The following is a 281,984-nucleotide window of genomic DNA, read 5'->3' as shown; positions in this document are numbered from 1 at the left end:
TAGCGTGGAAAATTCTATTATACGTAAATGAGGGACGCGTAAAAACACTAATCAGTGGACCATGTTTGAAAAAAGGTTGCCGGACTAAACACATTTACTGTACAAGACAAACAATAAACGTCAACACATTAAAGTAGCATGTTAGCAAAGTTAGCAACTTAGGTAGCAAGCAAAATTATCACGACTTAATGCAAACAAAGACCGACAAGAAAGCTTAAACTTAAATCAAAACTCACGAAGTTGCGGTGGGCTGGACGTTTGCGAGAATGCTTAAAGAATAGTAATTTTCTGAGAAAGCAAAAACTTATTGTTTTTCGTCGCCTACAATTTGTACTCGTGTGACACTGCTAAGCTAAAAACAAATCACCGCAGGGCGCTCTCTTATTTCCGTTGGGAATTGTAGTTTTCTTCGTCGCTAGCGTTCCTACAATTGAAGGTCTCAGAACTATCATACCCATAATTCCGCACTTCCGCTCGATCCTGAGAGATCGAGCAGAAATGCTCAAAGCTGTTAAAGAAATTGTAAACCCTGTACATTATATTGTATTTTTGAGACCTTCGTATCTTTAATTTGGCCAAAAAAGATAAACTGTTGTACAGTGCGGCCATTGTTTGTGTTGAATTTATCGGATATCTATTATTTTATTTTCCCTCCTCCCTCCTCCGCCATGATGTTTTCTAAGTGAAGAGCGGAGATAGCAGCTAACCAGCTAGTTTAGCTCTCAAGGCTGCGGGCTGTTGTGGAAGGGAGGTGCAACGGATGGATGCGTTGCCCCGCTCCGCTCTACATATTTGTCTTAGTTTAAACAAAATGCGTCCTGTCTGACAAAATTAGCATATCGATACACTCCGCGCCGTGGCGGAGAGCTGCTAATCCGCAGCGCGGCGTTAATAAATGACCCAGGAGCAACGGTTTTTCGTTATAGTCTGAAGATTAACGCTAGCTGAGGCTGTTTAAGTGGCTGTACAGCAGTGTACGGCTAGCTCCTCCGTGCTGTCTACCATCGCATTCTTGTGTCTCCTGCCTCAGGAATGTTTTCCAAAAAGCCTCATGGAGACGTTAAAAAATCAACACAGAAAGTGTTGGACCCAAAGAAGGACGTGTTGACGAGGCTCAAACATCTCAGAATAGTCATAGGTAAGTTAAAAACCATGGTTAAGCAGCTAATAGGAATAGCTTCTGTGTGCAAATGTGTTCATACACTTCATGTCACACCAAACCCATTTCGAAAATCTCGAAATTCAAAGTTGTTCTGCTTGTAAACAGAGACGCAGCCCTTTGATACAAAGTTAAAGGCAATTTCAAATTTTATAGTGTCGGCTCAGTAATTCGGCATCCATTATGTTTGCATTATATCATTTAAAGTAATTTTATCTAACCTTGTTATTCTTTAAAGTCACTGCATTTAACTGAGAATGACAGAAGGACACACAGCATCGCATATGCAGGCTAAAAGTAAAGCAGATGAGGGCTTTTGTTTATCAGCAGAAGACTTGGATGAGGCGTGATTTATATTACGCTCAAGTAAATCTGTAATTCCACTACATCAGATCAGATGTCAGATTTTCTGAATGGGGTTTGATGTAGAGTGTTTTGATACGGGGAGACCAGGATGCGATGTGTACATAGCTCATCCTATGAAACACAGACACATTGATGCTCCACTGTGTCAGTCAGGCTGTTGTGATTTTTTCCAGGGGCGTGACTGTGTGTTGGGAAAAAAAAAAAAAAAAAACCTGATGTGGGAGAAAGGCTTGGTGTTTCGTTTAACATACGTTATGGTGTGTTACAAGACGACACCTGTTTTCAGGTTTTGAATGTGTGGGAGAGAAGAGAACGTGACAGTGAAAGTAATGGCAGCATGAGTCTGCGTTCGTGTGTATCTTTCACCGACACACAGATACCTATAAGTGCACACACAGGCCGGAGAGGGAGGGAGGGAGAGGGAAATGGCCTCTACTATTTCCTTTCTGTGTCCAGTACAGTAGCTCAACTTCCTGTTTCTATTGTAAGAGCTACTGGGCTCTGTGCTTGTGTATGTGTGCAGGAGACAGAGAGAAAGGGGTGTGCCTCCTCTCTGTGCTCTATGGGGAACAGAAGAGCGTGATAACAATCGCAAAGACGGACACACACAAACACAGTCGCAGTGACATTTTCGGAGAGTTCTGCATTTAAAACGGCTGAACAAAGTGGTGGAAAGTGCAAAACTCTGCAGCAGGCTTCATAAAATACCCCAGATCAGTGAATACTTGTTGTGTGTTGTTGATGGTGTTCTAGCTGTTGTTTACCTTAAAGTGGACTCGTTTCCTTTAGCATTTCCCAGGAAAATGACAGCTTTTGTCATTGTTGAAAACAGAAAGGGAGCACCAAGAGATTTGGGTAATTTTTAATAGGATATTCTGTTCCTGATTTTATATAATGATTAAACAAGGAGCTGTTAATATATTCGTTATTAAAGAAGTTCTCCACAACACTTTTGTTGACACAGACCAAAGTCTAAAGAAGAAAAGTTGGTCATACTTTGTCTTTGACTCTTGTTAAAATACTTCACACTGTAAATATTGCTATATGTATATATATAGAGGTATGCTTATTTAGCTGCCTCACATCTACACACAGACCTGTGTACAGTTCTGTCCACACCATCTATATATATCCCCTTTTTGTTCTTGTTTATTATGTGTATAATGTATTCAAGAACACTAAGAGCAACGTGTAAGTTAACCAAAGTCAAATTCCTTCTATATGCGGCCACAGTTGCATAACCTTGACTGTGTTTTCATAGAGCTAAAGTAATCAAGCCATCGTCTAAATAAGATTTGCGTTAGAATGAGTCCGTTGCATGTGAGAAAATCCAATTTTAATTTAACAGGGTCAGGAAGGCCCTTTGTTTCCTGAAGTCCGACTCTGTAAAGAAAGTGAGTGTTGTCAGTCAGGTGGTGATGCTTGCTGCTTTAAAAGTGTCACCCCCAAGAGGAAAAGATAAAGAATCTCTTGGCCAGTCCACAGAGACCTTACAAGGACAACCACTATGGCACAGAACACAGATGTCCTCGGGGCGTCTGTGTGGCAGAGTTCAGCTTTTAGTCTTCATATAAACAAACCAAAAGACTATCACCAGAGGCTCCTCTGACTGTGAATGAACCTGTGTGTCAGTGTGGAGCTTATTCTTACATGCTTGTGTGCTTGTGTACTTGGACTGCGGGTATGGTTGTATGGTGTGTTCTTAACACAAACATGTTTGTTTATGTCATTGTCGTTCTTTTGATGACGGCCGATAAGGCTGAGGTCCAAAACACATGAAGGTAAACTTCCCTTCACTTCTTGAGAAGAATTTCTAAAGTAAATTGTGGCTGAGACCCAGAGTGGGTTGTGTGTCTTTTCTACAGCAGGCTGACCTGCCATTAGTGTATTTAGAGAACTCGGATGTGGCTGTTAGGTTACATGACTGAAATATGCTTCCTGTGTTGAAAAGTCAGCATATGTGGTATTGGTAGAAGCATTTAGACATGTAATACTGAAATGACTAGATTATAAATGAAAGGTCAAGAACCTAAGAGTGGTTTAAATCACACTACTTGTCTTTCTTTTCACTTGTATTTTTATTGTAATGTGTGTGTCTCACTGGTTACTTTTATTAAAGCGGAGGAAACCGTGCGGGTTAAGTTGAAGAAGTTGGTGGGTTTGTTCAGATACGTTTTATGTGATGATGTGAGGGATGTAAGTGGACTCACACCCAGAGGCCACTTTGAACAATTTGTCTTAACCTTTTTGTTCTGAAGGTTTAGCCGGTTTATTCCCTGCTTTATTTTTTACCTTCTCGTTTTCCAGAAAATGCAGAGTCGTCAGAGCTGAAACAATTCTTCGACCTGAACTATTCCCATATCTACTATGTCTTCTTTGAGAACTTTGTCACCATTGAGGTCAGCCTCAAGCAAAAAGGTAAGTTCACAGAACACAAAACGGTGCCCTAACAGACGAGGCTGCCATAGATGTAAATAAACAATAAGGCGCTGTAGTTAAAGCTTGATTGATGTGCTGTCTTCAAGCTAATGTGCATTTTTCAGGTCACAAGTCTCAGAGGGAGGAGCTGGACTCAATCCTCTTCATCTTTGAGGTACCACAATCTTGCATGTCTCTACTTTGCTAGCGAAAATGATCAGATTAGAAATATTGTGGAGTTGCATTTTAAAAACTGAGAATATGTGACATGTGTCGCACGCCGCCGCTGCAAACAGACGAACTAAACAGGAAGTCATTTCTAAATGCTATGTTACATTATTTAACCACAGTTGGTCTCAAAACAGTTGATTCAGGGTGTTGAGGAACATTTATCGGATTTTTTGATATAATCAGAAATGAACACTAACACTGTTGTTGGTCCTGCTCAGTGCGTTAAATCCAGCTGACACTGACCGTTGTCTAAGACCACTGGCATTTAGCAACACCTACAACTGAGTGGTGGTGCTTGGGGTAACCAGGATAAGATAACATTGGTGTGTGTGTGTGTGCGTAAACCTGTATAGCTATTTTTGTGAGAACCAGTGAGCTTGAGATGTGAGGACATTTTGACCCGTACACGTGCGAGAGTACAGTTTGTACGGGATATAGTTTACATTCAGCGGTGTTGAGACTCTGTAAGTGGTGCATATTTTTGAGCGGAGTCAGTGGAGGTTGAAGGTCCTGGGAGATAATCATTTCCTTTCCTAATCTCTCTTTTTTTTTTTTCCTCCAGAAAATCCTCCAGCTCCTGCCAGAGAGAATCCAGAGCAGATGGCAGTTCCACAGCATCGGTAAAACCCCCTTCTTTTTAAACACCTTGCAGTTGATTCTGTGGTCAGGTTTAACCAGTTATGAACAGTGTCTACAATTACATGGGTGTTAAATTCTCTTTAAAACAGCTTCACTCTCTTTGTTATATATACAGAAGTATGTAAAACAAGCTGTGCATTTTAGTCTGAAATAAATAATCTAACCTGCCTTCGTCTTTCAGGGTTGATCCTCAAGAAGCTGTTGCACACTGGCAACTCTCTAAAGGTACTGCTCTGATTCCTTCACCTGTCAGATGTAGCTTCTTGATCCAGATTCTCCCTGCCTCCTTTGAGGATGTATATGGGAATAATTCCCATTTCCGAAGCCTAACACTCTCTCATTGGGACGATGTTCTCGTTTATCTGCGTTGTAGATCCGCCGTGAGGGTGTGCGCTTGTTCTTGCTGTGGATGCAGGCGTTGCAGAGTAATGCGGAGCGTGAGCAGCTCTGCATGTTCGCCTGTTTGATTCCTGGTTTCCCAGCTCCACTCTGCAACGGGACCCCGCGCACCCTGGACACTCTGATCAACCCACCGCTGAGTTTGACCGAGAGTTAGTGCAATAAGCACACACTCGTACACACATGCACATAGGCTCAGCTAGTTCAGCTAATATGCACCTTTGAGATGATACCGAATTTTTGATGTAGCAATTTGCAGAGTTGGATTTCATTTTAACCTCCATACCTTTCCTCCCTGCAGCTCAGGTGACCCCAGAAGAAATCACTCCACTGGTTCCTCCCCAGTCAGGTGACAAAAACCAGGAAGACCTCACCGCCTACTTCCTAGAAGCTCTATTGAAATACATGGTAAACCAGGTATTATCATCACTCGTTACTAACACAATTAACACAATGTAATTACACTGCAGTGCCTTACTAATGTCACTAATGCTAAACCAGACATTTGGATCAGCAGCTGCTGATGCTGTTGTGTACAGATCTGATTGTACATTAAGTATTGATCTAATTCTTTACTGGAATCATTAACCTTCTAAAATACCAGATGAATCCCCTGTTGGCGCGCACTAACGCTGCTTGAATTCCCTCTGCTTGCTGCCATCGCACACTTGCATGCAGTCACACACGCATTGATAACATTCTCCCCTGAAACAATGGCGCTCTTCTCTGCTTGACCCTGTTTTCTGTGTGTAATTGCCTTCTTTATAACACAGGCTTGTTTGTCTGTGTGTGCCTGTGTGCGTGTGTGTATCGACCAGGCCAAATCTCTCGAGTGGCGGTGTAAAGAGAACCATGAGCGTGGCTTCAGCTTCCTCTTTGGTCACTTCAGGAAGTTTTACCTTCCTCACATCTTTCCCAACTTCGCTATGGAGACCAGCCTCTACAGCCCCATGCTGGGTCAGTACTGTTAAGACACTAAGAGACCAGATCCATTACGTCCAAAATACACATTGGAACACACTGCATGAATAGTCAGTGTGTTTATTGTAATCCTGTGGCACCTAATAAAGTTTTCGCTGTCTCTCTTAGATGTGCCTCCGATGCGTCCTAAGCCGTATTACAGCGCAGTGCGTAGAGAGCAGGATGGGGGTGAACCACTGTACTGCACTAAGGAGAGTTTCCTACAGGCACGAGTCATCTTCATCCGCTGGTTAGTTTCCTTCTGGCTGGAACCACGACCTAACACACAGACACACATCCCAGGAACAGAGGGAGAGAACGTCCCTAAGAACATACAGGTGAGTCACGCGTTTGCGTAAATATGACTTTGCTGTTAATTTATTACTGTACAAATAGTTAAACAAACTCATTTATTTTTTTAAACTTCTTTTATTCTCTGTGAACTCACTCTGGTAGCAAATAACATAAAGTCTTATTGACAGACCATTCCAGTACATTGGTAAAACTTTGAGGAGAATAATAAGTAAACTTATAATAATGCTGTGTTATAAACATCTATAAATTCATACAAACGATTATTATTTTGGTTAAGTAATCTATCAGTTCTGTTTCTGGTGAATCTGTTGATTAAAGGAGTGTTGTCATACTAGCCATTAGCTCTAGGAGGCTTTACTTAGTTCTTGGCAGAAAATAACAGACTAATATGGACCAGTGACTTCTAGGCGCTGACCACCAACTAAGAACCAGACAAAACTCACTGTAATAGTCCAAATATTCATTTGTTGAGGCTGGATAGGTGGTAGATCTTCTTGTGTTTGTGCTGTAAGTGGGGATGAATTCAGACATTTCGATACATCAGTGTAGCTGTATTTAACTTGAATATTCCCTCTGATTTCTGGTTGTTTCCTTACCATCCAGTTTAATCTAACTTTCTCTTTTCTCCAGCGAGCAGCAGCTGGACTGGCTCGCTCCGCAGGGAGCTCAGACGACAGCGGCGGAGGAGGGATGCGCTCTGACAGCCACCTGGAGGGGAGCATGGGCTCTTCCGGGTCAGCGGGAGGTAGCATGGGCCTGTCTGGAGGTCCAGGGAATATTGGTGAGGCCGAACAGAGCCACTCCAACACATCTACTCTGACAGAGAGAGAGCCCAGCTCGTCCTCACTCTGCTCCATGGATGAAGAGCAGCTGACTGACATGGAGGTGGTGAGGAGGGTGCTGACCAGCTCCAGAACCAACGTCAACTTCATCACGGAGATCTTCAGACAGGTTACGGAGAAATGCTTCTCAATCAGGGAGTGGGAGATAACAAGGACCTTTTCCCTGGCCCTATTCTGAAACTCAACCTATTTTCGTTATAGGCATTTCTTCTTCCCATGTGTGAGGCAGCCGCAATGCGTAAAGTGGTCCGCGTTTACCAGGAGTGGATCTCCATGGAGGACAAGCCAGTGTTTATGAAGGAGCCAGAAGAGGGCCCCTATCCTATTGCCACAGCCACCAGCCTGGATACAGGCTCCCAGCTGGGTGACAAAGAGGATGAGGTGAGAAGGTTCTTGAAAACATGTATTGAAATATTTAAGATCTTTATGTTCAAAAATCTGATTCCTAAACACCCAACTCTCAAACCCTAGCTGATATGACCCTGTAACTCCTAATTAAACTATGAGAGCTGTTTTTAGGGGCTATGTGATGAGTAAACTGAACTGTGCGCATGCTTTTTTTCTTCTTCAGGGAATGAACAAAGTGATTGACAGTGAACTGCTGGAGTACAGTGTTCACGCTGGAGTTCAGACGACCTTACAGGTATAGTTCTCACACTGACTTTAAACCTTTCAATAAACAACTGATAAACGAGTTCACGTAATTCTGATTAGGTCCATCAGCACCAAGTTTAAGGTCTGTTTGCTGTGGTGACATTCCTGTGCCACAGAGTAAGCTACAGTATCATGGAGTATTCATAGTAGAAAAGGGAGAGTTATGAATGTAACTTCTATGAATTCACTTCAAAAACTGTTTTTTTCACAAGTGAACACGTTGTTGCTGGATGTTGCTGTACTTTCTTTACCGTGTGTAAGTGGCTGTTTTCTTTCTCCAGGTTTTTATCACCCACTCTGCCAACGTTTTCCTTCTGGAACCAGCCAACGACATCAAGATCCTTTTAGAGGAGCATGTCGACATGTGCAAGCGAGTCCTGAACATCTACCGCAGCCTCGTCATGCATGAAACCATGGACCAGAAATCATGGTAAAAAAAAGAAAAGAAAGAAACACAACAGTAACTCTAAGACTTGCCACATCAATACATCTAATTCCATTATTGATATAAAGCTCAAAGGCTCCATTACACGAGCTGGCTTCTGATTGAATTAAGAAGTACTGTTAGCTTTAACGTTGGTGCCTTCATTTGTTTGTAGGGAGCAGATCTTACTGGTTCTCCTGAGGGTGACGGAGTCTGTGATGAAAAGACCTCCATCCATCATGCCTCAGGGCAAGAAGAACAACACGCTGTCAGGCAGATTAGCTGGGCCTATCTTTCAGGTACACTTTCACCACATTACACTGGCTTGTTTTTCTTAATAAGGCCTTAAGATAGAAAAGGGAGAACGTCTGGTACAAAAAAATGAATGAATGAACAAGAGTTGATGGAACAGTACGAACTTTTTTAACAGTACGTTGGCCTTTGGGAGACATTTCAGTACACTTCCATTGAGTACACTGTGTGCAAATACTGTTGTTTCACATCGGACCCTTCAAGTTGCGCACTCACCAGAATAGATGATGGCATGTGATGTGCTGAAATAGCCACAGCTGTTCCATTTTGTGAAATCATTTCAGACTGCCAAATCAAGACAGGAAACATACTGATGGTTTCTATCCAGCAGGCACGTAGTGGTGCTTGGACATGTATGCCTTAGCATTTTTACGCTGCAGTTTTTGCACTAATCTAATCTGAACAGCTGCAGCTTCATCGTCCATTATTTACACATTTGAAAACTGATTGGTTGTCATTACCACTACTCTGTGTAGTCAAGATGGCGACTCGTCTAGATGAGATGTGACCTTTTTTCATCCAGTTTTTGACTATTAAGAGAACACCTCTTAGCATTCAGTGTTGCCATACTTGCCAGTGGTATGAATGCATTTCTGCACTCTAAAAAGTAAGTTCACCAGTGATATACAACAGTTTCCGACGTGGCACTTCATTTCACCCCTTCTTTCTGTGCAGACACTGATCGTGGCCTGGATCAAAGGGAACTTAAACGTCTACATCAGCAGAGAACTGTGGGACGACCTCCTCTCCGTCCTCTCCTCTCTGACCTGCTGGGAGGAGCTGGTCACGGAGTGGTCACTCACCATGGAGACCCTCACAAAGGTACCGGATGCTACCGTATCCTCATTACAGTGAAGTAATGACTGCGTACAGTTTGAGCGAAGCAAACTGTTGAGCTGCTATCATAACAAAGTGTTACGGCTGTGTTTATGTCTCCGTGTCTTAGGTGTTGGCGAGGAACCTGTACAGTGTCGACCTGAATGAGCTGCCTCTGGACAAACTCAGTGAACAAAAACAGAAGAAACATAAAGGAAAAGGTTAACAAATCATCGTAGACAGACCTTGAAAGTACACAAAGCCTCCTAACGGAAGTTCTGAAAACCCCGAACAGCCAGAACATTACTAAAACTGTAACTCTTAGACAATTGCTTCATACATTTCTTTTATTTCTCGCAGAGATAGTTTTAGTGTCATCCTTAAAAATATGGACCGGAGTGAAACATTACATATAGCCAGAGTAAAGTGAACCATGGCATATTCACAAACATGTAGCCCCGGTATCTCCGAATGTGCTCATAGGTGACACCTCTTTCTCTTAACTTCCCTCCATTCATACTCCAGGTATCGGCTCTGAAGGCCAGCGGCAGATTGTGGACCGTTCCTTTTCTAAAGGCTGGAGCAGAGACCAACCAGGTCAGGCGGCAGCCATGAGGCAGCGCAGCGCCACCACCGCTGGATCACCAGGCATCGAGAAAGCCAGAAGTATAGTGCGTCAGAAGACTGTAGGTCAGTATCCACTGGTCTTGGATGTCTGCCATCCACCTCTACGAATGAGCTGCTGACTGTCCAAACAATCTGGCTCTCTTTTTTTTGTTGTGCGTATGAGTGCGCAACACGGGAAAGAGCCTCAGTAATCTTTAGGTAGCTCCTCTTTCTTTTCAAGCAATTTCCATTTGACTTGACGTCTCCTCTGCTTCTATCTTCTTGCCTGTCTGTCTGACAGGAGGTTGTGATGTATACCTCCTAAATAATAGAATCGTGCTTAGACACAGTCTTCAGCTGTGACCATCTGTGGGAAATAAATAGTCACAATGCCAGTGTACTGACATCAGAGTGCTAGCGAATTACTGCAGAGGCCATTGTGGATTTTAACCGACTAAAGAAAGGAATAGTTTTGTTGGGGTACGACGTAAACCACAATCTATATAGTTCCATCAAAATATACATTCAATATCCCCAAATAAAAAGACAGTTAAACTGAGTTTTAATGTGTGAACTCAGCTGTCATGAAACAAGTTCTAATCAGCTGTTTGTTTAGACGAGCAGCCTCATTCATTATGTTTCATACTGCCTTGCATACCGTAAATATGTTTAGAAAATCATTAGTGGTGAAATGGTCACATGGATATTTGTCTTTTTTTGTGACTGTGAGTTATTGGTGCATCAGGTCAGAATTAAAGCTCTTCAGATTGACAAGCTACTTCCAGCCTCTCACTGTCTCACTGTCTTTCCTCCTGAGCTAACCCTGTCTCACTCGTCCCTCACCTTCCCTGTTTCCTTCTGTTCTTAAACCCTCCCCTTTTCTCTCTCCTTCCACCTTTTCACTGATTTCTGCTCCTTCTCCCCGAATGATTTTTCTATTCTTCATCGGTTTTGTTTCTTTTAACCATTCACACACTATTTTCTCTTAAATCATTTCTTCCCATCATCTAATTTGACTTTGTATCATCTTTACTCCACTTTACCTTCTGTTTTCTTCTATTGTTTTTACTTTTCTTGCACCCACCTCTTTACCTCAATTCTCTCTTCACCACCACCCCTTTGTTCTGTCTTCCTCGCTTTCCTTTTCTGTCCCACTCGATTCCCCCGTTCTTCTTTTCTTATTCTTCCAACTTCCTCAGCTCTGCGTAGCTGTTCTACGGGGGACTCTCTGCTGTCCTCAGCCTTTATTCGCAGTGCTAAGAGTGCTCCTGCTCTGGCTCCGCCTCTTCCTGTCCTCCTCCACCACCACCACCACCCTTTACTACCCCCCCTTGCCGACCAGCTGGCAGGTACACACTCTCTGCACTACCTGTCTGCCTGCCTGCTGCCTGTCTGCCTGGAAACTAGTTGTCCACACGTCAAACAAACTGAAACTGTGCCCGTCGTCTTGTCTCATTCAGTTTTTCTGACCATCTATTTGTCATGCAACCGTTTGCATGTACTCCATCAGTAGTCATGTTATTAATTCACTGCTGACAGCAGTGCTGGTCTGCTGCAGCTATAGTTTTAATAAAAGTTTACTGCATCTTTTCATTAATCGAACTCTTATTATTATTAAATATAATAAATACAATATTAATTTCTCACTTCGTATGTTATCCCAAGTTGAACTTCAGATGTTTTGTTTGGTTTGTCTGGAATTCCCCATTTAAAAAAAGGAACATTTTAGGAACCTGGATCCGTTATTTTTTAATTTAATAGAGGTTAGTTATATTTTCTGTCACAAGAAGTGGATTATCAAAGCGTTTTTTTTTTTCTCTATTTCGAAGTTCTGCATTTTTTAGGGGGTACCTTCCCCAACACGAGAGGAGGCTTGACTGACATGTTTTCCAGGTTTTGTAGAGACTTTATGAACAGTTGTTGTGTGTTGTACCTATGTAGGGTTAGGTGAGTTTAGGGCTGGACAGTTATGGAAAAAATAATAATCATGATTATGTTGATTGATATTGAAATCCTGATTATTACTTTCAAAAAAAGTATTTATTGAACCACCAAAACTCAACTTTAAATCTAATCTTTAAATCTTTGTCATAAACCACTTTATGGCAGAAATTTAAATGGTTAAATAAATTTGTCGTGTTGCTTTTGGGTGCAGACACAGTGACGCAACAAACTTTGCAAACAATCTCCTTCTGCTCCACGTCCGACAATTGGAATCCAAAATGTCTCCAAATGACGAAGTCGTCCTGCCATTCTTTTAACTAAAGGCCCAGCCTGACTTTCTGCCATGTTGTCAATCGCTTGTTCCACAATTGATCCACATACTTCACATGCTAGCTGCAGCTGCACACGACAGAGGTGCGTTCACAGTGCTTTTACAGCGCAGGAACTTGCATACACGCTGCGCGGCAGACGAATAGTTTTTCTTCGATTACAGTATTTTTACGATTGTGAGAAGCCAAAATCAAAACCGCGGTGAAAATTTGATTAATCGTTTAGCCCTACGTGAGTTACAGTTCTAAGTTGGTCAGTTGTCTCCTCCTTCCAGACCTAATGTGTTAAAGGACTTTGCAGAAGTTGCTTTGCATCTGTAAATACAGAATGACGTGTTTAATTTAAAAGAGATCCTTTTCTATAGAAGCCTAGAACAATATACGTTTCATAAGTGGTCACAACGTGGACACGATTTGGAATAAAGCTTGTTCAACCTGGTGCATTTGTGTCTAAAACTGTCATTAATTTCTTAAGAATTAAAAACTGAGTCAAATCTTTGCTCAAGGAGTAAGTAACTGTGACACTGGTCCTGCAACTGCTACACTTATTTAGAAATATTAAATACTGTCCTGTACAGTCTTTCACAGTGAATACCGATAAGAGGATATCTTTTTCAATTTATCCTGCAAATATTCCACTGGACTTTTTAACATATTTTTTTTTTATAGGTAGTTGGCGACAACTTATGTGTTGTTCCCTGCATGAAACTTGACATTCCTGTTTCCCTTTTTTTCCGCCTGTTTACATGCATCCTTTACTTATCTTCGTGGCTTGCAAACATGCATGTCCCTCTACCATTCCATTACCCCTGCATGCCTGTGTTCCTTTTTTACAACCGTCGTTTTGTGTCTGTGGTGTTCCTGTTCCACTTTCCACTGGTATTTTGTGTGCTGTTTGGTTTATTCTTAGGTTGACATTCAGTTGGACTCTTACATTTTTTTCGTAGGCTGTGATGATGACTTAATTTTTGTATTGTTTGTTGCTTTTGGTGTGCATTTTGTTGTCATTTACTGTAGATGATTACTTTGCTTTTTATTCATAATTTAACGGTTAAATGAAAGCTGCCAAACGGACATCTTCAAAAATGCAAACCAATGATTAGAGTTTGCAATATGGGGTAAATATGAAAGCTCTTGGCCCTCATCTGATTGGTTCACCTACGGCTCAGAGAGGGTCAGAGGTGAATGCTGATTTTGACCTCAAATAAAACGGGAAATCATGTCTCAGAGAGAAGTTTTTTCGACAAACTACAAGCAACACAAAAAGCAACGACACAAAAATTTCCAGCATCCACACCCAGATTTCAATATATGGCCACGTTAAGTTTTATATGAATATTTCTTTGTCTTTTTAAGGTAAGCCACTGAGTGCAATTTAACAATGAGTCAGACATTAGCTTCTGCAGACACACTGCTTTGTGTTTCAAGGCGTGTCGTGGGTGTGTTTCGTGCGTCTGTTCCACTGACGTCAGTCCTCTCCCTTTTATCATCAGACCTGGAGGACCCGCCCATCACGCTGACGTCTCGCACATCTCGGTTGCGCCACTCCTCCCAGAGCGACGAGACCCCTCCCACCTCGTGTTCGGAGGTCTTCCAGGCGGGCGACCTGGACGCCCCGGCACCGTCCGCTCTCGCAAGGAGCAGCAGCGCCTCCGACATCATGGAGCCTTTCATCGCCGAGCGGGTCAAAGGTGAAGATCCCCAGAGGGATCCCACTGCAATCCCAAATCCCACCCAACACCCCTCCACAACTTCTTCCTTATTCGCAACAAACATCCACGCTCAGCCACTCTCACAATCCCTCACCTCCCCTTCCCCCAACCCTCTTACCTTCTCCAATGGTGTCGTTCCCTCGTCCTCCGAGGGGCAAGACGACGGTGCGGTTTATGACCAGTTCTGGCACCAGGTCGGCTCTCAAAGCCATGGTTCTAGTTCTGATTGGGTGAGCGACTGGGACTCTGCCTTCAACTTTTCTTGCGAGAAGGAAATCGATGCAGAAGAGGGTGAAACTGGGGCTGGAGTAGAGGAGGATGATCTGTTCTCCTCCATTAGGGACTACCTCACCAACAAAGGAGGTGAGAGGAAGGAGGAGGCTGGAGAGAGAGATAGTCCTGGTCATGTGTTAGAAAACAGTGTTGCTTTACCTGCAGCGGTGCAAACAGGGATAGCTAGAACACAGGTGGAATATACAGGACAAGAAGTGAAGCAGGTGGTAAGAGGAGATAGACAGGTAAGTAAATCAGTCAGACACAGCAGTGTAGACTCCATAGAGGAGAATGAGGCAGAGCAGCGCAGTATTTACGAGTGCCTGGAGTTGCAGTGCCAGTGGCCTTCAGCCAATTCTAGAGGGAGTGGTAGCTTAGAAAGAAACGCTGTGGAAAAAAAGGCAGTAGGAGGAAATACTGGAAGGGCAACTGGATGGGCAGGAAAATGTGACATGTGGAGTGAAATAGGAGAAGAGAAAGAACGCAAAGAAGCAGCAGGAAATGACAGATCCAGTGTGATTAGAGAAGCTGCCGTTGAATCTAGCACTGAAGCAACCCCCCAAGTTTCAGACCCCGCTAAGTCTAAGATGTCCCGTAGCATTGCTAAGAGACACCACTCTGGAGGTGTTCACGTCAGCTTCCGTCCCTCTACTGAGTCCGTGCAGTTTCACAACCCTCTCGAGAATAAAGAGGCGCACTGGAAAGCCAGGTTGCGCCGACTCAGTCACTTCCACACGCACAGCCACTCGGCCGGGGAGAGGCTAGGGCCTGGAGCTGGGGCGGGGTCAGGGGGAAAGCTGGGAGCAGGGGGTGCAGGTAAGTTTGGTTCTGTGTCTGGGATTAGCCATAGAACAGGGGTCCATGAGAAGTTTTCTTCTGGGACTGTTGCGGACAGCACCGGGTCGGGGGGCACAGCAGGCGCCGGAGGCCTGGAGAACTGGGCTGGGACTGGAGGGGACAAAGACAAGCAGCATCCCGGATCCTGTGTGGGATCCAGCCTAGGCTCTGAGGTTCACTCAGAGACGTTATCAGGTAGTTCAGGCTCCTCCGGCGTGCCCTCAGGAGTACGCGGACGCTTGGGACGCTCTGCCTTGCGTTCTCGGGGTTCTCGCTCACGCTCACAGGAACCAGGTAGCACTGCCGCACGGCACCACCAGGGGGCTCTCCTTGGTGGCGTCTATAAGACTGTGGTTCACGCTCTGTCCTCCAAGCCCCGGCCCAGAGGCCAGGGGTCATCCCAGGGCTCGTCGCCACAGCGACAGGGCCGAGCTGCCATGGGTGACGCATCTCTAAGGGATCTCTACTCTCATGTCCTGGGCTACTTTGGAAGAAAGACGACCACGCCAGGTGAGGATCGCAACGAACGAAGCGCTCACAAAGGACACACCAAATAAAACAACTGTGGAAAGAGAGATATTCACCAATACACAAACACCATCAACTTTCTTTTCCTTTTTGGCTGTTTTTAACTGGTTTGTTATGATGGAATGATATTTTTTTTTTTGGCTGAAACTCATCATCTTGCTGCTGGACTGAAATTCAAACACCCTCTTGATGTGTTTACTCTTGAACGTAGCCCCTCCTCCAGCCTGCCTCCTGTCAAGGACCCAAACCTCCTCCCATACCTTCCCACTTGTTTCTCTACCTCAGAAGCTCCCTCCCTCCTCCTTCTCCTCCTCCTCCTGTCTTCTTTCTTCTACTGGTTTGGGGGTTTCAGCTTTCTCACCTCCTTCTCCTATTCTCCACCTCCTCCCTTCTCCTCGATGTTGCATGCGGCCTCCTCGTGCCTCCTTCGCCTCCTCCCTGGACGCCAGCACCTCCTCAGCTACACAGAACCAATGAGGAGTCTAAAGAAAAGCACAACTGTCTGTAGAAAAAGATAAAAAGCACCGGCAAAAGAAAAACTGATGTTGTTATACATAATACTTCAAAAAGCTTCCTGACATTTTATGCTATTTTCCAACATTAGAGCTTTGTGAAGGAAAGTCTGTGGTGTGAATTACTTTGAGCCACTAATGCATACATTCATGGAGAGTGGAAACACCCTGCTGTAGTTCATTGTCACACCACTAGATCGCAGCATAGGTCTTTTAAATACGGCCATCTTGATAATGGAACACACATAGAATTTGAATGGATAAAAAAATGATGTGGTTTTAAAAGTCAATAATCTGGAATGGTTATTTGCCTTGTACACTGCCATGTGATCAGCTGATCGATAGAGCTGCACATTTAACTCAGCAGTACAAATATCCTTTTTCTATTCATTCTAATTCTCCAACAGTCCATAGACCTGGGGTACATGCTTTTGTGTTGAGGTTCCAATGTTTGATAAGAGCACTGCGATTCATTGCCTGAATCGGTCTTGATGTGAAATAACTGTTGCGCAGTCATTTTTTTTTTTAATTAATTTTTTGCCTTTTTAAAAAAAAATGATTCAGGTGTATTGCTTGGCAATGTGTGCCCGATGTTTGTACCTATATGTTTGGTTTGTCTACGTATGTGCCAGATATATGGGATTTGCCATATATGATAATCCAGTAGAGGACTGACTTATTTTTGACAATGGCTGAAAGCTGAGATGGTATTAATGCAACAATGTTGGCTGCAAATCCACCTTTACATTGTTTGCAATTACTTTAAACCTCGTCAGTTAATCATCTGGTACCACTTGAAGACTAAAACCAGGCATTCTGCTCTGTGACTGGTTGTTCGTCTGGCTTTGTGTTGAACGGTTTTAACCGCTGATGGCTATGCATAATCCTTGGTGTATGAACACAGGTGGAGCTCCATCAACCTGACCACACAACCTTACTCTGTGGTCACGTGTAACCTGCATGTCTGCCCGGTCGAATGAGCTCACAGCTCCATGGGGATTGAGCCCAAAAAAGTCAACGCCTTTGTGTTTTGAAATTGGCACAGCTTCTTTAGTGTACTGTATCACTTGTATTGTATTCGCTCCCCCATTGCAGCTGGCTCTTTTACTGGAACGTATAAGGAGCGTGCAACCGGATGGCACAGGTCCTTAGTAGCTAGTGGATCGGTGAGAATGTTTGCAGATCCATGCGGTTTTGCATTGCAGACAGTCACAGACAACACATATCTTTGTAAGAGTACCAGCTTATAAATGTTTTCTATTTTCTATCCATTACATAGAACCATGTTGCTTAGCAGTATAAACTGGTATTTGTTGCATTGCTGGTCGTCTTTAAATCTGAAATTTATCTCACTGGGCTGATTTGAACCTCACACGTCCTTTCTAGATAGCCCTGGTTGTTTTGAAATTCTAATGAGCCAAATGCGTATAGAACATGAAAATACTCAGTTTGCACAGCACCAGCGATGACTTGTCAAGTCTGAAAGGCCATGTTCGAGGGAAAAGCTTGTCTTATAGAACCAAAACATCTACTCTGACGAAGTCCTGCTGGGAAATGCATTGTATATGTAGAAACTTCATTGTCTGCTCACTTGACCTTTTCAAGTCTCCATGTCATTGTAGACAAAGTCTGATCCTTGTTGCTCTTGGTTATGTCCTGGCAAATAACCATTACAGCAGAATAACGTAGCACTAGACACGAGTAGATGCATGATGTTTAGCATCTAGAGAAGAGACCATATCTGAGTAATGCATGTGGATGTGAGTATAAAATAGTTCATGCTAAGGAAGTAGACAAACTTGATTTGTCTGTAAATTTTACTCCCTCCATGCAGCAGCAAGATGCAGATACTTCTTGAGCAAATTATAGAGACAGAGAAGCATTTTATGACAGCGGAGGCAGGACAGACGATGTCCTGATCAGCATTTGAGCAAAGCTTTTTAGTTCTGTTGTGTGTGTATGTGCCTCTGTGTTTTAAATTCAGCTAGGTGGCAGCAAAGTAAACAGTTTCATCCTGCGTTCAGTAACCAAGGTTTATCGACTTAAATCTTAGTATTGAGCGAGGGGAAGAAACCGAACTCCTTCAACCCTGTCAGCCACAGGTTCAGGAATTAAAGATTAGCTGGTTAGCACTGATAGCAGTAGCTTTGCTCCCGTCTGACTTTGGGTTGATAGAAGTTCTCTGCTTTTAGAGTTTATAAACTCGCACTGGCCGCTCTCGTTGCATCCGAGCTAACAGAAATATAACCCGTAGTAACATAACTGCACTAATTTAGGCATCTGGTATGCTGCTTGTTTGGACCTAACAAGGTGATACTCTCTGTCGCTCCTTGTGCATGGTGTGAATTAATCCTGCATTGCTTTTCTGGTGGATTTCGATGTGCCTGCTGTTGTGGCTTTCTTTTTTTTTTTTTTAATTTATTTATTTTTCATTAGTCTTTTAAGAAACCCAATGCCTACAGTACACACACATCAGGACTGCTCTTACAATCCAGAGAAATGTTTCGTATGTGGGTATTGTGACATTTTAGTGTGACATGTAATCACTCATGAATCAGCAGCTGCACTTCAAATAATGGAGGCCTTTTAATTCAGGGGCGTCAGGCATGTTCCTGGAAATGAGAGGATCAGTTTATGATCAAAAACAAAATGTCACCATATCCCCAGTACAGTGTGCAAAGGATTAGTCATTAACGTAGGCCTGATTACATAATTAACTCAGTTTTCTGTCTTTTGAGCTGCGAGTGTGGGTAAGCATAAGATAGAATACTCCTTTATTTGTCCTACTTTGAGGGATTTCAGTCTCCTCCATATATTCGTCTACACCTCTACTGCCTCAGTGTTTATTTTCATCATTTCTGTGTGTATGCTCTTGTTCGTGTCTTTACTGTTATGATCTATCTGCTTGCTGGCGTCTTACTGTGTGTTTGTGTGTGTAGTTAACAAAGAGGAGGTGGTCCCGAAGGCGCGTCCAGTCTCCAGCGACGTAGGAAGCACCAACCCCAACTTCTCCGACCTCATGGACGAGTTTATCCAGGAGAGACTGAGGGCCAAAGGAACAGCGGTCAGTACAACTCGCGCGCATTTATGAATGAAGCGTCACAAACTACAGATGCTACAAACGTTCCGTTTGACGCTCAGGGTCGCCGTGGCAGCAGCCCAGGTAGCCTGGAGGTTCCCAGGGACCTGCCGGAGCTCCTGGAGGCTGGTCAGAGTCCTGGATCACGACCCTCGGATGATCTTCGTCCTATTGATGATCCGGGAGTTCCCTCCGAGTGGACGTCACCCGCCAGCGCCAGCGGCTCTGATGTCATCAGCTCCGACAGCCAATCGGACTCCTTTAATGCCTTTCAGTACTCTGCTGGCAAATTTGAAAGTAAGGAACAGTACACAGTATTTTTTATATATACTCCAAATGTGACCCTGCTGCACTCATTATTATCATTATTATTATTAGTAGTAGTAGTAGTAGTAGTAGTTTAATCTGTTTCTTCATCATGGTTTTCTTTTTTTTTAAGTTTGTAACTGTTATATATATATGGAAAACCAGGTTGTAAATAAGCACTGTGTCTGACTCTACATGGCCCTAATGAATGCTTTCTTCGTTAGATTTTTCTTTTAGTACAGAAACATGTGGAGGAGGAGGAGTTGGATCTGTAACTGGTGGAGGAGGAGGAGGAGGAGGTGGAGGTGGAGGAGGAGGAGGTCGGGGTAGTTCACTGGACCAGGATAGTCTAGGGGGAAGCATGGCCTGTGAAGAACACGAAGTAGCCAGTTTGACAACACTTCACCTGGACTCAGAGACCAGCAGCCTTAGCCACACTGTCACCGTTACTGGTATGTGCATTATTTCAAGAACCTTCTAAGTAGATTTATGTTGATATGAATTTATAGCATGTAGGTAGTGAAATATTTGCTCCTGTAAAAGGTGTGTTTGTCCGGCCTTCTTGTCTAGGATCTGAGAGTGCATCTCCCATGCATTCCCTCGGAGGATCCCGCTCCCAGACTCCCTCCCCTGCCACGCTGACCGCAGAACACACGGATCACACACACTCCCATTCACACACACACTTACAGCTGGACCAGAAACTCCACAACTCTGTCCTGCAGACCCCTGATGACCTGGGTATGCTCTAATTTCAACCTTCAAATAGCGTTTTCTCTGTTTATACAGAGTGCAGTATAGTCTTTAGGTCCAAACGTGTCTTAGCTTTTAATGGGAGACAGGAGTCATTGAGTATTTCTTTGATTCATTGTAGAAACAAGTGAGTTCCCCAATGAGGACTGCAGCGTGATGGCAGGTGGTTCTCTGACTGGATGGCACGCCGACGTCGCCACGGTAATGTGGCGGAGGATGCTGGGTATCCTGGGAGATGTGAACAGCATCAAGGACCCTGAGATCCACGCTCAGGTCTTTGATTACCTGTGTGAGCTGTGGCAAAACCTGGCCAAGGTGAGTACCGATACACGCAACTGAAACACAGCTATGGATCTCACTCGACTGTGAGTGTAAAAATGGATTTTTCTTTTTTCAGATCAGAGATAATCTGGGTATTTCTCTGGACAACCAGTCATCTCCCCCACCTCCTGTTCTGATCCCACCCCTGAGGATCCTCACCCCCTGGCTCTTCAAGGTAGGTGTGATTGAGAAATCACTGTAGGATTAATGCATGTGAGTGTGTGTGTTTCAGTGATGGTTGGAATTTTTTATTTGTTGTACAGACAAATGTGTTAACACACGTTTACATGTGTTTTTATTTTTTTTCTTAAGGCCACCATGTTGACGGAGCGTTACAAGCAGGGGAAGCTTCACGCCTACAAACTTATCTGCAGGATTATGAAGAGACGGCAAGACGTGTCCCCAAACACAGACTTTCTCACACACTTCTACAACATCATGCACCAGGGACTGCTGCACCAAGACCAGGTAGAGTTTGCATCCGTGTGAAAGTCTTATTTTATTTACTTAAATTACTTTATTAATCAATCCTATAACAACACAAAAAATCTGTAATGTATTTGAGTCAGCAATTTAGACAAAACCTATGATACATGGAAATTTAGAGTGTTTTAATATCTATTTTGTTTTGAAGACATTTTGTCACTCTTCCAAGTGGCTTCTTGGGTTCTGATACCCACTGATTCCCACTTGAAACTCACTTTACTAATGTCTGTTAAAAAAGGTTCAAAGTTCCTTTAATGTCACATTTGGGGAAAATAGTTCTGCACTAGAACACAAGGATATGAGACTGTACAATAAAATGATGCAAAATTCACCTGAAATTAGAGGATCCACTTCAGACGAATGTGTCAGTCTGGTTTAACAGGTGCCTGGTACCTGGATGACTGAGAAACTTCCCAGGCAAAGTTTGTTTGGTTGGGTCTGAATTGGTTGATGAGTTTATAACTTGGACTCATTGATTATCTGCGTCTGGGGCAGGAGCAAAAAATAAATAAAAATAATTACAGGAGAAATGTACTCTGGTATTGACTAGTGCATGTATCTCAGAGAAATAATGCTATTCAATTTAACATGGAGCAATGGCAAACTTGGTCTTTTCCCATAATTGTGGCAATTATCTGACCAGTATACCAGGCAAAACTAAACAAACAGGGTGTCAAATGCGCTGTGTGGAGTTGTCTTGAAAATACAAACTGCTCTAAACTTAACAGACTGAGCAGAACCAGGCTTGAAACCTGCACCTGGTAGTGGAGCATGGATCATGTTCCCACCACAAACAAACCACACGAGGTTTATTTAGGACAGACCAAGACTACTGACCAAGACCCGGTTATAAAATGCATCCTGTGTGTTCCCACATCAGCTGGTCACCTTAAAGCAGGTGTGGACACAACCAGGTCTCCTTTGAGATTGAGTCACTCAGACCACATTCAGACAAAGTATTTTTCTTGAACCGCACCAAACAGGATGGTGGTGAGACTGCTTTGTGTAATGTTCCAGTTTATATTGTGAGTTCGGTGTGGGTATCTGAGCCCCCACATTGTAGTTATTATGGTGCACACCCAGATTACTCTGGTCACACCTGCCCAAATGAACCGAACCAAGAGGTCAAACACATACGTCATGGACTCAGACAGGCTGGAGGCTTAAAAGCCATCTTGAGCCACAGATGTAAAATGTTATTTATTTAAATGCTTTGTCACTTCTACAGGACATCGTGAACACCATCATCAAACACTGCAGTCCCAGGTTCTTCAGTATCGGTCTACCTGGAGCCACCATGCTGATCCTGGACTTCATCATCGCAGCTTCTAGAGTCACCAACTGCTCGTCACTAAACGTAAGGCAAACAAACAGCCCTTACGCAGTGTTATCTACTATTATAAATCTCAGTAACAGTGTGACTAATTGTACAACACAACCCTGAGCTGATTTTCACTTTTTATTCCGTCCCCGTCTTCGTCCAAAGGCTCCAAGAGTTGAGGCCCAGATCCTTCTTGGATCTCTGGTGTGTTTTCCCAACTTGTACGGGGAGCTTCCAGCTCTCCACCCCACCACAGCAGATGTGGTACTCACCAAGTTCCCTGACGTCAAGGTAGATGAAAGCAAAAAAAAAAAAAAAAAAAAAAGTTTTTGTTTGTGGAGCTGAGAGAGGTCGTAGTAAACCACAGTGGAATTTAGAGGCACTCGCATGCAATACGATGAAATGGACGTCTGCTGATGTTAGATGTAAATATGTCTCCAGAAGACTAAAAATACAAACATACTGATATAAAGTACTGTTAAACAAACTTTGATCTCATGGTGTGTAAGCCGGGTCAGTCTAAACCTTGAATCGCATGTCTGCTGTCCATAGGGCATCTCAGACCAAACTAATAGGTTAATGTCTCATCAGTCATTCCTGTTACAGCTCCAGCCTACAGGAGTAATGCTGTTATTGTTGTTGTTGCTGTGTAAACAGCTAATGCCATGCGTGGCAGCACCTCACACCCGCTCACTGGTTTCTTACGAGGCAGGAACTTGTTTTGAATCACTAAGTGCTCATTAACTCTGACCGGAGGGACAAGACTAGTGAGTGTGTGAATGTGTCTCGGGCCGTCTGAAGTTCTACTGTGTTCATATTTAGTTCACCACACATGGGTGTAATATATTGGCCATAATGTAATTCCTTGAATCTGTTTTCTTATGACCTGACACAGTGTTTAAGCTCTTAGTCAGATACTACACAGGTGACTTTTTTCATGTGGGGCATGACAGACAGAACGGGTTGCACAGTCTCTTCACATTGACACAACATATTTCATCACATTAGGGGAAAGTGAAGTCTGTTTGCTTTGTCTTTTAGGAGCACATTATCAAAACCATCCTGACCTCTGCCAGGGACGAACCCTCCGCTCCTGCTAGGTAGGCTGCGTGTGTGTCTGTGTGTGTAAACGCCTTGAAAATGTGATGCAACTCACTCGTCTTTGTGAAACTCTGTTCTCTCAGAGGAGTTTGTTCAACTCTGCGGTCATTTATGACATTGTTTGAGGCTGTGTATGTGGAAATGTTGGATAGCCTTATTATTTTTAGTCATGGTTAATATATACACATATATACACACACACACACATATATATATATATACATATACATTTTTTTATTACATATTTTACATATTTTACTTGACTTCATGTTTTAATCCAAACGTGCCGAGTTCTTTCTCTGATTCTACTAAACTACATGAATGTGCATTCGCTTGTTTCTATTTGTGCATAACTGCTGGCTCACACTGACCTTGTTTTGTCAGGTGTGTGGCTCTGTGCAGTCTGGGTATCTGGCTGTGTGAGGAACTGGCTCACGGGACTCAACATCCACAGATTAAAGATGCTCTCAATGTCATCTGTGTCACCCTGAAGGTCAGTCACACCTCAGCTCTGTTTGAAAAGCTAATGTTCTGTCTACATTTGTAAAGTCCACCTACCCAGCTCCCAACAACAACAACACACATTTTCCCCTCATATCACTGGTTAACGTTATCATTAGTGTGGAGTGCTGGTTCTCAAACTTTGCCCGTGCACTGATGATCCAGTGAAGTAAGACCAAAGCAATGACTCTGAATCAAAGAGGCTTCTGACTGGCTGCTGCTACACTGGTCTGCACAACACAGAACATGCTTCTGAACATCTGTTCCTCTCATGTTTGATTCAGTAATTAAAAAAAATAAATAAAAAGTTCTATACTTCAGCTGCAATAATCTGTACATATAGAAACACATCTAATACATTTTTAGTCATATATTGCATAGATTTCTGTTCTTCTAAATAGTGCCACTGCACAAGTGTAACCTGAGAAATAATGTACTAAAGCACAAAGTCATCTGATTAACACCATTTTTTAGTCGCGGTTAAGTTAAGCATGAAGAAATACTGACTAAATAGTGAATGATTAGGTTGTAGTCGTGTAAAACACGGTGTTCTACAAGCAGCCGTGGTCTGACGAAGAACATATTTGGATATGATTGCGGGTGAAATTGCCTCAGATGGTATTGTCTGCTTTCAGACTGGGAGGCCTGTGGATCAAAATAAAACTGTCCAACATTCACCGTCTCATCTTTAGCCAAGTGGCTCGAGATGAACACACACACGCATACCTTTTCCACCTTGGAATCCCTAGCTCGTGTATCGGCAGCCAATGGCCCGCTAAGACACTATGGCAACACACACACGCACACACACACTTACATTCACTTACTCCTGGGAGCGAACCCTGGACTGTCAATATGTTTGGTCCTCCTTCAGATAGGACACTAATCCAGCGGGAATGCTGCAAGCTGTGTCTGCCTCACACACACATCATGTCCACTTTTGAATCTCTTGCCTTCGTAACAGCAGCCAGGAGTGTCAGCCACAGGCTCTGTGACATACACACACAATTATACACACAGTTGTGCACATATATTGTCATATTTCCATGCAGAGCCACTTCCTCCTGTTGTCCTGCTTCCCTTTCATCTGTAAGCATTTTCTGTTTGTAGGTGCTGATCCTTATTAGAACCTATTATCATTGTGATGTTAATATTATTTACACCTACCCAAGTGTTGAGAATAATCTGAATAATATGAATAATCATGAAGCCTGTTCGTTGCACAAAGTCAAAGACAAGATCTGAGGTGTCCTTTTTTACATTAAAGCAAATTCACCTCTATGAAGTCATGCCAATGACTGATGTAAAAGAAATGTAGAATATATTTTCATATTTACACTATTATTTGTTCTAATATATAGAGAAAACATGCTTTATCATAAACGTGGTTGTAATACAAATGCCATAGAATCTTTATACCCACTCTTCGACCAATTAATGTTGAGCTTAAGCTATTTAACACTAGACATGAGACCGTTCAAGATCTTGAGGTTAATGAATAATTTGACTCAAAAGTCACATACAGTTGCATTTATGTTCATTTCCTTCGTTTGCTGTTAGCACTTCAAGTTCGGTATGTTGCGTTTATGTTAAGTTGATGTGCAATTAGTTCAACAAGTGTTTAATAACTAGAGTTTTAGCAATTCTTCTAACCATTGTGGCAGATGGGTAAAGAGGAGGTGTGTGTACAGTTGGTGGTTTATATTGTGTTGGTTATCTCTGATTGTGACCTACAGAAACCGTCAATGAGCATTAATATGTGTGTTTCGTCTCCTAGTATCCTAATAAGAATGTAGCGCTGGTGGCGTCAGACATCCTTCACCTCCTGATCAGTCACGTGGATCATCTCCAAAAATTCCCCCCTGACACTCCAAAGAAGATTGTAGAGGTGAGACATTCAGTACTTTATAAGTCTGTACTTCTAATGTAATTTTTATATATTTTATATATTATAATATTTTTTTAAATTATTATTTTACATGTCTTCATCTACAGCCTCAAAGCTGGATCAGTGATGATTACTCAAATTATTTTCGCGGCATTAACCATTTTGCTAGCGACACACTAGCTCCTTTTTTTTTATTACGTTGCTAACTTAATGCTGATGATTGTTCTTACTGTCATTCATCTGCTTTCCTCTTGTGTTTAAACAGTTTTAACACGGTAAACAATGTCTGCTTTCTTTTAGATTTTAATCGCCACCATCACATACTTGCTGCCTGCTACCGAGTCCTCTCTTCATGAACTGGATAAGAGGGTAACACCTTTACAGCCATCTCTTGTTTTACTGGCTCTATTTTTTCTGTTCTGTTCATAGAGTGTAATGTTGTGCCTGCCTGTGTGTGTGTGTGTGTGTGTGTGTTGCAGCTGGTAGTTTCTCTCTTGCTGTGTCTGTTGGACTGGGTGATGGCTCTGCCTCCTAAGACTCTTCTTCAACCTGTCCAAACACGAAGCCCTCCAGAGAAGGACCAGCCCACCAAGACCCTGCTCAGCTGTATTTATAAGGTCTGCGTGGGTGTTTGTGTAATTATAACATGGCCACAGCCAAGACACACAATCCAAATACAGCCTCTTCTGGAAAAAAAAATATATTATTAACACTATCCTCTTCATCACTGCTTTTATTAGTATTATTACAGCGAGACTGAGGTCCTTCAATTTAACACAATTTCTTTCACATTTCAAAAATGTGTCCAGGTATTACATGGCTGTGTGTACGGAGCGCAGTCCTTCAGCAGTTCCAAGTATTACCCGCTGCAGCTGTCGGACCTGCTGAGTCCAGACTACGACCCGTTCCTGCCTTTGGAGAACCTCAGAGAACCAGAACCACTGCACAGCCCGGACTCGGAGCGCTCCAGCAAACTGCAGCCCGTCACCGAAGGTAACACCCGTAATCAGAAATACAGCGCCCAGCGCATCTCTCCGTTGAGTCGGTCTGCACACAAGCCCTCAAAATGTCTGTACAAAATGACCCAGAGCCGTCTGACAAACCGCTGCCAGTCTCTAAAGGCTGGAGCAGGTTGGTATGTGTATGTATGCACACCTGTCTGCATCCGTGTGAGAGTGTGGATTGTCCCCTGCTGTGGTCCACCAGGACTCCGTGACTAGTCTAATGAATGGAGCACCCTGATAGTCCATGCTTTCCTTCCCCTCTTTTCTCCTCTCCCCTCTTCTTCTCCTCACTTCTCCTCCGACATAATTTGCCGCTAACATTCCTTTCGCTTCTATTATTTTCCGCCGAATTCGTGTAATTTTATTATTCCGTCTCCCCCTCCGTTATTATGTCCTCCCTCTCGTCGAGGCCCCCTGAGGTTTAGGAAGTCATTGAGAATGTCTGATCAATACATATCTGTACTCTACCCACAGCCTGTCGATAAGAACTCGTTGGGAGGCGTGAGCGTGTCGCACTGTGTGTGTAATGACGTTGATTAGCAGAGATCTCCTGGCAGCACAGTGTGTGATGGCATCGGCTTCTTCCCAGCGAGGGGCAAACTATGTACAAGCTGAAATCTTTTCCTAGTTTTCCAGTAATTCCTTAAGTTTGGCTGCAACTTGAAACATAACAAACTAAAAAAAAAAACATTGTGGAAGTGCTAGTATAATACCTTGTTAAATTATCGTACCAGTAAAAACCTTCTAGGAGGTAACACTCACTGGTGCACGTGTGAGCGAATGAGTTCATGAATCGAGAAATAATTTCAGGTGGTAAAATATTACGCTTGCTTATCTGCTTCCTTGAATAATATACCTTTCACAATTTTTCATCTTCTTTTGTTTCCTTTTTGTCTCCGCAGTCCGTAGCCGTATTCAGCAGGGCTTGGTGTCCATCGCAGCCAGAACAGTAATTACCCACCTGGTCAACCACCTAGGACATTATCCCATGTCCGGAGGGCCCGCAACTCTGTCCAGTCAGGTAGTGTACTACTCTGTGTGGTCAGCAGAACAGTGTACATACATAGTGATGATGAGCTGTTCAAAGTGTGTGTTGCTAGTGTGACGCTATGTCCCACGCTTGGCAGGTGTGTGAAAACCAAGACAACCCGTTCTGTGAGAGTGCCGATCTTGGACCAGAACTTTTCCACTCACCAAACCTGCAGTTCCTGGTTCTGAACGGCTCCACGCTGCTCTCAGTGCTTCAGGTAACCTCTTCATAAATGTTGGCGCTTGGTTTTGATAAAGTCGTCACAGCCACGTTCCTGATCATTACAGACAGAACTCTTGCTGAATCGCCACTAGTTTGCCATTATCTTCACTTTAAGACTGCTGGATTCCATGCTAATATTTATGTGGCTTAGCAGTAGTTTACTTTATAATTCCTGCATAGCATGTGTGCTAACATTCCTGCAGCAAATCAGTGTTTATTTAAGTCAGTGATGCAGCTCTTATAAATACTAGATTCCCTAAACAGTTTGTTTTACATTAGATTCTCCTTATTGTGCTCTGACTCTATGGGATGGCATAACTTTTCAGATTTAATACAGAGTGCGGCAGTTCTTTTAGTGTCACATTTACAAAGTAAGAAAGTGGGTATGCTTATAAATACAAATATATGTATATATGTAAAAAGCCAGATATAATGATGATTATTTACACAAATGTTGACTGGGATAAAGTGATCGAGTAATGGCGTTTTCAAAGGTCAGTTTTCAAGATATATACAAATCTGGACATGTGACTGTAAGCATGTATGAGTTACTCATGTTACCAGGGTGAAACAGAACTGATCTGAAGCTTTTAACTGGAACTTCTTTCTTGAAAGTACTCAAGAAGAAGTCAAAATGTGTGAACCTTACTGGTATCTGAAAAAAACAAAAGCTGCATTTTAGGACGGTTTCAGTTCAGTTTGATCAGGTGTGATCAGAAGGTGCTGCGGCTCAGTATCAGGGTGATTTCTTCAGTATGTGGAGAAGTTAGTGTTTACCACTTGTCCCTTGTCTACTCTATTTTCCAGATCCGGTCAGAGTCCGGTGTACCGGGAGGTGGAATGACTGCCGGTTTGTCATCTGCTCCTGCTTGTGTTCGTGTCATCATCCGAGATGTGGCTGGAAAACACTCCTGGGACTCCGCCGTCCTCTACGGGCCTCCTCCATGTTCCCCGAACAGCCCGGCGCACACACTTCCGACACACACGCAGTCACCTCACAGTGCGAATCTTCATTTACGCACCCCACCAGGAGGTCCGCCAAAAAAGATGGGAGTGAAAAGAGACGATAGCGAGGAAGATGGGCAAGATGAGAAGGGGGAGGAGGAGGGAGGAAGAGCACTGGAGGGAGAGGGGCAAGAGCTGCAGGGAGAGGGAGAGGATGGAGAAACGGAGGGCCAAGCCAGCGAGGAGGAGAGGGAAGATCAGAGAGGAGGTGGAGATGAGGGAGAGGGGAAAGAGGAGGAGCAGGAGGAGGAGAATGATCATAGAATGGATGGGGAGGAGGACGGGGGGACTTCCGCCTTGGAACAGCTTCTGGCTCCGCCATTGGCTAAACGTGTTTGTCGGGAGGCGGTGCCGGCGTGGGATTCACTGAGAGACGGGGATGATTCTCTGGATGAAATGCTGCAGTACCTGGGATACTCCAGTCCTGAGTGTCTACAGAGAGCAGGTACGCCGTGTATTTCATGATCATTACATCTGTAGCATATACAGTAAATATACGAAAACTCTGAACGTCTGATTGTTTGGAGCTAACTTTGCCTCCTGATTGTTCCCTCCAGGCATGCCGCTCAACATCCCAGCCCCTCCTCCGGCATGCGTGTCAGAGAAGCAGGAGAACGATGTCATCAATGCCATCCTGAAACAGAGCGCTGCCGAGCGAGAGTTTGTCCTCCATGTGCGTGGTGCCCATATTCCCATGAGTAGAAACCATGCGGCTGTTCCCCGATAGAGTGTTCACTGGCCTAAAGGATCCTCACTAGTGCAATAACCGGTGTATACTAAGGCTAGAACCACGTAGCAAGATGTGTCACAGTATCATAATACTGTCAGACTCATTTTATTAACAAAATGAGCACAGTGATGACTCCAAAGGCCTTTATCCGGAAGATATTTATTCGCCTAAAAGCAAGGAAATTACAAGCAATTAACAATAAAATTAATAATGGATTACAGAGACTAGCGACATTAGTGGGTCATCACTTTTATATATATATATATATATATATATATATATATATATATGTATGTATATATATATATATATGTGTATATATATATATGTGTATATATATATGTATGTATATATATATATGTGTATATATATATGATGTATATATATATTGTATGTATATATATATGTGTATATATATATATGTGTGTATATATATATATATGTGTATGTATAAAATATATGTGTTGTATATATATATATGTGTGTGTATATATATGGTGTATATATATATGTGTTATATATATATGTGTATATTATATATATGTGTGTGTATATATATGCGTATATATATGTGTGTGTATATATATGTGTATATATATGTGTGTGTATATATATGTGTATATATATGTATGTGTGTATATATATGTATGTGTATATATATGTATGTATATATATATGTGTATATATATATATGTATGTATATATATGTGTGTGTATGTATATATATATATATATATATATGTATGTATATATATATATGTGTATATATATATATATGTAGTATATATATATATTATATATATATATATATATATATATATATATGTGTGTACGGTCACGAAACACGGTTTCACCCAGAGCGATGGTCAGTCTAAGTTTCCTGTACTCAGTAGGCCAATCATGAGGCCGCATTTTACACACCGACTCTGTCAGGTTCCCCACAATTGGTCGAGAGCCTCTTCAGTCGCAACATGTAATATTAGCAGAAGAGAAGTTAACAGTGCAGCTCACTCCCATCAGCCAACTACTGAGGCCGAAATGATGGTGTCCCTGCTACATTTAGCTACGTTTAAAGTTAAATCCTGGAACTTTAAAGTTAAATGAATATTTGAACCTGTGTATTACTCTAAATAGCTTAATATTGAATGCAAAATGATAATCATAATGTATATTTATAAATAGCACTAAGCCGAGTTTAATATAGAACACATATAGTAGGTAGGGGGTCCCTACCTAATCTTTCACCAGTTTGTGGGTCCTTGCCCTGAATAACGTTAAAGACCCCTGACTTAGAGTACTTAGTCGTAGTAGTAGTATTTATGTTGCATATTTTCATTGTGCAGTTTCTGCGCGTTAACTGAAACGAGCGTCTGTTTCAGAGAGGCGAGGAGTTGAACATGAGAGCAGTGCGGCAGCCTGAACCAGAGACCCAGACGCCACAGTCAGCTTTCTACTACTGCAGACTACTGATCAACATACTGGGACTGAACTCCTGGGAGAAGAGGTGAGACCAAGCACGCTGAGAGAGTTCAGATTAGATACGATCTTTCTGGAAAAAAAGATTACACTAAATATAGTCATACTTTAAACAAAAGTCATTCATTTTTTTCTTCATCCTTATCCTGGATAGATAGATTTTATTTTATTTTATTTATTTATTTTTTTTAATGTTTTGACTCCATTAAGATAACGTTGTATATTTTATCATGTAATGGTTTTTGCTCACATTATGTTCTAAAGTTAAAAAGGTATTTTTACCGCAGCTGTAAGACACAGTTTTTATGTGTTTCTGTGGCATATGTGGGACATTTTCAAAAAAAAAAAAAAAATTGTCCACATACTTGTTTTAATGCAAATGAGGGGGGGAAAAAAATCAAATTCATCCAAGTATTCTGTCCTCATTAGACCACGTTTTGCCATTCATGGGGCCCAGCATTTCATCTTCTCAATGACTCTGTGCTAAAATACACAATGTCAGGGTATCACTTTAAATGTGTCTGGCCGGCTAATGGACACTCATCGCTCTTTATACTTTATCCAGGGAATTACACTTTCTGCATTCAACCCGCACAATAGACTTTTTAACACACTGTGTGTGTGTGTGTGTGTGTGTGTGTGTGTGTGTGTGTGTGTGTGTGTGTGTGTGTGTGTGTGTGTGTGTGTGTGTGTGTGTGTGTGATAATGAGTATAGTGCTCTATTGATCAAACTCAACCCATTTGGAGTTAGAATAAAAGGCAGTAGGTGAAGAAAAGAATGATAGAGGGTGAAGTGGCAAATCAGAAAACATGATGAATAATAAGGCACGCGTACGTAGGTTTAGACTAAAAAACCAAAGAGACACGCAGTCAGAGAAGGTTAGTGAATATGCAAGGGGATAAAAGAAACGAGAAGAATCGAGAAACGTGGATGCTGGAGAAAGAAAAGAGGATAGAGAGTGTGAAAGAAAAGATTGTCTAATCATCTGTTATTGTGTCCTTATGTCTCTCCAGGTATTCATATGGGGCATTACAGACACTAAGATACTGACAGTCAGCCACGTGTGTGCGTGTGTGTGTGTCCCCTTTTATGCTTTTCCCTATAATCCAGGGTGTAAATGGAGTCTTTGAGAGCAGAGAATGAGGCCATTACCAAGTATCAGTTTAATAAAGAGCAAATTGCTGTCTCTCTCCCTCTCTTTATCTCCTGCTCTTTCTCCCCCCCCCCCCCCCCCCCCCCCCTCCTCTCTCTAAGAGTGAAAAGAATGACGTGTCATTATCAGTCCACTCCAACCTCCACTGCTCGAGTCTTGGTTTTATATCAGCGGTGCCGAGGTTGGGGACTAGTCTCCGGGACATTTTGAGCAACCCCTGGACGAGTTGTTCTGCGTGAAAGGCTTTTGTTTTCATTCAAAACAACAAGGCCCTTATCCTTTTCTGTTCGGACTCTGAAAGTGGTGATGACACAAGCTGCGGTCAATACGAGATCCTGATGTATTCTGTCATTTATGTTTCGGCAATAATAACACCTAGCTGTCTTGGTGAGGCCAGAGTTGAGGTCGCAGTCTGTTCCATACTCATGTGTTTCCTTCTAAAAGTGTTTTAAAACGAGAACGGTCTCAGTGTGGACCAAGATTATTTCTAAAACAGTGTAGAAAAACAAAATAAAACATATTAAAAAATGCACGACTCTCCCTGTAGGCTTGATAATGTTGCCAGGGACAAGACTGGTCGCTAATCGCGGGGATAATATCTTATTAATTGGCTCATTCTTAAATGCACAAGCATCTTAAAATATGAGACAAAGGCTTCGGTCACCAGTCCAGCAGGACATTTTTGAGTGACACTTGATTAATGACAAGCATCATCTCAATCTCTTTTAATGTGGCCTCTTTTTCACCACCACTTGTGCATCTGTGTCTCACAGGAGCAACTTTCATCTGCTGAGAAAGAATGAGAAGTTACTGAGAGAGCTGAAGAATCTGGACTCACGCCAATGGTGAGAAAATGGTGAAAGTCAAGCACCTCTTACCGGCATTCCTCCCTAATCTTTTCATTCAGCTTTTAGTCTGTTCATAGTTTGAGCAGGCTTAGTGGTGCTGCATTAGTGATTTGTTTCTCTGTGGGTCATCACTATTGTTGTTCATTCTCTTCCAGCCGAGAGACCCATAAAATTGCAGTATTTTACGTGGCTGAAGGCCAAGAAGACAAACACTCCATACTAACTAACACAGCAGGCAGCCAGGCGTATGAAGACTTTGTCTCTGGACTGGGCTGGGAGGTAAGAACACATCTATTCAGACACTCTACATTGTTTGTCTCCTTCAGGATTTAATAGTCTACATTTGCCTTGAATGGTTGTTAGAAATGGCCTATGTGGAAAAAGTCATTTATCATTTATAGATTAACTAATCAAATACTGCAACACTGGAGCCATTTCATAGTAGATCATCAGTAGATAATCTGATAATGGTCCAGACTGTACTACAGTACAGTGGATGAGGATTATGTTGTGGAAGTTTTCCTCACTCTCAAGCAGCTAAAACAAAAACCCATTGAACATCAACATCTCGATTCTTAATTAGTTTTTATTCTAGCCTTTAATCCTGTAAAATATTAGTTCCAAGTTCATATTTTAGTGGAGCTTGTTCATAACGGCGTGTGTCTGCAACCGTTAGGTGGACCTCACCACTCACTGTGGCTTCATGGGAGGCCTTCAGAGAAATCGCAGTACGGGACAGACCACACCTTACTACGCCACTTCCACGACTGAGGTCATCTACCACGTCTCCACCCGCATGCCCCACGACCAGGACCACAACCTCACCAAGAAGGTAACGCACTTCACACCATCTGACTGTCTGACTGGTGACGTTTTATCCAGAGGTGTTCACTGTGTTTTTTAAATGTGCCAGGCTCTCCACTGCGTTGCTTGGTGAGAGAAGGTGATTTCCTCTCTCCCTCCTTTTCCCACATGTGGCACTGCAGTTGAGCATGAGCGCACACAACAGTCATTACATTACTCATAGTCATTTCTTTCCACCTGTAGAAAACAGCTGGATGAAACTAATAGAGAGTTCATATTTTCGTCAATATCTCCACGTAGTTTTCCACAATTTGAAGTGGAACTGGTGCTTTGCTAGCGATGTCAGCTGGTAGCTTCCTTTTCTTCTGCTGTGGTTTAATGGCAGCCAAGGGCAGAATTAGTGCCACTGACTGTTTATTTTAAGGCTCTCAAAGTCTAGTGCGATGACTAGGGATATCACGATTACTCGATTTCACAATTAATCGCGATATTATGCGCTGCAATTAATTGATCGCAATGTTTCCTGAATACTGCAGAAAATATGATGCGGAAACCATAGTTAAGAGCAACTCAAATGGAACGAAAACAGAGCTACGCAACACCCACCCAGTGTTTCCTCTACATTCATTTAGGAGCGGCAGGTCGCCATTCTTAAATCCTAGTCGCCGCTCCTTCAAATCTTTTTGTTGACGCAAATAAACCACTGCCGCATGTCTCTCGTGACTACTAAGGTAAACAACAGATAACCATCTTGCTCAGTATAGATACTGAGCAAGATCTACCGGTTCTTAATCTACCGGTTACCACCGGTCACTTTGTAAACTTCCTCAAGTATCTTGATCCGCTGGACGGCACTCAGTTTATCAATACGATTATAATAAGAACGAGGTTATTATGACCCAGAAGTTTAACACCACATGTCATTTTCTGTTTTTATTTCCTCTTTTGAGCGCTGACATTCTCGCTACACACTGGTCTCATTACAATATCACATGATGGTGGTGACCGACACTACACGTTAAATTATCCAACGTTCCATCGAGTGGTTTTCTTTTTGCTCAGGTGTATGTGTGTACAAATACAAATGTTGGATCACATAATTAGCCATATAATTATATTTTGGCATCAAAAGATAGAAAAAAAGGAAACTTTAAGACCTTTAAGGAGTGTTCATGTGATTTTACATATGAACAGTTTGTGAAGTCAATCAACGCATAATAATCGTGATTATCGTAACATCGTGATAAATTCTCTGACAATTATCGTACTAAGGAAAACTGTAATCGTGACATCCCTAGCGATGACTGTATGCACCTGTCAGGCATAACATTATGACCACTGAGAGGAGAAATTAATAACATTGACCATCTTGTGACAGTTGAGTGTTCTGCTGGGAAACTTTTAGATCTGGCGTTCATTCATGTGGATGTTACTTAAACGTGTAGCACCGACCTAGACCAGACCAGCCACCCCCACCCCATAGCAGTGAGACTCCTTGATGGCAGCAGCCACCCCCAGCAGGATGCAGACACTCACACAGAAACACTCCAGGAACAACTTAAAAAACATTCTGTTAGCGCACACCTCAGGACCCCCTCGGGAAGGACTCTGATGAGTCCCAACTGTTTTGGAGGCGCAAGGGAGACCTGCACAATATTAAGCAGGTAGTCATAATGTTATGACAGGTCGGTGTATAGCTGTATAGGAAATGGAGCCTTTCAGTATTATTGCTTTATAGAACTTTATAGAAGCATATATAGAACTGCTTCAAATGTTTGACAAACACCATTAAGTTGTTAATCACAATATGTTTTTACGATGATTCGTTTCATGGTCGTGACAGTCTTATCTACGCCGCACCAGTGTTTCCAATAATTGTTAGAAGCAATCATGTCCGTGTTTGTGGGTTGTGTGCGGTGTGGGTTCGTATCAGTGTCTAGGCAGCCAGGTTTATTGTATGTGTGTGTTTGTGTGTGTGCGTGTGTGTGTGCGCACCTGTCAACCCTCAGGCACTGGTCGCTCTGCACATGGCCATAATGTCCCTTTAATCAGATCATACTTCCTGCTTCTCGGCCTATCACATCGCTTCAGGCTCCTGATTGGATTATCAGCGCCTGGTCCGACACCATCCATCTCCCTGATCAGCTGATGGCCCCATCTAACACGCATAGTCACATACGCACACACGCACGCGGCCCGACCATAAACCTGCTTAACTTGACACAAACACACATTCGCAAAGGGCTTTATTCACATGGTCTGCCTGCACAAATAATTGCGCCACTATAAATTCGTGTTAATGCTGGACAAAGGCACACTTACATATGCATATGTTAGCTAGTACACACACGGGCTTACACACGCATACAGACACAGTTCGGCAAACATGTCCACAAAGAGGTTATACTGACAAACGTGTCCGCACTGGCACACATTCATCATCAATCCTCCGGCCACACACACACACACACACATTCAGTATAGTCCTTTGCAGGGCGTTTGTCCAGCTCTCGCTCTTTGCTGTGTGTTGTGTTTCCTCTCATACCACACCTGCTCGAAACATGATTAAAGGATTAAGACCGCTATACACCAAGTGAGTGCAGCGTCAGGGATGACATCACTCTCATCTTTAGCATGGAAACATTTTTAAAATGGAGATAGCGTTCAGTAATGGTGATACATCAGACAATAAGACTCCGCTCTGCCTCGGGCTGTGTCACCTAATTGTTCTGACAACTAAAAATACTGCTTGAAGCCCATAACTCTCCCGTTCCAAATGCAGTAATGGAAGAGTTGTATCTTGCCGACACTTTGAATTGCTCAGGCGGAGGGAAGTGCCTCTTAAGGATTTATTTTAAGTAAAACCTATAAAATACATCAACTTAAGTCAATGCAGTGAGGTAAATTCAAGTGCTGTCATCATGGCTAGTGGCTAGTTTCTTTCAGACATGATGCGTCAGGTAATTTCCTGTTCTCAAATATGAATGCATTCAGCCTCGGGCAGGTTTTTAAATCTAAGAAGATACATCTTATTCATTGTTTTTTACATTCTTTTGAAAAGTACCACTATTTGCAATGCCACATCTCTTAGAAAATTCTAATAAGCATAAAAGTGCACATCCTTTTATAACTGCGTAAGCCTCAGGGCCTTGTGAAATGGTACGTACATGTCTTCATCGCAAGATATTGCGTAACTAGTCAGTTACAGTTGTTCTTAATTGGATCGATTAGTAGTATGTAGCTCTCTTTAGTGAAGGCGGTGATCATCAGCTGGAGAAAGTATTGCACAACAGTGATATTATCATGAGCATCCCCCCAAAAGCGATGAGAAAACTGAAGAACATGAAGAACATGACATACAGCTCCGAAACCCTTGTGACTCATCAGAGAATGAAGCTGGACTTTCTGAGGGCAGTGGCGTCATTAGACCCGTTTTATATATTATATATTCTTAAGCCCCCCTAAATAGTTTGGTGTTGTTTTATTAAAAAAAAAAAATCAATATAAAGTGGACAGCCTATCAGTTTAAGAGTAGAGAAAAAACAGACTGATAATAAATAGTGATAAATAACTACTATTAACTAATAAATAATTTCTCAGTCTTCGTTAGCTAAATTTTGTGCTTGCGCGCTACGTTCGCTCACATCATGTGCATCGCATTTGGGCTAAGCCCCCCCCGTCCTTAAAACCTAGTGACGCCTCTGTCTGAGGGTGTCCAGAGTGTTGTTAGTGGGGGTCTTTGGGTCCTATGGGTTGAGGGGAGGGGCCTCTGTGGATCATCCCACAGATATTTGGTCAGTTTGGGATCTAGTCAATTTAGAGGCCAGGTCAACACCTTGTGCTATTTTTTTGAGTTGTTCCCAAAGCGTGTGTGTCTGTGCCAGGCTACATCCTGCTGGGGGGGTGACTGCTGCCTTCAAGGAGGGTCATTGCTATGGGTTAGAGGTGTCTGGTCTGGTCTTGGTGGGTGCTACATTTCTAAGTAACATCCACATGAATACCAGCTACAAAAGTCTTCCAGCAGAACACTAAATTGTCACGAGATGGTTATTTATTTCACCTGTCAGTGGTTTTAATGTTGCGGCTGTTCTCTTACCTTTCTGGACAATGGGTCAGAGTAGAGAGATGACACCTGTCCAGTTCTCCCAAAGTCCAGATGAGACCAAGGTTGAAACGTTTAACCTAAAATTGTGAAAAGTATTTGTTAGTATTTGCAACACTTTGTGGCACTTTTCCTCAGTTGGAACTGGGGCATTGAAGGGGGAGAGAATCAGGAATGGCTCCAAGTACCACTCAGTTTTGTTTTGCTATAGAGCTGAAAATCAAGAGAGCATTGACCTTTCTACATGACAGTGATCCAAATCAACAAACGAAAGACTTCAGCAATTAAAGATTGGTGTTTTGGAATGGCCCAGCTGGAGCCCTGGATCCTGAATCCTCCGTGCACGCTGTGCAGAAAAAGAGGCTGAGATGTTTTTGCAAAGAAGTGTGGTAAAATATTCAGTGAGTGTAATAAAATCAAGCATGAGTTCAAGGGTGTAAACGCAATTAAGTAATTCTACTGAAATGTGTCACATCGGGTTTTCAGTGCCGATGCCAAACGTTGTCAGTTTTAAAATAGAGGTACAAACGTACCGATAGGATTTATCTCTTTCTACATTCGTAGTGTGTGTTCATTTGATACCGGTGTTGTGATTTTTTTTTTGTGAAACTCTGTGTCTTGATGAACTGTTTCATAAAACGGGGGCAGGCTTACGGGTTAACCATCATGTTAGTGCGAGACAAAACAAAGGGCACGTCTTTGAAAATCTTGACAAACTGACTGTCGTTAAACAAAAGGAAATGTCTTGAATGTGTTTGCCTCAGGGCCAAGGCCAAGACTGGCGTCCATCTGAAGGTGTGTAACAAAGCAGACAGCTAAAGAGACGTCTGTGTGTGGGGGTGGAGGTGGAGGTGGGGTGGGGTGTAGGGGGCTGTATTTTGGCAGACATCAAGGTTAATGACTAAGCTGTCACCAGCGCTGACTGTAGCCTGCTGAGTGAACGTGAACCACACACACACACACACACATCAGCACTCAGCGTCACACATGATCCCATCTGTCATCCAGCCCGTACTCCATCTTTCCAGGGCTTCACTCCGTCTTGTCCTCCGCTCTCCATCTTCGCACACTCACTCCATCACGCCCAGGGCCACCTACGCCACACACACACCCCCCGAGTTAAAAGCCTTGGGCTTATGATGGATACCGCTCATTTTTGTGAGACCCTCTTCGCACATGTGTGTGTGCTTTGTTGGTGTTGACTTTCGGCGAGTTTGTTTATTCTGCTGCGAATTGTTTGTTCAGATTCGATTCCACCATTAAGTTCCCTTCCTGTTTGTCCACACACCTCTCCAGCTGAGACACCTGGGCAATGACGAAGTCCACATCGTTTGGTCAGAACATTCCAGAGACTACCGGCGGGGGATCATACCCACCGAGTTTGGAGACGTGTTGATCATCATCTACCCCATGAAGAACCACATGTACTCCATCCATATACTCAAAAAACCAGAGGTAAAAGCCGCTTTTCTCTCGTGTTTTCCTGGAACAGCAGGACGTTTAAACTCGATATTAAAACCTTGGATATTAATTAATCCTCAGCTGGACTAATGCGTAATAAGCATCCATGTAACCTTTTGTGCAACTGTTTGTGGATAATTTTTGTTTGAGTGGAAATCTCCAGGATTGCCACGTTTACAGTCATCCCTGAACATTCAAGTGCTGATGTTCGGTTGATTATTGAGTTTTCCATCCACTTTAGTCCCATATGAAATATCTCAATAATAAGCGAATGTGTTTTCCTTGAACCTGACCACCGATATTCATGGGGCCCTGAAGATAAATCCTAATTTTTTTGGTGGTCTCTTAGCTTTTGGCACCACCATAAGAAAAGTTTCACTTACATAGGATCCAGAAAATTGACACTGCTACTGTTTTGATTTGATTTTAAAGGGTTAAAATTACAATTCTGCAGCCGGAGCGCCACTTTAGTTTTCGATGCATCTCAAGCAAAGAAAGTGTATTTATTTATCAGCTTTGGCTCATTGTCATTATTTTATCATTCGTTGTCATTTGATTTTCTTACGTCCAACGTAGACATTGTATTGATGACAGAGTCTTTACATCGCGTGGCCTTGCCTCGGAGAGCAGAGGAGCTGGGTGCGTCCGAGTGTTTTGATACATCATTTTATGATTCCTACCAGACCACACAGATATGCCTCCAGATTGACTAACAATCCTAGAGAGAGTCTTGCCCCAAGTCTTGCTGATCTGGTTAATGTATCAGTCTAAAACACACAGACATTAATACCACAGCACTGATGGCATAACTCTATTTCAAACAAGACCTAACACAATAAAATTCTGCTTTTTTCTATATGACATAGATACCACAGCACTAATAACATAATCATATTCTCCCTCATTCATTCTGCAAGGAAAAATATTGAATTATCATGAATCCAAAAACCAGTTAGATAAGATACTCTCTGTGTTGTTGTCCTGAAAGCACATGTATTCAGCCGTGGAGCGAATGGCTCAGAGACCTGGTCTACAAATAAACTCAATAAAAGACCCGGCATTATTCTCTTTGGTGGATTCCACAAGCAAAGTATTGAATTAGATCAGAAAGCCATAGCCTGAATCAAATATTGTATCATTAAAAAAAAATCTGTTGTGTCAATCACTACTTGTCAGACTTCACTAAAACACAGTTGTTCCCACAGAGTATTCTGTTTCGTGACATGTGATGTCTTCTTTGAAATACTTCTTAAGTGAATGAAGAAATAATTAGTGATTTCTTTACTCAGACTCGTCCCTCTTCTGTCCTCTGCAGGTGCCGTTCTTTGGTCCCCTGTTCGACGGCGCCATAGTGGACATGAAGATCCTACCCACCATGGTTAGAGCCACGGCTATAAATGCCAGCCGAGCTCTCAAATCCCTCATACCTCTGTACCAGAACTTGTATCCTTTGAAACTTTTAGTAAACTATGAAAAGTCTGCATCAGAAGCCGAAGGTAGGTCGCTTAAATCCCTTTTCTTTCAAACCTTTTTTCTTTTTTGTTGTTTTTATGGTTTTTGTAGCAAAAGCAACTCACAATTCACAGCACAAAAAGAGCAGTTTAAGATCAGACACGTTACAGTTCATTGGTTATCTAAAGGCTTGATTTAAATATGTAAGTAATAAAGTTTAGACATGCAGCTGCACTGAGTTCACAATCAGAATACCGTGGACATTATTGTAGCTAAAGTAAACAGTACCGTGCACATTTTTATTTAAAATTTAAATCATGCAGTACCTTCAGGGTGCTGTCTGATAGGAACACACTCTGCAGCTTAGAAACATCCCCAGATAAACAAATTTATTTGTACTACCCTAACTAATAACTGGTTATGTGCGAACAGTTTTCTCTGTCCATTACCTGCTAAACTTTCTTGATTCCAAATCGAATCCAAATTAAAAGCTACAAAAAGCCTCGAACTTAACAGAACTGAATTTAACTTCAACTCTGTGATGTATTTTCACTGATATGAAGATTCCTGACCTGGCTCCACGTTTCTTCAGTCATGTACCTTCAAGCAGAAGGAATAAGAATCTGTGCTTATCTTCTCACACTTATATGATGCTGTTGAAGATCATATAGTTACAAAAAAGAAACACAGTAAGACTTTGCCTTTTGTTTAAATTCCTTCTAGTTTTGAGTTTCTCCTGTTCCTCGTTTAATTTATTCACCCTGATCTCTAATATTCTGTCATTTTTGACTCCATTGCCTTTATACCAATGCTAATATGTTGTTATAATGATCTTGTTGTAGCATTTGCCTACACGTATAAGAATATACCTTTACTGTCAGGCCAGTTTAAATCCTTACACCTATGTGTGAGTGAATGTTGGTCATCGCTCAGCTCAAGGATTAAGAATGGCAAATCAATGTCCAGTGGTGTTTGGCTTTCAGACTATAAGTGCCCGTGTGATAGAGCTGTATTTAGTCACCTCAGAAGTGCTATTTATCAAGTGTGCATGCTTACCGTGCACAGCCGGGCAGAGAATGTTGTGTGCGCGGGGGGGGAGAAATAGAAGCAGACAGACAGGTGTGTACACAGTCTGTCTGCTTGATCCGATGCGATGGTGGTTTGTTTGGAAGAAGCCCAGCGGTCGATACTTATCGATGACTCCCCTCTCTAACGCTGTTTCTAAATGAGGGGCTTTGCTCCCTGGGCTCGGACACACGCTCGCACGCATCCAGACACGCGTCCTCGTTCGTGCACGCTGGGAGTTACAGTTAGAAAACACGAGGACCACAGAGTAATGCAACCCATATAACAACGTGTGGATTCATGCAGTTGTTGAAAAGCCGTACATGCAGACTTCCATTATGGTGAGGTGACAGTGCTGCTCCCTGACTGGACTGATCATTGGAATTTGTTCTTCTAAGTGCTGCTTCAGCAAGATGATGTGGATGAAATTTCCTGACACCTGTGATGATGGAAGTATGAGCTCCTTGTGTGTTCTGTTCAGTAGCAGCTTCTCCCTAAGCTAAAAGGGCACAAGTTAAGTTAAAGGTTCCTTGTGGAGTCATTTCTACCAAACTCCAAAAAAAAAAACTATGCTACCTGCCTGATATATCCCCCTCCAACAAAACTAGGAGCTTATAAATAAACAGATATCCATAGTCTAATTAACTACAACTCAAGAGGGTGGCTTCAATGGAAAGGTGTAAAAAGAAGAGTCTCCTCAATACAATCGACTCAGCGTTTGGTTTCTTTTCTTACGCAAAAAAACATGTTTTTCAAACATTGTTTCTCTTCTACCTCATCTTAGTTCTTCTTTTTGTCTCCTTCCCCTGCTCTCGCCTTATCCCTCTTTCCCTCTTCCCTCTTCCCACCTTCATGTCCCAGCCTTTCTCTTCCCCTCCGTCTTCCCTTCTCTGCGTTCTGTTTTTACCTCAACTATCCTCGTTCTCCTCTCCGTCCCTCTAGCTCCTGTTTTGAGAGAGGTGGTGGAGGTGATTCTAACTGAGAAGATGGGGAGACGCAGGCGAGGGTTTGGGGGGGTGAAAAAGCGATTTTTCCTTTGCCACGTCCACTTACAAGACAGAGGCGAAGACATTGTTGGGCTCAGTGTGAGGCTGTAGCTCGTAGCCAACACCCCCGACCCCACTGTGCGTGCGTGTGTGTGTGTGTGTGCGCGTCGTGAACACGTTTATTTCTTGGTGTGCATTTTGTGCGACTCCAGCAATCTCCAGCGTGCGTGCAGACATGTCGACGTCTTCGCGGCCGTGTTGTTTGTGCCCGCGCTGCTGTGGGAGGCCGTGTCCAGAAAGGTGTGTTTGCGTCGGCGACCATGCGCGAGTGGTGACACACATGCGTCGTGCGCGCTTACCCAGGGTGTTTGTGTGCCCGTGAGTGTCCTGGTGTGTATTGATTGGTGGTAGCAGCAGGTCGATGTCCCTGACAGGCTGAATTACAGTAATCAGTCATTATTGACTCCCCATCTCTCTGCTACACACACCGCTCTCCTCCGCTCTTCCGTCTCTCCCCCTCTCCCTCCCGCTTCTTCTCTCTACTTCTGTCACTCTTTTCTTCCCCCCCTCTCTTTTCTGTCCTCCCCGCTCCTCCGACCGTCCGTGTCTCTGCCTTCACATCGCTGTACATCTCGTAGTGCTCTGATATGTTTCTGCTCCAGCCTCCTGCCTCCCGTCGTTAAGGCCTGTCCCTGTAGTGTCTCTGTTGTCTCTATAATTCCCTTATCTCAGCGCATCTTTGTTTCTTCTTCTGTCATGCTGTCATACATTCTGTTTTTCATCTGTTTTTTTTTTTTTTCCAGATTTATTTACTTTTCTTGATTCATTCAGATTTTTTGGGGACTTTTCTACCGCAACTCACGACTGTCAATGAACCTTTAGGGCAACACAACATTATAGAATACAGACTATTTTATGCTCTTAATGCTCAAAGAAACTTACTTTTGTTTTATATTTAAAATTCCTGCTGTTTAGTCTGTGGCATCACTTATGAGTTTATTTTTGTTTTCTTGTGTCTTGGCTACAAGAGGCTGTTGTTCGGTAGAGATATGTGATGGTGAAGCCTTATACAAACATTCCTGGAGATTAGGACTCAACGTGAAGCTTCGATGTCTCCTTGAGTGCTGCTAAATCTGTGTGACTGGGTCTGATTCTGTAACACGAAAAGACCCCACTGACACTGGAGCAAACGGGGGAGCGGGACGATGGAGAGAGGGTTGGCAGGGTAAAGTGTGCCAGGGTTAACTGGCATACTTCTTTCTTTTTCAGTCTCTCTCGCCCCCCCTCCTTCTCTCCGTCACTCTTCATCCCTCTTTCTTTCTCTCCGTCTCTTGGCCCTCGGGGCAGTCCATCTGCCTTTTCTCTCTCTCTGATCTTTCATTCACCATGACTAGAGCCATCCAAAAGCGCACAACACACTCCCTCACAGTGCCAGGCTGCTGGGGCAGCTGTGTGTAAGCACAGCTCTATCTCACATATCAGCCCGCCGCAGCAAGAAAGGCAATCCAAGACTCCCCAACATACACACACATGCACACACACACACTCTTCATATGACCCTCACTTCATTCACATGTATCAGGATGAAAATGGAGCACTGACAAGTTACATGCTGAGTTTTGGAAACTTTCTTTGCTCGTCTCTTGACTTTTGCAACAAATTTTTGGACTTGTAAAGTAAAAGTCAATCATTTTGAAGTGGCTACAAAGCTGATGTGCTGGTGTCACCGCTTTTTTAGCAGCAGCAAAAGGTGTTGTATGTTGTCATGTGACAAAAAGTGCTTTAGAGGTTGTTTTTAGAGCGAAGCAAACATTTACTAAATAATTTTAGTTAACGTCTGGAAAAAATAAGACATGATATTCTCGTCCAGTTCTTCTAAAGAGTTAAACAAGCTGAGATTTAAAGAGCTCAGATCAACAGTGAATGAAACTTTAATCCTGCAGTGATCCAGCCTTCTCCTCATCGAGTGAAACTACTTGTAGTTGTTGTAGTTTTAGTAGAGTTTTGTAACCGTGAGCAGAGTCTGGACAGTTCGACCACGTGGGCCAAGGCTCACCCCGCTGTACCTGCTCCATGTCTCTCCCGTCTGATAACTGTCTGCGTTTACACGCATGTATACATGTGTATTGCTGTTTGTCTGTGCGTGGGTGTACATGTCAGCTGCTGTGTTTGTGTATGTGTCAGAGAGAGCAAACCGTGGCCGTCCTCCATCTGCTCTTGGGTGATTGTGGTTCTGGGGAACAATGTTGGAGAGGTACTAAGCTGCTACACACACACACACACTCGCTCTGCCAGCAAGTGTTTGTGTGTGGATGAATTTTCAAATGTATATCATCCATCCATTTCCACGTCCTGTTGTTTATGCTGCGTTTGTGTATACATTTGACTGTCAGGATCAGAGCGCGTGTGCGCGCGGGACGTCCCCCCCTTAGTCGTCGATTGGCAGAGATAGCGGCACCGAGGCTGGGGTCAGCATATGGCTCGGTGTGATAGCGGCGCTGCTTTCCCCTCTCTTTCGCACTCCGTTCCCAGTGAAATGATGGCAGCTCTGGGCATGTAGCACTATTATCCCCCATATCCACACACACACACACACACGAGGGCGGCCAAACGCCTAGCGGCCTGCCTGGCTCCTCTTTGCCAGCTCCCACAATAGAGCCTATTGTCCCAGCGAGGCTACAATCTGCTGTGTGTGACAAGGAGTGTGTGTGTCCCTCTCCGTGGTAGCTAGGTGAGGGCAAAACCTTACAAATTGAAGACAATTTCTTATTGCTGATGCTGAAATGGGGTCATGTTATCCTTAACCTCCCCGAGGCTCCGCTGCACCCGACACACGTGGAACTTAGAAGTGTGCTGCACCGAATCTCACATCTCAGCCTCAGTTGCTGGGTGGGACTGTGCAGATTTGCAAAACATTTTTATTTTTTTTAAGAAGAAATTAGGAACAAGCATAAATTCAAAGAAGCAAACTGCATCTTTGTGTATCAAATAAAGCTGCAGCATCGTGTAAAGCAATGATGAATGTGGATGTGTTTTACTAATCCGCCCCTCGCGGAAAATGCACCTTTTTGTGAGCAGCTAGGACGACAAATCGACAGCAAATCAGCTCCACAGCGCGAGTGACACTTAATGCTCAAAGACACAATTGGGATTAAGTTAAGGGTCTGAGCGTTAAGGGCTAAGGGTAGGGAGACGAATATGAGTGTGCGCGCGCGCGCGCGTGTGAATGCACACAGAGGGGGAGGTGATTGCCTTTAATTGTTTCCCGTCGGGTAGATGGAGGAAATGAAAAGAAAGGGGCGAGGAGGAGGGGTCACGGCTAATCTCTTCCACTTCTCCTTGGGGAAGTGCGTGTTGGTGTGTGACGCTTCCAGGATGTCGGCCGAGCTTCACAAGCGCGTATTAGCGCTGTGATCTTTGACACTTGAAAGTGTGCAGACGTTACGGTTGGTCTGCTCGGATGTGTGAATTATAGATCAGTCTATCTCTGGGACTTTTCAAGTAATTCAACCTGATGGTTGCGCAGACATCATTTGCTGCAGAGTTTGCTTAACGTTCATTTCCTCTGCTGGCATTGTTAGGGATTTAAGTGAATTAAAGCCCAGGTTTTTTTTTAGAGTAAAGCAGTTGTGTGAGATCTGAAATAAGAGTCAGTGCTACTGCAGCAAATGTACCTTAAAGCATCAGAAGACTTGTGTTGCTTAACATTTTTATGTTTTTTTTTTTCCAAATAGAAATTAGTTAACTAGTTAACACCCAGCAGAGTGACTCATACTCCACAGCAGAAGTGTGAACTGCCAAAGGGAAAGGGAGACATTGCTGCTTAGAGGTGTGTATTTCGTTAGATATTACTCATCTTCAGTCATGTCTTTTCACTCTAATTTCTCAAAATATATGATTCATGTCACGGCTGAACAAGTGCCTGTGTGTGTGTGTGTGTGTTTGTGTGCACACATACACACTCGGCGCCGGGAGCTGTGCAGACACATGAGTTGTAGCCATCAGTGGCTTGATCACACCTTGTTGCAGCAGACCCCCCTCTGACTGGTAAACAAGCTAATCTGCAGTGCGCGCGTGTGCGCCCGCGTGGTTGTGTGCGTGTCAGTGCGTGAATGCGCTTTGCGGCTGGGGGGGTGTGAATGTAAGTATTTTTTTATGTGATAAGGCGTTTAAGATTCAGAGTGGCATCTCAGAGTTGACCGAGACGAAGTGCAGCACAGCGAACTGTTTGGTGAGCTCTAATGGCCGTCTCGAGCCTTAAAGACACAGAAAGAGGACAGTAAGAGAGGACTCATGAAAACTAACAAGGGATTAATCATTATCGATGATGCCGGTGAATTTTATGCAGAACGGCTACGTGCACAAGAACAGAACCAGTTCTCCGTTGGTCCAAACGCATTTTTGAGCATATGTAACACTTAATTACTTCTTACTTCACTTAATCTGCTATTACTCAAATGATAAATGTGTCTGTAAAACATCAGAAAACAGCTATTCTTTCATGTTTGTTTTTATTATTTCAGTAGTAAAGAACCTTACATCATTAATTAATAACAAGCTGCTGCTCTTCTTCGTCTCAGCCGTTTGTTTTAAACCGTCGTCAATTTTTAAATAACGTTTTCAACATTTCATTAAGTGCGATATATGTGGAGCGACTTCCAGAACTGAGAGTGACTGCTTTGTGGTTTTATACTCATGTGCTGAAGACATTGTTGACCTTTAACCTTTGGATATAAAATGCCATCGCTTTATCGATTTATTCTTTTAGACAGCGTCTGAAACTTGATCGGTCTACAACCGATGGATGAATTCTTGCGTTGGGGTCAAAAACGTGTGGTCACACAAACCACTGGCTGGTCCGGAGGTATCTGGTTCGCGAGAACGCCCGCGGCCGGTGCGACACAAGAAAGAGCTCGGGAATGACTTTTTTTGCCACCTCGTATATTCGTGTTATGTCAATATTATCCACTGCCTGTGGAAAAGAAGAGGATCCATCTCCTTTATATGAGAATTATAATTACGGACTTGGTGACAGTCAGCATCTCTCATGCTGTGTGTGTGTGTGTTTGTGCGCTGACTGTTAAATAAAGCTTGTAATTGCGCTGGCAGCTTCAGGGCTCCCCAGTGGTGACGTGGGAGAGGGTTAGGGTCTGTGTGTGTGTGTGTGTGTGTGCGCGCGCTACGTGCTCACACACATGTCAAAGGGTGAAATAGTCGGGTGACAAAGGGCCAATTAATGTATCACGTCTGTTTTCCCTCCTCTGTCCCTGCGTCTGCATCGGGTTAAACAGCAGATGAATAGGGGCGCGTGTGTGTGTCTTTCATGCACATCGTCCGCTAACAATAAGTAGTGCATTAGACCAACCTATCTCTGTCCTCATCTTTGGTGTACGTGAACACACACACACACTTGTAATGAAATCACAAAGCCTCCATATCATTGCTATCACAGAAAGATATAAACCCATTAGCTTGTTCCTTTGGGCCGAGACACACACACATACATGCACAGGTTTATCATTACACGCTGTAAAGCTTTTCCAATTGTATTATCCCTCTGATGTCCTTCTTTCTGTTGTCTGTTCCAATGCCTGGGGTGGAGAGGACAGATAGGGTGTGTGTGTGTGTGTGTGGGTTTAGGTTTGGGAGATTCTCGGTGAGATACAATGCATGCTTGTGTGTGTGAGGTGTCTTTTTGACAAGAACGTGGACAAGTTGTGCCGTTTTTTATCATAATTTTGTACCTTTCAAGAACAGAATTCACAAAAAGTTGCTGCTCAAAATGGAAACAAGGAGTCATTTTTCATACTGTCAGAGACGTCCAGACTGTTGAATTAGGATTTGATTTGTTCACTTATCTATTCGGTTTCAACACCAGTAGGTAACAGAATTCAAGGATGCTCTGTATGTCAGAACTATAAATTATTTATTCCTGCCATAGATCACCAGTGCTAATAAAACAAGAACATCAGCACATTTGAACTTTAAATTCTTAATCTATAGATTTTCCAGACGCAAAAATGTCAAAAAATTTGTGTTTGCATCTCTCTTGGATTGTTGTCTGACTCTTTGTGGTTGCTTTGCATCTTTATGCAGTAGTTTTGCATCTCTGTGGTCACTTCTTTTTGCATGTCAGTGTAGTATTTGTAATGGAACTTTGTGACTTTCAAACAAGACGTATTAACAGCCATGCTTGTCTTGACCACTATACACTAATCAGTGTGTCAGTGAGTGTGACTGTGGACATGGGTCTTCTGATGGTGTCCCGTGGGAACAGAATGTTGTTAGTGGGAACCTTTTGGTCTTATGGGTTGAGAGGAGGGGCCTCTGTGGATAATCCAACAGATACTTGATTAGTTTGGGATCTAGTGAATTTAGAGGCAAGGTCAACACCTTGTGCTGTTCTACATGTTTTTTGAGTGTGTGTGTCTGTGTCAGGCTGCATCTTGCTGCCATCAAGGAGTGTCATTGCTATGAGGTGGTGGTGCCTGGTCTGGTCAAGGTGGACGGTACAAGCTTAAGTAACATTCACATGAATGTGTTTATGACTTTATACATATTTGTTGGCCTTGTTTGTTTTGGGAGAGGAAAGAGTAAGTCTTCATTGTAATTTGCTGAAGAGTGCAGGAATCCTTTGTTGGGTTAATGTACAGTGGTGTGAAAATGTGTTCTCCCTCATCCTGATTTCTTACTTTTTGCATGTTTGTCACACCTAAATGCAGCTTTTTAATTAAGGTTTTTATTATTAAAGGAAAAAAATCCGAACCTACATGGCCCTGTGTGGAAAAAAGTGTTTCCCCTCCTGTAAAAACACAAATTTACTATGGTTTATTACACCTGAGTTCAGTTTGTGTAGCCATGCCCAGGCCTGATGACTGCCACACCTGTTATCAATTAAGAAATCACTCCGTAGGACCTGCCTGACAAAGTGACGCAGACCAAAAGATCATCAAAAGCTAGACACCGTGCTGAGATCCAAAGACATTCAAGAACAAATGAGGAAGAAAGTCATAGTCAAATCTGTCAGTGTGGTAAAGACCAGAATAACCCCAAGAGAGCAGCAATGACTCATCCAAGAGGTCACAAAATAACCCACAACAACATACTAAGAGCTGCAGACCTCACCTATCTCAGTTAAGGTCAGTGTTCATGACTCCACCACAAGAAAGAGACTGGGCTAAAATGACCTGCGTGGAAGAGTTCAAGACCAAAACCACCGCTGAGCCAAAAGAACATAAAGGATCATCTCAGTTTGCCCAGAAAACATCTTGATGATCCCCAAGACTTCTAGGTATTGACGAGACAAAAGATGAATTTTTTGGAAGGTGTGTGTCCCATTACATCTGGTGTAAAAGTAACACCGTATTTCAGAAAAAGAACATCATAGCAACAGTAAAATCTAGTGGAGGTAACGTGATGGTCTGGAGCTGTTTTGCTGCTTCAGGACTTGGAAGACCTGCTGTGATAAATGAAACCATGAATTCTGCTGTCTACCAAAAAATCCTGAAGGAGAAGGTCCGGCCATCTGTTCATGACCTCAAGCTGAAGTGACAGCAGGACAATGATCCAAAAGACACTAGCAAGTCCACCTCTGAGTGGATGAAGACAAACTAAATGTAGACTTTGGCTTCAGATTCATTCATATGATGCGTTCTGTGCCAGTGGTCTTATTCAGTAGCTTGCATCACTTTCATTTCTTGACTTTTAGCATCTCTTCAGTAGACTCAGTGCGTTCACAGGTACACGCTACATACATACTACATTTCCATACTGTACTCACAAACACACAGCCTGCATTGCCATACACACACACATCGCAGCGGTGGGCCCAGCTCCTAATGCGCTAACAAGCTCCCTTTCTCCTCCCCTTGCCTCCTCTCCTCCTCCAGCCTCCCTCAGTCTCAAGTGATCACAGGAGTCGAACACTGCCACAATGAACTGCGCTGCGGGGGAGAGGGGGAGAGAAAAGGGCTGAAAGAGAGAGAGAGAGCTAAGGAAAGCATGAACACTTCACTCTCTCTACTTTTTTTTTTTCCAGCCACGCACAAGAAAATGAGTTTCTGACTCGACACAAAAGAGCCTCTTTATCTGCCCCCTCTCTTCTCCTCTCTGCCTTTCCCTGCTTTCTTGTTTCTCCTCACCAGCCTCTTCCCCTCTTTCTCTCCTTACAATTTTCCCCTCTTTCTTTCTCCTTCTCTCTCTGAAAGAGAGATATTTTTCCGCTAATGACTTAATAAGAGGAGCCATCTGAAATTCAATTACCGCAGATTTCATAGTGGCGGCTGTAATTTGGATGGAGGGAAGGATCGAGGCAGAGAAGTGTGAGCCCGACGCAAGTCCGTTTTCTTTGACCTCTCGATGGTTTCGGCTTTTTTAATACCAATAATAATAACTTTATTTGTGAAGCATGTTTCGTGCAGAGAAGCCGCATAAAATGCTTCGCAGAACGGGATTGAAATTAAGGAGCAGTTCTACAGACTACACTGACACAGATAACAGACCTTCATACAGTACAATCCAGTATTATGAAGGACGGCTAAATTACAGCAGCTGTTTCGAACTCGACATTTAGTTTTCTGGCCTATATATAAATAAGACGTACGACTGTAACCTTGTGGCCTTACTCAAACGCGAATGTAAAAATGATGTTAAAATCCTCTTATGCAAAGACAGTCATGCACTGGTGGTTTTCATGCATGTTCAGTCGTTTTCATTCAAGCTTCTGCTGCATTAATAGAAAATAAACAAAAATAAAAAAAAACTTGGAAGAATTATGTGTATTGGCAATGACCTCGAAGAAAAACACAAAGTAAGAATGAACAGTAAGCAGTAAGAGGACCAAATTCAAATTTCCTTTTGCAAACCACTTACATTATTTCCCAGATTTACGGGACCCAGAATAAATATAAAAACAGGTATTAAAAGCTGCATCGTCTCAAAGGCTTGAAAACCCGCCTGCAGTCCTCACTTCTACACTTGCTGCTTTTTCACTTCCACTGCGTTGCCTTATTTGACCTCTTCTTAAGACCGTCTCAGTTTACTAGTAGATGGTTGTACGCTGTGCTTTGCCATTTAATATTGTTGTTGGATTAGAGTTGAAATGGCGCTGCTTCATGTTGTATGATCAAAATGTTGGTAACATGTTGTTAAGACCTAAACATCTGCCCGTGGATAAAAAAGAAAAACAACTTTCTGTTATTTGAATTACCGTAACTCACCAATGGACATAATTGGACAAAAAGTGTCGAATCTGGGAATTTGTACTTGCTGGGGGGAAAAAAAGCTGCCATTACGGTAATGACAACGCACAGCAGCTGTAGGCTGCAGGTTGAGGAGCGATGCAAGACTGGGGAGACCCAGGAAGAGAGTTTGTTGGTTAGCTATACCTTTGAGATGTCACGAAGGTCTTCCAGGCAAATGCACAACTTCCATGTGTTCAACCACACTTTGAATTTTGCCAAACCATTGTGATTTACGGTAGTTGGAAAAACCAGCAATCCATTTGGTTCTAAAGGGTTAAACCTGTGAGTGCCCTATCGTGCATGGACAATACTCCAGGGCCTCCTTCTATCTACCAGATTTCTCTAGTTGGGCCGCGAGGATTAGCCTCAGGTCTTAGCCTGGGCCCTCCAGAGTCTAGGCTCGCCACTGGTGTTGACGTAGCTTTAGCATGTTGGTCTCCCTCCTAATGTTGCCTCGTCCCAGTGGGGAGCTGGTGTTTGTGACACCGTGACACGAGGCCACAGGCACAAACCCAGACTGAGAGGAACAAAGGAGGGGAGAGGGTATAAAGGAGGCAGACAGAGAACGGGTGAAGAAAAGTAAAGTGCTGCTCATGTCACTTATCTCAGCGGTGGTAGCATGTCTCTGTATGTATTTCTCCTTCTTCTCTCTTTCTCCGCTTCTCTTCTTTGTGGACTTTCTTTCTTTCCTGCAGGTGTCCTTTAAACCTCCTCACCTTCTCCGAAATGATGAAATGGCGGCCTTTCGTACGGCTGTCTACCTTTCCTCCCCGCTGCTTCTTGCAGCCACACATTATTATAACGTGGTATGAAGATGATTAGGTGTTGTTTGCTGGAATATATAATACCTCTTCCTAATTGCATTTCATCCACACATCTCCCTCCTCATCACGCAAACACACACACACACACTTGCTCGCCAAAGGGGGAAGTGCGATGCAGGGGGAGCTGGAAGCAGGAAAAGACAAGCGGTGAGATCACATAGCGGCTCGGTGGCACTGGCTTGTTGCTCTGTGTGGGCCTGCTGCTCTCCTCTCAGCTCTCTGCAGGTGACAGCCACGCACACACTCATCGCCGCATTGTGTTGCTACTTAAATATCCTCCTTCCCGTCTCACCCACTGTCCTCCCCTCTCACCTCCTCTGCAATCCGCCGCAGGATTCTCACCCTTCTTCCTCTTCGCTTTCACTTTTTTCCCCCCATCATCTTTTTACAAGTTCTCTTCCTCCCTCGGCGTCTCGCTTTCTTTGCACCTCTAACCTCCTTACCTCCCTCCCACTTTTGTTCCCCTCTCCCCGGCTGGATCCCTCTCGTTTCCCTCGCTTTGTTAGCGTGACAGTTTGAAACGTGCTTTAGAAATACCAAGTGCTAAGTCCTTGAAGTTCCTGCGAAATCAAATACGTCAAAGAAATGTCAGGCAAACTGCATTATGTGTCCACAGTTTCTGTTTCCTCCTCTTCCAGCCCTTTTCCACCCATCTCCACCCTCCTTCTTTCTGCCAGCGCACTTTAAAGGAGCCATATTGTTGTTATTATCATTGTCTCTAACTGAATCAGTTACCATTAGACCTGAATCTCTCTCCTTCTGAGGCCCATAGACCAGCTCTCTAACCCAATAGAAAACCCATGGGTGCTATTACAGATGGCCGCCCCATTCACAACACACACACACACACACAAACACACACACGCGCACGCGCACGCAGACAAAGGTACAAACTCACAGATTTCATTCTGGAGATTCATTGGCCTAATCCCATCACACTCTGAGACGGTAACACATGCACTTACATACACATAACCTGTTCACGGCCAACCTTATTGAATACAGGCACACACATAAACGCTCATTGACAATCCCTTGTTATTGGAGCCCACCGAGCAAACGGCAGCGCTGTCGGGAGATGATGGGGCTGAATTGTGTGTCCAGGAGACTGCAGCCGCTGCGCATGGCTGTCATTACGGCTGGATGTATGAGAAGGACTAAGGAAGAGAGGGTAAATGTCATTCTATCAATGAGGTTATCTCTAATAGATGGAAAGCCGAAGTCCTGGTTTCCATTTACTCTGTTCTCCGCTGAATCCCCGTGCCTCGCTCTTTGAATTCACCGCTATAATAGCAAGTGATAAAAGGGGCTCGGCTTTATGGGTTTTTATTTAACGGCCGCCGTATTCTCGTCAGAGTCATATGGAAGTCCAGGTACACGGAGGTAATTAGCTTGTGCCGCATACGGTGTTTTCATCTGGAAAATCCTGTTTATTCAACAGCAACGTAGTACGTACATGTTCTACAAAGTTTTGTCATTTATTTATTTTCTGTTCAGCTCAAGGTCCCTGTTGTATGTTCATTTATTTGATTCTTCTATTTCCTTTATCCCTTGAAAGGGCATCCCAGCTCTTTTTTTCACTGCACTGAAAGATGGCTCACATCATGAAACCACAGTATTTGAGAGCACTTTTCTGATCGTAAACACAACATTTTTTTTTTTTGTTTGTTTTACCAGGGTTTGATATTTCGTGTGACAGATTGTGTGGGGTTTTTTTTTCATGGGCTCTCGTCTGGATTTGGCAAGATTCAAAGTCTGGCAATACTCAGGATTGTTTGCTTGTGATTCCAGGGCTTTGTTAATCAGTTCTGATCAAACATACCGACCCATTCTTGATTGAACAGATGAGTAGTTTTTGACCTAATTCCTGACACTTTTATACCTCAGCAGATCCTACATTTCCCAGCATGCAAAAAGACTTGTATTAGACTACTCTATCTGGGATACACCCTCATTTTTCTAACTCCTCTACTCTATTTATTAACTTTTAAAAATAAATCAAACCCCAGTCCTATGTGACATAAATGACCTCACTACTCCAACTTGAGTGGAGTAGTAGACATTGTACAACTGCTACACATGCTGAGTAAAACTAACCATGACGAGTAATCTAACCTTCAGAGAATATAACAAACGTTTTCAGCAGTGGTAGTTTTCTTGGAAAACTTAAGAAAGGCAAACCACTTCCATCAGTATCCGTTGGGCCTTAACCTTCGTCATCAGCTACGAGGAGCGAGCCAGATACCTGGAGACCATTGTGCAGCACCACCAGGAGCCGACTACGTTCGAGGACTACGCAGCTCGCGTCTACAGTCCAGCTCCCTGCACTCACCTGCCCTCCGATACAGGTAAGACATGAAACCTTTGCACCAGCAGCTCCATCTGTCAGTCACTGCCTCAGTGGCAGGGTTTTAAAAACAAATTTGACATTTAAACTTTCATAGTAGGAATTCATATGAATATTTTTACTGGTTTTCTACTCGCGTGATGAAACGCTGAAGAGAAAATACACACCTGCAACATGTTAACATGTTGTCTAGATTTGATTAGATCAACTACAGAGCTGGCCCACACACACACACACACACACACACACACTCTCCCGGCTCGCTGTCCAACTCAGAGTCTCACAGCGTCTGATGACTTCTGTTTAGCATCCAAAGCTGCGCTCGGCCTTCTTCTCTCTCCAGAGCGTCTCTGAGGAATCAGCTGACATCTGATGAGCCGTAGAGATGCCAGCCGTGCACATGGGAGTCATACATGCACGACTCTCATATGTATCCCGTTAATTCTGTTACATCGATACTGATCATTTTTGCCTGTGATGTGCCCGGTTAAGTGTAATTCAGAATAGCGTAGCATCCTTTGACTCACGTTTAATCCAATTACGCAACCTGGCAGTTGCTTACAATAATTGAATTGCGCAGGTAAGACACACACTTTCTATCAGCGTAAAGGAACAGAGTTGTGTGATGTAGGCCTGTGTCAGTCACGTGTCATTACATCTGTGTGTTTGTCTAAATATGACTGTAATTGGTCTTGGTTGTTCTTCCTGGCCAGCTGCTCCATCTTACCAGCTATTGTGTCAACAGTGTTAATAATTGTACAGTCCTAATCAACCTGCCTTGAGGATGAATAACATCTGGCACAACCTGAGACACTTGTCCGAAATGTTTACTGAGGCCGTGTTTCTCTGTGTTGTCAGTAACGTGTCCAGCCCACATGCCATTTCAGAAGACAGGATCAAAAAGCTACTCAGATTTTATACCTTCTTTACCTGAACCTGATCCAAGTCCTGATGCGACTGTCGTGTGTAAATGACAGTGTTCAGACAGTGTTTCTGATCAGTTTTGGACGATATAATGATCCTGTGTTCTGAAATGAACCCTCATCAAATTACTACTGACCCCTCCCCACCCCACCCCCTCCCCTCTCTCTCTCTCTCTCTCTCTCTCTCTCTCTCTCTCTCTCTCTCTCTCTCTCTCTCTCTCTGTCTTTCTGTCTTTCTCTCTCTGTCCCCCCCCACCGTCCCCGTCCTCTTCCTGTATTTACTCACAGATTCTCCCCATTAACAGTGTAATGATCAAACATTCTTCTCTCTTTCTGTTTTTGTTTAATTCCCCCCATTTTTTTTTCATATTGCTTTTCTGTCTTATTTTTGTTTCCTTTGCTTTTTGTTATTGTTATTATTTTTGTTTGTATTTTTTTTTTCCTTCTCCCATCTTTTTCTTTACTTTTTGTTCCCCCTCCCCTCCTATAGATCGTATTGTCTCACTTGCCTATAGCTAAAAGGTAAGCCTGGTCACATGATTGACACGCCCCGTTCTGATTGGCTCCTCCCACTGACCTCTCAGCCTAACCTCTGCTCTCCTCCGGTTCCTCCACCGCGTGGTGTTTATCTCACTGTTTCTTCCTTTGTGTTTTCTACGGTTCGAGCAGGTCTGCATGTGTCAGCGCTCTCTCACTTATGAAAGGACGTGTCACTTTCAGCTCATACTTGAGTGTTTGCTGTGACTGTGTCTGTAATAAAGGCCAGAGTCAGAGTGGTATCATTTTATAGCTGTAGAGATTCTTTCTTCTTCAATATGCAACATTTGACCTCATATAAACATTATTTTTATTCATCCTCCTCTCACTCGATTGTAGAGCGAATGATCCATTTACATTTCTTAATTTAGGTTGACGTTACGTGACATCATCTGTTTTTACCTCTGTTTTGGTTTCTACCATCTTCTTAACTACATTCGCTGTAGCTGGAGGTCCAACAGCAGTGTCATAAAACCAAAAGCTTGAGACCTCTACTGAGCCTCAGTTAAGTACACTCAGTGGTGTTTCTTGCAGCTCTTTATTTTTAATATTGGAATAAGTGGCCTACACTCTGTGACATGATGAAAGTGAGACCTCCTTTACTAACAACGTGGGATTTCTGCTCTCTTGTCTGTTCACACTGTGTAATTTTCCTGGTCGTTCTGTTAACCTGGTGGAACCTTACGTGCCTAACCTCCGTATGATCCGCCTGTCCTGGTTTTGACATGATGTACAGTAGCACTGAAGCACACAAACACGCTCTGACACTCTGTCTTAAACGTGGGTAAGCATACTAAGCGTAGGTCTGCACAAATACACACACCGTCTGAATGAACAGCCTTGGACTAATGTTTTCTTTCTTTTCCGTTAGAGCTATATGCTTACATATGAACACTGTAGTATCTTGTGGATAATAAATGAAGCCTCAATGTTTTCTATCTCAGTTTGTCCCTGCACATGTTGTGGTGTGTTTTGTGAGTCTGTTGAGTCTTTCCTTTCTGTCTGTTGGATGTATTGAGCCTGTTTTCTGTATTCATTTGATTCATTTCTGTTTCTGTCCTTCACTCCACTAATCATCTTTTCCTTTTTTTTCCACTCCTTATTTTTTACCTTCTTTACCTCACTTCACTCTCATTTCCTTTTCTCTCCTCGTCTGTCCTTTAAATTCCTCTCATTTCCCTCCGGTCCTCCTCTCTTCCTCTTCACTTGTTCATTTCCTTTCCCTTAATGTTATGTTCCCTTCCCTAATTTTCCTGTCCTGTCCTTTACTCTCCTTTTCGTTCCTTTCCTTTTCTTTCCCCTCACATTCATTTCCCTCCTCTCCTCTCCTCTCCTCTCCTCTCCTCTCCTCATCAGAGGACCATAGTGTTATGTGTCTGATGGTCCCTAAACCACTAGACAGCTTTAACCTGCTCAGGGTGAAGGGGAAAGGCCTGAAGCAGAAGGTCCTTCATGCTAGCTGTGAATGGTGCGTCATAGACGGGAGGTTTAGCTTTAGGCCGGGGTGCTGAGTGCAGTGTGCTCTGCTGATTGTGTCTGCCTTTAGTCAAAAATGATTTCCTTTGAGTTTGTTATAGTTAGAAACGCAACCTAGAACCTGTTTAACAAAACACACATTTTGACAAGCACTGTGACATTCATTGTAATCTACGTGGATCAGCCATAATATTATGACCGGCTGGTTGTTATGTCATAGTGGATAACAGCGAGGGTCTCATTAACATGGGAACCTACGGCTACGCCTGCTTGTCACTACCATGGGGCCTGGTCTGTAAAAATGTTGTTTGCTTATCAAAGCAACATAAATGCCTGGACCCAGGTTTCCCAGAAGAACATCCTAATTAGATTGCCCACGTTATTCACTGTTAACGTGCCTTATTAGTGTAGTTCAGTCATTTAACTTAATGTGTACCTTAATGTTTTGGACATATTGTAGTTTAGTTTTAGTTTAGCTTAACAGTTACTGTTGATGGAGTGGTGTGGTTAAAACAACACATAGAATTATATAAAGTGTTATATGTACAGTAATTAGTCAAAGCTTCAGCTGCATCAGTCTGACATGAAAAGTAAATTGATGACTTTGTTAATTCTTTAAAGGGTAGTTTAGTCTTAACTCCACAGGGCCACACATAGAGCCCATAGTTCTGGGGACTAGGAATAGAAGAATAGAATTTGAGCGCATAGAGCTGTGTAGAGGTCCTTTGTGTTTCTGTCTGTGTGTGTCCTTCTCTGTGTGTGTGACTGCAATAATGTGGCTGAGTAGACAATCATGAGATGAGTTGTAATGACCTTGCCGGACCTTCATCCTTTTCTGCTTGTTTCCCTCCTCCTCTCCCCCTCCCGCCCGCCCCCCCTCACCTCTCCGGACTCCTCTCTTCGCGTCGTCCCCCGGGGACAATCTCTTCTTCCCCGTCAGGCTCCTGCCTCGAGATTCTTCGGGGAGAAAGTCCGGCTCTTGGGGAGGCCGGGAGCGACTCGGCATCCCCCATGTCTCCTCGGACTAGCAAGAGCCGCATGTCGATGAAGCTGCGGCGCTCCTCTGGATCGGCCAACAAGACCTGAGCTTTCCAGACGAGGCAGCTCGGCCCGAGAGCAGCACTTCAGATCACATTAGGAAACAAAAGCTTCGCTGTAGAGACGAACCTTGAATCAACGCGTCCCCGTTCCTTCCTTCAGCCTTTTACATTTCTGATTGGACACTGGCTATAATGCTCTAAACCCTCTCGTACTCTCAAAAATACGTGTAATAGTGCTCTGTGGACTCTGTAGTGACTTTAGATTGAAAATGCTGTCTGTGTACTTCTGCCGCTTTGCTTAAAAACCCAGACAGCAGTGCAGTGTTAGTCCATAACAATCTGTGCCATGTTAGAAAGTGCACAAATATCAGTTTAACCACGACTGCAAAAAGCTTAACTGTGCCACAATATTAGAGAGCTTTCAGAGAGAACAAGCAAAGCAGAGTCTCTTCGGTCTCTGCGTGTTGTTGGGGTGTCGGACGTCGCTCTGGGGAATCTGTATATTTGTACTATAGTCAGCGGGTTTCCGTGTACAGACAGGAGCAGGGGTTTTGATATCAGAGGCAGCACGACTGATGCCTGTAAAGCGTTGCATGGAGAAAGCTAAAGAAAAGTCTATTTTTGTTCTCGGTGCAGCAAACTAATAATGATAATGTTTCTATTCAGTCTCCATTTAATGTAAATACAAATGTATTCATTTGCTAACAGCTAAAAATAAATAAATAAACAACGCACCTAACGTTCTAAAGCCAAAAACTTTCAGTGAATCCAGATGAAAATCCTCAGCCTCACCTGTAAGGAGCAGCATTAGTATGAGGAAGGGCTGATCATGTGTCTGTTACAAATAATCAACCCGTCGAGAGGAAGCACTTGTTACATAAAGTTTGTTTTGACTTTGGCTTGCTGTAAACTGTGGACGAGCACTGATGTTCATTGCAGTTGTTTTTTTGAGTTTTTTTTTTTCTCGTTCTTTATTTTTTAAAATTGACTGTAAATTGTGTTTTGACCCGAACAAGAACGTTGCTGTATTTTTTTGATCACTCTTTTGTCATCTGAAACAACGAACCACAGCTTTTCTTTCTTTGTTCCTATACGTATATATATATGTGTATTCTGTATATCTCTATATGTATGAGCATAAATATATATATATATAGTAGATATATGAATATCTAAAAGAATGTGTACAGTGTGAGGAAGCTTGTTGTGTGTGTGTGTGTGTGTGTATATATATGTATGTATGTACACACATACATGATGTGAGAATAGCTGCCAAAGCCAAACTGTGGTCAAACCTCAGACCATGTATTTGCTTAAAGACAAAATACAAAAAAAAAAAACACTACAAGATGTTATTCTCCAATGGTTCTCGTTCATATCATGTTTGCACACTTTTTTCTCTAGGAACTTAAACCTGATCTTATTTTACTCATCTTTCTCTGTGGCACCTCAGCCAGACTCTGGAAGATCGGAGGAAGCCTTGTAAATCTGTAGAGACTTCGTAAGAGCGTCACTCTGCATCTTTAACGTATATGAGGCAGACGGGGGCCTGGTGTTTAAACCGTTAACAGTGCATGCACTTAACAATCCAGCTTCAATTCTGCGTCTACGTGAGGTTCATAATAATTAATGGTCCAGTGAGGGAAGCATTATACGTTCCTTTCATTGCCAGTGTTTTTATGTTTTGAGTGAAAAATCAAAAGAGAGGGAAGAGAAATAGAACAAGTCAGTTTATTATCATCTTTTTTTAAAAAAAAAAACAAACAAACAAAATATTAATAAGTCATGTATTTAGACTTCCAGCTCCACTTGCGAATGGAGGGGACCGGCGTGATAACGCTATCGCAGATGGCTCTCTCGTGTTTGACGCCCTCATTTCACTCGATCACCTTCGAACTGGTGTTTTAGTTTGTACGGTCGGGAGGGGCACCATCGGAGCCCTGAATAACTACCGGATTTACAAGTCAAGGCTGTGGTTTTTCACAGCTCGTCTGGGTTGAATATTCTTCTTTTACACGGCGTTATATCCTGTTACTGTAGCACAACTGATCTCTGATAGGAGAAGCATCCACGTTGCACTTAAGGTCTGGATTTGAAAATGCAGACCTCTGTGTTAAAGGGTTTGGCTTAATACTTCACTGCTTGAAGTCTGTGTACACACAACCATGTTTGCTGTATTTGTTTTTGTTTTTTTGTTTCAGCCATAGATTTTTTTTGTAGAGAGGAAAGGGATTGTACAACATTTTTTATTATTATTGTTATTATTATTGTTTTTGCCCGCCTCTGTGGGGGTTGAAATAGTTTATTTTGAAGAATGCCATTGTAAATTAAGGTCAAATTCATGTTCTGTTACATTTTGTGTGTTTGCATTGTCCCTTTTCCATGACTTGCATTAGTTGTTATTCTTGCTGAGGTTGCAGCATACTGACTGGTTAAGACATGCGGTCCGTGCTGCACATAGACCCTAAACACTTCGACAACCTGAGCCTGTTCCTTCAGCTCTGTCCCAGTACACGAACCGCACAACGACGCCATGTCTATACTCCTCTGTGCTCTTTAGATTCTGCTCTGAATCTCCTCGAAAATCGCATCTTGGTTATGAACTTGGTTTTGTTTAATCAGTTCTCCATTAGCAGCAACCAAAATTTTACTCAAGTCACCCAAAGCCTTCCAGCATCATTTAAAAAAAATCACGTCAGCTCCACTGAAGCGGTTGGTGTAGAGGACTGTGACTCAGTTTCTATATGTTTCATCCTTTTTGTCTCAAATCTGACCTCTTTGTCGTCTGAAGAGGAGAAAAAAAAAAAAGTCAAGCTCTCTTGACACTTGAGCTGCGGCAGCTTCAAAGTCCTCTCTCTAAATGGTTGTGTGTCAGTGGATGCTTTGACAGCGAGGGCCGGGACAGATGCGGGTTCAGCTGTGGTCCACGTGTTGGTTTGGGACAAAGGTGATATATGTAACTACTGATTATACACACTGCATGACACCAGTTCAGTACTAACTGCATGTTTCGACCATGTAACGGCTGTACCACAACACACACACACTCCACAGACTGTTACTGTCAAGCCTGGAGGATGTAAACGTGTGTAACGTCTGTTCCAGGTGCACACGGCGTGGATGTGCAGTGATGGAATTTGACAATAAACGATTCGAACCAATGACTGATTCAGATACGTGTGTTTTTAAATGTTTTAAGAAACCGACGGTGTGAGCCTGCACATGATCGTACCGTATTAACATTTATTGACAATAACTTAGCATAAATTCTACATTCAACTTCAGCCATATCAAAATAGTACTGTACAGGCTTCATAGAACCACAGTTACATTTTAGCATCATAAAGGCATTTACCAAATATCTCAACAGTAGAAGCAATGAACACAAAAAGACATTTTGTTTACCATCAGTAGCCCACTTACATTAAATGTTCCGTTTCTGTAAGAAAATATTTTATAGTTGAGAAGTTAACTGGCACGTTTAATAAAAAAAGCCATGTTATGATCTAATTGTTTGTCTCTACTTTTATTTACTCTTCTCTCTACATGAAATTGAAGCACAGTCAGGACATTGATCCTGTCTCCAGTTGTCAGGTTAAGGAGGGTCACGTTCTAATTATAGATGGTGAAGTATGACCTGGCTCTGCTTCAGATGTCGCACCAACCTGTAACCTAACACATAAGATGACTTCTGAGCCTCTGAGCTAATCTGGTTACTTTGAAATATTAACATTTGCCACAATCAGAGAAAAATGTGCGTCAGTGTGCTTCATATAAAGCTTCTGTTTGGGCATTTTGTGAGTTCATTTTCACTAATTATCAGTATTGAGCGTTTGTGTTGGTGTAAATCCAAAAGAAGGCTTGTTTTGATTTGCTTTCATATTTCCGTCATAACATTCTTCTCTTGAGTGTATTTTTTTTTAATTGTTAGTTATAATGGAACATCTTAGATCTGCCTAGTAAATGAAAATGCCCTCCTCCCCATTCCAAAAAAAAAAAAAAAAAAGGTTTACAGTCAGTTGAATTACAATCCTGCTGGAGCATCAGAGAAGTCTACCTGTGTGTTCAGATGCTCTCAGTGCCGCTCTAGTGTCAGTTTATCACCTGGATGTTTATTGAGCTTCAAAGTAAAGGCACAGCTGTAGTCCTCGTCCTGTTAACACGCAGTGATCAACTCAGTCCGACTTCACAACAAAACCACACGTGAATATTATAACGTCAGTGTAAAGTAAAAGCCGCCATTAATCGTTCCCTTTAAAGAGAATCAATGACGGTTCATGTTTCCAAATAAAATCTTGGCTTATTTATTATTGTTATTATTATTATTATCCTCATCATTATTATCATTAATATTAGCAATATTAGCTATTATATGTGCATCGCGCGTGCGTTTCATGGCCTCACGGTCATGTGCAGCAGCATCACTTGCCGGTTCTCGGTGGGATGAGACTTGTTGATGTGTCTCGTGAGCCCCGGGGAGCTGAAGAATGTGGAGGGACAGTGTTTGCACGTGAACATCTGTTGTTGCTGCTGCTGCTGCTCGCTATCCCCGCCGCTCTCCTCCCTGTGCGCGAGGAAAACGTCCGGTCTGCGTCCTCCACCTCCTCCTCCTCCTGCTCCCAGCGTCTCCGCCAGGAGCTCGTCCCTCATCGCGTGCCACAGACGATGCTTGTCCCGAATTTCAACCGACGGGAAGCGCGCGCCGCACAGGTGACACAGAAACACATGGCTCTGTCCGCCGCTGCTCTCGCGAGCCTGGCTGTACGGCGACTGGGGCGGAGACGCTCGCGCTGTCGTCTCGTGCGCGGCCAGGTGTTTCTTCAGGTAAGCCTGCCGACGGAACTTCTTCCCGCAGTACCGGCACTCGTACACCTCCTCCTCCGGTAAGGACTGGACAAACGGTAGAGGTGGGTGAGGGAGGGACGGCGGCCGCTCGTCGGGGTTAGCGTTCATTAGAAGGAGGCTGGAGGGGGGACTGTCTGCGGCTCTCACCTGTTGCTGCTGCAGGTCCAGGCAGCTTTCAACCGGGCTCCGGTAACGAGGCGAGGAGTCGTATCGAGGAGGCGCGAGGCTGTCGTTGTCCGTGCTGTCCCGAGAGCGAGCGTGAAGCAGCAGTAGCGGTGGCTCGCGCCTCACGCGGGAACTGTCCAGCGTCCCATGGTGCTGATTAGTGTTCACGCGCAGCAACTCGTTCTCTTTGCCCTCCGTCCCTGCTGGCTGCCTCTCTTGCTGAACGGGCCCTCGCGCCTCCTTCAGTGGCAGGCTCTTGTTGATGGGGGTCTCTCCTCCTTGGCTGTTTACCGGGCGAGGCTTGTGCCAGCGGCGGTGAGAGGCCAGGTTAGCGGGACAGCTGAAGACTTTGTCGCACTCTGGACACCGGTACTCCACGCGCACTATGCGGGAGCACTTGTGCTGCGCGAGAGAAAATGGGTCGGGGTACTCCTCTTTACACAGCTGGCAAATGAACTCCCCCAGCGGCTGATTCCCGGCGAGGGCAGACGACTTCTCGCGCTGCCTCCTCAGCTCTGGGCTCTCCTTCTTGATCCGCAGACCCAGAACCGGGGATGTCGTGACCTCATCCTCGAAGTTAAGTTTACGGTTGACTTTGGGTTTCTTCGGGGGGTGGGCCGCAGATTGTTTGCTGTGCCTGCCGACGTTCATGCGGTGATCTGGTTCAAGGTAAGGGCGTTTTCTCGCCGGATGATGCTGCTCCTGGTTCATCAGTGTTAGTGGCGGGAACAGGTGCACGTGAGTCATATTTGGATCATATTTTTCGCCTTGGCCGTAGGGCGGCGCGTGGTGGTGGTGGCGGTGGCCGCTGCTTGCGAGGAGCCTCTCGATAGAAGCGGACACTGAGGTCGGCGTGGAACTCACCAGGAACGGCAGGTCAGGTAGCGCCGGTATCGGAGATGATGAGGGGCAGCTGCCAGGGAACAAGTGTTGTTCTCCTTCCTCGCGCTGCTCCAACAGCCTGGCGCCTATCGGTTTAATGGGGCTGCAGGAATCGGTTAAAGTCAAGTCGTGTGGAGGCGGAGGTGGAAAGAAGCAGGAGAAACCATCACCAGGACTCGAGGCGTCCACCTGTCTCACCTGCTCTTCGGGCTCCGGTAGCTGCGCGCGCCGGTCCGCCTCCGCCTCCAGCGCGGACTCCACGTGCGGGCTCCACGCCTCCTCGCGGGACCCCGGGAACTCTCCATCTGGCTGTTGGAACGGGAGGACGCACGGCTCGTGGCTGCCCGGGTTAGCCGCTCTTGGGCTGTCGCCGCTGCTCCTGACGCCGTCATGTGTTTCGGGGTTGTTGTTGCTGCTGCTGCTGCTGTTATTTCGTGAGCGGTACAATGCCGAACCCCGCCGGGTTCTCTTCACCAAGAATCCTCGAGGCATTGTGGCAGACTTCGGCGCGTGGCACCACCGGGCGGAAAGAAGTACAACTCTCGTCTCAGTCCCGCTCTGAAGTAGAAGCTCTGAAGAGGTGGAGGGAGATGGAGAGAGAGGCGCGCGCAGGTGTGAGGAGCGCACGAGAGAGAGAGCGTAGCTGTCCATGGTGCGCGTGTTTGTTTTAGTCCACCAGCGTTACTTTCTCCATGATAATGACGTTATTTCAGGCTAAATAGTAACGAAATTAGTTATTATTTATTATAACTGAAATTAAATAACACATTTATTGAACTTATTATACAAACAAAGTGATACAGATAGCCCAGTCATCTCAATATCATGTTGGCCGGTTTAACAATAATAAATTAACTATACTATACTATACTATACTATACTATACTATACTATACTATACTATACTATACTATACTATACTATAGTCTTTAACTGATTGATAGTCTTTATTTCCAACGTGTAAATAATGAGACAAATAAAAATATATAAATAGATAAAGAGGAAGAGAAACGGTGAAACACCAAAAACAGAACAAGTAAACTAATAAGTAGACAAATAAATAAATCAAAAGCAAAAACATTTTCGACATACCCGAAAGGTATGAACTATACTATACTATACTATACTATACTATACTATACTATACTATACTATACTATACTATACTATACACAGCGACTTTTGAATGGTCGTGTCATGAAAGTAAAAAGGTTCACTTTTTTATTACTGTCTGTAAAATAAAATGAAAGTGGTCCATGGGTGTAATGCAGCCATGGATTCTTTGAGGTATACAAGAACCAACTAATGTGTTATATATCATTTTGTAAATGGTAAGAAAACGACAAAACAAACATCGCCGGCCGAACTCAAACCGGGTCATTGCCATTATTAGTGCACTCCTAAAACATAAATAGTAGGCTACTACAATTATTTTTGTAGTTGAGACGTTTTTGTATAGTTCCTATTAATTATTTATTTTCTTATTTTTGATTCGATTTTATTATTATTATTATTATTATTATTATTATTATTATTATTATTATTATTATTATTATTATTATTATTAGTTATTCCAATTTGCGAGATTTGAAATCTGTTGCTTCTGTGCGATTTCAGTTTGTGTTTTTTTCAGGCCTTCTTCGTAGAGGCTGGTGTGAATATACGTCAAAGTGACTGCGCACACATGGACATCAAGAGGAAACCCCGACCAGGTTTGTACGTGTAATTTGGAACAACACCCGTGGGGGCTCGGATCCAGATCGTATTTGTCTTTAAGACTGCTAATGACCGTTTCTGTCCCGCTGGAGTGTCTGATAATCGGTCTTACTGGTGAGAATACCTCGGGCATAGATTTCCCTCCGTGTGTGTGTGTGTGTGTGTGTTATCTCCCCAGCAGAACAGAAGGGCAAGGCAGAGAAAGAGTGGACAAGAAGAGAGAGAGAGATTGTGATCTGGTGTGTGTGTTTGGGGGACTATTCACAACAGCCCTCCCCTTAGAAGCTGCTCTTGCTGATAAGAGATCGGAGGGAGATTCATCCATCCATCCATCCACCCACCCACCCGCCCGTCCGTCCTCTCCCCCCGGGCTGAGGCCCCTCTGTGCGGGCCAGGAGCTCATGCAACTCGGCCAGTACTGCTCCAGCCAGCCGGCTTCGCTTCCTGGAAATCAATCAAGGCGGATAAGCGTGAGAACGAGCTCGAGGGTCTGACTGCTGGCTTGATGAGGGGTCGCCTGGGGAATAGACATGAGAATAGAGATGGGATGGGTGGAGGAGGGTCCATCTCTAAAATCTAATTAAGCTCCCAGATTCTTTAGCTTGGTTGTTTTTCACTGTAATTGTCATCTAATGTCTCCCACTGAGAGGAACCTTGGCCCAGGTTCAGACTTTATGACCCCAACGATTGAAACAGTTCAGGAGGGGCCTCCGTTTGTCTGTCGCCACTCAGTTCAGACACGTTTTATCGTTTGGGAGACAGTTTCCACCAGAGGACAGCGAAAATGCTCCGAGGAACCAACGTAAAAATATGAAAATATTTTATTTTGAACTGTCAGGACGTGACTATTGCAATTACGACTTGTTTTAATATATTTATGAACTTTTGTCCCTAAGCAGACGCTGGCTTTTTTTTTTTTTTTTTTTTTTTAAATCATCATGATATAACAAATTTGACCTATTGCATCTATAATCAGAACATAAAAAAATAATATCAGCAACCACCCCTTTAGAATGATAATGCAGGTTTTGCACCAGCCGAGTAATGCTTTAAATACACTTTATTATTATGAATAATTACATTTAGTTCATATTGTTGGTTTTCTGCTTGGTTGAAATCAGTCTTTGAGCATAGTTAACCCTCTTTTTATATCGTCACTGCACATTATTTGTGCAGTTCATTCGCCTGCCCTTCCCGCAGTGCCCTATGGAGCTTTTATGGGCATGTGTTTTTAGTTGCAAGAAGACTGAATACGAGAATCTTTCATTTACCCGCCAGTTGATGCATATCGTATGGTAACGTCTGGAAATCACATCAAGAAGCAAAAGAATGGGCTGATGCGCTTGAACCCTGCAATACGGATGAAATAAAAAAAAATATCTGATGTAGGGAAGGACAGGATGGAGCCGGCAGCTTTCAGTAGTTTAAAAACAGGGTAAATGCTCTCAGTCAATCTGTAAAAATATAGATCCACAGTCAGTCTGAGGAGGCTGCTGGCTGGAGGACATGAAGAGTGTGTATGTTGTGTGTGCGTGTGTGTGTGTGTCTGTGTGTGTGTGCCTTTAGTTTGCATCGCATCAGTGGGTAGTGAAGTGGATAATCCTCCCGACTGCTGAAAATGACTCTATTGATCTGTGCTTCTCAGTCTCAAGCCTTTAAGTACTGCAGCATTATACAGCTGATCCGGCTGTCTGTCTGTCTGTCTGTCTGTACCTTATTAGCAGCCCTGTAGTTTACATGTCAGGATTTCACTTTATGTCTAAATGTGAGGAACAGGTTTAACCTCCTGTCGTGAACACTATATTGTAATGTAGCCACTGGAAGGCCTTCATAATGACGGTGATAGATTGTCTTCAATGATACCTAAAAACTCCACAACGCATTTAAATCTCACAAACAGACTCAGTTGGCTGCGAGGCGTCTGGGCTCTGCTGGTTGCTGTTGTGAGATAAAATAAAATAAGATAGAATAAATAATCATACCATTAAACAATGCTACACTGGTTTAAACTGTGATACAAAACAAATCATCTGCGCTGGGTTAAAGGCACTTATTATCTCTCAGAATGACAGACCGTGAGACAGATGCCGCATCCCTTTGACCGAAACTGGTTTTAGTGAATTGTTTCCGTTACATCTCAAATTCACACTCCTTACACAGACACAGTCATTTAAATCTTATTTTAAAAAATAAATAAATAAATAAATAAATAAATAAAATTTAAAAAAAAGACAAGTATGAAATGATTCTTTAAATATACATTGTACAGTAGCCAAAGTCTTATTTGTGCCTAATAAAGCCAGTTTACAAAGAGTCTCTCTCGACTGCATTGAACTTATTACAACAGGCTCCAAAACAAGCAGTGCATGACACCAGTGAATATCTTATCTTGTGCTTGTTGGCCAAATTATTTAAATTCCGTTCTACCAATTAAATAATTATAAAGAAACACAATCATGCATGAGTCCGTTCTGATTAAATAATGTTCTGCTCTTAAGAGACAGTAATCATCAATGTGTAAGAAGATTCTCAGTTATGGGTCTTGGTACATCCGTAAAAATAATAAAACTTCCCGAGGACCACTCATCCAAGCAGCTTCTTCCGCTCTAAACTACTAGTCTGTAGTTTAGGTTTTATTAGGACCGTATATGGACGATGTCCAACTGAAACTCACATGACTAGGGTCTGTTGACGACTTGATCCTCACTTACAATCAGAGGAGTTTGTTTTTGATCCTGTTCCTTAAGAAAACAACAAAACAGAAAACAACAACAACAACGACAGCAACAAAAACATGTGGAATCGCCTTTGTTTTAGCTGTGGTCTTGGCATCATTTTGATACCCGTCACCTCTCAGTAAAGTGGTCATCTGTCGCCATCTAGTGGTTCAAGTCATCATGGCCGAGTTTTACGGTAGGAGCTTTTTGGTGGGAACGGCTTAGAAGGACAAATGGTACAACAAGAAGGCCGTTTCTTGACCTTGTAAGTATTAGCCGATTGAGAAAATGCTTAGCGTGTGCTAAGAGTGGCTGCTTTGGAGAATCTAAAACACAAAACAGTGATTTGTTTAACTCTCGTTTTGCTGCACAAGTCCCCATATGTTCCTTCATAGTTTTGATGTATCCAGTGTAAATCTACAATGCAGAAAATAATAATTAAAAAAAATAAAATAAAAAATCATTAGCTCTGTAAATATACAGTATATTTATGGATATGGATATAACGTCCTAATATGTTGCCGATAAGATTTCTCTAGCAAGACAATTCAAGGTATGTAAGGGCGGAATGTACAAGAAAATCCTGTTTGTCAGCCTTCTATTTCCCCCTGCTGATAGAGATCTCCCCTGCAACGACGGGAAGGTGTCTCCACCGACTGATTCCTCCCGGTGACCCACCTGTAGCTGCTCTTTTTGTCACTCTTTCTGACGGTGCATCTAGCTGTGCTCAACAGATCGGGTGAGATCAGCTTACACCCTACTGACCCAGTGGGACGCTGGATTAGACGTGATTTCTATGGTCGCTTGTTATCTGCAATCCTGGATGACAGGGAACTGGTTCGTGATGCTCTGCAAGGTCATCAGCAAGTTTCCCAATTTAAAATGTGGTGAAATACAAGGAATGGAAAAAAAAAAAAAAAGAAAAAGGGGAAGTCTGGGCTGCTGACTAGAAACTCCACAGGTCATTAAAGCAGAGTCAGCAACACTGAGGAACATAAACAAATGAGTTAATAACACTGACTACACACAGAAAACAAGCGAGCAAGCGGGAAATGTATTGTGCGTGTACATATTCAATGCTTGACGCTCTCATTTAGTAAATGCAGTAAGTGTGCGTTTTTATATAGCTTTTATATACATGGGGTCACAAAGCTGCAGACCATATAGAAGAAAACCTGTCATTGTTTCAGATAAACCTGAGAATAATCGAATAAGAAAGATTAAGCACAATCTGTTGTCATCATTCAAGCTGGTGTAAATTCACCAGTCATCAAATATGTCAACAGCAGCGTCTCCAGTTTCCAGCAGGACATTGCTCACTAAGCATTTTATGTACGGACACATAGAATGTGTCAGAGGTTAAATATTTATTCAGAGCAAATCATGAATAGAGTGAAGGTCTCTAAGGGGGCAGTGTTTGTGTAGCTCTAAAACATTGTCCAAATCGCAATCAGGAAGACCGAAAGGAACCACGGAAGGCTAATACATCAGTACAGCTTACAGGACTAAGACACAGCAGCCTTACATGCAAAACAAAACTGCCTGATGAATAACATTTAGAAATTTTTGGCTGCAACAGATGAATGGACTGTATGTAAGGATATAAGCAGGGGGCAAAATGCTGATTACAGTCAATTTTCACCTCTGGAGATGTGTTGCTGTTCTGGAGTTGTACACTTCCAGCAAATCAACTCCACTCTGACCGCAGAGAACTGCACTCCATCTCTCAGAGGCATGCTCCTAGGAAGAATTGCGAGTACAAAAACACACCTCAAAATTTTGGAGAACTATTTGAAAACCATACCAATAAAACCAGGTAGTGTGGACTGTCATGGACTTTCCTCCACTGTCACCTGACCTCAACATGACTGGACATTTATGAACCACTTAAAGACTGAGCAAGCAGTGTGTTAAAAATAAGAGGCCTCATAAAATGCTAAATGTAGCTTCATATGCTGTATATTAGTGTTGTAGCAGGTTGAGATAATACTCATTTTAATATTTTTACACTTTTAGGCATTTGAATCTATAATGTTGCATGTCATCTTATGTCTTGTGCATAAAATCTAACTTTTCCGTGTTCAGTTTTATGGGAGTGAACTGAAACAACAACAACAGTGCGTTTACGGCTTGTTACTGTAAAATCTTCCAGTAAAAACAGAGGAAAGCCGGCCAAATAAGAACGCGTCCGTGTGCAGTCCGGTACATGGAGCAGGAAATGAAGAAAAAAGGGAAGCAGGTGAAGGAGCAGGTGAACACAATGAAACCATGCGTGTTTTTCTTTCTTCCTTTCTTCACAGCACTTTTCACGACATGATCTCAGCCTTAACAAGTCCACAATGTGATTTGATGAGTCACTATTCACTTTGACCATTTTACCATATCACTGCACGGTTGTTTCAGTGATTCATGATGAGTCACTCTGTGTTGTACATGTCCTCTCATGTCTGCAGCCCCAGGGATTCCCACAGATACTGTACAGGCAGGGGTGCAGACAGTCACACATTTCAGGTGACAGCGGTGATTATTCTAAAGGGCAGAGCGCGCATACTTCACATAGTTGACCTTTCCACACCTTCAGAACCAGCTATGAACCACAGTTTCTTTTTGAGATGCAATCACAAAGCGACAATAAAACTAATAAATCTCCTGGCAGCTTTCGTAGAACCAGCAATGCACAGAATTTAGAGGAGCGTAGACTAATCGTGTATAAAGACAACAACAACCAGGCAAAACTGCATGCCAGGAACTGCTGGATTTGTTCCTGTTATTTCAGCACTTCCACTACTGATCCACGTTTTCTCTTGTGTGATCGGTGGGCTTTTTATTATCTTTACTGTAACGCGGGGAAACACCAAGGTGTAAGATTAGGAGGCCAAGCAAAACATGTGCCATTCGTTCAGCTGTCCTTTCCCGTACTTTATTCCAGCACCACTCCACTCCAGAGTATACGAGTACATGCCACACGCGATACCAATCACTCATGTGTCCAGTTTACAAATGTGCTTTACTGCCAATTAAATGTACCACGGCTTGTTAAACAGCAGGGATATGCAGTAAAGTAACACCTTCCACGGTCACAATGTCAGAAATCCCATCAAAACGGAGCAGATAATTGATAGCGCCATCTCACATTTCTTTCCCCAAGTTTTCCACAATCTCTCAATATGGGCAAGCGCTCATGGCTGGGTTACGTTTAAAAAAAGCCTAAAAAAAAACACACTGAAAGTACCGACTGCATGTAGAAATCCATCTCTATTTACTTCCTTTCAGGTCCCTAGGGGATGCTGCTAACATATCTCAAGCCTTTTCGGCATGTTGGAATTTCGAGTCTGTACTGTTTTAAGTGTCAGCTGTTTCAGGATTTCTTGTCAGATGATGCGACCATGCCCCCTGACTTCCAGGCAGCAGAGCCGCACTGGTTTCATTTGACAGATTTCCAGTCAAAATGAATTGGTTACAGTCAGTCCAATCACGTCTGCAGCATTGACACTTTATCAGTTTGACTCCTCTGTATGGTCTTATATGAAACCTGGAAGAACAAAATACCCTTTAGGACATCTCGAGGTTAGCACTCAGTGAGCGGTTCACCAACACCTGACGGACAAGGGACAGTCTACTGAGGACAACAACATACACTCTTTAGCCAAAGACAGATGGAAGTTTCATCCTTGTTCACACCTTGCAGTTTCTGGACATGTATTATTATTATTTATTATTATTATTATTATTATTATTATTATTATTATTATTATTATCAACTATGACCTGGATGTCTGAGAATCTTCAAAGACACATAAGGTGGCAGTAGTGTCTGTTTCGCACATTGCACAAAGGGTTTGAGGGTCTGAGGGTTTTTGCACCTCCGAATTATCTAGAGAAACAGGAACCAAAGAAAGAAGCAAACATTTTGTGCTTGCATACTTATACGAGAATGGAAAGATTGTAGAGAATACAACAGACCATATGAGCCGCGGTCACACCCACAGTTACACAGCTAAAACACATTGTTGATCGCAATCAGCCCTGAAGGTTGTGCGTGAGCTGTATAGAAGCAGATGAATGGAGGAAAGAAGCGTGCGCGACACGGCAACAAAAACAAAGGGAGTTTTATACAGTGCTGCTTGAAAGTATTCGCGGCCTTCATAAGTTTCTACTTTGCTGCGAAAAAATTTTAAAAAATTACTCAAAACATCAATGTAGATTTTCACACTAGTCCTCAAACAAATGAAACTTGATATTTTTTTTTTACTTGTACACATATTTGTGTGCATATTAATCATTTGTACATATCTGTGAGTTGCTAAAGTACGTGAACCCTTGTTTTCAATATGTGACCCCCATGTGCAGGACAGCAGCAACTTAATGTTTCCGCTAACTGCTGATCAGCCATCTACAGAAACTAGGGGGAAATTTCATCCACATGAGGCTGAGCAAACTGCAGAGGGGCAGAAAGGCTCTTTTTGGAGAGCAGTGGCTTTGTCGTTGCCACTCTACCGTGAACACTGTGGTTGTTTTCTTTTTTTCTTCCTGATGGCGGATTCATGAACATTAACATTAGTCAATGTACGTGCAGCTTTTAGTTGCTTCGCTGTAACCAAAAGTTCACAAGTATTTATATATTAATATTCTTGAATAAATACATGCACAAGTAAAAAAATAATAAGTTTGATTTGGTTCTCTTTGTCTACTTTCAGGACTAGTGTGGAAATTCGACGATGTTTTGGGTAATTTTTTGCAGCAGCGTAGAAACTTGTGAGGGACGCGAATACTTTTAACCAGCACCATATAAAAACTGTAAAAGTCGCTGCAGCGGAGAGGCGACTGTCGTGCACACTTTTTCCTTCCATTCATCGGCTTCATTACAGCTCAAACACAACACACAACTTTGAGGCTGATTGTGATCAACAATATGCGCTGCTGTGTAACTGTGGGTGTAGCTGTGGCTGGTATGGTTTGTTGTCCTCTCTACAATCTTTCCATTCTCGCTTCAGTAACTGATACACACAAGCAGGATGCAACAATACGTTAAAAGCTGTTGTGCAGTAAACAACGTTGAATGCCTGAATGTACACACACTTTGCATACGCGTGTGTGTATTTTCCTAATATGTTGCTCAGCAGCCGCTAACGTGACAGTAAATATGCTGAAGAAGAGGCCTCAGCTTCCCAGTCTAACTGGTCACGCAGACCGAACAATGGGAGGTAAAACAAGCCTGGAGTTTCCCCCAGGCCTCCAGAACATCATGTTCGAGTTGACGTTTGTTTTTAAAGGGATAGGTCACAGCCTTGTGAAGTATCGCGGCACTTTGCCAGAACTTGGAGTCCTTCCATGTTATCAGCCAAAGAATGGAGGAAGCGATTTCGTACAGTTGCTGTGGCAGAAACGGTGGGAGTTAAACACAATCTGCAGAACTATCATTCAGCTTGTTTACAAATAGCTGGGAGGATGTCAAGTACAGATAGTAAATGAATGCGACCTTTGACCTGAATGCATGCAAGGAACTGAAGTCACAAAATCAATCATTTTATATGTGCATTAGTGGCGGGGCTGCACACAAACCTAATGCACATATTGTTTATGGCAGCAGTCTCTTGGGAGCTGTAGTTGCATTAAAAATGTCTGTTACGTCAAAGCCAGTGTTGCATATCTTCAAAAAAAAAAAAAAACTTGATATCGTGTGTCAAGGTGAATGACAGGGGAAACTCCACTGCCGTGCTTGTCTCTTTATTGCCTCGGTGTGATAAACAAACCGAAATCATATAGCAATAACACTTGACTTTTGGAGGAAACTCCTGTGCCTCTGAAGCACCGAGGGTGTGCTGAGCAACATTTCCTTAAGTGATTCAGCAGGGACATGCTAACGAGCATGTGCACTTTCAGGACTTTCCATTCATGCACAGTGTGTCAAAAAAGAAACTCAGTGATGGAACTGTAAAGTGCCCAGCTTTACCAGGGGAGGTTATTAATGATACAGTCTTAAAGTTAATCAGACTTTCTGGAATTTTAGTGTTACCCCCTTCTTGGAGAACGTACGGTTCATATCTAAAAGGCTGATTTTCCTGTTAAAAGATTTCACGCAAGTGTGCACAGTGTACATTAGCGAGTTTAAAGTGACAGCTGATTGTAAATGTGACCCTGGAAAATGTTTAAATACAATAGACCTCTGTATACTTCGGTTGCATTCAATGCAGCCTGCAAATGTATTTTTCTCACTTGGTAACCAGCCGGGCAGCGCATTTATATGCGTCTCTACAGAAATCCCCTGGTGGAGACAGCAATCTGTAGCTGTGATAGACTATTCTCAGTGACAGTTTTCTGGAAATCCCCCACCTAGCTGCTAGCTCCGCCCCTCCCCAGCCACACAGAGGGCATTTACAGACCGCCGCTCCGCTCCGTCTGGATACAAGCGAACGCACCACGTCGCGAGTCACACGGACTATCATGGACCTCCACCGGACCAGTATATTGAACCAAATGGATTACAGTCGGGAGTCTAAAGAAGGGAAGGCGGCTCAGTCCACGGACGAGCGCCTGGACAGCGGTTTGGACTCGCTAAAAGAGGAGGAGTACCAGGCTGTAGCGGCCGAGATCCTCCAGCTCCAGCTGGAATGTGAGCCGCCGCAGCACAAACAGGCTGCCGCTGCGTGCGGAGAGCCGCTCGACTGGCAGACACACATCACAGAGGAGGGAGACACGTAAGTTTCACCAGGGATTAGCTTCTTTATTAGTTTTGCGAGGTGCCGCTGGGTTTATGGTGTCGCCGGAGTAGGCCCAGCTCGGCTCTTTGAGGTAATTTGACGCCTTTCCTGTTGGGAATGTCTTCCTCCAAGCCTGTCATTACGGCGCACAGGCCCAGGCCTTAATCCCAGCCTCGGTTTAATTTTTAAGCGTCGGGATGTTGTCTAGTGTCGTGATGCGGCGCTAAGAATACGCAGAACGTGTGACCGGTTTGATAACGGGTCTATCTGCGGTCAGGGGCGGCCGCATCGGACGTAAACAAAAGGCTATTGTCAGGAGGGAATCTACTATGGCCGCGGGTCAGGTTGGGAAAGTCCCGGGCGCGCCGCCAAGGAATCCGAGCGCCGCGCGTTCACGTGAAGAGAGGGGGGGAAAAAAACGACTAGAAAAAAGTACCTTAAAACCAGTGGAGGGTGAGGGCGAGGAAGTCTGAGGCTGAGGGAGGCAGGGTATTGCTGCAGCAAGACCGAGGGGGAACAACGCTAAATGGGTCCCTAAATTTAATTTAGCGTATTTCCTCCGCCGAGAGCAACGTAGTGTTGTAGTCGCTTTCATAACTCACGTGTTAATGAAACGGATCCTAGTTGAATAAGAGCAATGTGAGGGCAGGAAGTGCCTCATATAAAGTAATGAAGCGTGAAACAATCTTACAATGATTTGAAGTCGAGCCAGGGCAGCGTTACGGGATACTTGCTTTATTTATTTATTTGTTAATTTAATTGATGCGCCATTTTAATATTTAGGGCATTAGAAAGTGAAAAGTGGATACATTATTTAATCAAATGTACTCGTTCCATGGATCAGTTTTAAGACAAAGTAAAGCTTTTGTGAAACGGCATTTGATGCAGAGGGTTGAGACTCATTCAGGGTAGTGGAAAATATTCCTGTCTGCTTGTATGTGTACTGTAACACGTCTCCTTGTGTCTCCACAGGCTGCTCCACCTGGCCATCATCCACGAGGCCAAGGACTACATCAAGACCATGATCGACCTGTCCAAGAACACAGACTTCCTCAACACACAAAACGACCTGAGACAGGTGCGCACTAGATGCTCGCTTTCCCCTTTTTCCATCCTCTCTGTTCTTTTCCTGTTGCTGTAGCGTTAATTAAAGTACACATCGTCAAATGAATGAAAACAGCTGCTGACCGAGAGACCCGTCTCGCCTGTCTGTCCCCCCCCAGACTCCCCTCCACTTAGCTGTAATAACAAACCAGCCAGAGGTGTGTCACGGTCTCCTGGTGTCTGGCTGCGACCCCACGCTGGTGGACAACAGCGGGGACACCCCCCTTCACATCGCCTGCCTCCACGGCAACCTGCACTGCTTCAGCGTCATCACACAGTACAGCCGGCCAGAGCATCTACACACGGCAATGGCTGCCTGCAACTACAACGGTAAGAAGGCAGCAGCGGGTCTTCCCCGTCCATTCATTCCTGTTCTGTCTGTCTGTCTGAAGTGTTGTAATGCGAACTGTGCTGAGGGTCATTTTCCATCCTGTGATTGCTCACCCTCGTTGAGTGGAAAGAGACAGAACGTGCCGTTTGTCCCGAACTAGTGGTGTGCACAAAGACTAATTTCTGCTGCCCACTAACCCCAAACACTATGGTTAGGAGGAAGGAAACGGGGGGAACACTGTGTCCTTTCTGAAAATCCCATTCAGACTAGAACCCATGTATTACACAGCACATAATGTCAGGTGAGCAAACGCTCTAAATAGAAAGGTAGACGGTTCTAATTTTAGACTTGTACACAAGCAATATAAATATGACAAAGGAAAACGTTAAAATTGGAAAAAAACTAAACCAACCCTGGCACAGTTAAGTGGAAATGACCTTTTACGAATATCTTGTATTACTAGCCTGGTTAATCTGTGGATACTGGACAACAGTATCCAAACCAGCTGTTCTGGTATCAGCTCTTGAAAGTCTTGTTTTTTTGTGCAGGTCAGAACTGTCTCCACTTGGCTTCGATTCATGGTTTCCTCTCACTGGTGGAGAAAATGGTGGACCTGGGAGCTGACATTAATGCAAAGGTAAACAACACACTACTGCGTTCATACACAAAACATCTATAGGTTTTACAACTATTGTCGTGTGTTAGCGGTAGAAACCATCCTAAAAACCCTCTTCTCTGTGTCTGTGGCGTAGGAGCAGCATAACGGCCGTGGCGCTCTGCATCTGGCTGTAGACCAACAGAACCTCTCTCTGGTCAAACTGCTGCTGCATAAAGGAGCGGACCCCAACCTCCTCACGTCCGGAGGCCACACCCCCTACCACCTCACGTACGGCTACGACAACTGCGACATCAGGAAAGAGCTGCACGCGCTGACAGACCCCAGCCTGAGGGAGCTGCCCGACAGCGAATCGGAAGACAGCGAGGAAGAGGAGGACCAGGAGTCTGATGAGGAGGTGTGTGTTTGAAACTGCACCGTACTACGTGAACGTAGAGTGAAATGTCATGCTCGGTGTGTAACCAGCTTCCTGTCCCATGTGTGTGTGCGCAGGTCGCTTATGATGACATTCAGTGGAATGGACATTAGCAGGAAATGAGAGAGCGAGGAAGTTACAGAGGGCAGCTGAGGATGGCGGTGAAGGACAAATGGCTCGGTTTATCGCTCGCGCGGTGGCCTGCCAGGAAGGCGACGGAGAGGGCGGCTGCACGGCTGCCGCGGAAACGAGATGCGCAGGCAGCTGCGAAGAAGAACTGAATGGAGACCGACGGCCACAGGAGAGCAAACACGCAGTCGCGCGCCCGCACGTCATCAAGAGAAGAGCGGAAGAGGACCGCTTGTGGACACTGCAAATCATCGTCAACATCATAAAAGAAAAGAAAAAAACATCCACCCATCCATGCAGATGTACCTGTAACGGCTCTGATGTATGATATTGTAAATGCTGTGTATACAAAGATGTATTTTTTATGGAAGCTGTGAATGTGTACAGTTGAGCAGGGTGTATATGTCAGACAGCGAACAGTTCCAGCACGCTCCAGTTAAATTAAAACACTCATATTTAACAGTCGACTCCTCTGGTGTGAATGTGTTTGTACAGCTGGGGGGACTTGGACGGGCAAACGTCAGGTCACCCTGGACCGAGAATATCCTCTCACATGTACAGTAGATGTCATAATCTTTGGAACTAGCATGTAATAGACGGCACCCGACAATATTTCTGGGCTGTAATTATACAGGAAATCACCCACGACCATGTGGTGTTGTGCTGTCGTCAGTGTGTCTGCGCGTATGAATGATATGACAGCTGAGTTGCACTTCTGGCCGCGCCTGCCTTTTATTTTCATATATTATGCAGGAAAGAGCTGATAACTCGACAACTTGTTTCCACTGAATGAGGAACTAGCCACCAATTGAGCCTTGAGTGCCACAGTTCCTCCTGTGAGATGTGTGTGTGTGTGCGTGCGTGCCTGCGCGTGAGAGATAAGAAGCTCTGGGAAATTTTGTGTGCGTGGAGTGGGGCTGATTGCTCAGTTGTCTAAATCAGGAAGTTTTACGGAGGGTGGGGCAAAGGGAGAACGGACAGGAAATTCCCAGGAACGGAGCGCTTCAGCTGTTTGAAACATTCCTGCTCCCAAAGAAGGGAATCTGATGAACAACAGGATGCTGGAGTCGAGTAGGAAGAAGACGTGGAGGAAGGGGGCTTCCAAAGAAAATAATTAACAAGGTTTGTTCTTGGAGCTCAAAACTACAATTACACCGATGTTAGATTTTGAGCGCGGCTTCGTAAACACAGTCGAACACAAACACGTCACGACTCTTCATAGTGAACACACTCTATATTATACACTGATCAGGCATAACATTATGACTGGAGGATTAAGTGTCATTGACCACCTTGTGACATTGCCTGATCAATGTACAGTGGTTGTTCTTGAGCCATTAACATGCAGTGTACGACAAGTACAGCTTTCCATGCATGATCAACTACACTTAACTAGTTGTTTACTTTGTACTGTAGCAACAGGGTGGTTTCAACCTAGTGATGTAAATAAAAATGACAGTTTATATTGACAACATTGGACATCATTATTATTATTATTATTATAAGACATTATCTTAGTAAGGTGTAATATATATAATCCTAATATAATTTTTCCTACAAACAGGGAAATGTATGCAGCACTGAGGTTGTAGTTGGAGGTACAATACTCCAAAAAAAGTATTATTTTGAAATAGACGAATAGTGTCAAATTATTTTTCTTAAAATCAATCAATCATCAGTTATTTTCTGCACATCAAACCATACCTTCTATCCATAATCTCTCAGCCTTTTCTTCAGACGTTAATAACAGGGGATGAATACGAACCTAGCAAAACTTGTTCCGACCCCAAAAGCCAGAAAATGTTAAATGTGCACAGAGAAAGTAGACACGGAAACAGTTGTTAAATAAAAGACTGTTTAATAGAAGTGCAGTAATGTACAGCAACGCATGGGAGACAATGAAATACCTAGAGACCTCCTATTGACGTTGACCTGAGCAGACTTAAACACGATGAGGACAGTTCCTACAGCTGTTCCCTGGGTTATCACGGAGCATAAACATCCTCCTGACACTTAAGACGGTGGAGAGAGAAGAGTTTAAAGCAGATGATTCGAAGAGATCCGCGCGGCGGCAGCCCTGAGTAGAGATGTTTAGGAGGCACTGCGGGAACACAGCGACTCCAGAGAGCTTCACTCGTCCACGTTTAAGAGGTGTTGTGCTGTAGTTGTAGCGTCACCGCGGCTCCATCCTCCCGTCTGCTCACGTCATCACCTGAAGTCATTTAGGCCGAGCTGCAGCCAGAGGCGACGCTGTGGCTGGTGGTCGTCTGACACATCAGTCACCCAGGAGTGGATCAGCCTCATGTGTCATATGGTGGACTTGAATATCCACTTTGTTTCCAGGATCTGTGACATTTAACAGCTGGCTGCAGTCAGGATGTCTCAGTGTGAAGAGAAGGAAAATACAGGAGGGCCGTGTACGTGGTTTCTAATGCGTCCTGTCAGGTCATCCTGTGTGTGACCAGTTATAAAGAAAGGGGGCGGATGGATAACATATTTTTACTTCTCATCTGTGAATAAGACGACGCCAGTTCCTCCTTGATCTTCCTTCTAGTTGAGACTCCTGTGCGAGGGATATTTCTGCTTTTACCGTTAATCGTCCTCTTCATGAAACAGCTGCCAACTCTCCTCATTCTTTCTCGGACAGAGCCACCAGGTGAACATCTATCTCGGCCTCAGACAGAATCCTGGAACACAAACACACAATTTAACGGTTGGATTTTTTTTTGTTTTTGTTTGGCCAAATCGTGAAGGCCTCAGAGCGCGCACGCACACACACACACACACACACACACACACAGTCTGACTTGGACATGCTGAGAGCACACTGGACCAAATAGCTCCCACTTTGATCTCATCCCTGGTTTTGGTTTTCGGGAATTTCCATTACAACACTGCCCTCTTTTTTTTCACAAATTTTAAAAAACAATCTTCATGAATTCCAACACATTGCCAGTGTTTTAGAGCTTTAAACTTCCTTCAATAAGTCCTTCAATAAATGCCCCGCTTTCTTTACGATGCCCAGCAGCGGCAGCAGCGGCAGCAGCAGCAGCAGCAGCTGGGTCGTGAAAAGAGCCTTTCACCTGCAGCCAAGATCGTTTTTATTACTCAAAAGAAATGCTCACTTGAAGCTGGGCTCTTGTGTAGTGATGACTCCCACCTCCAGCTCCGAGGGCTTGAAGTCAATGGACAGAACACTAGACAGACATGAGATGGCCGTCTGTGTGGAGACACAAGCGAGAAAACAGAATGAATGAAGAGAAACAAACTCTAGAATGGGGCTGCATGATTATCGCCAAACTTATTGATCAGTATAGTAATCACAATTATTAATTACGATTAAACATCATCTTAGGGAAAACATCTGTATTTTTGTTGCACTACTTTAAACATCAGTTTTTGAACCATTTTCAGTGGTAAATGAAACTTAAATGCTTGTTAATGAAAAATAAAATCGACACAAATAGTTGTGTAACATGGACATGGACATGGGTTAGTAACATGCAACATGCACTCGCTTGTTATTCGCTAATATCACCAACAATCAGATTCATTTAATTCGATTAAACGATTAAAATTTTGATTAATTGTGAAGCCCAAGCATAGAACTGACTAATACTGGTGAATGCTGCCTTTGCTTCAAGTCTGAGGAGTAACGGCTGTGTTTCAGCATCTGTTGCCATTTTTAGCTGCTTCTCTTCTGCTCTGCTTCTCCTGAATTGTAAGTAAGGATTTGACATCTCCTTTATTTATCATGAATATGTGAAACTTACGAATTAAAAAAAAAAAAAAAAAGTTGCATTCGACTTTTGAAGCTAATTCAGCACTGACCACTCACGTGCTTCTGCAACAATCTGATTATCATTTCAGTTGGCCAGAAAAATGTCAAGACATTTACTGATGTTCTCAGTCACAGCTGTAAAATACCCACACATTTCCTGATATCCAAATTAAATCACCACACACATCCTGACTCAACCATCTATTAATTATTTAACATAGTTTCTGCCAATTTTGAAGACTGATAACTATTGGAAATCCTGCAATGTACTAAGCCTTGTCTGACTAATGTCTGCTGATAATTAGGGCTGCCATGGATTTGACAGTTGTTTGTGTATAGTATCTGTACTGTTTATAACAAATCTGTGTCGGCCTGGCTCCTACCTCGATAATCTGCTCATAGGTCCAATCCAGCTTCTTCTTGACCTTCTTCTCCAGGAAACTGGTGGCCTCCGTCTGTTTGACTCCAGCTGCTGTGGCCTTATAGCCACAGTAGTAGCCAGCCGGATCACACTTATACAGCTGTGGGCCCAACTCTTCATCCAGCCCAACCACTAACATGCCTGGAGGAAGGACAAAAAGAGGAGTGGAGTTATTACGGAACAACGCCACCAACTGTTTAAACGTGTTTTTAAAGTGATTTTTGCGCAGTTTGCTTCAAATTTGGACATGCTCTCAAGAAAACTAAACTAAACGACTTTTAACAACCTCAGGCCAAAACACGGGTTCTCGACCAACATCAGTTTTCAGTGATGTCATATGTAAATCTGAGCTGCTGATAAGAGATGTTTTGTGCTGATATTCAAAATCAAGGTGTGGTGAAAACTCTCTGGAAAGCCATTTATAAAATAATCAAACACCAAACCTTTTCATACTAAAAATGCAAAACAGGATCCACACACAGACACTGACACCCACACACGCACCCACACACACACACTCAAACACACACACGGGTATTACTCACAGCAGCCTAGAGGCCTCATCTCAGCGTTCTGCGTATAGACTTGGGAGATGTCAGCCATGCGTTTGCACAGCATGTCCACGGGGATCTCGTAGCCGTACTTATATTTCCAGTTAGATGCTTCATAGCGAGCTCTCTGGACCTGAGACTTGCTGTCGGCTGGAGGGAAGGAACAGGCAGAAACAACGTTCACATGAATGAATTGAAAACTGTAAAAGATAATATAATAGAAAACAATCAGCAACTAACCAAATTACTGCTAATAACATTTACATTAACCTTAACCCGGTCTCTGGCTGGACACCAAAACTACAAAAGAAACTGTTTTACCTTAGTGACATATTTTGCCAACTAACCGCTTAATTAAATCAAATCTGATTAATGGCTGCACTTCCAAGACTTCAGTCTGACACTGCTTACCAGTCATGCCAGTCATAACACAGCCTATGCCCTCAGTGATTTTGAACAGATGTGTGACTGTCATGGCATCCAACAGCTTGTCCTGAGAAAGAGAAAAGGAAAGAGGATGCTAACAGAGAAATGCACAGTCCACCAGAGGTGCAATACTCGTAACGCGAGCTGGGGAACCTGATCGCTGTGAAGACGCCAAAAACGCAAACTTCTTCATGTTTACAGTGTGCCAGATACTTACTGGGACTTTCTTCTGTGTGACAACAACAACACAGTCCTTCCCTCTGATGGCCACGGAGGTCAGTCCTCCCTGGTTGATGGCTTTGAAGGCATACTCTAAAGACAGAGGAAACCGGCGTTCACAAGATCCAACTGGAGACTTCTAACATCATAATGAGCGTGGCAGCGTTTACATCAGGAAGCCAGGTAGCTGATACTTTTACATGCATCTGTATATGGATCTCATCATGTGTATTACGCGCTCAGTGTCTTAAACACAAAGCAAATTATTAATAAACCAGTTAACAATAGTGATGTGTGTTCACTTTCATCAATGTACAGCCACAGTTGCTCTGTGACTTTTCCCCTTATAGTGCTTTCTTTAGTTCAGGTTCATAACACAGTGGTAATAGTTCCTCTGTTTCTCATAAAGCGGGAATAAAATCTGTGATTACTTTAAGGCAACTTGGTATAATGATATTTCATACATTAGATACTTTTACAAATGAAATTCATTTAACTTTGTGGAAGACCCCAGAGCTACATTTAACCAGGCAAAATAGCTAACACAGCTATAATACAAATAACACATTGTTATCATTATTTGCTTGTTTAAAACTACTTAAATTAATGAATAATTACCTATATTAAATAAAATAAATATTCGATTTAAATATGCATTTGTCTCAGACTGAGCTGTGTATGAGTAAGCTTGTAGCCGCTGACTGATGTTAGCCTGTTAGCATAGATGACAGAGCAGGTTCCATGTTTCTCGTTTCTTTCGCTACTCACCGACTTGGTAGAGTCTTCCCTCCGGGGAGAAGATGGTGATATGCCGGTCAAAGCCTGCGCTTGACCCGCGAGACATAACGACTGGAAATAACTGAGTTAAACTGCTGCAGTCTGTAGTTCAAACTAAATAGAGGTGCAACAAAGCCAAAACACGAGAAAACATCTGCACCGGAAGTGATTCTTACCACCGAAGCTTTCTACTTCCGGGTCAAGCTGTAAGCGTTGTAGTTTTTGTATATTCTCGGCCATACGTCACTGTTTATGAAAATCCTTATTAAAATCGCACCAAATCGCAGTTTTTATGGTTAAAATTTTGGACGAAAAAGTAAAGACAGTGATATCTGAAAAAGTGGTAAATGTTTTATTTACAGTTCAACGATTACATCCAACACATTTTATCCTCAGGACCGTCGCTGAACTCCGAAAAGTGTATTTTCAGTGTTTTTTGGTGAGACACAGCCATCTCTGCGGCACCTCATGTGTGCTCCTGTCCTCTGTGTCGTCGTAGGGAATGTGCCACGAGTCTCCTGAAGTCTGGACAATAGTATCGTAGCTGGGGATGCTCTGTTAACACACACATTTATTTGATATGATAAATCTTTCTTTGCATCTAACCACATCTAAGGACTTCCTTCCTATACACCTTTTCCTCACCTGAAACCTGACCCTCCTGCCCGCTGCGACGTGTCCGTCCACCACCATCTGATGGCCCCTCTGCCATTTGAAGAAGAGCCGCCGTGTGGCTCTGTCTGGCAGGCAGGCCTTGTGGTCCCTCATCAGGTCTCTGCTCACAAAGCGACAGTGGTTCCCAGAATGCAAAGTGGCATAGAGGAGGAAGGGGTCATCCTCTGAACTGATGGACAAACAGACAGGCACGTGTGAGGTGAAGGGCTTTAAATAAATAAAAAGTGCAGCAGTATAAAGGGCATGGAGTTCTTCATATTCCCTATTTTTGTTGACTATGTTAGTGCAGCACTTTCCTACAAATACCTTTTAGTTTCAATACATCTTGAGTTACAATTATTTTATGGTTTAGTCTTTTTTGCTGACATGTACTCTCTAGATTGTGTCTTTCATGATCAGACGCTCACATGTTATCAGTGAAGAAGCAATGGGCTTTCTGCTGGATGAGGTTCATGTTGTGTCTGTCCCAGGATCTGGAGGGCTGCAGCATGTGTTTCCTCCCCAGCACCAGAACAGTCAGGCCCTGACGCTCCAGCTCTGACACCACAGCCAACAACTGTAACACACACCTGTTACTCAATACTTTCCTTTATGCTCCCACACACACACAAAAAAAAACATGAATCGTTAATGACTCAAATGTCTACCGAGTGCTCCAGACTCATTCATAAACAAAACCACATCTGAGGATCAAAGTAGAAGCCCATGTTTGAGATAAGAGTTTACACACTTTGCATCCTCTAACGCCAGCCGTTAGAGCGGATGTCTGAATGCAGACTGTAAAACAGGCCATTGAGTATTGAAAAGATAAACAGTAAAGATTGCATAAACAAAGTTGTGGTGCACAGTATGTAAATGACATGCATTCGTATTTGTGCTCACCACATGCCACGCTTTTTTTGGGATGTCTTTTTACATATGGGATGGGAAGAAAAACCGTTTGATGTTTCTGAATAGGCTTCAGGCGTCTAGCTGCTGGATTTCACACCAATTTAGTACATGAAGTGAGACACACAGCAAAAATGATGTTAAATTGCCGTGTAATGCGAAAATACTAAGCTTTGTGGCACATTTGTTAATTTCCTGACTGTTCATCTGGCAACATATTAATAAAAAAAATGGATTTGGTTTATGACCAAATTCTAACAAAGATAGAGCAAAGATATACATTTGGACAGTGACACAATTTTCATGATTTGGACCACCTTATTAGATTTGAAATTAACAACTAAGAGATGAAGCTGAAGTGCAGACTTTAAGGTTTAATTCAAAACACTAGTGATCCAGTGCCACTGGAAGCCCTGCACGTCCATGCCATCACACTGCCTCCACCATGTTTTACAGAAGATGTGGTGTGCTTTGGATCATTAGCTGTTCCAAACCCTCTGCATACTTCTTTGTTCCCATCATTCTGGTCTTAGTTTCATCTGTCCAAAGAATGCTGTTCCAAAACTGGGCTGGCTTCTTCAGAAGTTATTTTTTGGACAAAGTCTAATCTGGCCTTGCTATTGTTGAGACTGATTGATGGTTTGCACCTTGTGGTGTATTTACTTTCACAAACTATTCTGTTTATTGTAGACTTAGATATGGGCACACTGACTTTCTCGAGAGTGTTCTTCACTTCATTGGATGTTGTGGAGGGTTTTTCTTCAGAGCGAAAAGCGTACTACAGTCATCTACCACTGCTGTCTTCCATGAAAGTCAAGCCCTTTTTGAGTTCCCGAGGTCACCAGTGTGTTTTTCTTTTCACCGAATCCAAACTGTTGATTTGACCACTCCCAACATTTCCATCATCTCTCTGATGGATTTCTTCTTTTTGTTCTTTTTGGTCTATTTCACTTCCATTGAGATCCTTAAACTGCATGTTGTGGATTCACAACAACAGCTCCAAATACAAATGCCACACCTGGAATCAACCCCAGACCTTTAACCCGCCTAAATGACAAAGGATTATTGAGGGAATTGCCCATGCAGCCCATGAAATCGCTTTTGAGTCAACTGTCCAATTACATTTGGCCCCTTGAAAAGTAGGTGACTACAAATTAAAGAGCTGCAATTCCTAAACCCATCCTCCAATTTGGATGTGAACACCCTCAAATTACAGCTGAGAGTCTGCACTTTCAGCCACCATGGAGTATACAACTGTATTTTGAACATGCCTTGGTAGACAGCTAAAATAACAAAACTTGTGTCACTGTCCAAATACAGCAGTGTGAAAACGCGTTGGCCCCCTTCCTATTTTTTGCATGTTTGTTACACTTAAATGTTTCAGATCAGGATAACACAGGTAAACACAAAATGCAGTTTTTATTATTACGGGAAAACAAATTGCCCCCTTAACCTAATAACTGCAATCAAGTGTTTGTGATAATTTGCAGTAAGTCTTTTACAGCTCTGTGGCCCACTTTTTAAGGTCAGGCCACAGCGTCTCAAAAGAATTCAGGTCATGACTTTAACTAGGCCACTCCGAAGTCTTCATTTAGTTTTTCTTCTTCCACTCAGAGGTGGACTTCCTGGTGTGTTTTGGATCATTGTCCTGCTGAATAACCCAAGTTCTCTTCAGCTTGAGGTCACCAACAGATGGTCGGACATTCGCCTTCAGGGTTTTTTGGTAGACAGCAGAATTCGTGGTACCATGAACATATACTGTAAATGTATTCATTTATCAATTTAATTATCACAGCAAGTCTTCCAGATTTTAGTGTTGTGGTGATGTTCTTTTTCTGAAATGTGGTGTTACTTTTACACCAGATGTAATGGGACACGCACCTTCTAAAATAAATCAACTTTTGTGTCATCAGTCCACAGAGTATTTTCCCAGAAGTCTTGGGGATCATCAAGATGTTTTCTGGGCAAACTGAAACAAGCATTTATGTTCTTTTTGCTCAGCAGTGGTTTTCGTCCTCTCCTGGGTTGTTTTCACCATTTGTGGATAATGACTCTCACTGTGGTTCGCTGGAGTCCCAAAGCTTTAGAAATGGCTTTATAACCTCTACCAGGCTGATAGATCTCACTGACTTACTTTCTCATTTGTTCCTGAATTTCTTTGGACCTCGGCGTGACATCTAGCTTTTGAGGATCTTTTGGTCTACTTCACTTTATCAGGCAGGTTCTATTGAAGTGATTTCTTGATTGAGAACAGGTCCACACCAGTCATCAGCAGAGGTGGGTAGTAACGCCTTCTCCTGAGTGACTAATAGCCACATAATGCCCTGCCTACTTTGTTTGATGTGCTAAAAAACAGCACATCAAATTTGAGAAAGCATGTGTGTAGGTAACTTTAAGACAACAACATTAAGTTAGTGAAGCTAACTCACGATGTGAAGTAGCATGCCAACTATGTGGTGAAAGCTCTGCAACACAATTCTGTTGGTGTGGGTTTTTCTCTGTAACACTGCCATAAATGCGATTTTACTCAATATTCAAAATGAAGTGATTATTAGCTGTGTGTGTGTGCTTGGCATGACTGTAGCCTTTGGCTTCAATCATTTTCTACTTAGCCTGCCAAATATTTATCAGAAGAATTCATGAATATGCGCTAAAAAAGTCCAAATCATTTAAAAAAGAATTATCATAAATCAGAACTACGGCCCGAAAACGTCACAAATATGAGCAGAAAAGTCATTTTTAATCAGATAAAATTCACAACGAGATAACATTATGATTAGGAGAAACCACATCCGTTACGTCAGATGTTAACATCCTGAGATAAAATCAACATTTAATCGCAAAATATATCTATGTTTTCATCAGTTCATTTTTGTAAACTCATAAAAATGTGCTTCCATATGTTTCCTTTTGATCCAAACACAGGGCCATGTGGGTTTGGATTTTTTTCCCCCCTTAATAATAAAAACCTTAATTTAAAAACTTCATTTTGTGCTTATTTGTGTCATCTTTGTTATTTTATTTGTTTGTTAAATGATCTGGAAAGTAAACCCACGTGGAGCACACATGCATAAATTAAAGAAGGGAAAGATCAGATCAAATGTTTGTCCTTACCTACCCCTACTCTTATTGGCCATTTTTTTTCTGATCGTTAACTGTATACTAGTGGTATTAGTATTAAGTCCAGACTCACAGAACCGTCACCACGGTGGTAGTCTTTAGACTTGTGAATTGTAAATTCTACATGTATTTTCATATTTCAGGCAAACCCCTGATTTCATTCATGCATTTGAATAAAACACTACGGCTCCGGCTCTGATGTAAATTTCTATTCCCTTTGCATTCATTTTCATAATTTATTTAGCTTTCCCACAAACTCGATGACGAGATAGGGAAATAGGTTTGTCTGCCTGTACTTTCCTCCGTCTTGCAGCCGCATAATAGATGAGAAAGATGTGACATATTGTTTGCAGAGAGACAGATCATAAGCTGTCACAGACACACACACACACACACACACACACACACACACACACACACACACACACACACACACACACACACACACACACACACACACACACACATCCTGACAGACAACTGTGGGCAGGCAGACAAGTAGGCTAGGTGTTGTTAAAATCAGGTACGGGCCAGTTTTTAAGGCGTCTCCTACACACACATCTATCACTCACACAAAAACACACACTGCAGGGTTAGTCATTGTGCAACCGACAGAAAAGCCCCTGGGTCGGACAGCCGCGCATGTAGGAAAAAACCACTAAGATCTAAACTGTAGAACTGTGTGCAGAATGAGCACATGCACTCAAGGCTGCTCCTGTAAAATAAGTCAGCTCAACTCTCTTATATGTTATAAATAAATCGTGCATGCATGTGCGACTGTGCATGTTCTCTCACCGTCTCCGACCGCTTGGCCCTGTCTTTGGTGATGTTCGCTACATTCAGCCCATCTACAACCACATCAAAAGCCGGCTTCCTCTTGACGAACGTCTTGAACCGCTTCAGCTCCTGAGCGCAGATAAATAGACAGAGAGAAATGAGTGATGTGATATTAACAGAGATATCTGCTATAATATAAAGGTCAGTGGGGGAGTAGTTATAAACAAAAAGACAAAGATGGGAAAATTACATGTGGTTAATGTTACTTATTGTACAAAAAGCATTTATAATGGCATTATTGGTTTGTGTAGCTTAACCAGACAATGTAAAATATGGGACATTAACAGAAGCCTCGTAATATAACGCTATGCTGAGAACGACAAAGGATACAAATGCAAAGTTATATATTAAATACACTGAGCCAGAAGGTTTTCATTATGCTGTCGTCACAATGCAACAAGACGTGAATCTGTGAGTTTGGTTCTCGGATCTTTCTCAGGCCTTTTTGCCCATAGTGTCAATGCTTACATGCTGAGATTCAGCAGGTAATATGATCTGGCATAACATTATGACCATCAACAGGACGAGTAAATAATACTGACCATCTTGAGACAGTTCAGTGTTCTGCTGGGAAACTTTTAGACGTGGCATTATTGTGTATGTTACTAAGACATGTACCAGAAACCTAGACCAGACCAGACACCCCCACCCCACAGCAATGACACGCGATGACGTGATACAGCAAAAACGGTTTAGGAACAACTCAAACAACGGCACAGGAAGAAGAACGGCACAAGGTGTTGACCTGGCCTCCAAATTCACTAGAACCCAAACTGATCAAGTTTCTGTGAGATGACCACAGAGGCCCCTCCCCTCAACCCATAGGACCCAAAGACCCCCACTAACAACATTCTGTTATCAGACACCACAGGACACCATCAGAAGACCCATGTCCATTCTCTGATGAATCACAACTGTTTTGGAGGCACAAGGGAGACCAATGATGGGATATTGGGTGGTCATAATGTTATGTTTGATCAGTATATGTACAGTCTGAATTACCATGCAAAAGTAAGTGGTCAGCAGGCTGACTGGAGGATGAAGGGAATTGTCATTAGTTTTCAGTATCTGTCAAATTCTAATGTTCATGGTGGGGCCCATGATTGTCTGCACAGAACAACTGATGTAGAGGTGTTTCAGTAAAAATATGTCAACATAATCAAGGGTCAACATAATCAAGGTCTGCAGTTTATCCTCATAGGAACCATCAACGTCTAGCTGTCTTAGCTCTAATATAGACAGAGTATCATAAAGTTGTAAAATAAAAGATAATAAAGCTATTTTAGTCTTGGCCTCACGAACAAGTTGATGCTTAATGGTTAAAAGTTGATGGTTAAAAGTTAAAAGTGAAATGCAGCTACAGAGCATGGGTAAGAGCTGTTTTAACTGGGCAGAGACAGGAGGAAGTAAATAAAAGCCTTAAATAAATATGGTTTGAACTCTCTAAGTCTTAAAGTGAATAACAACTGTCCGTTTACACACGCTGACATTTCTGCAGCTATGAGCCATCTGGCAGTCCTCACATTTGCTCACCTGCATTTCCCATTAATGACTACACAGACAAGACTCAGAAACGTAGACGTCTAAGTACATTTGGACTCGCTCATTTCTAATAAATGACCGTCTTTGAAATGCATCGACCTGCTGAGCGCAATAGCAGGTGGCAAACTGAGTCTAAGTGAGTAAGTGCAGAGAAAGCCCGCAGAGCTCTCTAACAACAACATCAGGAGTTTGTTCCTTCTTGGAGTCGAGAAGCGTGTCTGAACTCCACCTGTGAGATGGTTGGCTGGTTGTCTCACTGGCTGATCACAGGCCTGCCAGTAACACTCACTCACACACACATATATATACCTAGCCTTTCCTTCTCAGTATGAAGATGGCAGCGTGCCAGCTGGCAGCACAACTAACACTTTAGTGTTGAGTGAAGTCTAATAGCTTGTAGATCGTGCTCAGTTAAACTGGGTATGTTTTCTATACCTTGAGAGACTAAACATGGTGTCAATTACTCTGATATTGTTACATTAATTCAGATTGTAACGTGGTAGCTGCTTTTATGCACTACGTTAATGAAAGCTCTAATTTCTTAGAGTGGTTTCTGCATGTTTCCAGGGTGGTTTTGCTGGTTTCAATTTAGTTTTTATTGTTAGTTTTACTTTTAGTCTTTCTATCTTTTTTTCTTTTTTTTTTATAGATAAATGTTAGTATTAGTTTTAGACTTCATTGTTATAATACGGGAGGTATCTGTCAGGAGCAAGAAGTTCGGATTAGGTACAACAACAAAAAAGAAGACTTTGTGAGAGCAGCTGACTCAGATATCCCAGTCTCAATAAACAGTGTCCATAAAAAGAACTCATCCCCTTCGATTTAGAAATCTGTTTTCACTTTGACGGTGAAAAGCTTAGTTTAAAAAAAAAAAAAAAAAAAAAAAAAAACGTTTGTATATTCTCGTCAAAAAAAATAGTTATATTGAGCTTGACTCTATTTATAAAAGCAATAAAAAGGCAAACATCCAAGGGAGTGAATACCTTTTAAAGGCACTGTATGCACCAGCTGCATCTCATGGTTTCCTAGTTTAAACAAGACTAAAACCAAAGACATTTCCTGTATATTTTTATTTTAAGTTTAAGTACAAACTATCATTTTAGTTGACTTTTTTCTAAAGTTCCATTTTCCTTTTTTATTTCAGTAGATTGAAATGATTTTGACATATAATAGTTTTCATTAGCTATAATAACTGGGACACATTATAAGTGCACAGTTCATATATCCCATCAACTTTCTTAAAAGGGGCCCAAGTACAGTACATGACTAAAAAAAAAAAAAAATCATGGGGAAAGACATCTGTACGTATTCAGGGCCTTAAGCTTAACTTACCGTTACTGCAGCACGTAAGAATGCAGCAAACAGCCAAGTTACAATTTGTTGAATCTTTTTGTGCCATCTGATACTTAAATATCGATACCGCAAGCCTTCTTTTGCACTGCAGGGAATTAGTCAGGCTTCATCTGCATGACATGGGGAAAAATGTTCTACTTGAATTTCTCATAATTTCAGACCGCATTTTATGATTCTGACCCACCTGGGAGCACAGTTCTAGTCACTGCCTTAAACACTGTGCTACTGCTTAGCACCATAACAGGAAAGTTGTGCCTAAGCTTAGAATAGGCCTCCGGCACGGGAACATTGTTAGTGCTTTCACTTTTAGATAGCAGCAATATGGAAATAGGCTGCTGTGAATTCCCCTGGACTTGAAACTTGACTGCATGCGCAGTATCGTGAGTGCACAATCAAAATGTGAAAATGTAATAAAGGCTGTAATATTCCTCCTCTGATGGAACTGTGATCTAGATAAACGCCTGCCAGAGCCTGCTGCTCGCGATCTTATCTGTTTAGATTGTTTTAGTGCACCACACAATAATTAATTCTACAACAATGTGCAGTTACACAAGCAAAGTGGGAAAACCTGACGGGTGTTTTGAGTGGGCGGCTAGAAGAAATGGATTAATAAGATGGACATGTTGAACGTGAGGGATTAGTCGTCACCGTGAAGATTTCAAAATGTAAAACAGAAAGGAGATTTAGGGAGAAAAAAAGAAGAGAACGAGAGCAGGAGAAGAAGGAAGAGAATGATGCGGAGAAAGTCCAGTATAATTATCCAGGGACTTTCCAGAGCTGACATGTGAAACCAGCTCATTGTGCTGCTGTGGATTATATGACTGCTTAAAACACACGCGCGCACACACATGCACACAGCCTACAGTACTACTTAAGCCCACAGAGAACAACAGTATTCTGTAAACATATCCAGCAACATTACCACTGACGTGCATGTACCCAGTTAAAGTGTAAATCTACGATAAAATACAACCAAGCACATAGATTATAATTAAATCTATCACCTTCAGCTATGACACTATTTAAAAGAACTTCCTGTTGGGTTTTAGTTATCTCAGCTCAAACACTCATCTTTAGTTCCACCTTATAGTAAGTCTACATTTTGAATTTGGTTATACGTTTTACATTTAGGATAGCAGCCATTCATGCATTAAGTAAATTGTTTATGTTAACAATACACATTTAAATAAAATTATATGACAAGTGATGTTTGGAATAAATGAGGTCATTTAACTGGTTATTAATGCCCTGTATGTAACTCCTCATGGTTGTTTTGTTAAACAAAACTAAAATAAGACATTTCCTATAAAGCTTTATCCTATATTTAGTTACATCATCCGTTCAGTTTAGTTTCCATAGGTTTCATGCGCAGATTTGTTTTATATTTAGCAATCCTCTACACAACTGCCACAACTGTCTGTTGTCAGGTGCACAGCAGCCCCCTCTAAAGGAGGCTTTAGGCTCTTCAGGCTGCAGCTCAACTTGACTGTGAAAAAAAAACACCTTTCTTAATCTATTCCCTTCACTACATACACTCACCGGCCACTTTATTTGGTACACCTAGTACCTAGTAGCATTTTACCTTCAGAACTGCCTTAATTCTTCGTGACATACAGTCAACAAGGTGTTGGAAACATTCCTCAGAGATTTTGGTCCAGATTTGTCGATTGCACATTTATGATGAGAATATCCCGTTCCACCACATCCCAAAGGTGCTCTATTGGATTGAGATCTGGTGACTGTGGAGGCCACTGGAGTACAGTGAACTCATTGTCATGTTCCAGAAACCAGCTTGAGATGATATGAGCTTTGTGACATGGTGCATTATCCTGCTGGAAGTAGCCTTCAGAAGATGGTCCACTGTGGTCATAAAGGGATGGACATGGTCATCAACAATAGTCAGGTAGGCTGTGGCATTTAAACCATGCTCAATTTGTACTAATGGACCCAAAGTGTGCCAAGAATATATCCCCCACACCATCACACCACCACCACCAGCCTGAACTGTTGATACAAGGCAGGATGGATCCATGCTTTCATGTTGTTTACGCCAAATGCTGACCCTGCCATCCGAATGTCACAACTGAAATCGAGACTCGTCAAACCATTTTGGTGAGTCTGTGTGAGCTGTAGTCTCAGTTTCCTGTTCTTAGCTGACAGGAGTGGCACCCGGTGTGGTCTTCTGCTGCTGTCGCCCATCTTCTTCAAGGATGGACGTGTTGTGTGTTCAGAGATGGTATTCTACATTCCTTGGTTGTAACCAGTGGTAATATGAGTTACTGTTGCCTTTCTATCATCTCCAACCAGTCTGCCCATTCTCCTCTAACCTCTCACACCAACAAGGTATTTTCGTCCACACAACTGCCTCTCACTGGATATTTTCTCTTTTTCGGACCATTCTCTGTAAACCCTAGAGGCGGTTGTGAGTTAAAATCCCAGTAGATCAGCAGTTTCTGAAAAACTCAGACCAGCGCATCTGACACCAACATTCATACCACGTTCAAAGTCACTTAAATCCTATTTCTTCCTCATTCTGATGCTCAGTTTGAACTTCAGCAAGTTGTCTTGATCACCTCTACATGACTAAATGCCTTGAATTGCAGCCATGTGATTGGCTGATTAGCTATTCGTGTTAACAAGCAATTAACCGGGTGCACCTAATTAAGTGGCCAGTGAGTGTACATGATCATGATGAGACATGATTGTCAACTTGATTAGTTTTCTCCTGATTATTATTTTCTGAGATGAGACATTTGCAGGGTAGTGAACTGAAAAGCAGATGAAGCCACAGTATGAAAATAATTTTTCTGATTGAAAATTTTAAAGTCTGTTCTGATTTTTGGGATCTGATGTTTATATAGTCACTGTGTTACTGGCATCAGAAGAAGCTCCTACTGACAAACAGACAAATTTGCATGCTGGTAGGCTACTTGGGTGTACACAAAACTCCGAAAGCTCATCAAAAAGGAAACTTTACGCAACTGGACGATTGAAGATGGCAATTTTTCTTGAAACGGCATCAGAAAGGAGTTGACTAAAACCCTGAATAAGAGGTAATTTCCCGTTTATTATGTAAATTACATCGTATAGACTAAATAATGGCTGATAGATTGGGCTATTTTGCATACAGGTTTCTATTTTTGTGGTCACTGAGAACATAGTCAAAATACTGAGCGTTTGAGATCAGTCAGCCTTGGTGCGTGCCTCGGCACCTATCAATACTTAAAAATACACATGCTTTCCCGGTAGCTGTGACAACTCTAGTAATCGCTACGTACAAACAGAAAGACACACTGCTCCACTTCCCCTTCACCTTGATACCCTGTCTCTGCCCCCTTCCCTGAATCTGTTACCTCATGGATGTCTGAAGCAATCTGTTTGCCCCTAAAATGAACTGCCTTAAATAGGGAATGAATGAATTCTACTTACACCACATGTTTGCCTGCTTTATGTCTGCTTTGCAGGGGTTAGTTGCGCTCCAAATTCACATGGCGCTCCGCATGATGGAAATCCCCCTAATTTAACGAACTCAAGAAACAGACTCCCCCCGACAACCAAAAAACATACAAAATGCTGTGTTCATAAATTAAATATGACATATAATCAGCCTCATAGTCGTGAGTTTCTTTTTGGAACTGTTTCAGGTGAATAACTTTGTTTTTATTGTAATTGTGTTATAAAAAAAACACACAGCCTGTACATGCCAATCCAGTGATGTTTGTTGGCTCTCCACATGGAGCGCTTGTATTCATGGAAGTAATGATTGGAAAAATATCATTAATTTTGTGTTTAAGTTTCCTCGCCATTGTGCGATGTCCTCTTACTAATCTGTTTGTAGTATGCAGCTCTCCATCAAACAGGTTGCATGAGTCCTAAATATTTGCAACACTTTAAATCGTCAGCCTAACGACTCTCCGTGATATATGGGCCGGTCACACGCCACATTTGTTTCCCATGACAGAGAGGAGCTCTGATCTCTCCCATCTCAAAGCGTGCATTTTATGTTTCGTTTTCCCTTCCTAATTCACAGAAAACGTGCGTGCAGATGGCTGCACAAGGCTGCAAACGCATTTCCCCTTAAACAAATATATTTTGGGAAATATGCTGATTTACTCTGTTGCCGAGAAGCGAGGAGGACCACACTCATATCTGTCTGTTCAGTATGAAGCTACTGGAATGATGGCTGGACGACGGGGGGAGAACAAAAAGCCTGGCTTTGACTAAAAGTAATGAAAGTCACCTGCTAGCACCTCCAAAGCTCAAAAGTATGTAATTACTTTAGTCAATACAAAGATTTTATTAAGCTACATTAGCTTACCCAAGCCCAAAGTTTATTTTGTCTAAGTTACATTACACCCGATGCTTTTTATGCTTGGGTTTGTACAAATGCAGCAAACAGCATATAACACAATGGGATTTATAGGTACTGGTGGAAGCATTATTTTAAAAACTTTATTAGGTTTGAACCAAGATAAGATAGCTAGCGCCAGCAGCTAACCAACTATTTGATGACAATAAAGACAGTGGTATAAACCTCACCGAAATGTCAAACTAGTCATTTAATCTCTGTAAGCAAGTAATTTAATTACTTATTGTAATTGTTATCTACAACTTTGCTAAAGGTAATTGTCCCTGTATGCTAGCAAGTTTAAAGAACAGGAAAGTGTACTCTGACATTAGTGAACGGCTGCTGTACCAGTTAATAGCCTTATCCCTTATTAACAGACTATTAAGGCCTGAAAAATATAAAACGTGGCTCAAACAACTGGGCCATATCATCCTGCGAGGCTTGGACTGATTATGATATAAATATCCTAGTTGTCCCAGCCAAGAGGAATGAATCAATGAAGTGTTTGAAGCAGAAGGACAGATGGCTGCCTCTCTGTGGCTCACGCTAAACTTTCTCAGAAACTTAAAGTCTGCCCAAAAGAGATTTGTACAGAAGCTGTTTATGTCTCATTCATCTGGACAGTGAAAGCAGCCATTTGAACCGTTCCACAGCCCCTCCCCGCCGCTTCTCATGAACCAACAGCGCCATCTAGCAGTAGTTAGCAAGAGTGTGAGCAATCACTAGTGTGATGCTGATGCTGATGATAAGTCTGGTTCAGAATTTGGACAACTTACATCAAAAAGCTATTTTCAATTTCAGGATAACTTATTTCCAGAAAAAGATAATAATACTATTTTAATCTGAAAATGGCTTTAACTTAAAAGTTACAAAACTGTTTTTAAACTAAGCACAATTACTCAAAGTTTATTTGAATGCAGCTTTTCATAGACTTTATGAACAGTTAAATAAATTAATATAAGTTAATACAATAAATGTATATTGTAAATAATCTGTTCTTAGCAATTTATAATTTCATAAAGAAAATTATTATTGTATATTGCGTAAGTCTAGAGATGTTTCTCTGCTTTAAAAATGCTTTTTATCATGTATCATTACAGACTCCTGATTTGTCTGTGTGTGTTTATGTGTGTGTACCTCTGGATTGGTCTTTCTGAAAACATCTTTTCCCTGGATGATGTCAGCCATCACTCTGTCCTTCAGCTGCTGGTACTCCTCAGTGGTGAGCTGGATGGACTCCAAATTTGAACCACAGCACTGACACACTCCCCTAAACCCACACACACACACACACACACACACACACATATATATATATATTTATATACACACCTCAACATAGGGCATCACAAAGAAGGTACTACTTTAAAAAAAAATGCAGAATTTTACAGAAACAGATCAATATCACAGAATTTGCATTGAAACAGGAAGTAGTTTCATTACTTTGGAGTAGCGATGGTCCATCTTCCAGTCCACGCCTGTCCTGCGAGACTGCAGACGGGATGTAGGAGGCAGATAACAGAAATATCAGAGTGAGGAGAGATCATACTAAGTTCAAGAAAAATCTCTTCCGGTATGAATGTCTCTTTGATATATTGGTTATATTATGATTCTTAAAGGAAGCCAGCCAGTGTAGTTGATTTGCTAATTCATGAAGGTAAAATGTGCATCCAGCCTCACATTAGTATATTTATCAGTCTGTTGTACCTTTCAAACCAGGTCTTGATGCTGCTGGCGAGGCTGTACTCGGGGTAGATCTGGTTGTTTCTCATGTGCAGCAGAATGTTCAGCAACCTCTCCTGATGTTCAGCCTGAGACACGGCCTCCGTGCCCTCTCCTTCCTCCTCCTTAATCTCACTCGGTCCCTTAAACAGAACACCCCATGTGTCTTGGTTTGGAGTCAGGCCCTTTTCAATTAGTTCATCATAAAGAGCCCAGGCGGTGACCATGTCCCTGTGTAGCACTGCTGCTGCGATGATATCGCCGTAGTTGCGTGGTGATAGAGTAAACACCTATTGGGATGAAAGTAAAATTAGACCCTATGTACCTATGTACTTCAGCTCTGTTATAAAATGAATCAGCCTTTTGATCAGGCAAACAGCTCCTCACCTGTTTAAGCTCCCGCAGGATGACTAGGGCCTCCCTCCACCTGTCCGTCCGAGTGAAGGACTTGATGAAAAGACTGGCAGCTCCGGAGTCCAGAGAGGGAAAACTCCTCAGCATGATTTCATAGATATCAAATGCCTCAGCATCGTGGCCGCCACTCACACACAGCATCAGATACCTTAGTAATAGCTCATAAGACAGTGTGCCTGTCTCCATGGCTACAAAAGTCAGCAGCGACCTGTGACACAAACGCACACGTTTTTAATTGCAAAAAAAATACTTTTTTGCTTGATTGTATTTTTTTCTTTTTACTGAACCAACAAGGACAAAACAGGCACAACATGCACATATGTAATGTAATGATGTTTGTTATTTTACTATAAGTAAAGTTGGAACTTCGGAACTTAACAAAACTTAGAGACATCTTCCTCTTACTTCGCAATATCCAGGTCTGCCCCAGAGGAGAACATCGTGTGCATCATCTGGATCTCAAAACGTTGGTGATTTCCCAGAGACTCCTTCAGCTTTTTCCACTCAGCAGCAGGGAGCGGTCTGTCAGGAACCTGCAACTTTACTAAGAAACGTCCATGTTTTAATACAGGAAACTCAAACAAATATTGAATCACACTTCAATGTAGACTTAACTAAATAACTGACAAAATGTGGAGTCATGCATTTCTGTGATCAACTAAATTGCATTTATGTTCTGAAAGACAGACTTTGCACTAGAACTGACAATGATGAAAATATGAAGTTTTTCTGAGTGGTGACTATCAAATTAGGGAATTTATGTTCATCTCACCTGTACTCTCACTTCTAGCTGCCCTCTGATCAGACTCATCCTTATGCTGCGCCTCATCCACAGAAGACAGAGACGCTTTCATCTTCAACATATGTGCCATCCTTTTTGCTGTCCCAGCAGCAAAAACAGATTTGGGGAAGGAAGGCCTCCGCTGAACAGAGGTACCCCTGCCTATTTCTTCCAGTTCATCATACCATAGTACCTGTTTCTCCCGTCTGATGCTGCCGTTTTTCATCCCACCTTGTCCATCAGCCTGTCCAGTCTTCCCTCTGTCAGTCTTTCTTCCGCTTAACTTTGGGTTATTGTCTCTCGTACACAGAAAGCGTGGAGAAGGAGAAGGCTGTGATGGATTCCACAGAAAAGTCCTTGAGAAAGCTGGACGTCCTTGGTGGAAGAAAGGCTGTAAGGACTTTAGACATATTCTGACTTTTAATATCGAGGTAGAGCCCATGTTAGGATGATCAGGCTGTGCAACTGGAAAAACCTAATGTAACCTTTTTTTTATTAATAAGCTTCTCGTTTACAAATCAAACCCTTACGTAGATTTAACGGATTTAGCAAACTGCAAAACTTTTAATTCGCAAAAAAACTAATCGCAAAATTGACACTTGCTGCAAGTTACATGGATCAGAGACTTGGGATTGAGAATAGCTAGCTAACCTTGGTATTTTAGTAATTTAAAGACAAGTCGCTGGTTCGACAGAGTATTATAATTATACAGTTATAAATGCGAATCACAACACCCCAACAATATTCTGTGTGAGTTACTAATTCTGGTCCTGTCCGGCTAAAAAACACTTTCACAACTACAAGAAGGCATGTCTACAGTCGCACAACTCGACGTCATCAACGTAAGACGACTTGGTTTTTGAGCTGTCGCAAGTTTTTCAAAATAAAGGCGTAGAATTGCTTCCTGACTTCATAATATATATTGCCCATAAGTCTCTGCGAGGGTAAATTATAACGAACTTTATTTGTCAATTAAACCAAAGTATTCACATCTGAGGAGTGTGCCTTTCTTCATATTTATACACGTTACTTATTTTGTTTTGGAATTGAGAAACATCTCACACCGGAAGCGGATTTTGTTGTTCGACTTGACGTTGTTTGGGTATTTTGGCTTAACAAGTCGTCTTCTTGAATAACATGATATAGTACTACTAACAGACAACTAGACTATCTTCGGAGCAGATATGGCCAAAGAAGAACAGCCTCTCTGGTCAGATATTCTGAAAAGAAGAATAGCAAACTCTAAACAAGGTAAGAAGCTATATCATGTCCATGTCGACTAACGTAAGCTAGCTAACTTCAGTGTACGTTAACAACATAAACTTAGTCGTTTAACCCAGTCATTGATCCAGATATTCAGTACTTTGGTGATTTTTGTGATTGTGCTAAGTTATTTCTGTTCCATCTTCCCCCTGTTGCTACAAAGGCGAGAAAAGCGAAGAGGAAACGAAGGAAGAAGAAAATGAGTTGTTCACCAAATATTACACAGAGTGGAAGGAAGGAAACGACAAAGACAAGTCCTACAAGACCATCCCACGATTCTACTACAGGGTATCATTTCAACACATGCCATTCTTTGACTTTAGCTGGGGATTGAAACAGCAAGCGACTAAACACTGCCAAGTACTATATCTCCCTCACAACAGTTGTGAAATAGTAAATGTGCCTTAGGTTGGAAGAAGGGCATTAGAATAAGTCAAAACATTTAGATATGTAATTAGGACATATTCTTGTGTGGCAGAATGCCCCTAATGCAACCCCCATGCCACGTCAACCGTGTTATTTAACAGCAGCTATCAGAGATTTAATTTAAATATACCAAGACTGGCTGGTCCGACTCTTTTATTTTGAAAACAGACAACTTGATCCTAAGGTAGACATGCAATACAGAAGCGATAATGATGATGGGCATTACAAAGATGATTATGATGCTGATCAGATAAAAATCTGAGAATGATGAGGCTGTGTAGTATTAAATGTAACTATGATGATGATGATGATGATGATGTTCTGCAGTTACCAGCAGAGGATGAAGTGTTACTTCAGAAACTGAGGGAAGAATCCAGAGCTGTCTTCCTCCAGAGGAAGAGCAGGGAGCTTTTAGATAATGAGGAGCTTCAGGTAAAAACACCTGAAAAAGCATAATAACTTACTCCTGCATGAAAAGCTACACTGCACAGTTCTTGTGAGGGGCATCTTCTCTGTTGTGTTTTTAATCGTTCCGCTTGTCTCTCTCTAGAATTTGTGGTTTCTGCTCGATAACCACCAGGTTCCTCCACTGAGCGGAGAGGAGGCCATGATCAACTATGAAGCCTTCCTGCAGGTGGGGGAGAAGGCTGGGTCCAAGTGCAAGTAAGTAACAACCTGTGAAGGCTTACTGATTTACTTTGAAAGGGCAGTTTGAGTTAACGATATATGCTTGATCAAAGGTGTATCATGGGAAATCCCATCTCGATAGCCTTGCTTTTCTGTATCCACTGAGTATCGAAGTGTCTTGATTGCACCTATTACTGCATATTCAAATCAGGTAAAATCATAAAATCCGAACTGCGCTGAAGGTGTGCTCAGCCGGTTGTGGAGTTTGTCTGGAGTCTGGTCACATGTTTGCAGACTGTCAGTAAAAATTAACTTTAGAACCAGGAAGTTGATCCATATTAAACACATGGATAATCATAATGGCTGTCGGTTTAGAATTTAAAACCACTCAAGGAAGGAGAAGGAACATTTTTCAGCAACATTTTTGTGTGTATAGAAGTGACAAGTAATAAATATTTGAATAACAATGTCTTAAATGGTAGTCTACATTTTGTCTATCTGTGTTTCAAACAGAATAGCTAAATATAATATAAAGAAAACATTTGTCCATTCTTCTCTTTTTTTCTTTACTTCAGGAAATTCTTTACAGCCAGAGTTTATGCCAAGCTGCTGAACAATGACCCATATGGCAGGATCTCCATAATGCAGTTCTTTAACTATGTCATGAGGAAAGGTATGGACCCTCATTCTTTCTTCTGCTTTGTCTCTTTTGACATTTCCTAGTGTGATTAACATCTACAATTGGTACTACATATATTGAGTAGTCAAAACAAATGCTAATCAATTTCAGACTTCCTAATGAATTTCTTACTTAACTGTCTTCATATTAGATTTTGTGAGTATGTCACAGCCCTCGATCTGAATGTTTGCGTAGTGTCCAATGTGTGGTCACTGAATGTTGCTGGTTCTGCTCTAGTGTGGCTGCATCAGACCCGAATAGGCCTGAGTCTGTATGACGTGGCAGGACAGGGTTGCCTCAGAGAGTCGGTAAGAATCACCCGTAATGTAACTCAAGCTGCTGTTTGGTTATAGCGGTACGGCAGTGTAACAGTGACACTCATCCTGTTTAGGACCTGGAGAACTACATCCTGGAGCTGATTCCCACTCTGCCTCAGCTGGACGGACTGGAGAAGTCCTTTTACTCCTTCTACGTGTGCACTGCAGTTCGCAAGTTCTTCTTCTTCCTCGACCCCCTCCGAACAGGTGAGAATGAATACACATACAACGCCGTGTACCCCAGTCATTAAACCTTATTACATAACATGCATGACTAAGACCAGTGGGAGCTTTGGGTAACAGCATGACACAGTGGAAAAATAGCCATGTACCGAGATAACGAGGCCATGTTTTAAAAATGATGAGGAAATTGATAAGAAAGCAAATAATTCACATTAAAAAACAATATTAATCACATTAGTTTGCCAGTCTACAGATATGTCAACCAATGTCAACATTTGTTAATGGATGAATGATGAAACAAGTTCAAAGTTGTCAGGCTTTAATTTTTTTGATGGTAAAAATCTTGAATATTTTTCCAGGAAAGATTAAAATCCTAGATATCCTGGCCTGCAGCTTTCTGGATGACTTGTTAGAGGTAAGGTTTCGGTGCCACTTGGAAGCTTGAAACCATTGTTTTTTTTTTGTACTTCTACATCAGTCTTTTGACTAGGAATTAGTTGTGTTTCTGAAGTATTGTGCATTATGTTCAAGTTTTTTAGAACACTCTCAGTAGATAAAACTGAAAGTCAATGACTGTGTAATGGGACTTCTTCTCATCTCATACTGTTATTTCCTCTTTCCAGTTGAGAGACGAGGAGTTGTCCAAAGAGAGTCAGGAGTCCAACTGGTTCTCAGCGCCGTCCGCTCTTCGAGTCTATGGTGAGTAAATGTCTGTGTGTCAGAACTACGTTTTCCAATATCTTACTTTTGTGAGATGATCCTCTGGAATAGTACAGTACAGTAGGTGTTAAGGTTAGGTACCTCTCAGCAACCTCACAAAGCAATTAATTTTCACAGTGACATGTGGACATTATCCTGGTGCAGGTAAACTAAAATAAACTACACTTTTTTTTTTTTTCATTTAATCCTGTTAGGTAAAATTAAGCGAGGAAATTGGCACAAACACATGGACATTAAACAAATTGCAAAAGATTGTCTGCCAGTTTCTGGCAGCTGTTTTGTACGGGACGAGTTGCCATGCCAACTGCTGGAGCATTCAGGATGATTCCTGCTGGAAATCCAGACACATCTGCCACTGTTCAGAGTAGCATCAGCCTCTAGGAGCAGGTTTACTAAAATAAAATGACTCCCACTCAGTGACATGATGGGCAGAGAGCTGAAAGCTGCAGACATTTAACTGTACATTAAGCCTAATTCTCAGTATTAGTGTAACAATTATGTAATTTTCTTCAGCACCACATCCAGAAGACCTTAAGAAATGTTAAAATGTGGAAATTTACGAGGGTTTGAAAATCAGCCATTAGTGGGAAAAGGGGCGCAGGTTGTTGTGTTGGTTTCAGTGCTTGTTCTCCAGGAAATAGTGTTTGGCTTTTATTCATACCAGTGTGATGTATTCAATATGTACTGAGGAAAATTTAGCACATGTAGTTCAGTTTTAAATTCAGAAGTTAGCTTGTTGAAAACCTAGAAGATAAACATTTAAATGAGCGGTGCTGTTCTCTTATCGGTTTGTCAGCTGTATGTGTATTTGCAGAGTTGATTCTGGTTCAGTAGAAATGAAACAGCATCCCAGAGGTTCACTCCAGACACTGCGATGTGTAATCGTGTTCTCCATGGATCTTGATTTTTACGTGCACCTCTCCAGGCCAGTACCTCAACCTGGATAAGGACCACAACGGCATGTTGAGCAAAGAGGAGCTTTCACGTTACGGCACAGCCACTCTCACCTCCGTCTTCCTGGACAGAGTTTTCCAGGAGTGTCTCACCTACGATGGAGAAATGGTACAACCAGCAACAGCTATTACTGCTGTTCTTTGAGTGTTTGTGACTCTAGAGGATCAACACCATCCTGCCTCATTTGTTGGTTTTGGTGGAATTAGATGGCCTTGTTATTGTTCACCTGTTTGCATGTTAATGTTCAACTTGAGGAAAAGTAAAATCCCGGCTTTTCATACAGCAGAGTTTCCTCTTTAGATAGCTGACTTACATCTGAAAATTATTAACTTGCAGAACTCGGTCTCAATTTCCTGAACATAACAGTTTCTTCTTCTTCTTCTCTTCCAGGATTATAAGACCTATCTAGACTTCGTATTAGCCCTGGAGAACCGGAAGGAGCCAGCAGCGTTGCAGTATATTTTTAAACTTTTAGACATGGAGAATAAAGGATACCTCAATGTCTTCTCACTCAACTACTTCTTCAGGGTATCAGCTGCACACCACTCACACAAACACTGTTATGGGGGCAAAATCAAGGCTTTGATTCAAACAATTCAAATCTGTTTTCATTGCTACAGCAAAATCCTTACATCCAGAATGTTTACTGTAATTATTTAATCGACTCATTCTCACCCTAAGCTGATCTTTCTAAAAGGCCATGTTTGTGTTAAAAGTACAATGATGTTTTTTTTTTTTTTTTTCCTTCAGGCTATTCAGGAGCAGATGAAGATACACGGTCAGGAGCCTGTCTCATTCCAGGATGTTAAGGTGTGTCACACACACACTTTTGTTCCACTTCACCCATGGGTACCCTCCGCTGACCAGCTCCTTAATCATCACAAATAGCTTCCTTTTACTTTTAATTTAACTCTAAAACCACGTCTTCACCCTAAAAGAATAACTCCCCATCACAATATAAAATTGAGGACAACATCACAGACTTGTTAAACTACTTCTCATCCACCACGTTGAATGAATGGCAGTTCAGTGCGGTTGCTGAAAATGTCCAGAAGCTGAAAGTTGCCTTGTATTTGTTCCTCCTCAGGACGAGATCTTTGACATGGTGAAGCCTAAAGACCCCTACAAGATTACGCTGCAGGATTTGGTGAACAGCTGCCAGGGCGACACGGTCGCTAGCATCCTGATCGACCTCAACGGATTCTGGACCTACGAGAACAGAGAAGTGCTGGTTGCCAATGACAACGACGGCAGCAACACAGCTGACCTCGAGGACACTTGATGATTTAGTGATTTGATATAAGAGAAAAATCATTCATTATGCTCTGTGTAAATATTGTCTTATCTTTACTTTCCTGTAAAGAAAACCTAATGTAATAATATGTAATATTGTATAATTTTGCCTATAACTCCTTCTCAATAACACCTCTCCATAGAACCTGTGTCCTGAGCTTATTTCACCATAGTATCATCAATATACACTACGGTCAAAAGTTTTGGAACACCCTAATTTTTCCCTTTTTTTTTTTTTAACTGAACATTATTCAGTTTGTTGTGTCATTGCACCGTGAAATGAAAGCATAGAACAAATAAGCAATTTGAGTTGAAAAAGAAATCATGGAATCAATTTATAGACCAAAATGTATTCTAAACAGATATAACAGCTGAACACACTCGTGGCATCTTTCTACAATAGAAATCAAATATTCTTCAGAAAGTTCTTCTCAAGTCTGTTGCAGAAGTTCCCATAAATGTGTGGCACTTGTAGGTTGCTTGGCTTTCACTCTTCTGTCCAGTTCATCCCAAACCAGCTCGATGGGGTTTAAGTCTGGAGACTGTGCTGGCCACTCCATGTTTTCAAGATTACCATCCTGTTCTTTTTTCCTGAGGTAGTTTTGTTATAGCTTGGACTTGTGTTTTGTCATTTTCTTGCTGTAGGATGAACCTCTGACCAACTAGGCGCATACCAGAGGGTATTGCATGGCGCTGCAGAATGCTGTGGAAGCCGTTTTGGTTCAGGGTGCCGCTCACTCTGTACAAGTCACTGACCATGGATCCAGTAAAACAGCCCCAGACCATCACACTTCCTCCTCCATGTTTGACAGTTGATGTCACACGCTGTGGAACCATCCTCTCGCCTACTCGACGGCGTACAAAGATCCTGCATGATGAACCGAAGATTTGAAATGTGATTCATCAGTCCATAATACCTTCTTCCAGTCTTCAGTTGTCCAGTGGTGGTGTTTCGTGGCCCAGGAGAGCCTCTTTGTCTCATTCTGACATCTGCAGAAGTCTTCTCTTCACAGTTGAAACTGAGACTTGCTCACTACGACTACTATTTAGCTGTGCTTGAAGCTGTGGTCATGCGAGACGCCATCACGCAAGCTGTTAACTCCCAGTAACTTGGCCTCTGATTTAGTTGTGGCTTTGGGTCGGTCAGACCGCTTCCTGTCAGAGTTTCCCCCCAGTCTCTGAGCCTTTTGATGGTGAAGAAAACTGTACTAACTGACACCTTGACTTTCTTTGCAATTTCCCTGTAGGAAAGACCTACATTTCTAAGTGTTATGATGGTCTGTCTCTCTTCCATTGTTAATTGCCTTTTTCTCACCATTTTTGTAGCAACACACTACTTTCTGCAGCACAATACTGTTCACTTGATGCTCATGAGGGTCTGGTACCACAGTGTGTTCCAACACTGCTTTCATGCAGACAGAGGAGGTTGTAAGTGATCAAGAACAGTTAAACCAGGTTACACCTGTAGGAATTAGTAGCACCAGCTTTCAAGGCTCATTGCTGCAGAACAGCTTATGAAAAACTGATGAGGTATTATAATAAAAACAACTAAGACAAAAGTCACTCATTTTAATACTTTATTAAAACACAGAAAATATCAAGATTAATTAAAAGTAAGTAAAAATAACCAAATAGTTAATGATGTGTTCCTTATAAATTTAAAGCCTTACATCGTCCACTGACTACTGCATGAAAAGACAGTTACCAAGTGGTCTAATGTTAACGTCCTAATTAAAATGCGTCTGACTAAACTCTGGAACCAGCATACAGCCAAATAACATCAGTGGATAAAAATAATTCATAAGAAGCTTAGGACGGCTCAAGCAAGGACACTTGAGGAATGAGCACTATACGGACCGTATGCTCTTCCTGCAGATCATTAGTCATCAAAAGGTCTGAAACGCTATTTAATCCATGAATCCAATCATTACAGAAACATATTTTTACACTGTGACCAGCATATAGAGAAGGTAGATTATAATATCTTGGATGTTAGTATCAGAGACTGTTTTAGCAACACACTGCTGCTGCTGCTCGTCTGGATAGAGTCAGACCGGCAACAAATCTTGATTACGTCTTTCTAAAAACAGAACCAGGGTGCTGGGGCATCTTTAGAACAGGAAGCAGGAAAGGAAACATCAATAAATCACAGGAAGTCTATCAAAACACTAGGCGAGTTTGCTTAGCACTATGACGTCCATAAGAATCAAGTAAAATCAGGATGACAGACGACCTCCAGTCACGTTTGAAAGATGGGCTACAAGAAACCTTCACTACAGCTCCGAAGTTATATCTTCTAAACTGGAGGTAAATGTGGTGTTTGCAGGAGCACTTTGTGTTGTCAACTATTCATCCTAGGCAGTAAAGCTCTTATGCCAGCCCTTGGTTCAGCCCTGCAACAGTCATCCAAAGCAAATACTGGACATCTGCGTGTGTCGGGCCATTAATTCCTAGTAAATGAAAATCAGTGTGTCCAGCTCAGACAGCACCCAGTGGTGAAGGACTCGTCGTACGTATTTGGACACCATGTTAAAAACCATCGACTGATGAAACCCAAGTAATCCGTCCATTCCTTTTCCTTTGAAATATTGGGAGAATACACTTAACTATTTACTGTTGAGTTATACACAGTACATACATCCAATGAGGGAATTCAGGTTCATCATTCAGTCTTCAACAACTTCACGTTTCTAACATGTTTCTGGCACTATGGCAATGACTGACTCAACTGGAGACTTTAACATGTTCTTTGTGCAAACTATGAAGCAAAGCTCACTAAATATCTTTGTTTGCATATCAGCATGTGTAGTAAGATGGACCAACAACTGTACATATAGTGCTCCTTAAAAGTATTTGCAACCTTCACAACTTCTGCATAAAAAAATGACTCATTACAAGTTATTTACAATTACAAATTAGAGACTCGTGTTTGGAGACAAACTTTCCTGCATCACAACCTCATTCTGTTTGTTAAACATGGACCTGTTTTGCTGCCGGGATGGATTGTCATCATTGATGGACCAATGAATTCTGACTATACAAGAAAATTCGAAAAGAAAATGTCAGAAATCTGTCCGTGAGCTGAATCTTATGAAAAGATGGTTAAAGCAGCACGACCAAGACAATAGGTAAAGATGAAGTAAACCCACCAAAGTCTCTGGATTTGCGTGTTTCTGTAGAGAGGAACAGGCTTAAATTCCTCAGAGACACTCGACAACTGATCAGCAGCTACTGAAAATGTTTAGTCGCCGTTATTGCTGCACAGGGAGGTCAAACCAGATACAGGAAACAAAGGCTCACTTACTTTTGCAACTCACAGTTATGTGACATTGGCTCTTTTTCCTGAATCAACAAATGTACAGGAGGGATCTCTTTGTCTACTTTCAGGAGTCATTTTATGCAGAAATGTAGAAAAACCTGAAGAGGCACAAATACTTTCAAGTGCCACTGTATATGATGTGAGTACATGTTCGGATAGAGATTTTACCAGCTCACTGTGTGGTGCCCATTTAGCTTGGCATGCATTTCCATATGTTGTAATTATTGTCCTTATTTAAAATTGAGTTAAACCCTGGACCACACTGGTCAACAAATAGTTCAAATAAATTCATCTTGCATATGATTACACACTGTAAACAAATATACATTCATAGGTAAGGCTTGTGTAGCCACTTCATCAGCCCTTTTCATTTTCCCTGTAGTGTGCGCCAAGATAGAAAAATAACATTATTAGTTTGTACATTAAGGTTTTTGCGACGTGATAGAAATGTGTGACTGCTAACGTTTTCAGGATGGGAGAGGGGAAGGGACTCTGTTGGTGTCTGGACTCCTGAGAGGAGGCTCAGGCCCCAGCTCAAAGCTCATGTTTACAAACGAGGCCGCGGACGCCTCCGGCTGCTCCACAGTAGCAGGACGAAGGGCCGTGGGATCCTGCTCGCCTCTACCCTGCTCCGCAAACCGGCGCTCCGCCTCCTCAGACAGCCGGTTCTCCTCCTCTTCCTCTTCCTCCTGTAAGGAGACACCAGCGTGTGTGACATTTAATGCTGCGCAGCTGGGACTGAATGTTTGTTTTCATGCCTCCGCGAAAACAAGCTTTTAAGGTGTGACTTCCTTCATATTTACATGAGACTGACATGGATGTGTGCACGGAGACGAGTCATACCTCTTTCTTGATACGGTAGAACTCATCGATGGCGTACTGGTATTTAGGAGTGGTGATGCCAAACAGAGAGGCCAGTCTCTCTCCCATGTAGTCACACGCTGCAGGAAACACACACACGTTCAACCCACACGGCTTCTACCACTTGAGCCAGCTTCTCAGTCGTAGTAATCACAGAAATCCAAGACATGTGTCGAGCAAACTGTAAAACACACACTAATGCATTCTTGTAAGGTGTAGCCTCCTTTACCTGAGATAGTGGAGGTGGCCATTCTCCACATGTGAAACCAGAAGTAAGGACCCCAGGTCATTTGGGACTGGAACACATTTGAAGAGAGATAACAGCAGCAAATTAAACGACTTTGAACATCAGCAGTAAAGCATCGACAACTCAGTTTAAATTAAATTTTATTTCAATAACAATCCAAACTGCTTCAAGGCGCTTTACAGAGCGCAGAGCCTGAAACCCTCAGAGCAAATACTGAGGCACCGATGAGCATCACTCAGTCCATAAGCTGTTTGAGGTCGGCCAGGTATAGATGGAAGGGTCAGAGAGAAACAATGCAATTCAAACTGATAGCCCGACAAGGTTTTCATCACTACTTAGGCTCAGTCTTGTTCTCTCTAAACTCTGGGGAAATCTACCTGTCAGCTCCTAAATGCTAGACGACATTCACCACCGTGTCACTGACATTTTTAGATATTTCAAAAAAAAAAAAGCTTCATCTGGGGACGATGCTGATGAGAGCAGTAAAGCTGATACAAAACAAAACAAAAAAACAACTGTAATGTATGAACTGAAAAATCCTGGAAAGGTCCACAGAGGCTACAGAGTGAGGTGATAATTCCCTGTGGAGTTTTAACTAAGGTCCTCCCCGTCACAACCAAGTAGCCATGAGGCCCCACACTGATTTAATAATATTTAAAGGTGCTTTAAACATGGGCTCGTATTTTAAAGTACCTTTCCCAAATAGAGAGTTGGAGATGGCCGTGTCTCCTGATACAGGTTTGTGAAGCCAAGGCATGAACATATGAGGCTTCTTCAATATTCATAAAGCAATAAAGTGAATGTTAAACCTTTTTGGAGGTAGTCTCACCGTGTCTATAGTACTGACGTCTGTCTTCACGGGCTCCTCCTCCTCCTCCTCATCAGTGCTGTACTCCTCCATGGTCTCTCCACTGGCAAAGTAGATGGTCCTGCGGGGGACCTTCATCTTCCCTTGGCTCCCCGAAGAGTCCCCCATCTCCACACTTTCAAAGCCTGCCTCGGTCGCTATACTCTGATAATACAAAACAGACCATATGTATAAAGTATCTCATTGGGATTACTAACAGTATTAGCACTGTAACAGAATACTTGTTTGGTTTAGTATAGTCTGAAAGTATAACTGGTTTGACATGTTCTGTCACACACGTAACTGATGCCTTTTAAAGTCTTTTAACTTACGTTACGTGTAGTGTATGAATTATTTAACACAAAAGTGATTAATTAAAGTAAATGATGCCTTACTTATAATAAAACACAGTTACCATAGCTGCACCACTGGTCGGTTAATTAACGTTAGCTTTGTTTATAGACTATTAGCTTCTTCGCTAAGGAAGTATTTGGCTAACAAGTTTTGTTTTACTTTTACGTAACTTCGTAGAAAACGGCTAAAGTGGTATCCGTATCAACTAACCTTATCAGTTTCCATAGTTTGTCCCAGTGAAACGCTGACATTAGTTAAGTACAACGGCAAATCTGCCATTTCAGTCACTCATTCCTCTTCCTCCTCCTCTCTACAGATGACGATCCGCGCTTTGCTCATGGCAGCACCACTTCCTGTCGGTTCTTTTCATAATAAAGGTTGGATGTGCGCCAACAGTTCAGTCTTGTATTTTGCGGTAAACTGCAAGGTATATAAGTTCACTTTGGAGGAATACCAAATTGAAGATAACGTGTTCCCTCTTACAGATTTATTGGTCACTAAGACATATAATAATTATAGTTTTACATAAAAAATCTCATATGTAAACATTTATATTTATGGCCAATGGTAGATGAACCTTTATTTCGTAGGCAGTAACCGGAAGCGCAGTGCCTCCTACAAGTTATCCTGACTATTACTGTACTAGCGGGAGGGAGGGGGCCTCTGTGGTGTTTGGGTCCAGTCGACTTCACTCACGAAAATGACAGCGAGGAAGTCTGGCTCACGGCTGGAGACAGAGATAGAGCGGTGCCGCTCGGAGAGCCAATGGGACAAGATACCAGAGTTAGTACGACAGCTCTCGGCCAAACTCATATCAAACGGTAAGAAATGTGCGGCTTTTCTCGTTTTGTATTTCCATTCAGTCCAAGGCCTCTTCCCCGGCCTCAGTCCTCGGTACTTCCTGACAGCGGCAGCCGATGCTGGGAGTTTTCAGTTAGAGCTAGTTAGCTGGCAAAGGTCAAGTAAGACATTAAATGTTTCACAGTAAAATGTCTATACTCGGGCGGTTTGGTGTGATACGTGGAGCCTTAAGGTATGGACAAATCATTGTATTACAATTAGTTGTTGTGGTCCGGCAGCTCCAGCTCTGCCCCCTGAAGCGGAACTCCATTCAGAAACCTGCCAATAGATTAACGCTGTCTTGCTTGACTTGTGTGACAAGCTAATGACGTTGTATAAGTTATTAACGTGTGCTCCAACAAACGCACAATAGTACAATATAGTGGCCCTCATCCACCACAGTTATTGGTTTTGACTGCATATGATAGCTGCTTATACAACTAACTAGCTAGCCTAACAGTTGAGGTTTTTAATGGAGTGAAAAAGCCTCTGTTGGATCTTTAGCGGAGACGATTTTTCCACAAGGATGCACATCTTGGTTATATGCCTTAATAAATACTCTAGGTTGTTCACACATTTGCCAAAACCGCATAATATTTAAACTGGGTGTTTTTTAAATGATGTTTTGCATGAGCTAATTGCTACAATTTTACTATGTAGCTTAGATTGGCTGTTGCTACATGTTAGCTCATCATCAATCAAATTCACTGATGATGGACAGTAACACGAGGTAAATATTCTGTTACGACAGTGTAACTTTTTTATTCAAAATATACAAACAGTCATTTAAACCACGCATTGTTAAGGTTACGTTTAATAATCAATTCAAGTTTTTAATGTAAACCAAACCTATTAGTTATACATATGCTGTCATCACCATCGTGTTGCTTACGCACTGACACGGATTTTTCACTTTAATTTTATGTTTAATAAGGAGATTGATTCCATTGATTTCACTGAACTCCATGTAAAACCCACCGTATCCCATCATGCTGTGAGATTCAAGTTTAAAGTATTCCCATTACAATAATACTTGCATATAACTTCTGTTGAGTGCCTGAAGGCAGTGGATTTTTCCAGACTGATAAATGTTATGATCTTGTCACACTGGAGATATACACCAATCAGCCACACCATTAAAACCGCCTGCCTAATATTGTGTAGGTCTCCCTTGTGCCTCTAAAACAGTTGTGACTCATTAGGACCACCACCTTCTGAGCGTGTCCTGCAGTGTCTTGAACAGAATGTTGTTAGTGGGGCCTTTGGGTCCTACGAGTTGGTCTGGTCTACATGTCTAAGTAACATCCACACGAATTCCAGGTCTAAAAGTTTCCCACCACAACATTACATTATCACAAGAAGGTCAATTTTATTTACTTCTGTGAGTGGTTTTAATGTTGTGGCTGATCCGTGTACAGTGCTGCAGATCCTGTGTACGGTGGTTTCTCCTGCAGCCATTACTAATAGTGGAAGCAGGCTGCTTGTGTCACTTAATGTATTTCATTAACATAAAAAAAACTTCTTAAGTGATTGATATCTCCTGCTGCCAGTGGCATCTTCATGTCAGGATTTCTGTACGGCAGCATAATTTAGTTATCACAACAACCAGAGCCAAACTCCACTTACTGAGAAATTAATCAGTAAAGGCTAAACATTAAGAGCTCAGTCTGCTGAGTAAAATTACATGGCCAGCTGCCACAGCCAAGGAAAGTTATTGAAGAGAGGGCTCCTTAAAGATAATCTCTGGTCTGTCCTGACATCATTGTCTAAAAACTACTGTTCGGTTATTGTAAACTCTAAGCCAGTGTGGGCGACCGCATTGAGCATAAAACCAAAGCAACCAAAAAGCTTTTTGATTGAAGACGGGCGGAATATGGTTGACTGGCCGAGCCAGTGACCTGATCTCATTCTGATAGCTGCATTCCACCTGCTGTAGATCAGACTAAAACAAAATGACTCCACAACAAGAAGAAAAATACTTCAACGGGTTTACAGAAACACTCAAACTGTGTGTTTTCAGAAAGCAGAGACTCAAGGAAAAATGTAACAAATGAAAGACAAACGTGAACATGTTGGATTTCAGAGGAATTATAAAAGTTTGACATTAGTTCTGACTTTGTTTGTCCATCTTTATCTTTATCTTTATCTTTATCTTTATCTTTTTTGGACAAACCTCCATATGAAACACATGCGATTATTCCTGCCAGGATTGTGAAAGGCATAAATGTCACAGTGGATTTCAGTGGAATGTCATTTGGCCCAGTAACAGGATTACAGATCTTTTCAGGCTTTTAAAAATCTGAACACACACAATTTAGAAACGTGTACATAATTCTGACTGGTATGTGTGCAGGCAAAGCAGCCTCTCTGTTCATGCATAGGAATGCTGAAATCCCAGTCACATCTAAGGCAGAACTTAAAGTGAACTCATTGCATTTCCTTTACTTTTAGACTGACGTTAGTTGTAGATTCACCTTTGACCTGTATACAGCGATGTTTTCTATTGGATTTAGTGTTTCATTTGTAGCCCCTGTTTTATTTTCCTCAGGTTTGTTAAAATTGAGACACAAAGGACTAAAAGGCACAGTTTCATGAATGCTCTTAACATTTTGTGTGTTATATCTGTGTGTAGATGACTTAGGTGAGCTGCTGTTGGGAGAATGCAAGCTCCAGACGTATTTGAAGGAGAATCCCATCAAACAGGGGGCCAGTCCCAGGGGCCCACGGCCCAAACTGGTGGAGGTCAGGAAGCACCTCACTGCTGCTCTGGACAGAGGAAACCTCAAGGTAACCAGACATGATCGACAAACTGACCCAAAGACTGTGTTGTTCATGCACACGTTTAAGAAATCTGATTTAGTGTTTTTAATGTTTCACCTTTCTCTTTCAGGCTGATTACCTCCAGGAAGCCAGCCTGTTGATGGCCAAAGTCTGCTATGTGGAGGGAGAATACAGAGATGCTTTAGGTAACCTACACACCTCTCTGCTCTGTTTTTTCACACATGCTCGTATGTGTTTCCTCATATTAATAAGGATAATAGCTTTGTTTGTGTAGCACCTTTAAAAATGGAATTTGCTTTGACAGACGGCTCAGCGTAAATTAAAGCTGAGTTAAAAGAAGAACAGGAAGATGCAAGGACATAGTAGAGAGAGGACATGAGAATGAAAGAATCGTAATAGATATGGATGAAATAGAGCAGTTGTTGAATGTAATTAAAAGATATCAAACAACAGAGCACAGTAAGCAGAAAAAAAGACACTGTTGCATAAAAGAAAGTCTACAAAAAACGGTTTTAAGAATTGATTTAAAACAAGTGTTTAATCCAAAGCTAAACGGCTCTGATCCTGAAAACAACCTTTAGGTTTAAACCTGGACTTTGGAACAGCTGGAAAAGACCCATTTGTGTCTTATGGTGTTTGAAATTAGACCCAAACCTTTTTAAAAGTGATTGGTACATTCTTGAAAGTTTGTATATTTTGATTTTACATACAAAGTAAGTGCTGAGTCAGTGATTTTGTTTGTCGATACGTTGACAGGTCACTACAGCAGGGTGAACCTGGATGACATGCAGCTGTCGGGAGCTCCTGTGTATAGGCTGTCCATGATAGCGGAGGCTTATGCTACTAAAGGTACACACAGACACACAAACACAGTTTTATGTTTTTGTGTCCTTCTTAAACATTACCTTCTGTCCACATGGTGGCAGTGCAGTGTCACTGCTGGTAATAGCTGTGGCAAAACGGGCAAAACGGGTAAAACTAATACACTAACACAGGCATCGCCGTTCGTCCTTGAATAATGAGTTTTTCGTTCACAATTTCTCTTTTTTGCTTTGCCGTTCGATTGCCCGTAACGGAGTGTAGTTGTTTGGATGACTGAGCACAAGTAACTGTGTGACTGAATCTTTCAGTCACGACTGATTAAACGTGATTGTGCTGAGTAAACTAATATATTACATGTCGAGGCAGAAAGCAGCTCGGCCTGACAATTATTCATCGACAGAAGAACACGAGTGTCAAAAAGTACAAAATGAATATTAGACACCGATAACTGACTCATGGCCATTTTCACATTACATTAACTCTCCTGTCACCCTGATGATTCCCTCTCTCCCCCCTCAGGCTTGTGTCTGGAGAAGGTCCCAGCTGCCTCTCCTTCCCTGTCCAATAAGAACACTGGCTCTCCATTGTCCAATAGGAGCACGACGGACCGGGAGCAAGAAATCATCACCTGCTATGAAAAGTCTGGAGACATTGCTTTGCTCTACCTGCAGGAGGCGGAAAAGGTGTGTGTGTGTGTTTGAAGATGTGAATCGTGCATGCTTTTCGGTAACTATGCAACGAAGCGTTTCGTCCCAGCAGCCACACATGGGCTCAGCAGATATCTTGTTAGCGCCTGGACTCTCAAGCGCTCTGCCATCCTTGTGGGTGTGTGATGAATATTCTGCTGACGGTGTGCAAGTTTGACTAATGCGCCACCGTGCACGGTAGCCAACTGGCAACCGAGCCTCTTCCTCTTTATTTGGAGAGCGTCTGAGAGGACACACAGGCTGAGTTGGCAAAGTAAACGGCAACAGAACGCAGAAGGAGGCAAATCAAATAGTCCCAGCAGGGATGTATTTATAATCATGTGAGAAACAGTCTCCCAATTCAACGAAAACAAGTGAGATGCTATAGGTGTGATTTAAGGTATAAAGGAAAAGGGTTAACGTTGGTAAGTGTGCACACGTTATGTAAAGACAGACATCATAAGTTACAGGAATATGTTATAATGTCATAGTGAGGTCTGGGGGTGCTGCTCTGTTTATTACTTTGTGGGTAAAATATGTTGCTAAAAGCATTATGGCATGCAGTCCAAATCCATCACGTAAAATGAAATAAAGTAAATAATAAGGCAGTGCCCTTTCTTATGTTAAGAAAGATCATTGCTGTATGTTATTAAAATATGCTAAATGTCAGAGTCATTTTCTGTTGGTTCACTAAGCGATTATTCATTGAATTACTCAGCCCCCTGAATAACTGTCCCAAAAGACAGACAGGCAGACACATAGGCAGACAGGCAGATACTTTTTTTTTTTTTGCCAAGGGATAAATAAATGTAACGTCCCCTGTAGCCTCTGTGTTATATTCCTCATAATTACACTGTTGGTTGATAATCCTGATAAAAGAACACATATGTGGGTTAATAAGACCCTGGGCGAACGATACACACATCTTGTGCAATAAGCCTTGATCTGTAAAGGACAGAAATATCGTCGTCTGACATAATCCTCTGAATATGTGCTCTGCGCATTTTTAGAAACGACTGTCAATGCGGTTATTGTAAGCGTGTGCAGTTGGTGATTGATTCAGTCGTGGGCGTTGATTTTTTTTCCCTCTTCCTTCTTCATTTACACACTTGGTCCAGCCGTGTATGGAGTCCTTCTTCTTACAAGTTCACCCTTGTCAAATTAGTGACCACTGAGATCCTCTCCTCCTTCTTGAATTTAGCAGCCTTTGCTCATGATGTTGTCCGTTTTCTCAGACAGCTGGTGCTGACTTTTCCTTTACCTGAAACAAAAGTACGACAAACTGCACATGCACGTAAAGAGAGCTGTTACAATACATCCGTGGGTCACAAACGTATCAATCACCCCTTCTAACTGACACAGAGCAGCTCATTGTTTATAGTTAGATTTTGTCCAACCATTCTATGACCTGGCTTAACTATTTCTCCTCCTCTTATTTATCCCTGTATGTGTTTGTAGGCGATATCAGCAGGGATTCAGAACCGCAGCCCAAAGCCTGGCCCAACAGCCCAGGACCAGGAACTGGGCTACTTCCTGGAGACGGGCCTGCAGAGAGCCCACGTCATCCACTTTAAGAACGGGTAAGAGAGAGAAAAACAGATAAAACAATTCACCTCAGAGTCCAGGAAGCAGCTTAATAATCACTGACCGACTCTCTGGAAAGTTTTCTAACACCATGGTTGCCCTCGTTGAACTTTTTTCAAGTTTGGAAAGGGCGTCAGTTTCCCAAAACTCAAATCACGAGCAACGCTTTGTGGGCACTTTCCACCCACTTTGCAGTTGTCGTGTTTCAGAGCTGCTGACATGTGGATAAAAGCAGAAAAGTGTGAATACAGTTTAGTAACACAATGAAGCTCAAAGCAGTTCCCACAGTGTGTGGAATGAGTGTTTTGGTGGTACAGGAGCTGTCTTCCAGCCTGGAACAATAATAGCTTCATAATGTGTTCCATGGAATTTGTCTTTGTTGTGTCTTGATGATTTGCTATGCAATAAATCAGTCTCAGGAACAGGAAAGAGAGCAACCCAAAATATGTTGACGCCATAGATGGGTCCCTTTCTTTCTTTTTCACTTCTCTGGAAATGGTCTGAACTTTTATGGCACCTTTCTACGTCTTTCTACGTTACTCATCCATTCAATCATGCACGTACCACTGGTGGAAGCTGCCATGTGCAATTAGTTACTCATCTGCCACTGAGAGCACCTTCAGGTTCATTGTCTTGCCCAAGGACACTTCGCCAATCCTAATCCGCTCTACCACCTGGGCCACAGCTGGCATATTCATATTCATATTAATTTCTGGCGTCATGTGTAAACACATCAACACAGTGAGCAATGGAATCAAGACTTGCTCTCGGTTGAAGCTTCCCTCATTCAGAAGTGCCTAGTGCAACATAAAATATCTGCAGGGTAGGGGTGGGCGATATGACGGTATTACATCGTGAACGATTACATCGTGAAGACGATCTGTCAAACTGCAGAGATCGTGAGATCGTCTACGGCACATTCTGTAAATTGCAGTTCTGTGCTGATGCACCGACGCACCAGACGTATTACGTCGTCAACCTGACCGACCAATCATAGCGAATTACGGGCAGTGACGCGCTTTCTTACCCGCCTCCTTCTTTATATGTGTAGCGGTAGCCGCATGGAGAACAATGGCTGAAAGCCAAACGGAGTTGGTCACTAAAAGAAATTCCACTTCCATCATGTGGAATTGTTTTGGATTTTCCTCAACTAATGAAGTGCGGGCAAATGTTCTGTGCACAGAACAGGTGGCAACATGACGAACCTGTTCAATCATTTAAAGAAGCATCCCAAATGCAGGTAAAACGGCGACTATTTAAAATAAAATCTGTTAAGAAAGGTTCTTTGGACTAAATTGTCTTTTTTTAATTTTTCAATCAAATTTCAAAGATCGAAATCGTGATTTTATTTTTAAAAAATCGTGATATGATATTTTTGCCGTATCGCCCACCCCTACTGCAGGGTCATCTTGAACCAGCAAACTCCTACATATGCGCCCATGCACTGATTTATACAAAGATAGAAACTGGGAAATGTTTGAACATGCTATGGTGTTATGTAGACACATACATTTGCACACTACAGGGTCTGACGAGTGTTTCTCTTTATTTTTTCTGTCTCCATTGCCATAGCAACCTGACACAAGGTGTGGGCAGGTTTCGGGAGATTCTTCGGGCTGTTGAGACCAGAACCACCCAGAACCTACGCATGGTGAGTAGTAGAAGGTTGTTGGTCTGTTCTGATTAGACATTAAACATTTACTCCTCATTTGTCTTGAAATTAATAATAGTTAGACTTCAACAACAAGCGAACATTTATGCAGAGCTAAGCTAATTGTGGCTAATAGGTGTATTTTTCAAAACGACAAACTATCCCTTTACGTATACCGCTGCTTCCTTAATTAATACTCAGCTATTTCCACAGTCCTTTCATCTCTAGGCACACCCATTAGAAACTATAATAAGGGCAATTTATTTCAAAATACACCACTAGACTGTAGTAGATTTAATTTGTACGTGCTGACCAAATGGTTCAGAGGAAATATAACTGTACGTAGTTAAAAGTAAAGTAATCCCAAAGAAACTAGGGAATGTCTTTGCTAAATGTGTGTATCTGTGTGTGTATGCGTATAGACCATAGCCAGGCAGCTTGCAGAGATCTTGCTCAGAGGTATGTGCGAGCAGAGTTACTGGTCTCCTCTGGAAGACCCGCCCACAGTGTCGCCGCTGGACGATCCTACACGGCAGGGACACACTCACAGCAAAAACTACAGCCTAAACCGACGGTCACGGGTGTACTCTGGAGAGAAGTAAGCAACTCCGTGTGCTCGTCGGTGCTAAACTGGAAATATTATGGGAAAATAGCCAACGTGGCTCTCAAGTGAAATCTGTTGCCAGTGTACTTTTCCACCAGCAAGTCTTCTTATCACATTTCTGCTCATTTTCCTCTTTCCGTCCCTCTCGCTCTCGTCCAACTCCATCTTCCCCCTGCTGTGTTTCTCTCCTCTCAGTCTGTTTTGCCCTCAGGAGAACACAGAAGAAGCTTTGCTGCTGCTGCTCATCAGTGAGTCCATGGTAAGACGCATGCGCTGTACATTCGTAGATGTTACACTGGACTTTTAAACCTTGATCAAGTGAAGTCGTTTGAGCGTCTGCATATAATGTCTGTGTGGTTTTTTCAGGCTAACCGTGACGCTGTTCTGAGCAGAATTCCTGAACACAACAACGATCGTATCATCAGCCTGCAGTCTGCGTCTGTGGTGTACGACCTGCTCACTATAGCTCTAGGCAGGAGGGGGCAGTATGAGATGTTGTCAGAGGTGAATAATCTCACAGTGGTCTGCATAATCAGAGTCAAAATGATAGTGACAAGTCTTCTATGTTTCCCATAGTGCAACCTACTTGAGTGACTGGAGTTAAAACCGTTGAATAATGATAATAATGATAATACTGTGTTGTGTGTCTGATGTGTCCAGTGTTTGGAGAGAGCCATGAAGTTTGCCTTCGAGGAGTTCCACTTGTGGTACCAGCTCGCCTTGTCGCTAATGGCAGCTGGCAAATCAGCTCGTGCTGTTAAGGTCCTTAAGGAGTGCATTCGTCTGAAGCCTGACGACCCCACCATCCCACTGCTGGCTGTCAAACTGTGTATTGGACCCCTGCACTGGGTGAGAACCAGACATCAGTCATCGACTGGCTGCAGCAAACGCAGACAAACACTTGTGCTGAGGTTGTCTTTCCGTATCTTTGTCTGACCGTTGTTTCCTTTTCTTATGCCTCATTTCCTGTTCTTCTGGTCCAGTTGGATGAAGGCGAGTGCTTCGCAAAGCTGGTGATCGACATGGGAGAGAAGGCGGCTGAATTCAGAACGAAAGGCTTCTTGGCCATTGGCCTCGTTTACAGCCTGAAAGCCACCGATGGTACATGACAATCTAGCTGTTTTCCACTTAAAAAAACATTAGAATTAAAATCTGTGGTAGTTTTCACATTTCGTAGGAAGTGTAGCAGACTGTGTAATGAGATTTGTTTACATAAGACAAACCCTGCATCCATTTGTGGTCCTGGCCTGGATGTTTACTGCTGTGGAAACATCATGTGCCAGATACTCTGCTCTGTTAATATTAATGCGTCTCCCAGATGACTGCTGCGATTCACAAACAGTGTCATTGTATTATGTTTCTAATTGTGTTTCCATGTGCCTCTTTAGCATCGCTGCGAAGCACCCAGGAGGAGTACCAGAGAAAAGCTCTGGGAGCATTCCAAAGGTTCGGCTGAGTCCTGCTGTTTTCTCATGTTTCCCTCTGAATTGTTGTGTCTCAATGCAAAGTGCTTTTTACCTCTAACAAAATTAACATCAGTTTAAAGTCAGTCACTACCACAGCTGTCAGGGTATTATTTGTCCAGTTTCTGTCTTTAGACAACCATCATCCATCAATATCTTCTGAGTTCACAGTTCTTATTTATCTTGATGATATAAAGCTGCAGTTTGTCCCTTCACGACATTTAATTATAATATTTCAGCTAATCAATGTGACACTGTAGTAAGAAAAAATCCAGATACGTGAATATACTTAAGTTTGAATTCGGTTTAATTTCTGTGTCTTTACAAACCCTTTACTGTTTTGCTGCTGCTGCTGCATCGACCTAATTTCCCCACAGGGATCTTTAAAGTTTAAACCTTATTTCATTTTTTGTTCAGCATCTCTAAACACAAAACGGCTTTCCTCGTCTTCTCACCTGCAGAGCTCAGAGTCTGTCTCCCACCGACCACCTAGCAGCCTTCTACCTGGCCCTGCAGCTTGCTGTGTCCAGACAGGTAACAACAATATATAGGAAAAGAAGAAGATACAATTTCTGTGTGCATGTTAAACCACGCAAGTCTGAAGTTTGAGTTGGAACATAGAAGAGCTGAACTTCTTTCATTTAACTTGGTGCTTTCCATCCCAACTTTAATGAAAACTTGTACCATATATACTGTATATATATGTGTGTGTGTTCTTGTGCGTAGATCCCAGAGGCGCTCGGCTATGTTCGGCAGGCACTGCAGCTTCAAGGAGATGACGTCCACTCCCTTCATCTACTGGCCCTGCTTCTCTCTGCTCAGAAACACTACCACGACGCTCTCAACATTATAGAGATGGCTCTGTCCGAGTACCCCGAGAACTTCAAGTAATCGCTGCACTCTAGCACAACACTTCTTTGAAGGCACACAGCGTGTTGGCAGACTGGGAATTGACCACGTGTTGTGTTTTGTGTAGTCTGCTGTACACCAAGGTGAAGCTGGAGTCCATGTGTAGAGGACCAGAGGAGGCTCTGCTCACCTGTAAACACATGCTGCAGATCTGGAAGAGTTTCTACAACCTCACCAACCCCAGGTACACACACATACTAACTTTGTAACACAATTTATATTAAAATGAATGTGTCTGGGGGCCAAACAGTCGGGTGATGAGAATGAAGTTTTGCACATCTTTATTGATATCGTAACAAACACAAGATAATGTTTATGAAGGCAGGATTTACTCACAGAAACACACTTTTAGCATTAGAGAAAATGTTCCAACGTTCAGTGTAATTGTGTTAGAGGTAACTTTTGTCTCAGATCCTGCACACGTCGTGGCTATTTGTGTGATTTAAACCACATTTTCATTACGAGCCCCATTTAATGTGTTTACCGTCTATGTCCGCGACCCCGTATTAGTTTGATTATTTTTAAAGGTTGTAAATATTTGCTGAAAAATAAATGTACTTTTACATACAATAATAAGGTCAGGTTTATTCTCATGAAGAGCTGGCACACTCAGTTTTCTGGGTAATGAAAGCTTTGTTCAGGCTGCAGGCAAATCTGATTTGTTTCTCTAATCTGATCTTTGAGACTGGCTGCACTGTGATTTGCAAGTGATCAGACTGATTTGTGTGTCTGTACATAACGGACCTATCTGCCTGGGTCAGCCACCGCGTGGTTATAGCGGTGAGGCGGTTTTGAACGCTCTTGTTTTCTGATGGATTCCTTTCAGCTTCGTCTGTACGGAAGCTTTGCCCAGCAGGGCCAACAGACAGTTTACTGCGTTTGTCCGCAGGCTGTTGTTCTCCACGGTGTCCTCCGTTGCCCTTTCCCTCTCTAGCAGGAGCGTGGATTTTGATCGGTGCTTTTGTTTTGTGGATTTGATGTGGTTACGTGGTCACGTTGCGAGTTACACGAAAGCTGTTTGGTTTCAGCAGCTACAGCATGTAAACTGAGACACATCACCAGAGAACTGGTTGGACTAACAAAATGTGGTAACATTAGCATAAAAATCCCATTTCGGATAATTTTTTCTCCCAGACTTTCTTTAACTGGGCATAAGTGGTGAAAATTGGGTTGGCCTGTAAAGCTGAATGTTGTTTCTTTCTTGCTTGTCTAATGTTCTTCCACGTGTGTGTTCGTGTCAGTGATTCGGGACGTGGCAGCAGTCTGTTGGATAGAGCCATAGCAGACAGACGACAGCTCAACGCCATGACTCTGCCTGACTTCAGTGACCCTGACACTGGTACACACACACACACACACACACACACACACACACACACAAAGTTTAGGATACTCGTTCATTTTAGAAAAGATTTTTAGGTTTGTAAAGCTTTTGGTGAGGACCAATGGCCTGTGTTTCTTTCCTTTCTTCATTCCTCGATTCATTTCACTCACTTCTGTTTTATTTCCTTTGCTTTAGTCTCAGGTTCTTCCTCTGCTTCCTACTGCGGTTCTGAACCGATCTCCCCCGTTTCCATTATATCCTCCTTCTCCTCCTCGTTCCCCTCTCCTTCCTCCACCGTCTCCTCTCCTGTCTTCATCCTCCAACCTCCTCCCCTTCCTCCACCCAAGACCAGGACGCACTCCTTTTGCAACCACGTCACTCTCCGCCAGCTGTCCTCCAATTGTAACCTGCCTCCACGTTCACTCTGCCTGTGGCATGGTGTGGAGAGTCACCTAGAGATCATAGCGTTTTTGGGAGATTTGCTGATTGGTCGATTTACGTGTTTCTGTGGTGTTTTTTTAAATTAGTTCTTCAACAATATCAGAATATCCAGATATGTGATTATATAGACGTATAGAGTCTAGACGTGCATAGAGACATGGTACTAAATCGGAAATAGGCGTCTATCTGGTGTGTGGAGTATTTTTAGCAGTTCACTGTCTCCTTTAGGTGATGGTAGCTTTTCTGCATTTAAGTCCACCATTCTCCTTCAGAAGTCCATGTACTAAATCAATACAAAACTGGAAGTTACCATAATTAGTACAGTACATAATTAACACAAAACAAGTCCATCGCTGTCTTTAAATACAGTGTTGGCACAAACACATTTTACTTCTCATCACTAAACTAATAAGTTGACCAACCAGCTAATAGCCCAGAAACCCTCTGTGCCTCCTTGCACTTTTAACCTTGAACTGGAGTGACTCGTTTAAGCCTCACAAACATGGACGAGGAGTTTAAAACTAAACCGACTAACCCGTTTGGAGCCTTGGAGCTCCCTTGTAGTTGCACAGACTGCTCAGACCTGCTGTGAGTTTCAGCATGTTTGCAGATACTTTGGGTGTGGATTTGAGAGCAGCTGAGCCTCGGTGGACTTGCTGCAGTTGCTTTGCATTTCTGCTACTCACACACCGCTCACTCCATGCAGGATTTAGAGATCAGTCTGGGTTTTATTTTTTGTAATTTTCTGCAATTTTCACAGATTACAGCTCCACTCTCTCTTTTTTTTTTAATTGTGTGACTTCCCTGGTTGTTTGTATTGTGTTATTATTTTGCATCTCTCTCTGTGAGTGTTTTCATTTCAGCCCAACGCTCATTTGTCTCAATTTCTATGTTACCATCTCTTCTGCTAATGATGTTCGTGCTGGAAAATAATAATGGCTCTTATTTAGTTCACCATCACCTCCTAAGAATATATTGTTTTGCAGATAGTCAGAGCAGTAACATTATTTAAAAGCGCGTCTCTAAATTCATCGCTACGATCACAGCTACTGAAGCTTTGACTTTTCTTTTGTATTCGCGCTCTACGTACACCAGCGAGGACGTTTTGTGTTTACTTTCGTAACTTGAGAATCTCTCTGAGACATGTGGGCTCATCTCTGACTTAAATCTCGCTCTCCTGAAGTGCAAAATAAATATAATGTTCCTCTGCGCTCTACCTCATTCTGAAATGAAGAAAAGTGAACCTCTTTTGTGCTTTCGGTTAATTCGACTTCATGACTTCTGCTGGTAATAAATATTCTAGTAGGTAAAATCAGAAAGAAGAATTCTGTGCTGTACAGTCCACCGTGTCGGGATCGGTGCTCTTTTTCTGTCCTAATGATTTGGTTATTTCTTCTGTCTCTTCCGATCATTAACAGTCGTCTTTCTGTTTTTCTTTCCCATCCTTCCGTTTTCTCAAGGCGGCCTTCATGACGCTAACACTCTTGGTTTTTCCTCCATGTTTTCTGTTTGTAAGTAGCCATCTAACCTCCATCTGACCTTCATTTTTCCATCCATTTTCTGTCCGTCCTCTGATCCCTGCTGACCTTCCTTTTTTTCCGAGTGAGGTTCAGATATATGCGCGATATCCGTTCAGACAAAATATGTGCATGTATCTTCTGCTTCAACGTCCACAGCCAGAGGGTATTTTTATCGTGCTGCTGGCGTATGATTTAAAGGAATACAGCGACTTAGCGGGAGATCGGAGTATTGTGCCTACACCTTATTCTCATGCTGTCACATTGAAGTGCTGAGGAAACGACTTCAGCTTTAGCGGGACATTGTTCCTGTTGTTTCATAGCACAATACAAGAAGAAGGTGTCGTTTTTGTGCGCACTGTGGACCAAAGGGTAGACTGAGTTGTCATGTCAGCCATGTTTATTCTTCTCAGTAAAGCAAAAGAGAGAAGAGTGACACCACAAAGGACGCCTGCAGTAACTTCACCAAACCACCATAATAGATATAAATCTAATAACCCACTGTGGAAAATCTGAAAAGGAGAATGAATGAAACAAAAGGCAAGAAATTTTGCACAAGATAATCTTACGATGAGAGGCCCTATGATACTACCCTATAATAACAGAGGAGCAGTGTCAGCTGTAGTTGGTTTACTGCTATTTATACACATAAAGTAACTGTACAGTTAGTTCTATGCACCGATCAGCCACAACATTAAATCTAGGTGAAGTCAGTAATATTGATCATCCCATTACAGCAGTGTTCTCCTGGGAAACATTCATGTGACGTAGCACCCGTCTAAACGTTAGCGCTGACCACACACATCCACTGCAGGACTATGTGATGAATATGAACTTAAAGTGCAGCTTTAATTTAAAGGTATTTACTGCCTGAAATCTGCAACGTGTGGACATCACAAAGGAAAACGTTTCCTCCTTTGTGATTCCACTGCAGCTATAAGTTTATATCATCATAAAACTGTAGCTAGTTTACTAAAATAATAAGAAAAAGCATGAAACATATGTGCATGAACCTAAGTGTTACTCTTAGTCTTTTGTAGTGTTGTCTTTTGACTGTTTGCTTCGGTCCCTGTAAGTCAACGTATTCCTTTAATTCAGTGAACAGCTTTAGCGCATGTTCCTGTGTGAATTGTGAACATTTGAGGCACAAATCACTCCAGGAGCTCCCTTGGCAAATTTATGAATGTTATGTTAAAGAAAAAAAACAAGGATTTAATGAATTTAAAGATAAATGTTCTCCCTCTGGTTCTTTGTTTCCGTGCAGTACGTGGATTACAATGCGTATTACAGGCACAAAATGGCACGAGTAAAAGCAAATCCATTCGGTTACCCTTCAGTTCCTCCTTTACCAACCAACTGCTTTTATTCTTTCACTGTCAAGGATTTATTGCCTGTGTAAAGTTTAGGCATTACAGTGCGTGATTAGAGAATTGCACTCGGGAAAGTAGAGGAGGTGAGTTTCATCAATGTGAGGTTAATCTAGGAAACAATATGAGAGGCTCTGCCTTGACATGACGTCTTTGAATGTGCTGTACTAGGCTGGGCTGCTGCATGGCAGCTTCTAACAAATGCTTTCTCAAATTAAACAGCCCTTCCAAACGGGATTCTCCACTTCAAATGCATCCTCTCGCCGTTTCTCCAAATCCACTTATCAGCAACGCGCTCTTCCCCTCTTGCTCTCTATCACTAAGCTTCCATTTTCAAACCTGCTTTTATCGTTATCTCAGTCATCTTTTTCACATGGGTGGTTTCCCTCTCTGAAGACACAAACACAGTTTATGTCAGTGTAGCGGAGAGGAAGTGGCACGGATCGGGGGAAGCCGGATTAATAAGAGAAGGGGACGGGAAACCTTCCTTTCACAAGAGTAAAGCTTTTATTCCATTTAGCGGCCATTTTAACCACGTTTATGGATATAAAAAGCATATTTTTATGTAATTCAATCCCCCCGAGCTGTAATTGACAAGATAATTCAATGAAACGAAGTAAGTTCAAGGATAAAATGAAGTCACGGCGTTTAAACTGACATTTCAATAAACATCGACCACCTATAAAATGAGAGAAAACAGAAAATGTGGTTTATTATGTTCTAAACAGAATATAGGAATTGTACACATACAACAGATTAATGGGGGATTAAATCATTGTTGCTCAGTCAGTATAAAAACAGTCGCAGATTGTGATCGCATATGAATGTGTTTATATTTCGAACACGTCGACTGTCTCTGTCTTAATTCATGAGGAACCGAAGAGCGCCATAGAGCTGGAATACACTGGTGTCTTCATCTGAGTCACTTCGCTTTAACTAAAACAGTATGTATGACCGCATGTGATAAGTAAGTCATAAATACTTATCACGTTGTGTTTTGCTTTCACAGATGTGGATTACATCTGCATTGGCCATTTTGCATCCCTGTAATAACAATTTAAATGGGGAGACAAAATATCACAGCAGCACTTGTTTTAGCAACTAATGAGCCGAGTGGTGCAGTTTATGCATGTTGGTGCAGGAGTCATGTAAAACTGCGCTATAACGCTGCGTGTGGAATGGTGTGGACTCATTAAAGGCTTCAACCAATGCACCAATGTGTGACTTTTCACTGCGACCAAACACAAACCGAAGAGTTCACTGATAGTGTCCCACTCTCTGTCTGAAGTTGGGCTGATCAGTGAGCTCGGCTGTTGCGTTCGGTTGAATTAAAGCCCTGCATTGTGGCGCGAGGCTGCCTAACGCTGCTGGAGTAGTGAGACGGTGAATCACAGACGTGCAGCGTGTCACAGTGACATTCTTTCTTCTCCAGGTTCGGTGCACGCTACGTCCATAGCAGCCAGCCGGGTGGAGCAGGCTCTGTCCGAGGTAGCCTCCTCCCTGCAGAGCAGCGCCCCCAAACATGGACCCCTGCACCCTTGGATGACCCTGGCCCAGATCTGGTTACATGCAGGTGAGCTTGCACGCATTTTTATATGTAACTGTATTAGCACTTTTTAAAATAGCATTTGCAGAGAGAGAGAGAGAGGTGAGGTGAGGTGACGATAGCGCTTCCTGACTTGTACTGTCTAGGCGTGTGTTAGCTGGAGGTCAGCAAACGATATCGTCGGTGGGGTTCATTTACAGTACAAACCTCGGGGGTCAGACCTCCACCTCATGTAAATCTGAGGGATATTTGTGTTTCAAAATATACATAAATACTTGAAGAAGTCAAAAACAGGATGTTGTCATCTCTTTAAACCAGAGGTGTGAAACATACCCCCCCCATAGGCTAAAAACAGACGGTGGCATTTAACCGCTGTTCTAGGTTTCACACATTTTTTGTAAGAGTTGTGGACACGACATGACACTGACACCAAGAACTGCTACTATTCAGAAGGGAAACCTTTGGAGCTGTCGTTATTCATAGGTTAATGTGCTATTGTGTTACTGGTGAATGTGGCTGAATGAATGTGGCCCCTGAACCAAAGTGAGTTTGACACCCCTGCTTTAGACCCTCTGAGTGCTTCAAATACCGGATAGTTAGACATGTTCAGGAATAAGAAACGCTTTCAATAAAAAATGAAGAGGACAAACTGACACGTCAACACTAACGAGCAAACACTTGAGCTGTAGAGGTCACACAGACGGTTTCCTGTACAGAAAAAAAAAAATAACACCTTTTTTTTCACTCAGGATGAGGTCTACTTTTGTCAGGTTATTCCTGGTGTATTTAATCAGAGGACATCATTTCACACTTACGTTATTGGCTCTGAATTGCCGTTAAGTGCAGAAATGTGATCTCACATGTGATTGTATGTTGAAGCTTCGGCCTTTTCTTCTCGTTCTGCCACACGTGCTCCTCCTCCCAGCACGGACCTCATCAAACAAACAGACGTGAGGTCATGGTGAGTGTGCTGGCATTAGCTCGCAGCGCACTTTGATTGGATATGTATTAGATATTAGATTTCCCTCTTGGTGCTCTGGAGCTCTGATCCTCGTCTCGGCATCGGCAGCCGACCAAATCATAAACAGGCCGAGGAGGAGTACACGTAAACAGATGCAAACAGTGCACGAACACACGCACACACACACACTCGGACAGAGGTAGTTTGTGCTTCTTGTTTATCTCTCCAGCTGCTTCCTGTCAGAGGTGGTCATTTCCAGCTTGGCGACTCAGCTAATGTAATCAAGCATCAGAGGACAGACAGACGTACGGACAGTTCAAACTCATTTCCTGTCTGCCTCATGCGCTGCCCGTACCGTTCTGTCTTCATCACAGCGACACAATGAAAGCATTAGATGACCTTCACGTACAAAATTCTTTCCTCGTTGGTGCCATTTGAGGGTGAAAAATGAAAGTGTGCGTTCCTTTAGTCGTTTTTGCTTTGTGTTTGTTACCTCAGCGTTGGGATTCGTCTAGACGGCAGCTACATATCTAATGGTCATGATTCAGTTTAAGAACTTTACCAATGTTACCTGCATCAGGACGGCCTTCAAAGGAAATGTGGCCTCGCTGTCTCCGTGAAAGGGCCGGCCGAGTGCTGTTTGTGACCGCTTATTTTTGTGACTCCTGTAAAAACCACTGACTGTATGTAAAGAACTCACAGTGGCACCGCCCTTAGTTACCAAAAGAGCTTTTCACTGCTGCTGTCTTAGAAGTGTCTGACACCACCTGACTTCTAGAGAGGTGGAGCAGGACTGCAGATGAGACAGAACAACTTCTTATTTCTGTGCAAACTTAGATCACTTAAGAACAATAGCACTTAGTGAATGTGACTTTTATGATAGAGCTCCAAAATGCTCATGAATAGCGTTTAATTAACTTTGGATATGTCCTAAATAGCCTTTTTTCTTTACTAGAGCGTTACACAATCAAAGAGGTGCGACCAAACCGTTTTTATACCAGACTATAAAAACGTTTATTTCTGCAGTAAAGTTGTAACATGGAGGTATATGGGAACTGACTCACTTTTGGAGCCTCCGGTGGCCATTTGAAGAACTGCAGTTGTTGAGCATTTCACGTTGACTTCTTTTTTCTGCCCTGGAGGTTTCTGGTGAATGAGACACATACAGGGAGGAAGACATATGATAACTAGAGAGGACATTTCAGTGGACACAGACCATTTATAAATAATAAAAGACGCCAGCATAGGCATATAAGTGACATCATGAGAGACATCTTATATAGTCAGCTTCAAATAAGAGTCAAGTGCACTTTAATTTTATCAGCTAGGAGCAGCCTGTTGCATTGACCATTGCCTCATTGTCTAGTTATCATCTGAGTCAATAAACATGCTGATTTTTATCAAATCAAAACGGCTCACGCAGTTTTAGGCTGTTTACTCACAGTTAACAGTCTCTCCCTCCTGTCCCGCCTGCAAACAGCTGAGGTGTACATCGGCATGTCCAAGCCCGCCGAGGCCACCGCCTGCACACAGGAAGCCTCCAACCTCTTCCCCACGTCCCATAACGTTCTGTACATGAGGGGTCAGATAGCCGAGCTGAGGGGCAACATAGACGAAGCCAAGCGCTGGTACGAGGAGGCCCTGTCCATCAACCCGACCCATGTGAAGACCATGCAGAGACTGGTAATACACTCATTCACATGCTCTGCCCTGGTGTTTGGGCCCTTTAGAACAGCATGTACAGCCTGGGGGGTTGTGTGTTGTTGTGTGTAATCAGCCAGAGTCCTCTGGGACGTCCCTTTTAGACCTTCGCTGAAGATGGGGAATAATGTCTTCCTCTTTTCTTTTTTTTCCCCCCTAATGGCTCAGTCTCACAGCCACCGTCAACCAGTTAGCATTAAAGTGAAACACTGAAACCTCAGACCAGACCCAGAAGGCTGTGGATGCATTTTAAACTGTACTGATGAAATCATAAATCACTCATATAACCTTATTTACAATAAATACGTTTCTCCTTTTGTTAAAAATGCTCCTTCATTTTAGTTTCTTGCAATTTATTAAAGTCGTAGCTGGTATTGTCACTTAGTCTCTGCGGCCTCATTTGTAACCTCGGGTTTAGAAGAAATTGAGAATATGAGTTACACTTAAAATGAAAACGAGTAACAGAGAATGCAGATAATTGATGGATGCATCATTTTAAAGAGGAAGATGAAGTGTCCTTGCCATTAGAAGTCCTCTAACAGCAGCCTGTTCCTGCCCCTCCTCCTCCACAGGGTCTGATTCTCCACCAGCTGCAGCGCTACAGTCTGTCTGAGAAGGTCCTGAGAGATGCTGTTCAGGTCAACAGGTGGGTGTAGGGAGACGTTCTCTACTTCTTTGTGCCACTTTTCTCTTTCCAGTTCTCCTCTATCTCAACCTCACTCCTTTTTGTCCTCTTCTGCTCACCCTCCTCCTCTCCTCTCCTCTCCTCCCCTCAGCACGGCTCATGACGTGTGGAACAGTCTGGGCGAGGTGCTGCAGGCTCAGGGAAACTCCGCCGCCGCCACCGAGTGCTTCCTCACGGCCTTGGAGCTGGAGGCCAGCAGCCCCATCCTGCCCTTCACCATCATCCCCAGAGCACTATGAGACACACGCAGCCTCTCAGTACTGTAGCACAGTGGCACAAATGATGGACCTGCATCCACACACCGCATGCCTGCATGCCAACCGCACACACCTGCACAAAGTCGTACTGCCATACCTGCAGACACACACACACACACACACACACTTTGTATATACGTACAAATAAGCAGATGCTTCCCTTTGCCCACCCTCCTTTCCCACAATGCCTTGCCGTGGCTGTGGCACACGGGCGTGTTCTTGGGCGTGCGCGTGTGAGGGTGCGAGTCCGTGTGCCGATACGTTTCGTGTCAGTCTGCACTTCCTGAGTGCCTGTGTGTGTCCGTGCATGTGCACCCACGTCCGTGTATGTGTGCCAACATGTTTCCACTCAGCCGTGTGTGGTTTCCAGTATGCTGCGTGCGCTCGTTGTCTAGTCCTGTTCAAAGGTGTAAATAGGATTCAGTTCGATTCACTACTCTGGTGTCACATTTGAGAGATTTTGTTTACGTTACTTTGTCCAAAAGTACCGACACACACACACACACATCTAGAAAATCTTACAGAAATGGAAAATTGTTATGGGAAAAAAATATGTTTATTGATGTTTTCTTTGAATGCCAAATATGTTATTTACTCAGATGCATCACGCGCATTCACTTGTTGCTGTTCATATGTAGAGGATCACCGTTACTGTATAGCTGGCTGCGGACAGCCAGGTCTTTGAGAATCCGCTGAGGCGTCGGCAGACGTGACCAGCAGGTCACCGAGGAATCAATCAGTCAGTCAGTCTCAATGCCAAAACACCAGGTGCATTCACACACAGAAAATCTCATCCGTGGGAGGTCGCGTCGAAGCCGCGGGTGTCTTTAAACTGAAGCACATTTATTTTCATATGCCAACCTTATATGCCCCCTCTTTTTTTTAAATTTTGTTTAACCATATTACCCTGATGTTTGGTCTTTTTCTTAATATGTGCAGTATTTTAACCAGTGGCAGCGGTTGAAATGAAAGGAACAGACCCTTGAGTCTGAAGTCAGTGCCACCTGTGAAATGTTTGAGTCCACTTTTAATCACAAACACGTCTGTTACATTTACTCAAAGATCAGATTTTCTGTCTCTGTAAACGCACCCCGGGTGATTGTGTTGTCTTTGCGTGCTGTCACAACCAGATGAATATAGTTTTATTTTTCATTTGATTATAAATACAAAGAATTATCGTTGTATATTTGATTGTTCCAAGTGTACTATTATTATTATTATTTTAGAGAGTAAATTATAATTCTATTTTCTGGAGAGTCACTGAGATGCTGTCGGGGGAATGAAAGGATGAGCTGACGTGAGTCGGGGAGTCCTTTGTGCTGTACATGAATGACTGAAATTAGAATGATAATAATGACCAAGATAATAAAAGTGTCTAAAAATGAGGAGGGACTCTGGGTTATTTGTTGCATTCGATCCACTGAAAGCATCCCCCCGGTTTCTCCTCTCATGCGCTGAGAAAAATATTTGCTTTCAGGCTTAGTGTTTCTGTGTGTGTGGTATTCCCCCCGGGCTGTGACCTCCGGGCCAGCGGTGTGTGTTACTTTCTCGGGTGTGTGTCTGTCAGTGCGCGGGGTGGATCCTTCTTTGTGTGTGTGTTTTGTATCAGAGGATTACAGCGCTGACAGGTTTTGTCCCGGAGTGTCGGGAAGCCACCGAGGACCCCGCTGGACTCTCAGGTGTCACTAACAGTTAATCTCTCAGAAAGGTCACCGCTCGGGCCCAGAAACAAACGCGGGGCCTTCGCTGCTCTAAGGATACGACCCCACACTTTCAAGTGTTGATGCATTTCAGAGGACGCCGTCGTCCATTTCTTATGGCTGCTGAACCTGTGTAAGGTTTTATTTTGGTCCCTTGGAAGAACATCTCGGAGAGGGTTTATCACTAAAGTGTTTCATAACAGATACCGAAAACAGGTGTTCATACACCAATCAGCCATAACATAATGACCACCTGCCTCATATTGTTGCCTTTTGGTGTCACTGACCGTTAGAGACATGGACTCCACTAGACGTGTGAAGGTGTGCTGTTGTATCCTGCCCCCACGTATTAACCTCTGTGCCACATGCACCCTTGTCAGAGTCTTGTAACACATGGGCTTTGAGGACAAAATGTCACGTAGCCCACTCACTGACTGACTTGAGGGGATGGCATGATGTCAGCGTTACTCACTTGACCCATCGGTGTGATTTGAAAAAGGAAAACTGTGTTTATTGGACAGTCACTGTAATAATCAAGTCAATATAACCATTCTTTGCAGTGATTGCATATATGATAACATAATACTAACACACTTTTTAATTTCCTAACTAGCCTCCTACTGTAACACCCGTCGGGACGACTTCAAATTCACAATGTTTGTGCGCCTTGAAAACGCCAGATGAAAAACTGGATGGAGGACGTCTAGTCTTTATGATGTCAGGGCCAGCACGCGTTCCCTCCATTCTTCAGGCTCGCAGGTGAAAAGCTGAAATATTTATGTGAGTGCAAATCTGGAGCCAGGCTGTGTGTGTGTGTGTGATAAGTCTCAGGATGGAGAGGGAGAATCTTGTGCACGTTGGAGTGGCAGTTCACTAATAGCAAGCAGAGAGCAGCAAGATGTATTAATACATTCAGACAGTTACATAACTCCAGCTAAAAAGTGTGATACATGGATACATCTAACACCTCCTACACTCCATCTTTCCCCTCTTCCTTCTCATCAATCACAATCAGCACCCCGACGCTATATATCCTACAGAGTATTGCTTTTAAGTACTTGTAAACGGATATTGCTTGTTGAAGCTCACAGCTTCTAATTACAGATGAAATAAGAAAACATTTCATGAGATGCAGCGAATCCTCCACCAGTCTTCGTTTTCATCCCTCATTCAAGTCCCAGGATTCTATTATTGTCTTTCTACCTCTCCGTTACCCCCCACCTCCCCACTGTCTTCCTTTTCTCTCTCCTTCAACTCCCACTGTTTTCGGCTCCCTCCCCTGCATCCATCCCGTGCCTGGCTCCGTTGCCTAGCAACACCTCCTCATCTGCAGACAGACGTTGTCGACAATGTGGAGAAGTCCTTGCGACGCCCCTCCACAAACGCACAATAATTGTATAATTGCATCAGTAAAGAGACGCCGGTGCGCACGTGTCGGCTTGACTTCTATTTTCATCATCCTCTCAGCCTTTGGCGAGCGCCTTCGTTTCTGGTTTTGTCACAGCTGCTTTCTAGATAATTATATGAACAAGGGAAGAAGATTGGTTTAAAGAGATAGTGTTAAATCTCCCATACGATACAATCACTGAGCTGCTACTACAAGTTCTCATCTGTGTGAAAGACTGAAAAGTTTCAACCTTTACAGTCTTTTTATGTTCTTACATATTTGGCCACTAGTACCTAAGGTTAATCCTGTGATGATGTGTCTCTCACGTCAGCTTGTTTTCAAATAAACACACATGGCGAACTCTTAGTTCATGGTATTTTATTGGAAAAACAAAATGTAAAGACTAGCATGTACAACTTGGAATGCAGATCAACTGAACTGAACAGAACAGTTGGACTGGGCCGGGCCTCGCCGCACCCACACGCACACACGCAAACTCACACACAAACACAAGATAGAAATGCTGCAAAGCACCGACCCTGCCCCCACTAAACTGAAACTACCCCGTGGAACCATACACAACAGCCTTTGAGGCAATGGACTGTACCTGAGCGTGCTCCAGTGAAGACTCAGATTTGACTCTTTCAAGTTCACGGCTGATTATTAAATCTCAAACTCTGCAAACCGACACTCATACTGGTACAGAGTATTGGTCTGCTGGGTACCGACACTGCCCCAAAGACTGACTTGTATATAATCCCCTTTGAAGCCCACCCGACCCCTCCAATAGTGTAGGACACAACAACTGCCCAAGGGGCTGAAATCTGCCCCACCCAGGCTTCACCCTCAAAAAAGGTAAACACACAAAGGATAAAGTGAGCATCCTGACATGCCGGAAACACAGAATCTAAAATGAGCTCTTGTTTATTCCATTTTAGTATTTTCTTAAAAATAGCTGTCGTTAAGGACTTCATTTAGGCAAGCAAACTGCGTCATTTCCGGCGGGTTCACTCCCTCCCATCCCTCTGTCAACCACCCCTCCCCCCTCCTCTCCGAGGGTCCCAGGCCGACCCGAGGCCCATCCTCAGCCTTCTGCCACTGGGCTCACCACAGATACCCATCTAAAGCTGCATGCATGAAGAACAGAAAAAAGAAAACAGGAAGTCATAGAAGAAAGGCGGTAGGCTGGCCCAAATAATCATCATGGAGTCAGGCAGATGGAACCAGGAAGCAGAAGAGCAGCGGCCAAACCGGCCGGCTGCCTCCGAGGCTGCTTGCTAACAAGTCGAGATCCAATTGGGCAGCTCAGCGTGGGGGAAGGGGCGGGAGGGGGGATACAAGCCAGTACATGCAGATTCATTTAGGTTTTTTCTTTTTGTCTTTTACCTTTTTTGAGCTTGTTTATATGGACAGATTTTCAGTTTTCCAACATTCAGTTTAAGTTGTCTATACAGAACAGTATGATTAAATGTAGATTTTTGCAATAAGAGGTAAGTGAAACATTTGACTGATTCTTTGTAATGGGAGCCCAGTTCATTTGGCGGTCATCATCTGAACAAATTCTGTGAGGGGAGAAAAAAAAATATCATCAGGAACAGTGTGAAACAACACAATTCATAATTGCTCAGACAACAGCCATTAGAGAACACCTGTACCACACACACACACATATATAGAGCTTAGATTAGCAGTGGTTCATCATCTCAACTTATCTGACCCATTCCATTAATTGTAATACTAATGACTCAGAAAATGATTGAGGTAGGTGTGTGTGTGTGTGTGTGAGTCATTAGTCTCTAGACAGAGACTAATCTAATCTAATGTACCTTCATAGTTGACCTGCCCGTCTCCATCAATGTCAGCTTCTCTGATCATCTCGTCCACTTCCTCATCTGTCAGCTTCTCTCCCAGGTTAGTCATCACATGACGCAGCTCTGCTGCACTAATGTACCCGTTGCCATCCTGACCAAACACACAACATGTGACCAGTTACACACAAACACAGTGCTACAGTCATCACATAAATTCAGTCTCTTATCAAATAGAGATATGACGTGGCTATTAGTCTGCTGCGAATCTTTGGGAGAACTGAATTCATTTCACCAATGACATTGTTGCATCAGTTACACCAACGATCACAACATTACAACAAAAGAGTGTAGAGATAAGTAGCGTCTAGCCGTGTGATCTCCATCAGAGCTCCTCTACAGCACGAGAATCTTCAGTGCTTCTCAATTAATAACAACCGATTATTATACACTAAAGAAAACTATGTTCTATTTCTACTGACAGATCACTGCAAATCCTACACACTTGTCTTTTATAAGCAATTATTTCGTCATCTTTCCTTCGCAGAATGCAGAGGGCTGTACCCCTATCTTACCTTATCAAAGACTCTGAATGCCTCCCTGATCTCCTCCTCACTGTCAGTGTCCTTCATCTTCCTTGCCATCATCGTCAGGAACTCGGGGAAATCAATGGTCCCGTTGCCTGGTGGAAACAACGTCACACTTGTTGATAAATACGGTAACTTATTGTTAAAAAGATCTTAAAAAAAAAAAAGTCAAGTTTAACAAGAGGGGACAGCGTACCATCAGCATCCACCTCATTGATCATATCCTGGAGTTCGGCCTCAGTTGGGTTTTGACCCAATGACCTCATGACGGTGCCCAGTTCCTTGGTGGTGATGGTCCCATCTCCGTCTTTATCGAACAGGGAGAAGGCCTCCTTGAATTCTGGGGGTGGGGGGTTGAAGGAGAGAAAACATTAACAGAAGTAGATTCCAGTGGACATTCAGAAAATGTTTACTGCTCAAGATTGTAAAACTGTGTTCTTCTTGTGTTGTCTTACCAGCAATCTGCTCTTCTGTTAGTTGGTCAGCCTGAAAACAAGCGGAGGAAAAAATGAATACATGTTTCTAATTTGAAACAAGCTTAGTGTTCAGGTAAAGGCTGAGATGAAAATAGTAATGGATTTTAATCTGTGTCCTAAACTGGGTCATTTGCTTCATAAATATTAAAAACCCTACTGCCTTGCCAACATCCAATCAGCAACAGCCATCACACTGCAATCCCAAGTCAGATGGTAGCCAACCATCATAAAATAAATGGATGCAGGCTTTGAGGACACTCCATTAAATTAATGTATCGCCTGTAATGGCTGTAACTAACAAAAATCAAGAGGCACAATCACAACCACAAGTCATTTCAAAAGTGATATTAAAAGTTCACCCATTGTATCTATGTCCAACCTTTATGTCACCAAAGTGGATATCTGTGAGGTCTGCCACCAATTTCATTGCTTTTGGTTCTGTTTTTTTTGCGTCTCTGCCTCCACCTCCTCTCCCTCCTCCATCCAGCCTTAATCCAGCACCTCCTCTGTGCTGCTTCAGGTCAGCACCCCTTCCAACTCCACCTCCCCCAGTTACTCCCGTTTTAACATTGAGTCCATCCAGCGCACCCCGGACCATCACCAAGCCTTCAGCCAGGCACTCGGCCCGCTTGCTGTTCTGCACGCCCTGTTTTTTAATCTCAGCCAGCTCAGCTTTGGTTCTCTGCAGACAGTTCCTCAAGTCTTGCATCTCTCTGACCAGGTTGTCCATGCGGCTGGATGATGAATCCATCAACATCTGTAAGAAGGCTCTGTAGTTCCTCTCCTGCTGCTGAAGGAGCTCCCTGTAGTAGTGCTGCTGTTCGTCCAAGAGGTCATAGACAGTGGACGAGCTCACAGGCTCATCCTCTGGTGGGTATACGGCAACTTTCTTAGGGAGCATTATATGGGAATGGTGGCAACGAGGGCAGGAATTATGTGTTGAAGTGGGAGGAATGTGTGGATGAAAAAAATAATGGCTAGACATCTATCTGTCGCTCCTGGTTGACAAAAAGGACAGAAGGAAGCCAAGAAGACCAACAGATTTTACCATCTCCTTGATCAGTTACGCATTTGTACAGATGAGAAAAAGTATTCAACTCTGAGTCTTGGTTGAATTAGTGGGAGAAAAAAAAAAAAAAAAAAAAAAAACGGCATTTATAGACCTCCTGGATAAGTAGACAGTTAGATGGAAGCATGAACTGGATAACTGCAAGACTTGTCTTTCAATCCTTCCAGAGTGGATGGCCGGACAGATGACAGACGTTTTCCCACTGGAGTAGCAAGGATAAGTAGAACAGTACTGACCTGACAAGAAATGTCTCTCATCTATGAGCTAGATGACGAGTTGATGGAATAGCTAGTCCTTCTGTTGACATTTTCCTGCTTAGTTGTCGATCTGTCCATCCCTCAATAAATCTGTCTAGCTGCCAATCTTTCGTTCCATATTAGTGTGTAGCCGCTGTGAGCATACGTGACCAGACATGGTCCTAACCTGCATGCGTCTGACTCCTAGGGCGTGACAGAAACCCTCTACCTGTGCACCTTTGTTGGTGTGTTGGTGTGAGTGTCTCTCCAACAGACGTGCAATAAAGACGCATGCACCGATGAAGTGTCCACCTCCTGCAGCAGTTACATAGATGAAGAGCCTCCAATGATTTGACAAAGGACGGACGTGTGTGTGTGCAGAGGCCAGGAGGTCAAGCCAGAGGAGGTCAGTCAAATGTGTCAAGAAAATTGATTCAAAGTGTGTGAGAGTAACAGTGTCCAGACCAGGGGAGATCAGAAGAGTTCTGCGTGTGTCTGCATGTATGTGCTAATCTGTGGCCTGTCATCCCACTGCTACAGTTGCAGCTCCTAGGGAGGATCAGTTAGCTGGTCATCTGACCTCCCAGACAGCATCATGGGTCACACCAAATAGACCCCTTGGGCAGGGTCCCAGTTTACACACTCCCTGTTCCTGTGGCTGACGCATTAATCTCCTCAGGAGTAGACCCTAATGCACAAGTGCACACAGGAGACAAACTGGAACTACACTTCTTGCAAAACACAATCCATACTGTCACTAATACAAGATCAGGCAAGACCGTACAAGAATACATTTAAACCAGATATACAACGAGTGTAAGATACTGTTGCCAACACTATTACACAAGTGAACAAATCACAGTGACTGCCAGTCTTCTCACAGCTTTCCTTTCAACAAAGTGTGCTCCTTATTATCTGTGACAACACTAGATATATACAAAAGATATTATGGAGTTTACGAGGCTGCTAATCTTTGATGAGTGCTACAGATCCTGCAATGTTTACTTCTTAGAAATAAAATGGAAAGACGACACGTTACGTTTTTTTTTTTCTTCTGAGAAATTAAATTGTCTCTGGGGCATTAGAGCTCGTCTGATCTGGAGAGGAGTTTCTCTCTCTCACACACACACGGTATTTGCACTACAAAGCAACTATAAGGCAATGATCTCTATGCATCCTTGAATGTGTGAGACCTAATGATGTTTAACAAGCTGCTAACCCTTTTAATATCCAGGCCAAATTCCTCGCAAGGCGATGCAATGTCTGGCAATAGAGCTCCTGTTACAGCAGATGATACTTTTATGGAGCCCATGGGCAGGAGCTGAACCGTGTGCATGGTTGAGATTAAAGCGGAACATGAGAACTCAGCAATTGTCTTTTTGTTTCCACCACATTGTCATTTCAAGCAGGTTCATGACAAAACATGATTCACACTTCAACATCAGTGAGCCAAAGTAATCCCAAAAAACAAAAGCCAGAAAAATACAAAAGGAAGTATGACAACTACAGCAGAGATGACTCAATCTCAAAGACTTCAGCCTACTTCCTGTAACAACTTTCTCAGCTGTATTAATGGTGTCTAATCCTAAAGGTAGCTGTGAAAAACCTGTGAGACTCCTGTGTAACCATTTTTGAAATCCTTTTTAAAAATAACCACAGCTGATTAAACTTTTTCCTATGAAAACGTAAGACTTTGTAAATAAAGACTTTGGCGTAATTAAATTCAAACACTACGAGCAGCAGTGAAGAAAATCTCAACATCTACATGTGGTGTCAAACGCAGATGTTATATAGAAGGCAAATCGCCCATAAACGACTTATTCAAAACGGATCTCGCTCACTCCGGTCGAGGGATTCAAAATACCATACAACACAAACACACCACACAAAACAAAACAAAGGAGCATTAAGGCCTCTTCTGCAAACAAGGGACCATTTGTGTTTGTTAGATAATATTTTATCCCTGGAATGCAGACTGTAAAAACTAAGTGTTGTTGGCAAAGCTGTGTAAGAGAATGATGTCTCAAAGGCTACTGACTAATACTGTAAAAAAAAAATAACCAACTGCAATCAGATTAAGTGACGTTGCAGCAGAATTTGTTAAAATGGTATTTACATAACTAATGAAATTCAGTCAAGTAGATGGAAGTCCTTGCATAATGACGCCAGGAGCCTGCAGCACACTGCAACAGTCAAAGTTTGAGTCAATTTAACACTTGACAACAGGGTACTGTATGTGTGAATGTGAGCAACTACCTCCGCAAGCTAGAAACTACAGACAATGACTGGTGCATAACGTTAACAGTGCCAGGGACACACACACACACACACACACACACACACACACTCTCTAATTAGCTGTCATTCTACATTGATGTACAAACAAACCAGATTTAACAATTACGTAGACAACCCTGTACCAGAACTCACAGGCAGGTGAATATCTTGTGAATATATTACTGTATAATATAATCCTCTGTTGCTTGCAGTGTTCACATAGGCAGAACACACTTTAGGACAGTTCTTACTGCATCATTCTGCCTCCAAAAAACCCACAGACCGCGAAAAGATGTTCATCTATCAGATAACAGCAACTGACATACTCCAATTTGATTCTACGACACAAGATATGCATAGAAATACTGCACATGTGACCTCATTAATTATGGCTGCAGATTTTACAAAGATTAAATCTTGTACTTTGGAACTCTTGATCGTCAAAATGAAAGCACTAGAAGCTGGAAGGGTGACAGGTTGATAGGTGACAGGGCTGGAGCTGATGTGTAAATATGTCACCTGCACCCAACAAACCCCTCATTCATAATATTCTTCTTCGCTGACCTCACCTATAGAAAGGGATCTGACGCAGGGACCCGAACCCCGCACTGAGAGCTGTGCTCTCCGCGCCGCTGAAACTATTTTAACTTCTCCTGAGGAGACAACGAGTCGGTGACTGAGCGGAAGAACCAGTCACTTGGGGTGTAACCGGGGCTTTAGCTGTGATGCTAACGTTTGCAGGACCGCCGCAACTACGGTCTGCTGTGGCCACCTGTAACAAGTAGGCACACTTTAACTTGAGGATACGTCAACATAATTTCACTGACGGCTACAAAGCCGCGGTGATAAGCTTCTCACTTCTCAGGCGTCGGCTACGGCGCTTAACGGAGTTAACAGCAGACTAGTAAATGTTGCTCGGTGAGCCAACTCGACGGCTTCAACACAAACGTCTACCCGGGAGCTGGTTAAGCACCGCCGACTTGTGCGCAGTCAACGCAACACAAATTAATTTCACGCTAAACATAACCCAAACCACGTTCAAGTAAATACTCACCATATCTGTTGAGTCGGCGCGGCGGGTCTGCTAAGGCTACGGGGAGAGAGGAAATGGAGGGTCGGCCCTGAACAAGGCAGGCTGGAGGCGAACCACCGCTCTACGGCTCACTGTATTCCTCCGCACTGTGGGAGGGAAATGAGCTCAGCCAGGGGCGTTCACGATCGAGACGCGGCTCTACTGCTCGGGTGCGCGCACGTACACATCGAGGCTGCTGCTGTGCCCATGGGCTAGTCAGGTCACCGTAAACGCATCTGTTGTATCAGAGCGGAATAAATGTTAGAAAAAGATGCCAAGAGCAACCTGGATAGTAACCTGATAGTGGGCACGACAATCATCACATACCGGCAGCCCACTTAAGGTATAGCTAAGGGCCACAGACACAAGCATGTCTTCGCACCAAATCCATTACTTGCTTTCACTTTTTTGTTTTGTTTTTACCTTACCGTTACATGCATTTTTGACAGACATGTTCTCAAAACTCAAGGTAACTTTAAAATAAGACTTCCACCTACGGCCCAACTGAAAGAAATGAGGAAGACTACTTCCAGGACAGCTACCTGTTTTGCCTGGTTAATATTCCAACTTTGATGCTAAATATATGTGAAGCATGCAGTATGCAAAATGCAAAGGAAGTCTGCTTTGCAGTTTCACATCATGTGCAGTTATAAATGAGAAGTAAATGATACTGTTTGTGATCAATCAATCAAAATGACTCTGCTAAGTATTGTTGTCTAGATTCTGGGGATAACAGTACTTTAAATGAGGGACAAAAATCTGTCTGATGTGCTACAGTCAACAGCACAAACCTTTCACTATGTACCTTTTAATATTTGAGAACTGAAACAGTCATATTAATCAGTCAGTGAGTCAGCCAGACAATTACAGTTACCAAGTGTCCCCAGAAAAATTCATCTGTCTCTCTATCTGAAACAGAGAAGCTCGTTCTCCTTCTTGCTGCATCTGAACTCGTGCAAACATTGTATGAATGTGTTTTAATGTTTGCCTAAAATCCAGTCTCAAATCACTATACCGAGTTTTCTCATGTATGAAATTAAGATGGGGGTCTAGAACATAGAATAGTAATGTGATCACAAATATAGTCAGCTGTAACTAGAACCAACATATTTGTATTGTTGTGATTATTACATACTAATGTTTTGGCTTTGGTCAGCCTTTCAAGTGCTGTTCTGAGTAGCTTTCAAAAAAATCTAACATTTATTTCATACATTTTGCAATATCTGTTTACTCTGAAAGTAAATGAATAATCTTCTTTCTGGCAAGTGCCCTGTCCACCTGGTGCCAGTCTGAAATGTCTCTTCACTAATTGGCTGCCATTCCATTTGGCATTAAACTGCAATGGTATTGTAATGTGAACTTGTTGAATTGCAACAAGCAGACAATCTTACCATTCTCATATATATATAGGCCACTATAACGTGATTATACAATAGACTATTATATCCCCCAGTATCTAGTATTTTCAAGCACTATCATTATGTAGTGGAAGTTTATTATAAGGACAAAAATTTATTTTGACAAAATAGAATCATGACTTTTATTCAAGGTAACGGATGTGGCGGATTGCCTCTGAAAGCCGCGCCACAGACGTAGTAACAGGGCAACACAGTGAGTGACGGACTAGTTTCTGTTGCACTGAGTTTTATGTTGGCGGAAGGATACGTTCCAAATGTGGCGGCTGCCGGCACTGGGGAAGTTGCGGTTTTACGTTTGAGAGGCGTGTTCTCATTGGGCAGGGCGGACCCGCAATACTCTGCGCGCTGTATGGAAGCCGCTGATTGGCTTGGACGGATCTGCAATGCGTCAAACCACGGCGCGGCAACGATGGCAGGGGGAGGCAGCGTCTCCACCGCCACTACGCTGTACATGATGTCCTGCCTTGAGAGTAGTGCACAGAGGAGGCAGGTGAAAACTTCCAGGTAGTCCACAGGTGTGTTGCCCCAGATCCAGGACCTTAAATTTTGTAGATACATGTAGATTAAAACGAGACAAATTCCCTTGATATAAAACTAAAATCTAAAATGTTTGGTTTGCATTCTCTCGGTGCATTAAAAACATTGGTTTATTTAATTCGGTCAAATTTCGCATCATTGCTGCTCACGTAAGTAAAGATGTAATAACAGAAAAATAACTTCAACTGCAAGAACAACATTTAATCAGAAATTTGTTCAATAGCAAGTTAGTTTAACGTTACAAGTTTCATACTTTGTAATGTTTCTCATTTATTTGTGACATTTTTCACCAGACTCTAAAGCTGAGTCACCTTTGGAATATAATACAGTATATTATCTAATTATGAACATGTATCATATACATCAACAAAACTACAGCAGACAACACATGAATGAATCATATTTATTGAAAATTGTACTAATTCACAGCATTAGTGGTCTGCTGTGGCAATTAAAACATTTTGAGGCACACGCATATATACAAAGGACGACCTCTTGTCCATCAGATCACTGCACCTTCACTGGTCAGTTGTGCAGCTCTGTATGTGTATGCGCTCAGTTTGCCTGTGTGTACCCCGTTCCTCCCATTTCGTGCACCAATATGTAGATTGGCTTGTTGCCACTGAAGCAAACTGGAGTTGTTGAATGAGGCATGTGTGTTCAGTCTTCCAGTAGTATATCCAGTTCTTCCAAAGGCAGTCTCACTCGGAGTTCTTTCTCCGTCATCAGATCTACAAACTCCTGCAGATGCTCCGGGAACAGCTGCACCGCATCCATGTACAGACCCTGATCACACACATTCGGATCGAGGACAATTTGAATTCACACAGAGAAAGAGAGAGGGAGAAAGAGCGGGAGAATTTCTATTCAGTACAGATTAAAATTGATGTAGACAACGATCAGTCGCTGTTACAAGATACTGCTGTATCACCTTCGCCCAGGGAATATTCTGTAAGGCCTTGTAGAAGATCCCTCTGGCTCCATCCACTTTTCCTTCTGACACCTACACATTCACACACACAGCACAGACATGAGACCTTGCTGTCAATATTTGTGTACCCAAATGATTACACAGAGAAAGTCTGTATGAGCTGGTGTTCCCACCGCTGTGTTTTCAGGTTACATTCACACCATTAAGTTATTATTTTAAAACGTATAACTTTTGCCATGTTTGCACCACCTACCTTCCTACTACCACTGCAGCGTTTTAGGACTCCTAAGCCTTTTGGAGATGCTGACCCCGTTTTTGATTTTTATTGGTTCAAAATTGGTTCAAACTCAAGACTTTTGGAAACTATGACGCAGACACTCGTGTTTGCTTCATGGGCGGTTTGTTACTCGGGGCAACTGGGCGATACATTGCCAAAGGGGGAAAGAGAGGAATGTTCATTTGAATTAAATTGGAGTGGTTGAGGAAAATATTAGCACCTATTAACCATGTAAATGCATGATGAGACCGCTTCACCCTAGGAGGAATAAATACATTATTTCTGCACATATTTGCCCACGTAGGGTAACAATAGAGGATGCTACAGTTTGCAGGAGGGACAGATAAACATGTACATGTCAAGAGTGGGAAAAGTCACTTTGTGCACATAAAAAAAGTTCTGATTGAATCTTGGCCAGTGAGTTAGTGATCAACACACTGCTTGATCGTAACTTAAATAGTGATTCATTTGATTGCACATGTTATTTAATTAGTGGCTGAACTGAATTGGACTGGTTGACATGTTTTAATATATTTGCCATCATCCACCCCAGTTTCTCTTGCACCATAGCGCAAAGAAATCAGATAATTGTGAAGTGTATTTTCATGAATACTTAAGTATCAGTTGCCTTTACATCCAAAGTTGCTCAACTGGTCAATGGTAAACCTTGTGTTGATGAACACTGTGGGATGTGTATTTATTGTGTAGCCGAGCTCTGAACTGACACTGAGAAAGCGCTGTGTAATGTAAGCAACAGAGATCATTGTTGCTTTTAAACAAAAACATGTTAAACATGCCTCTATATCTTCTATGCATGCAGTTCAGTTTTAAAATGATATTTATATTTGCTTTCTGATTCAGAGCTCTTTTCTCTTTGAAGTGGGCAGCTGACAGATGTAGCAGACTTGTATACTACTGGCTCCAGGCTAAGAGAGGGGAGGTACATGTGTTCTAATTTGTGGGTGGTATTTGCTTTCTCACCAAGAAGTGGATGTACATCCTCCAAAGTAAAGGACAGTGAGCACCCATCTCTGTTGCTATGGCGCTTTCAAAAAGTCCACGGATACGGTTACTGAGGCCATTCTCTGGCAGGATGGGCAAGGCATCACCGTGGCAACAAGACCTATAAAAACCACAAGCAATACATATTTGTCAAAACTATTTTAAAAATATATATAAACAGAGGCAGCTCTAATCATGATATCTGATTGTGGTTTTGTTGTTACTTATACATGGTCTTACCTCTGAGCAGCGTCCACCAGCTGCTTTCTTTGTTGTTCAGCAACAATGGCAAAGAGGCGTGGTACCACACTGCTGTTGTTCCTGGTTACAGAGTGAAAAAAACGACGAGCCCGGCCAGCGCTATGGTAACGGTTCTCCACCTGAAGCCGTATCAATGTCATCGTGTCAAAACAAACAAGTAGTGATACAATTCAGCTGGATAATGAGGAAGTAGCTGTTTATTATGAATGACCGATCAGATTCTAACCTATGATGATTAAAAATATGATATATTGGTATTTGGATTCTATATTTATGAGCAGATCATGGCTTGCCTGTATGTACATGCTCCAGAGGTAGGGGCTGTTGGGCCAGGCTGAGAGGGCGGAGGTCAGAGCTTGTCTCAGTGTCACCAGAGGAAACACACTGACGCGGTTGTGGTACCTCAGCAGCGCTGCCTGCTGTACAGCAAGTACCTCACACTCAGATGCCAGCCTGTTGACATGGTTCTTTTCGACACGGCCGGAATCAGCTGCAGAGCGACTTTCTTCAGAATGAGTAAGGTTTGTTTCAGTGCTCAGGTCGTTTTCCTCTGATAGTGTAGAGTGCAGTTTGTCCATCCTCTCTCTGGCCTGGACGTAGACAGCATTAGCTGCATGGACGCTCACTGTGAGGTATTGGAACAGAGCATAGCAGCCGACCAGACCCCTCAACCTCAGCTTGTCTCCTAGCAGGTCCTCTTGGCCTGAAATGTAACAAACTAGACTGAATGAATAACAGATTCAACTGGTTTACATTCAAAGACGTGTTTAAAGCCACTTACAAACTACTTCCATTTCCCAGTACTGGCAACCCTTTCTAAAGCATGTCTGAATGCTTAAAAAAAGATACATATGTGTCTCAATGTGCAAATTGGCCAAAGGTAAAACACACAGAAACAGTTTAGAAGATGGACCTTTTCTGGGCAGAAGACTGTGGGAGTTTTGTTCCAGGGCTGACAAGCTGGCATTCAGAGCCTGTTCATAGGATTTCCTGGCTTTCAAGATGGAAACTGGGGAGATAGACTGAGAGGATGAGGCGGCTCCTTCTGCTAGTCTGGTCAGTACACACACAGCCGGGGACGCAGTTACATCCGTTAGTCGCCCTCCTCGCTCAGACCCAGGAATGACAAGAAATGGAGAAGAAGACGGAGCTGAAGCTCTGGTGAAGACAGACAAATAAGGGATGGACCGATGTCATCAAACAACACCTAGAGTTGGAGAGAGAGGGAGGCAAAGATGTCAGGCTATAAACACATTCACTTAATAGCTTGATTTAACATATTAACTGGCATACGTGGATAGACATATTAAGCCAGCACCTGTCTGTCTGGGTCCTCACAGTCCTCTACTGACTGGCCCTTGGACTTGTCGGGTCGCCAGGGCAACCAATGAGCTGCTTCACGAGACGACTCCACATCCAGCCAGACTGTCCCTCTGGGCTGGCTCTTATCCTTCACCTCTTCTTCATCCTCCTCCTCCTCCTCTTCATCTTCCTCTGTGGAAAAGCAGAGAGACACACACACAAACAGAAAGCACACGTTCATGTTTCTAGCCGACAAATCCATACAGCTCAATACTGTGTAGAATAAGCTTCACGTTTACACTGCTGTAATGATGTCCATATATGTGTGTGAGCTTTTTACCTGCACTGGGCTGTAACCAGCCTCCTCGTTCTTGTTGGAGCATCCAAGCTTTCCATCCTCTGGCCCCCAGCTCCCCAACATTACTGACAATTACTGACTACACTATGAAGTGAAGCAACAGCGGGAAGATGTTTTTCTCCTGGGAACTTAAACACACCACAGTATCAGTAGGATGAAATCACCACTGACATCGCAGCAGCTAGAGAGCTCAGGAGTGTAACATCTCAAACACCTGTAGAGTATCACTCGGGACATGTCTTAACGACAATACAGGATGGGGATTTAAGAAGATTAGGTGACACCAACACTGTGTTGCTAGCTTACTGTGTGGACATAAGCACAATACAAGGGACAAACAAACAGAAAGTGTCTCGGCTTTTTGAGGAAAAGGCGTGAAGTTAAAGCTACACGTTAGAAACCCTGACTTGTGTCGGTCTGCTTCAACGACAGGCAGACGTTACAGCAGCAGATTAGCTTAGCTGAGCTACTTATGTTAGCTTCCGTCAGTTTATTATTCTAGAGTATTGGGGCGAAAGCAAATCGTCTTTTAAACACGTTCAAAGTGAAGGAGTATTCACCTTTGGACGAATCGTCAACCTTGTTCTCCTCTACTTCTGCAAAAGCTGGAAACAGCGCCATGACTCTGTGTCGCATGTAAACAGTCGCAGGAACATGACGTCAGTTGACAGCCGGTGTCGTGCCGATGTAATTTTCAGTTGTTCATTGAGTAATAAACAAAGGCGGTCATGTTTCCTCCTGAAACGGTATTCTTTGTAATGCGAAGGTGTAATGCGATAATGTCTGCAGTCAGAAACTTTTTCAAACAAAGGGGGGAACAAAATTTAAAACATATACGGCAGAACATTAAAAACATTTCTATATGTGAAGTGAAATTATGGAAGAGACTGACGGGGGAACTAAAGTCATGTACAAGCACGAGGAAGTCTAAGCAACAGTACACATGATGTTCACCAGGTATAGGGAAGAAGGAGGGTCTGAATATATCAACAAAAATACACACAGGATGTAAATGTTAAATGGAGAAGCGGTTGGAAGGAAGAAAGTCTAAGGCTTCTTCCTACTCCCTTTCAAATATATTTGGGAAATATTGTTCAAATGTTGTTTTTCTTTGCTTTGTTTTTCTTTTTTGTATTACATGTTCGAAATAGAGCAAAGCAAACACACTGCAATTCCAAATATTTATCAAGACCTGGCCTCATAATACACAGGTGAACTTGACTTAGCTGAAGGCTCTAAGCTACACACGTAGATCACCTGGTTTCTTGGTGAGTCAGGTCATTCAATACTCGGTGTGTAGTACTCACACACTCTGTGCTGAGTTGATGGACTCTTCTTGACTCCGCTTCCTAGTTACTGTTGCTCAGTTTCCAGGACACAAGACATCAACTAACCCCCAACTAATAAGTAAGGAGGATGTTTGAAAAGCTCCTAATGTTATATGTCACATAAAAATGACTTTAAAACGTTAAATAGAAGAAGTAGTCAAGGTTCCAGTATTATCAGTAAACCAACGAAGCAGAACATTGGATAAGATAGATCATACCTCAAAATGTACGTGAACGAGTTTCTCACTAATATCATTTATGAACAGTGGTTTAGAAATTATGTAAAGGAGGTTCACTTGATGTTCAAATAACTTTAATTATTTTACATATGACTGGTTCATTCAGCTTAGACAGGATAAATAAAATTTAGTAGAAATTTTATCAGTACTGAAAATGTGGGTTGAGAATGTCTTTTGGCTTCGGTATACTCATCATTTAAAACTACTATAGTGACTATAGTATACTGCTCTAATGCTCAAAACTCTGGCAGCTCAGTTTGTTTCTTACAGTCACTGTTTTGTTCACATTCTTCTTCACCAGGCAGCAAGTACATCCTTTGTGCAGTGTTGGTGGACTTGGAGCCAGGTCTAGTCCTTTGGTCAGGTCTACAGACCAGACAACGTTGTCTGTGGTGAGCATTTAAACCTGAGTGTGACTTAATTGACTGATGAAATCTGTTTTTAGTGCTTCTGTGCGTTTTTAATTAGGAGTCAGTCACATTCAGTGTATACAGTGTTTTCAGAGACTTACCTTTCCCACTGGTGAGTAAAGCAAAGAAGTACAGAGGTCCCTTTTCACAGGCTGGCCTGTTTTTAGCCCAACGTGCTACTCGCATAATGCCCTTCAACTAACATTTAACTTTGTAGTTTTTCAGGTACCCGGTCGAGGGCATGGATGAGATGGAGTTCACAGAGGCTGAGAGCAAAATGGATGACCTGGTGTCTGAGTACCAGCAGTACCAGGACACCACTGCTGAAGAGGAGGTAGAATTTGAGGAGGAGGGCGAAGAAGACGCTGCCTGGTCTGGAGACATATGGGTCCAGTCATAGCTGTCGTGGTTTGTGATTAAAAATAATACAACAATAGCCACTTCAAGGCACTCTTTGTCGAATTTGACAGTTAGTGTGTTAGTTGTTAGTGTGCTTGTTATGGATATTGAAATCCAAAGTTTATAGAGATTTTAATACAGATTTTTGGACCTGGTACTACTGTGTGGCTCACTAAAACCTTTCTTTCATCTGTTAAAGAATTGTGGCTTTTAAATATCAAATAGTACTCAACACATGACAACAAACCTGTGTGTGCTGAATTCAAATGAGTATGAGTAAAGATATGAAGACAGCTATTTGCTATTTGTCAGTATATCTAAGTGTTTTATTTCAGTAAAAATAATTCTTATGCTGATAACATCTTTTTCAGTTTGATTCACGCAGACTAGAAGCTGGTTATATTTTAGTCTTTACACTGAGTGAAGTTATCTGTCAGAACAGGAAATAGATATTATTATTAAACCACTACACACTCACTAAGATTCCTTTCCACAAAGCACAATGTCAGTATGACTGCAAAGAATATACGAGAAGAAAGTTGATCTGAATCACTGATCCACCTTATGTTAAATGAGGAAGTAAAGCTATGTGAAGTAGAACATAGTCTCTGATGAAGCACTTTTAGATTTATTCCAACACAGATTGGTTTAATTTAGGAATAAACCTCCTTGAACAAAGCAGCATCCTTAGGCATCCAGAGAAACTGCTCCACCCAGTGGAGAGTTGTGGTCACGACATGAAAGTTCCTCAACTTTCTTGGGCTCAAGTTTGAACATACGGTAAGATCACTTTACTTTATTTGTGATTGTACCTTAATTACAGGTTATTATTTATATTGCGTGTGAACACCAGGTTTCAGAGCTTGGATTCCATCTGTTACTTCCTAATGCAGCGATTCATTTACTTCTCTTTTCTTTGGCTTTCGGGAGCCTTTAAAAAATATACCTACGACTGCTTTTCAAATTTGTTGGTACAGTCAATCGCACAACAGCTAGTTTTATAATTTAGACAGTATTAAAGTCTATTATTCAAACTAATGCTGCTAATCTAAGTGCTCATCTGTCACTTTTCGCCATTCAGTGGCCAAAAACTTCTGCTTGCTGATATCTTGAATATTCACAACTTAATAATTAAAAATATGTGTAAACATTATGTTTTATGTGTTTTTTTTTTACTTGTTATGTTTTTGACAAAAACATTCATTCACTAATTCATTCATTGTCTGTAGATGGCTAGAGGTTTACTGCGACAAAACATACACACCTGAAACAGCAAAATAGATGAAGAAACGATAGAGATATGACAATGCGCCCACTCCCTGACAAATACAATTATCATAAAAACGTAAAATCGTAAAACGGTGAAATCCCAATGGCCATACATGTTTCCACATGGGAGAACTGCTGACAAATAAATAAGGCCACATAGAAACTGTTCATAAAATAATGAAAGATGAGAGGCACTGTGAGTTTTCTATCATTACAAGAGGGATTTTTGGCTTTGGGGGACTGATGCTGGACTGCTTCCTGTTCCTGCTGAACCTCTTTCACAGCCAGGATGCGTGTGAGCATGTTCTGTAGAGTGGTGGCATCCAATGGCTTTAACAGTTCCTGTTAAAGTAAAAAAAAAAAAAAAAAAGAGTTTACATGTTGCCACATGTTTGTTACCTGCAGTAACAAATATCTAAGCAGCATATAGGCCACCAACGCTCTCAAACATGTTTGGTTTCCACAAGGTCTTGAAGCAAAGCCTTGGTAAAAAGTGATGCTCAGTGACTCTGACCTGTGCGTGTGGACATTCTGGTGAGGCTGGAGGTAGAACACGTCGGTTCTCTTCTTCACAGACTCTGGGCTGTCGGGGAGGAAGAGGACAAAGACAATGTTTGACCTAGTTCTTAGCTTGGAGCAGTCGCAGTTTGTCTGTAACCGTGCTCTGTGTGCGATTCTCACCATCTAGAGAGGTAGAACTCATAGAGTTGGACAGGACAGTGCAGAGGGTTGGTGACGTTCTGAAGCATCTCCATGTCGCCCTCGTTCTCCGCCTGCCTTCTTCTGGAACGTGCTAGAAATAATACCAAAATCAGGTTAAAATACAATCAAGAATACTGCAATTAAAATGGTATATCAATTCAAAGACAAGCTACATTTTATTTCAAATGATCATTCTGCCTGTCCCACCTGTCTCTTCCTGGCTGGGCGGGGCAGCGCTGCTTCTCTGGTAGTGGAGTGTAGTATATGGTCCTCTCCCTTTTCTCTTAGTGTCTCTTTTCTGTTTTGGGATGTACCAGGTTATTAGGGTGCACCCAAATTAGATAATCATCTGATATTATTGTATATATTTATTTAATTGTTTTGTTCTGTCAGAGAATTTTAGTTGTCTTGTTTTAATGTATTTATTTATCTATTTATTCTATTCTAATCAATTCATTTTATTTTTTTTTAACTAAAGCTGGCATTACTTTTATATTTAATCATTTGCCTCATTCTCACATTCCACAGTGCTGCAGTAGTCAAACCTATCTGATCTACTAAATCCACAAATCCTGGTATTGTGAAATACATAAGTGTTACAACTGGTGCTGGTGTACCCTTCCTAATAAACAAACACAGGTCCCTGCCTTTTACATACTAAACCCTTCAAGGCCATCAGCTTTAGAAATACTGCATCATGTCAGCTGCATTACAGAGAATGTGGGTATTGAATTCAAATATGAACACGTTTAGCAGCACATCGTACTGGAAACAGCTTCAGGAACCTGTTTCACACATTTGCAGTTGGATTTTAGCAGGAATCACTTTGCACAGTTGTATGTGGCACTAGTTTAAGGGGCAAATTCAAAAACATCAGGCCTAATAATGTGCTCTCAGCTTTATAAGAAGCTGGAGATAATTTTAACCTTTCAGAGTGTAATGTTGAGGGACTTTATGTCATGTGTTTGGAATTAAAAGATGAGGACCCACCTGAAATAACAAGTCTATTTCCACAACACACACAAACAAATTCTGTGCATGAACAATAGATGGATATTTAAGATACTTGTAATTGTGCCACAGTCAGGATTAGCTTTAAGGACGTGTTTATTTATAAAGACACACATTTATTCATGAGGTAAACTTATTTTTACTAATGGTTACAGTACTGCCTGTAGGTCAGAGAAGCACTTAAATGCACAGGTCTGTACCTCGTCTGTTATACGGACTAAAGACCAGAACCAAGGTAGACAGAACCATGCAAACCTGTTCTTATAGAGCAGATTACAAATACTGCAATCTTTAGGTTATTGTTTAAGAAAAAAATACAAACACCACTTTATGCGAGTCATTTTGCCAGTTTGCAAATACAAATCCATAAAAGTATATGAAACAAAAGACGTCTGAATTGGCTCTTAACAAGGTTTATAGTTAAATGTAAACAGACAAGTGTAAAAATACAACTTTAGTAGTGTAAGGACTGAGCACAAGCATTTAACCCTGTAGTTGTTTTAACCTCTGTCCCTGGTCGCGGCAGATGGACGTCTCATGTCAGCAGGTCAGGAGGCTGTGGAGAGAAAAACGTGGGTGACACACTCGACCCTCTTAAGAAGTCAGTGGAAAACTTCATGTACATTTCAACAGATTCTGTTTGCACATTGTTGTTGGTGTGACTGAAAAAGCATCAGCGTGGCTGTAGTCGTAGTAACAAACACTGCACACCATTAAATTACCAAAGCTTGGACAGTGACTACACAAACTTTATTTGTTCCATGTTTAAAGCACAAGTGAATTCAGTGTTTTGTGTTATTGAGGAGGCTCACCTGTGTTTCCAGTTCTGGAGCCGTTTTGTAGATCAGTCGGGTGTGGTAGAGTTCAAAACAGGGCACAGGACAGAGGCTAGGCTCTCCTGAACATGTCTTACAGTAATATGATGTCAGTGTCCTTAATGTCTCACTCTTGTCCTCACAAGGCTTCATGCCAGAGTCCTCCTCCTCTCTCTGCTCTTTCTTCTCACTGGGAGGTGTGACCTCCTCCTTTTCTACCTCCGGTTCTACTTTTTTCTCCGGGTCATTGTCCTCTGTTGTCTTGGGTTTCTTACTGTCTTGCTCTTCTTCTTCCAGCCTCTTCCTCTTGCGCTGTGAGCACACCTTGCACTCAGAATCTGTCTCCCTCTTGCCCAGGAAATGGCGTCCGGTTAGGCGTGCTGGCACACCGTTACATGGAGGAGTTTCTCCCTGAGGCTTTGTTGACAGTGCTGGAGATGTGGACGCTTGGGGAGATGGTGGGTCTGTCTGCGAGGAGCTATCTAGCAGAGCTGGTGCAATTGTTAAAACAGCTATTTGTGAGCAACATGAAATTGAACGCGCCAGAAAAAAAACATGAATTCATGAAATAGGTGCAGCCTACAGTGCTAATTTTATTAGTGGGGAGGGGACCCATGGCTTGTAGGAGAGAAAATGGTTGTGTGCTGGGGGGCTGGGACTGCTGCTGGCACTTGTGTGAATAAAAAGGGGATAGAACGGCAAAGTCGAGACAACAAGGCCAAGTTTAAATCTCATTACACTCCCATACTGTGTGTTTAATAGACACAGCAAATGTTCATTTATAATGGCTGAATTCAGATATTTGTCAAATGTGATATCAAAAGAACAAGAAAACATCACGGTAAACAACTCACTAGTAGGCTGTGCAAAGGTGTTCCCTCCACCTACAGAGAAGACAGAGCTAATCCTCAGCTCTTCCTGAAATTATCAAACATAAACAAATCATATTTTGTTTGCCAGTTCAGCCTTCATTCCTCTTAAAGACTGTACTTCTGTTACACATTTAAGGATAACAAATCCACGTTTATGTAAACTACAATCAGCACACAGCATGGGCTGTCAGCCGCCTCAGTCCAAATATTTCTTTCTGCTTGAATCCGCTCATATTTTTCATAGTGGAAAATTAGAACTCAGTGTGCTACTGGATATAAACAGCAGGAGCATGAAAGAAAATTGACTTTTCTACCTCCTGGTGCTCCAGCTCTTCTTTGATCTGTCTGATGGAGCTCTGAGGCAGCAAAGCAGCATCGTAGCCCTCATCAATAGGCTCATCTTTAATATTGATAGTAGGAGACGTTGGGGGATTACTGTCTCAATAGGAGCAGCCTCTGACGTCTGAAATAAAGGAAACAAAGAGTATCCATGATAACCCGTTGAAGACTCCAAAGGTCAGTAACTTGTTATTCCAAATACTCACCTCTCCCTGTTGGCTGTCTTCAGTCTCCTCTCCCTGGAGGCCTCCATCTGATGTCAAAGCACAAGACAATTTTTAATTATAAAGAACAGAGAAGTTCCAGATTTATCACATTATTTATTATTATTATGGAAATGAACTTGCACACTACCATTAAAATTGCAGTGGTTGAAGCGGGATCTCTGCCGCTGAGCAGGTGATGTGGTTGAGAGGCTGACTTCCAAAGGTCTCTTGTTTTCCTGGTCAGCACACAGCTGGTTGCTCCGCAGTTTTCTGTTATCCAGAGAAGAACTCTCAGGCCTGTGTCCACTGATCGTCATCACTTCTCTGACTTCATGTCCACCCTCAGGCAGCTTCTGGATGGTAGTGCTTCTGATGCAGTGATTAGTGTAAATAACTGATGTCCCTGCCTCTTTGGATAGGCGCGACAGCATCGAACCCAGGTAATTAACACCCATTGGCTCCAACGAGTACCACACGTCCCCTAACTTTTCTCCTTTTTTTGGATGGAGGTAGAAAGCTTTGGCCTCTTTGGGGATTTTTGAAATATATTTTTCAAACGAAGAAACCGGGCACAATTCATTCCCCTGGTCTTCAAACATTGCGCCTCTCCTGCTTGGACGATCCCTGTCATGGTGGTGTTTGAGATGTTTCGTCTCCTCGTTGAAGCTGAGTGTCACATATTTGGTGCCTTTAAAAAAAAGCATAGGAATTATCCGGTAAGTTTGACAACACAATAACAAAATGATTACCAGTAGGCTATGCATAATATGCAACGGCGTTGATCTGTGATAAACCCACCTTTTGAATCACGTTTTATTTCGAAGGATTGAGGCGTTAGTTTCCTGAGACCCTCCTTTCCTCTCCTTCCAAAATGTAACTGGATGTCAAACCACACTTTGTTTACCAGGCCCCGCGCCGTGTTTGGATTCATTGCCTCCGATTTCCTTAAAACTGCCAGGTCCTCCTCGGTGATCGCGGCATGATGTTCAGTTTTGTCGTGGCCCGCTCTCCTGAGAGACTTTATGAGTCCACTAAACACGTTGTTTGATGTCGTGAACTCGGTGTCTTGCATTAGACACCATGCGCGACTGAGAGGAGGTTCGTTGATATAGCGGTTGATGCCTGCTCTCAATCCGACGTAGCTGCTTATGGAGTAGTGCTGACCATGGCTGTTTCTTGCTGACCCATAAAATTCACGAAGAATTCTGTTCAGCTCTTCTTTTGTCACGGTTGGAAAATCTACATCCTGCTTGGTGGTTTTCAGGTAGTCCTGGAAACATCTGACTGCCCAAGACGTTGATCTGGCCGTGGTCCGTTCATTCCTGAACAGTTCCAGTTGATTCAGTTCTTCATCCGAAATAGGCACAAACCTTTCTTTTTTCTGTTTATTCTCCTCCAACCTTTCACTGAAACTGACGCCACGATCCATTTTGTAGCCGTTTCCTGCTCCAACTGTGACCGTTACAGTGTTGCCATGGAGATGGATACAATATTGCCACAGGTTTGGCGAAGCAATATTTTTAGTAACGAGTCAGCCGTGCTGTAATGCTGATTTGAGCACGTTCTAAATGTCTTATTGACCAATCAGATTGCTTGGTCGGAACTACTTGTTGTATAATACACAATAGACTACGTCCCACAGTATCAATGAGGTGGAGTGGAGGTTTATTACAAGGACAAAAATCTCTTTTGACAAAATAGAATCATGACTTTTATTCACGATAACGGATGTGGTAATCTAAGTGGCGGATTGCCTCTGAAAGCCGCGCCACAGACGTAGTAACAGGGCAACATAGTTAGTGACGGACTCGTTTCTGTTGCACTGAGTTTTATGTTGGCGGAAGGATACGTTCCAAATGTGGCGGCTGCCGGCACTGGGGAAGTCGCTGATTGGCTTGAACGGATCTGCAATGCGCCAAACTACGGCAACGATGGCAGGGGGAGGCAGCGTCTCCACCGCCACTACGCTGTACATGATGTCCTGCCTTGAGAGTAGTGCACAGAGGAGGCAGGTGAAAACTTCCAGGTAGTCTACAGGTGTTGTTGCCCCACATCTAGAACCTTAAATTTTAAAGATACATGTAGATTAAAACGAGACAAATTCCCTTGATATAAAATTAAAATCTAAAATGTTTGGTTTGCATTCTGTCGGTGCATTAAAAACATTGGTTTATTTAATTCGGTCACATTTCGCATCATTGCTGCTCACGTAAGTAAAGATGTAATAACAGAAGAATAACTGCAACTGCAAGTACAACATTTGATCAGAAATTTGTTCAATAGCAAGTTAGTTTAACGTTACAAGTTTCATACTTTGTAATGTTTCTCATTTATTTGTGACATTTTTCACCAGACTCTAAAGCTGAGTCACCTTTGGAATATAATACAGTATATTATCTAATTATGAACATGTATCATATACATCAACAAAACTACAGCAGACAACACATGAATGAATCATATTTATTGAAAATTGTACTAATTCACAGCATTAGTGGTCTGCTGTGGCAATTAAAACATTTTGAGGCACACGCATATATACAAAGGACGACCTCTTGTCCATCAGATCACTGCACCTTCACTGGTCAGTTGTGCAGCTCTGTATGTGTATGTGCTCAGTTTGCCTGTGTGCACCCCGTTCCTCCCATTTCGTGCTCCAATATGTAGATTGGCTTGTTGCCACTGAAGCAAACTGGAGTTGTTGAATGAGGCATGTGTGTTCAGTCTTCCAGTAGTATATCCAGTTCTTCCAAAGGCAGTCTCACTCGGAGTTCTTTCTCCGTCATCAGATCTACAAACTCCTGCAGATGCTCCGGGAACAGCTGCACCGCATCCATGTACAGACCCTGATCACACACATTCGGATCGAGGACAATTTGAATTCACACAGAGAAAGAGAGAGGGAGAAAGAGCGGGAGAATTTCTATTCAGTACAGATTAAAATTGATGTAGACAACGATCAGTCGCTGTTACAAGATACTGCTGTATCACCTTCGCCCAGGGAATATTCTGTAAGGCCTTGTAGAAGATCCCTCTGGCTCCATCCACTTTTCCTTCTGACACCTACACATTCACACACACAGCACAGACATGAGACCTTGCTGTCAATATTTGTGTACCCAAATGATTACACAGAGAAAGTCTGTATGAGCTGGTGTTCCCACCGCTGTGTTTTCAGGTTACATTCACACCATTAAGTTATTATTTTAAAACGTATAACTTTTGCCATGTTTGCACACCTACCTTCCTACTACCACTGCAGCGTTTTAGGACTCCTAAGCCTTTTGGAGATGCTGACCCCGTTTTTGATTTTTATTGGTTCAAAATTGGTTCAAACTCAAGACTTTTGGAAACTATGACGCAGACACTCGTGTTTGCTTCATGGGCGGTTTGTTACTCGGGGCAACTGGGCGATACATTGCCAAAGGGGGAAAGAGAGGAATGTTCATTTGAATTAAATTGGAGTGGTTGAGGAAAATATTAGCACCTATTAACCATGTAAATGCATGATGAGACCGCTTCACCCTAGGAGGAATAAATACATTATTTCTGCACATATTTGCCCCACGTAGAGTAACAATGGAGGACGCTACAAATTTGCAGGAGGGACAGATAAACATGTACATGTCAAGAGTGGGAAAAGTCACTTTGCACATTAAAAAAGTTCTGATTGATGTTGTTCCATGGAGTACTGCTACATAGCCTAATCTTGGCCAATGAGTTAACGATCAACACACTGCTTGATTGTAACTTAAATAGTGATTTATGTGATTGCACATGTTATTTAATTAGTGGCTGAACTGAATTGGACTGGTTGACATGTTTTAATATATTTGCCATCATCCACCCCAGTGTCTCTTGCGCCATAGCGCAAAGAAATCAGATAATTGTGAAGTGTATTTTCATGAATACTTAAGTATCAGTTGCCTTTACATCCAAAGTTGCTCAACTGGTCAATGGTAAACCTTGTGTTGATGAACACTGTGGGATGTGTATTTATTGTGTAACCGAGCTCTGAACTGACACTGAGAAAGCGCTGTGTAATGTAAGCAACAGAGATCATTGTTGCTTTTAAACAAAAACATGTTAAACATGCCTCTATATCTTCTATGCATGCAGTTCAGTTTTAAAATGATATTTATATTTGCTTTCTGATTCAGAGCTCTTTTTCTCTTTGAAGTGGGCAGCTGACAGATGTAGCAGACTTGTATACTACTGGCTCCAGGGTAAGAGAGGGAGGTACATGTGTTCTAATTTGTGGGTGGTATTTGCTTTCTCACCAAGAAGTGGATGTACATCCTCCAAAGTAAAGGACAGTGAGCACCCATCTCTGTTGCTATGGCGCTTTCAAAAAGTCCACAGATACGGTTACTGAGGCCATTCTCTGGCAGGATGGGCAAGGCATCACCGTGGCAACAAGACCTATAAAAACCACAAGCAATACATATTTGTCAAAACTATTTTAAAAATATATATAAACAGAGGCAGCTCTAATCATGATATCTGATTGTGGTTTTGTTGTTACTTATACATGGTCTTACCTCTGAGCAGCGTCCACCAGCTGCTTTCTTTGTTGTTCAGCAACAATGGCAAAGAGGCGTGGTACCACACTGCTGTTGTTCCTGGTTACAGAGTGAAAAAAACGACGAGCCCGGCCAGCGCTATGGTAACGGTTCTCCACCTGAAGCCGTATCAATGTCATCGTGTCAAAACAAACAAGTAGTGATACAATTCAGCTGGATAATGAGGAAGTAGCTGCTGTTTATTATGAATGACCGATCAGATTCTAACCTATGATGATTGAAAATATGATATATTGGTATTTGGATTCTATATTTATGAGCAGATCATGGCTTGCCTGTATGTACATGCTCCAGAGGTAGGGGCTGTTGGGCCAGGCTGAGAGGGCGGAGGTCAGAGCTTGTCTCAGTGTCACCAGAGGAAACACACTGACGCGGTTGTGGTACCTCAGCAGCGCTGCCTGCTGTACAGCAAGTACCTCACACTCAGATGCCAGCCTGTTGACATGGTTCTTTTCGACACTGGCCGGAATCAGCTGCAGAGCGACTTTCTTCAGAATGAGTAAGGTTTGTTTCAGTGCTCAGGTCGTTTTCCTCTGATAGTGTAGAGTGCAGTTTGTCCATCCTCTCTCTGGCCTGGACGTAGACAGCATTAGCTGCATGGACGCTCACTGTGAGGTATTGGAACAGAGCATAGCAGCCGACCAGACCCCTCAACCTCAGCTTGTCTCCTAGCAGGTCCTCTTGGCCTGAAATGTAACAAACAAGACTGAATGAATAACAGATTCAACTGGTTTACATTCAAAGACGTGTTTAAGACCAAGTCCATTTCACAGTACTGGCAACCCTTTCTAAAGCATGTCTGAATGCTTAAAAAAGATACATATGTGTCTCAATGTGCAAATTGGCCAAAGGTAAAACACACAGAAACAGTTTATAAGATGGACCTTTTCTGGGCAGAAGACTGTGGGAGTTTTGTTCCAGGGCTGACAAGCTGGCATTCAGAGCCTGTTCATAGGATTTCCTGGCTTTCAAGATGGAAACTGGGGAGATAGACTGAGAGGATGAGGCGGCTCCTTCTGCTAGTCTGGTCAGTACACACACAGCCGGGGACGCAGTTACATCCGTTAGTCGCCCCCCTTGCTCTTTTGCATCCTCCTCCACTTCCAGCTGGGACCACAGGAGGCACAGATCACAGAGAGTGGGGCTACTCAGTCCTTTGGTCCCCCCTATAGCTGTGGCCGTGGAAAACACTTTGCGAGCCTCATCCAGGTTGCCCAGGATCCACTCCAGGTGTGCATACTCACGCCACAACACCAACGACGAACGGTTGTCTGGTTCTTTCAGCAGTCGCTTGGCAACCCGCTTGCTGCTCTTACCTTGACTGCGAAGACGCTTTTTATTGCCACTGCACAAACAGCGCATCACCTGACACAAACACACACAAACAAATAGAAGTAAATAAGTGATAAGGTTGGTTTAGACCTCAGGGTTTTTTCCCATTTCAAAATTACGCGCAATGAATTAAACCAAATCCAACCTTGACTTTCTCGTACTGGATCCAGCTGAGTGACAGCAGGGTTCGGTGGTGAGGAGGAATGACAGGCTGGACCATACTGAACACGTTGGTGAGAAACTTCTCACCCAGCTTCCCCAGCCCCATCCACTTCCTTGTTCCCTGGAGAGTGGTCATGTGACCCACAGAGTTGACCCCGGGGTCAGGTAGGTCGTAGGATGTCAGAGGCCGCTGCAGATCATTGCCTAGAAATGTGGCACGGAAACAGGTTGGTCGCTGCCTTCATCACGTGCTACAAACTGAGCAAGCACAAGAAAAATAATAGATACTTTCTATTACTCTGATATTGTGTAATTCTTTACCCTGAGTGAGTAGAGAAAGGTTGTCCAGAAGAAGGCCAGGTTGACAGGGGGCAGCAGAGAGCCGAGAGTCAACAGGCAGACCCAGGAATGACAAGAAATGGAGAAGAAGACGGAGCTGAAGCTCTGGTGAAGACAGACAAATAAGGGATGGACCGATGTCATCAAACAACACCTAGAGTTGGAGAGAGAGGGAGGCGAAGATGTCAGGCTATAAACACATTCACTCAATAGCTTGATTTAACATATTAACTGGCATACGTGGATAGACATATTAAGCCAGCACCTGTCTGTCTGGGTCCTCACAGTCCTCTACTGACTGGCCCTTGGACTTGTCGGGTCGCCAGGGCAACCAATGAGCTGCTTCACGAGACGACTCCACATCCAGCCAGACTGTCCCTCTGGGCTGGCTCTTATCCTTCACCTCTTCTTCATCCTCCTCCTCCTCCTCTTCATCTTCCTCTGTGGAAAAGCAGAGAGACACACACACGAACAGAAAGCACACGCTCATGTTTCTAGCCGACAAACCCATACAGCTCAATACTGTGTAGAATAAAGCTTCACGTTTACACTGCTGTAATGATGTCCATATATGTGTGTGAGCTTTTTACCTGCACTGGGCTGTAACCAGCCTCCTCGTTCTTGTTGGAGCATCCAAGCTTTCCATCCTCTGGCCCCCAGCTCCCCAATTCTCGCCTCGCCACTGTCCCAGAACGGCTCAAAGAACTCCACCTGTACGCACACAGATGTAAACTTAAAGGCACAGTTTCCTTCTTATTTGTATCACTGAGATGTATTCACTCCCTAATTAGAATTACTGGGCAGCACAAAATAGACAAATTCCAAGTGAAGAAACAAAATACACAGCACCATCTGTCATTGCTTCAGACATTACTATGCAGTATTTAAATAAATCCAGGACAGTTTTATTGATCTTCTCATCCAAGTCTGACAACAGTGAGGGTAAATGCAATTTTCAAAATGTCAAACTATATCTCTGAGATCAGATTAAGGCTTTTAATAACATTATCAAAACTCACATTTGTCTTTGAGTCTGAGTGTGTGTACCTGTTGCTTGGTGGACATTTTTTGGACGGTGTCAGGTTTATAGAAAGTAAAGTCGATCATGGCCTGGAACAGAGAGATGGCCTTCTCAGAGTGACCAGACTGACGGAGGAAGTGACATTGCTGCATGAAGATATCTGGACAGGAAAAAAAACAGTATTTATGTCTATGTGTTAAGTGTTAAGTTATGTGAACAGAGTATCCTCCACCTACCAGTGGAGTCTTCTCACGGTACAAAAACTTGATGTGTAAAGGCTAATATCTAATAGACTAATATCTCATTTACCCAGCATATGTTCCTCTGTTCCAGGCAGAGCTGGATGAGAGACCATGCTGCCGTCCCTCACCGCACTGAGTGTGCTTAGACACTTTCCATAGGCAGAGTTAACCTTTGGCACAGTGAAGTTACTGAAGTAGCTCTGGGTGAAGAGCAGATACTCTCTCCACAAAGGGGCACTGTTTGGGTGGAGGAACACCTGGAATACAACGGAGGAAAAGGGAGTTAGACATGCTTGAAAAAAACACAACAAACCACAGCAGCCAACACACAGCTACACTTCACGAGTTGTAAAGAGACACATATAAAGACTGTGCACTCACCAGCTTCTTCCATTCTTTAGCGAGAACCGAGGGCTCCCAGAGCTCTTGGCAGATCCTGAGCCTCTCGAGCTGTAGAGCTATGCACACAGGGTTGGTGGCCACGGCACGCTCTGCAATACTGAGCTTTTTCTCCAGGACTGCTTTGTAGGAAGACTTGCGACGCTCAGCTGAATCACTACCCTGTTGCTCGTCCTCACCTCCAAACACTGCTGAACTCAGCTCATCCTAGAGAGGGAAAGAAGAGTTTATAAGAGGACTAATTAAGGGAGTCTAAAATGAACTGACCTCCAAAGGTTATCACGACAAAACATTCTTTTCAACATTTTAAGAAATGTCTGTGTTTTATTTTAGCATTTTACACATTATAAATTAAAAAGAAAAGGAGTACGTAACAAGCTGACCTATAACTTTTACCAACTTAAGGTTGAGGTTATAAGAAGAGGGCAAATTATTTTCATGAAGCTGTCTCCTGAGCTTAGTATAATGTAGTTAAAGAAGGTAATAGCAACAGGGGAGGTCCAGTTTAAGTCTGGAAGTCCAAAAAACTCAAAGCAAATCAAAACCACCCTTTGACTGTCAGAGACATTTTGGAAGATGCTGGAGCACTATTTAATTATGCAGAGACACCCCATGTGGGGATGTATAATCTTTATGAAGTCATCAGGACAAACCTCACCCTCGCTACATCCTTCAGTGTCAGCAAATCATGTTGGCAAATAAACCTCTAAAAATCCAAAAAGTTTAATGCTTAAGCTGCATGTTTGGAGAGAATGGAATGAAGGATTTCCTTATGATGACTGCTGAGCAAAAATGTGGAACAGTCACACTTTTGGCTTGAGTTGGACTGGAATATTGCTCGGGCCAAGGGAAGTTTGAATCCAAAGAAAAGGAGAGCTTCTACACCAGCACATCCTCTGAAGCATAAGTAAAGCACTCGGGTCAGTAATAAGGCAAATAGGGCCCCCACACCTGGTATCGTATGAACTGTATCCATAGCTGTGTGTCCGCCGGCTGCTCTCTGAGCCGTCTGTTAAACTCCTCAGTCCTCCCGGCCAAAACCACAACACTCTCCCCTTTCTGTGTGTCTTGTTCCTGCTGGTCTGGCAGTCCTTTTCCCTGCAGCCAGAGGGCCGTGGAAGAGTCGTACACACCAAGGGGGTTTGCTGATGAAGTCTGAACTCTGTCACCTGAGTTCATGCATAAAAGATAAATACGGAAATTAATATCATATTGAGATTTTAACCTTAGTAAGCTGTCGATATTTCTGACTGAAATCTGTTTCAGTTTGGATACTGCTGTGGTGTTTAAATTCCTACATTGTAGGTTTCAGATTGAGAAGGGACTAAAACATTCATTTAAAATCCTGAAATAACAGCATAACCTGAGGGTTTTGCTTGTTTTTTAAAGCTGCAATGTTTATTGTCAGAACCCACAATACTATAGATTGCGTACCTCTTTCTCCTCCTTTGTTCTCTCCGTCATAGTCGCCCAGACGGAGGAAGGGGGCGGAGGTGATGGCGTCACTACAGTCAGGACTCGTTGGTAACGTCGGAACAGGAAGCTCAGACCTCAGCAGCTGCCGACTGGCTGTGGAGAAGTACCTGTCGGCTGCTTTCTTACTTTCTTTCTGTTTTTTGTTCGCCTCTGTATTGTCCCAGCTGACTGCCTGTCTTCGAGAGTCCAGACCCAAGGACGAGCTGCCTTTTCTCCTATACCTAGGACACACACAGTTTGAAAATGTATTGTTGGGGTTCAATTGAGCTTTTCTTAAGAGATAGAAAACATTTCCCATTCAGAAAAGTAAATTATGGTGGTGATAAACAGAAACGAAATTGGATGGGCACTAAGACAGACACTGAAATCTAATTTTGTGTGTTACCTGGCTACGTCTCCTCTATACAGGGACTTGTAAGTCCAGTTGGCTGGGTCTGGTTTACAGTCCACACAGAAAGGCTGGTCTGCAGGAGACTTGAGGTCATCTAGCCAGGAGAAACAGGTTGCTAATGGAGCAGCCTGGTGTCTGCATGGACACACACACACACAGCCATTCATAAGTAAGCCAGTATATAAAATGAATGGAGTAAGTATGTAATGTAAAAGGCTGGCAATACCTGTCTTGTTCCTTCTTGAGATCACTGGGGAAGATGATTTCAGAGTCAGACCCGCTGCTGTTTGAATGCCTCCCACTCTTCTTTTTATGCTTTTTCTTCTTTTTCCTCTTCTTTTCACTCTTCTTTTTCTTCTTTCTGGGCACACTGCCCCCCCTCTCGTCTTCACTCTCTTCCTCTGCAGAGCTCACCTCTCTGGTAACTCTGAAAATCAAAGAGAACAAAGAATCGATTCAAAGTCGATGCCTCAACTAACACAGATATATTTTGCTAGTTTACAAATTCATTGATTATTTCTTATTGGAAAACTGATAGAATGATGACCGTTATTAGGCACATTTCTAACGAGAGTAAACAAAAAAACACTAGTTAATTCTTAAGTAAAGTGGGTTTTGCATGTTCTACCTTGTTTCCTTCTTGTTCAAATTATTGCTGGCATCTTCTAAGAATCGACTGTGAAGAGAGAGGGCATCTCCCGTCTGAAAGCTCTTGTTGTTCAGCCAATCTAATTCTGAAAGGAGAGCAGACAGAAAAAAAAATGTTAATGAGGAGGACTTTAGAGTAGCTTTTGCAATTCTACATGGAAACGTCATATTCTGATGAGGTCTTGTGTGTCCATTACTGACAATTACTGACTACACTATGAAGTGAAACAACAGCGGGAAGATGTTTTTCTCCTGGGAACTTAAACACACCCCAGTATCAGTAGGATGAAATCACCACTGACATCCCAGCAGCTGGAGAGTTCAGGAGTGTAACATCTCAAACAGACCACCTGTAGAGTATCACTCGGGACATGTCTTAACAACAATACAGGATGGGGATTTAAGAAGATTAGGTGACACCAACACTGTGTTGCTAGCTTACTGTGTGGACATAAGCACAATACAAGGGACAAACAAACAGAAAGTGTCTCGGCTTTTTGAGGAAAAGGCGTGAAGTTAAAGCTACACGTTAGAAACTCTGACTTGTGTCGGTCTGCTTCAACGACAGGCAGACGTTAGAGCAGCCGATTAGCTTAGCTGAGCTACTTATGTTAGCTTCCGTCAGTTTATTATTCTAGAGTATTGGGGCGAAAGCAAATCGTCTTTTCACGTTCAAAGTGAAGGAGTATTCACCTCTGGACGAATCGTCAACCTTGTTCTCCTCTACTTCTGCAAAAGCTGGAAACAGCGCCATGACTCTGTGTCGCATGTAAACAGTCGCAGGAACATGACGTCAGTTGACAGCCGGTGTCGTGCCGATGTAATTTTCAGTTGTTCATTGAGTAATAAACAAAGGCGGTCATGTTTCCTCCTGAAACGGTATTCTTTGTAACTTTTCAATGCGATAATGTCTGCAGCGCTCGCGTATCTGTCAGAAACAATGGGGGGAACAAAATTTAAAACATATACGGCCGAACATTAAAAACATTTCTATATGTGAAGTGAAATTATGGAAGAGACTGACGGGGGAACTAGAGTCATGTACAAGCACGAGGAAGTCTGAGCAACAGTACACATGATGTTCACCAGGTATAGGGAAGAAGGAGGGTCTGAATATATCAACAAAAATACACACAGGATGTAAATGTTAAATGGAGAAGCGGTTGGAAGGAAGAAAGGAAGGAAGGAAGGAAGAAAGTCTAAGGCTTCTTCCTACTCCCTTTCAAATATATTTGGGAAATGTTGTTCAAATGTTGTTTTTCTTTGTTTTGTTTATTCCTTTTTTGTATTACATGTTCGAAAATATAGCAAACATATGTACATTATACATTGTACATTATACTCTAGTCATAGCAAGTTGTAGAGTGATATAGGGCAAGAGACAAAAACTTTATCGGCCACTTGTCAGAGACGGAGCGGCATCTAAGAAGTCATTGTAAACTAATGTAATAAAAACCATTTAACTATCAGATAGGCACATTGTGATGAGGAAGTATCAATCATTACTTTACTCAGTCTTAAGAAAGAAGTGAAGATCCTAAACAATAGTTTGAAAACAAAATCTTAACACAGGATCCAACTGCTGTCTTCCCATGGCGCTTTCAGCTGCATTTCTCAAGTCTTTAAAAAAATTAGACATACTAACTGAGAAGGATACAAGAGGAAACAAAATATATATTCTAAAAGAGGAACACAACAGGAACAGGAAGATCAGATTTACATTTGTCAATGTTAGGTACAGACTGACTGCTGCAAGTTTTTCTCAGATCTACAGCAGTCGGATCGTCAAGATATTATTGGGGCAACACAGACCTGGTCTTAAAACAAATCCCTATTCCTGCTACATGTACAGACCACTGTTTTAAGGTCAGAAACATCTGTAGATGGGTCATGAAGAATAAACAGACATCCAGGCCACCTATCTGTTATGCTGCACACAACTGGAACAAACTACCAGCAGAAAACAAATCACCCCCAACTGTAAGCACCTTTGAATCCAGGTTAAAAACATTTCTCTTTTCATGTGCTTATGACTGAGCTGTTTTAAATAATTTTAAATTGTAATCTTGGATCTGTAATGTAAGCCCTTGTTTTAATGTATGTCTTGTACTTCTTTATTTTTCTTTGCTAATTGTTTCTGTTTTATGCTGCTCTTTTTAAATGCTTTGTCTTTATGTAAAGCCCATTGAGTTGCCTCCTGGTATGAAATGCGCTATATAAATAAAAATTCCTTGCCTTTCACAGGCTGGCCTGTTTTTAGCCCAACGTGCAACTGGCATAATGCCCTTCAACTAACATTTAACTTGTAGTTTTTCAGGTACACGGTCGAGGGCATGGATGAGATGCAGTTCACAGAGGCTGAGAGCAACATGGATGACTTGGTGTCTGAGTACCAGCAGTACCAGGACACCACTGCTGAAGAGGAGGTAGAATTTGAGGAGGAGGGCGAAGAAGACGCTGCCTGGTCTGGAGACATATGGGTCCAGTCATAGCTGTCGTGGTTTGTGATTAAAAATAATATAACAATGGCCACTTCAAGGCACTCTTTGTCGAATTTGACAGTGTGTTAGTTGTTAGTGTGTTTGTTTTGGGATATTGAAATCCAAAGTTTAAAGAGATTTTAATTCAGATTCTTGGACCTGGTACTACTGTGTGGCTCACTAAAATCTTTCTTTCATCTGTTAAAGAATTGTGGCTTTTAAATATCAAATAGTACTCAACACATGACAACAAATCTGTGTGTGCTGAATTCAAATGAGTATGAGTAAAGATATGAAGACAGCTATTTTTGTCAGTATATCTAAGTGTTTTATTTCAGTAAAAATAATTCTTATGCTGATAACATCTTTTTCAGTTTGATTCACGCAGACTAGAAGCTGGTTATATTTTAGTCTTTACACTGAGTGAAGTTATCTGTCAGAACAGGAAATAGATATTATTATTAAACCACTACACACTCACTAAGATTCCTTTCCACAAAGCACAATGTCAGTATGACTGCAAAGAATATACGAGAAGAAAGTTGATCTGAATCACTGATCCACCTTATGTTAAATGAGGAAGTAAAGCTATGTGAAGTAGAACATAGTCTCTGATGAAGCACTTTTAGATTTATTCCAACACAGATTGGTCTAATTTAGGAATAAACCTCCTTGAACAAAGCAGCATCCTTAGGCATCCAGAGAAACTGCTCCACCCAGTGGAGAGTTGTGGTCACGACACGAAAGTTCCTCAACTCTCTTGGGTCCTCAAGTTTGAACATACAGTAAGATCACTTTATTTGTGATTGTACCTTAATTACAGGTTATTATTTATATTGCACGTGAACACCAGGTTTCGGTGCCTGGATTCCATCTGTTTCTTCCAAATGCAGCGATTCATTTACTTCTCTTTTCTTTGGCTTTCGGGAGCCTTTAAAAAATATACCTACGACTGCTTTTCAAATCTGTTGGTACAGTCAATCGCACAAAGCTAGTTTTATAATTTAGACAGTATTAAAGTCTATTATTCAAACTAATGCTGCTAATCTAAGTGCTCATCTGTCACTTTTTGTCACTCAGTGGCCAAAAACTTCTGCTTGCTGTGACGTGATATGCATACCCTCTATTGATAACCTGCATAAATGCAAGAAAATGGCTTCAGTTTATTTCAACTCTGATTCTATCATGATATCTTGAATCTTCAGAACTCAGAACTTAATAATTAAAAATATGTGTAAACATTATGTTTTTATCGTTATGTTTTTGGCAGAAACGTTCATTTACTCATTCATTCATTGCTGGTAGATGGCTCGAGGTTTACTCTGTAGATGTCTGCAACTTCTTCCATCAGGCAATGGACAAAGGTTGTTTGACCAATACCATAAAGTCAGGCTGCTAGTCCATCACAGCGCCACATAGAGATTGGACAAAAAACATATTTTACCCTGTATGGACGGACAACCATGCACACTCACATCTATACTCAGCAACACAAGACACACACAAAATGACAAAACCAAAAACAAGAAACGGGGGCTTGGGGCAAGGGATGTTCAGAGTGACGTGCAAGGCCTTGGTCACAATGTCAATCACTATATCATCATGCTGCCCTTTAAACAAGACAAACACACAAAAAAAAACAAGACAAGGGCTGGAGGAGGAGGGTAGGATTTGAGGTCAGGTCCTTGAAGTTCTCTTGAAGAGGTTTTAAGAATCGCTGCTTCAAAGATTTCTTTTTTCTTTTTGTCGATGCCTTCTCCAATTGCTGCTCTAGATGTGTAAGTGTGTCCATTAATGCATTTCTGGAGTTTTCCTCTTCCTCCTCCTCTTCTTGAGGACCTCCTTCGAAGACTGCAAACGCCGCTGGAGGTCAGATTTTTCCTGGTTCCACTGTTTTTGTTGGTTTTCAAGGTCGTCCTGTGCCTTGATTGCAGCAGCCTTCATCGTGGACGTTGTCTCCAGGTTCTTCCCCATGTAACCGAACCATTCCTCCTCCCAGTGGCGTTGTGGATCTTCCATCTGTTTTTGCAGGAGAGTCAGTGCTGCTTTAGCTCTGGTGGTTTTCTCCACCTCTTGCTCAGACAGCTCTCGGCTGCCTTTCTTTTTTCTTCCTCTGTCTTGACTGCTTCTTCGAGCTGTTAAGCCTGCAGGGAAGCATTTCCATGCATTTTGTCCGTTTTGCAGAGCTCCTGACGGAGGACAGTCCTGTCTTCTTTAGCTTTGTTTGCTCGAGTTGTGAGAAGTTGTTTCATCTGCAGCTACGAAATGTTATGAAATAAGCCATCGGCCGATGGCTCCACTTTCAGAGTTTGCTCAAACTGAATTCTCTGTGTGGATGGTTGTGTAGGTGGCCATTTTATCCCCTCTGGGCACTTGGATGGTTGTGGTTGAGGTCTCATGTTCACCAGATGTGGCTGCATGAAACGTTTTAGTTGAGGTCTCATGTTCACCAGATGTGACTGCATGAAGCGTTGTGGTTGAGATCTCATGGTCACCAGATGTGGCTGCATGAAACGCAGTGTTTGAGGTCTCATGGTCACCAGATGCGGCTGCATGAAACGTTGTGGTTGAAGTCTCATGTTCACCAGATGTGGCTGCATGAAACATTGTGGTTGAGGTCTCATGTTCACCAGATCTGGCTGCATGAAACGCTGTGGTTGAAGTCTCATGTTCACCAGATGTGGCTGCATGAAACATTGTGGTTGAGGTCTCATGTTCACCAGATCTGGCTGCATGAAACGCTGTGGTTAAGGTCTCACATCCATCAAATATGGCTGTATGGAAGACTGTAACTCAGTCTTTATGGCAGGGGTTTCTGCAGAATGTGCTTCAGAAGTTCCCACAGGTACCCCTGGACTGCATCAGGCACCTCTAGAGATGCAAGAGGTAACTCTGCAGCTGTGACAGAAACCCCCAGAGATGCAGCAGGTACCTCTGTAGTTACGGCAGCTACCTCTGGAGATGCGGTAGGTACCTCTTGAGATGAGGAGGGTACCTCTGGAGATGAAGTAGGTACCTCTGGAGATGAGGCAGGTGCCTCTGGAGATGAGGTGGGTACCTCTGGAGATGCAACAGTGTCCATTGGTAGCTGGCTCACATATATTAGGAGCTGGAGCTGCATCAGCAAGTTTGGGAGTTGTGGCAGGTACTTCAGGGTCTGTGGCAGGTAATTAGCCAGGCATCAGGAGCAGTGGGTTCTGGTTTTGTAGCCAGTGTTTGGCAGAATTAAACCAAAGCTGATCCTTTGCATTGCCATGCATGTTGTTTGAATCCCCTCTTCAGGCCACGCTTCTTGTTCTTCTGCTCCTACCGCATGAGGAGGGGTTGAGTCTGCTCTGCCTGGAGCACTGGAAACTCAGAATCATTGACCTGCATGCTGCAGTGGACACCTGATGAGTCAGATAATATTTGTAAGGGCAACGTTCTAAAATGTCATGGTGGACATCATTATATGAATCAATTAATCTATAAATTAATACATAATTACACCAATCATTCAATCGGTCCATTAACCAATCATTACACCAATCAATTAATAAATCAGCCTCACAGAATACCCGCCCATTATGGGAGACGGTCTTTTATCATTATTAGAGGAATTATTTATAATTCCCTTTGTATCATATCAGTACGTACTGGTATGATTGCTCAAACTTTCACAACCATTTACCATTTTTTCATTAAAGACAGTGAAGGCACGTGGCTCTCCACAACTTCCTAGCATCCACAGAACATGCAAGGTACACCCCCAGCACCACACAGGAGAGGTCCAACCAGGAGAGTGAAGGAAACACCTTGTGGGAGACCAGAATCTGGTTGATGTCCTGTCGACCGGTACCACTCTCAAAGAGCGGCCCTTGTCCAGGAACAGCTGGACGACTTTTTCCTGTCGGAGGCTGGCGCGTTTCCCCACTAGTTCTCTGTGGTACATTTGGGCTGCAATGACCAATAAATTGATGGAGATTGAAGACTATATAAGTTTTGTTGTATTGCTCAACACAAAAGACACTGCAAACATATTATAACTTTATGTGGAATGTCTGGCTTTAGGTTAGTTTATAACAAGCCTGATATAAATGCCTATAATGATGAGATATAATAAGCCTATAATAACACTCAGAAGTCGTAAATGTTATGAAATGAGATGATCATAAGATGAACACGTGGAGATATGCATTTATAACAAACCTGATAAACAAAAGACCATGTTTATTAATAATAAACATAAGAACTAATAACATTTCAAGTAAGGCATAATGAAGCATGTAAAACGGGTCTTACTGCCTCATCAGTTGCTGGTGCTGGTCGTGTGGTGGGGGTTGACAGGATGTTGATGGCGTAGATGCTGAAGGCCCCACTGCTGTTAGGATGGTGGTCACGGGAGGGGAGGGTGATGGAGAGGATGGAGTAGAACACTGGCACAGAGGATGAGGCGAGGTTGGAGACAAACTCTGCAGACTCTTTTTTCTCTTCTGAGAATCAAAACTTTCCTCCTCCGCCTCCCGCTCCTCGATTGAATGACCTGGCTCACCAAGAAACCGGGTGATCGAAGTGTGTAGCTTAGAGCCTTTAGCCAAGTCAAGTTCACCTGTGGCCGCCTGTAATAAACGTTGGTTCTCTCCAGCTGCAGGTCTTTGTCTCCGTGGTATGTTGATGCCATGTTGGTCACTTATCACCTCCCAAAAACTAGAGACGCACAGAGAGGATTCAGACCAACGGTTCACGACTCACAGCCACCAGCCGTCAGGTCAGGACCAACGGTGCTAGCTGCTGTTAGCTGTGTTGCTAGGTGAGCTACCTCAGCAGCCCGCCCAAAACCACACAAACATTTATCATACAGCTTTCTAACCAACCGACGCCTCTTCTGAAAAAGATTTTTTTTCTCAGCTTCGCTCTGATTTGGTTGCCCCACTGGCCAGGTTGCAGGTGAACGATCCCCCTCATTTTTGTCGAAATGAAAGAAGAAAAAACTTCTCTACGTAAACCGAACAAAGTCATTAACGCTCTCACGCTCCAGCTACGGAATAACCTGAGAAGGGATGAACAGTACCAGCTACATGCGGCGAGAAATTTGGTGTCAATAAAAACAGAGCAGACACCTCATTGGTTGAGGCGACTTTGTGCCGAGTTTTGATTGGACGCTGATATTTTGGTTACCGCGGTAACGCCAAGTGGATGTAACTCATGCAGCGTCTCTCTCATTTCTTGTATGTTTTATTTCCCGTCTATGACTCGGCCCTGAACTCATACAGTATGACATTGCAGAGAAACTTCTGTAACATCAATCACCACTGTCCTTTAGTGAGAATATGCCTTCAAATTCCTGTTAACCACAGATCATAAAGCTGTTCCCAACCTGATCAGTGAAATAATGATTTATGAACTTTGCATCGTGTACACTGTAGTGAACATACACAAACCTGAAATTATGGACTGATCAGGCCAGTTGCTCCTTGCTTTATTCAGACACCATTTTTTTTGTTTAGTTTTGAAGCTCAAAGTTTTGTATGTTAAGCATTAATCTCTGCTTAATGATTTCCTTTTCAGTTTCAGTCTGTTTGGGAGAAAATGATGAATGGAGCGTTGAGCATTTAAAATCACTGTTCCTTTCATCATATTGGTATATTTTAAGGGTGTAACCTTGAGCCGAGTCTCGCTGGTCAACCATTTCAGTCCAGTACATGCAAATACAAACATGCATGAGTGAATAATACTAATCCTCTATAACTGATACATTTTTTTATGGATGGCAGTCCATTCCAGTTATAGTAAGGAAGTGACAGGCATGTATTAATATTAAATATGCTCAAACACAAAATTATTTTCTATAACATTTTATGAATTGATGTTCCAAATCTGCACCAGCAGCAACTACACCCTCAATATTTCATCACCATCGTGCTTTTGTCATAAATTCTTTACAGCCAAATAAATGAGATGGATTTTCTTTTAATACCCAGTGGTAAAACAGGATTTTGTGCATGAAATATAACATTACACTGTCTTTAGAGTCTTTTCACACTGAACAATCATCAGACAGCAGCAATAATATTCATGCGTTTCATTTATACCAGCAATGCTGATACTATGGTACAGGGTGTGGTCTACAGTAATCCATCAGTACGGCGTTTGGGCAAATGTTTTGCCATCAGTGAACACTGGGAATGTTTAAATGTTAGCATGGAGCATGTGGAGAGTCGGGGCTTCCCTGATTTATAGCTCCTATTGGTTTACACTGTAACATGGACTCCATATAAAACATGATATAAAACATAAAGTAAAGGAACTTCTGCCTCTGTGACAAAACATACACACCTGAAACAGCAAAATAGATGAAGAAACAATAGAGACATGACAATGCTCCCACTCCCTGACAAATACAATTATCATAAAATCCCAACAGCAATATATCAGAATTCTGTTTGGAAAAAAAATATATTTTTGGTTACAACTCATCAATACACACAAATGTATCGTATATTGTGTAATTGCATTTATGTGTAGCATGTGTGGACATGTTTGAGAAAGTTGAGCTTCACGGCAGCCCTATAGACCAAACACTGTGGTGTGTCACAAACAAGTTTGGTATTCACTTCTGGGCCAAAGCCTATTACAGAAAACAGGAAGGAGTTCAAATGTTTGCAACGCCCACTTAAAACCCACTACACATTAGATATAAAGCAGAAAACATTAAGTGTCAGTAAAAGAAGAGTTCCAGTAGTTTTGATTTGTTTGCTGCAAAATTAAATTCTCTCAACTCAACTAGAGGTGGAAGAAAGTAAAAGATGGGATGATGTAGGAGGAGAACAAAGAGGAAGATGATGGCAATGTTAGAAGCAAGGGCAAAGACAGAAGACATGGATAAAGGAATACACATAGCGGTAATCATCGGTAATAATAATAATACTCCCAATCATAATAATGGTCAGACAGCTTTTCCAAATCTTCTGAAATGTGTAAAGGTACTCTTAAACTAAGGATGGGAAAACTGCTGACAAAGAAATAAGGCCACATAGAAACAACAATATAAAAAAGTAACATAAAATCTGATCATTTGTTCATAAAATAATGAAGGATGAGAGGCACTGTGAGTTTTCTATCATTACAAGAGGGATTTTTGGCTTTCCACTTTCTGTGGGAAGTCTTTCACTTGAACTGAGTGACATTCTTTTGTGTGTGTGTGTGTGTGTGTGGTTATGAACACACCAGATGAAGGTACATTTCTAAGCACAGGTGCTTAAAAGTGTTGAAACCACCAATAGCATCATCTTTAAAAATGAATAGAAATCACTATACTCCATAGAAAGTGCTGAGAGAGGGGCAATGATAAAACAACTCATTTAAACTCTCAAGGTGTCAGATGGGTGGAACCTCTCATTGGTATTAGGTTACTAAGGTCATCTATAACTGAAATAAAAAGCACATCTGACAGGGTGACCATTGGCCGTTATTGGTAGCACATAAAGAACACTGGGGTGACAATGCACTCCTTAGCATTCTCTTGTCCTGTCTAATAAGATCGGCTATTTGTAAACAACGCATTGTGCATTGGTGTGATGAGTAGATGGCCACTGAGGTAACAAAATCCAGTCTCATGCTATGACAGGTCTTTCTGTTTCAAAGAAAGACCTTTGAAACTTCATTTCACTGTTTGGCTTCAGGGAAATATTCTTTCACAGCGTTGCAGGGGAACAGGTTGTGGATAATGACTGTGGGCCGTCACCCTCAGCAGCAGCTGGGGACTGATGCTGGACTGCTTCCTGTTCCTGCTGAACCTCTTTCACAGCCAGGATGCGTGTGAGCATGTTCTGTAGAGTGGTGGCATCCAACGGTTGTGAAGTGTACCAGTGGGAACTGTTAAAGTCAGAAAAAGATTTTCCAATCATTTCATAGCAGAATGTTGCCACATGTTTGTTACCTGCAGTAACAAAGATCTAAGCAGCATATAGGCCACCAACGCTCTCAAACATGTTTGGTTTCCACAAGGTCTTGAAGCAAAGCCTTGGTAAAAAGTGATGCTCAGTGACTCTGACCTGTGCGTGTGGACATTCTGGTGAGGCTGGAGGTAGAACACGTCGGTTCTCTTCTTCACAGACTCTGGGCTGTCGGGGAGGAAGAGGACAAAGACAATGTTTGACCTAGTTCTTAGCTTGGAGCAGTCGCAGTTTGTCTGTAACCGTGCTCTGTGTGCGATTCTCACCATCTAGAGAGGTAGAACTCATAGAGTTGGACAGGACAGTGCAGAGGGTTGGTGACGTTCTGGAGCATCTCCATGTCGCCCTCGTTCTCCGCCTGCCTTCTTCTGGAACGTGCTAGAAATAATACCAAAATCAGGTTAAAATACAATCAAGAATACTGCAATTAAAAACAGTATATAAATGCAAAGACAAGCTACATTTTATTTCAAATGATCATTCTGCCTGTCCCACCTGTCTCTTCCTGGCTGTGCGGGGCAGCGCTGCTTCTCTGGTAGCGGAGGTAGTGGACTTTGCCCGCTCGACTGCAGGGCTTTGAACACCGAGTGAAGTTGGAAAAAGAGAGGCTCTGGTGCTGCTCCACGGTGGTCAGGTGGAAGGTTTTGGTGCAGAAGAAGAGCAGCGTGTTGAGCAAGACTATGGGTGAGTACGCGCCCAGCTGCTTACACTCCCACAGGTAGGGCTCCTCCACACGGGATGAAACAACTTGACCTAGAAGAGGAAAGGCGCCTGGCTTTTCAGTATCTAAATACTTACATGTACGCGCTGTTTGAATGTTGAAGATAGCTTTTCCTGCTGTGGCTTAAAGTGACAGTTGTGTGACTAAAACGTAACTGAACGAATGGACGATCCTGCCCATTTCCATACATAAAGCAAGGTTCTGAATCTTTTCTGCAGAAAAATAACCACAAGCAGTTGAGAATCATAAGTTAACGTCAGTGACTGTACCACTAGGCAGCAGCTTAGGTTTCCAAAGTCGAAGCATCCCAGTGATCTCGGAGGCAAACTGAATGTACAGCTTGTCAGTGAAGATGTTCTCTATGCGGCCCTTCATGAAGAGATACTGTCCAATGAGAGGTAGAGACAAAAGACGGAAGAACATACATGTTAAGAAAAGCAGCAGCAGACTAAAAGAAGTAAAGCCAGTGACCCTGTCTGCCTGAACCTGTTGAATCCCCAGACAGAGGTAGAAGATGCTGTCTGGGCTGTATCTCTCTCCGTTTGGCCGTCGTACTTCTCTGACGAAGTGAGACAGACCGTAGTTGAGCTCAGCAGAGTTGCACTGAAGGACGTCTTCTTTAATGTCAACTGGACTGGCTGGAGGAGATGAGAATATCAAATACAGTTTACAGTAGAGATGATCAGTGCTTCGGTGACAATTGAACTAAATGAGTGAAGAAATGTCCAGCTCACGTTGTTGTGACTGCTTGTTGCGTTGCTGAACCCAGCTCCTCCAGGCGTTAACGCCGTACAGGTGGTTCAGTTTGGGGGGCGCCGGAGTCACGGCTGCACCACGGTCCAGAGAACCAATTCGCCTTCGACCCTGAACGGACAGACAATGAACACTGTTGTAGTGGATGACAAGACTGACTTGAGCAACTTCCACGGTGAAGAGAAAATGCTGCTGGACCTGAGTCCCAAATTTGCTTCTCGTGTCAACATGTACGGAATGACAATAAATGCACCTTAAAAATCAAGAGCGGTCTACAAAAATCTGCCCGCAAACTAATCTCAATCGAATAAAACGTATTCGCACAAGTAGAAGGCTGATAAAGTGAATGAAAGGCAGCAGATCCCTTGAGGATGTCGTACCCGTTTCCGGCTGTAGGAACCCTCTCTAGCTCTCTTCACTCCTCGCCGTGGAGCAGACAGCTTTTGATCCAACAACTCTGTAGATAGCAAACAAAACACCTGTGAGTGCAATGTTCATGTCCAGGTACGGATGCTTGGTCAGAATAGGCTGGTATACTGTTGACCAATGTACTGCAGACCTGCCAGATTTTTTGTGTCCTTACCTCGTTTTTCAGAAAAAAACTCAACAGACTTTCCAGGACACGTGTTGATAGCTAATGTGGCAACACATTTACAGTAAAATTAAACAACTTCCACTAACGTTACGCTCTAAGTGGGTGTAAGCTCAGCAAAAGTTAGTCGGAAATGGTTCATATTATGTTATTTTGGAAATGTTTGAATATTTAAATGCAAGTATAATGTTATGTTATGTTTTCTTTTGTTAATTGTTAGTTGACCAAAGGTTTGATGGGACTGCTCAGGAAATACGGAATAGATTAATGGAAGCTAGTGTTTAATACGTCTTGTTTGTCCAATAACTGATAATACTTTTAGACAATTACACACATGGCAAGATTCATCTTGGTGTTGTTTTCTGATGTCTCACCAGAAGGAAAGTCAGTCTCCAAGTCCATCGCTGGTGAGGAGGGAGGTTGGTCTCCGGGACTAGCCGTAGGAAGGGCGCTTGTCGTTTTGCTGGTCTCTGGCTGGGCATTAAGCTGAGGATCATCCGACTCTGTGCACATCTCTGAACTGCTAGTAGGTGGCAGGTCAGCCTGCACTGCTTTCTCCTCATCTTTACAGGCTGTAGCAGAGACCACTTCTGACTTTATGTCTCCACTTTTAGAGCTCTGGTCTGTAGACATGTGCATGTCCAAACATTTCTTCATATGCTCTTTGTATAACTTAAATATTAATAGGAATACATTACAAGCACTCACCTGCACTGGAAACAGGCTCATCTTTTTGTTGTTCTTTGCTCACAGCAAAGCATTCTGATTGGACAGCTGCGTCTTTCACGTCTTTCTTCTGCGGCGGAACGACAATGGGTACTGGAACCTGAAAAAAAACAAAACAAAGAAAACGGGTTTGATTTGCTGCTGCAAAGACTCAGCACAATTAATCGTTCAAATGTCTAAGAATGTGATGGTGGTCATGTAACGCAACGCACCGGCATGGGCATAGGCATCGGAACAGGCGTGTGCTGGCAGTACATGTTCATAGGCACTGGAATAAAGATGGGGACTGGGACTGGAACCATTACCACCTTCACGTTCTCCTTACCTTCTGAGGATGGAGGAGGGCGAAAAGAGAAATATAATTACAAATGAAACAGCAAACTGTCTCGCAAAGATCAAAAGAAGTGCAATGGAAATTTACCCTACAATAGACTAAACTCAGCAGGCAGCATGGAGACACAAGGACATAACGTCATCCGATTGACAAATTATTTTGAAAGAAAGGAAAAATGATTTATGCTCTAAAATGTAATTTAACTGATAAACGTGTATGTGGACAGTTTATCTCATCTTTCTCATGATGAACAAGAACTGTACCTAACGGCCTTGTGTATTTATACTTACAAGTATGTATAGAAATGTGCATGATTCTTGACTTGAATGTGTATGTATCAGGACAGATATTTAACCCAGAAATACAAATGTACTAGCATTTTATTGGCCTGAAGATGTCGCCATTTTTACCACAATCAACGCTTTGAAAAAGAGATCATAAGTTACAGCTTTCTGTGCCGTTTGGATTCATAAAAAGAAATACACCAGCAGTTTTCAAGATATTTGCAAAACTAGATAGATGAAACCTTTATGTCAGCAGCCTTCTGTGAAGCAAAGGAACGGAGATTTTGTTAAGTGTTCTGTTGATGTTCATCGTTTCAAACGGAGGCGGCTATTTCCACGTGACACAAAAGGAGAAATAAATAGTCGCAAACACATTTTCACTCTTACAGTTTATGTAATTTATTATCATTTCTGCTTTTAACAGTACTGTTTTCAATGAAATCTCAAACACAAATAAAACAAAGGGGAAAAAGGTGAAACATGCACATACAGAAAACTAGTAGCAAAAACATACATGTTAAATACACAATACAATATGTAACAATGCGGAAATCAAATTATGTGCGGCTCAAGTTTGAAATTAACCTCCGCTGACCTGCTTTGGCAGATGAAAGAAATCAGTCTTGGATCACAGGCTTGCATCACTTACAAGGTACAGCAAGGACTTTTCCACCACAGCTCTCAAGAAATGACACATTCATACACCAAAACATAGTGTAACGACACAATGAGTTGGGCAAACGTCCACAATGAATCCATGTTAAAATCAAGTCACTGTAAGATTTAACTTAATAATTTGAAAACAAACTATAGATGGATCCAAGGTCAAGACCGACTGGGAGCTTAACTTTTTTTGTTATCAAGAACAGCACTCTTAACTAAACAACTACCTAGTTATGTCAATAAGTTAGTGTGAACTCAAGAGCCCCAGCTAAACCTTCCACTGGTGCTGGTGTACCCTTCCTAATAAACAAAGACAGGTCCCTGCCTTTTACATGCTAAACCCTTCAAGGCCATCAGTTTTAGAAATACTGCATCATGTCAGCTGCAATACACATCAGTTTCCTCCTGTGATACAAATTAAATGAGACAATAAGGTCCATGACGAGGCCCTAACGAGACTAATTTATCTACAGTGGTGTGAGAAAAAAAAAAAACAACAAAACAAATAAAACACCACTAGCATAATACTGAGAATGTGGGTATTTAATTCAAATATGAACACGTTTAGCAGCACATCGTACTAGAAACAGCTTCAGGAACCTGTTTCACACATTTGCAGTTGGATTTTAGCAGGAATCACTTTGCACAGTTGTATGTGGCACTAGTTTAAGGGGCAAATTCAAAAACATCAGGCCTAATAATGTGCTCTCAGCTTTATAAGAAGCTGGAGATAATTTCTACCTTTCAGAGTGTGATATTGAGGGACTTTATGTCATGTGTTTGGAATTAAAAGATGAGGACCCACCTGAAATAACAAGTCTATTTCCACAACACACACAAACAATTTCTGTGCATGAACAATAGATGGATGTTTAAGATACTTGTAATTGTGCCACAGTCAGGATTAGCCTTAAGGACGTGTTTATTTATAAAGACACACATTTATTCATGAGGTAAACTTATTTTTACTAATGGTTACAGTACTGCCTGTAGGTCAGAGAAGCACTTAAATGCACAGGTCTGTACCTCGTCTGTTATACGGACTAAAGACCAGAACCAAGGTAGACAGAACCATGCAAACCTGTTCTTATAGAGCAGATTACAAATACTGCAATCTTTAGGTTATTGTTTAAGAAAAAAATACACAAACACCACTTTATGCGAGTCATTTTGCCAGTTTGCAAATACAAATCCATAAAAGTATATGAAACAAAAGACGTCTGAATTGGCTCTTAACAAGGTTTATAGTTAAATGTAAACAGACAAGTGTAAAAATACAACTTTAGTAGTGTAAGGACTGAGCACAAGCATTTAACCCTGTAGTTGTTTTAACCTCTGTCCCTGGTCGCGGCAGATGGACGTCTCATGTCAGCAGGTCAGGAGGCTGTGGAGAGAAAAACGTGGGTGACACACTCGACCCTCTTAAGAAGTCAGTGGAAAACTTCATGTACATTTCAACAGATTCTGTTTGCACATTGTTGTTAGTGTGACTGAAAAAGCATCAGCGTGGCTGTAGTCGTAGTAACAAACACTGCACACCATTAAATTACCAAAGCTTGGACAGTGACTACACAAACTTTATTTGTTCCGTGTTTAAAGCACAAGTGAATTCAGTGTTTTGTGTTATTGAGGAGGCTCACCTGTGTTTCCAGTTCTGGAGCCGTTTTGTAGATCAGTCGGGTGTGGTAGAGTTCAAAACAGGGCACAGGACAGAGGCTAGGCTCTCCTGAACATGTCTTACAGTAATATGATGTCAGTGTCCTTAATGTCTCACTCTTGTCCTCACAAGGCTTCATGTCAGAGTCCTCCTCCTCCTCTCTCTGCTCTTTCTTCTCACTGGGAGGTGTGACCTCCTCCTTTTCTACCTCCGGTTCTACTTTTTTCTCCGGGTCATTGTCCTCTGTTGTCTTGGGTTTCTTACTGTCTTGCTCTTCTTCTTCCAGCCTCTTCCTCTTGCGTTGTGTGCACACCTTGCACTCAGAATCTGTCTCCCTCTTGCCCATGAAATGGCGTCCGGTTAGGCGTGCTGGCACACCGTTACATGGAGGAGTTTCTCCCTGAGGCTTTGTTGACAGTGTTGGAGATGTGGACGCTTGGGGAGATGGTGGGTCTGTCTGCGAGGAGCTATCTAGCAGAGCTGGTGCAATTGTTAAAACAGCTATTTGTGAGCAACATGAAATTGAACGCGCCAGAAAAAAAACATGAATTCATGAAATAGGTGCAGCCTACAGTGCTAATTTTATTAGTGTATTGTCAGAAAATGTGGGAGAAGCTAATTATATTGAATAAAGCCTCAAGTTAAAAGTTGTTTTGACTATTCAACTTTTACTACTAAGTGGCTCATCCGATTTGTTTCACTGGCAAATATTAGAACAAAGCAACCCCCTCAAAGTGAAACCTAATCCTCCACAAGCGAGAGCTGTTTGGTTTGAGGATTTATATTACGTAACAGTCAAGCTAGAAAAAGAAGGAAATTCTAGACTTCATGTTACCTCTACAGTGCATGAAATTACAATACAAAAGGCTGATATTTTAAAGACATTTCAAATGTCTGTAAGTAAAGTTCATATTATTTTTATTTGTCCATCCTGTAGTGAATTTTACTGTCAGGTGTTTATCATTTGAAACACGTGCTCTTAAATCTTACTGTCTAACAACTTTCAACGAACCACAATTCATGATTTTTGTAGTTACCTCCTGATTCAGTGGAAGTAGTGGGAAGCTGGCAAAAGGTTTCCTGGTCCATCGTAAAGGGTCGGCAAAGAACGGATTTGTTCTTCATCTGACGCCGTCGGGGTGTAGGCACACGCATGGCATCGGTCTGGGTACTGGCCTGGAAATGAATCATAACACAGCAATAATACACAAGGGAGATCTGATCTGATCTTGATCATAAACATGTTGCGGAGCACAGTTTCTTTGCAGACGGCACCTCAAATGAAGTATTAAAAAAATTACTTTGGCTGTAAATGGTTGCTAGTATTGTCTACTCTCCTGTTCACATATATCACATAAGGTAAAGATACATTTTTCCAAGTTGACATTTGAGCACAGCACAATAAAATGTAGACTGAACCACGACGGCAGAGGCAGCTTCTGTGGCAGGAGAGCTCTCTCAGACAGGCTCTATAAAGGGACTGAATATCATATATATCATATAAGGAGCTTGTTAAACTCTAAATATATGCCAGAATATCCCTCCAATAAAAATATAGATCCAACAGCATACATATTCAAAACCTGTCAACTAAAGAAGTGCATAAGGCAAAGACACACACTCGCAACACAGTACATACGTGATAATGGTTTTTGCCATCTATGTTGGTGGTTGGAAGTGCTCCTATAAAAACAGACAAAAGTATAACGTTAGTGATGTGAGGAATGCAGGTCATGAAGATATAAATAACTGACTAGAATTGGTTTACTATATAACAATATAAAAAATGATCTGAAATTGATCTGTTCTTATGGTGGCAAAATAACATGAGGCGAAAATAAACTTTCTGTGGGTTACTAATAGAAATCTAAACATATCTTTTATTATAATACTCTTAATTGGCAGCAACCTGTTAGTACTGTATTTTCTTCAAGCTTCTTTCCCTTCCAATGACAACAGATGGACTACATTTTTAAATACTGATCCCTAGTAAAAGCAATGGAAGAATAGCCTCTTATATATCTTTACTAACCAGTCTGAGCAGTATCTGCTGAAACACTGGGCTGAGTGGCTGATCCGTTGGCCAATGAGACAACGTCTGCAATGACAGGATTCATCTTTGAGGAGTGATGGGGTTGGGTTGGAGCTGGAAAATGGAGGGAATAGTCAAACACACTTTTTACCAACCAAATCTATAAAATGCCACACATATTTGTGCAAGCTGGAATAACAAGCATCAACTTGTTGGGATGTAGACTTCAGTACATCATCACCCTGTGTAAGAGCTCACCGTGTGGTGCTTGTGGAGCTGTCCCAGTACCATTACTGCTGGTGTGTTGGCTCGTTTCAAAATGAAAGTGGCAGTACTGCAGCAGGCAGGGCAGGTTGCAGAAATTACGGACCGAACCCAAACACTGTAGCTTCTCAGACATGTATCCCTGTTTCCTACAACTATCACATCGACCCATCTGCATAAAAAGAGGAAGGAGAGAGGGAAGAGCAGACAGGAAATGAAAGGTCATCTTTTGTTCGGTGCAGTCATATGTACAGCATTGGGATCTTCATTTTCTTACCCCATAGTACAGAACTGTGTACTGGGACATGCAGTGGGGTCTACAGAACTCCTCCATCTTGCCTCCATAGTGACTGTGCAACATCTTCTGACTGATGCCAGTGCAGTAGCTGCAGGGCCGCCAGGTTTGATCCCTGTTACGAGAAGTCAGGTCACGTTTGAGGAGCAGCTTACAGTCTGGAACAGAGGGCAAAGGGGATTTTTTTTAGTTCAAGCAATTCATTTAGAAGTACCAACGGTACAGCTTTATTTTAAACAAACAACAATCCAAAATGCTGCCACTCATCAGCATTCAGGTACGACGGTGTTCTCAAGGTTGGAGCTGAGATTTCTAACAAGATAATGCAGGAAATGGCGTGAGCCGAAGATGTTATGAACCGATTTCAGATCTTTTAAATGAGGATTAATATAAATCAGCAAATCATTTGTTCATCTCTCATTGAGTATGAGAGGAGGCCATGAGGAGTTTGGTTTTAAAAACAATTATCAAATGTGGTTACTTAGCCATATGTGTATACTGATGTGGAATTGAGTTCCCGCATATCCTAAAATAGTGATAGGGTCCTGTATTTACATTAATTGTGAAAAAGTGATTAGATGGCTGAGGCGCATGCTAATGTCAGGTGGGACCAGCACCATATTGATTGGCATTAATGAGAGAGAGAAAAGAAGAAAAGACATTTTGGTGTTAACTTACTTTCACTGCAGATGACCAGGTCCTGTTGGTTATAGCTGATGATGTCATATATAACCTTCTCCTGTTTACAGCACTCGCACAATGCAAGGATGTTTTTCTGGGTTTTATAGTGATCACAGCATGTCTTATTGCAGAACATAAAAATACGACCCTGCAAGCAAACAAATTACGAAATTACCGTTACAGCCAGGCAGGTTGATGCAGGAAATTTGGGGTCTGTCAGTAAGAGCATGATCTGTGTTTCTTACTTGGTGACTGAACAGCATCGGTTTCGAGCTGAACTGTTTGCTGCACTGATGGCAGGTCAGTTTGGAGCTGTCACCGAGGCCACCCTCTGCTGGTTTTAGGGGTTGCCCAGGGACAGAGGGGGATGACATGGTTGGGTAGGGAGGCACTAGTGGGGGCACTGAGGTATGACTGGGATGATGGCCTTGGTAGGGAACCGAAGATGGGTAGTCCTGAGGAATGGGAGGGACTGAGCTGGCACCGACAGATGACCCTGGTTTGGGAGTTTCTCTGACGGACGGGTTCCTGAGAGAGGAGGTTCCATTAATCAGGTCTGACTGAGAGGTGTCACCAGACTTCTGCGAGAAACACAGGAAAATAACGATCAAGTCAAAAACACAGGAAGGAAATTCTAAGAAAAAGAGATGCTCTATCAACAACTTTTATTGAATGGGCATTAACAAGCAATGTATACTTTACCCTAAAAGTAGACACACAGGCATAGGAGCAGAAGTTGCGTATGGTGCCGTCCACCATGGCCAAATGATACTGAGGAACAGCTGACACCTTGCACAGGCAGCATGGGAATGGAGTACCTACAGGAAAACCGTACCATTTAACAAGAAAGAAAAACAAAACATACCTCAACTGTTATTATCTGAATGTTCACATCAGTTCAGGTTGTGATCCTTCCACCTACTGCGCCTAAGTCTGGCATGCGAGTGTGTGTCTCTGCATTGAGTTTTACCAGTGAGAGTATGCTGGGGTGGTCGGCTCTGTTCCACACAACCAGGTGAACAGTACAGCTGAACTTTGCCCTTGTGGTCTCGTTCCATGAAGGTGGAGGACACTACTGCCATCTTGTGACAGTTGGCACACTCGATCATTTTTCTGCAGGTCTGTGTAAGAAAAGTTGATTGTGGGAGTTTACATTGGCTTGATGAACGTGCAGTGTTGCGTTTCTGATATTACTGGTGTGGATATGCAAGATCTCTCATTTTAAAAAGAAAAATTATTAAATAAATACTTTTTCACAGGCACACACCTGTTTGAAGGTGGCAATGCAGGTTGGACTGCAGAAGTTGAGCTGAGTTCTTTCGATTGTGAGCGTCTGACAGGAACCTGATTTGCTATTACAGTAAAGTCCGCAGCCTTCGCAGCAGTTCATGGCTAACTGCCGAATCTTGCGCCAACTTACAAAACAAGCATTACTACAGAGTCTGTGCAGGCGGCCCTGATGGGTGACCTCATGTTCAATTTGCTGTAGAGATGATCACAGTGAAAAACAAAAACAAAATATAAGTCAAACGTGTAGAGACAGAGAGAAGCTGATCTGTCGTTATCAGGTACATGGTCACAGTCTCTTTACCTTGTTGTTGACTTTGCAGACGCTACAAAAAGGTCTTTCAGGCTGTCGTTCACCTGGTTTCTCTGGTGGCTTCTCGGGCTTTCGTTCTTGTCGTTTGTCAGGAGCCTTATCAGGCTGTTTCCTCTTATGTCTGAAGACCGACAGACAGAAGTGGCCACAGAAGTGCATGAGGGTGTTGTCGTCTGCAGGAACCGCGATCATGTCCCTGGGCTGAATTATCTCCCTAAAAACAGATCAACATGAGCAATAAATACAACAGCTGATGTTAATAAAACATCACTCAATATATATTTAATTGGCCGAGTTTGCAGTCACTGCCTACTCATAGATAGGATTTACCAAGTTAGTAAGTAAGTACCCTCCTTTCTCCTCATGGGTTGGTATAATTAGTAAAATACTGGCAGTTTTTTTTGAAATAGTCAAAATGACTCTGGCTGTAGCTGCCTTTATTATCAGCTTTTATGACCCAATTTCCAGCACATGACAGACATGTAACAAACTACAACTCTGAAAAATGAGTTTGTTCATATTGATATCAAGTGGAAACAAAGACGAACTTTTTGCACTGAAAACATAATCGGTTCTTGGTGGCTGGAGGCAGATGTCCTGTCAGACAAACAGTAGAGCAGAAGAGCTGTGTTGATCCTTTTCTTTGGAATGCTGTTTGGCCTTTGAGCAGAACCTAGAACAGATGAGAGAAAACAAAATTGGGACAAAATTAGACCAAATTCTCTTGAAACTTGAAAATTCCCACCCTCACCCCCAAAAACGGTTAATTATATATTATCTAAAACATTAACATTACACATCCCATTAACATTTAGGAAGCAGTATTGTATTTAAGCAGCTCAGTACCTTAGAGCAGCCACTGCAGCGGACACTCCCAGGAATGGGGGGTTGAGGTGGCCGTGAAGGTAATGGTGCCAGGGCTGGCAGTGATGCTTGGACTGGAGCTGGTGTTCTGATGGGGAGGGGACCCATGGCTTGTAGGAGAGCTCCTCTACCAGGGATAAAAATGGTTGTGTGCTGGGGGGCTGGGACTGCTGCTGGCACTTGTGTGAATAAAAAGGGGATAGAACGGCAAAGTCGAGACAACAAGGCCAAGTTTAAATCTCATTACACTCCCATACTGTGTGTTTAATAGACACAGCAAATGTTCATTTATAATGGCTGAATTCAGATATTTGTCAAATGTGATATCAAAAGAACAAGAAAACATCACGGTAAACAACTCACTAGTAGGCTGTGCAAAGGTGTTCCCTCCACCTACAGAGAAGACAGAGCTAATCCTCAGCTCTTCCTGAAACGATCAAACATAAACAAATCATATTTTGTTTGCCAGTTCAGCCTTCATTCCTCTTAAAGACTGTACTTCTGTTACACATTTAAGGATAACAAATCCACGTTTATGTAAACTACAATCAGCACACAGCATGGGCTGTCAGCCGCCTCAGTCCAAATATTTCTTTCTGCTTGAATCCGCTCATATTTTTCATAGTGGAAAATTAGAACTCAGTGTGCTACTGGATATAAACAGCAGGAGCATGAAAGAAAATTGACTTTTCTACCTCCTGGTGCTCCAGCTCTTCTTTGATCTGTCTGATGGAGCTCTGAGGCAGCAAAGCAGCATCGTAGCCCTCATCAATAGGCTCATCTTTAATATTGATAGTAGGAGACGTTGGGGGATTACTGTCCTCAATAGGAGCAGCCTCTGACGTCTGAAATAAAGGAAACAAAGAGTATCCATGATAACCCGTTGAAGACTCCAAAGGTCAGTAACTTGTTATTCCAAATACTCACCTCTCCCTGTTGGCTGTCTTCAGTCTCCTCTCCCTGGAGGCCTCCATCTGATGTCAAAGCACAAGACAATTTTTAAATTACAACAGCGCATATTTATATATTTCTTTCAATGTGTTCTATCAGTTAAAACGGCAACCACAAACTCCTATTCAAAGTAAGGCATTCTCATGTGACGCCAGTCTTGATTTTGTTTAACCGTCTAGTTATAGACAATACAATTCTAAATGTGTCCAGTTAAAACACAATGCATAGGTTAGATGTTAAAATGAAGGAATAATGATAAGGAAAAGAGATCTCACTGGTTCGTTAGACTGACAACTCTCTTATGACTTCATGTTGTTTCTTTGATGCTAATGACCAGAGGGACCTTGTTAGCTATTCAGCTTTTTGGGATGTACACACAGGAAGAGACTAGAAGTGATGTGGCAATGACAGCCTACAGAATTTTAATGAAATGCAAAGATAAGCATGCTGGGGTTATCTCAACACTGAGGCAATACAGCAACTAATGGGAATGACTGTTGCAGTTGACATACTTATTCAAACATTTGCTGCAGGAAAACATCTTTCCTTGACTCTGGCTCCTGCCATCAAAATGTTCATGCAGACACCAGAGGCCTGTATCACGAAGCAGGATTACGGACTTAGCGAGGTAACTTCAGGGTTAACCCTGGGTTTCCGGTATCACGAAGCTGGATTCATTCTTATTGAGGTACGTTACCATGGTAACTTACTCTGAACGGCAAACCTGCTTGGGGTCAGGGTAACTTTCAGGATTTATCTGAATCCGATAAAAGGCTCCACCCACCGGCCAATCAGCTGTTCGGGAAAGAATGAAGTGCCCTTTCATTGAAAACCATATTGAGATTAGAGCCCAATTTGCCAGAAGAGTGTTAGGGCATGAACACATGTTGCAGGAGATAACCATACAAAGAGGAGGACATTTTCACCATTTGTCCCCAATTAGCTCAAACACAGCTCAAAATCAGGATAATTTCATTCAGGTTAACAAGTTGATGTATTGATATGATGTAATTGTGGCATCAGCTCCCAGCTTTATTGAAGCCCATGTAACATTATAGAATTAAGAAATCCAACTCCCCAGATGAAATGATGTTTTTGTGCTTGGTTTGTCCAACGTTCTTTTTACTCCAGAGGGGTTACATCTGGAGGAATGAGACGAATTGTCATACACGCGATTCATCTATGCAGCGCAGTGATTGGGTTTCATGGCTTCGTTAAATCTAAACTAATTGAGCCGCTGATGTGTAATTCACACATTTTTGCAATCTGCAATCCTTTGACATGCCATTTGGCGTCTCTTCCATGCAGCCATGGGGTTTGACTTTTCGAGATTTCGAGTGAGATTTACTTTTTCTTCTTCATATTTGAGGAGAATCAGTCTTTGCTCCTCGTAAGAGACGTATGTTGTCCTTTTTGCTGGTGGATCAGCGCTCATGATTGTGATTGGTCTGCAGCCTTGGAACCCGCCCTTTATAAGTGCGCGTTCACCGATTCGCAATAAGACAAACCTGGGTTGAGTTACCAAGTTGATAACCAGCATCGTGATACCGCTTATCCAGACTGTCATTGTTGTGGATGGGTTCAGCTGGATAAGTTGGAGTAACGCTGGGTAAGGTGAGCTCGCTTCGTGATACAGGCCTCAGGTATGAAGCATATCATAAGCCCAGATGGAGCAGACATGTTGACTGTCTTTTCTTTTTCAACAGAGTGGTGATGGCAAGAAGGTCTGTCCTTGTCCATACAGCAGCAATATCTTTATGTTCTACTTGGAAACATTTTGGGTTGCAAATTATACAACACAGTTTCCTAGACAACCAGAGCCTGGAACATCGACGTCAAACGTCTGGGACAAAACCACGGGAAACGAGAAAACCTCCTAATGGCGTGGCTTTACAATTCCACATTTAAAAGACACACACACACCTTTGTTATGAAGGCTCTCTAGAGTAGATGTAACATGCTTCTTTCTGGTCTATTGAAGTTAACATTTCGAACTTAGCAATTTATTTTATCTATTTATCTATTCATTCTGTATTTTTCCATATATTTTGCACTAGTGTTTATACCCATTTGTGACAATCCTTATTTATTTTATTTGGTTTTGTTTTAACATTTTGAAGCTGATAATTATTGTATCCAATTTCAGTGTATTTACTCTATAATAAATGTATTAAATGTAATATTATTTCCCATTTCCATTTGAAAGTATGCATCTGTTGACAAGCGTTGGCGTTCATAGAAAAGAAACAAAGGAAACCTGGAGGAAGTTGTGTTTTCTCCACTTTACAATGAAAGCGGAGAGGTTCAAAATGACCGACTTCCCACTTTAGAGCCACAGAGGACACTATAGAAACATTCATGGGGACTGAATAGGACTCAGGGTATACTCTCAGTAACTCATTGTCAGCATGAGCAAAACATATGCTCACAATGACTTACTAAGAGTCCCATGGATGGAGATGGAGATTGACCTTTTAATAACTATTTAAACAGTCTCTGGTTGCCAAGATGCTCATGAAGGTGCTGTGATGAAATACTGTAGACATGTAATTATAATATGACACTGGTGATCAGTGTTGTCGGTTTCAGCTTTAAATAGAGTAGACTCTCTTGCCGATTTATTAGGTATAAAAAAAACAAGTGTATTTTAATCTAACAGTCCTGCATTTAATCCCCCTTCAAAACTGCACCAATATTCAGTTTCCGTTGAAACAGCATCAGAAAGGTTGAAACTGAACTGTGTGATCATTTTGGAGGATGTAGTTTGTGGTGCTATTGATTTGGATTGGACCGTTAAGAGTTAAGTATGTTATTAAGCCTAGCCCAGTGACTAAAATGGGGTTGTCAAAATAATAATAACATGTCGGTACAACACGATAAAATTCAATAGTACTTAAATAATTCTAGCCATGTCCAATTCTTAAGTCTGGTACTGGATTTTCTCATTGGGCATGTTTTTGAGTGAGAGAAAAAATACCTCAGCATACAATTGGACAGTCCTACAAACAATGAGAGCCATTTTGTTGTAAACAAATTCAGTTCCACAGTGCTCAGATGATGTGTTTGACAACGTTAATGACTACATTCTATCCATCACCTCGTAAAGTCACAGAAACATGTGGGCGAGGAATTCAGCTGGTTTCCAGGCTAAAAAACCTAAGCCTCCGAAATGGAAACACTGTTTAATCAACAGCTCTCTCAGCTTCTCTAAACAGATACTGAAAACCATAACCTTCACGAAACTAAGATTTAGTTTAGTAAGTGTGTGTATAAGCAGCATTACCTTGGCTGTTGTCTGGTGTGTGGTCCTGAGAGGAGTGGGAGGTGTTGGGAGAGGGACTACTCCCAGCCCTCTCCTGCTCTTCCTCCTCGTCCTCCTCTCTGGACTCACCAACAAAGGCATCACTTGGAGCTGTGCTGTTCACCTGCCCTGACTGGGCTCTTTTTTGGTTGGCTTTATTAACACCAGCTTCCTCAAGGGTACCCATTGGCAGGGCAAAGTGCCAGTCTTCATCTTCTTCTTCTGGCCCATAGGAAGGAAGGCCATCCAGTGCATCATCAAACGCTGCCCCGCCACTTCCTCCCCCTCCTGCTTCGTTCTTTCCCATTTTAAATGAGGAGGGTAAAGAGCTGCGATCAGGGGAGGGGGAGGCAACACATGGAAAGGTCTGCTCTTCTACCCCCTCATCCATTTTTTCTTCTTGTCTGCTACCGTTGCTCTCCTCTTCCTCTATTGGTCGCCCTTGCTCTTGTCCTGAAGTTTCGTCTGCTTCCTTTGCCTCATCCTGACCACTCTTGGAAGAGGTGGCAGAACCTCTGGAAGAGTCAGCAAAGTCTCCTAGGCCCATTACTTCGTCAAACACTCTGGACAAGCGCTCCTCATGCTGTATAGGTGAGAAAAAGGATTGTTAGGGGGAACAGATCACGTCAGCTTTCTTATTAAACAAACACAGCTAAGCAAATTCAAAATTCATCATCAAGCAATATATTTGGTCTAAAATATATATATTTTCTTAAAGGAGATGCAAACTTCGAAGTGAAGATTTAGGATCAAACTTGCAAGGTTTTTAGTTTGCTATCCTTTAACTTTCAGAACTTTCAGATTCCTTGGATGTGTATTATACAGTGGTGTACAAAAGTGTCGGCCCCCTTCCTGATTTCTTTTTTATTATTTGCATTTGTCACATTTAAATGTTTCAAATCAACAAATTTAAATAATAGTAAGGCCTGCAGTTCTTTGGATGTTGTTGTGGGGTCTTGTGTGCCCTGATGAACAAGTCATTGCTGCTCTCTTGGGGTAATTTTGGTCAGTCACTACCGGGAAGAAATGTACTTATAACCTTTACACAGATAGACTTCAGTGACTTCCTTTCTCATTTGCTCCTGAATGTCTTTGGATCTCAGCATGATGTCTGTCTTTTGAGGATCTTTTGGTCTACATCACTTTGTCAGACAGGTCCTATTTAAGTGGTTCCTTGATTGAGAACAGGTGAGGCAGTAATCAGAGCTGGGTGTAGATACTGAACTCAGGTGTTAAGTTATGGTTCTTTATACTGCATTTTGTGTTTACTTGTATTAGCTTTGTCTTACATTTAAATGTGGCTGGTGATCTGACACATTTAGCTGTGATAATCCACTGTATATTTGGCTAATAAAGTTGATTTAATTTATTTAGGTTGGCAGAAACATGTTAATGGTGTATTGGCTTCTAAATTATTACAAATGCCAGCTCATTCAAAATTTAACTAACCCTTACTTAATGTAGTCTAACTGTCCAAACGCAGTCGGGGCCACTGCTGTTCTTGATGTGTTCAGATGTCTTGTGTTGTTTTTTTTTTAATGGTCCCATGCCTCGCGATGCTCTCTTATGTGTATGGAAAAGGTGTCCCACCAAACTCAATTTAAGATGTTGCTATATTGTAACAGTGTTACAACAGGCTGCTTAGCTATTGGCCGAGTTTTCCAATACAACTGTATTCATTGCACGGAGACTTGGCGTGAGTAAAATCTCTTTATTGTTCCCAACAGCCCTTGGCCATGCAAATGCTTAGTGAAATCAGCAGTCGGCTGCAACACAAAGTTGAAGTTCTGAATTAATGAACGTTTCAGAGTTAAACAAAGGGTTCCGCGTCATATTATAGCCACTATGTCTGTGTTCATTATAATGGGACTGTTAAATGGAGTCTGGCGTGGCTGCATGCATCAGGACGAGGAGCAAACAGCAAGCTACAGGGCTGCAAGCTAGCGAGCTAACGATAGCCTAAATATGCACATCTCAACCGGATGGTAGTCGACGCCAACTACATGCCACAATATGAGAGTGGGTCCGCTAATGGGTTTAGCTTGCGTCTGTTCGGTGTTACGGTTTTTAGCCTTGGTGTTTGTTTCTTACCTGTAACCGTTTAAGTCTAAATTCCTCCGAATCCGCCATGTTTTAATTATACTGCAGACGCCGCGCTTCCAAACGCCCACCTCCTCTGAGGCTTATGGGTCATGTATGCCAACCGCTAACAACAACAAAGATGCCGGACTTCGACGAGGTGACAAGCTAGCGTTGGTAAGTTAACTTTGTACAACTCCAGGTTAGTTTATAGGTTACTCGTGTAGTGACTACAAAGAAGACGCGGGGAAATGAAAATGTATGAAATGCTGAAGAAAGGGGTCAACGTTACCGTATTTTTTGGATGGGTTCTCCCTCTTTTTTCTCCTCCTCACATTATGTTGTCCTGCCTAGCTCCTGAAAGTTATATGACAATACTTGTTGTTGTTGTACCGCGTTGTAGGAGCGCAGTAAACGCGTACTGACACCCACTTCCTGGTGCTCGGGTGTAGCTATGGATCTCACACCCCCCACCCCCGTCTACTCAAATGCAGCTCGCCTGAGAATGTGTCGTGCTGCTGTATTTGAATCAGTACGGTAATTAGGATTTGAAGGACTGTTGATTAAACGGGGTATTTATGATGGAAGATGAAGGACAAACACATTTGTGCCGTTCTTGGATTTGTCTCTCAACAAACAAAATCCGAATCAGAGTCGTATATTAGAGAGTCTGGCCAACTCGAATCATAGGCCTTCATGTTCGCTCCATCGGCTGAAGATCACAGGGTAACCCATTAGGGCGGACATGCCATGTTGAAATAAATAGCTTATTATCACCATTAACGGACCTATAAATGAAATTGTCAATGTGTAAAAGACCTTCACTTAAATTTCTCAGCGTCTACTTACCTTAAATATGTGAAAGTTAAAGTGGTGGTTTGACAGAAATAAATGATCATTAAATTTAAGTAAAGTTAAATTCACGTTATTTGGAAACTATAAACGGGATACTCAAGTGCAGGTGAAAGTAGAGGGAGTCGATATTAAAAGAGTTCATGAAAATAATTTTTTTTTTTGGTGTAATAATGGATGGCAAAATAAACTGGAAACCCCACTCAAAACATGTACAAAATAAACAGTCAAGAACCATCTCAGTACAAAATATATTTTGGACCATAAATCACTCCACATTCTCTACCGTTCACTGGTATTGCCACATTTAAATTACTGTGCAGTGGTTTGGGGCAGTACTTATCACTTAACACTACAATCACTATCAATAATACAAAAAAGAGTTATAAGGATAATTCATAATGTCAGTGTGATGTTGTTCTGTTTTTTGTTTTGTTTTTAACATAGATAGGGATTATAAGATGAAATCTAAAACATCTTCATGTCCACACAACATTAAAAAAGTTTTGTATTTGAATTTGTGGAGTGAAGCTGTGGAACGTGTTGGGTGCGGAGCTCAAGCAATGTCCAAGCATGACCCAGTACTAAAGGCAGTACAAAAATATTATTCTCACAGGGTATACACTGACATCACCAGATGTTTTCACATATCATTTATTCACTTGTTAATTTACGTTATTGTGTCTGTAAAAATGCACATACATATATATATTGATGAGATGTTTGTACATACATTTTAAACTGTGAATTGAAATCTGATGATCATTAATTACTGAGAAAGGAGAAGGGGTAGGATTAAATAATGCTTCTTCCTACTCCCTTTCAGACATGTTACATTAACACTGTTATTGTAGTTTTGATTATTTTGTGTCAAAAGCCTTCATTCATTCATTCATTCATTCATAAATGACCCTGTAAAATGCTTTGTCAAGGAGCTGTGTTCATCCATTGCAGAGGAAAAGGTTGAAATTACTCACTGTAAAAAATTAAATTATAAAATGTGCTTGAAAGAGTGCCAGCATGTCTCCAGTAGCTCTGTGGTGTTTAGCTTTTTAGGTTAGGTTATTCTTATTGTGTTATTGGTTGTTTTTTTTTTTTTTTGTCTGAATTGCTCTTGTTTTCCTTTGAACCACTCAGCATTTTTGGTCGTTTTTTGTGCTGCTTTTATTTCGTTTTTTCTGGACTTTTTGTGTTTGGCTGTGGAGTTCGGCAGAGCGGCCGTTGTGTCCATTGGTGTGTTCAGGAAATCAACTGCTGGGGCCTGAGATTCCCGCTGAACTTGAGAAGATGTGCTGGAGATTCCTCGCTGGAGTTAAAGATGAAAGAGCAGAGAAGGAGGTTCAGGTCGACGGTGCCATCTGGGGAATGTGAGGTCTTGGGCAGCAAGATGGATGGACTGTGAGCGCTTGTTGGGACGGAGAAGGACTGTATCGTGACAAGTGCTTTGTGTTTTGAGGAGACTTGGGTTCATACGGACCACAGTGCATCTGTGCCCGGTTTCGGTACTCTACAGGCGGATGGAGATAAGCTCTTGAGTGTTGGAGTTTACATCCCTCCCTCAGTAGACAAGGCAACACTATGCGACACGATCCATGCCACTGTTGCTACTCAACTGAACAAACGGTTGTTTATTTTATTAGATAATAGTTTTTATTCTAATCTAATCTTATTTTATTCTACTATGTTTACTTGTGGAGTGTTACTTTTATGTGCTAAGCTACTGTGACCAAGTAATTTCCCTCGTGGATCATTAAAGTCTGTCTAAGTCTAGTTAAACTAGTCTTACTGTTATTTATTATTATCAATATAATAACTCGGATAAACTCATTGATTACAAGTGCAGATAAATCATTAGTTTTAATTTAAAAAAAATCCCTAACAACCAGTGGAATATAAAAACAGATAAAGTGCAGTGCACATAAATCATTAGACTGAATTCAAATGATTTCTACCATTCCCTCCCTTCTTGTCTTATTGCCTCAATTTTCAACAGCAGAAAGGCAAAAAACTTCATGCAAGATGCCTGGCTGCATGGGAACAACTTCCAGTTTTCTTTGTAGTTAGCGAGCTGATGGCAGAGGTTGATTTTTGGCAAGAAGCAGATTGTATCCAGTAGGACCACAAGTTAACTTTAATTGAAGACCTTATTTGACTCAATCAGCTGATCATTTTATCACCCGTATACTTTCTTGGCTATGTCCGGAAGGCTGGCTTGTGTTGAAGAAAATATTTGCTTCAATTTGTTTTCTCTGTCCGATGACCTTCCACTTCTCTTTACTTTCTTTTAGCCCACTGGAGTGAGGATACCTGTTTTTTTAAGGTGTTCAACTGATTGTCCCTGCACGCTGTCTCCCTGCTGACCGTCTCCTCGCTTACAGCTCCAACACTGCACGTGTTGTCCGTCAGATCAAACTGGTCATGGTCAACTTGGATATCTGGAATAGAATAAGAAGTAGCTGCATTTTGCACCCCATACTTATTTTGGACTCCTGGAGATTTCAAAACAAGTCCAATCAGTTCTCACTTGATTTTGAACCTAATTACCTTTTTGAACTTCAAGGGATGTAGAGCATTTTGTACAGCAATACGAATGGTCGCGTTGTATACGTTCCTGCCCATCAGGACACGGTTGGTCTTGTGTCACACTGCGCTTGGTGGATCTCCCAGGGACCTTTGGTGGTGTGAAGATGAACAGTGTTGGGATAGCATTCGGTTTGAGCTTCCTCAGGCCATCAGCTCTGCCCCTCTCATACTGACTTTCATCAAAGTGGTCCTACAAGCAAAATAACCTTTTTAATGGAAGTCAAGAAGATGTAGATAAAAGACAAATGCAAATAAATATATAATACTGGGGCTGCACGGTTATGGCCAAATACGATTATTCTGATCAATATTGTAATTTCGATTATTAATCACAATTATTCATCTGTATTTTTTATTGCACTACTTTTAGATTAACTATTCGAACATTTTTCAGTGCAGATGCTTAATAATGAGAAATAAAATTTACACAGGTTGTCTGGGTTGCCGATGGACAGCTTTGGCATACATGCATTCCTCGTATTTTGGACTGTTTTGTTGTTGTTTTTTAGATGAGATTGATTTAGATTGTTTGAGCAGATTAGTTGTGTTACGCTGCGAGGCAGACACAACTCTTTTGCACTATTTGCATATAACTTGTCTTGTTTCACGTCAGTCGCCCCATGATCCAAAGCAAGTCCATGATGACTTGTTCTCCGGTGTAACTTGAGGCTGCCGCTCTTAATGAAGCCTGAACCATGCCTTCGCATCCCAGTGGCTGGCTGGTTACTGCTTGATTAGATATGCAGCAGATACGAATTTTAAATGCAAATATCGCCGACGATCGGATTAATTTAAACATGGCAGCCAAAATCGTGATCACGATTAAAATTCGATTAATTGTGCAGCCCTAGTTTCACAGTATGATGGCAGCTGCTAGTTTTCTAAGCCTTTAGTCTAGATAACTAGCTGGCATAAGGCTGTTTTTTGAAATCAAGGTATACATTAATGACGTATGACGTTATTTTCCAATATAAATTCTTAAACGTAAAAGAGAGAAATTGACATTTACCTCACATAACAGGGAGAAATCAGATGCCACCCAGTTCTTCCTTTTAACCCTCTGCTCCCAAATCTTTCTCCGTTGTTGCTCACGGGGGAAACGGTGGAGCTTTTTCCCCTTTCCCACACCTGTGCTGCAGCCGTAAGCAGAGCACTGTGGCATATTTTAACAATTTATCTAACTTTATCATCTGTTATTGCCACCATGCTATGGGCATGCTGGGTGAATATTGGTTAGATGTAGCAAACATGGCGCCCACGAAACAAGCTCAGAACCAATCAGCATAGTGGGACAGCTCAGACGGTCCAGACTCTCTGATTTATGACTCTGAGACGAATAACGTAAATTTTAGTGTATTTGCGCAAAATACAAACGCTCAACGGGTACTGGAAGAGTTATTTATAAATATAATGCATGTAAATTTATTGTAGGCATAAAGTATTTTGATTATTTAGATAATTCTTACGGGAAAATATATCACTGTTGGTTCAAATTAAATCATATCTAAGTGGTGCCCTTTTTATTGTTTATTTATTTATTTTTTACATAAACCCTATCCAATTTTATTAACACATATGTAACGACAGAGAGCCGTCGTCCTAAAGTCATTGCGTCCTTATTGTATGCACTACGATATCCGGTGTATTCTCCTGTATAGAAATGTGCAAACCAGAATGGACTCTAGCGTGTCTCTCAACAAAGGCCCTCTCTACTGAAGTGTGCTTCTACCGGCCAAAATCTTTCGTCGAGGGTCAAACTGTCACCAGGAAGCAGTACAGGAGGGAGTTAAGTCGACATTTGTTGTTGTTGTCTCCTGTGTTGTATCCACCCCGTTGCTGACTGGTAGACCGATCAGCGGGCCAGCCGACAGATTTCTCGGCGTAGGTTCAGGTGTCTGCACCGGCGGATGAATGGCGGCGACGGCTGTGAGAGCCATGGCAGCGGGGGGACCGGCGTCTTTGTCCCGGTTCAGAGGAGCGCTGGTCGCGGCTGTGGTGGGGGACTGTGTCGGCGGAGAGTTTGAAGGAGCGGAGGAGGTGCCTATGGAGAGTGTGCTGCAGCACCTCAACAGCCTGGAGGACGAAACTAAAGGAAGCGGTCAGTGGAATAAGGGAATCTAATGCCAGTGATCAGACATTAGCACACTGCACTGCAGTGACAGTGTTGAAATTCTAAGATGTGTGTGTGATACAAGAGCTAAATATATTATGTGTGTGTTTTAGGTATCCTTGACTACAGTGACGATACAGCTATGGCTCGTTGTGTGGTTAAGTCTCTCCTCACCCGTACCGGCTTTGATGAACAGGACATGGCTCGCAGGTAGACAAATCAGCACAACTAGCACAGACACACACATCAAGTATATTATGGTGTAAATAATATCCAGATTATTCCAGTGTACATTTCAGATTAGGACAAACTAAAGCCCATGTGCTGTGACCCCCTTTAGGTTTGCTAAGGAGTACAGTGCGTCCCCAGGCCGTGGTTATGGTTCAGGTGTGATCCAGGTGTTGAAGAAGCTCTCCTCTCCCCAGCTAAGCGACGTGTATCAGCCGGCCAGGGATCAGTTCAATGGCCGGGGCTCCTTCGGCAACGGAGGGGCCATGAGAGCGGCCCCCTTCGCGTTGGCTTTTCCTGACATCGCTGATGTTACAAGGGTGAGCGGTTGGTGACATACATATTAAATAGTCTCTCAGGTCATTAATGTCTACGCCAATCATTGTCAAGTTGGTCTGATTCCTGCTCTACACCTGCAAATAGTTTCACATAATTTTTAATTTATTTTAGGTTTCATTTTGTACTGTACAGTTACACAGCATAACTTTTTTGTGCACCTTCTGTGGTCAGAACGGCAAAAACTCACGGTGGTGTTTAGGGCAGTATTTGGATGAAAAGCACATGTTTACGTTCACGTTTCTTTTTTTCTGTCTCCTTTTTTCTGTAGTTTGCACGCCTGGGCGCCATGCTGACGCACTCCTGCTCTCTGGGTTACAATGGGGCAGTGCTACAGGCATTAGCTGTGCACCTCTCCCTGCAAGGGGCGCTGGATTTGCCTCAGCAGTTCATCGGCAGGCTAATTACAGAAATGGAGGAAGTGGAGGGCAACGAGGCAGCACGCAATGATGCCAGAATGTGAGTATTGCACGAATAGAGCTTCCTCTGTGGCTACTTCAGCTCACAGATCTGATCTGTCCTGTTTGAGGATGTCAGAAATGTCTGCCACTGTTGGGAGTCATTGTCAGGAGTCATAATTTATGTGTATAAACCCTGAAATGTCCATGTGTTTTATCTTTCTTTTATAATGACGTGTCTTTACAGCCTTAAAGAAGCAGACAAGCCGTTCTGTGAGCGTCTTCACAGAGTTAGAGATCTGATGGACAGAAGCAAGGTCAGCATAGAGGAGGTCATCTCTGAACTGGGTCAGTTCTCTTTATTCATATCATTTAATCTTGTACGTGGCTTTTCATCATTCTTTTTTTGTCTCACTAATATCACAGAACTAATTGACCTAATAACAGTGTTCCTTCTTTAAATATTCAGTGACAGGCTACTTCACATGTTTGCACGTTCAGTTCCTGTCTTAAGAATTTATAATGACAGTGACAATACTAATGTACAGTCAGATCCAATTCTTATCACAATAGAAGTCTGTAAATACAATGTTTAGATGTCATTATGGGGTATGTCCATTAAAGAGAAAAAAATCCTCTGCATGCAACTGGATATTCTTACAACCAATCAGGGAAGTTTTGTTGTCAACAAATTCAGCTCAGTTCATGGAGCTCAGATAACATGACTTCTGTCCATCACCACATAAAGCTCGGCCAAACAGTTTGAGTGGCTAGGGGGTAATCATTTTACAACAGAGAGACTCCAGACCAACTTCTCTAAACAAAAAGTTTGTGGGTGGGAAAGTTGTTCTGGCTTCCCAGCTTCAGTAAATAAAAAAACAATGTCAGTCATAAATGACGGTAAAAATTGTGTTGTAAATATTTTATAAAAATGTTCAATAACAGATGACGTAACTGTATTCTGTTTTTCAGCCCCACTTAACACTGCTATGTTTATTTAAGATGTAGGTCTCGTTACCAGCTGTAATCGTCCAGATTAAATTGTTTAATCTGTTTTTCTCTATCCTTATATATTATATTAACATTGCCCATTTTCCTTCTAGGTAACGGCATCGCAGCGCTCCATTCAGTCCCCACTGCCATCTTCTGCGTCCTGCACTGCCTGCAACCCCGGGAATGTCTTCCAGAGAATTACGGTGGCCTGGAGAGGACAATAGCGTACAGCCTGGCCCTGGGAGGGGACACAGACACCATAGCCTGCATGGCTGGGGCAATCGCAGGAGCCCATTATGGTATAGAGGGTGTTCCCCAGTCATGGATAAGGTGCTGCGAGGGGACGGAGGATGCACATGTGGATGCAGAGCGGCTTCACATGCTGTACCACCAGTCATCACAGGGGGGCAGGGCTGAGACGGGAGAGCAGAGCTGTCCAGACAGACCTGAAAGCAAATCAAACTCCTCTAATGGTACAGAAAAGAAAACTGGAGCAGAGTGATGCCTCACCTGGGTTTTGGCAGAAGGACTTTCTCTCTCACACACACATGCATTGAGGATGCAGAAGAGACGGTTTGTCATTTTCAGTTTCAGACATCTTTTGTTGGGAAAAATCTTTTCTTAAGCCATCTAGTATTAAGATTTTTTAAGCCGAAAATTGCTGTCCACATGCCATCTGTCAGCTAACAACACTGTAGCCGAGACGAACAGAAAAACAACATCCTTATTTTGAGAATGTGACACTTCCACATCACCTAATCTCCTTCAACTCCTGGTTTAAATATGCATAAACATACTCTAAGTCTGGTTTTATGTTGAACAATCTTTTGTCTTGTGAAAGTTGCACTATAAATTGGCCTTTTTGGTGGATAACTATTTAATAAACTTGTGTTTTGTTTTTGTTTTTTAAATTCACACATGTGTATGCGTGTTTGTTTAAAGTCAAAGACCCAAAAAGCAAACTCCTTTCAGGACACTGCATATCACCAGTGACATGTTATTACTCATCCTGGATTCCTGTTGAACTCCTTAACTTTAACGGATAAAGACACTGAACCACGAGTCGCTCCCAGTGTGTGGCACTGGGATGTGAATGTAAGTTGTAACTGGCTTGTATTTAAATAGCTATTGGTACTTGAAGCACTTTACAGTCACAATGTCAAATTTACCCGCTCGTTCACACAAGCGCACACACGTTCACACAACAGTGCCAAGCACTGGGAGCACCTTTGAGTTCAGTGTCTTGGGCCATGTGCCAGGTCAAACCGCTAACCCACTGGTTCCTGGAGAACCTGCTCTACCTACTGAATCACAGACTGTAAACCAGTGGTTAGATGTGTCATTGTGTCTGTAAAGCCCTTTGAGTGCCAATAGGTAGAAAAGTATTATATAAGATCATTAACCAACTATAGAAGGGAAAAAAAACAAAAACAGAAAGCTACTATCAGACATGGGGAGACAGTAGCCAGTAGCGATTTGAGCTAAATGCTAAACATCATAGGGTCTCATGCTCTTTTAGCATGTTCTGGGTAACCCGTAAATTTAGCACATTAGCATGATAACATTTACAAATTAACTAATGAACTAAACACAAATTGCAAGTGCTGGAGGAAACTAATTTCAAGCTTAATTATTGGACAAATAAACATGCAATTAGATGAATAGTTAAAGGATAATTGCAGTTCATCCCCAGGAGGACAGGTATGCGTAAATCAAATTTAATTTCAGTCCCTTCTTTAGTTGCCTATTGCACTAACAGTCAAACATTTTCAAGTGAAAGTATTATCAAAGGATAGTGTAACGTAGTTGGGATTCATCCTCTGAGTAAAATGAATATGTGTGGAACATGTTGGAACATCCAGTACTGACGTTGCCACAGTGACCAAAAAGTACTCCAAACGCCTTCTGTTAATTAAGCATAGATGCACCTTTATTTGACTGAATTTAAATGACACACACCTTTAAAACCATAATACAAAGCTTTTAGTTATAGTAGTTATTTACTCATCAACCTCAATGCTACATTGATTTACACACTCTAGAGAGAAGCTTTAACCAAATAAAGCTGCAGCTAGTACAGTGTTTAGCTTGTTGTTTTTAAGCCACTTTGTTTCCACTGTGTTAAGTCGTTTTTCTGGCTTTTGTATAATCCCTATTTTTGTTTACTCAAATTCATTTGCTTCATCTTCCAAGAGAAAATAAGAAACTATAAAGATGATTTTTTATTTGTGCAGGAAAAAAAATTAAAAATCTCCATAACACATTTTATATACATTTAAGTTTCAAAATCACAGTTCACAATAATGTACATTTTTAGCTGTCGAACTACAAACCTTTTTTTACAAAAAGAAAATACTGTATGCGATTGCTATAATTCAAAGACAGTCCATGTAAACTGAACTCATTAAGTTTGGAGCATAGCTTGTAAAAATCTGTGTGTATAGTAAAGCTCACAGGTTTTTCTCTGCTGGGGCGACCTCCAGGAAGAGCTGCATAAACACTGTTAACTTTGTCAACAGTCCTGGGCAGAGCTTGTAATGGATGAAAGGTACGTAGATTATAGCGCCACTTAAAATAAATAAAGTTACATAGAGGTATTCAATTTGAGGATCATCTATGATGGGTGCTAGAACAAGGAATACCGCCGCAATGAGGACCAGGATGGGGAGCAGAATGGGGACCTGTGGAGAGAGGACGAGACAGGCATGACGGCAAGTGCTGATTCTCATGTAGTGTTACTTATTATTTGACAAGCACACCTGACACTGACCTTGTATGGCCTGGGGAGCTCCGGCTTCTTGATTTTGAGATAGATGAGGCCAGACAAGGTGATTCCATAGAAAATCCATGCTGTGAAACTGAAAGCAGCAATGTAGAGGAACGTCAGGCTAAAAAACAAAGCTGTATGCAAGACATGAGAAACAAAGAAGAAGAACAAAACTAGTCTTCACCTGAAGAAGTTGACGATGCTCTGAAAGTCTCCAATGGCCAGTACCACCAGAGAAATGAGAGTGGTGAAGATGAGTGCTGGAGATGGTGTCAGTCTGTGGACGTGAGCCATGGCCAGAATATCTGGCTACAACACAAACAGGTCTGGGTGAAACTCTGGTGCCAACTTTATTTTAAACTATCATACTGTATACTTATCATATAAAGGCCGTCACCATGTGTCCTTCCCTGGCAGCGACAAAGCACACACGGCCCCCGCTGAAGAACGTCCCATTTAGCGAACCAAAAGCTGACAGGGCTGCAGCCACAGACATGACCCACCCCCAGCTGCCTAACACTTTATTCCTGTGAAACAAAACAACAACTTTTATGTAACTACAAAAGCAGTCTTTCAGAAGTTTGTTAGTTCAGAAGTTGATGGTGGTTGTGGTTGTGAAATGAATGGTTGAGGTAAGCATACACAGTTACACTATGTGGAAAAAAAGTTGATTCCTGCGGAACTAGATGTTTTTCGAATAGTACCTAGAGATAAAGGTGGTTTGGTTTGTGCTAGCTTTTTCATTTAGTTAACAAAAATATAAACAGATGTGATATTATTCTGTGGATAATTACATCGCTGGCGTCCAAAGCTAATGCTACTTTTAGAAGAAACTGCCAGTTACTTTATGTCCTTTCATACACTCTTCATGCAAAATTCCTTCAGTTACAAGATATTTGATGGGTTTCCTGCCTCTACTGCCTGTTTCAACATTTCACTGGGAATCACATCTGGACTTTTATCTTGGTTTTTCCATTGCTCACTATTTCTTTTGTTGAAGTAATCTCTTGGTGGATTTGCTCGTGTGCTTGGGATCTTCTTGATCCTAAAGGTCTTGCTCACATTGTCCTCAAATACTGCTTGATATGATGCAGTAGTTAAATGAAAAACTGCAGGCTGCTCACTCCCTGTGGAAACAAAGCAACACCAAACAATACTTGCTCTGAGGATCTACTACTGATTATGCGGTCAGCACCAAAATAATGGAAACTATTCACTGTTACCGTGACCAAACAAGAATCGTTGATTCATCTGTTTAGAGAACAGTATTAAAGGCATCTTTGCCTTAATATTCGCTGGCAAACTGTAGGTTTGTTCTGTTTGAACAGAAAAGGACTTTTGGCTGTTGGCCTTAATTTGAAGGTGCATCTCGTCCTGGGCAAATCATCAGTCATTTTGAGCCTACAGAGTCGACACAATTAATTTTGTGTCACCTTTAAGTCATCTTTAACAATAGACACAATCAATCAATGTGGATCTGTGGCATTTAGATCAGATGTTGTCTTACCCCCAGGTAACTGCTACTGCGCTGGAGGACATGAGCTCTCTAGGTGTCATTACTGTCAGATAGCTCACATTCACCAGAAGATACAAACCAGTCACCAGAGTAATGGCTATCACAACCGCTCTGGGAAGATTCACCTGCACCAAAGAAAAGATAGCATCATTTTTATGCCGTGATCAACAAGCTTGCATGATGAACAGAGGTAATGCTGATGATGAAGTGCAGATGATCTACACTGTTTAACTACTGTCAGCTACTTGAAATGGTTCACTTTACAAAAAGGTGGTTTTGGTCATGACATTTTATTATCAAAGAATAATCCAGCACACTGGAACTGATCAATGAATAAACCCATGAACATTTTCTACCAGGAAACAGGTTTTCTTGGAAACTTGTCCTTTGGCAAGCAAGTACATGTTTTCTGAGTGTAGCATTAGACTGTTCAATCAAATATTATTTATTTTTATTTATTTCAGACCCAGGGGGATCCATTACACGGTAAAGAAAAAGAAAACAAAACAGCAGAATAAAAAGACAATACATTGTCAATACAATACAAAGCCTATGACAATGTTCAGTGTCTAACATACAGACATGTTTGCCAATGGTTCCACAGTGTTTAGAAAAATCTAACAGAGCTCCGTACGGTGGTTAACCAAAGCAGTGATTATGTCATTTTCTGACCCAGATGCCCTACACATAAACATCAGATTACGCAGCATGGCAGAACAGGTAGGTACCAAACGCTAATAAACCTGTGGCTAGCACTAGAGCTTCATGAGGCTCTCAACAGCAGCCTCATGCTGTCATTATAAGCCACTGTGAGTTTTCTAATGCTTCCTTGTTTATAATGGCACCACAAGTGGGCAAAAGTATACAAAGATGTACAATATGCTTTAAAGAGTGAGCAAGGATGTGGCCCAAATATGTTACTTCACTGAACACGCTCAGTGCAGTGCTAGACAGATGGAAGTCAGGAAAGGTTGACCGTCTGTCTTCCCTACTTCTGACAATCATGATCTTACTTCTTTTTAGGGTTATATTTTATATCAAAATCAGCACCATAACACAAGGAAGGAAGCAGATGTTACATTCCCCCATCTCACTCTCACTGTCTGATGCGAGTACCAATAAACCAAAATTCTAATTATAAAACTAGGAACCCCACTTTTTTTCCCCCACCAACAATTTTAAGAATAATTTCTCATGATTAACATGATCAAATGCTTTGGAGGCATCAATGAAACACATGAACATTGTTTTGCCTATTGTATTTATCTAAAATTTCCTTTAGCGCAAAAAAAACTTAAGTCAGTGCCATGCTTTGGTTTAAAACCAAATTGATTGTCAGTAAACAAGACGTACCTCTCAAGTCTACACAGTAGAACTGTCTCCAACACTTTGGACATGACACTGGCCAGAGCTATTGGCCTGTAATTATCTGAGCTGTTCAGCTTTCCCACTTTATCTTTAATGACTGGTACGAGCACAACTGAAAGCATAGAGTCAGCTAATATTCCAAGGACAAAAAACCTGTGTAGCACATAGCCACCAGAGGGCACAGTTTCTGACTGGTAAGTTTAATGTTCAGCTGTGATATTATCCAGACCACAGGTCTTATTATCTCTTAACCTCAGTATTGCTTCATGGACCTCAGTAGAAGTGACAATAACATCGTCATTAAACTCTACATTATCCTCTATAAACAGATTACGTTTTACGCAATCTAACAGTTCATAATAGTGTTTCCGCCTACCTGTGCAATTTCTTAAGGACCACTCACATCATCTATATTAGATGGAAGAGATGTTTTACAATTATTAACAGTTTTGACTTCTTTCCAGAAATAATTAACATTATTTTTTTGTAGCTTCCTTGTGAATCTGCCCTCGTAGTATTTTCATTCCTTTTAATATATCTAAGTGCATATTTAAACCTAGCATTAGTACATTTTTTATATTCAAACAACGGGCCATGCCTGCTTTTGCCTGATTCAGCCCATTTCTTAAAAGCATTTCGGGGGCCTCTGCATGGAGTTCTTCTACATGAGCCTTCCAACCTGGCTTAGCGTTACACACTTTTGTCCTATATTTATATAGAGACCTGCTCGAGATACTGAGAGACTCCACAATAGCTTCATACAGGGAACATAATTCCTTACAGTGTAGTGTTTTTTTACAGTCCATATCCCGACATAGTACTGCATCAAATGGGACCTTAATGTTACTCAGCAAAGCATTAGATTGATTCACATATTTTTTAAAGATCTTTCTTAGACAGTTTTGACAAGTCTCCTTTCCCTCCACCATTGCCATTATCCACAGGCAACATCACTGGTAAATTGCCTGTGTTCAAGACCATGATAAAGGGTATGTGGTCTGTAGTAGCCAAATCATAGTCAATTTGTATCATTTCAATGGAGTCATGGGCATTCATTATACAGAGGCAGTGATCTAGCCAGGAGGTAGAGGGCCAGGCCTCACTGATATAAGTATATAAGCTATCATTTGGCAATAGTGACTTACTAGATAAGATCAATCCACTGTCTAGACAAAACTGAATTAAATGACTACCAAATAAGGAATTGGGATCACTCACATCAGCATTCATGTCACCAACAACATAAATGCAGATAGAATGGTTGTCCTGAATAAAAGACATAATAAATGCCAATCTACTAAGGTACTCATCCTCATTTTGTATGCACTCATATGGCATATAAACATTCAGAATTATTAGATTCTTATCTTCACAACACAGCTTAATTCCAATAGCCCAGTCAACTCCCAATCTCCCAATCCAACTGCTCATATTTTTTTATTACACATCATGGCTACTCTCCCTGGAATCCTTCCTCGAACGACTTCAGCAGTTAGGTCAGTAGTTGATTCACCCGCCCCATAAAAGTCTCCATGAACAAAATTCAGACCTTCCAGACCTTGTTTAACGTCGCTTAAACACACAGAATGTCACATCTTTCCATCAATTTGTCCACAACAACACGATGTGATCATTGCCAAATAATGCAATAATGCAAAGCAGTAACAAAATCTATAAACTCGTTGTGAATGAAAAACTGAATTACTGTAACTTCTAGCTGGTACTATTCTTCATAATATACATTTACTGGACACATTTTATCACAATTAGATTGGACTAGATTAGAAAAACAATGTTTTTTGCACATCTTGAAAGTTCTCATGTAATTGAACATGTTAATGGAAGTTTCATGCTGGAATTAAGTTATTAAATTGAAAACTTAGCTTTGAAATGAGCATTCAGACCTGGAAACAATGAGGTTAAAAGAAAAAGATAACGTCACATGTCAGTCGTTAAGTTGTGTAGCCTGCATAATGTAACAAGGTGGCAACAGTCAAATGACTAGACTTGTTGTTCTATTTAAAAAAATAAATAAAAATGTGTAGCTAGTATATCTCTGTACTTAATCTCTTAAGTACAAATGCAAAGTCCAGACCCAGACCCTCACAGTCTCACCTCTGGTCTTTTTAGCTCCTCTGTGACATAGTTCAAGTTGTACCATCCAGCATAAGACCAGAGTCCTTGATAAACAGCCATCCCCACTGTGCTCAAAGAGAACTGAGTGCCTTTAAATGAATTCTCAATTTTAAAATTTTCCACAATCACAGTGCTACTCTGTGTGATCGCCACTATCCCACCAATTACAATGAATGTCAGCGCTAGCACCTTAGCCACTAAGAAGACCACTTGGATTCTGACAGCAAGCCGGACGTTCAAGGTGTTGGCTATGGCAACAAGTAGAATGGCCGCAGCTGCTACACATTTCACTGCCAGTTGAGGAGGCTCGCACCCTGGGTAAAAGGGTGCTATGGCATACTTTGCAATGCTAATTGCCATGGCTGCAATGCTGGAAGGCTTCACCACCAAGATGAAAGTAAATGCTGCAAAGAAGGCAGGGCATGAACCGTAGATCCTCAGGATGTATATGAACTCCCCACCAGATTCAGAAATGATTGTCCCAAGCTCAGTGTAGGACAGTGCTGCAAGCATAGCTATAACTCCTGAGAGAGACCAGATCACCAGACTTGCTCCGGGACTTCCCACATAGCCCAGGACAAACTGTGGGGACATGAATATCCCAGATCCAATCATGGTTCCAGAAATGAACGCTATCCCACCAATCAACCCAATTTCCCGCTTCATTTTCAGGACCTCAGCTTCTTTGCCTGCCATTGCCACAGAGAACAGAGAACAGAGAGCATAAGATGAAGGCACTGTCGTTACCACTTTTATAGCGCAGACACACACATGACAAAAAAACATAAGACACCTAACAATTATGAGCTTTGCAAAATGACTGGCCAGACAGCAGCGGTTCAAAGGGCAGGAGAAACTGTTCAGCGAACTGGAAGTTTTATTATTAACTCTGAAGTACTTGTAAACCTTTTAACCGGCAGTTCTTGAAATAAGCTCACATCTTTTTATGCAAACGTTATCTGATTATGATTATACAGCAACATATGGTCTGCGATTCAAACATTAACCTAAGTACTTTCAGTCTTTCAACCCAAGCGAATAAAAAATATGTGTTATCGTGGAGATCTACAGTCTGATTTTTCATTTTCCCCGATATTTTTTTCCAACTCCAAAACAGGAAAAAGGTGCAAGACAATGGATTCTTTGCAACAAAGAAATACTGAGGACTGTCCAAACTGGTGTGAAATGACAAGTGGAGCCCAAGCGGATCACCAAAACATGTTCTGACAGAAAGACGAGCCAGGATTTATTCATCAGCCCATTACATTGAGCAAACTGTGTCTCAGACCCAAACATTCATAAATCCATATATGCACCACCTTCAGTATCCCACCAAAAAACCTACTCAGAAACATCGGACAATTATTTCCCTTACGTAGAATGAACCTTTTATGTATAGAACCATTCCATTATCTACAGTACATCTCTGGCCTCAAGTCAGTAAACATTACCCATATCTTTACAATTGACACTGCAATACTGTACAATCATATAGATCTAGATCTCTGTGACACTTTCCTCTGATGAACAAAGATTAGCTAGTTGCAATAGACCTTGCTGCTGCCTGTAATCCCCTTGTTTCCCTTCCTTGGCCAAGGGTTGATAATCTGCTTAATGAGAGAGAAAAAAATGAAAGGACCACGTTATGGTGGGAGAAATCTCATCCAAATCTGCCTCATGCCTTTCCTTCTGTTGCAAGCACGCCCCCAAGTCGCATACCACAGCGCCTCTTGGGGGAAGGGAAGGTGCAATGCGACTGGGACACCCCCCGGCTTCTTCAGTTTAAAGAATTATGTGCCGTGTACTTTCTGTCTCCCTGGCAAAAAGGAACTATGACGTTGCCCGGGAGTTGAAGACCATAGCTGGTACTAGAAGAAGGGAAAATCTGGGTGGACAAGCTTTCCTGAGGTGTTGGACTTGATCATAATTGCAGAAAAACTAGGTAAAACAAGGCAAAACAGTCTGCTCAACACCTCTGGGAAGTCTTTTAAACTGCTGCAAAACCATTCCACTACCTCACGAAGTTGACTGAGAGGACACCGACTGCTCAGAACTGTCATCAAAGCAAAAGGTGACTACTTTAAAGACATTTTTTAGTTTACTACATTATTTCCTTCATAGTTTTGATGTTTTCAGTATTAATCTATAATGTAGAAAATAATGAAAATAACAAAAACGTATCGAATCAGAAGTTGTGTTCGGAGTTTCAACTGATACAACACACATACAGTTACCTTGGCTTATGGTTCACATTTAAATCCCTAAATTGAATACATTTGTGCTACCTACCTTTTCAATTTTCATTACCAACACAATTGCACTTTTAAAGTCTCTGAATAGTAGAAAATCTTACTTCTGGATGTTTCAGTTCTTCAGTTAAATAATTCAAGGTGTTCCAGCCGTCATAGGACCACAAGCCCTGATAGAAAGCAATGCCAATGGAGCTGACGCCAACATTTGATCCCTCAAAAGAGTTTTCAAAGTTTTCAGTGCTGCCCTGGAAAAGCTTCACGACGCCTCCCAGCACGATCACTACCAGCGCCAGCATTTTCACTACCATGGTAACCACCTGGATGTTGGTGGCCAAGCGGACGCTCAGACAGTTGACCACGGCCAGCACCAAGATGCCTACTGCGGCCACACATTTCACCAGCAGTTGCGGAGGGGTGCAGTCGTAGTAAAAGGGGGCCACGACATATTCAGCAAAGCTCAGAGCAATTCCCGTGGCACTGGCGGGCCTCATGACCATGATGAAGCTGAAGACAAACATGAAGGCTACCACTTTCCCTGCAGTCCGCAGCATGTAGATATACTCGGCTCCAGACTCTGGTATGATTGTGCCCAGCTCAGCATAGCAGAGTCCCCCAAGCATGGCAATTAGCCCACAGATGGCCCATATAACAAGGCTGGCCCCAGGGCTGCCTATGGTGGACAGGACATACTGGGGGGATATGAAGATCCCAGATCCTATCATGGTTCCAGCAATGAATGACACAGCTCCTATTATCCCCACTTCCCTCTTCAGATTGAGTCTTTGTCCGTCTCCTTCCATTGTGTGAGAGCTGCTGCTGCTTCCTCAGAGGCATTCACAGTGGACGCTGGCCACCCACAGACCTCACTGCAGATTAACTGTGAACTGGTGGGTGGAAGCTACACTCATGAAATCACACTTAAATGGTCGCAAAAAGGAGGTGTGGCAGGGCTGTTTGTCTTTGACTTTGCTCCTGACTTCCAATTACATTGCACACATCGATAAGAAGTTTTAAATTACTACAGCTCACCCACAGTTATTGTTCTCATATGTGAGGGGCAGTATTTTATCTCCCATCTTGTGATGACATAAAAAAGTAATATTAATACGGGAAAAAAATACTTTTTTTTTTTACTTTTTTTTCAGTGCTTTTTTTTTAATTAAAATGTGTCCATGTAAATCTGGCTACAGATGTAAAAAATAAATGTGTATACAAACTTTATTAAAAGCTTTTCTTATTTATTTCTACATTCAGGTTGAATTTGAGCACAGTCATCATGACTGTCTTTCCACGACTAAAACCCTATTACCTCATTCACTACGTTAAGTTCTATTCTGAGGAGTCGACAGCAGCAGTGCCACAGACGCACATGACGATACTCACTGACCGCAGACATCTGTTGTGTCATACAAGATGTATATCAAAACAAGCAATCTCTGGATGATAAGTGCGCTTTTTATTGTGCTTCCTTCAGCTGAGACAATATCTAAAGTAAATCATCTATAACATCTGCCATCTGAAGAAAGTAATCTTTAACTTTCCAATTGTGATTCCCTGTATTCTGGCACGTTGTAAGGCACCTCACCTCCAGCCTCATGTCTCATTCTGACATTTTTTTGGAGGCGCACTGCAAGTTTTAGAACTGATTGTGAGATGCTGACTTGGTAAGTTTAGCGAGCTATAATATATGTCAGATATCATTTTCTTCATGCAACTAAATTCATGTAGCAGTTTTTAGTTTATTTGTTGCTATTAAGATTATTGTAACTGTGCAAAGCATTCTTGTAAATACCACTCTCCACTCTAAAGACCCTTTACTTCGGGTACCCACTGCACTGACGTAGCATTGTCGTGTGTTGTTGTGGATAAATCTGAATGCAGCACACCATCACTTGGTTTGGCAATAACACACTAACCCTTTCAAATCACTACCAGTTGGTACAGTGGGTCCACTTTAACACGAGAAGTAGATCTTCCTACTTCCTGTGTAGTACTAAAGTGAATTTCAAATAAGACACTATCTCAGAATGGTATAAAGCAAGAGGAAAAATGTCAGAGGACCAGAGGAAAAATTGGCATCTTCCTGGACTATGTGGGACCCAGAATAGCCAGTTTTTTCCGAACGCTTCCTAGACCACAGGAGGACGTCTAGATACTGAGGGAGGAGCCTGTTGTCGACATTTATTTATTTTGAATGCCCAGTGTACTTATATTTCTGCAAACTAAGACTGTACTATGTTGTGCTGTTGGAAGGGATAATACTAAGCAGGAGTAGTAGTGTGGGGGCAAGTAATTGTAAGGGTTAACGCTGACTGCTTACTGATGTCAATCAATAATCACTGATAATCCTTATATCTCTAACTCACCTCTGGACGTTTCAGCTCTTCAGTCACATAGTTCAGATTATTCCATCCATCATAGGACCACAGTCCCTGGTAGAAAGCAATACCAATTGGATTGATTCCCACATTCGTGTTCTCAAAGGAGTCTTCAAAGCTTTCGGTGTGCCCTCTGATGAGCATCACCACGCCTCCTATTATAATGACAGCCAGGCCCAGAACCTTGGCCACCAAAAAGAACACTTGGACTGCCATAGCGAAGCGAACGTTCAAGCAGTTCACAGTAGCTAGTATTAGGATTGCAGCTGCAGCCACGCACTTCACCACCAGCACAGGAGGGGGGCAGTCCGAGTAGAAGGGAACCACAACATACTGAGCAAAGCTGAGCGCGATGCCAGCAACACCAGCAGGTCTCACAAATAAAACCGAGCTGAAGATTAAAAGGAAGGCGACGACCGGACCCGAGGTCCTGAGGATGTAGATGTACTCTCCACCCGATTCCTTAATAACCGTGCCCAGCTCGGCGTAGCAGGCGGACGCCATCATCGCCAGTACACCACAGCTCGCCCACACCACCAAGCTGGCTCCAGTGCTGCCGATGGTGCTGAGAACCGTCTGTGGAGACATGAAGATCCCAGATCCGATCATTGTCCCTGCAATGAGCGCCACGGCTCCCACCAGCCCAACTTCTCGCTTCAGGTTGAGCGTCTTCTTTTCGTCCATCCTGACAACAGTCAGTCACTCAGAGTGCTGTATGTCACTTCTTCACAATGGAGAAAATGCTGTAATTCTGTGGCCAAAGTCACTCTTGCAACAACTCAGGGAGTTAATAATTATGTAGGCGGTTCACACAACTGCCTGTTTAGCTTTGGCACCATATCTTTTTAAAGGGGGTGATTTCTGATTGGTTGTGCTCCTTTTATTTCAGAAGGTCAATGATCCAGTTCACCCAGTACACTGGGCTCTGTCCTCTTCACACACTGTATCTCACTTTAATCTTTGTGTAAGTAAAAAAAAGTCAACACAACCTTGTTTCATTTGAAGTGATTTTATACTACTGTGCCTCTGTACCACATCATAAAAAACCAACTGATTATTTTAGGGCGCCAATAACATGTTGTTATAAATATAAATCTTCTGCATGACAATAAACATGAAGCCAATCAGCGAGTGATGTTTTTACAAGCTCTTATAAGTCATTACTGTAATTTACAAACCAGGTCACTGTTTTATAGTCACATCACCGTGTAATGTTTCTAAGCCTTCCAGCTATAATACATCAAACAAAAAAGAACGTCAACACTGCTCAGGTGTGACTGAAAGTGACGTTCTTAGCTGCTGCAAAACCAGTTTAATGAGACCAGCAGATGTCTGCCATGGTTTTAGTCCCTCTTGTATCTGACCAGCTCCTTCATGAGGCTTTGTCTTCCCCTCCTGTAATGAAGAGGTGAACAGTCTTGCTGGAGTGCAGCATCTGTCCGGCTCGCTGCGCCCCGGTGATGGCGGCCAGTTTGTGAGCGTCGTAGCGGGAGTAGAGGGCAGTGCAGGTCCAGCTGGCCTCCTCCCCCTGACTCCCTGCTGCCAGCATGTTACACACCTCGCTGTAGAAGTGGGGGAAGGACGGCAATCCGTAAAATACCAGGTTCTGGATGCCTTTGATGGTGTACCTAAATAAAACACAGAGATCAATGTTTCTGCGAGGCTCCCACAAAGAATGGGATTTGTGCAATTTGTAAGTGTGACGCTAATGTGGAAAATCAGAGGCGACGGCACGGCCCAGAATAATTTAAGGTCTTTCACCGTTTTCTACATATTCTAGTAGTTAAAAATAAAACACATATGGTCCTGTATATGCAGCATGAAGTAGATGCATGACCAATAAAAAAAAAGATTTATTATACTGTTATTGAGACTTTTGCTACAGTTCAGAAGATACTGATAAAACTCAACAAAAATGGACTGAACAGACTATGTGTTTTAACACCGACACAATTGTTGTTGTTTAGCCATTCTGAAGTTCCAGCATTTCTTCATGCTCAATGACAATCTGTAAATATAATGAATATTCGCTCAAGGTATAGGGTGTTTGGCAAACACAATAAATAAAACCTTGATTTTAATACAAGGCAATGACAGGCTGAAGTCTGGGACCCATGGAAATCATCAAAGAACTCCCCCTTTGTGATGCTTGGCCAGACCTTTACTGCAGCTTTCGTCAGTTGCTGTTTTGTTGCGTGTCTTTCTGACTTTTGTCTTCACAAATGGAAATGCATACATTTATTTAGATAAGGTGATCCATGTCCCAGGACCCAAGAATCATGTTCTTCAGACACAGATGAATTTAGTATTTCTATTGTTGTAGTACAGGAATGTTTGTCATCTTGTGGAAAACCCTCTGGATTTATTCACAAAATCTTCTCTTTATGGTGGGCTTGGATAAGGTCTGGAGAATGTTCTTTGTTTGCGTGTTTTGTTTGGCGACTATACATTATACACTATATACTTATACTCTACCATATTCTGTATGTTTTGATAAAGAGGTAAAAACTAAAAAAGTATCTACACATACATTCACATGACAAGTATGAAGAGAAGAAACAGGACTTAATTTATTTGACCTTTCACACACATATACAACTGAACTAAGAGGTCAGGTCATACTCACTAAAACCACTCATATCATTTTCCTTTGAGTGTTATCGTAAATGGTGATAAGTCATCTCTTAAAAATGGTAATAAACATGACTGTCTTGAAGCATTCCTCAGCTGATGGTGTGATTGAAGTAATCATTACCATCAAAATGCTCACAGTTGGTTTTTACTTGTGAGTTGAGAATTTAGTTCATGGATGACCTTGCGGTTAGTGTGGCCCACTTTAACAAATTAACAACCAGACCCTTTAAACACCTACTTCCACCTGCTGAAGGACAGCTTCATGCCCTGATAAAATGCCCTCAAAAACCCCGTGAGGCTAGCTGACGGGGCGTTAAAAGAACTGACCTTTTGTAGAAGTGAAAGCGCTCAGTGAAGAGCAGGAACTGTCTCTGTCCTTTCTGGAAGAAGTGCCTGGCACGGGACACCTCTGATTTGCTGGAATATTCACAGATGCTGGCGAAGTTCATGTCCTGCTTCTTCATGTAGTTGCGCAACCGAACGTAGTCGAAGTACGAAGGGATGAAGATCAGAGTGTGGGACATAACCGAGTCCCTGTACTGGGGCAGCACTTTATCTACAAAGAACTGAAACCTGCAGACAGAGAGGGGAACACAAATAGTAAAACACAGTTCGTAGCAATTAATCGACAGGATCTATGAGATAATGAAAAAAAACTGTGACGAGTATGAGTTTAAAAATATCAATAATTGCAAAGAGGCTAAAAGAAGAGCTTAAGGTGAAGGTAGATGCTTTGTGTACACACGATGAAAACTGTGGTTAGAAAAACACTGTGCTGTCACAAAAATCACTTGGGTCAGGGGTGTACCTTAATAAAGGAGTAAACGTTATTTAAATTTAGTAGCTTACCGAGCATCGTGGTCAATGAAGCTGTCAGAAGAGAAGGTCTGAAACACGTGGGGTAGTTGAACCAACACCTGGCAGATGGAACCTGTCTTAGGCATGTTCTTGGTGGAAATCTGAGACAAAAACCCCAAAGAGAAAACCCAGAAACCTTTTGTCAGTAAACAGCGATACATGTGTCATTCAATGAAGTAAAAACTCTTTGGATTAATGGTGAATAAAAATCCATCTTGCAGCCATTTCTTGTTTTAACTCTTGTCTCTAGGAGTAGGAGTTCAAGAGGACGGCCAAAGGGACATGTCCTAGAAATGTAACATGCTGTTATGAGGATATAATAAAAGTGATTGTTCTTATGTAAACACTGTGGTTCTTTAACCATAACCATAAGCTGTTAACCTTGGTTGAGATTATCTTAATAACAGTGAGCTCTCATTTAGAAGCTAATGAATAGAGTTTAAACACTGTTTTTTTAATTTTCCTGAATGAATTGGATGAGGCACTGACTTCCAACATGCTCTGCAGCTACAGATTTATAGATAAGTCTAATTTAGGTGTGTTTACTAGAATATGACCAGCTGCCGTTGCTGCTATGAGTCGTGATCTTAACAAAATCTAAGTTTAAATGTTTTTTTTGTTTTGTTTTTAGTGTTCAGACTTTCATTTGCCATCGTGTAAGAACCTCTCATCACCAGATCACAGTTTTGTTCATAACCAACAAGTTCTTACCTTATTCATAGTTCTAAATTTTTCTATTTTTCTATCATTATAAATCTAAAGAAACAAGCCATGTCTCTCTGATAATTAGGCTATAATCTGATCATCAAGTGATCTATGAAATGTGACACATCTTAAAATGTCTGATACATGATGCAGCTATGAAAGCAATTAGTCGCACATTCACTTGTTTGTGTTGAAGGAGTTGTTGCTCTGGAAACATCTCCAGATGTATTAAGGTGGATCCACTATAATCTAAATAACTCATCTGAAGAACAGGGCCCCAGCTAAAGATACTTAGCTATTGAGCAGACTACACTAAACAACACAGTGTGGCTACTTTATCAGCTCAGTTTAGCAATCCCTTATGTTTAGTAATGTGTTGGTGTGGTGACGTTGAGTGGGACATGTTTATAATGGCTGACCTGTCCACGGTAGTTGGAGCAGTGTTTGGTAAGGATGTTGTTGATCTGTGGGTCCTGGATGGAGCTGAACACCAACGTCTGTCTGTAGTGTCTGGCCCAGTTGTTCAGGTTCCACATCCTCACCCTGGAAAAGTCCACTCCATGGGAGTCCAGCGGCTGAAGGTTCATGTGCTTCATCACATGCTGGTGGATGTAGAACACATAAACAAGCCTCAACTATAGTAAAGTCTGAGAAAACACAGCTAATACTGGTCACTCAATCAATGGATGATTCATCTAAGGGTAAATACGAATTCAGCATATGTGGCCCTTCCTACAACTCAACTTCACACACATTTAAATGAGAATAACACAATAAATAATAATAAACTTTTTTGCTCCTGGTGACTTAACTCACAGGCTGTGGGCAAAGCATTTACTATCAGGTCGTGAAGAAGCTGTATGATTTAGCAGAAGGTGGACATCTAATATTACAGGCCATAATTACACTGAACATAGAAGCATTAGTCTGTGCTCCACCTTTCTTCACCACAAGGGGAGGACACTGAGCCATAAATACGAAAAAACACATACACAGCTCATGAATGTCTCATATCAGACATCCGTTTGGATTTGAACAAAAGTGCTTCTGAACTTATGTCATAGCTCAGAATTATTACAGCATCATTTTGTCAGATAATATTTTTTCAGTCTCCATCAAAATGGGTAAATATTTAGAATCGTCTCCATTTCCAGGCTCAATTTCAGACTGCTGACAGCTGATAAAATGCACTACAATGAAATAATATCAGACTCACTATCATCTGGGCATCACTTCAGAGGAGTTTTAAATCAAAGGATGAGTAGTGAGCCACTGCAGACCGGTAAAATCACTGACCAGGACTGATGTAACATTAAAAGCCCACAATAAAACAATCTGATTTAGAAGGGGTTCTAGGCAAACTCATACAAAAAGCATTGAACAGCAGATGGCGCCATAACTTCCCTGGCAACTAAAAAACCAAAAGTTTCAACTGTGCTGAACATGCGATAACACATTTTTTAGACCAGATGTGCATTCTCACCAAGACATGCTCCCAGTTCTGCATGAGGTAAACATCTGCCTGGTCCACCACCAGCAGCTCAATGGAGGACAAGAAGTCAAAGTCTCTCTTAGTTTGACCCTCTGTTCCCAACACAGTGCGAAGGCCCAGAGGAGACGCGATGATGATGTCGGACGAGTAGAAGGGGGCGTAGAGACGTATGCTGCTCCTCACAATGGAGATACCTGGTGGAAGGAAGTGCAGCAACAGGACTTCAGAGAGTGCAACTAAAAAATGTGTTAAAATCGTCTCTTATTTTCTGGATCGTACCTATCCTGAAGTGATCATCCACGTTGCCTGAAAAGATAGCGTGATAATCATCTGGCCTCTGCAGACTGGGCGGCTTGTCATCCGGATCCTCCCCAAACTGTTCTTTGAACTTCTTCTTATTGCTTACCACGACCTTCTTGCCTTTGGTCTCCAGCAGGCTGATAAGTGTATGGACGACTTTCAGAGCGACGCCCCGGAATGGAACGAGAATCAGGACCTAACACGTTCATCACAATGATGACAATGAAGCAGCCGGGCAGAGAGAATGGAATAAGAATAAGCTTTTACATAACTGATGACAACAGATAGCAGCCAATTTCAAGACGACAAACTATAAGTAGTCCTTGAAGGGATTCAGTAAATAATCCTGTTGCTACTGGGGGGTGATTAACTGTATTTTAATTGATTGACCAATCTGTTAAAAGTTGCATTTTTTCTTTTCTTTTAAATCACTCACTGTCTGTGTGTCTCATCTACTTCCACAATGCTTTTTGTATTAAAATGCAGCTAAAGAAGAACTCAAATTGATACATCTTGGTGGTTTACCTTAGGTCTGGTGAGTCCTTGGTCCCTGGGTTCATCCTGCGGCTCAGCTCGAGCTTTAGCTTGAGCTTTACGCTCTCTTAGCTGGGCATTGTGAGCCAGGACCCTGGAATTGGCCTTCAGCACATGGTTGAGCACATGGAGGCAGTATGCATTGCGTACATATGGGCCCTGGTTAAGAGGACATGTTTCTGGGTAGTATAGATCCTTGTAAGAGCCCATGAGGGCCAGCAACTCCAGTTGGAGAGGGCTGACCTCTTCAGCCACCTCTTTAGGATTGGAGGTTTGGTTCAGATCCTTCCAGGAGGTCTCCAAAAGTTTGTGGAAAACTGGGAGGCTTGTTTCTTTCTGAGGGCCAATGGGGCCAAACTTCTCAAGAGGATTGGAACAGAGAAGAGTTCCCAGTTTAGGCCACTATTTAAGAGAAAGACAGAAAATATAACTACACTTCATATTAATCGCACTGTATCGTAAAGTAATATTATTCATAGTTTATGTGGTAATACCGCAATCTGAGTCTTGGATTTGGAGGCAGATGTCATCTTCTCCACATCGTCTTCACTGAGCTCTGTGTCCAAATGTTGTAAAAACAAGTCTGCACACAAAATAAAAACTAAATGTAAACGTACTGTACCTGAAGCATATTTCTCACATTTTTTCATTCAGCAATTCACTTAATTTCAAAAATAAAACCATGCAAAATGTGTCTCACATTTTGAAGTTACTACACAATAATTCAGGATGTTATATTTTGAACAGAAAATTCCTTCCTTCTTACCGTCACTGTCTTCATGTTGTCCAGAGTTTTCAGTGTCCTCCTGATCCCCTTCAGCCCCGAAGTTGGTCTCCAGACAGAACTCAGACTCATGCTCCTTGTCTACAAACTCTTCATCATGTCCCTCCTCTGTCTTCTCCTCCACTTCCTCTTCTCTCGCGTCGGTCAAAGCTTCATCTGCATCTGCTGCTTCCTCCTCTCCTTGCGCATCTTCATCACCATCCTCACTTTCATCTCCAACTCCATCACTGTCCTCTGTGATAAAAGCACCAAGGTATTCAATAAAATGAAAAATGCCAGCATATACAATCATGAGAAATGTGTAACTAAAGCGCTCACCTTCACCAAGAAGCTCCTCTTCTTCCTCTTCATCATCAGAGCTTTCTTCACTCTGGGTGTTGCCTGCGGGCTGGCTGAGAGTTGAGAGAAGTTTCTGATAGGCTGTTTTCTGCTCCGGTTCTTCATCCTCACCTTCCTCCCCCTCTACCAGCTCCTCAGGTTCTCCGTCAGATTGTTCTGGGCTTGGCGGCTACAACAAGAGACAGAACACCTTAAACATTAAGAAAACATCTGGAGGACATCAGATGGGAGGTCCTCTTTACTGAGACTGAAATAGCCACAATATTTTAATCATCATTTCTAGGGTTTATAGTGTGTTAGAATCAGAATCAGAATCAGAATTACTTTATTGATCCCAGGGGGAAATTACTTTTCGTTACAGCAGCTCCAACCCAAAGTGTAACAGTATTATAAAGAGCTATGAGAATAAGTAGGACACAATAAGGATAAGTAAGCAAATGTAAAAAATATAGGAAATATATATGTAACAAATGTATAGCGCTACTCACCAGTTCCACTACTTGAGTTCTTTCATTAACTCTAAAATACAAAGAGATACACAGATATTTAGACAACTTGTAAAGATGATGTTCTGGCTATTGATATTGGTGCTAAAAACTCTATTCCATCACCTGTCCCGAGTATTACCTAAAATTAGGCATCATATCTAAAATCACGTGCCCTTTCCTTTATAGAACACATGTACATGTAGTTGTTTATGATGGATAACTCAGGCACTTACGCATGTATAGAAAGGTCAAAATACATGAAAGACAATGCTGCGCTGTAGATGACTGATCAGCAGTTACCGGAAACATTTAGTTACATTGCTATTGCTGGACAACGGGATAATTCCAAATGATGAAAACATGGCTTCACATACTTTTGCAATTCACATCTACATTATATTGCCGAAAGTATTCATTCATCACCCATCCAAATAACTGAATTCAGGTTCCAATCACTTCCATGGTCACAGGTGTATAAAATCTGGCCTAGGCATACTGCTGCAGACTGCTTCTACAAACTTTTCTGAAAGAATGAGTCGCTCTCAGGAGCTCAATGAACTCCTGTATGGTACTGTGACAGGATGCTACCTGTGGAACGAGTCCAGTCATGAAATTTCCTCCTAGACCCCTTAGTTCCAGTGAAAGGAAATTTGAATGCATCAGCAAATCAAGAGACTTTGGACAATTCCTCGCTCCCAACTTTGTGGGAACAGTTTGGGTATGACCCCTTCCTCTTCCAACTTGACTGTACACCAGTACACAAATGTCCACAAAGACATGGATGAGTGCATTTGGCGTGGAAGAACTTGACCAGCCTACACAGACCTCAACACCGTTGGGATGAATTAGAGCAAAGACTTGATTTCTCATCCAACATCGGTGTCTGATCTCACAAATGTCTTTCTGGAAGAATGGTCAAAAAGTCCCATAAACACACTCCTAAACCTTGTGGAAAGCCTTCCCAGAAGAATTCTGGCAATATAGTGTATATATACATGATTATTTTCTTGAATAAATTACTGTACAAGTGTTTCATTTGTTCGTAGATATGGAAAACTCTCTATGTCTGCCTTGAGGACTTTGAGTACTACTTTACGCCATGTTTCTCATTTTTTTGTACCGTTTTCTGCTATTAGGCGTTCGGCTAACGTTTCTAAACTATACACAGGAACTGGGGATGCATTAACATTATGGCTACTTCTGTGTCATCTTTAAATACCTTCTTACATGTGTTAATGTTAGCACTTAAACTAGTTGAAATAAAATGAGATGATAGGATACCTACAAGAAGTTGCCAAGAAACTACCATTCACGACTATGGCACCGTTAAGATTATTAAACGTCATTAGTTTGATGTTATTTGGCTGCTACCTTTGCCGTCTCTATCTGACTAAACAGCAGCCCGACAGGAAAGCAGTAAGCTAAGTAGCAACCATGAAAGTAACTGAATTATTCTTTTACGACTGGCCGGAGCTTGTTGTACAACTTACACGTCGTGGAATGGGTGCTCCTCTCCAAACTCTTTCAAGTGTTTCTTCTGTTTTTTTGATAAATTTGTAAAAAGCTGGTTTTTCTGCCGTCTTTTGCCCATGTTGACACTATGCTGCTACAACACGTGTGGTACTGCAGCTTCTTCGGTGGTGGTTGCGCATCAGTGACATCAAGATCGCCACCTACAGGAGTGAGACGGAAGTACAGGACTGCTGTTGGCTTTTCGTTGACAGCATTAAGGTATTTATGCTCATATTGTTTTATTCCACACAGCATAGAGCGAGATTTTATTCACCCCTCTACTCCCCATTCCCTCTCTGACACCACCTCCACTGCACTACTGGACTGTTCTGCATACACACTTATCAGTATTTTTGTGTTGCCTAATTTATCATATACCACATACATATGTAATGACAAAATCTAATCTAATCTAATCTAATCTAATCTAATCTAATCTAATCTAATCTAATCTAATCTAATCTAATCTAATCTAATCTAATCTAATCTAATCTAATCTAATCTTCAGTTTTATTTGTATTGCAACAAATCATAACATACTGTAAATCATGTTAATTTGTTGCATGTAATAAGGTCAAGCCCGTTGCAATACAATACAAAGAAACTCAATAATTGGAATTTAAGCATCACTTAGAGACAGTGGGGAGGAAAACCTTCTTCTTACATTAAACAAATTGGTGGGACCAGTGACTGCAGATCAAACATATGGAGCTCTACATCCAAAGATATGCAGAAATATACAGACAGAGAGAGGACGCAGTGAGTCCCCCATTCATCAGCAGCCACCAGGTCACCTGAGCCACCCCAAATAATAAAGAATGTCAAAACGAAATGCTTTAAGTCTAACCTAAGGAGGGTGCCTCCCTCCCAAGCCCAAACTGGGAGCTGGTTTCACAGTTCCCTGCTCTACTTTTTATAACTTCGATGCACAAACAAGCCTACACTTTGAAAGTGAAGAGATCTGTTGCAGAAATATGGCACTGTCACCGCCTTTACGACATGATGAAACTGTTACAGATGTTACAGGAAACCAATGAAGAGAAGCTAAAATGGGAGTAATATGAACTCTCATTCATTCCCGTCAGTGCTCCCGCTGCAGCATTTTGTATCCACTGGAGGCTTGTCTTTTAGTTGCATTTGCTCTGGATTTGATGTCGACATAAGGCCACAGCTATCGCCTATCAGCATCTTGTGAAGCAATTATGAAACTATTATACATTTCTCAAAAAGTCTTAGAAAGATGAACTCCATTTGCAGTGTACAACCCCAGAAGGAAGTCGTCTTTTTTACCAGTTGAATTTGCGCTCAAATTACTTCAGGGTGAAACAGTTAATGGATCATCACAGTAAAGTTCAGAAAAGGTTATCTAGCGTTTTCTGGCTCTGTCAGACCATAAAGAACTAGACACTAGGTCTGTCGTCTATCTGATGTTTGAAAACCAATCTTAATCAATTATTGAACATGGTAATATCAGTTTACTGTTTGCCTGTTTTAGCTGTTACCATGGCAGGAGCTCATCTATTATTAACCATTCGGGTGTCTAGTTTTTGTACTCGGGGTATTTTCAGCTCATTTTGACACGTCAATGAGGATATTATTGTTGGATAATTGCATACCACTATGGCTATGGCTGAAAGAGCATGTCTGGCTTTTCTGAATGGGATGTAAAACATGTAAGAGATACTTTTATTTCCATGGAGGGGCCAAAACAAGAGAAAGAAAAGGCTGGGAAAACGGTGAGGTTTAGAGTAGCGGCTGCCAACAGTGGCCGGGTCCTTGCGGAGGTGTTCAAGGATGAGAGAACCTGGTGTGGCTCAGTGTCGGAGTCGGTGGACTCTGACAGCACCAGTAACCCAGAGGCAGAGCAGGGCGGCTCACTCCCGGCCAGCGAGGCCAACAGTCACCTGAACGGTCTGGTGGTGGAAAGTCCTGTGGACGAGAACGGCTGTGAACCTGATGACCTGCTTCTGTACGCCAGTGCCAAGAGAGAGATGCTCTTCAGCAACAAGCGGATAAATATCTGCAGCAAGAACGGGACCATACGAGGAGTGAGGAACAAAGTGAGCGCTGGACAAGTGCTTTTTAACAACCTCTCTAACGTGTACTCTGTAAGTAGCTCTGCAACGTATTGTTTAAACTCCTTGTTTTTTTTTAGGGTTAAATCAGCTGTAATCTATTGAATCACTTTCTTCAGGTTTGAGTCCAGAATGGAAGATAATCAAAAACTATAAAGCTCACAACACTTTTCCTCTTTTCCTTTAAGGGTTCCCTGCGTCATCAGAAAAGGAGACCATGGGAAAAATAAATAGTGTGTGATCAGCAAGGAGATATGACCCAGACGCCCTCGTTTGCTCCACCCTGTGCAAATTCTTTCATTCAGAGTCATCCAGCTGACAAGGTCTTAATGATACGTAGCAAATAATGCACTATATGATGTGGTGCATTATTGTATATAGTTTAATTGTTGCACATTTGTCATTTAACTCCATCTTTTATAACCACTGCAACTTCTCTGAAATGGAACAATGCTAAATATGTGAACATCAACAAAACATTGTTTACATGCACGTTTCAATAAATGCATGCAACAAATACATTCACTCAGTGCGCTGAGACTTTAATGTGTTTCCAAAAAGATTTTTGTATTTTTTTTAAGATGTTCTAACTTTAATTGAGACCCAAAATTTCATATGATTTTTGATATTTGCTGGATTCTCTTTCACGGCTTGTTGCTGAATTACGTGTGTTTTTGTAAGCATTTTATAACGTTGTTCACACTAGACTGGGCTTGCCATCATGTTCAGTGTATAGTTGACATATAGTAATTTACTGTTTCTGATTTGTTATAAATACATTTATTAAATGCTTGCAGATATGTTTTGCATCATGTGTACTATGTGGGTAGCTTTTTATTCTTTTTCTTTTTAACAAGCACTCAACATAAGAAGTGGCTCATTTTAATTTTTTAAAGTCAGCTACAGATATAAAACTTAATCTGTATATGTCCAGTTTTGAGATTATATAAACTGCGAGTCAAGACTCATTGTCATGCTACTTTATTTTAGATAACAGCTTGTAGGATATCTTTACTGGACAGAAAATGATCACGTGTTACAAAAACCTGGATGATTTTGTTTAACCCTCTGGGTCAAACGCTCATCTCAAATGTTTCTTTATCACATCCTTTTATATAAAAGTGGTCTACTGCCCATGAATTCTGCAAAGAAGTATCCAGTATATAATAACTAGGTGGGAAGAAGTTGGCTTATAATGTGTAACACAGAATTAAGTGATACATTTCATTTTAGGCTTTATAAATAGTCAAACAGACAGGTCATTTTTTTTTATCCGGGATAAAAGTTGCATTGCATGTTCAACAATACGATTGTTAAGCAGTGCTCCGCTCACGTCATAAAGCCCAATTCACCATCTTATAAAATATATTTAATTTAACAGATTTGTTAAGATGTCAGGTTCAAAACCTGATTTCTTCCGTTCAGTTTTGTTTATATTGCACCAAATTATAATATACTCATCTCAGGGTGATTTGCATAATGAGATCTAGGCCTTGCAACATAATGGAGAAAAACACAATAATTCCCCTTCAGGCAGCACTTGGAGACAGTGGGGGCACAGAGGTAATAAGATGCAATAATAACGCTCATACAGTGAACGGATGGAGGGGCAAAGAGTGGAGAGCTGAATTAGGTGCAGACACAGTCATGATATACAGTACTAGAGAGGCTTTAGGTAAGCCTGCACTTTGAGAGTGAGAGTGACCTATTGGGGTGAAAAAATAGATTACATTTGACCAAAGTGGGTGCTGCATTTTGTCTTTCTTCCTTTCTTTCTTTTTAACAATGCAATTACATGCTTCTTAGGTGGAGTTATTGCATGCAAACGTTATGATTAGTTTATAAGTTTATATAATATAGTACTTTATTATGTATTAAATTATCAGAATATAAATGATTAAAATCTGTCTTAGTAATTCAATGGTTTGCAACTGATTATTTTCATTAATGATAGCCTATGCCTGGTGATTATTTTTGATCTACTACAGAATGTCTTTACTGATGTCAACCACATATTACTAAAGCCAAGGAGTTGTAACAAGAGATCATATATAGTTGTACATAGGTTTTGATCAGAAAGGACACAGAAAGGTAGTACATCTTAACAGGTGGAATTTGAAGTTTTAGTAAATACTTATAAATGTGGCTGCAAGTTCTTATTGTGATGATCTTGTAAAAGCTTCATTTCCTGTGTTTCTCGTTGGTTTAACACTACGAATACATGAGCACAAAGCACACAATCTTTAGCAATGGCAACAATAGCAACAGTTAATATATGCTCTCATTACTAACCAAGCGTGCTACACTTGAAAAAACGAATTTGCATGTAAACTGTGCTTAATGAAGTTGATGAGCAGGCTGATTCTTTAAAACCTCATGACTTCGGTTCTTCACGAAACTCAGAATTGTCCAGTTGGTTTAAATGTGTGCACATATAACCTGGGTGACTGACAAATTTCAGTCATAACTGTTGATTTTTCTATTCAACCAGATTCCACTGGCCCAAATCACTGGCCACGCTTAGGTTAGACTTTCCCTTTAAGCGGCGGGTTTCTGCACCAACACCGGTCACCTGCCTCAGTCAGCACCATGGACAGCGACCCTGCACACGCTGATGAACGCACAGAGGGCTCCGAGGGGCAGGACTTGTTCTTTTTGTAATGACGACCAGCTAATACAGTATAATCTACCATCATAATACTGCGGCACTGACAGCTGAACAGCAGGGAGCGGGATGCGGGCTTTTCTGTAGACACTCCCCGCTTCCCCCCCGCATTTCCCAGCCAAGATCCGGCTCTTTTTCTTCTCCCCGATGCCTCCGTCGACTCGACTCTAAATGGTAGCAGATGTAATGGTGACAAGTGGCTCGTCTTGGTTGAGAGACGCTGCGGAGCGAGGCGGTGAAATCTCTTCCTCGTCTAACCCCACGCCCTGTTATTAGCCGCCCAGCACCATGTCTCCTCCAGCATCGGCCGCGACGGCGAGTGAAAGCAGCACGACCACCGTGTTCGAGGAGGACACCAGAGAGGAGGTATCATTTCCTGCTATCCTTCGGGGTTGAGCACTCGCCTTTTGTTATGGTCTGTTTGTCAGATCTTGTCGCAGGGGTTCCGCTAATGGATCCATGTGCAGGCTGCAACACACTGCATGCAGGTGATCGATGACAGCGATTTGTTGTGACATGCGTGTGTTTCCATTGTCGTGTAGCGTTTATAAGAGAGTCAAATTGCAGGATTCATGTGATTGGTAATCATCCAGTCAGCATCTTTACCTGCCATTCACCTTTCACGCTGCAAGGCCTGTCACATCTTACCAGCACTTAAACCTGCAAACATGTAATCAGGAGAGCTCTAAAATGACATCAAATGACCTCAGTGGTTTCAAATCTTTAATCTTATCAGAAGGATTTTCTTTGCAGGGACATTTCTTATCTATGGGGCAGGGGTGCATGACCTGTTTCTTCATTTAAGTCTACTTATGCAAACAAACCTGTTTACACCACATGGTTGCAGTGATCAGTCGATAGCAGTGCAGACTGCAAGCAGACTGGTGATGAATTAACCATTTCTCATCACATTTGTGTTTTTTTTTTTTTTTTTGTGCTTTGACTCAACAGCAAAGACCCCTGAAGCAATCTCTGAGTAAGTCCTTTTGTCGGGAGAGTTTTTGGAAATGCCTGCTCCTGTCTGTTCTCATGTACGGCTGCATGGGAGCGATGGTTTGGTGTCACGTCACCAAGGTGACCCGCCTCACCTTTGACAGTGCCTTCAAAGGAAAATCCATGATGTACCATGACAGTCCCTGCTCTGATGGCTACATCTACATCCCTCTGGCCCTGCTGGGCATGCTCTACTTAGTCTATCTTGTGGAGTGCTGGCACTGTCATGTGAAGAACGAGCTGCAGCACAAAGTGGATGTGGAGGGCATCTATGAGCGCATTCAGCGGATGCAGCAAGCGAAACCCTGCATCTGGTGGAAGGCCATCAGCTACCACTACGTCCGGCGAACTCGACAAGTCACGCGTTACCGCAACGGAGATGCGTACACTAGCACCCAGGTTTACCATGAACGTGTCAACACCCATGTGGCGGAGGCAGAGTTTGACTACAGTCACTGTGGGGTCAAGGATGTTTCCAAGCAGCTGTTGGGCTTGGAGAAGTCTGCTCTCACAAAGATGCGCTTCACCAAATGCTTTAGTTTTGCCAACGTCGAGTCAGAGAATTCCTACCTCACACAAAGAGCAAGGTTTTTCACTGACAATGAGGGCCTTGATGACTACATGGAAGCCAGAGAGGGCATGCACCTGAAAAATATTGACCTGAAGGAGTATGTGTTGGTGCTCTCTGACCCAGATCGCCACCCCTGGTACCTGTCCCAGTATGTCTTCTGGTTTGCCTCATTCCTCACATTCTCCTGGCCTCTCAGAGTCTTCACAGAGTATCGTACGGCGTACGTCCACTATCGTGTTGAGAAGCTTTTCGGGCATGATTATCTCCCCGTGACCCCGTGTGATGATCGACCATATTGGCGTCGTATCCCTCGAGTTAACACCATAGACAGCACCGAGCTGGAATGGCACATTCGCTCCAATCAGCAGCTGGTGCCCAGTTACTCAGAGGCTGGATTGATGGACCTGGCCCAGTGCCCATCCAGCTTCAACGGGATTCGTCAGAACTGTGAGCGCTGCCACAGAGCCATCAGCTGCTCCTCGGTGTTCTCCAGGAGCGCCCTGAGCATCTGTACTGGTGCCAGCTCCCGCATCCCTTTCAGCGGCAGTCGGTTTTCCTTGGCCAGGCGGTATGGCTCCCAGCGCAGCTGCCTCTGGAGGAGTGGCAGCTTGGATGACCAGGAGAGCCCCAGCGAAAACACGCGCTGTCTATCAGAGCGACACACCACGGATGACGAGGGACCTCCAGACTACGACGATGCACTTTGCTACCCAGTTCTCATCGTCCACTGCAGCGAGAATTGCCACAACCACAGATCTTTCCACAGAAATGGCTCCTGTGTGGAGACATCTCTATGACTATGCAGTCACTGATCAAACGCAGTGGCGTTTCTGTAGCATACAAACACTTTGGACATCAATGTGCAAACAAATCTCAATGCCACAGACACACATTCATGCTGTATTGCCACACTACATATAGAAGTTATTGTTTGAATCCTGAATGTGTGAATCACCAAAGCAATAACAGCGGTTAGTGAGTGGAGAACAAAGTGGCAGCGCTTTGTGAACCTGGAAAAATGATTTTGGCCTGGCTTCCAGTGAAAACCGAGGAATCGAAGACTGTTACACTGTACGCACCATTGCCATAGTTTTTAAGCTTTCATATGTAAAGCACATATGAAACTAAAGCAGCAGTTACCTCATAAGACCTTTTCAGAGGTCATTGTTTAAGTATCTCTAGTGCATTCAGTGATATCTCAGAACAAGATCAGAAGTGACCAGAAAGATGAAGTTGGAGCTGATGATTTCAGTGTCATTAACAACAGTATGTGATCTATGTCTAATTCCAGCAATAACTGTGAAAACACCATCTTCTCAACTGGAAGAAGGACAAACCATCAAATATGTTTCTCTAATACATATCAAAGAAACACTGGTCCATACAGAAACCTCCACATCAAAAGAGACGTGTTAACTCTCGGATCTTCTCACTAACTGTTGAACTGCTCATGTTAGAATATCTTTCTTTTTCTTTTTCTTTTTTGTTTTTACTTACGTTAAGTGCTGCAACTTTTTTGTGTATCTATTTTCTTTTTTTTTTTTTTTACTCTTGTTGGGTTTATTATGTGATTTCCCAGAATGCCTTTTAAAATGTCAAACAGGTACACGTTTATTTTCAGCTGTCGGTTAATGTGTTTGTGGGAAAATGAAAAGAAAGTGACGCTTGTTCAGAGTGAAAAAAAAAAAAAAAAACTAAGAGCTGTGCCTCCATATAACTCTTGTGGTTGCATTACATTCTGGGGCATCTTTGCTCTCCTTGTTTGACTGTTGGCAGTTGGTGCTATGTGGCAGCTCCACAGAGAAGCATCCATCTCAGTGAAGTGACAGACACGTAAACACGATGTTTACAGTTGGTGCTTTTGTAACATTTTATCCTTCAAATCTCGACTGTTCATATTGGAATCAGCTCAAAGCGGTGACACAATGTCACTGAGTGGGTCTCTGTTAGGAAATAAGACCAAAGCAGCAGTAGTTAAGGGCGGATTTTTGCGTCAGCATTCAATTAATTTGTCTCGACTGACCCAGAAACTGAAAAATTGCCAGTTCACTAATGCTGTCTGGTCATATGAGCCTTCACCTTGACAGACTAAAACACATTTAGAAAACCAGATCATCCATCTTCAATTTATCATGAGTGCTTTCACAATTTTGTCTTGAATTGGACTTCTCTGCTGCCTACTGCCACGACAGAATCTGCCGGCAACTGTGGTATAAACATGCCGTCGCAATAGTCGAGTGGACAGGAAAGACAAGGAGCGGTTTCTTTGTCTTGTTTGTTTCTGGAATCTACATGTGAACAAGTGAATACCATCCGTCAGACAACCAAACAGTGTATATTTAGTCGGAAAGATTGTTTTATCCATGGCAGAATTTGCATGAGGCTCTGTGTTAAAGACCATACAACATACATGAATGTAAACCACCAGCATACATGATATACTGTAGTGTATGTCCATTATGTGTCTATAGGAACAGAGTAATGTTCCATTTTTAATCTGTAAAGCGGTGATTTCACTGTCTCGTGTATAGTGATTGTGGTCATGCACCAACATGCCAACGCGTTACTGACAGAGATGTTGGATGTTGACATTTGATTTGAGTGGAGGACCCCTGACTCTTCTGAGCACAGTTTACAGGCAGCATATGCAAGGATGTAAATGCACTTACGTTTACACACGTACATTATACAACCTTTATAATCCAGACTTTTATATAACATAACAGGAACATATTGTATGCATTCTAGCACTTAACATCTTGTTCTTACATTGTCTTCAATAATGTGGTGACGCCAGTATTATTATGCACTTGGACGCAAGTGACACTAGACATTATGAATTGTAGTGGAGCTGAATGTTAATGTAAATTCCCTTAAAGTAATAAAGTATTCCAAGCTGATATATTTACAACCACATAAAAGCTCAGACAGAAAACAAAAACAAACTTCTTGTAAAAAGTTCAAAATGTTGTTGTCATTATAACCAAAATGGGCTGTATAAATAACTTGTTGACCTTTTAAAATGTGTGTTTGAATTTATCTTATGCTGGAACAATAAAAGTTGCAATAAATGTCCGTGGTGCACCCATGTATGGTCAGAAGGTGTTGCCGCCTTGGTTTCCTCAGACTTGTGGGACAAATCTTGGAAGGCAGTGCTGCTTCACAGCCAACCACGGGTCATTTTCACCCCAGACATGTTCATGTCACGTGGAGATATGGTGATATTTTGTTTCAGGGTTGTGGCTCACTGGTCAGCTGCCTGGGCTCGTCCACTGTTAACCTATGGACTACAGACCGTGTTACAAAAAGGAAAGCAAGTCCTGCTTCTGTGCATGATGGTTCACAATCAAACCAAATCAGTTCAGCTTTTTTACGTACACCGATCACACACAACATTATGACCACCTTCCTAATATTGTGTAGGTCTCCCTTGTGCCTCAAAAACAGTTGTAACTCATCAGAGAATGGACATGGGTCTTCTGAGTGTGTCCTGTGGTGTCTGATAACAGAATGTTGTTAGTGGGGGTCTTTGGGTCCTATGGGTTGAGGGGAGGGGCCTCTGTGGATCATCCCAGATGAATCTGGAGGCCAGGTCAACACCTTGTGGTGAAGTTTTTTGAGTTGTTCCTAAAGCGATTTTGCGCGTGTGTTTGCCGCCATCAAGGAGCGTCATCACTATGGGGTGGGGGTGCCTGGTCTGGTCTTGGTGGGTGGTTCATGTCTAAGTAACATCCACACGAATGCCAGGTCCAAAAGTTTCTCAGCAGAACATTGAATTGCCACAAGATGGTTGATGTTTTTTACTTCTCCTATGTTACTGCAACAGTCCAAAGAAATTCCAGATTCCAGGAATGTAAATGACTTAAAACGCTGACCCCAACCCTTCCAATCACAAGTATCTTATCCAGTGAATTAGTGTGGTAATAATTCAGTGTTATATTACCATAAGGTACACTACCAGTCAAAAGTTTGGACACACCTTCTCACCGAATCGAATGACAAGGTGTGTCCAAACTTTTTACTGATGGTGTATATTTGAAATGTGACTACGGGAATGGCTTGATAAACATTCTCTCCTCTGTTAGTGAGTAAAGCCTATGGTCTGTTGCTTACATGACTTATATTATTATCATCTGCATCTCCATATTTTTGTAATAATGTGTTTTAAGGCTTATGGAAGGCTTCCGTCAGTAGAAAATGCAGTTTCACTTGATAAGGGTATGTAGGCATTACTTTTGATTTGCATTTGTACCACTGTCAATCTATTATTCTATTCTTCTTTATAACAATGTAAAATATATTTAGCATTATTCTTATGGACATTATTGCGTTTTGCATGGCTGTGTCTGAAGAGTCATTGATACTGAAGATGGCTCATATATAGAAAGTGACCTATAACTGAGTCTGAGTGTTTTATGAATACATATTTTATGAAATCTAGCCCAGAAATACGATATTAGGACACAGCCCATCAGCTGCAAGGCTTATTTAAATGAGCCTCTCTACTACTATTGTGTTTTGGTGTCCCTGAGTAAGATGGTGCTTCTTTCGCAAAGGACTTAGAAGATACCCTTCCATCACCCGTTCTGTTTGGTCTTGATTTAGTGAGAATGAATGTGTAGTTCAGCATATAAAGGGAAGGCACAGGATGTTTCCTCCTCCTAATATAGTGTATACGTACTATATACTGTTACTATTACTCTTCTGTTACTGCCATAAATCTCTAACTGTGATTTATCATTAAACCTTTTTCGGTCGTCCATGGTCTGTAAGACTGATGTGTATGAGCAAGTGTCTTGTCTTGTTTCCTCTCTTGAGAAGTGTTTTGGAGACGCTACTTGTTTTCTGAGAACACAACTTAACAGCCCCCCTCTGAGAGAACTTTTACTTTACTTCTGTATTTCAAATTAGATATCTCCGATGAAGATTATTTTCTATCTCTTATTGAATAAAGCTAGATGTAATGATCTTCTGTGGTCACTCTTGGTCAATCTGACTGATTCAGATACAAGTAATTAGGTTTCCATAAAATGCTGCACAGCTTGGTGTCCTCTGCACTGTCCTCTATAGACATCTTCAGTATAGTCATGATTTGAAGCAGAGAAAGGTACGGTGCGTTCAGAATAACAGCGTGACCTCTGACACATTCACTTGATTACATGTCTCCCACTATCACAGTGCTGATTAGTGAGCAATGTTCTGCCGGACACTAGAAGTGCTGCCATGATTATAACAAGTCAGAAATGGCTGTAAGTTGATTTAGCTGAACAAGCCACTGATGAGCTGATAAAAGTGCCATTTGAACAAGGCTTCACTGAAAGCCAACGACTTTAGTTTACTTGGTTGACAATTTAAAAATAGCACAAAAACTTAAATATGTCTTCATTTCCTTCATTTTACATACCAGTCTCAAAGCAAACCACCTTCGGATCAATACAGCTAAATCCAAGGAGATGGTAGTGGATTACTAGAGGGCCAGGCCCCACCTGCAGCTTATAACCATCAACAGGGAGTGTGTAGCGGTGGTTCAGACCTATAAGTACCTGGGTCTACAACTTGATCACAAAGTGGACTGGTCGGCTAACATGGACTTGGTATACAGAAAAAAACAAAAAACAAATCAATCTCTTTATCCTCAGGAGGCTAAGATTAGTTAATATCTGCTGGAAGCTGCCAGACAAGTTCTGCCAGACTGTTGTTGCCAGTGCCCTCTTCTATGCTGTGGCTTTGCACTAAAAAGAAGGACACCTTGTGGCTGGACAAAGTGATACACAAGGTGGGCTCTGTGGTAGAGGGAAAAGCTAAGCTGGAGACCCCGACATCGGAAGCAGATGCAAGGACCTTGAACAAACTCCGGTCCATCATAATGTCCATAACCCACTACACGACACCATAGTCAGGCAGAAAAGCTTATTATTACTATTATTCTTGTTATTATCATCATTATTATTGTTGATAACCATTGTTTTATGAAAAATAAAGAAATGTCATTGTTGTCATTCAGTCCTGAGCTCGGCCATACATGCCGTTCTCTGTTGATGCGATAGGTGGCAGTACATTTATATCAGCTGACACCACTACTGGAGTCAACACAGGCGACGAAGTGCGGCGGCGAGCGATGAAAGGTTATTCTATAGGTGAGTGGACCTACCATACGGTCATCGCATGTCAGTGACATTTGCCTGAAACTGACTCCACTGCGTATTCTCGTCTGAAAGCTCCTAGTGGGTAGCACGTGGGCTTGCACGCACGTCCACGAGCTTCCAGAAGAAAAGTCAAGCTAGCCAGCGCCATCTTTCTTCTACTTCGTCTCAGCTTAAACGTGTACACTACTTAAAAACTCTGACAGCAACCTGCACAGACAGCTGCTATTATCCAAAGGCAAAATAGTAACAGCGTTACTTCCTTTAAATGCTTAAGAGATGTTTATTGTTCAGGGCTGGTGTGTCAAACAATGTCATAAACACTTCACTTCCGGTTTACCATAATAGCACATCTCTTTTGTATGTCGTATTGTCGTTGCTTTGCAGAGCAATTATTGCAAACGTGTCGCACAAATGTAAAATATGCATACATTTTTACTTAAGCTACAGAAATTGGTCCCAGCAATAAAAGATAGGCTTTTATTTTGAAGGGGGCGCCAAATTAGATGGCGTTGCCGTATTAAATGTAAACAATCTTCGAAACGAAAGCTAAGATTATTTAGAATAGATGTACAATACAAGTGTTTAACAAGTAAGTTCAGTTAGTAGCATAAATGGTAAAATGATGGAGTAAAATGTGACATTAAATATAAGCAATTCTTAAGGGCTTTAGTTATTTTTTCGTATTGACTCAATGCTGAGTGGATATTATTGAATTGAATGCCTTTATTGTTATATTACACAGCACAACGAGATTAAGATACAACTCCCTTGACACATCAATATTAGTAAATTTTGTCGATTATTTGGTATTTTTGATGTAATCCAAAAAGTGTCAATTTATTTTTACTGGCGTCACAGTGATCAGAGACAAAACAAACAAGTGCGACGTGAGCGTTTGGTCCTCTTTGATTTGCAACATTGTCGGTATATTGTTGTTACTATTTCTGACATATCTGGGTTTATCTCCGGTGGCACAGCAAGATCAGCGGTAAGACATAATACTTCCTGTCCACTCATTTTCCAGTGACTGGTTGGAGCTCCAACATGCAGAGTTTGGTAGTACGTGCACTGGCCATGAGGCAGCTGGGAAGGTTGAACCCTCGCCACCTGCAGGCTGCTGGATATGGATTGGGGCACACTGAATGGTGTCCGAGGACCATTCACACGCGCCAGCTGTGGGGCTGCTCGGCCTTCCCTGCACTTCCCTGTCACAGGTTGCCTCTCCGTAGCAGGGACGCCGTCAGGAGTTGGTCTGTTCATCAGTTGAGGTTTAAAAGCAACAAGAAGAAGAGTTCTTCTAGAGCGGCACAGGAAGAGGAGGAGGAGGAGGAGCAGGAAAAAGAAAAAGATGAAGATGAAAAAGACCCAGAGGACAGTGATTATGAAGATGTGGATCCAAATTACCCAAAGGACTATAAGGACATGGAGAAATATGTGCAGTCGTTGCGGTATGATGCCGTACTGAAGGCTGGCGTGGACATAGCTCGCAAGTAAGTCAGTGCATGTTGACAGCTTTCACAAATTTGGAGGCCATCTTTCCTTATAAACAGCAGATCTAGGGTGATGGTGGATAAATGGGTTTGCCCAGATTTGAGTTTTTGAGCTAATAAGGAAAATGTTCAAAACAGATTCCTAGCTTATTTACTCTGTAAAATGGCACTATAGTAGAAGTTGATTTAAATGGTCTGTCATGTTATTAGTATCATATTTATAGAAACATGCAATTGACAGAAAACAACATATTTTATGAACCTGAGTCGAGATTAACCTCCACTTCATCTTCCGACAGTAAAATTGAGGACGCATTCTACAGCGGCAATCTCAGACTAAATGGACAGAGACTCATCAAGAAAAGTAAAACAGTGAGTGTTTGTTTTTTGTTTTTTCTCATAAATGATGTACTCCTCATATTCTCACATTTCCCAGCCTGTCCTCTCACATATGTGTTGTATTTTGTTCGATCTTCAGGTTAAAGTTGGGGACACCTTGGACATGGTACTATCAGAGGACCCAGAAAAAAACACTGTTACTTTGGCACGAGTCATCCTCAGAAGGGTTTTTGGTGAAACCAGTAGAACAGACAAATATAAAGTTGCCCTACGACGGTGGAAATGCCTCGAGCTTTCCAAGGAAGAGGCCTTTAAGCCGTGAACCTGCATAGCAGAGTACTGACTGTAGCATCATTGGCCAGCGAGGGCAACGATGGACATATGAGTGCTATCAAATGACTTCTATTTAAGTGGCTTCCAGCATGTTGGATAGAGATTGGATCACACAGGTGTAATGTGATGGTTAATATTTGTCAGTGGTCGCAGACATTAAGAAGTTGACTAAGAGAAACATTTTTAATCTGTACCTTTCCCCTCATTGTTGTGAAACTCAATAAAAGGTGCACTTCAAAGTTTTGAGTTTTGAAAATCCCGTCCTTATGACGATGGAGAACACACAGGCTTTTTCTGCAAGTTTTGAGTTTTCATCTGAATGAGCAATTTTGATTTGCTTAACTGTTCATAACATTTTATATTAATTTCCATCCTTAATACATTCACTGGCCACCTTATTAGGTATGGCTGTTCAACTACTCTTATAGAGTAGATACAAATGTCTTATCAGCCAGTTACATGGCAACAAGTCAGCTGGCATAGGCATGTACACACAATCAAGATGATCTGGAAAAGAGAAAATATCAGACATCAGAGGACAAGGCCAGACTGGGTCAAGCTGAACTCGCATAACCACTTGTTAGAACCGAGATACGCAGAAGAGCATCTGAAGAAGATGGGCTACAGCAGCAGAAGACCACACCGAGTGCCACTCCTGTCAGCTAAGAACAGGAAACCAAAGCCACATTTCGCAAGGGCTCATCCACGTTCATCTGAGAAGATTGGAAAAAACACTGCCACGTTTGATGAGTCATCTATGACATTGAGATGGTAGGGTAAGAATTTGACATAACACTAAAGCATGGATCCGTCCTGCATTGTATTAACAGTTTAGGCTGGGGGTTGTAGTAGTAGTAGTAGTGGTGGTGGTGGTGGTGGTGGTGGTGGTGGTGATGGTGGCGGTGGCGGTGGCGGTGGCGGTGGCGGTGGCGGTGCTTCTGCAGCAGCAGCAGCAGCAGCAGCAGCAACTGTTAATTTTCAGCATCATGACCACAGTGAACCAATCTTCTAATGACTATTTCCAACAGGATAATGCACCATGTCACAAAGCTAAAATCATCTCTGGTTTCTTGAACTTGATAGTGAATTTACCGCATTCAAATGCAATGAAGAATTAAGGGAGTTTTAAGATAAAAGGGCGTCCAACCCGGTATAGGCAACGTGTACCTCGTAAGGTACACAGCTGTGTTTGGGTGAGCAGCGGGGTAAACCTTGGACAGGTTTCCAATCTATCTCAGGGCTAACACAAAGAGACAGGCAACCATTCACTCTCACACCTATGGCCAATTTAGAATCACCAATTAACGGTGGGAGGAAGCCGGAGTACCTGGAGAAGACCCACGCAGACACAGAGAGTACTTATTAGTTTAGTTCTTAAAATAATTCAAGAAGGGAACAACCTTTTTCATGACAATCTAGACAAGTGACCAGGGACACATCATACTCGCACTGCAAGAAGAATGTGGTTCACATGCAGCCCAACAACATCCTGTGTCTTGGGTGTGTTTACACCTGCACTAAAAAACTGCCCACGTGTGGCGTGATCACATACGATGCCAGGGTGAACAGGGTCAAGCCAATATTTATGCTGCACAATGCAGAGCTTGCTAGGAGGCCTTCAGTACGGGCAGCCAGTATTTAATATGTCCAAGTGACATACCCACAATGGGAACAGGTCAGTGCTGTCATGTAAAACAGTCCAGTTGCACGTCATATTTATACTTGTGATTTTATTAGAAATTTGTTACCATGATCCATTGTCATGTTAAATTATCTTTATAATATAAACTTCTATAAGAAGGCTTAACATAAGCAAATTGTTATTAAAACAGTGGTGGCACAATGCTACATCAGTAACTGCAATGGAAATATATCACACCATTGTCACTCATTTCTATTCATAGAGCAAATGTGTGATCTATGCTGTTAGCTACTATCATTGTTATCATTTTTAAGGCTACAACACTTATCAACAAAGTACAGTATGTTAGGTAAGCTATGACAGTTTGGCTTATAAATAGGAGCAATTTGAACTTTTTATCCAACAATAATAAGACTATGTAAACTAGAACATCTACTGCTGTAGCCAAAAGGTAAAATATGAGTAAGAAGACTAGTGAAGAAACTCATAACAGCTTGGCTTCATCCTACATAGGACAGTTGGTAAAAGCTCAACAATGCAGTTTCAGCTTATATACTGTGCAATTATTTTTTTGTGACAAAGTGTTGACTAACTGCAGAGTACTGTAACTAGGACACAGTGCTTGACCTCTTGGCCTTTTTAAGAATGTCACATTTCTTGCGATTGGGACGCCGGCAGCGCTCGTCAATGCTTGGCACACATTCATAGTGCCACACCTCCTCCATCTTATCCACAGGATACACTGCTTCCACATAGTGACGGATCAGTCTCAGTCGCACGGGGTCGAGCTGCTTCTTATTGCAGGCGCCTGAATGGTTGTACTGCAGCCGCAGGTTCTCCTGGGTGAAGAGCTCCGGGAAGAGGCGCACCAATAGGCGGGCAGCAAAGTTACCAACAGAGAGGCTCTGCTGGACGATTTCCCGTACCTCAGTGTCTGTGAGCAGGTAGACAGAAGGTACTGGGAAATCAGGTTTGGATACAGTCAGTTCGTCGAGGGGAATTTTGCAGAAGTCTTTGCTACTTTTCTCAGGAGGTAAAGAGGGGATATCTGGATCCTCTCTAGTGTTATCCGGATTCAGCTGGTTTAGCTGGCAAAGGAAGTCCTGGTCTGAATCTTGTCCATACACTTTGCGTTGCTGCAGATAAGATCTCCTTTGCTCCGTGTCACGCCTCCTGCACCTCTCATCAAGTTTGCCCACAAATTCTAACATCCAAACTCGGTCGTTTTTGGCTCGAGGGTAGACTAACTGCACATAGTGACGGATCAGGTTGACACGAACAGGGTCAAGCTGCTTTTTCCCAAGGGAACCACTGCAGTTGTACTGCTTTCTAATGTTCTCATGGGTAAAGAGCTCAGGGAACATAAGCACCAGCAGCCGAGAGGCAAAGTTTCCAATGGACAAGCTACATTCATAGTTGTTCTTGAGCTGTTCCCTGGACAAGATGAACTCCTGGGGAACAGTGAAGTCAGGAAGAGGAATTTCTAGATTGTCAAAATCCACAGGAGTAAGCAATGACTTTTTGGACTTGCGACTAGGCCTTTCATATTCACTCACCTCTGGAACCTTAATAATAGAAACCTCTTCAGGAAGGCTAGCCAGGTCATAGCCCTCGTCGTTGATGTTGTCAGGATCACTTCCATTGCCATTACTATGAGGACCATCAAGTGCATCTTCCATGTGCTGAATGCACACCTGAAGCCAGCTGTCCTCGGGCACGTCAGGAAAGTTTGCCTCCATGTACTTTCTTATTATTTCCATCTTGTCAGAGTCCAAAATCAGCTGTCCCACACTACTAAAACTGCTGGAACCTTCTGGCATTTTACCCTCTTCAAAAACCTCAGGGAAGAGACGGTGCATAAGAAAAATTACAAAGTCTTCAGGGGAGGAGAACTCATCCAACTCCTCTGTGACTTGTGTATTGAATGCAAAGTCTGACACAGACAGGCTGCTCTGTTGGTTATCTACAGAGATGTGTTCCTCTTGACCCTGCTCATTAATGAAGCGATAGGTCTGAGGACATTCAGCTTTTATACCAGCACCTGTGATTGTTTGCTTCCTGAGCAGGCGGGCACTCTCCATGTCTCTCTGTGCCCAGAAGCGATTAAAGAAGTCATTGATCTGAAGGAGGCATTCTTCTTGCCACACATTGTTGTTCTTGACTAACGGGTAGCATACCTCAACATAGTTGCGAATCAGCTGCAGGTGGAGAGATTCCAGAGTTCGCTTGCTCGCCATGCAGTCGTGAGAGCACTCCCTAGCTTTGAACAGCTCCGGGAACAGATGCACCAGCAGCCGACATCCCAGCTCCCCAGCACCAGATGTCTGCTCCATCAGTTGATTCAATTCGTCACTCGTTAGCAGATACTCAGGTGGAGGCTGGAACTCCGTCACCATCTCAGCTGGTTTGATCTGTTTCTTAATCCGCATGACTTCAAGGGTTAACAAGTCAACTTTACTGTGGAGTTGGGTCATGCTGGAATTTAAGGTATTGAGGATGAAAAACATTTTTTCAATAAGCGGATAAAGGCTAGAGTCTGTTGAGGAAGGTTGTCCTGCGCTGTCCGTGGGGGGACAAGTCTCCACTTGGCCGTTTTGCTCTGGACTTTGGAGTTTGGATGAGAAGATGCTACTGTAGTTGAGCTGATTCACGCCACATTGACTGACTTGCTGCTCCAGACTTGGTGTGTTCCTCTTCTCCGAGATCCTGTGGGAGATGCTGAAGAGAGGCTTTCTGTAGGAGACTCTGGATTTCTCCTGGACACAATCCTTCTTCTCTCCAGCGGTGCTGAGGCAAAGAGGCTCATGTCTGCTGCTCTCATCCATCAGGTGCCGCCTCATCTAGACAGAGTAAGGAACATTCAAATGTGCACAGATGGAAATAACATATTGTATTTGGAATACACATTTTCTTTGATATTATATTTAATTTGATATTATGATTAGATAGATTTTACCTCTGTAGAGATTCTGGCTCTCTTGCTGCTCGTGGACTGGTCTGTATCAGAGTCGATCTCTGCAGATGACCGTTTACCAGCTCCGGTAGCCGCAGGAGATCCTCCCCCATCTCCTTGAGGTGGCTCACAAATAACAAAGTCCTCCCTCTCTTCTTTAACGTCCTGGATATGCTTGTGTTCTGCAAATGATGCAACATTTATATCTCCTTCCTTCTAATGTAGCTACACCATATTTTTTTAACTACAACACATGCTAGTGGGAATGTCTGTTCAACACTTATCTGCACAGATTACGGATGTGGAACTTGCCTTTCTCAAGCATCGCTTCGCCTGAAATTTCCCCATGCTCACAGGAATTCATAGCCTAGAAAGATAGGAACACAGGAAGTCAAGTCACAGGAAAAACGGGGTATATGTTAACATACAGTATGTATTGTGACAGTAGTGCTAAAGCAAATATTAGATCACAGTTACCTGACAGAAAATAATGCTTGTTAGTAATTACTTAATAAACAAAAGTGGCAAACATTTGATTCTAGGAATATGTTAGGGACTTACAGACTATTGGTCTGACAATGATTTTAAGATTGTCATACAGTGATGACTTTTCTGTAGATATCACTGTATGTGCGACAATTGCGATATTAAGATAATAATTAGTCAATTAATTTATAGTTAAATACTAGTTGCCTGCAGTCTTAATATGTGCACGGATCATATGAAAAGCTACAAACTATTAAGTTAACATAAATGTTGTTATACGCTACCGTTATGACAAACACCATGTGACCAGCTTGCAGCTAAACACATCATCTGGTTTCGCTTGTGGTCTACCAGGGTCATCAGATGAACAACATGCAACGTGTTTCACCTCCTACAAACGTAAAGTAGCTCTATCTTTGACAGGGAATAGTTCAGCCGTACGTGCCAGCATACGCCGAGCTCCCTCCTAGCTCCCCTCCAGCGTTTATAACCAGCTACTTCCTCATTCTTCCGCCCATGAACCCTTGAACCAAAACACAAACCAAACCAGTCGTGCGGGAGTAACTCTTCACAAAGGCCCGCCGCAAACTTTACATTTTAACAACTATAAGCACCACCGTGGATATCAGTGCATAGCATTTGTTTTTATTAGCGCTACATTTTGTGTGTGAATTTTAATGACGCGGCAATGTTTGCGTGGACGAGTCCACCCCCCCCACCTCCTCCTGCTCTGACTCTTGGTAAATTAACGGTAAACGCGCGTGACCGGCGGTTTGAGCTCACCTTTACTAGTCCGTGCCATCTTTCAGGACTGTTAGCGAAATGCCGAACATATCTGCGGGCCGTCACGGTACTTTATTTGCAGGTAATTGTTGTTCTTGTTGTTGATGTTTTTTTTTTCTCGCTCGGCTTCTGCGCTTTCTCGCGTGACGTGACGGGGCGCGCGCGCTGCTGTGTCACTTCCGCACAGCTGTGGATGGAGAGAGAGAGAGGAGTGAAAAATAAACCGAGCTACAATTGCAGTTTTATTAGTATAAAGAAACTCGGTTAAGCACGGTTAAACTCACACAACTACGTGAAAATAAGAGAATTGCTTTTTAAAAAGTATTTAATTACAAGTGGTACCGTGCTCATGTACCTGCACCTTTCAACCACCAAGAGATTTTGAGATTGACATCATGTCATGACGTTTGTCTTAGAAACACAGTAAAAGTCGACGTCAGTTTGTTAATTAATAAAATATATTACTTGTTAATTAATAGGTTAAAATAATACATTATGAGCAGTGCATCCTCACCAAACAGATAAGAAAGTATTAAGCATCACTATTTTAGCTTTCTTCTATTTTATTTTCTATGATTGGAATTTAGCTACTCACATTTTTATGTGTGGTTAAAAAAATACCAAGATAACTAAGCTAACAAAGATGTTTATTTCAATAACAGCCCGTTGTGTAAAAAATAATTAAAAAAAAGAAAAGAAAGAAAAAAGAAAATTTGATTTAAAGTCAATAATATGTATGAAAACAACATTTTATATAAAGCAATTATTGTCATGTCATTTCTTTCTTAAGTAGCGTCTTATAAATCTCAGTTTTCATAAATTTGCTATTAATTGACAACTAATGTAGGTATATACATTATGTACTCACAGAATGACAACAAATGATTCTTGAATCTTGAATTATGTATACATACTGTAAGAAACCAATACAAGTATAAGTGAAGTTTGGGTCTTTGTACTTTACCTGCATTAATGGTACTTCAACATTTATTTATTTCTAAGTATGGTATCTACACTATCTACTATCTACACGCCTGCCCGACAATTGCCTTACATCAATATAACTTGATTTTTAAATTTGTAACCACCATAAAATACCAAACGACCTAAAACTATTAAGGGTATACAATAACTAGAAACAATCCCATCTCGACCATCAGCATTAAAATGCATTCTCGTAGCTCAACATACACAAACTACTCTGAAACTCGTCCACTGACAAATTTACTATGACCCAAATATTTAACACAATGGGTGTTTCTCTCCTTACACCTTAAATGTGGTGGTTCTCTACTTTTACTCAACAATGCAATAGAGTATTGTTTATTGCTTGGATTCTTCTTCTTCTTGTCTTCAACACTCAGCTCAGGTTTGTTGATACTGTATACTGTAACCAGTGCTTAATAACGTACATGATCACAAAGTTTAATGAAATGAAATTAAAAAGAAGTTTGATATGATTGTATTTACTGCGAGTTACTAGAATGCCAATGTATTTCCCTCAGAGAAAGTGAAAATATTGTGCTCATCATCAGGCTTGCTATTGTGGCTTATATTTTTAATCGGGTGTTACTGGAAAAATAGACTATTATAATCCTCCTATTTTACATATTAATATGTCATCTGCCTAAGAAACCATCAAGGAACAGCATTAATGTGTCGACAACATATAGGATTTTCACTGATGCATTCATGCTTTCTGCAGTTATTCCTGTAGTTTTAAACATGCTGCATAAAATGACAAGTATTGCAGAAATGAATGTAGGCTTTTATTTTCTTAGTTCAAAATAAACAGATATTGAATTTTCACTAGCTTAGTTTAATTCAATTCTAATCTTACAAACTGTGTGTATTTATTTTGGCCTAAGTATTTTAAAAGATTTTGATCTTAAAGCCATAACTCTTGTTCTGCACAGGTTGAAGTACTAAGACAAAATTATGTGGACAACATCACCCTCAAGTGGAAAAAGATTGCAACAAACTTTTGAATGAGCTTTAATGGTTCCTGTCTGTTGCTCCGGCATACCAGGAGTATGAGGGCTTTGTGTAAAACAGGAGGCTCATCAGACCCCACCTTAAGCAAAATAACACATTCTATGTTGTGTAGTGATAATGCATGTGACGATGGCTGCATCCACCAAATACTCTTCTGTGCAACTAATTATTAATTGAGGTATCAATCTGTCTGAATTTGCCATGATTTTTACAAAAAGAAAAAAAGGCTGTCATTTATGCAATAAAAAGCAGGCAGGTGTTTAAATTTGAAGCTGTCTGTGGGAAATATACTTGTCCATTGAAAAGACAACCACCAGCCTTAAAACTGACAGCCGATCAGTAAAGCTTATGTGTGCTGACCTCCTGATTTTATATTTCAACCATTCTTGCTAGAAATCACACTACAGATATAGTAAAGCCAACCGTTTCACAGTATTATATGACATACCATGTTCAGACTGTGCAGATAAAGCTTTGCAGGGATGTATTATCAACATGGAGTTGGTGACAGCCAAAAGCAACTCTGGGAAATTGCTAATAATAGACGGAAACAAATGGAAGTGAGACATTTTGTTGCAATCAGAAGTTTGATTTGTAATGGATATTAGCAGCTGTACGGGCCTGGTTACTTGAGCTATAAGCTTGAACTTGTTTCCTTTTTGTCAGTCTGAGGTGAACAAAAGACTTTGCCATGATTCCATCAATTCTATCACCCAATGTTCTGTTCTCAGCCACAAATATGTCGATACAGAGATGATATAACAAGACAACGTGTGGCTGGTGCGGCTCTCATTATTCGGCTAATGAGCTGTCTCCATGGCAGTCTGATCTGTCAGCCAATGAAGCGAGCAGGACCTGTGCAGGGGGGAAGCACGGCCCAGGGTCAGCCAGGCGGCGGCATGCGACGAGGGGCCGGCGTGCAGCACTTAACACGGGGAAGAGCTCGTTAAAGTGTCATTTTTGGCCAATATGCTCGTCTGTGTCGAAGAGGCCAATCAGCCATACTGTTCCCATCTCAGGAGAATGACTTTCATCCATCATCGTCACCTATATGATGATATTAGCAGGTGTTTACTGATAGGCCATTCAGAGGAAGACAAATGGAAAGTCTAATGTCACTACACACTCGTATTCACTCTTTTTGCACACAGGACTATTCCTAATAGGGTCACATGGACTGCAAGGCATCTTTCTCAGTATGCACGGGAGAGGGAAGCAGAGAGAGATCATGACTACAACATCAGGCCATCACAGGATTTAAATATATAGGACTCAAAAAGATAGAATCATTCACATGTGCAAGACTCTATGTATGTCTTTGTGTTGCGGAAACCCTATAAACAAATATGGAGACTAAACCAAGCGGCAAACCTATAACACCTGCAAAGAAATGCCATTATTTTTAGGGTATGACGTTTCTTGGCAACAAAGGTGTGATTGCTCTCCGCTGAAATAAAAGAAAAAATTAAACAGCTGTCTGCCGATCATTTATTATTTATTTATCATTTAAGTATTCTGTAGACATGCCTAGTCTATTTCCAGCCGCGATATGGAAATGAGAACAAGTCAGAAACAAATGCTACTTAAAACATACTGGGTTTGGAGGGCTCCAGTGATTTACCACTACAACAAACATATCATTGAAAAATGATATGAGCTACACTTCCCACAATGCAATCTAAACACCTTGTATCAGAGTCTCTCTGTCTTTAAATATATATTTCAAACTCTACAGTCAAAGACTGACGAACAAGGATTATACATATACTTAAATTAAGCCCCTCCAACGCTGGAAAAGTTGTTTTTGCACCGTTTTCACTTGAAGCTTGAATAATAGTCCTCATCAATTACTGACTGTTCATTGATGAAATTTAAACACTGAGTTTGCTCCATATGCTTTTCAAGCCAGAACGTACGCTCTATCAGCCATGACTCAGTGGATGAAAAACTATCTTAAATGATGATTTACAAACCACTTTTAAGGCTTTCATTTTGGAAAGTGCGTCCTGTCATTTTGAATAGCAGTGCTTTTCTGTCCTATTTAGCGGGTCAACCCACTCTAAAATAATGTTACTGCTTTGTTTCAGTGGGAGTTCCTAATGATGCTGCTTCTTAAAGTTCACATCTAAAATGTAAACAGAAAAACATCTCCGGGATAAAACATTTGACTTTTCATTGAACCTTCCAGTGTCAAGACAGGCTGCATCTTTTCGGTCACACTTATAATTTAACATCTTCGGCAGCGTTTCCATGTATGTAATGGAATCTGTTGAACTGCGCTGTGCTGACCCACTCTCTCCACTGGACCCTGCTGTAATTACACCACTCATCGTCTGGGCCAGGCACACTAGGCCGCTGTTAGCCTCTTCGTGTTTTGGATGTAAACTTATAGTCTTGCCAACTCTTGCTTTCATGACACCCAAGACTCTCCCACTGGAAACTGTAAGCAAACACAGAGTCAGGTTTCTGCTGTGCAGGATATAAAGCTGAAAAACCTCTCCCCTTCTTTCTTCACTTTATGTCAGATACTCGGTGGATTACAAAAAGATTAATGCTGGCAGCAGCAAAGTCTCAAGGAAGAAAAAAAAAGATGATTTCTGTTCTACATTAAAATTTTAAGTTTACCACTGGAAGAACTCTGTTTTCCCCTTGAAGTTGAAAACAAAAACCTCATCCCATCAGATCCTCTCTGCAGCGCTCTGTTGATTTCTGCTGGGAGTGTCCGTGCAACAGTTTCATTGCTCAGGCCAGGCCTCGTCTTCTGAAAAAGTTTTGTTTAGTAACTATATTTGTCATTCTGGCAGTGCCCCAGCCTCTTTCCTTGTTTGGTCCTTTTAACTTTCCATGTAACTTTCCTCATGTCTCCTCACGGCAAGGATAAATATTTCATGAAGAGCCTGAGGCTTTCCCTGGCACATCCAGTACCTCGCTGTACCCAGGAAGGCCGAGCAGCGGAAACCAAAACAGCAGAGGAAGTGGACGTACAGCTCAGCAACAGACAGGGGCTTGTTTTTGAAATAGTTCACTCCACATCACCTCCTCTTACGCTTCAACTCCGCCTTCTTCTCTCATATCCTATCGTCTCCTCTCCTGTCTCACACGCCCGCATGTTTATTCCTCACATCCATTTTTTTTTTTACCTTCAGCCCCCTATTTTTTTTTTTTTTTTTTTAACTGTTACTTTCTGAAGTATCTGATCACGTAATTGTATCTAACATGTTAAGAAGACACTTGAAAAGCAGCAATACTCCTGGTGAAGAGGAATAGAAGTTACTGATATCTTTGTGTTGTGTTATTTTTCTTATAATATTCCTATCTGAATGCCATAAATCATTCTCCAACCTTCTTATCATAACTCTTATAGTCATACATTATACCAACTAAGTCACCTTTAATAAAACTTCTATTGCCACTAACAGTTTTATTTCCCTGTGCTCTTGTTTATCCCAATAATACTGACTTCATGAGCAATCTCTATACCCACTTAACATTTCTACAATTCATATTTTGAAAGCTAGTCCTATTTATTCTTTTATTTTTAATGGTGTAATGTTTACCGCTTTCATGATGGCTCACTGTCTTAACAAACTAAAGGACAAGGCTTATAAATATTTTGACTTGATGACCTTCACTATATATCTAAAAGTAGAGGCTCACTGATGTCTATATCAAATTTCAGGGCAATCAATCCAACAGTTGTGTGTATTTCAATATTTTGAATGTTATCATTTTGAAATTTGAACGTATTGGGCCTTATCCTCTGGGATCCATGAATGTCTCATCGTGTTGCGCAAACCATCACTTAAAAAAATGAAAACTTTTACATGACACCAGGAAAATTCGGCCAGCGGTTGTCGAGATATTTTAGCCTGGACCAAGAAACACAGCAACTGGAACTCTTTGTAATACATTTCCCAAGTTGAATGTTGTGTTTAATCTGGCCACTCGCTCCAACCTTTGTAAATTTAGAGATGTTCTGACGTGGTACCAGCGTACGCTGCTGTTCTCTGGAACTACACAGAACCGTCTTTGTTAGCCGTGTGTGCCCCGTCTTGTTTTTCTCCTGTCCTGTCTCCAGTGCTCTGTCCTTCAGGTGTGGCCTGGATGTGACAGACAGCTGCCAGCAGTGGCCTGGTTTCACACCTTGGCTGCTCCCCCCCCCCCCCTCCGCAGACAGCAGCCTGGGAAACCACAGGCCACCAGGCTGGCGCCAGCCTGCACGGCTTAGAGCAGGGCAGCCGGCCCAATCAATACCTCTGCATTTCCTGTCCATTTGCTCAGGTCTCTTCATTAATAATTACTGCTTGGCGGAGCTTCAATGCGCTCGCTGGCTGGGCCAAGGGGAGAGGCTGGGTGACCTTTCCCCGCCCCTGGGTAGACTTGGATCACATGCACAGGCACAGGGACAGACATAACAAGGCAACATAGATGACATTACTCCTGATTCATGCCAAGTCCCTCTGTAGAGGGAGGATCACGCCAAATTCCATTAAAAAAAAGTAAGTTTTTTTTGCAGCTGTGCTTATCAGCAGAGGCACATACCTGGTAGAACATGACTTTGAGACATTTTTACAACTGGTGTGGTGCCACTGTTCAGTTTGGCAAACGCCCACTATATCCAGCAGCTATGATTTCAGCCTCATCCGCGCTGCACAGTAACAAGCAGGTTGAACCAATTCTAAAAAATTCTGAAATTTTGTTAGAATAAGTGCTGCTTGGTGCATCATTTGCTGTTCATGGCACATGTTCCAGATGACAATAACAATTCTTCAAAACATCTTAAATTACGTTCTGCCTGGTATGTGCCTCTGCTGATAAGCTAGGTAACAATAAACTGCCAGGTTTTTAAATGCAGCCTGGCGTGACATTTCCTCCATGCAGAAGAAGGGTTCGTATCAGAGCCAAACAAAAAAAAAAAGGCACGACGCTGGGGTGATGTATTTTTATTTTATGATGACCATTTATAGGTGTTGCATTTCTGATGCACACTGTCATCCGTGTCAGAGCAGAACACTTCCTCCAGACATGAGCCAGCATCTGGATCACAAGAAGTTCGTTTGTGTCTTAAGTGTCAACTGTTTGGTGGTTGTGGTCCTGTAAGGCTCTGCAGACAAAGACACTCCGGGCAGGCACAGGAGTGTGCGACTGCGTGTGTGCGTGTGTGTGTGTCCAGGTCAAAATTTGGTGACGGCAGAGGCGATGTTCTCCAAGGCGGATCGAGCCTCGGAGGAGGGGAAAGCCTGGATGGCCTCCAGAGCCTTGTTGCCATGGTAACAGCACAAGTCCACCGCTGAGCTCACGCCTTTCTCCGACTTAACTGCTGCCAAAAGCTGCGGAAGGATGAAAACACACATTAGTTTGTCATATTTGTGTCACTTGTGTTACTATCCAGCTGTCAACACAATAAACTGTTGGGAGCCAGAGAAAGTTGGCTCAGTCTTACGGTGAGTAGCAAAGTCTTTCTTTTAATAACAGAAAACCCATTGTATGACAGAATCGTGCGTGCCTCTGGTGCCACTGTAGGCAGCTTACCACATTTAAATACAAGGGTAACATTTCAGACTCATCACAAGTTATATATTTTTTTTTTCTAAATGACAATGTGAAATGTAATGCCCTGCATTTGATGTCTTTGCAGGTGTTACTCTCGTAGCTCGCAGCTCTCCTGTCTCATCAGGCGGCTAATGATGGCACCAGATCACAGGACGGCTGCACAGTCTGCTTTTGCCACAATTCAGGTAATGAACTGAACAAAGTGCAAAGCGTGAAAATGACAATGTCTTGCCCACCTAACGATGTTGGTCGTATTTGCTAAGGCTTCACACGGCGTCTGTCTTGTATGTTTAAGTGTTGCAGCTTGAATATGTGAATAACATGTGAATCTTTTGATTGGATTTTTGTAATTAGTTTTAATTTAAAGCAAAACTTTGTTTCGGTGACATCGCTTTATCATAAGCCTGGACGCACCTATACCTTTTACACATGGAGAACGTCGAGTCAAATCATCCAAAACAACAGCTTGAAGTAAGCAGTGAATTTGGGCGTCTCCTTGTGCCTTACTGCTGCTATATCAGGACATCTTTTTGCTGAAGGCGTTTTACCTCATGAATACTTGAGGTGGAAAAGGCCTGAAGGCCTTCCTTCTTTTTTTAAAAAAAATAAAAAAATAAAAAATAAATATTTAGGTTCCAAACTCTTCATCACTGGCTGCTTATTTAATTGACAAAAGATTCTTTTACTCACTTCACACCACTTTGTTGGCTTCATTATGCATTATCTGAATGTTCCCCCGTCTCTTAACATCTCCTGTTTGCTTGTTACATTTGATAACTTAATAAGATCCACATCTTCCTTCACAGCCGTGTGCGCCTCCTATGCATTGTGATCTCATCCATATTCAGCACATGAGAACAATTTATTCTGTGTACGTGAGGATGTCAGGTGTGCAGTGCTTTTCAATAAAATTGAAAAAGGATCTTTCATGAAAAACTTGCTGAAAATATAAATAAATGAATAAAAGACAGATTGAGTTTTTTTTTAATTTAATACTAGAACTTTTCATTTATAAATGATTAAACGATACTTTCCACACTCTCTATTTTCACCACAGTAGTGCTCAGCTTTCGGCCAATCACTGGCCTCCAACGTACCAGTGAGCCTCACACTCTGTTTAGAAAATGAGGTTGAAGTTTTTTTTATTATCATTATGCAGTATTTTGCATTTATTATTAAATGGATTTACTGTAATTCATACCAACTGATGACATAAATTGTAACTCCAAGTGGTTGAAGCCGTTGGAAGACAATAGTTGACCACAGGTGAAGTGCATCATCCTCACTTCTTTCATGTATAACATCAACCAAACCTGGTTCCTGCTCTCATAATGACCAGATTCACAGCTGGCAAAACTGTCTGCTAAAGTATTACTGCGTATTACTGTTTTCTGGGTGGTTGGAATTCATTTCATTCATATATGAGGTTTAAGTGCTGAATAAAAGTTTTACGCTTTACACCACCCCAAAATTTGATTTCCCTTCTTCCTGTCCCGCTCTCAGCTTTCCTCCTCGGGTCCCCTCACCTCTTCGTGTCCCCTTTTCGGCAGGTCTGCTGAAGGAGAATCTCTCACAATGCCACTGTCTCAGAGCCTCAGTGTCTCCTCCACAAATAGGCCTCGGTAACTAATCCTTCCTGCTCTGGTTTCAGACGGGACCAGATAACCCCCATCCACCCCTCCCAAACCCCACCCCACCCCACCACTATCGGACCCCTCCCCTGTAGCGGCAGTCTCCGTTTGCACCCCATGTCGGTCCCCTTCTTGCCTCGCGCGTTGACTTTGGAGAGCTCATTTCGCAACTTTGATATAAGTTACAGTGACAATACATCCTGTTTCTCTTTGATTGCTCTGTCAGATACAGCGCCAGGCAGTTAAGAGGTCAAGACAAGGAAATACAAAGGATGGGGCCATGTTTAAAACTTGATGAAAGAGCAACAGAAGCTGCAACATTGACAACATCCACCTACAAGGAGTTTATAACTTAACATTGTGCAAAGGCAGTGTTGTAATAGTGGAACACATTAAGTAGTGTGCTTACCTTTGAGTAATCCAGTTGATTCCTCAAAGATGTTGCCTTCACAGAAAGAGAGAAAAGACAGTTGATCTGTTAAGTTGCTTTGAAAAGGCACAAAGAAGAATTCAGAAGCAGAATTACCAAGAATAAGGGGAAGAAATCTGTGCCCAATACAATAAAACTACATCAACAAGTAGAAAGACACGATCAAATCAAAGATATTATGAAAAGACTTTCAAGGCTGACAGTCATTTACCCCTGAATATTTCAGGGAGTAAACTTGGTACAAGTTGTCACTAAAGTACTTAAAAACACTTAAAAACAGTAGTAAAAACACTTGATGCTCTGAGAGAGCTAACCTGTCCAGCTACACCTTGAATTACAAGAAGCTATGTAAGACGTCATATTCCTGAACAAAAGACATCCCAAAAGATGTTCCTGAAAACATCCTACGCCCCCTGTAGTATCCTCCACCTTATAAACGTCGGTGAACAGCCCTGTTTTACTCCAAACATCCCTCCACTACGGCCCTGATTTATTCTTTTTAATCAGTGCTAATACAACTTTTCTGCCTGGCAGAGGAATTATGAATGAAACCTTTGTCTATACTCATTTAAAAACTACCAATGAACATATTAATCATGCACTTCCTTTTTAATACCAGTGTGGAATTTCTTCAATTTAAAAAAAAAAGGAAAGAAAGTATGCTCTTCTTTGATTTATGAAATGACCGATTAAAACTTCAGTCTGGATCTTGGCGAAATCTGAGACTTGAATGCTCCTCCTGTCCCTGCAGCAGGCTCTGCAGGACCCAACGCTATAAACCGTCTTCATTTGACTGTGGTTCAGTTGTCCAATTTACTCTATATTTAAATCTTGACACAAAGTTTCTCCAGCTACATGGACCCTTGCATTGCTTGTGACACATTAATTAAACCCAATCTTTTAATGGTGCCAAGCTGTAGCCTGCTGCAAATATTTACTTATTTTCTTCACCTGGTCCTCGGGTCCTAATTTAGTCGAAAATTCCAAAATGCGCTTCTCCTGCCGGTGTACCATGTCTCATTTAAACAAGAGCAAATTAAATTTAGGATAAGAGGAACGTCTGCTCATTTCAGGAAAATATGGACATCAGTTCTATAATATTCGTCCATAATTACAACATTTAGTAGTACATGTATCCATTAGGGTGGAAGAGTCTTAGCTCTATATTCTTATAACCTTTATATTGAGATAATTTACTGTACATAATTAGCACTTCAACAAAGAGGTATAATTATTTAAGAGCAACTGTTACACTTTACCAACTGAGAGTATTTTATGGGACTGAGCTCATCTAATGTTGCACATCATAATGGACATAATATTTAAGTGCCCAGTCTCAGCATTGAGTGGGTTTACATCAATACACCGTACAACACAGTGTGGGATTTATGGCCGAGCTGAGCGGTTCCCTTGTCTGCAAAATTTAACTGCGCTGTTAACCCCGTGTTAATCTTGCACACAACAAATAAACCTGAATCTGAATCTGAATCTGAATGAGGTATCGGATTTTTAACACATAGCACCCAAAGACTGGGCAGACGGAGCTGAAGTCAAGCTAAGCATACATTTTTGATATTCTGAGTCAAACTAAATATAAATTTTTGATATTCTGAGTCAAATCCTTGCAGCTGGTGACTGCCTGAAGTCTTTGACCCACAGACATCAGCTCTGTAACATCCCTGGTGTTGCTCTCTTAGACCTTAACCTTCTGTGATGTGGGATCTCTTTGGTTTCTTTGTTTTGATTATTCAGCAAGTGGAATGATTTAGTTTTGTTTTATGAAACATTATTTTGCAAAATTCAACTTGCTTTTCGGATTTTGAGTCTTACCAATCAATGTTTGGCCTATTGTGTTTCTGGGCATAACTGCTGATGAAATATAAAGTGAGGTTAAGTTCACTGGCCGCTGACACGTTCAGGTTACAGTGATATGAATGAAGGTTTTAAGTGCAGGGTGTCAACTTTACTTTGCAACCGAATTGTGGGAAATCGGACACTTGACTGATTGGAGGTTTCGTGGACATGTGAATTGGCGTTTGTAAACTTTTCTGAACCCAAAACACCAGAGCTCTGGCTACAAGCGAATCAAGCCTGAGACTGCAGAAATGCGTTAAAAAGATAGAGGAGGTCAATTCTAGGACAGTCTGGCACATTCAAAGAAAAAAAAAAAAAAAGAACACACTGGTGAGCCCTGCTATATTAAAATACTTGGACAACAGTGGTGGATGATCTCAGGATGGTTTCTTGGATCTTGCCATGGTAAAGGAAGATTCCTTCACGGCATCCAAGTCAAGAACACTGTCCAGAAGGTAGCCCTGTCATTATCCAGGTCAACTATAAACAGCAGACTTCACAAAAGCAAGTACATCAGGTTCCACACAACCGCAGAACCATTCATAAAACTTAGGAATACACAGAGCAGATTAGACTTTGCCAAAAAAAAAAAAAAAAACATCTAAAAAAAAAAAAAGTCAGGCAGTTCTGTTCTTTGGACATATAAAAACATAAATCAAACTTGTACCAGAACAACAAGAGGAAAGTATGGAGAGGGCATGTAGGCATACATGTAAGTATGTATGAGCATACAGTATATATAGTTTCAGAGGCACTCTTTCACAAATGTTTATCGACGATATGCCTCACAGACAAACGACAACTGAACACGGCTGGGGTAAAGGTCTGGCAAAGTCTCAAAAATGACTAAACCAGACAGTCACTGCCTGCAGCTGATTCTGGACAAAATAGAAAATGAACATTTTATTTGTGAATGCATTCATTTCTCCAAACTCTTCTGTCCCCTTTAAAATGGGCAACTGTGTATAACACTGCTTGTAATTCAGACACCATTCCTCCAGTTTTCATGTGGAAACCCCCAAATGTAAGACAGCACCTTAATGTGTTTTCATGGACACATGAATTAAACATATTCAAGAATGTATGGTCCTAACTGTAGATCTAAAGACCTGAACTTTTTTCACCATGCAAATAATCTTTCAGTCATCGATAAAACATGTACTGTGGGGTACTCTCATCAGAACCTTCGGTTGTTTTTCATGTCGGATTTTTGAATTTGAGCCTGGTTATGATCTTTTTTTAATTGCACGGTCACTGCTTTGCTTCTCGCACTGAGAGACAACTTTATCTCAAATTAAATGGCAACTCTCAGTTTACTATGTGGTCATGTCCATTTTTGTACATGAACCAATCAAACAAGTGCACAAGAAACCAGACAGATGTTGTGCGCCCTGCAGCTCCAGTGGTGTCACGGAGCATCTTTACTGTACCTGCTGCAGCTGCTGATGCCACCTGTCCTTGCCAACGATCTGACGGTGGAAAACCACAGGGGCGGCGCTCAAGCTAAATGACACCGGCTCTCCCATGGTGCTCTTCACAAACGGCTGCAGGTCAGAGTTCAGCTGCAGAGAGGGAGAGTGCATCGGTCAATAACGAGTCGAACACATTGAGATTGGACTTTGTGATATCCAGGTTACCAATTAAACCAATGCAGTGGTGAAAATGGCCGAGGCTTCATGTTGCCTCTCTACACTCGGAGTGACCCTGTTAATGAGCTGCATGATGAACAGTCTGGTGAAAGCCTCAGCCAGCCTGATGAGGATGGTTCTCCTTCAAAGACCTCGTTTCTGCTTCCTCCCATGCTGAGATTCCCTGTAGCCACTGAGGCCTGCAGACAGGCAGCTACAGGGAGGCTCAGCAGGAGAGGTCGGCCTAATGCAGCATTGTGAGTGGGATCATTATGAATGACTTGTAGACTAGAACCCAAGAGACTCAGCTGAAAACCTGTGAACCCTAAAAAATGTTTGAGCATCTGCGTTATCTGGCGCATTAACATTACATGCTAATGACATTTTAGGTAGGAACAAATCAACCTTCTACCTCATTCCACTTTTTTACGTCCATCTCTGATGCAAGAATAATAAGGCACTTAAATCTAATGCTTCGTATTTTCATGGGTTCTTTTTTTTTTTTTAGTCCAAATATAACCCTGCTTCTTTTTTTTCCTAAAAATCAAGTGCAGTGTGAAACATTTGATGAAAAGACATTCTAAAACTGTTCAATTAAAATAAGGGCAATTATTCATTAAAGGCAGGAGGAGGAAAGAAGTCAGACACTGGTGCTACATGTAAATCAGTTCACTTGTCTGGTGCAGATTTATTCCTTTGCTGTTATTTCACAAAAAGCCAAGTTTGTCGGGAAGGACAAAGGTTCAGTACATAAAAACAGCACTGAAGGCCCAGAAAACTTCAGATTTAAACACATTGACCCACATACAACCGTAGCTTTTATGTTTGAAAAAGTGGAGTTTGAAAAACCATCGGCTATTTTTTTGGCAGACTAATTGTCCATACTGAGAGAAGTGTCTTATTACAGATGCAATAAAACAGACATGCGTGAAAATGTTTGTGAACTAACAGAAAAAAATAAGATAAACAGAAGAAAGAGTTGCAGAGCAGTTGAGAGCTGCATTTAAAACGCACAACTTTACAAGAACAGATGTTGGAACAGAAGTGTGTGGAGTTTTCTCTATTGCTTTACATATTTGTGACTTCATTAGCAACTTCATTAAAGGTACAAAAGTAACAAGTCGTTAGTTCTCAGGAGAAGAAAAGATAATTATAGTTTGGTGTATTTCACTTTAATGGAGCTACAGTGTTTCTATGGGTTTATGCCTCAGATTCAGGGAAACCAGGAGTCACATACATAGCTTAGCTACTCTGTTTGTAGTTCGCCACAATTGCTATATAATTCACAGTAAGACTAGCGAGTTTGAGGAAACTTGGCAAATTATATCCGAAAACAAATCTCCAAGGACTTTTCTTGAAAGATGTTTTGCCAGAAGTAGTAGGTTGGAAGAGTTGTGAAACGTCTTCAAGAAACTCTACACACTCAACTGCCCTTGTTTATAGGAGATACTACGAGCAGGAGAAGCTTCACAGAGATGGTCATTCCTCTGTCTGAATGTGTTTCAGTAGTTTTCTGTAATAAGTTCCCATGAGCTTTTATTCAAAATATTAATATGAGGGAGATAAGGTCAGACAGCAAGTATCCCCGGATGGTAAACCTTAATGTAAATAGCAAGCTATTAAAATAATTGATCACCATCACATTTCTCCACAATATACTTGGACAGTGCAAAGTCAACGTGACCCGCATGGCGACTATCATACAGGTGCATATTAATCACTAAACCCTACAACTCACTTTATATTTTGATTCAAATGTTGCTCAGCTCTGACTGGTCTGCATACATATCACTGTTTTCTAACTGAACACCTCATACTTCTAACCAGTGTGAAATGAAAATGACACAAACACAGAAATCTCTCACGTGTGAACCAATCAATTCATGTCAGTGTCTTATTTACAGCATGTGAAGTCTTGAAATGCAGAGAGAAACACAAAAATTCTCCAGCGAGCAGCACTTCAAGAGAGTGGGGAGGAAAAACTTTGAAACAGGAAGAAAGCTGCAACAGAACGACCCTGGACAGATACTTGACTCAACCAGATGGGGTGAGAGTAGAAATATGGTCCTCTCGTTACACCCCATCTCTTGAGATTCAACAGATATTATCTTAAAAAAGCAGCGCGCTGTTGTGGCAAGTGACCCTCATTGATTTATCCTCCTAACAACAGCCGTGAGGTGTTTGGCACTTGGTTTAAGTGTGTCGCTTGGATGAGACTTACCTTGTGGCCCAGTGACAGATGCTTGCCGTACTTGTAGGCCAGTCTTTGGGACTCCTGGTCGTGTCTGGCGAGCTTCATCGCAGCTTGACAGCTCTTGGCTAACAGCGCCCCGTGGGACAGGAAGGTCTGCTCCTCCCATGAAGCCACATCGACGCCATCGCCCAGAGGAGTCTCCTGGAGAGCAAACAGAGGCAGACACTGCAGGCCTGAGCTCTCACTGCTGGTACTGTACTACTTCAAAGTCCCCACAGAGCAGCTCGCAGCTCCTCAATCAAAACAACCCCTCCTTGCTCTGTCACTTTATTTTTCAGCATATAATTGGTCACGATCCAATGGGCAGAGGCATATTTAACGTAGTTATATCCCTCAGTATATATGTTTGAATGGACTAGCTCAGACTTTAGAAGAGTTGTTGGCTTATATGAATTATATAGGTCTTGAGAGAACTTTATTTTTAGAACAAATTAAAGGAGAATAATAAACTTCTGTTTCCAGTCTTAAAAAAACAAACTAGTTGTAAATCCAGCAGAAAACATGTACTGTAACAGTGTAATTAAAGGAAACTCTTGCTCACTGGTACCTGACAGCACTGCAGTCGGTTAGAATAAAAAAGCCTCTCTTTTTAGTTCATTATTTATCAGGATGTCTTTGGTTGTGTTCTCATTAACAGTCAGCTAGTAGTGCCTAGAGTCCGAATCAATCACAAAGAAGCATTTATCGTCTATGCTGCTCACAGCTGGAGCCAACTTCTTGATCTAAAAGTAACCCAACCTAGCAATTTTTTTTTTCCTGTGGCTTGTGAATTACTATTACCATTGCACTATTATTTTACATAGTTTTTGAAGAATGGTGCAGCCGTTCCTATATTTCTCTTACAAATAAATAAAATAAATAAAAAGGCAATAATGTACATTTAGTTCATTGTCAGTCATTTCTGGTGTTCTCAGCCTTGTTTTAGCCCTATTCTTTCGTACTGAAGTTTCAAATATAACAGAACTGGTCACAGATATATACTTTGATTCATGAAAAGCTATAATTTCCCAAAAGCAGCGGGACGCTGTATTTTTTTGTGTTGTTGTAGAACACAACAACACAAAAAAGTCAAAACAGCAGCCGAGAGCATTTGTTGGGCATTATTATCAGCAGCAAATTAAAACCAATTTGCATGAAAGTTTGATTGTAGAAGGGGACATAATGTTTTACCTCAGTACTGTTGGAATTCTCATAATAGATTCCTTGAACTAAATCACCAATGGCGCTGGAGATCAGCTCAACGACCTGCCAAACACAGAAAGAGAAGGAAAAAAAAAAATCAGTTTCATGGAATCAAAATCCAGGTTAAATGGTATGAAGCACAAAAATCTAAAAATATGACACATCAAAACCAGCACCTGCAAAGAAACACTGGTTCTCCAGAAAGGCAGCTAAAGCTAACAATGTCTGGCATATCTGGCTGTAACACAAATACATTTAACACAGATGGGTGATTGAAACAGTAAAAATACCTTCCTCTAAAACGCATCATGTTTGCATCCCAACAAGCACACGTTACAAATGTAGCAGGTTCTTTGTTTTTTTTTTTAATCCAATTTTTATTTATTTTTTATTTTTTTAAAATTGATTCACCTTGACAATGCAAAGGTCTGCTTCTGCGTCTGGTGTTCATACACTGGGTTCTTTTCCATCTTAAAGTTTTGTTTCAACTACAGAAATATCACACAGACATGCTTCTTATCTGACTTTTGAATGAACTCGCCTGCTTTAAAACGTCTAGTTTCAGTCAGCTGATAATCAGCAGATGTTCAGTCATGTGTGTGATACCGCGCAGTCATCAGTAACCACTTCACTGTAGGATAAATGTGGGCAAACACAACAACAAAAGTTCGATGGTTCGGACACACAAACTTTTTCTTGTATTGTAGAACAAAACCAAAGACATGTACTTATCTACTTTGAAATTATGTACAGACACAAAAGTGTGTTTCAGACCATCGGTGCTGCTAAGTTATTGCTGGTCTACAGCAAAAGTATTTCCTGATTATTATTCATATGATGGGAAAAAGACAAAAAACAGCCCATCACTACTTTAAGACAATGAACCAACTGGAACTTGGTGTCCTGTGTGAGTGTGAGATTTTTTTGGATCAGTTGTTTAGTTGTACCATCTATGCACCTTCAGGCTCTGTAAGTCCTGTTTGACAAAGAAGTAAAGTGATGGAGAGCTGCATAATTTGGGTGAAACTGAAGCAAAGAGTGTCAGCATGTGAAGGACCTCCTTCAAGGACGATGGAAAAATATTCAAGGTGACGACAGCATGAAGCTGAGTAAAAGGGTGAAGAACTTTCAAGGCTCTTAACAAAGTAAAAGGCGAGCGGTGCATTTGAGCCTCACCACAGTCAACGTGTCTACCTGCAGCTACTTGATCTAGTCAAGGGTCCCGGCCTCTGGAGCTGAACAGCTAAATCTCTTCCACACTGTAAATCACTCTGGCTAACGCCACCAATTAAACTCCCAAGGTGTTGATGTAAATGAGGTTGATCAAAACTGACACGCTACCCGGTTCATCCATGACATTTGTAATTAAAAACCACAATTTCCCCGCTGATTGAAGCGCGAGCAAACAGCGGTCGCATTTGAACAGCTGGTATGGAGAATTAATCTGAGGTGAGACGTGCTGGAAGCCAGGTGAACTGCAACTCAGCTGCTCATTATCAGTCCATAGGGGAGCTCCTGGCGATTCCATGAAGCACATCCGGACGTGCAGTCATTCATTATACTTTGTATTTATAGAGGAGTCTGGTTGTGGAAGCCAGATCAGGTGTCCGTCCGGTCTGAGTGGCTGAAATGGAGCTAAAAGGCAGATGGTGAGACAAAATAAGAAGGCGTCCAGAGAGCAGAGGGGTTAACAAGGTTTTAGAGTGATGATCTGACCTCAGGGCCCTTAAATACACTAAATATTTGAAGATGTATTACACTTTGTACCTCTGGGTTTGGCTTGTCAATATACAAGGCTGGAATTCTGCAGAAGAGGTGCAGTAAGAGGGGTAAGGGCAAAAGGAAATTGGGCTCCATGTTCAACAGAAAGCTGGTATTGTAGATAACCTCTAAAAGTCATACCTGGCAATAGATTCTCTCCAGTAAGTGCATTACAGATACCATTTAAAACGGGTACACTGTGCCTAAGTTTTGGTTGTTTATGACTGCAGTTGCCCATTTCCTCTTATAGGGGGCATGCATGCCTACATTTTATCTTACAGAAACAACACCAGCCTCTTTTCTACCACCAGATGAAAGGTGGCATTATTTTAAGTGATTGTTTCATGTCCAATGAAAGAGTAAAAGTCTGAAGTCAATCTGTCCGTCCTTCACAAACGGCCAAAGAACAACATGGACACAGCCGAGGCCACGCCTGTACAGTTCAGATGAATGAGGTTAAATTTAGAGCTCCTTCAGCTCATCCCAGACACCCTTGGTTCATCAGAAATGTCTGGTGACGCTGGCTGCTCCGTCAGCCTCGCAGTGCCCTTTGGGTAACTGAATCCACCAGGGGAAAATATTGAGGAAACCCGAGCTTCGCCCACAGACCTGGAAGGACAATGTGCCTACAGTATTACCAGATGTGGTGTCTCTGCCTGGCTTGCCTTGGGAAGTGGGGGCCTGTGGGGGTCTTTTTTTGGAAAGTATCAGATAAGCTCTCCCCCTGCCTCCCCCTTACTCCATTCCCAAATCTAGCCAGATCGTGTTTTGCCGACAGGTCTGCGAAGGGGGAGAAACCGGAGCTCCACGGCGAGATTACTTTACAGTTTAAACAAGTAGCGGCATAGGTTTCCTCTCAAGGCCACGACACATAATCTCCATCGCTCTCACTGCCTTAAAAGAAGAAAAAAAAAAGTCTGGTTTATGAGGAAAAACTCATAAGCCGAAGAAAACTGCAAGAGCTACTCATCTGTCAGCCTGTGTATTAAAACGAGTGGTACAGTGACCACACACACTGGCTGAAAGAAAACATAGTCAACGGTTTTTTGCTTTTCGATATCAGGCTGCATTTCGTGACAGGCCTTTAAATGTTTGGAAATTATCAGATTTTAATGAGGGAAGGAAATCTCTTACCGCCTTTATTTACTTGGAGTAATAACAAACTTGAGACTTGCAACTTGTTCGTATTACTGTTTGTTAAGGAGGCATGTCATGGTGGACGCAATGTTTAAAAGGGTATGGCACGTTCAGTTAGTTCATCACAACAAGTACCCCTCAGCCTGTCTGAAATGTGGTCTCTAAACTGTAGTTTGGAAGAAAATCTAGTATTAGACCTGAAAATGAAAAACCTTTAATAGAAAGCCTGTGTTACAAACTGCAGGAGTGGGTTTCATAAAAGTGAAAACGACATGCAAGGGGAGTCCAATTAATCCTGAAATACATGGGTCTTTTTTCCCCCCCAACCACTTAATTGGCATTTACACAAGGTATTAAGTTTTATTTTAAAGTCATAATCCTTGCAATTCACTTTAAGGGAAGAAAAATAAATGACTCATCATCAGTGACCCTGGTGAATCTTTACTTTCATAATGCTATTTGGCGCTCACCCCGTAGTCCTGGTACTGCACTGCTATGTTGCTGTACCTATAATGGTCTGAGTTTATTCATTGCCACGAGGGAAATGAAGCTTCCATTTCCATTTATGCACAATTCTATACTCCTGTTAGATTAAAATCATTAGAAAAAACAGCAGAACACTGTTGAAGATAAATGTTTTGAGGAATACTAGGTAAATGTGAGCGTAATTTAATGGAATTAAGGGAATAGGCCAGATATGTTGTAATCCAGGGTCATTAACAACCCAGAGAATGATTTTAAGGGTTCCATTATTCTGGGAACAACAATTAGTTGTTTTATCTTGACATTATGAACATTTGTGAGGACTTTAACGTTGCTTAAAATCCAAGTCACATTTACGGTTAATATTCTTTGATTGCCACCAAAAAGACTGGGTTGTGTGCTTTGTGTTAAATTACACTGCAGGGAGTTTAAGTGGACATAGTTTTGCTAAACTGATGGTCAAAACAGATCCCATTCCTGTAACTTTAGCCAAGCCTGATAGACTTATCTGTGCTGTTTACCATAATCAAATTTCCCAAGTGTTCATACCAGTGAAACACATATGGAAAAAAGGCTGAAACTATGAGCACCAGTGTATGTTCTGGTGCAGTTTCCCCTCTGTTCATTTTTGTTTTGCTAACCTTTTCAAACAAGTAACGAGTAACTGCTGGTTGGCTATCAAATCTCCATCTCGTAGCACCCTTAAAAACTTCCACTTTGGCGACGCTTCCTGTGGCTGCCTCAGATTACCTTCATACACCTTACAAACAGCACTGCAGGTGGTTTTTGGCAAAAAAAGAGAAAAGAAACTAAATTAAAAAAAACTGTTTCAAGTCTAGGGTCCGTGGTAATTTGGTACATGTGAATGACATTGTCCTCACCTTGAAAATGAACAACGGTAAAGGAAGAGATGCTCCAAGCGCTCAGTCCGATCGATGCCAACTTGCGTGGCTTGAATGCACACTTAATGTGATTAAATCATCATTAGCTCAAGTCATCAGCAGATCTGCCATCATTTCATTCTCAGTGTGTTTTCTTCATCTTCCAGGGAAACAACAGTATCAGTTTCATTACTGTAATTTGTAGCTTAGCACAGAGCGACAATTATCTCTCAAAGTACAGTGAGAGAATAGAATCCTGATGAAAGTCAATTAGCACTTTAAAGGAAGTGCCACACCTTTGAATTATCTTTAATTTATAAAGGAAATGCTGGCTTCTTTTAACTCCCACTCATGTTTCTCATCCAAGTACCACCGTGGATACTGCTTACATCATATTGTTAGCAGGGCGTCTCTTGGCTGCCACAGAGCAGACATAAACCCAGACTGTGTGTGCTGAAAAAGAAGCTGCGGGGAAGGCGATAAGGCCCGGTGCTCCTGATGGCACAGGGGGGAGACGGTTATTTTGATCCACTCAGGCAACCACATTCTGACAGAGCAGCGTGGTGACAGCATCTGTCAGCGAGGGGTTACCACGCTACGTAGCCGATATGATCTGTGGTGCTCTCACAAGACCACCACCACACAAACGTCCTAGTCTGAAAACTCAATCAGAAGGATTCCTGCGGTGTCCATGTCACCGTATTATCCAGCGGACAAAGCAGGCTGCAGGACATTAGCTGTGTTTCTAGGGTTAACCCTGGGGTGAGAGTCAGCACAAACCCTAGGTTTTGAGAGCTTTTGGTGTAAACTCTTCTCCCGGATGGGGAGGAATGTTTAGTACAACACACTCCTTTTTGGGAGAGAGTTTATATTCTCTTGTTTGACCCTGACTGGTGTCAGCTGACGCTGAAGCTGTAACAGGGGTTGCTTAAGGCAATGAGGATGACTGTTCGTGCACAAAACGTTATACCCTATTATTACCTATAGTTTGAACCTAACTGAAATTAAATACACACATATAAATATCGTTAGTCTAACAGCATTATTGCCAAGTCATATTCAAACGTTTTCAGAAAACAAAAAGAAACACAAGTTCTGGCAAACACATTGCTATTTTATTGATACTGTAACAGTAAGTCAAAGGATGACTTAGGCAATTATGCTATTAGGTTAAAGATATGTGCAGCTATACCGCTTTAAATCTGCTCTATTTCTAAATGTAACCACTGTAGTTAACTAGCTAGAAAAACCCACTTACGAAGCTCTGATTTGATTCTACAGTCAAATTCCTCCAATTTCAGCCATCACTGAGCAGAACACCAGCACTTATTTGTGTAGCTGAACAAATTCAGATATAGGTGGCAATTCAGAGAGCTGGAACCACCTCACCATTTTTTTACTCATATTTTAGCAACATCTGTGCTTCCTAACGTCGTGTTGATGGTTCTAAAACGGCACTGTTTAATTGTAAAGGGGTATCTGGAAAGTGCAATCTAAAACATCTCTCTGGTGCATGTTCATCACCATTGATTCAGACAAAATAAAAAAAAACACATAGGTGACTGCAGACCATGACGTGTGAAGAGCAGGACAAGAGGATACACTGCAGGTATTCTGTTTTGAAAAAGAAAGGAAATACCTTGCAAAAATCAATGCTATTCTATCAATTCCAGGTTCACTGGGAACCCTGCAATGTATTATGATTGCAGGCGGGAGATGTTTGACTTTGGATGAGGTACGTACGAGAGAAAAGACGTAGTGATGAAGATTGACACTGATATGTGAGGCTATGAAGTCCGGAGAGATCACATTAAGACAGCAGTCTCTCTCCGTGATATCGGGGATGTCAGGGCAGATATTTCTCAGGAGCACAGACTGTTACAGACAAACACCGTACCTTCGTGTTGTTCAGCTGAGCCAGCCCGGTACAGGCATTGGCGAGCAGGAAGTCGCCGCTTAGGACGGCCATCTTATTCCCGAACTGCATGTCCTTCAGAGGGCCGTCTGAAACCGTCCACTCCTTCAGATCAACTATGCCACGGTGCACCAGGAACGCTGTGTGGATCAACTCTGTGATTTCCGCCAGGTTCCTCTGGCTACAAAAACAGAAAATAAAGAGAATAAATTTAAAAATCGCAGCTTTGTTGTCACCAGCTCACCAGGAGGTTTTGCAGAGGCTTGACAGCTAGAGAGCTTTTTGACAGAAACCTTTTCCCTGGCTTTATACTGGGGGAATATGCAGGTTTGGAAAGTCTGAATACTCAAACAGAGCCTCACAATCAGTTGTGCCGAACGATCACAAAGGATTTAATGATCAAAACACAGGATTTATGAGTTTCCCCGTTGTGTGTCTAGCAAGAGACAAAGCTACAATATTAACACGTTGTGAATGTCACTCACTCACTGAAATTTTTCATTTGATCAAAATACACAACACAAATATATAATATCAAAAACAATATACCAAACAAAGACAGTTGAGATCTTTACAGTTTGGTCCAACAGTAAGTGAAACATTTTCTGCTAAGACAACTTGGAAATTACAGTAAATCTCTGCAACCGCGTGGCTAAAACCCCAAGACAGTAACAGCGTCCTCAGGGGCATAAACCAGAAGACATGTCAGACATCGAGCAGCGCAGCATGTCAGGGGTTGTGTTAAAAAAAGAAATTAAACTTATCATTAGCAAATAACAGCCATTCTTGATTATGAGAGAAGAAGACATAAAAGTGGTCTTTGAATAGAGCCTTTCAGAGCAGCCTTAGGGAGGATATAATCAAATGTTGATTCAGTCATTGGTGGGGGATAATTAGGCCCCTCTCCATATGGAAGGAGCTCGCCACGCTGCGACAGGAGGGATCCATCCAGACAGGGTCGGGTGCGCTGATAGCCACTTACGACCTTCTTTCAACTGCTGCAAGAACCTGATGAGCCGATCGCCTGCGTTGAGCTTCACCCCTTTTTATATACACACACTCATGCACACACACACACACACACACACACACAAACGCGTGCGCTCGTAGCCAGGTAATTGCCGTGTTAGACGTTGCCGTGGAAAAGATGTGATTAAAATTCAATAATGTCATCTATTTTGCCTCTCAATCACACCCATTGTCTGGTTGGTTTCTCTGCTCGGTGACGCAGAGCAACAACACAGTCGCCCCGAATGGGAGTTAATAAGTTCAGGGTTTAAATAAAAGGAAATTAAGAGATTGACAGTCGCATGTTCTCAAGGTGCCTGTGAGTGGTGGCTACGCTCGACGAGCCTCAAGAGGAGAACTCATTGTTGAAAGAAGAATAATGCGACGAAGGGTTGATTTTGGGTCATAAAAATAACATTTTAAAATGTATTACAAATCCAACGATGGCTTTAAGGTGGCTGTTTACTAAGTTGTTTCACTTCTGAACTGAAAACTGAAAAAAAAAAAAAACATTGTGGCAAACCTACATCTACACACACTCCAAATCAAGACAGCTTACACTTTATCAATGTGGCAACCATATTGCTTCAACGCAATATTTTCAGAGCATCAGCTACTATGTCCAATACATGGACATTGGTAAAGTCCTACAAATAGTTATGGTCAGATCAACATAGAACTGCACACAATGGCTTAAACCTGGAAAGTGATCATTCCTATTTCAGAAAAGATTTGGGCATTATGGACACAGAGTCTTTGGTCCATTTCGGACCTGGTTTTAAAATGCAGCCTGATTGTACAGACCATATTTACAGGTGGTCTGGGTCTCCTGTGAATTAATTCACTACTCAAGCAGAGTTTTGCCAAAAAAAAAAAAAAAAACGCACAAAAAAATTAAACAAATAAAAAACACGCAGCAGCTATTATAAATGATTGCCTGATCAAAAATACCTTTAAGTGATGCCTGTTCATTAGTAACGCGAGCCAAACTAAATAAATGACAAGTAACAGGAATTAACAATGAAGCCAGTGAATGTGGGGAGTCCCTGTGTAATTTAGTCACAAAATACATATCGGCAAGTGGTTAATTAGCATTGTATTTCTTCTAATGACCTGTGTCTTTTTTTTTTTTAAATCTTTATTGCCAGAGACTTTCCATTCACGATTGCAGGCAGTGCAGTGGTGTGATTACTGTGTGTACAGAAGCTTCCATTGACTAACACGGAATAACTAACTAACTAACATCAGGGCAGAGACAATCAATGAATAAACGATAACTTAACACGTTAACACGCTTTCTGCGAGTGAGAAGAAAATTATTCATATTGTCTGCAGCTACTTCAATGTGAAGGACTGCAACTTTTCTTTGTGTAAGATCAAGATGAGGACTGTCCAGGCTTTGGACTGTTAAGCTGAGTATTTTGACTTTGTGGAGAAGACATTAGAGCGGGTTTTGGTCCTTGTTATTTTCTGTTCTATTGTCTCACCTTAAATGATGTACATATAGAAATGAATCTCCTAATCAAAAAATAATACTTAAGTTTTAAGTAGCAAATGGTTTTACTAACCAAAGCTCATGAATGTCCATAATTTGTCCATGATTTACATAATATGGCAAAATCGTTTAAGGTATAAAGAGAGATTTTATATAATCTCACAATATAATAAACCACAATCAAACCCTAGCTCATACGGTGAATGTAGACATTAGAAGGCTATTAGTCTGGCTTCAAATGATACTTTTTTATGAAGCTTATATATATAAAAGCTACTGGAAAAAGAAGAAGGAAGCAGAAAACCCTTGAAATTACAAAACCGCATAAATTACCCTTGTCCAAAAACCTCTATCAGTCGAACCCTGGTGCCTACACATTCCAAAACTGTGCCTCCAATCTAGCAGTCCTGATCAGTAGCAGTGGAGCTTGGGGAGGAAAAAGGGGGACAAGGGGGCTGGTGTATAAATAGCTTTGGTGCCCAGTTGCATAGCAACCGATGCCATCCTGCCGAGGTGTAACGCCCCTCACCACGCCCCTTGTCCTGACTGTTCTGTTCCATTTTCCTCCCTCTGCAGTCTGCCTCACCATCAAACGCAGCCTTGCACATTTCAGTGGATCCTTGTGTGCGATTTAAAGAGGTGGCCTGTCCATCAGACGGCCTGCGTTATGTGTTCAGCAGCATGGCGTGCATTTGTCACAAGAAATGAAGAGGTGTGGTGGGCACAAGCTGGACTTTCTATGAGTGTCTATGTGTGTGTTTCACTTTATCTATCTATCTATCTATCTATCTATCTATCTATCTATCTATCTATCTATCTATCTATCTATCTATCTATCTATCTATCCATCTATCCATCTATCTATCTATCTATCTATCTATCTATCTATCATGGTGGTGCTTTGGTGAATCATCAGTGTCAGGCAGCAGAGTGGGAAATGTTTTACAAATGCTGCCTGTCAGGAGGGAGGAGACCATCCCCCGGAGGTTTCAATCACCCCCCCAAACCCGCCCCACCCTGACTCCCTCCATCCTTCTATCTTGCCATCAGCAGAGGTGCTAATGAGCCCAGGAGAGGTGGGGGCACAGAGAGAGAGAGAGAGAGGGAGCAAAATAGTGCAAATGAGGTGATCAAGTCATGCTGCGTGTGTGTTAGCATGTGTGTTTGGATTTGGACTATCCATCACACGAGTGAGGGAATGCTGCATGTCGAATCCAGCGATCCCATGTCACAATGATGCGGGTGCCAAGTTTTGACACGAGGTGAGTGTGTAGCAAATCTCCCCGCAGCCACACAGAACGCACCGATACCACTCGACCTCACGGACTGAACAGGACCGGACTCCAGAGCGTCCAGAGCGGCCGGTTTGAACCAATTAGTTCTAATATTAGGATGTTTTTGCAGAGACACGGCTCCACTACACACATGCGCCCTGTGCCAGCTCGCAGTAAGAAAGGAGCCTTTCAGGCACCCAGTGCACAGCCATGCCAAACACAGCAGTCACTTCTGGAAACCACTTGGCACACACCCACATCCCCGTTATGAGTCGCATGCTGGTAGATGATGTAGTAGGAAGCCTGAGAGGGCCTCAGAGTGCTACCTGAAGCATTTTACACATAAACATGAAAAATAAATTAATAAATGATATAGACGTTATATATTCTGGGAAACTTCATGAAGAGAATTTCTTTGTTTTATCCGATAAAAAGACTAGTAATACTAAGCACTGTCTGCTCTGTAGAACCTTAAGACTTATTATAAAAAAAAATCTACATAGTGAATTCTTCTGTATTTTTATGTTTAAGTTTAAATATTTCTTTTATATTATATTCAGTGTATCAGATTAGCATGTCATGGTTCATCCTCAGGGAGCATGGAGGCCTGTATGAAATGTGTACCTATCAATCATTCAGAAATTTTCCTAGAAAGGTAACTTTTGCCCAGTTGGTGATGCCGGATGAAAGGACAAAAGGCGCTGGGATCACCAACCTCCACAAGGCTCAGCCTCTGTGGGACACACCCAAGACTAAAATGCTACAAATGTTAAATTAAAATTACAAACTCTTGCTTATGTTGGACAAGTGTTCCTCTCATTTTGAAAAAGAGGCAACTGAACGTACTCTTAAAAAAAAAAAAATCGAATTAGACTAAATCTAATTATAACCGAATAAAATAAAAACCCTCCCATCTTGCAAGCGAGGTTTTGTTGGCCCAATATTCCATCATCTTTCCTTGATGATGTAGTGCTTCATTTAAAGGAATTGATATGGACGATAACCACCGAGGACGAGGTAGAATTACCAGACGCGAGGATTTTATTTCACTATTTATCCTTCAGCAGCCATGTAACAGGGACAAAACTGGCATCGCCTTTCTCGGTCTGTTTGCCACACGCGTTTATGGCCCTACAATACAGTGCTACAGATGATCGCTGCCCACTGTTTCCCCCCACCAAAGTCGCACATACATGATAACGGATGTGTGTGGAAACCAGAAAGACGGTTTGTGGTTACAGATATGAACGACTCGCTGTGGGTTTCAATTAGCATTTGTGATTAAAAACCGGAAGACATTCTTCATCTTCAGAAAATCCTCCAGGGCAGTAGCAACACATTAGCTTTTTCACATTTAGCTGCGCTTTAGGGAATTTTATTTTTCTTTGATTCATGCACCATGTGCAGGTGCCGAGTCAAACAAGCAGAGGTGTACAGGAAGATGTTAAGAAATGAGACGTAAATTAATCAAAATCTAAATTCAAAGCAACTGACAGGCTCTTAGGAGATTTACCTGGGGTAGATGCCACTGACCATGTCCTGAGTTAGGAGGTCGGGGGCTGCGTGGCTCGGCCCTGCTGCTTTTGACATCAGCAGGACAATCAGACCCCTCATCTGAAGGTTGTTCTTGCTATCGTAGACAAAACCCCTGCAAAGACACACGGTTAGAGTGTTAAATACAATCGTACTTAGTATGTCAAGTATCATGAGTAGAAGTTAAAACAGCATTGACTGATTTATTGGCCTCCACCAAAAATATGCTTTAGCTGCTAAACGCTAAATGTCATATTCCAATGCGAGTCACTGGGTAGGTTGAGTGGCTTAATAATGTGTTTATCACAACAGCTGTCTGCTCAAACTGGAAACAGTGATTTGATCCAGATCCATGAGACTAAATCCAACCAGCATAATTTAACAGTTTAATACCAAATCAAGGTACTAGACCTGCAGAGCTGTGATAATTCTCTGTAGGTTTGGCACTATGAACAACAATTTTCACATGCACGCGATCACTTGTGTCATATTGTTTTTTTTAGATAAAAAATAACAACACACACACACACACACATATATATATACATACATATATACATAACAGCAGCTTTAAACGGTGTTGTCCTTCTGTTTTCATTATCACATTTGAACTCATTATCAAGATGCAGACAGGAAAAATTAAAATGCTAATTGAAATCCCATGGTAATGTAAAGTGGCTCACTCTTCCACGTTGGTTTAACACTACTTGATCTTTTGTATATGGAATTCAGGCAGTTTATTAAAGATCAGCTCAACTTGGGTGTAAAATTACTATGAAACTGAATTGAAAAGGATTGATGAGCTTGATTATTTATTCTGCGTCGGTGACAACAAATGACAGGATTATGATTGAACAGTTTTGCTGCAGAACTGTATTTTATCTTCTGGCTTAGGGTGGGTACCCCCCCCCCACCTTCTGACACAACCACAGAAGCCCATACACACCCACAAAGACACACACAGAGCCCAGTGGTAGCTGCCTGCGTGGTGGGCAGATTAAATATCTTTTTACTCTCTCTGGGGAGCGGTTAGACAGAGCACCTCTAATCCCGTCCCTATGGGAGCCCCTTGTGCCATGAATCACACTCTCGTTAGGGGCTCCGAGGCAGACAAGCAGCCACGCCCCCCTCCGCTCGATGCCCAGACACCGGCCTCACCACCCCACCGCCAACCCCGGGGCCCCCACCTTCTCCGACCAGCCCCTGCACCACGGGGGGAGTGGGGGGTGGCGGAGGAACCCAAGGCAGAGAGTGGATGTGAGAGATGGAGCATGAAGAGAGGGAGGGGACAGAAAGAGATGGAGGGAATAGAGGCCAGGCAGAAATGGGAACGCGTGAAAAGATGACAGAAGAAATACACGAGTGATTCACAGCGTTCGCGCACTAATGGAAAAATGCCCTGAAGCCTGTTTTCCTTCCCCAAAACCCAAACCCATCGCATGAAACACCTCTGCATTCCTTTTCCACAAATGTCTGATCTTGCTGACATTATGCAGGACAGTCTTCCACTGCACCTCACGTGATGCATTCACGGTCACCTAAAATTTCGACACAGTTGGGAAACAGTTGCGAGGCCGGCGCGTTGATGAACGCAGTCGCACGGCGCGCTGAACAAAATCAAACAGAGACCAAATGTGTGACGCTTCTGTCCCCTTGGGAAGTCCAGGTAAGCCAGCGACTTGAGGGTGGCAGATGATTAATATTTATGTCACCCTCCACACCAGCACACATCAATCAATCACAACCGCCCTCCTGCAGAAGGGGTGTGGGCGAAAAGATGAGGTGGAAAAAGAGAGATAGAGAGAGCGCTTGGGAGAAAAAGAGAGAGAGAGTGCAGAAAGAGAGGAATGAGCTGCTGTCATTTTAAAGGGTTGTGAACAGGTCACCACGCCTTCTGCTCAGCAATTGCAGTGCAGGAATTCAGGAACTTTAGCCGCCTTACTCACAGGCTGGAATTAATCCATGCAAATGTATGAGCTCACATGTGGTGTCATATTGATCCCCTGTCTGCGCCCCCCCCCTCCAAGTAATGAATGAATGAATGAATGAATGTGGTCAACATGCCTATGCTTTTCTTTCTTTTTTTTTTATTTAAAAAAAGGTTTTATGCAATGCATCCGCCTCACAGCAGATACCGTTATAGATCCAGGCCCTGATATGTTTAGAATATCGACCAACCGTTTATCCCAGTTTCCAGGATTTGGTTCTCACATTTCCAAAAAGGCCGGCGTATGGCTGGTGGTCCTGCGCCGCAAAGATCCTAGTGAACTGTTAGATAACAAAACATTTTTACTCCTCGGCTTCATTTCGCGAGCGGAGCGATTCAACGTGACATTTTTCTGCTGAAATTCAAGCGTTTATTTCACCACTATTTCTGAATACCTTTTTTTTCCCCCTGTGCTCTTCGTGATGCTTTGAAATAGCTGGGGTGTCACTTCACAGTGTGACACAGTCACTACAAATGATTTATCTTGCTAAACTGAAACAACAACAAAAAAAAATAAATAAATAAATGGTACGAATTTTAACAAAAATGTTTTTTTTTTGTTTTTTTTTGGGTTGGAATATAGAGTTGAAGAACCCAAGCACCATCCCCATGAACCCCTGATACCATCCTTATATCTAAATGATAATTGTAATTTTTCATGTTTTTAGATAATTTCATTGTGTTTATTATATTTTTGATTTGTTATCTCCCTTTAAGGCTGTGATATCTGCCATAGACTCATTCATTCAATCATCCACCCATACATTTACTGTAACCGCTTGTCCTCTGGAGGGTCTCCAGAGACAGGGTCCACTTCCAGAAAGTTTGTTTCATGTTCCTATGGAAAAGAGAAATCAAACACAGACTCTAGTGAAGAATTTCCATGTTTTAACAGTTGTGACGTCCACTGAAGCTTCTTCTACATGGGAGGGGGTATTCAGGTGGCTGCAATCTGCAACCTCACTGCAAGATGCCTCTAAACCCAACACACCAGCCCTTTAAATGGCAAAATTCACACTGTAGCAAGAAAAGAATATTTTTGTGAATACTTTTGAAGGTTGTCGAATGGCAACAATGATTGTTTTTCATATCTGGATGCAGCTTACTGTCGCAAGTGTGTTTGTCTCTGGCCTGGATCAGAAGTCTCATCTACTCTGTATTCCGGTCTTTAAAGCTGCAGCCTTGCTGTTAAACTCCCCAATTATTTACCAACTTAGAGTTAAATTTGCACATTTAGTCACGTCTAAACAGCAGCTGAAGACGGCAACTTAATGTGCATAATACAGTCGTCTTAATGTTCACTGCATTGATCAAGGCGCAGACTGAAAGCGAGACGGCCTAAAGAAGGAGGGAACGGAGTAGAAACCAGTAGAAGGGAATTCTAGTCGAAGTCAAACTCTCAAGGACTGTCCTTAAAGCAAGTAAAGTTTCTTCTCCGGGGCCGCAGTCCCCTCACTGTAACTCCAGACTTTGGGGCAAAGTTAGCTGAGCTGCAGTTTTTGAGAATGAAAGGAAAGGAAAAACCGAAACCCAACTCCACGAGGGTCTGCCTGTCTGCTATTGTGGATATTTTTATCTGCTGCGCGTCTATGGCAGAGACACAGTGGGAAATACGAACCAGCCAACCCAAGCTGACAGTGAGGAGTCAGACTGTCAAGAGGTCTGCTACACCCCTCCCCTCACTGCCCCCCGCCCCCCCGTGCTGCTACAACACCCAAATGGATTGTCATATCAGATTTAGGTGTATAGGTTATTACACCCTTGGGCTCCTGTTTCCAACACACCCGTCGGTACGGCAGGATTGAGTTCGAGGACTTTCTCTTCTTGTTCTCATTCCTTCATGCTCTAAGTTTTTGATTTTGTTTGATAAAACAGGAGGTAACTCCTCTGATAGTGTGACAGGATAGTGTCTTGAAGGTGCACCGCCTGTAACGTCTCTTTGCTCATCTTTCCAAACATCCTGTGAAAGTAAAGCAAGGGCAAACTAATTCGAGACTTGCTAATTTTTGCCACCTTTAAAATACTTTTTTTTTTTTACATTATTTCCAGGCCAGATTCAATGCAGAAATACTCTTGAGTGTTTAATTCTGTTTAAAATGTCAGCTATAGGCCACCGATCCCGCTCTGCTGAATTGCTTGACTTCGTTTCCTGCCTAGAGGAGTTTTCGGTTGCATTCGTCAACACCCGTTTCCCTGGCACACGTCTCTTGGTCCTTGTTCATGGTAAGCTCGTTTCTTAAAGTAGCTACAGCTGATGTCATGTGATGTGTCGCTGCTCTACATCACAGCAGGTCACTAACAGAGAAGCAGTGCAGGTATTTACGTGACGTTTTGTTAGCACTTGATTCTAACTTCATATTTATCTCACATGTAATCAAAAGTGAAATGTTTCAGACTAGTTGTGACCAGACACATAATATTGGATTGGCACATCAGTCTGAGAAATTAGAAGATGGCTCTGGACATCTGGTTCTTCCATCTGGAGCCTTAACTTCTTTTAATATGGCATAATTAGAGTCCTCGTTATTCAAGTCTAACTAAATGGGACAAACACTTTGAAATCCCTAGACTGTATACGGAAGCAGCTACATCAATCCAAATGCCAACCCTGTCAAATCAGTTAAGCAAAACATACTAAGCACATTCAAACTTGGAGAATGAACCACAAAGATTTGTGTCCATGCCATTAACAGCGGCTGAAAAAAAACAAAAAAACTAACAAAAATAACTATTGATTGTGATCAATTGTTGTTTACCCTGATAGTGGCAGAGTGATGAAAGGGGATACCATCAATGCATCTGCATGTGGGGTCAAGTGTAATTGTGTTGGTGTCTTGCAGAGCACGAAACAAATGTAAACACACAGGAAGCACTGCCAAACGTGTGGGGATTGATCTAAACGGACTGCATGAAGGAGATTGGAAAAGTATACTTATGAACATCCACCTCCACCATCTTATTAGTTTTATTCCTCACAGAAAACCTCCAAATTTTGAGTTGAAAATTTAAAGATTGAATTTGGACTAAATCAAGCCGAAAACAAGTGATGCATATCAAATAACCTGAGCATTGTTATGGGGTTCGCATGTGTTTGTGAGCCTTTGATTATAGACAGGGAAGCCTCAGTCAGACGATTTCTGAATGCAGTTTGGTTTGGCGTCAACTCCAAGCAAAGACGGAAGAAACAGTGATGTTTTCAGCAGCATTACCTTGCAGTGTTGAGTAAAGGGTGTTGAGTCCCGACCAGCTTCCTGACGTGCATGGCCACATTACTGAGTTCATCACTGAGCAGGCAGCGCAGGCTCATGAAGGAGGTCGGATATCCGACTATCTTCTCTGCATCTGAGACAACTTTGCTCCAGTTTGAAGACCCGGAACTGGAGAACAGACTCAGCGATCTCTGTCCTCGGCAGGACAAAGCCAGACAGGACAGCCGCGACCACGTAACTGGAAACATTTTCTGTCAAACTGTAATGTTTCTACTTGAAAACAAGTCGTCTACAGTAACTTACAGGTAGTTACACCATGCCTAAGTAGCAGCGCCGAACTCAGCCGCTAACGTTGTGACATGTCGCTAAACGGCACCGCGTTTGTGTTATTTTTTAATAGAACATACGAATCTGTTATTTCAACAAACCTAACACAATGTCATCGTAGAAATTACCGGCTGTTCCACAATACACGACCTGACACTGCGGGCTGCCATCTTTGAAAACGTAACACGGTACGTCACAGAACGTAAAGACCGCCCTGGCGGCTAAACTCCGTCTATGGAGAGCGCTTCCGACAGAACTCCGTTAAAAAATAAGCTACTTTAAAAGTGCCATGACTGTTTTGTCGAATATTCATACAGACGGATAAATACATTCGGTCATATATAATGTTTAATCATCGGTGCTTCATTCGGCAACTAAAATAGCCGCCCAGCACCACTTTAACTTCGTTAAATAGAAAAATTCACATCGGCTGTCAATGTCCATCCTTGGGATCCACCGCTCAATCCGTCATATTCTTTTTGATGGTCTCCTCAGTTCAGAGGCCACATGAGCATACACTTACCTAAACAACCAGCTTCAGCCTTTCAACGAGACTTTGAATCAGTTTGATCTGTGGGACAATATAAAGTCCTGGTTTTGGGAAGATTTAGCTTTTACACAAAACTATAAGTTAATACAGGCTCAGTTAAAGTTTCAGAGATGAATATTGTGAAAAGTACAAAAGAGGGGCAGTTCTTTCTTTCTTTCTTTCTTTCTTTCTTTCTTTCTTTCTTTCTCTGTGGACTGGTACAGCTTGTGTACCATTGTGGAATGCTTTGTTGATTTTAGGCTAACAAGAACATGCTCTTGGTAAAATCTTACCTCAAATTGTTTCTATTAAATGTCAATCA

The 281,984-nt window shown here is 42.2% G+C and overlaps 22 protein-coding genes and 2 long non-coding RNA genes across 41 annotated transcripts in view; 9 read left to right on the top strand and 15 right to left on the bottom strand.

Moving 5' to 3' along the window:
- The window catches only part of brms1la (BRMS1 like transcriptional repressor a), a 4,642-nt gene extending 4,245 nt beyond the window's left edge, over positions 1 to 397 (bottom strand). The window contains exon 1 of the mRNA XM_047612053.1: positions 237 to 397. The gene's annotated coding sequence lies outside the window, so the exon portion shown is untranslated. The remainder of the gene's footprint in view (positions 1 to 236) is intronic.
- Positions 398 to 720: 323 nt separating this feature from the next.
- ralgapa1 (Ral GTPase activating protein catalytic subunit alpha 1) lies at positions 721 to 61,507 on the top strand. Of its 6 annotated transcripts, XM_047612039.1 has the most exons (47): positions 721 to 1,138; positions 3,833 to 3,943; positions 4,069 to 4,118; positions 4,737 to 4,794; positions 4,995 to 5,038; positions 5,187 to 5,364; positions 5,514 to 5,629; positions 6,031 to 6,169; positions 6,302 to 6,510; positions 7,118 to 7,438; positions 7,531 to 7,710; positions 7,901 to 7,972; positions 8,265 to 8,413; positions 8,583 to 8,706; positions 9,395 to 9,541; positions 9,666 to 9,756; positions 10,061 to 10,225; positions 11,341 to 11,490; positions 13,908 to 15,746; positions 19,216 to 19,340; positions 19,418 to 19,652; positions 19,886 to 20,113; positions 20,232 to 20,402; positions 20,536 to 20,729; positions 20,812 to 20,910; positions 21,048 to 21,203; positions 22,450 to 22,578; positions 22,708 to 22,833; positions 23,584 to 23,642; positions 24,028 to 24,136; positions 25,922 to 26,032; positions 26,333 to 26,401; positions 26,512 to 26,649; positions 26,842 to 27,025; positions 27,939 to 28,057; positions 28,164 to 28,283; positions 29,096 to 29,738; positions 29,851 to 29,966; positions 31,403 to 31,527; positions 33,427 to 33,498; positions 33,657 to 33,780; positions 34,178 to 34,333; positions 39,704 to 39,862; positions 41,184 to 41,311; positions 55,661 to 55,785; positions 57,198 to 57,229; positions 59,661 to 59,803. In XM_047612039.1, exons 1-46 carry the CDS (start codon positions 1,033 to 1,035, stop codon positions 57,224 to 57,226), a joined length of 8,298 nt encoding a protein of 2,765 aa, XP_047467995.1. In that variant the 5' UTR covers positions 721 to 1,032; the 3' UTR covers positions 57,227 to 57,229; positions 59,661 to 59,803. The 6 variants fall into 6 exon arrangements, with proteins under 6 accessions (XP_047467995.1, XP_047467994.1, XP_047467993.1 ...); XM_047612038.1 differs by lacking the exon at positions 57,198 to 57,229 and having other exon boundaries at positions 5,514 to 5,620; positions 59,661 to 61,507; XM_047612037.1 differs by lacking the exon at positions 57,198 to 57,229 and having other exon boundaries at positions 59,661 to 61,507.
- A 7-nt stretch (positions 61,508 to 61,514) lies between these two features.
- LOC125024270 (insulinoma-associated protein 2) lies at positions 61,515 to 66,221 on the bottom strand. The gene has a single exon (XM_047612049.1). The coding sequence runs from the start codon at positions 66,142 to 66,144 to the stop codon at positions 64,153 to 64,155; it is 1,992 nt and encodes a 663-aa protein (XP_047468005.1). The 5' UTR covers positions 66,145 to 66,221; the 3' UTR covers positions 61,515 to 64,152.
- Positions 66,222 to 76,458: 10,237 nt separating this feature from the next.
- nfkbiab (nuclear factor of kappa light polypeptide gene enhancer in B-cells inhibitor, alpha b) lies at positions 76,459 to 79,848 on the top strand. Its single transcript, XM_047611708.1, has 6 exons — positions 76,459 to 76,783; positions 77,759 to 77,864; positions 78,010 to 78,220; positions 78,770 to 78,858; positions 78,974 to 79,234; positions 79,330 to 79,848. Exons 1-6 carry the CDS (start codon positions 76,530 to 76,532, stop codon positions 79,363 to 79,365), a joined length of 957 nt encoding a protein of 318 aa, XP_047467664.1. The 5' UTR covers positions 76,459 to 76,529; the 3' UTR covers positions 79,366 to 79,848.
- A 1,374-nt stretch (positions 79,849 to 81,222) lies between these two features.
- On the bottom strand, positions 81,223 to 85,741 carry psma6a (proteasome 20S subunit alpha 6a). The gene is made up of 7 exons (XM_047611295.1): positions 85,548 to 85,741; positions 84,778 to 84,872; positions 84,546 to 84,627; positions 84,129 to 84,284; positions 83,546 to 83,724; positions 82,507 to 82,601; positions 81,223 to 82,068 (listed from the first exon to the last, which is right to left on the bottom strand). Exons 1-7 carry the CDS (start codon positions 85,621 to 85,623, stop codon positions 82,011 to 82,013), a joined length of 741 nt encoding a protein of 246 aa, XP_047467251.1. The 5' UTR covers positions 85,624 to 85,741; the 3' UTR covers positions 81,223 to 82,010.
- Positions 85,742 to 85,887: 146 nt separating this feature from the next.
- LOC125023781 (protein only RNase P catalytic subunit) lies at positions 85,888 to 102,052 on the bottom strand. Its single transcript, XM_047611294.1, has 10 exons — positions 101,228 to 102,052; positions 100,861 to 100,999; positions 100,429 to 100,663; positions 100,027 to 100,331; positions 99,763 to 99,810; positions 99,457 to 99,589; positions 91,035 to 91,145; positions 86,639 to 86,787; positions 86,202 to 86,400; positions 85,888 to 86,111 (listed from the first exon to the last, which is right to left on the bottom strand). The coding sequence occupies exons 1-10, from the start codon at positions 101,676 to 101,678 to the stop codon at positions 85,983 to 85,985; spliced, it is 1,899 nt and encodes a 632-aa protein (XP_047467250.1). The 5' UTR covers positions 101,679 to 102,052; the 3' UTR covers positions 85,888 to 85,982.
- Positions 102,053 to 102,313: 261 nt separating this feature from the next.
- On the top strand, positions 102,314 to 107,843 carry ppp2r3c (protein phosphatase 2, regulatory subunit B'', gamma). Its single transcript, XM_047610300.1, has 13 exons — positions 102,314 to 102,487; positions 102,663 to 102,787; positions 103,253 to 103,357; positions 103,476 to 103,588; positions 104,128 to 104,225; positions 104,469 to 104,539; positions 104,623 to 104,755; positions 105,091 to 105,146; positions 105,355 to 105,430; positions 106,377 to 106,513; positions 106,796 to 106,933; positions 107,156 to 107,215; positions 107,493 to 107,843. The coding sequence occupies exons 1-13, from the start codon at positions 102,421 to 102,423 to the stop codon at positions 107,685 to 107,687; spliced, it is 1,374 nt and encodes a 457-aa protein (XP_047466256.1). The 5' UTR covers positions 102,314 to 102,420; the 3' UTR covers positions 107,688 to 107,843.
- Positions 107,844 to 109,261: 1,418 nt separating this feature from the next.
- fam177a1 (family with sequence similarity 177 member A1) lies at positions 109,262 to 113,682 on the bottom strand. Its single transcript, XM_047611709.1, has 5 exons — positions 113,537 to 113,682; positions 112,955 to 113,137; positions 112,108 to 112,174; positions 111,861 to 111,958; positions 109,262 to 111,706 (listed from the first exon to the last, which is right to left on the bottom strand). The coding sequence occupies exons 1-5, from the start codon at positions 113,603 to 113,605 to the stop codon at positions 111,485 to 111,487; spliced, it is 639 nt and encodes a 212-aa protein (XP_047467665.1). The 5' UTR covers positions 113,606 to 113,682; the 3' UTR covers positions 109,262 to 111,484.
- Positions 113,683 to 113,966: 284 nt separating this feature from the next.
- On the top strand, positions 113,967 to 139,050 carry ttc7b (tetratricopeptide repeat domain 7B). 4 transcript variants are annotated; one of them, XM_047611975.1, is made up of 23 exons: positions 113,967 to 114,147; positions 116,799 to 116,953; positions 117,057 to 117,132; positions 117,704 to 117,796; positions 118,289 to 118,452; positions 119,914 to 120,035; positions 121,612 to 121,690; positions 122,113 to 122,288; positions 122,490 to 122,553; positions 122,661 to 122,798; positions 122,955 to 123,143; positions 123,278 to 123,395; positions 123,683 to 123,740; positions 124,219 to 124,291; positions 124,484 to 124,644; positions 124,734 to 124,850; positions 125,908 to 126,005; positions 126,186 to 126,392; positions 127,892 to 127,942; positions 130,748 to 130,888; positions 133,303 to 133,505; positions 134,096 to 134,169; positions 134,300 to 139,050. In XM_047611975.1, exons 1-23 carry the CDS (start codon positions 114,027 to 114,029, stop codon positions 134,445 to 134,447), a joined length of 2,826 nt encoding a protein of 941 aa, XP_047467931.1. In that variant the 5' UTR covers positions 113,967 to 114,026; the 3' UTR covers positions 134,448 to 139,050. The 4 variants fall into 4 exon arrangements, with proteins under 4 accessions (XP_047467931.1, XP_047467932.1, XP_047467933.1 ...); XM_047611976.1 differs by lacking the exon at positions 127,892 to 127,942; XM_047611977.1 differs by lacking the exon at positions 126,186 to 126,392 and having other exon boundaries at positions 113,968 to 114,147.
- LOC125024234 lies at positions 130,896 to 133,405 on the bottom strand. Its single transcript, XR_007114712.1, has 4 exons — positions 133,265 to 133,405; positions 132,887 to 132,968; positions 131,677 to 131,793; positions 130,896 to 131,569 (listed from the first exon to the last, which is right to left on the bottom strand). It is a non-coding gene; the product is annotated as an uncharacterized LOC125024234 (long non-coding RNA).
- LOC125024233 (calmodulin-1) lies at positions 137,914 to 145,198 on the bottom strand. The gene is made up of 6 exons (XM_047611980.1): positions 145,060 to 145,198; positions 140,403 to 140,433; positions 140,144 to 140,287; positions 139,936 to 140,042; positions 139,379 to 139,514; positions 137,914 to 139,114 (listed from the first exon to the last, which is right to left on the bottom strand). The coding sequence occupies exons 1-6, from the start codon at positions 145,060 to 145,062 to the stop codon at positions 139,086 to 139,088; spliced, it is 450 nt and encodes a 149-aa protein (XP_047467936.1). The 5' UTR covers positions 145,063 to 145,198; the 3' UTR covers positions 137,914 to 139,085.
- Positions 145,199 to 147,421: 2,223 nt separating this feature from the next.
- Positions 147,422 to 151,825, bottom strand: LOC125023646 (nuclear exosome regulator NRDE2-like). Of its 3 annotated transcripts, none has more exons than XM_047611042.1 (9): positions 151,724 to 151,825; positions 151,146 to 151,291; positions 150,822 to 150,997; positions 150,417 to 150,710; positions 149,797 to 150,206; positions 149,483 to 149,622; positions 149,222 to 149,363; positions 147,964 to 148,035; positions 147,422 to 147,818 (listed from the first exon to the last, which is right to left on the bottom strand). In XM_047611042.1, exons 5-9 carry the CDS (start codon positions 150,079 to 150,081, stop codon positions 147,693 to 147,695), a joined length of 765 nt encoding a protein of 254 aa, XP_047466998.1. In that variant the 5' UTR covers positions 150,082 to 150,206; positions 150,417 to 150,710; positions 150,822 to 150,997; positions 151,146 to 151,291; positions 151,724 to 151,825; the 3' UTR covers positions 147,422 to 147,692. The 3 variants fall into 3 exon arrangements, with proteins under 3 accessions (XP_047466998.1, XP_047467000.1, XP_047466999.1); XM_047611044.1 differs by having other exon boundaries at positions 151,146 to 151,284; positions 151,724 to 151,790; XM_047611043.1 differs by having other exon boundaries at positions 151,146 to 151,792.
- A 2,932-nt stretch (positions 151,826 to 154,757) lies between these two features.
- Positions 154,758 to 197,699, bottom strand: LOC125023644 (zinc finger MYM-type protein 4-like). Of its 4 annotated transcripts, XM_047611039.1 has the most exons (29): positions 197,570 to 197,699; positions 195,461 to 196,061; positions 192,154 to 192,200; positions 191,922 to 192,071; positions 191,590 to 191,653; positions 191,209 to 191,405; positions 190,911 to 191,035; positions 190,354 to 190,576; positions 190,030 to 190,245; positions 189,733 to 189,883; positions 189,465 to 189,580; positions 189,008 to 189,343; positions 188,760 to 188,910; positions 188,064 to 188,239; positions 187,781 to 187,958; positions 187,523 to 187,636; positions 187,130 to 187,173; positions 186,528 to 186,666; positions 182,765 to 182,880; positions 182,535 to 182,652; positions 182,201 to 182,449; positions 181,615 to 181,691; positions 181,216 to 181,345; positions 180,968 to 181,119; positions 180,751 to 180,865; positions 180,256 to 180,513; positions 180,027 to 180,138; positions 179,860 to 179,928; positions 177,760 to 179,680 (listed from the first exon to the last, which is right to left on the bottom strand). In XM_047611039.1, the coding sequence occupies exons 1-29, from the start codon at positions 197,606 to 197,608 to the stop codon at positions 179,500 to 179,502; spliced, it is 4,644 nt and encodes a 1,547-aa protein (XP_047466995.1). In that variant the 5' UTR covers positions 197,609 to 197,699; the 3' UTR covers positions 177,760 to 179,499. The 4 variants fall into 4 exon arrangements, with proteins under 4 accessions (XP_047466996.1, XP_047466995.1, XP_047466993.1 ...); XM_047611040.1 differs by lacking the exons at positions 177,760 to 179,680; positions 179,860 to 179,928; positions 180,027 to 180,138 and adding exons at positions 154,758 to 155,150; positions 155,323 to 155,391; positions 155,490 to 155,601 and having other exon boundaries at positions 180,751 to 181,119; XM_047611037.1 differs by having other exon boundaries at positions 180,751 to 181,119.
- nrde2 (NRDE-2, necessary for RNA interference, domain containing) lies at positions 156,600 to 170,183 on the bottom strand. The gene is made up of 26 exons (XM_047611046.1): positions 170,040 to 170,183; positions 169,327 to 169,432; positions 168,925 to 169,125; positions 168,693 to 168,833; positions 168,266 to 168,528; positions 167,783 to 168,000; positions 166,814 to 167,038; positions 166,500 to 166,689; positions 166,217 to 166,350; positions 165,760 to 165,880; positions 165,435 to 165,610; positions 165,152 to 165,323; positions 164,814 to 165,034; positions 164,221 to 164,701; positions 163,849 to 164,022; positions 163,612 to 163,802; positions 163,295 to 163,434; positions 163,034 to 163,175; positions 161,745 to 161,816; positions 159,552 to 161,599; positions 158,902 to 159,441; positions 158,754 to 158,800; positions 158,523 to 158,671; positions 158,191 to 158,254; positions 157,334 to 158,006; positions 156,600 to 157,077 (listed from the first exon to the last, which is right to left on the bottom strand). The coding sequence occupies exons 1-20, from the start codon at positions 170,113 to 170,115 to the stop codon at positions 161,474 to 161,476; spliced, it is 3,570 nt and encodes a 1,189-aa protein (XP_047467002.1). The 5' UTR covers positions 170,116 to 170,183; the 3' UTR covers positions 156,600 to 157,077; positions 157,334 to 158,006; positions 158,191 to 158,254; positions 158,523 to 158,671; positions 158,754 to 158,800; positions 158,902 to 159,441; positions 159,552 to 161,473.
- Positions 195,937 to 200,835, top strand: LOC125023650. The gene is made up of 3 exons (XR_007114659.1): positions 195,937 to 196,069; positions 197,627 to 197,734; positions 200,698 to 200,835. It is a non-coding gene; the product is annotated as an uncharacterized LOC125023650 (long non-coding RNA).
- LOC125023648 (THAP domain-containing protein 2-like) lies at positions 200,523 to 202,696 on the bottom strand. The gene is made up of 3 exons (XM_047611045.1): positions 202,002 to 202,696; positions 200,954 to 201,182; positions 200,523 to 200,844 (listed from the first exon to the last, which is right to left on the bottom strand). Exons 1-3 carry the CDS (start codon positions 202,152 to 202,154, stop codon positions 200,684 to 200,686), a joined length of 543 nt encoding a protein of 180 aa, XP_047467001.1. The 5' UTR covers positions 202,155 to 202,696; the 3' UTR covers positions 200,523 to 200,683.
- Positions 202,697 to 202,722: 26 nt separating this feature from the next.
- adprs (ADP-ribosylserine hydrolase) lies at positions 202,723 to 205,972 on the top strand. The gene is made up of 6 exons (XM_047611041.1): positions 202,723 to 203,090; positions 203,216 to 203,312; positions 203,443 to 203,650; positions 203,938 to 204,125; positions 204,312 to 204,412; positions 205,168 to 205,972. The coding sequence occupies exons 1-6, from the start codon at positions 202,904 to 202,906 to the stop codon at positions 205,557 to 205,559; spliced, it is 1,173 nt and encodes a 390-aa protein (XP_047466997.1). The 5' UTR covers positions 202,723 to 202,903; the 3' UTR covers positions 205,560 to 205,972.
- Positions 205,973 to 206,965: 993 nt separating this feature from the next.
- On the bottom strand, positions 206,966 to 218,334 carry zmp:0000001267 (b(0,+)-type amino acid transporter 1). 3 transcript variants are annotated; one of them, XM_047611701.1, is made up of 6 exons: positions 217,463 to 218,334; positions 209,332 to 209,465; positions 208,222 to 208,351; positions 208,009 to 208,133; positions 207,828 to 207,915; positions 206,966 to 207,738 (listed from the first exon to the last, which is right to left on the bottom strand). In XM_047611701.1, exons 1-6 carry the CDS (start codon positions 218,156 to 218,158, stop codon positions 207,508 to 207,510), a joined length of 1,404 nt encoding a protein of 467 aa, XP_047467657.1. In that variant the 5' UTR covers positions 218,159 to 218,334; the 3' UTR covers positions 206,966 to 207,507. The 3 variants fall into 3 exon arrangements, with proteins under 3 accessions (XP_047467657.1, XP_047467655.1, XP_047467654.1); XM_047611699.1 differs by lacking the exon at positions 217,463 to 218,334 and adding an exon at positions 215,198 to 216,225; XM_047611698.1 differs by lacking the exon at positions 217,463 to 218,334 and adding an exon at positions 212,824 to 213,899.
- Positions 218,335 to 218,467: 133 nt separating this feature from the next.
- Positions 218,468 to 227,255, bottom strand: utp25 (UTP25 small subunit processor component). Its single transcript, XM_047611697.1, has 12 exons — positions 227,099 to 227,255; positions 225,609 to 225,639; positions 225,100 to 225,289; positions 224,764 to 225,015; positions 224,492 to 224,580; positions 223,989 to 224,399; positions 223,443 to 223,659; positions 223,155 to 223,357; positions 222,091 to 222,273; positions 220,958 to 221,067; positions 220,436 to 220,681; positions 218,468 to 219,102 (listed from the first exon to the last, which is right to left on the bottom strand). The coding sequence occupies exons 1-12, from the start codon at positions 227,197 to 227,199 to the stop codon at positions 218,847 to 218,849; spliced, it is 2,289 nt and encodes a 762-aa protein (XP_047467653.1). The 5' UTR covers positions 227,200 to 227,255; the 3' UTR covers positions 218,468 to 218,846.
- A 1,428-nt stretch (positions 227,256 to 228,683) lies between these two features.
- grxcr1b (glutaredoxin and cysteine rich domain containing 1 b) lies at positions 228,684 to 231,172 on the top strand. Its single transcript, XM_047611602.1, has 2 exons — positions 228,684 to 229,228; positions 229,384 to 231,172. The coding sequence occupies exons 1-2, from the start codon at positions 228,761 to 228,763 to the stop codon at positions 229,423 to 229,425; spliced, it is 510 nt and encodes a 169-aa protein (XP_047467558.1). The 5' UTR covers positions 228,684 to 228,760; the 3' UTR covers positions 229,426 to 231,172.
- A 308-nt stretch (positions 231,173 to 231,480) lies between these two features.
- Positions 231,481 to 236,499, top strand: tmem151bb (transmembrane protein 151Bb). Its single transcript, XM_047611771.1, has 2 exons — positions 231,481 to 232,226; positions 232,812 to 236,499. The coding sequence occupies exons 1-2, from the start codon at positions 232,149 to 232,151 to the stop codon at positions 234,219 to 234,221; spliced, it is 1,488 nt and encodes a 495-aa protein (XP_047467727.1). The 5' UTR covers positions 231,481 to 232,148; the 3' UTR covers positions 234,222 to 236,499.
- Positions 236,500 to 239,466: 2,967 nt separating this feature from the next.
- Positions 239,467 to 241,971, top strand: mtres1 (mitochondrial transcription rescue factor 1). The gene is made up of 4 exons (XM_047611772.1): positions 239,467 to 239,561; positions 240,595 to 241,060; positions 241,360 to 241,432; positions 241,539 to 241,971. Exons 1-4 carry the CDS (start codon positions 239,543 to 239,545, stop codon positions 241,719 to 241,721), a joined length of 741 nt encoding a protein of 246 aa, XP_047467728.1. The 5' UTR covers positions 239,467 to 239,542; the 3' UTR covers positions 241,722 to 241,971.
- A 1,476-nt stretch (positions 241,972 to 243,447) lies between these two features.
- bend3 (BEN domain containing 3) lies at positions 243,448 to 247,758 on the bottom strand. 3 transcript variants are annotated; one of them, XM_047612013.1, is made up of 5 exons: positions 247,098 to 247,542; positions 246,640 to 246,694; positions 246,331 to 246,509; positions 244,931 to 246,214; positions 243,448 to 244,825 (listed from the first exon to the last, which is right to left on the bottom strand). In XM_047612013.1, exons 1-5 carry the CDS (start codon positions 247,113 to 247,115, stop codon positions 243,983 to 243,985), a joined length of 2,379 nt encoding a protein of 792 aa, XP_047467969.1. In that variant the 5' UTR covers positions 247,116 to 247,542; the 3' UTR covers positions 243,448 to 243,982. The 3 variants fall into 3 exon arrangements, with proteins under 3 accessions (XP_047467969.1, XP_047467968.1, XP_047467967.1); XM_047612012.1 differs by lacking the exon at positions 247,098 to 247,542 and adding an exon at positions 247,597 to 247,758 and having other exon boundaries at positions 243,448 to 246,214; XM_047612011.1 differs by having other exon boundaries at positions 243,448 to 246,214; positions 247,098 to 247,541.
- Positions 247,759 to 254,519: 6,761 nt separating this feature from the next.
- On the bottom strand, positions 254,520 to 281,311 carry pdss2 (prenyl (decaprenyl) diphosphate synthase, subunit 2). Its single transcript, XM_047611967.1, has 8 exons — positions 280,807 to 281,311; positions 275,591 to 275,725; positions 270,283 to 270,481; positions 264,112 to 264,186; positions 262,909 to 263,082; positions 260,490 to 260,621; positions 257,185 to 257,220; positions 254,520 to 254,921 (listed from the first exon to the last, which is right to left on the bottom strand). Exons 1-8 carry the CDS (start codon positions 281,052 to 281,054, stop codon positions 254,766 to 254,768), a joined length of 1,155 nt encoding a protein of 384 aa, XP_047467923.1. The 5' UTR covers positions 281,055 to 281,311; the 3' UTR covers positions 254,520 to 254,765.
- Between the last annotated feature and the right edge of the window lie 673 nt (positions 281,312 to 281,984).

The sequence above is a fragment of the Mugil cephalus genome, chromosome 17 (assembly GCF_022458985.1).
Source record: "Mugil cephalus isolate CIBA_MC_2020 chromosome 17, CIBA_Mcephalus_1.1, whole genome shotgun sequence".
Lineage (NCBI taxonomy): Eukaryota > Metazoa > Chordata > Actinopteri > Mugiliformes > Mugilidae > Mugil > Mugil cephalus.
The sequence above is the reverse complement of the archived record's forward strand: the minus strand, read 5'-3'. Positions and strand labels throughout refer to the sequence as shown.

Coding starts and splice junctions, on each gene's coding strand:
- grxcr1b (XM_047611602.1), top strand. CDS start 228,761: ATGTCTGGCTTTTCTGAATGGGATGTAAAACATGTAAGAGATACTTTT. Junction 229,229..229,383: donor ACCTCTCTAACGTGTACTCT/GTAAGTAGCTCT, acceptor TTTTCCTTTAAG/GGTTCCCTGCGTCATCAGAA.
- LOC125023644 (XM_047611037.1), bottom strand. CDS start 197,608: ATGGCGGATTCGGAGGAATTTAGACTTAAACGGTTACAG. Junction 191,406..191,589: donor CACCTTTGCACAGCCTACTA/GTGAGTTGTTTA, acceptor TATTCACACAAG/TGCCAGCAGCAGTCCCAGCC. Junction 181,692..182,200: donor GGAGACTGACTTTCCTTCTG/GTGAGACATCAG, acceptor TGCTATCTACAG/AGTTGTTGGATCAAAAGCTG.
- LOC125024233 (XM_047611980.1), bottom strand. Junction 140,288..140,402: donor AACAGAAGAGCAGATTGCTG/GTAAGACAACAC, acceptor CCCCACCCCCAG/AATTCAAGGAGGCCTTCTCC. Junction 140,043..140,143: donor CAATGAGGTGGATGCTGATG/GTACGCTGTCCC, acceptor TGTTTCCACCAG/GCAACGGGACCATTGATTTC.
- tmem151bb (XM_047611771.1), top strand. CDS start 232,149: ATGTCTCCTCCAGCATCGGCCGCGACGGCGAGTGAAAGCAGCACGACC. Junction 232,227..232,811: donor AGGAGGACACCAGAGAGGAG/GTATCATTTCCT, acceptor TTGACTCAACAG/CAAAGACCCCTGAAGCAATC.
- nrde2 (XM_047611046.1), bottom strand. CDS start 170,115: ATGCGACACAGAGTCATGGCGCTGTTTCCAGCTTTTGCAGAAGTAGAG. Junction 169,433..170,039: donor GGTTGACGATTCGTCCAGAG/GTGAATACTCCT, acceptor CTCTCCTTTCAG/AATTAGATTGGCTGAACAAC. Junction 165,324..165,434: donor GTGAGGACCCAGACAGACAG/GTGCTGGCTTAA, acceptor CTCCAACTCTAG/GTGTTGTTTGATGACATCGG.
- LOC125023648 (XM_047611045.1), bottom strand. CDS start 202,154: ATGCCACAGTGCTCTGCTTACGGCTGCAGCACAGGTGTGGGAAAGGGG. Junction 201,183..202,001: donor ATTTCTCCCTGTTATGTGAG/GTAAATGTCAAT, acceptor TTTTGCTTGTAG/GACCACTTTGATGAAAGTCA. Junction 200,845..200,953: donor ATCCCTTGAAGTTCAAAAAG/GTAATTAGGTTC, acceptor ATTCTATTCCAG/ATATCCAAGTTGACCATGAC.
- ralgapa1 (XM_047612037.1), top strand. CDS start 1,033: ATGTTTTCCAAAAAGCCTCATGGAGACGTTAAAAAATCAACACAGAAA. Junction 19,341..19,417: donor TGAGGGCCAAAGGAACAGCG/GTCAGTACAACT, acceptor TTTGACGCTCAG/GGTCGCCGTGGCAGCAGCCC. Junction 22,579..22,707: donor CCAACTGCTCGTCACTAAAC/GTAAGGCAAACA, acceptor CTTCGTCCAAAG/GCTCCAAGAGTTGAGGCCCA.
- ttc7b (XM_047611975.1), top strand. CDS start 114,027: ATGACAGCGAGGAAGTCTGGCTCACGGCTGGAGACAGAGATAGAGCGG. Junction 123,144..123,277: donor GTATTGGACCCCTGCACTGG/GTGAGAACCAGA, acceptor CTTCTGGTCCAG/TTGGATGAAGGCGAGTGCTT. Junction 123,741..124,218: donor GCTCTGGGAGCATTCCAAAG/GTTCGGCTGAGT, acceptor TCTCACCTGCAG/AGCTCAGAGTCTGTCTCCCA.
- adprs (XM_047611041.1), top strand. CDS start 202,904: ATGGCGGCGACGGCTGTGAGAGCCATGGCAGCGGGGGGACCGGCGTCT. Junction 203,651..203,937: donor ACATCGCTGATGTTACAAGG/GTGAGCGGTTGG, acceptor TTTTTTCTGTAG/TTTGCACGCCTGGGCGCCAT. Junction 204,126..204,311: donor GCACGCAATGATGCCAGAAT/GTGAGTATTGCA, acceptor GTGTCTTTACAG/CCTTAAAGAAGCAGACAAGC.
- psma6a (XM_047611295.1), bottom strand. CDS start 85,623: ATGTCTCGCGGGTCAAGCGCAGGCTTTGACCGGCATATCACCATCTTC. Junction 84,873..85,547: donor GGGAAGACTCTACCAAGTCG/GTGAGTAGCGAA, acceptor CTCTGTCTTTAG/AGTATGCCTTCAAAGCCATC. Junction 84,628..84,777: donor TCACACAGAAGAAAGTCCCA/GTAAGTATCTGG, acceptor TCTCTTTCTCAG/GACAAGCTGTTGGATGCCAT.
- LOC125023781 (XM_047611294.1), bottom strand. CDS start 101,678: ATGGGCTCTACCTCGATATTAAAAGTCAGAATATGTCTAAAGTCCTTA. Junction 101,000..101,227: donor AGCTAGAAGTGAGAGTACAG/GTGAGATGAACA, acceptor GACGTTTCTTAG/TAAAGTTGCAGGTTCCTGAC. Junction 86,401..86,638: donor TGCTTCTTCACTGATAACAT/GTGAGCGTCTGA, acceptor TTTGTCCATCAG/TTCAGAGGATGACCCCTTCC.
- pdss2 (XM_047611967.1), bottom strand. CDS start 281,054: ATGTTTCCAGTTACGTGGTCGCGGCTGTCCTGTCTGGCTTTGTCCTGC. Junction 275,726..280,806: donor CCTTTACTCAACACTGCAAG/GTAATGCTGCTG, acceptor GTGTCTTTGCAG/GGGTTTTGTCTACGATAGCA. Junction 270,482..275,590: donor GTCAGTGGCATCTACCCCAG/GTAAATCTCCTA, acceptor CTGTTTTTGTAG/CCAGAGGAACCTGGCGGAAA.
- ppp2r3c (XM_047610300.1), top strand. CDS start 102,421: ATGGCCAAAGAAGAACAGCCTCTCTGGTCAGATATTCTGAAAAGAAGA. Junction 103,589..104,127: donor AAGGCTGGGTCCAAGTGCAA/GTAAGTAACAAC, acceptor TCTTTACTTCAG/GAAATTCTTTACAGCCAGAG. Junction 105,431..106,376: donor GTCCGCTCTTCGAGTCTATG/GTGAGTAAATGT, acceptor GCACCTCTCCAG/GCCAGTACCTCAACCTGGAT.
- nfkbiab (XM_047611708.1), top strand. CDS start 76,530: ATGGACCTCCACCGGACCAGTATATTGAACCAAATGGATTACAGTCGG. Junction 78,221..78,769: donor GGCTGCCTGCAACTACAACG/GTAAGAAGGCAG, acceptor TTTTTTGTGCAG/GTCAGAACTGTCTCCACTTG. Junction 79,235..79,329: donor ACCAGGAGTCTGATGAGGAG/GTGTGTGTTTGA, acceptor GTGTGTGCGCAG/GTCGCTTATGATGACATTCA.
- utp25 (XM_047611697.1), bottom strand. CDS start 227,199: ATGGGCAAAAGACGGCAGAAAAACCAGCTTTTTACAAATTTATCAAAA. Junction 225,016..225,099: donor AGAGGAGCTTCTTGGTGAAG/GTGAGCGCTTTA, acceptor CTTTTATCACAG/AGGACAGTGATGGAGTTGGA. Junction 219,103..220,435: donor CGCTTTCACTTCTACAAAAG/GTCAGTTCTTTT, acceptor TGTTTTATTTAG/GTACACCATCAAAGGCATCC.
- mtres1 (XM_047611772.1), top strand. Junction 241,061..241,359: donor GGCGTGGACATAGCTCGCAA/GTAAGTCAGTGC, acceptor ATCTTCCGACAG/TAAAATTGAGGACGCATTCT. Junction 241,433..241,538: donor TCATCAAGAAAAGTAAAACA/GTGAGTGTTTGT, acceptor TTCGATCTTCAG/GTTAAAGTTGGGGACACCTT.
- zmp:0000001267 (XM_047611698.1), bottom strand. CDS start 213,630: ATGTTTTTTTGTCATGTGTGTGTCTGCGCTATAAAAGTGGTAACGACA. Junction 208,134..208,221: donor CTGCCAGGGAAGGACACATG/GTGACGGCCTTT, acceptor TTTGTGTTGTAG/CCAGATATTCTGGCCATGGC. Junction 207,916..208,008: donor AGCATCGTCAACTTCTTCAG/GTGAAGACTAGT, acceptor TGCTGCTTTCAG/TTTCACAGCATGGATTTTCT.
- fam177a1 (XM_047611709.1), bottom strand. CDS start 113,605: ATGGCAGATTTGCCGTTGTACTTAACTAATGTCAGCGTTTCACTGGGA. Junction 113,138..113,536: donor AAACTATGGAAACTGATAAG/GTTAGTTGATAC, acceptor TTGTATTATCAG/AGTATAGCGACCGAGGCAGG. Junction 112,175..112,954: donor ACGTCAGTACTATAGACACG/GTGAGACTACCT, acceptor AATGTGTTCCAG/TCCCAAATGACCTGGGGTCC.
- bend3 (XM_047612011.1), bottom strand. Junction 246,510..246,639: donor CGAAGCGATGCTTGAGAAAG/GCAAGTTCCACA, acceptor CATCATTTGCAG/AACACAAGCATATCCAGGAC. Junction 246,215..246,330: donor GAGCCAGAATCTCTACAGAG/GTAAAATCTATC, acceptor TACTCTGTCTAG/ATGAGGCGGCACCTGATGGA.
- LOC125024270 (XM_047612049.1), bottom strand. CDS start 66,144: ATGCCTCGAGGATTCTTGGTGAAGAGAACCCGGCGGGGTTCGGCATTG.
- LOC125023646 (XM_047611042.1), bottom strand. CDS start 150,081: ATGGACAAACTGCACTCTACACTATCAGAGGAAAACGACCTGAGCACT. Junction 148,036..149,221: donor GGATGTACATCCACTTCTTG/GTGAGAAAGCAA, acceptor GTGAATGTGTAG/GTGTCAGAAGGAAAAGTGGA. Junction 147,819..147,963: donor AGAATATTCCCTGGGCGAAG/GTGATACAGCAG, acceptor GTGTGTGATCAG/GGTCTGTACATGGATGCGGT.